Consider the following 261373-nt stretch of genomic DNA (forward strand, 5'->3'; position numbering starts at 1 on the left):
TCCTAAAGTTTATTAATTGTTAATTGATTTATAATATTTTGTCATTCATTGGACATGTAACACAAAGGGCAAATCTGGTACAAAATTCCAATTTCACTCCCTAAAACAATATTTTAATCATTTGAACTAAATTTGCAAAGGATTAATAACCTCAGGGGAGGTTAGTATAATTTTCCAAAGTACAGGTGAGGTCAGTGTAAATGTCAGAAACCTCCTGAGGTTTCTGCAATTATCCCATAAAAAAAATACTAGCGTGGTACTGGTAGGTGGTGGTAGTGTCATACTACTGGGTAGGAGCCAGACCCCTAGACAACTCTTGCCGATTCTACCAACTGTACACTAGAGAGTAGAGGCAAGGGAAGAAATGCAGAATTTCGCCAGATTCACGACATCTAGACGGAATTTTCTCGACAAACCCAAGAACCGTCGTGCCTGGCTCTTTGCTGGTCTTCTCTTACCCATCCTCCTCCTCCTCTTCTTCACCAGTGCTCCAAAGCACTACCATTCTTTCCGCCGTCTACGACAGCGTCTCCAAGCTCCCCAAGATGGGCAGTGCAAATATGGCACCATTTACGTTTACGACCTTCCTCCGATCTTCAACGAAAAGCTGTTGGATAATTGCCACGATCTAGATCCGTGGACTTCCCTCTGCAAAACTCTCTCCAACGATGGATTTGGCCCAAAAGCCACCGGCCTCGACGGGATTGTGCCCAGAGATCTTACTCAAGCTTGGTACTGGACTCACATGTTTTCCGGGGAGGTTATGTTTCATGCGAGGATTTCCAACTACAGGTGCAGAACCTACGACCCAGATTCGGCCACGGCGTTCTACATCCCCTTTTATGCTGGATTAGCAACTGCCAAGTACCTGTACGGTAACTCTAGTGCGAGCGAGCGAGACTCTCAATGCGAGAGCCTGCTCAAGTGGGTCACCGGCCAACCCTCTTGGAAGAGGTCTAAAGGGGCTGACCATTTTATCATGCTGGGAAGGATGTCTTGGGATTTCAGAAGGAACACCGATGAGAAGTGGGGGTCCAGCTTCCTTCTCATGCCTCCCATGAGGCAGACGTTAAAGCTGTCAATCGAGCGTAATCCTTGGGATCGGTCGGAGATCAGCGTTCCTTACCCTACGGGATTTCATCCCAAGTCCAAAGCTGAGCTGGAGAGCTGGCTGAAATTTGTCCGGACCCGCAACCGGTCAAAGCTCTTCACTTACGTTGGTGGAAGACGCAAGAAGATAAAGAACGATTTCAGGGTTTTGTTGTTAGATCAGTGTCGGAAGGAGGCTGATTCGTGCAAAGCGGTGGACTGTTCTAAGACTCCCTGTGCGGAGGGAACGCCGGCGGTTCTGGAGTCGTTTTTGGACTCGAATTTCTGTTTGCAGCCTAGAGGTGATGCTTACACGAGAAGATCCACGTTTGACTGTATGTTAGCGGGTTCGATACCCGTTTTCTTTTGGAAAAGGAGCATCCACGGTCAGTTTGAATGGTTCATGAGGGATGACCCGGAGAGGTTCTCGGTGTTTATAGACGAGAACAAAGTCAGAAATGGTACTTCCATTAAGAAGATTTTGCAGGGCTATGGTATAGAAGAGATTCAGATGATGAGAGAACGGGTGACTAACTTAATACCTACAATTTTGTATGCTATGCCCGGTGATGATGGGGAGAATAGTAGAGATGCCTTCGAAACAGCTTTTGAAGGGGTGTTACGGCGACTCAAGGAGCAGAAGCAGCGCAGCCAACAATGAGCAATAAAAAATATTGGAGCATGGAAGAAGAAGGAAAAAAAAAATTCACCCCGTTTTGCAGAGGTCTAGTTGGTTCGAATTCGATGGAGAAGAAGCTGCCTGGTGGTCCTCCTCCTCGTCCATCATCACTTGTGCGTCGTCGAGACTTGAAGACGTCAAGAAAAAGGTTTGATCAATGAAATTCAGATTCCGGTGTCACAAAGCAATGAAATATGGATGGCGTCAATTCAATTCAATTCAATTCAAGGTTAACATCTCTTTTAGTGTTCTACAAGTGACACTGCAGCAAAATTTATACAAATTGTTAAACGCGATTCGTTTGTTTTCGAGATTTATTCATGAATATTTGTTTAGACAAATTGAAAGGGAATTGACGCGGGGGATTCACGGAGGTAGGAATAGGAGTCAAAATACTCTCTGTTCACTGGTCTCAAAAGGGCATTGAATGTTGTGGTGGGTTGGGTAGCAGTAGCCTTAAATGTTAGCAGTAATTAGAAGGACCACCCGCTTCCAAGTTCCATCCATGCGCGCCAGACAAAATGAAATTCCCGGGGGGTATAGAAAGGAAATTAATTAGTTAACAGTCGTTTTAAGTTGTAATCATCATCGTTGTTGACTTCTCTCTGGCTTTTACTTCTCTCTGGTTAATTAATTCTTTTGCTTCTTATTAGTGTTAAGTACTAATATGTCCTTACCAATGAAAAGGCGAAAATTCCGAGTTTGGGGAATGTTAAGTAGGCGTGTATATCGAATTAGTGAATAATGCAATTATGCAATTATGTCTCCAGGCTCCAAGTGCGTTGTTAATTGGGATTTTGGAGTAAGCCCAAAAAAAAAAAGTGAAATCCAACACAGACAGCAAATGCAGCAGGGTTGTAGAGATCCTCATTTTAGTCCAACTTCACAGACCCAAGCTATATCAGAACTAATCAGACTAATCTTGGTTTTTAATCTCACCCTTCACCATTACTTTTTTTTTGTCTTTACCTTTCTTTCCTTCCTGATAAACATCATTCACCATTACCTAAGCAAAAGACATAAGCGAGAGAAAATTTGTTGCAATGCAAGTTTGAAGAAATGGATGAAGGCGAATGGCGCATTTTTAGATATCAAATTGAGTGTTGCTAATTTTCCTCATTAAGAAACCGTGCGAAAAATGTTGATTAAACTACATGGAAACAAAACTAGATTTGTTATACAAAAGCAATCTCATCCAGGAGGCCGTTCTACTGGTAGACGCCTGGTTTAGGCCGTCCGATGCACCAAAAGGGCCGAAACAAATTACTCTGGTTTTTGGCGGGGGCCCGACGGGGTGGTGCAGCTGAAAAAGAAAAAGAGAAGGAAAAAAATAACTTGGGATTTTCAGTGACATGTTTTCTATGCCAATCCAATGCCACCAATAGTGTTGCGCCAAGTGTTTTGTTATTATTTACACTTTAATTTTCTAATAATTCAACTTGGCTTGATTTAACACAAGTTTAAATAATAACATGACACTTGGCACAACACTATTGATGGCGTTGGGTTGGCATAGAAAACATGTCACATCCCAAGTGGAAAAAAATCACATGCTAGGCGGAAAAGGAGCCGTAAGTTTTGAAGCCTCCCAAAGTTTATTAAAATAAAGGAAAAATCGTTCAAAACGTCCATCATATTTGGTAAAATGACTTTTTTCGTCCCTCACTTTTAAAAGTGTAATTTTACATTCCTTATAAATTCATATTGATCAAATTTGATCCCTACCTAGATTTTCGACTAATTTTTTGTCGGAATTCATTACGTGTCTTGCATGTGATTATTTTTTGAAGGGTAAAATTATCAAATCAAAATTTGCAGAATCCATCTATAACCCCTTACATTTCACAAAATAAATTTTTCATCCCTCACATTTCACAAAATAAATTTTTTCATCTCTCATTGACCATGTACACAAATAATTTTTTTTTAAATTCATGTATATATCTATTTGATTTCACCTGAACAATATGAATAGTATGTAATATATCTCTATTTTATTTCACTTAAACAGATTAATTGTAGTTGTGCATATGCTATTCAATAGATATATACATGAGTTTAAATCTAATATTTTTTTAAACCCATATATTTATATTTGATTTCACCATGTAAATTTATTTAATATTTGTAACCTTTTCTATTTTGGTAATAATTCATTTATTAAGTTGCATAATAAGACTATCTAATTAATCAATGTTAATTCGAATTTTATAGTCATGCTAACAAATTACAATTTAAATCTGAAATTTTTACTCGCTACTTTTAATACTAATAGTTGAATTTCTTACCTTATGATTATCTTAAAATTTAAAAGTGTCAATCACTTACTTCATTTGGTCATACTTTTCCTTTGTTTATTTTTCTGTCCAAATTTAATTCGATATAAATGCTTAGTAATGTTTAGAATTAAATATCTTCTTTGTTTTCAATTTTTGAGTAAAAGGAACGAGCATGAGTAAAAAACTAACAATTTTTTTTAGACCCCTGTATATATCTATTTTAATTTCACTTGAACAGTACGTTCAGATGAAATGTTCAAGTGAAATTAAATAGAGAATAATATTCATATTGTTCAGGTGAAATCAAATAGATATATTAATTTTTAAAAAAAGTTATTCGTACACATGATCAATAAGGGATGAAATTTTTTTTTTTAAAATATGAGGGACGAAGTAATTCATTTTGTAAAATGTGAGGGACTATGGATCGGATTATGTAAATTTTGATTTGATAATTTTGCCCTTAAAAAATGATTACAAGCAAGGCACGTGGTGGATTTCGATTAAAAACTAGTCGAAAACTTAGATAGGAACCAAATTTAACCAATGTAAATTTGTAAGAGATGTAAAAATATACTTTTAAAAGTGAGGGATGCAAAAAGTCGTTTTGTAAAATGTGAGGGATGTTTTGAAGATTTTCCCTAAAATAAAACAAAAATTCAAAAAGTTCATATGATGCACAGTGGCCACCAAAAAAGAAAAGAAAAGAAAAAGAGTTTGAAAGCGGACGACGTCGTCGAGCTGTTACAGCTCCCAAACCCTACTGGGCATTCCTAAACCTTGTTGACGGGCTCAAAATCAGAATAGCACGAGCAACGAAAACATGGCTTGGCGCGGGTCTCTCTCAAGGTCTCTCCTCTCAAATGTAAGAGCTTCCACCGCACGCTCTTCCTCGCCGTCCCTCCCCCGTCTCCGTCCTACTTCGTCAGCTCCTCTTCACGGCCAATACGCTCTCTCTCGCCGCCTCTTCTCTTCCGACCTTCTCAGGTTCCTGCTTCATTCCCTGTTACCTTTTTTTTTTTTTTTTTTAAATAAAAAAAATCCCTGGCCTGTTAAATCTTAATCATGTACACGGTAATTTAAACTTATCTGACTCTCAGGAACGGCGGTTTTCTCGCTTGCACTCAGTCGCTACTGCCTCTGCACAGCGTGGTAGCCGCCACTCGTCTCACGTCGCACATCGCTGTCGAGGCGCGCACTTGCTGCGAGTTGTCTCAGGGTATCATTTTCTCTCGCACTTGCCCTTGTCGCTAACGTAATATGGCCAATTGCCTAGTATGTGATTTTTCATGTTCATTTCATTTCCGATTCACTTGGATTGAGAAATCTTCAGATTTATCCAAAACACAAATTGTCCACTATCAAACGCATGCAGAAAAAATTTCCATATTCTTAAAATGCTCTTCTTTCGATCTTTCTTCTGTTTGTAAGTTTTAAAGACTTCATCTTAGAAGTCTGAAAAGTCTCTATGAAGGTCAATTAGTAGTAAATTTTGACAAAGTTGCTATTCTGCATGTACCGTGTATACTTGTATTATGTGCTTTGTGAAGCGACCAGTAATAATATGACTGACGGAGCATGAGGGAATTTTCAGTGATCTGTACTAAATTATTCAACTAGTTGCTGCTGTTGCTAATTCGTATGTTTCCCTTTATCACGGCAATGGGCTTAATGTAGTTAAAATATGATTTACATTCAACCTTGAAATTGTTGAGCATTTGCTGGTTTGAACTTTTGCTTCCCTCCATCTTTAGTGCTTGGAAAACCATTACAATTGCGTTCTGCTCTATAAGACATCTATTTGTCATTTAGTATCCGAGTTTAGGATTTTCACATTATTTGCCAACATCAGATTGTATAGCTTTGTTTGACTTCTTGTGTACATGTCTAGCCAGTTTTTGTCATTTTCTTGTCATTTATTTTTAAGAAAATGAAGAACATATGGAACAAATAGGAAAAGTTCTTGATTGATTTTCGCCGTCCTGCTTAGTTGAATTCATAAACTCTGCTAAGAATGTCTGAGATCTTTATTTGTGGGTTAGTCCTGTGCCTTTGGAAGAATAAACCTACTTGTGTGAGATGTAGCTTGCTGTTGAGATGCTGAAATTTGTTTGCATTATCCATGGTATTCACCAATATCTGATGTTCTTCATATCTAGGTACTTAAGGTATTGACTTATGGACCAGCATTCTAAGTGCTGGATGTGTCATACCATGGAGCTTGCTGTAGGGTCTTTAGTTGGGGAGCAGAGCTGTATGCTTTGGGGTCTTCCTTTTTTGTTGCTTCTGGAAAGTAATTGAGATTGATTCCTTTGTCTGTCATAGAATCCCTCTTCAACCCCACTTCAAAATTTCCTGCCTATCTGACATATTTATTTTCTTAGGGAAAGTGACAAATGTACAGTTCTGCAATGTTTATTATTTACTGGAGTTTGGTATCACTGTGCCTTGATGCTTTGCCTGCAGTACAATGTTAGAAGAACTAGATTTGGATGCTTGGTAACTGGATATCTGTGTTTTAAGTGGCACTTAAACCTTTTTATGGACCAATAACTCTTTGAGATTGCAATTGTAAGCATGAACATATGTTTTCAGATAAATAATTGAAAACTAAATGGTCTGCTGATCCAGTTCTGACTCATCATTCCAATATATGTGCGGAAGCTTCTTCCTGAAAGCTCCTTCACAGTCACTTTTAGGAGAGAGAGATTGAACTCAGGACATACTTTCTTTATTGTATTCGGACTTCCTTTGAATTTCTGGAACTCGATTCTGAGAATAAATGCGAGCTTGCTCGGGGTTGTTAGGGGGTCTAACAGGTTGTTTCCATAGGCCGCAATTGCAGTTGTACCTTTAATTTACTTTTGATGGCTATTTCTGCAGATGAAGTGGTCTTTTTTTTTTTTTCTTTTTGGGGTGGGGGTTGGTGGGCGGTTGGTTGGTACAGGCCTCCAGTATTTAGATCATTTGGATCACAATTTGCTGAGAGCTTTGCAAAATATTTTCCGACTCATTTATTGGTTGGCAGGGATGCCTGTATGTTAATATTTTGTTCTGATTAGTCTTAGTATTATGTTTAATTTCACATATGTCACACGGCTGCGCATATGTGAATATAACCGCAAATACACGCCTCGAGGATGGGACCTGATATCTACGCTGTTCTCAGTGAGTATGAATTAAGAGCGTTAGAATTTTGTGATTATGATTTCCCTCTAGTTCCAGTCTTAATATTACGGAAACAGCATCATTACAATGGGAACAGCAAACAAGGGACTAACATTGTGGCAAGTTGTGAATAGAGTTGGCCTTTTGCTCGACAGATGTGTAAGTAGAACCATGGCGTTCAGGCAAATAGCATAAACTGACATGAGCTGCGCTTCATAACAAATCATGATTCGGTGGAAACACGTATCCAAAGATGAGACGAAATTAAATTATGCCTCTTGCCCCTTCTGATGCCTTCAGTATTCCTCCCTTTCTTCTGTCCGCTAAAGCGGTGATGGCGTCTGTATAACTCTCTATGAGCTTCCGTCGCTTGAGCACCCTGTAATCGAAATGCCTGCCAAATTCTTGCAATTCTGGGATGGGAAATCTGCCAGGCAACCAAGACTATGAACTGAAAACCAATGATGACAACGATGGAGGGAATGTTAAAGATGACAGCTTTTGTCGCGAGTGGTTGAGTTTAAGCCTCAATGTGGACGGGCCCATCTGTGGTACGGCCATCAATATTCCTCGTGAAAGACGACCACTGGCAGCAAGGTTCTCTCATGCATCCTTTGAGGAAGTTTTGTCGTTCACAAGCATTGGGTGGTCGCCAAAATGCTCACAAGAGACAAAAGGAAGGCATTCAAAAGGTACCAATCCCAGACGATGATGGTGCACAAGGCAAGCAGAGATGGGACGAAGATGGTGGCCAGATTTAGTGACTCCTGGCGTTGGTGCGGCATGGAAACCCATTGTGCTTGAGGATGCAATTAATTTGTTCTGGCCCTGCAGCTTCCATACGATTAAAGCTCCTACAGAGCTCGACCCAAGTCTTGCATTGTAAATTTGACACCATCTATAACATGACGCTTTTGTCTTCCGAAGCCAAGCCCCCAGAATTTGACTAAACACCCATTAACAAGATATTCAATCGCTTCTTTGATTCCGCGGAAAGGAACTTATTAGCGTTCTAGTTTTGGGCGGAACGTTTTAATTTACATTTTCGTTAGGATGAAAACTTGATCAGTCGAAACAATAAACAGGGATCCTCTTTGTCGGTCTACATTCTGGATTTTGGTGAAGGAACAGGGGAAACGAAGAGGAAAGAAGCAAAATGAAGATGTTCTTTACGTTTTTCTCTTCGCAGATAGGCTTAATAGTAAAAGTTGCGTCAGCGGCAGTTCAAGACTTGGAAGAAAAGTTACTTCATTTTCAATTGTACTTGCTACGCGTTTTTTGATATGCATTTTAAATTCCTTCTTAAATTGAGAGAATTTTTTGACGTGATCCCAATAATTTTAGTTTTTTTTTTTCAATTGCAAATGTGTTCACAAGTGAAGCATCTTTAATACGACTCCTTTCATATATATATACATATATTGTTTCTTTTGAGCTAGAAAAAAGGAAATTTAAGGGAGAGAAATTTGAACCCTGCCTGTAATAGTTTGGCAGAGTTTTAAAGGTTTATCAGTGACCAATAGACTTCCCCAATGATTGGTTAAGAATATTTCTTTTTCTTTTTTTTTTAATTTTTTTTTAAGGAAATGGAGATTTCTTAGAAGCGGCCCTCATTTTCATTGAGGAGGATATTCTAGAACCTACCTAGACCCGGGCACAGGAAGAGAAAAAAATTTGGCTCCAAGTTGGTGCGGAACATGGGCATAGGGCTACAGGCTTTGGGTCTTGGGCCAATATCTACAGCATCTTTTCGGTTTGTCGTGTACGGACTCGACCTCACCAAAGCCTACGAGTACGTGTCATGACCCAAAAAGTCAAAATTTAGTTTTAAACCTTCAACAATGTTGGCCGGCTAACAAACAGAACAGAACGGAACAGTCCAGCCAGTAGCCTGGGGGATTACTAGGCAAGAGGCTTGGAATTTTAAACAATGATCAATAGCACGACAGCAAAAGTCAAACCGGAAAACAGGGACTAAGCAAGCCTGTCGTGCTGCGATTTGTCAACTCAATAGCCTTGACGGAATTCCTAACAAGAGTTCCAGCAAAGCTATTACTGTATAGTTGGAATTTATTGTAAAGATTTTGTATTTCTTGACAACTGCGGTGCAAGGCAAAGGATTCGCCAATTCAAGAATAATTGCCTTCATAGTCAATCCAAACGCAGGCCCAGGAATTGACCACAGAGAGAACCCATGGCATGGCGTCTGTGGACTTGCTACATTTATTTATAGGCAAATTTGACTTAGATTTTGATGGGTAGAGAGTGGGATGTATGAGGATTTTTTAAAATCTAATGGCTGCCGTCCGAACCCTTCTTTCCCCGTTCAAACTTCAATTCCATTGACTCTCGGTACATCTTTTTTTTTTCCCCAATCAACCCAAATTGTTCTGCAAAATTCATGCACAGTTCTAGCCGATTAACTTACAGTTTTTTTTCCCAATTGCAATCTGGAGGGAGGAAAATTGCAATCCCATCAGACTGCAAAACAGCCACCGACAAAATGAGGAGCAACGATGTTGTGCAGGACGGACATCTAGCAACCATCCCGGAAGACACTGGTGAATTAACACCAGGTTTTGAGCAATATACAGTTTCTTTTTTTATATCTAAAATAGCTATTGTAGCAAGTCATATGCTTGCACATTTTGTAACCAAACCAGTTGATGATATAGAATGGGTCAATGATTTTCCAATTTGACTAATAAAAAAAAAAAAAACTTACCGAGTTTTTTTTTTTATTCTAGTTTTTACTTCTGATACGCGTTTCATTTGCTTTCTCCATTCCCGTCATGCTAACTAAATAGAAAAAAAAAATAATTGAGAGCATAGCTGCCTAATTCCTTGTCCTAGTACAGAGACTTAATCCCAGGAATAGGATGGCTGGTCGAGCTGTTGTGTTCCTAGGGAACAACTTCTATGACTAATAATAAATAACAACCCAAAATTATCAAGTTCCTTCCTGGCGGGGATCTTTTGCGCGTCTGGGTGGTATGCACTCCCGTTGTTCTTTCTTTCCTCCAAAGCATGCAGGAGAAGATTGATTTTTGTGAGCAAAGTGCATGCATGGATTCGTTACATAACAATAATAGTATCAACGGAAAGTAGCTAGCATTCATCAGCATCTTAAGATCCATTCCCCGAGCTGTCTTTATACAAGAATACTCGCACTTAATGTTCATAAAAAAAAAGGGCTTCTGTGAATATATTAATATTCACTCTAGCTAGGATCCGATCCATCTCTCAAATTTGCTGACTAACTCCTAAATTATGATGCAAAGGTAAGTTAAGATCACACAAGGCTACAGCCTCGAGTTAGTTTGTTAAAATTGAGCCCTGCAAAATCTGTAGGTTAGATAATTCTAAGGCCCGGCGGAGAGTGGTGACGGAATTGTATCCGAGGTGTCTCTAATACTACATAACAATATCACGGGATGGAATCAAATCCAGACCATGTTTCCTGCAACAGCCAGCCAGGTCAGGTGCCTGTGATTATAACGCCAGTTCCTCAGACAACAAGCATTAGTAACTCCAGATGTAATGCACATACATGGCAGTCTGCCCTATTGGTGCTTGTGATCTCTTAACAAGGGCATTATACACCCGCACTGCAACTCCCTCTTTCAGGGAATCCTCCTCCAAAGCCCAAGAGACAGAATTTCCGCTGCTTGCCTGAGTATTTTTTTTTAACTTCACTGCTCCAGAGAGAGCAGCCGTGCCAGCACAAAGTCTTTATTGACTTCTGTCTTACGAAGCATTAAACTGTTGAATATCAACATAGGGTTCCGTGTGAGCGGCCACATCAAGATGGCATGACTTGCTCTCTTTGTTTGGCAAAACAGAAGCACGCACCATGTTTGACAGTTCAAGTCATGTGGCTTGTGGATTTGAATTGTCGCATGAGTAGGCAGAATTTTCATTCTCTAGCTATTTATATATTTTAATTTTTTTTAATTGGGCGATGTTCGACTCTTGAACCAGGCTTAGTTCTGATCAAGTACTAGGATAAGGAAGGAGGAAGTCTGCTATGTTTTTCACATTTACCAATATTCAAGCATAGAACAAATAAAAATTAGGAGTTGGTCCTGATCAGCAAGAAAGTTATCAGCGGAAAATGAAATTCAATTGACGGGACGGGCCTTGGAAGTCAATTGCCACTACTTTTAGCCAAATCAATTGGTGCATAAAAGTAGCACTTTAGTCATAAAACCCTATAATACAGAATAGCTTGCCAGATGCAGTGTACTGTACTATCGACCTGTGGCCCGTCGGGACGACGTTCATCGTCTGCCACAAAATCATTCTCCGGAAAAGGAGTAGACATATAGATCTGTCATGGTTTGAAACGACTACGGGGACATGATGGTAACAACAGCTCTGGTTCCATACTAGATACGTGCAGAGCTATTGAAGAAATCGGGCCAGAAAAAACCTGAAAGCACCGTGATGTAGCCAAATTCAGTGCCCCAGCTGCTCAAAGATTTGGAAATGGCCAACAGAAGTCGTGCTTGCGATCGAGCATAAATTCATTGAATCCAAAACAAAATCAGATGACTCGTGCTGATCTGCACACATTTTGCTACGTTCCGCTAGTTTTCAACCTTCGCAATATTTTGGTAGGTGCTTTTGTTACCTTACAAAGATTGAAATCTTCCAAAAGAACACAAGTAGGATACTTGTATAATTTGTTCAATGAGGGGTTGCTTGTTAAATTCACTCAAGTGAACAGGTGAATCATGAAACAGTAAAACAAGGTTCCCCAAAAAAAAAAAAAAAAAAAAAAAATTTGCAGAATGGTGCTACTAAATAATAGAGGTATAGATGCACACATCTTAAAACTGGAGTTGGTTGGAAGGTAGATGGAAAAAAAATCAACGAGATAACTTCAGATAACGTGAAACGTCAATTTGGAAGTGGTTGGGAGATTCCTAGAGTCGAGAACTAGATGAATTGAATATGACCTGGAAAACTTTTTGAATGGATTCTAGCCCTACCTCACAACTAATCAAACCGGACTGGGGCACTTTTTTTCTTCTTCCTAGCACCTGGAGGAATCTAGGCTTTCACTTCAACATAGCCCGTAAACTTTTGCCCTTATATGCTAATCTCAAGCAGATTTTGCTAAAGAGAGATTATTTTTTCCAATTATTACATGGTTCACCAAGCGACTGAAACTTCAAAAGGAATGAATGGCTAATAATATTAGAAACTAAATGGAGATTTGGAACCATGGAGAGAATACTTCCTCCGTTCCTTATTAGATGGCCTGAATAACTAATTCTCTTAGATTAAGAAAGTTGGTTATTTTTTAAAAGTCAACAAAAGTTTAACTTTACTTCTCAAAATTACCCTTTATCTCTCTTCATCTCTTCAACTACTTTTATTGTTAATGCTACAAATACTGCATTTAATTATTTAGAGTTCCAATTCAAGAAAGTTGAAAGGGTAAGCAAGGGTAAATTTGGAAAAAAGTTCATAAATGCTTTCTTGATATCATAAAATGACAGATAAAAAGAAACAATGGATTAGGACATCTAATAAGGAACGGAGGGAGTAATTCAGAAGCAAAGTAGTAAGCATATCATTTAATTCTCAAAAGCCCAAAAAAAAAAAAAAAAAGAAGAAGAAAAACAGAGTAACTAATATGATTCTGTCGTGGGAGGAATCTTTCATTAACCAGTGAGGAGGTATCAACCAGCAACATAAGCTAGGCTCAACTTACGAGAACTTCATTATCCCTAGCAGTTGTTGTTGTTATTAAGATTGTAAAAATCCAAGTTGCACCATTTTGTAAGGTAGAGAAAGGTATCAAACAAATGGTTTACTACTGGTAAAGTTTTGCAAGATTGGCTTGGAATATGCGAGTCGACAATTGCACAGCGGCTTGCTTGCAGGCTTGAACCATCCGGGTGACGTATAATTACCTAGCTATTTTTTCATGAGGCAGTTCTAGAAGGTATAAAGACGGTGGCAGCAGTGCCAACAAAGGGCCATGGATTGCTTTTTGTCTCTACCTAGATGCCTTTTATGTTCCTCCATTTTTCCAGATACATAGCACTACTTGCAACAATTACGACACCATGTACGTCTGCAGTAGAAGAAGGGTCGTCCTTCTCTCTTGATTCTGATCTGACTAAAATTCCATATTCATCCGCATTTTTCCCAAGTGCACGTGCAATATGGAACGCAGAGCAGCACGTTATTGCTGGACGCAACCAAAGATGTCAAGTTCTGCAATTTTCATGCGGGGGAACAACAAAAAAACTGGTTTATTAATCAGCCAATGTGGGAGATGGGATTTTCAAACTTCTCGATTACAATCACAGGTTGGACGCAAGACTGTCTGGCTTTAAAGGGCGGTTTTTCAAGCCGTACTTAATCAGTTGCCCGTGCCAGTGCACAGTAATGCTGTCTTAACCATACATTTCCATCTAGATAGATAAATCCTTTTGCAATTATCCATGACAAGAACATATGATGCCAAACTTTGTCTATTACGTGGGAACATATCAACATTGAATAAGTCTTATGACGTTTCAATTGATTAGCTTCTCTGACGCTTATGCTATTTTGAAGTTCCGTGCCACTAATCACCATTAGTTAGAAAAAGTCTGTACTTGCACCGGTACCGTACCGTGTAGAGTTTTCCATGATTTTGCGTATGCAGATTGCAGATGTAAACAATTTCCTCAGTTGTACCAGTAGTTTCATAATTAATCTCGATCCTTTTGTCTTGTGGCCTAAAAGTCTTTTTTTTTTTTTTTTTTTTTAAAAAAATTCAACCGCCAAAACAACACAAACACGCAGGCCCGTAGAGCAAGCAAAATAATGCAAAATTTGACTTGGTTATGCGTAGTCGTATTCAACTTGATTACTCTTCAAGTCGGATGTCTAAACCCGTAATCGTGAGAAGCAAACAAGGACGCGCAAAAAAGCTTGGCTGTTCGAACCCTTATTATCAAATTGGTACCAGCACTAAAGGAATAACTAAACACAGACTCGCATATAAAGCTCTCAAATTGGTTATACATAGCAATGAAATTGGAAGAAAATGAGAGATTATTACGATGTGCTAACTTTTCCTGCATTATGACGGGATGGCAATGAAGAATCTTTGCCACTTCGACACATGAAATTTACATAACATAATGTGCTCCATCTCTCAATGGACAACAACCTCCTCTCTATTTCGGGTCTAGCACAACATGCGGCTTTTCTTTTAAGTTTTTGTTGGAAAAGAAGAAAAGCTACACACCATCTTACTAGAATTGAACCACGTTAATTGTGAAAGTCTCTACACTAAAAAAATTTGATCCCCTTGCTTTTCAACTTCGTCTCGACTCCTATCCAGTTCACATGTTTAAGTAGTACTACTTTAATTAGATACTCTCTTTTTTCTCTTAAAAAAGAGTGTGGTAAAAGAAAAGAACGAGCTACAATGTATCAGGCCCTCAGGATGATTTAAGAGATGCTCTCCTAGGTTTCTAAAAGTACCAAACCATAAATGGCAAATTAACCATTTATGATCCCAGCTCCATTTTCGTTTCGGCTGCCATCGACTATTGCTTAATCAAGGTTCGTTACATGCATGAATAATGTCAGCTTAATATACTGCATCTTGGACGTCTACATTAAGGATTGAGGTAAACATGGATGTTACGAAGTAATTAAAGATCGTAGTGTTAAACACTGCTTTTTGGGTGTCCAAGTTCTTCGGCATCTCTCTCGCCCTGCTGTGATAACCAGATATAAGACTTACAAGTGCTTTGCCTCCGATCAATGTTTATTTTTATTTTTATTGTCCGATTGGAAACTTCTTCTCTTTTTCTCCTGTCCCAATCGCCACTTTATAAATTCCAATCCATCTCAGTGGGCGAGATATCTGCCGTAATAGGTGAGGAAACTTCTGGATTGTAGCAAGTCTGGTTTTCCCATAGCAGAAATGCATTCGAGGCGTGAAAAAAACCTGCCATTTTTCAGTCATAGGATGAGGGTAGTATGGGTCAAAGGCTTCAGGCTACGCCGTTCGAGAAGTGCAGCTGCAGCCCTTGATTGCATAATAAATGGTAAATAAAACTTAGGTATCCAGATTCTTATCCAAAAGACCCAAAAAAAAAAAATTTTTTTTTTCCGGAATGTGTCGTAGAGTTTCAAACTGTTCCGTTTGTGAAATGCAGCCCCCAACTCAATCACACATGAAAGGAGTATATCAAGGGTCTCTCCCAAAAGTGGGGGAAAATGTATATCAAGAGTCTTTTACGGACTAGAAAGGGGCACTCGCGTACTAGAGCTTGAGACACCTCCTTAACTCGTATCTTCGAAAAGGTCAAGTCAATCTTTTGTGAATGGATGAAACAAAATCTCCTAAAAGACATGCAATATCTATGTCCTACATTAAGCATACTTGTGCAAGAACGGATCAGCCAAACCGGGTCGTTGGACTATCGGATCGGATCCGGCACTCGCAACAGAAAGAAACGGGGCAGGAGAGGCTAGGTCACCATTCTACATCCGATGCTTAAGTTAGTAGTCATGATAAGGCTCGAGATAAAAAGAGCGAGATAGATAAGGAGAATTAGTTATCTCTAACATTAGGAGAAAATAGAAAATTTATAGGGGGATGTTGTCGAAGTTTTTGAGAGTTGAATCGATTTAATGACAATAAATAGGCGAAACACTGCTGACTAGCAATAGATATCAACATTAAGCGGCGCACGTCACATCAATCATATTATTATCCGAATGCTTGCGAATCTCGGCCTCTCCTGCTAAGATGTGAGGTCCGTAACGGAGAAGAAGTGGGTCGGGTAAGTCTCTTGCCATTAGCACAAGATTGTTGCTGAAGAATTAAAATATTTAAAACAGAGAATCGATCGGGTTTTACCAGCCGTCTTTTGTTGTAGCAGTAATTATGATCATGGCTATCCTGAAGAAGGATGCTCCTCAATTTGTCACACCCTATCGTATTTGGGGGCACATCAGAAAAGAGCATACGGTATATAATTAGCTTATCATGGTTACGGACGGCCATCAACAAACCCTGCCCTCGTGATTGCTATCACTAATTGGCAACAGCAGCTACCCTCTCATCCATCCATCCAGAACGAATGATATGGTCATTGGCAGTCTGATTGATTGAATGAAAACCACTCGACAATTCGGACACTCGTAATTGCAAGAAGCTTTAGCACTAAATCAAAAGTCTCCGTGACTTGACATGACCATTTAAAAAATCTGGCGATGACAACAATTGCATTGTGATGAAGGGATAGTCATATATTATCCGCTCCTGCTAATCTTATACATAGAAAATACAAATAATTTCATCACTTACACCATACGAAAAGCTGAAAACCAATATATATATATATATATATATCTCGCTCTATAACAGCTATGGGGACATCGAAATTCCCACGTGATTACTTGTTTACGAAATTTCTTTTTTTTTTTCACTTTATTAATTGACTGCTAACACGATAAACCACTTAACATTCCCACTCTACCGGGTTACTTTAAAGGAAATAGAAATGTTATGACTTTGAATGTTATTCCTATATATATATATATATATATATATATATATATATATAGATAGATGTTGGGCTCTGAGAGAGCCAAACTCGGGGAGAATTTAACCATGAGCTACAATGGGAACCACAACCATGGGTTTGATACCACATCCAACCCAAAACCTTAAGGCATTGGATCTATGGATCATTCCCACTTATATGTTTCTCATTCTACTCATCTCTTTTCGATATGAGATATTGATTCACATTTGATATCCCAACAATCTCCCCCTCAATTGTGAATCTCTTCCATATCGGACCTCTCTCCCTAACCATTCACGCAGTTTTTTTTTTTGTATATCTGTAATTTTGAAAGTTAATATGTGTTATGCTACTAGAGTCGTTCGTTGTTAGTGATTTGGATTGGCCCTTTTTTTAAAAAAATTTTTGTTTGTTTGGTTTATTTGGATTGGCTATAGCGTAAGTAAATGCTATTATTAGATAGCGGTATTATTGATAAACAAATAGGAGGCTGCATTAGGCGGTGGCCAACGCCCGGCCTATCCCGTTGGAAAGGAAAATATTATATGCGAACCTAGGATTGGATTGTAGCCATCAAGAAATGTTATATTCCCAGTGGAATGGTATAGTATATTTAAACGGAGGCCTTGTTCGCCGGCGCGGTATCGTTGTCCGTGACCAACAACCTCACCAGAGAGGGTACCGTGGGGAGGGAGCTTCGGACAAATGTAGCCGAGCTGGAGAACGCTGACCTGGATGTCGCTGTGGGTCCACGTTGTCTATCTCGGGGGGACAAAGGTGACGTCCTACGGGCCCACGTGTCCCCTTCCTTTGCTACATTATGTACGACAAATTGTATTTCCACGTCCAAAAGTAAACCACAGTAACTATAAACTCCGCCAAGAGTAAAATACTAAAAATCCCGACCGGCTCATCCATCCATCCACCCCAACCCAAAGTGCACAACAACTTCTTTTACGTGGAAACTGACGTCAAAAAATAATAAAAACCTATCGATGGCCGCAATCGTAATCCTCCCTCCCGAAATGCTACCCGGTTTTCACTATAAAAAGCCAACCCTTCCTCCCCATTCCAAAACCCACACCCCACCCTCTTCATTTCCCCCCCCCCCATTAATCCCCTCACTTCCTCTACAGTTTCTTATTTCTTTCTCTCTTGATAATTAGTTACTCGCTCGGATATGGCTGTTGACTCCACCCCGCTTGCCCCTCCTGCATGTGAGAATGATGCCAAGGCTCTTCAGTTTATTGAAGACATGACCAGAAACTGTGATTCCGTGCAGGAGAAGGTTTTGGCTGAAATCCTTAGCCGGAATGCCCAAACCGAATACCTCAGGGATTTCAAACTTGGAGGGGCAACCGACAGGGACTCCTTCAAGTCCAAAATTCCTGTTGTGACTTACGAGGATCTTCATCCCTATATCCAACGTATTGCTAATGGTGATCGCTCTCCAATTCTCTCGTCTCACCCCATCTCTGAATTCCTCACTAGGTATGCTGAACTAAATTATCTTACTAGCTAGTACAATTTTGTACTCGGTAGTATGCAAATTATTCTTTTCTTTTCTTTTTTTTCTTAAAAAAAAAAAACATGATTTTTTAAACTTTCATGTGTCAAATGAATATCGAAAACGGTTTCGTTAATTCTGTAGCTTATGTGAAAATGGGTTCTGGCAGTTCTGGCACATCTGCTGGAGAAAGGAAGCTGATGCCAACAATTCATGAAGAATGGGACCGCAGACAAAAATTGTACAGTCTTCTCATGCCCGTCATGAACCTGTGAGTAGAGCACTAGTAGCTATTAGTATGATTGTACTTTGGATTATTACTGTTGTGAACCCGTCATGACCCTGCCAGTATAGAATTATTCAGTTGCTCATCTTTAACTTATTTGGCCGTATATTATGATTGCACTTTGGTTTTTGTCAGCATATATTTATTGGCAGTTACAACAATTAAACAAGATCTGATATTTTAATGACGAACAGCTATGTCCCGGATTTGGACAAGGGGAAGGGTTTGTACTTCCTTTTCGTCAAGGCAGAAGCCAAGACACCAAGTGGGCTTGTTGCTCGTCCGGTGCTCACTGGCTACTACAAGAGTGACAAATTCAAGAACAGACCCTATGACCCTTACTTGGTTTACACCAGCCCTGATGAGGCCATTCTTTGCGCTGATTCCTTCCAGAGCATGTACACTCAAATGCTCTGTGGCCTCCTCATGCGGGAAGAAGTCCTCCGAATGGGCGCCGTCTTTGCCTCCGGCCTTCTCCGTGCCATTCGCTTCCTTCAACTCAACTGGAAACAACTTTCTGAGGACATCAAAACCGGGGTGCTAAACCCTAAAGTCACCGACCCATCTGTAAGAAAACGCTTGGCTGAGATCCTCAAGCCAAACTCTGATCTTGCAGACTTCATCGTCAAGGAATGTGAAGGCCAAAACTGGGATCGGATCATTACCAGAATCTGGCCTAACACCAAGTACCTTGACGTGATTGTTACAGGTGCAATGGCTCAGTATATTCCCACTCTTGATTATTACAGCGGTGGGCTACCACTTGCATGCACCATGTACGCATCTTCCGAATGCTACTTCGGCCTAAATTTGAAGCCCATGTGTAAGCCTTCTGAAGTCTCTTACACCATCATGGCCAACATGGGCTACTTCGAGTTCCTCCCCCACGACCCGGCCAATCCGGTTCAACTCTCTCGCGACTCTCCACCCAAGCTCGTCGATCTAGCTGACTTGAAAGTCGGCAAGGAGTACGAACTGGTGATCACCACATATGCCGGGCTCTGCCGTTACCGGGTGGGTGACATCCTTCGAGTCACTGGCTTCCACAACTCAGCGCCACAGTTCAAGTTCATCAGGAGGAAGAATGTTCTGCTAAGCATCGACGCGGACAAGACCGACGAGGCCGAGTTGCAAAAGGGGATTGAAAATGCTTCTGCACTCTTGCGCGAGTTTGATACGCGTGTGGTTGAATACACTAGCTATGCGGATACTAAGATCATCCCGGGGCATTATGTTATCTACTGGGAGTTGCTGGTGAAGGATCCGGCCAACCCACCGACTCATGAGGTGTTGAACCAGTGCTGCCTGGCAATAGAAGAGGCTCTGAATTCAGTGTATCGACAGGGGCGAGTGGCTGACAACTCAATTGGACCACTAGAAATAAGGGTAGTGAAAAACGGTACGTTTGAAGAATTGATGGACTATGCAATTTCGAGGGGTGCTTCGATCAACCAATACAAGGTCCCAAGGTGCGTCAGTTTTGCACCCATCATGGAACTTCTTGATTCCAGGGTGGTCTCGGTTCACTATAGCCCAGCTGCACCACATTGGGCCCCTGAACGACGACGTTGACGACTTTGGAATGGAGGAGATACGTAAAGGAAAAAAAGGGTTAGTACTAGAAGTATCTGGTTAGTCACCAATAAACCGTGCATGCCCCTTGGCACATGGACAAAAAAGAAAACACTCTTTCCTGCTGTGCCCTCTCTTTTCAGTGTCGTTGCTGCTTGTGATCTTAGTCTTAGCTTTTGTTTGGGCCCAGAAGAAGAAGAAGAAGAAGAAGAAGGAGGAGGAGGAGGAGGAGGAGGAGGAGGAGGAGGAGGAGGAGGAGGAGGAGGCTTCTTTAATAATTATCTTTTGACATCTGCGTTGTCTTTGGACCTGGGTCTGTTTGATAGGTAGGTTCAAATAATCTGCCGTGTTGTCCCATGACGTTATGTAATTACTAATTAGTATTGATATGAATATATTGACTGAATGTATGGTGGTCTTCGTCCTCCACCTTTCTTAAAGCATGTCAGAAAGAAAGACAGCAAGTATAGAAAAAGTGTTGTTGTCGCTCGCTTTGTCAATATGTGTGTGTGTGTGTGTGTGTGTGTGTGTGTGTAGAAAAAGTGTAATAAAATTTAAGTAGCCATGAACTTTTCTTCGTCAGCACTTATTAAAGATGGCGGATATGAGGCTATTGTTGTCTCTGCCTAAAATATATCTGGTCTTTATCTGCATGGATTTGAATTGCGCAGCAAGCACGTGCTACACATTATTGTTAACTGGCGTTTTTTTTTTTTTCCCTGCCTGTGACATATTGGAGTATTCTCTCATTGTTTTCTTGGACTAATTCTGGCTGCTGATTGTAAATTTCTTACTCGTAATAAAATTTTGCAAATGAGCTAGCTCAGTCAACCGGTTTCTTTTGCATGGAAGCTGCAGTGTCTTTAGCCGGCTGTGGATTTCTTTTGTACACATCTAAAAATCAGTGATGATTCTCCTTGAACTTTATAGTTTAACAGGGTCCTATAAACTTCATCAAAATGATCACGCTGGGGAAGGAAGGGAATTTGCTTCGAGTAACAAATTATTTATATAAAGGATGAGTAGAATGTATAGAATGGCAGTGCAAAGTTGCACGCCTAAGGATCAAAAAAGGGGAAAAAGTAGTGCAATACAAATCAATATCAGTTTTTAAGAAAAAGACGAACAAACCTTTAGCATCAATTTTCAACTTTCTTGAGAACCAAAATTATTGAGACACAACTAGGGTGTTTGCGCCTCCCTATCTCCTCTAGTTAGCTTTGTAGCTCATGAAAATGGGTTTTTTTTTTTCTAACGGAGTGGGTGTCCGAGTCAATGTTTACGGGGCCCGACTAATCCCACTCTGGTCCGGAAGGAGAGGCCCCATCTCCCCGAACACGATAACCACAGGATTCAGATTCTTGCGGGCACTAGACACCACCTTCTAAGAAAACTTGCTGAGACCAACTGAGTTACTCATGAGAGGCAGACAATTTGATAGGAGGCAAAGGTTGAACCCCTGACCTCTCACCCCACCAGGAGAGGTGGTGGCCACTGAGTTAAAGGTCAGTGGTTATGAAAATGGATTTTGTAAAGAGTGCTCAATTGGCGCCAATTAGTCCAATTTTATTACTCCTTTGCATATAAATACTTCTTGATTTAATTTACTTTTTCGAAAAGCTAACACATAAGGCTTCTCTTTATACGTGTCCATTGGTCACCTATGAGACAAGCGCTACGATAATTAGAGGAGTATGCCTTTAGGAATTCGTTGCTGGGCTGCTTCTAATTTGAACCTTCATGTTCTTGCTTGCAGCTTAGTTTAGTCTTTTAAATTCCACAAAGGAAAATATATATGATTCGTGCCTTCTGACTTCTAAAATTTGCGTCAATCAATGTCAGACACTCAACTGAAATTGATAGATAACTAATTAGTTGGAAAGAAGAGCCTGTAAAAGTAGTTAACTTGAGGGAGCGAGTTGCTTAATCAAATGTCCAAATAATTGAGATTGGCAGATCAATTTTAGTTGATTATCCTCGGACTTCAGAATTTACAAGTTAACGACTTCAAGGATGATTATTGTCAAAATATTTCAAGACTTCACGTCTCCTTCACTTTGTAATAATTTTAAGGGATAATTCTAGAAACCACCCATGAGGTTTATGATAATTGCAGAGAACTCTCCTCAAGTTTATTAAATTACACCTTCCTCCCTTACTTTTACTGTTTATATAATAATATAGGCCCAAAAGACTATATTTTTCTTAAAAATCCTAAACTACCCTTTCTGTACAAAAATAAAACAAAAATTATGTTGTCAATTGCTTTCTTCCATATTTCAACCAAACGCACTATACTAACAAACTAACCTAACAAATAGTCTATTTCCAAATTCCAAACACAAGCAATTCCAACATTTTAGTCATAAAATTGCTTCTCCCAAAAAATGCATTCAATTCTGAAAGTCCATTCCATCCTTCAGAAATATTTTCACTATATGGTTCCATGGAATGGTCAAACTCACAATCAACTGCTCTTATATTTGCATAATTTTCAATGTAGGATGCCATGGTTTGGTTCCATATAAGTGGTTCAACTCCTCCTACATGAACCACATTATAATTTTGAAGGAAATCCTTAGGAGAGATTTAGGCATGGATGGAATTAATCAAGTTTAACAGAAGGAAAGACATCATTATGGCTATAAATATTTTCAAGAAATTCATTTTGTCAAAAATCAAATTTCTATTTACAACTAATGACACCCCAAATTTCAAATCCAATGCCTACACCTTCTCAAAATAAAATAATATAACCTACCATCAAATCTCCAAACATGTGAACGTCTTAAATATAGAGAAGAAACTCTATTTTTATAACGAAACCACAACCAACAATTGTCAAGCATAAAAAGAAATATAAATGTACTTATTAACATTTTTAAAAAAATTTTGGATGGATGATAGGCAAATTAGCAAATTTATCAATTTCAATCCCTCTTCCTCTTTTGGCCAATGATTGCGTTATTTGTTTCATTATTATTGTGTGTCTCTTCATCTCCTTTTAGTTTGATCATGAAATCGAATTTCATTTCAACCATCAAATCTAATCTATCAACTAAACTTGTGATTTGGCAATTTCAAAGGAAAGAAAGGAGGAATAGAAATATGTAGTAGAGTTTGAGGGATTACTTGTGGTGTGATTGGCTACAATTATAGGCAATGGTTGGTGTTAATTTGAAAGCAAGTTGATAGATGAGAACGAAGTGATAGAAAATAAGAGACAATTGTCGTTTGCTGTAACTTATAAACATGATAGTCGAAAAGGTCAGGTTTTTTTTTCTTTTTCTTTTTAATCGCATTTCATTATACTATGAATTATTTATTAAGTGAAGGTCATTATAGTCATTTATTGTGACAAGGGAGGTCTGTGTAATTTGAAATTTTTGAGGGGAGCTGAGTAAAATTGTCATAAACCTCAGGGGACGTTTGTGAAATTATCCCTAATTTTAATGCATTCTCTAAAAAATCAGGGAGGGAAGTCCAGGCAATTTCCGAGAAGTATTTCCTCATTTGCGTTGGGGGCTCCGTAAAATAAAAATAGAGTCTTTGTAATCAAACTAGAATTTGAATCAAATAACTGCATCGAGACCCTTCAATATAATACTCCGTTCAAACAATTTTCTCAACTTAGTACTAGTTGTTAATCCTACCTAAGTTTGGCTGATGTGTCAGCTTCTTGCACAGAAATTAGTTGTTAGGCTGGATATTTGGCAGCATATACATCACAGGACTCAATTTTGTGGCAGCACCAGTTTCCTTCCTTCAGCATTAGAAATGAGATGGGCGTTGTTGGTCTTCCGTCTAGCTCCAGCTGTGCTACGTTCATTCTGAGGAACTTCTCGACGTAACGCTGCATAAATCATAATCTCACGTCAAAGAAAAGTATTCCCAACCACCACTTTCGGATGCCTTCATTTTGTTTTCCTCCTATGGAGCTCCTCCGATGCATCAACACCCCATGCATGTCGGCTTGCTTATAAAATTTTGTCACCCGGTAGTCCCAAGACTGCCACAGGTTGCATTTGCAAAATCTATGTATCTGATTCTATCTTCTTCTCATATGGTAGTTGAAATCACGGGCACCAAATCTTATAGTTGACTTGTTGGAAGGTTTCATTCCCATCCATGCCACAGACAACCGAAGGGGTCCTTAATTAGTTGCACAAAAGTTAGCTAGCGGTGAGTTCCTAGCTTCCAGGAATCATTCCAAGATGCCAAACTTGCCTCCTAACAGGTGGCATTAATAATTACGAGATTACTTTGAGAAAGAATGATTATTGTATGAAACTTTGTCATCTGTAAGCTATAGTTGAACTTAATTAAATAAGGCAGCATAATACAAAATGCGTATAAGTTATGGTCTTGGAAGTTGGATCGGTGCACACTCAAATGTGATGGACGTCTCTTCGGACACAGCGAGATATGTGACTATTTCTTTTTTCTCAATAGACGGGGGGGGGGGGGGGGGGGGGGGAATTTCATCTGTTAATTTAGAATTTTGGCAAAGAACCCGCAATTCAATAAATGTTCTAAATATTCAAGATTTTCTAAAGAATCATTCTACTACCCCTTTAGCAATGCTATTTTACGTCCGTAGATTAGATCTAAATTAGATTTGTGGATCCAATTAGTTAATAATCAGTGCATTAACAGTCAATCATCCTAAAATTTGCTGGTACTTGCGGGACAATATGCCAATTCTTTGAATCATGAGATCATATTATTTTGCGAGCAGACTTTAGTCTAGAAATTAGATGTTTTGGATTTAAAATCTCCCATTTTTTAAATTCCACCTCTCCCTTGTTGCAAAGACAAAGAGAGCGTGTATAGATAGATAATTCGTGTGATATATCTGTGTGTGCATTGTTTCAAAATCTCTGCTCAGAGCGAAGGAGGTCCCTTTTATCGAGCTAGAGCCGATCAGGCTTTTAACATTTTGGGCTATCTTGGAAACAGGAAACGGATTTATCCCGGGCACTTCATGGGTCCTTATTCAGATACATTGGGCCACCTTGAAAAGAGGTGCCCGATGTCCATCCCTCATTAACTCAAGAAAGTGACAGGGAGAGGACCACGTCGTATCGAGAACATCATCCTACATTAGCATCTGGACAAACGTACCCCTGAGCTCGGGCCCTCTTCGGTCTTTCATCCTGCAATCACATATCTGCACCGGAAATTCGGGATCGGGACGAGAACGCCTCTACCCTCCTTCTCCCTGCAAATCTGGGACTGACGTCATTCATTTAAAGCATACTACTCCGTCAAGAGTAAAAAGCTAAATGCTGCTGAATTGATTTCACTTCCTTTTCAGCCTCTGATTGGATTGGATGATTTCACCATACTCTCATCAGAAGTCCCATCAAGTGCTAAATAAGCTCTCCAAGTACAGCTAGCTAGTTGCCACCTCCTGTTTAATGGGCTTTGAAGTTGTGGTGGTATTAAACTTAAGCACAAGAGATTAATCCCACCGGACATCCAAGATGATTAAGTAAGTACAGTAAATGGTACGACGTTGACTCAATTTTTTCGCAAGAAGCTGCGTAACTGCTTACTGTGACTTGTAACTAGCGCCCCGCCCCCTGTCTTTTCAACTTCTTGTCAACAAGTAATTTCGTTTGTTTACGCCATCAACAGAAATATGCGTTTCCTCCTCTGTTGTCATGATTCCATTTCAAACCGTTTGCCTTTTTTCTATTTGTTGTCGGCGTACTATTAATGCCATGAATTTGAAGCTCGTCTGAAAGTCATACGGATATGGGCCGGTGGGAGTGGGAATCTGTCAAAAAGGACCATCTACCATTCAGACTTCAGAGACACGCCTCCCAAAAGCTGGAGAGTGAACTAGTTAGTTCGTTGAGAGCTAGAAAGGAAAAAAAAAATATCATCTTGTCTAATACTAGTACTAATAGTCCTTCTATTAAAATTTCTCCCTCGTTTCATTTCTTCACATTATCGAGCAAGCAACTACCAGAACTCCCCTTCCACCCAAAGCTATACAAGGTCTCAGGTCCACCATGAACTTCATTCGTCTTCACGGCGCTGCGCTCGTTTCTTTTCTTTGCATTTCAGGACAGAGCTGCTCTGTTTTTGGCACTTCTTCATGACCCTTCTTTAAAGCTCTATCCTCCAATTCTCGAAAATTTAGCTGCTTGTTCCGGAGGGTATTAACTCGTGTCCAAGAGATTTTGAGGTAAATTTCCACAGTAATCTTCGTTGTTCATTCTGCTTTTGAATTTGTCTCCGTCTTTATAATTATCTCTGTCGAAGAGAGTAAGGGAGAAATGGTGGAATCTTGCTTTATGTTTTGCGGGGAGGGTTGAATGCGGTTTTTTGCCTCTTGCTGTTTCTTGAGTTTTGAACTCAATCAACTTGGTCTCTTCCCCACTCCCCTCTGTTCAATTTTTTTTTTTTTTTTTTGGGCTCTAGAATTAGGTTGAATTCTTGGAACCGTTGAACTTCCCCTGCTTCCGTGTTAAAATCCAGTCAGATTTGAGGTTATCTCCTCTTTTCCAAAAAGGAATATATAGAGAGAGAGAGAGAGAGAGGTGGGTCGGGTTAGATTTGAGGGATTTATCGGTGTCGAAAAAAGAATAAATTCTTTCACTTTCAATAAAAAGTAGTAAAAGCTGGTTTTCCACTTTCCTTTCCTTGGAGGAAAGGAGTGGAGTGCTACAAAAGCAACAGTTATAGATGCCACAGCGCACGCCTCACACATGCCAGATTCTCTAATCTATGGCTCCCTCTTCTTACTTTTTTCCCGTATCTTGCAGCAATATCAAACTCCACCACTTCCACTTTCAGAGGAGGAGAGAGCCCAACAGAAGATAACAGCAGTAATACCCACAAAAACCTGTCAAATGGCATACCGCTTTCCAACAACTCCGGCCAGTGAACTTCACATGATGACCAACAGCCGTGCCATCCTGATTACAACCCATGATGTAAAAATATTTCTCATTTTTTTCTTCTTCCTTTGGCAACCAATTTTACCTCAATTTCAAGATTTTAATCTGTTTGGTCCGTCTCATTGATTGCAGGATGAACAGAACGAGTGGAGCATCGCGCTTGCTTTTGCCAGCCGCATCGTCATTTATGTCGCAATCTTGGGTGGGTTTCTCCCACATTAATGCTTCATCATAGAGCATTAGTTTATATGAAAAAAAAAAACGAAGAGCTCTGTAGAGCATTAGTTTATTACGTTGCTTGTGGCTTCTGACATCGCAAAAGTCAATGGAACATTCCCCAATAATAATTTAGGATTTGTCTTGCAACTCAGTGATGCAGGGAAACTAATTTTATTTGTACATTCAATTTTTTTAATGGTTTTTCAGCCTTGCTGATGATGATTGTTGCACTGATCATTAAACTTTTGGGACATTGCGATGGAGATGCTAGCAGTAGTAGCAGCAGCATTCACCGCCAGGCCACGGCGGCTCGGGCTGCAACTGAAACTAATACATTGCTAGCAAAAGAGGTGGTTCCATTCACCTATGGGACCTGTGAAGAAGATTTAGAGTCTGCAAAATGCAGTAGCAGTCCCTCGGACGATTTATATGATGGAAAGATTTGTGTAATTTGCTATGACGAGCGAAGAAATTGCTTCTTCATCCCTTGTGGTCACTGTGCTACTTGTTCCATTTGTGCCCGAAGGTTTGACCTTAAAATTTTAACCCCCCCCCCCCAAAAAAAAAACAATTTTTTTTTTCCATATTCATTCATTCCCAGTATTTCTGAAACTTACAGAGGGATTAATGGTGCAGGATTACCGAAGGGGAAACCAAGACTTGCCCTGTATGCCGCAGATATATTCACAAAGTAAGAAAGCTGTCCATTTCCTGAAATGATGCCCCGTCAAATTTTGCTTCAGTTCTTTTATTTTTTCCTTTTCTTTTCTCTTTAGTTGTAAATAGACTGTTTGTGTAGTTTGTTTGTCGGAAAATCAGAAAACGATGTAAATGGGCCTTTATTATTGAGCCTTTTCTGCTGTACAAACTCGCCCTGAACGAACTATGGGGCAAGTTTTCTTTTTTCTACCTTTCCCCATCTGTACATAAATGGGCAGTGGAAGCTACATTTCTACTCTTCTTGCCAGAAGCCCAAGCCCAACGTATGAATGTAGAAAAGGGCTAAAATGTTGTTGGCAAGTTAAATTAAGACAAGATTAGTGGAGTGCGATTGTCTATTTATTTATTTTTGTAAAGAGTCGAGTCCAATCAATCGTTAACAACTCGAAAGAGACTACTAATTAAAACAGAAAGCAGGTTTGGTAACTTCTCCCAAATTTGGTGCGGCATATTGATGAGCACTATGAAAAATTAACAGACTAATTCTAGCTCTTCAATTTTTTTTTTTTTTGTTTTTGTTTTGTGTGTGTAAAAGTACTGCGTTTGGATTGAGTGTTTTTGCACCTGTTTTTGAAAAACTGTTTTTCACATTTCGAATGCTACAGTAATGTGTATTTCAAAAACACCATATCCAAACAATATATCAAAAACAACTCCAAATATATTTCAATTATGTATATTTAATTTGTATATTTCAATAAGTATATTTCAATTTGTATATTTTAATTATGTATTTCAATATGTATATTTCAATTATATTTTAATATATTTTAATATGTATATTTCAATTATGTATATTATACATAAATTATAATAATAATAATGTATATTATATATATCATACATTTCTAATATTATATATTTATACATACATATTATAAATATTTTATTTTATTTATAATATATTTTTATATATTTATAATATATTTACATAAATATTATATGTTATATAAATTATATATAATATAATATATAATATATTATACATTTATATAAATGTACATTTATACATAATATATAAATTTTTATGTATATTTATAATATACATTTATATTATGTATAATATATAATATAATACATTTATATTAATATACATAATATTAATTTTACATTTATACATAATATTAATACATGTATATATTTATATTAATTATATTAATACATTTCTACATAATATTAATATATATTTATAATTTATTAATTTATACATTTATATAATATTCATTTATACATTTAAATATACATTTATATTATGTATTATATATAATATAATACATTTATACATTTATATTAATATACATAATATTAATTTTACATTTATACATAATATCAATACATATATACATTTATATTAATTATATAAATACATTTCTACATAATATTAATATATATTTATAATATATTAATTTATACATTTATAATAATATACACTTATAATTTATAATATATTTATAATATTCATTTATAATTTATACATTTATAATAATATACACTTATACATTTATAAATATATTTATATTATGTATTATATATAATATAATACATTTATATATTTTTATATGAATATATAAATATATTTATTTATAAATATCTATAAATGTATTATAAATGCATAAATGCATTAATTTGTATAAAAATATAAAATTTATAATTTAATATTCATTTATAATTTATTCATTTATAATAAAATACATCTATACATTTGTAAATATAAATGTATTATAAATGCATAAAAGTATATTTATATAAAAGTATAAAAATTATAATATTCTAAAAATACTCAAAAATATGTTTCAAAAATACCTCTAAAAATAATCCAAAAAAATCTACAGTCAAAGTTTTTCATATAGTTTTTGAAAAACAACCCCAAAAACAACTAATCCAAACGGACTTGTTTTTCAGATTCAAAATGCTACAGTGGTGTTTTTGAAAAACAAACCCAAAAACAGCTAATCCAAACGGAGCCGTTTGAAGCATTTGTTCCCATTTGCTTCTGTCAGGATGTACTAAGGTGAGTAAAAAATTTACCCAAATAAGAGAAGAAAATAGAAAAAGAATTTTCCTGAACAAAAATATGTTTTAATTTTATTTTAGACCTCCAAGGTAGCAAAAAGTTTTCTTGGTTGGAGGTTAACTCGATAGTTTGCCACTTTTAATGGCGTAATCGAAATTTCTGACTACCTCTGAAGGGCCGGAAGAATAACATCGCCCCCAAGTAAAATTGAAGTGTAGAAGACCAATAAATATAAGAGGGTTTAAATAAATTTTTTTTTTTTTTTAAAAAAAAAAGGAGGAGGACTAAACAACACGCTACTAAGGATTAGATGGGACAGCCTGGTATCCGTATGAACGGAATCCATTGAAAGCGTTGTTTTTAGAATCAAAATTGTTTTGCGTTTCAACCTTGACTCAGAGAAAGAAAGAGCGAAAACTCGCTATCAAATACGAGTCCAAATGGTCATTTCAACAGACCATTGGGATTGCGATTTTCGGAAAGCTTTTGAGAGAAATATTACTACTACAACACTTTTTACAATATCACAGTATATGAGTTAAAAAGACAATTAAAAAATTGGATAAATGAATTATTTACAAAAAAAATGTAGATTTTTTTTTTTTTTGTAAATAATCACAATCCAAACAAGGCCTATTATGTCTTTTAACTCCCCATCTCCACATCATCGAAGAATCAACTCAAGCATAAAAAAAAAAAAAAACCACAGCTGACAAAAGTAGCAGGAAACCATCTGTTTAATAATGAAAATAGACCAAAACCTGACGCTTTTTATTATTGAAGTGCTAATTTAAAATTTTGAAATAAATGAGAAATCAAAAATTGACGAATAATTTACAAGTTCCCTAAAATATTCACTCGTTTAATACGCTTTTGCTTCACGCAAGATGCTATGAAAGGAATATGACGTCCATCAGCGGGGAGCTTAACGCCAGATAAAAAAAGCGTAAGCACCGAGAAAAAGAAAGCCGGATTAAAGAGTAAGCGAAGAGACGTTGATGCTTTGGTACTGTTCTATTTTCCTCCTGCCCCTATGTGTCGCCGTCGTTTGTCGCTAATTGAAAAAAGTCGTACTCTCACCATTTTCGGTACTCCACCGCCAACCATCTTCAGGTCCCACGTCATCTTGATGGATAGAACCTCATCACCGAATAATAATTAATATATCTACAAAACAAAATATGTCGTGCCAACTGGTGGGAATGGATAAACAACATACATACACTCTACTGTCACTTCATAGTATTTCATGTTTATCTTTTGGATTAATCAAGTGTTCAATAATCACCTATATCGATCAAACTCCCCTCCTAATATCACTCAATCAGGTATATATAATACCAACTCCACACCTAATATATCACGTGACGTGATGATTAATACATCATAACTAGTGTGAATACCCGTGCTACGCACGGTACTTGATATTATTGAAAAAAAATAAAATGGTTAACAAATAAAGGTGAAAAAATTGAACCAACAAAATTTAAATGTAATATCTGTTTAACAATAGTTTGAAATATAATGGAATGTGTATATCATTCAAAAACTGTCTTTTTTCGAAAGATGGATTCTGAAAATAAAATTAAAATTTATATTAAAAAAGGGAATGATATATTTCTACAAATGAATGTAATTGAATATTGTTAAAATGAAATAGTTACAAATACTAAGCATTCGATTTGATAATCTTTCTTGAAGGTGCGAACACTCGTCACACCAATCCACTTTTAGTACGAAAGCCAAAATTAATGATTTAATTAACTATGTTGAATTTTGTGAAGTGTGTACTACAAATGAAAATGCACGATCTTTGACGATATAAAAAACTGTATCTTTACCATGATCACGCAAAAGTATTAGTGATGCGGATGGCTGTTGAACTTAAAGAAAGGCAATATTTTCATTTCTTTGATCTAGAAAAAATAGATATATTAAATCAAAAATAAATATTTTTTGTATTTATTTTATGTGTAGTAAGTGATACATTGTATGAGAATTGTTAACAAAAAAATACAATAGTTAATATAGAAGTAGCATCAATAGAATTTAATACAATTGTGTTGTAATCAAATGAAAAATACGCACCAATAGAATTGTTATTAGCACGCATAGTTAATGAAGTAATCCCTATATAAATATATTTTGGTATATGTAGACCCCCCAAACCCCGCAAAACCAATCACCACTTATTGAAAACAAACCAATAAATGCACTAAAATGCCTCCCATCTATACCTCAAATTGCACTTTAACCCACGAATTTTGTGCGAAATTATCCCTCTAATTGCTTTTGTCAATTTCGATTTTTTCACATGTCGCTAACTGCTTCATTCCATCTGCTATCATTTGTATATTTAAAATCAATTTTTAATATTAAATAAAAAGGAATGTATTAGTTTATAATATGTTCATAATGTAGATAAATTATTAAATTTGGAAAAGGGCGTATGTTCTTATGGGTTTCCTTTCTTTTCTTTTTTTTTTTGGAAAAATGAGTTTGTTCTTGTAGATTTTTTTTTTTATTTTTGGGATACAGAATTATTTTTCAAATATTTTGGTTCGTAGACCCTACTATATTTAAACCATTTTTTAATATCCAATTCAATATTGTCTTTTAATTTTGCAGTCTCTATAATTTTTAATTTATTCTTTTGGTTTAATTTCAGTTAGAATTCAAAATTTTTCAAATACCAAGAGAAACCAGATTTTTTTTAAAAATCACTGTCTTGAGTCAGATAGAGCGCCGAAATATGAGTCAGGATTATTTCCTTTATGCAGTTAATTTCCTAATATCTGGTATGATATATAATTATGTCCGTTGGATTTTTTTTTTTCATATAGATATCGTTAGGTTTTTGGCATCACTACTGAACATTATCCAAACTTAGAAGGACGCGTTTTTTCTAATTCAGTGGATGCAAAAATACAAAAATACCAAAAATAAAGGTAATATTGTGACTCAAACTCTAAAAAATAGGATACCATCATTAAAGAAGTTTCATGCCTTCTTTAGCATCTTAAAAAGATGCAACACAGAACAGTTATTTGAATGCTAATAAACTCTCTTTCTACCAACTTTGAAAGCCCACCCATTAAAAGTGAAGTGAAAATTATTGCAGTCAATGCAGAGAGAAAATGATAAAGAAAAGAAAGGCTAGATGCAATTTTGCCAAAAGGATTTCTGACGAAATTAAAAATTAATCCAATTTTAATAATGGGCGTATAGTGCCTTAGTTATTAGTAGTATCTGAATTATTTTTCTCTAATTATAAACCATTTTTTATTATTTTTTATTTTATGCACGATCATTTTTGGAATAAAATTATGAAAATAACTATCGTAATACCTTTTTTATGTGATAAATGTGCAATAAAAATAATTAAAAAATTTCAGTAATACAAACAAATAAATTTTTATAATATACAATTTATGTTAGAAATAGTAAAACCCTCAATCATGAACCTATACCATCCGCAATTATATAAGCAAGCAATACCTTATGTTAGAAATGTGATTGCGATTTTGTGTTTATACTTTATCCCACTACTGATTATCTTTGCTTTACAATGTAACAATAAGCAAACAACTGTTAGGATTTTGTAAAAAATTTTCACAAATAATGGATGATCAGAAAATCAATGCCATATCATTCATGACAAAAAGCAAAGCAAAAGCAAAATATACTTAAAGGCCAGAGGGGACTGACCTGGAAAATTAAGTTGGTAAGAATATACTTCCAATTCTCCGCAAGAAGGTTGAGTTCTGCTAAAATCTCTGCATATAATATCTTCCACTACTACTCATAAAAGAAACAAAATCAATACATTTACAAAATGAATAGAGAACCAAAAACAAATAAGAAACTGAGAGAGAGTGGGAGTGAGATAGTGGGATAGTAGGAAAAGAGAATTTGTAGGAGTGGTTGTAGAATGAGTTAAGATAGTGGGATAGTGGGAGTGAGATAGTGGGAATATTGATGGGTGATAAGGTGGGTTATAACCCACTACATTTTATGTATTAAAATAAATACAAAAATCTAGAAAAAAGAATGAGAAGTTTAGAAGTCATTGAGAGGGTTTCTGCTAAAAACCCCCTTCCTGAATACATATAGATATAGATATGCTCAGTACCGTCACTTTTAAGCGTTACTCCTACACAGCTACAAACTACTAAAAACTTTCTTCCACCATTTTCTTCATTTCAATGAAAAAAAAAAAATCTCTTGTTATAAGATTCTCATGATTTTATTCTTGAATACAATACTCTCTGGTTGATTCTAGATTTCCATCACTAATATTAAGGTAGTCCTTCTTCTTCTTTTTTTTTTTTTATTTTTATTGTTCCCATTTTTCCTTCTTCAAATATATTATGTCAAATTGAGTGGTTGATTTGTGTTCTACATGCATGTATGGAGTAGAAAAACACGAATTTGGTTGAAATAGAACGTTATTTAGATTTTAGAAGATAGTAATAAAGTTGATTAATATGCTTGTCTGCTGCTTAATTTCTTGGTCAAGTATTATCTTTTACCTTCACTATCCCCCACGAATGCTTCTGGTTCTTAGTTGTCAGTTGTTACTTGCCCAAAATGTGTAAATCCCCGTTAACACGGTTCCTGACAAAAGGCTAACGAGGACGGAAGCCTCTATTCAGCGATGAGAACGTGGAGGAGAGCACGGGGGACTGTCGGCCAGATATTCACTTCCGAGGGGTGCTGAAGCCTAGGCAGCGTTTGTGGGCCCGTTGGCGGGCTAAATAATCCGACCACTAACCGGGACGCCTAAGTCGTACAAAATAATTTATTGACGATACTTTATGCGAGAAAATGGTTCGTACAAAAGTAACTTTTTTTTAAAAAAAAAAGTTAATGGTATTGGCTGATTTTTTTTTTCCAACAAACGTTAAATGAAAGAAATCTAAACATGATCCTCGATCCAATCTAAAAGGCAATTGCTGACTTTTGGGCTCGATCAAGGGACTTAAATCTCACTCACTCAATCCTTACTGGACCGATGTGGAAGGAAGAGGAAAGGAAAACACTCGCACTCTTGGTTTTACCCTCATCATTGGCTATTACCCCTCTCCATGACTCTTGTTTCTTTCCGACAAACATTAAATAAAAGAAATCTAAACATGATCCTCAATCCAATCCAAAGGCAATTGTTGATTTCTAGGTTCGACCAAGGGACTTAATGGTACTGGCTGATGAATTCCTTTTTTAAAATACAAAAATTTTTTTTTATAACCTCACGAGCGCAAATACTTGAAATTACTTATCTAACCAGTGGGCTATTTTTCATTGTCGTACTTGTTTGTTAGCCAATGCCAAATTTTGTTGTTTGGTAGTAGAAATGGCCAGTATTAATGTTTTAGTTAATGAAAATCTTTTAAAATAGCGTTAATGTTTTACGGGTGCAAACAATTAACTTACAAAGTCAACCAATGAAAAAAAAAAAATATTTTAGCTGCGATTTTTAATTTCGAACAATGTTCAGTTTTACTACTATTTGGAAGTACAAAATAGCTTCCTTTTAATTTTAATGCGACGGAAGTGGTTAAAAACCTATTGCAATAGCAAAAGATTGGCTAAATTACAATAATTTATAATAAACATTGATAATTTGACAATTGAAGAATCACTCTTTTACCGTTCATATTCCACAATGATACAATCGTACAAAGCTATAGTAACAAAATACGGCATGGTGTTCAGCCAAAGATTGACTTATAAACTTAACAATCTATTTTGAAAACTAAATAAATTTTTTGCCACAATTATTTTTACAAACTCATTGTAAATTTAATTATATTATGTTTTGTGGGAAACATATGATTTGTTATTTTTAATCTAAATGTATCATGGAATAGGACAAGATTTCTACAATCAAATATTAGTGTCTTTTTTGTATCTTATTGAAAAATTTGTATCCTCTTAAAAAAATTTGCTGGAGTCGAGAGAGAGAGAGAGAAATCTGGGTACAAAGCATAAACACTTCTCATCTTCTTTTTTTTTTTTTTAATAAAAAAAACGGCATATCTAACTTAATATAGTTTACTCATACTCCTACTAGGGGAGTCTACTCAAAGAGATGACCTTACTAAGTCGAGAGAATCTGATGGAGATTGAACCTCACCTTATTTTGATATGGTTTAATCTTCTAAATATTCGGCAATCAAGCATAAGTTCCAATTATGATAAAGACTATCAAATTCTGATTAGTTAGTTAAGACATAAATTGCCAAAATAGTCAATCTCATGTGTTGATTGCCATTTTATACATGTGTCTATCATCTAAAGATGTATGTATTGAGGGAAATTGGAAGAATGGAGCAATGGAGAGAAGCCAAATCCGGGTACATACTCATGAAGGTCCATGTGGGATAATTATTCATGCGCATCAAATTGTTGCAACACCGACATACGATGCTACAAACTTTTTTCCCATCCATTTTCCCCCCTCAAGACGAAAATTGTGTGAGCTTATGACCGATAAAGGGTAGCGGGGGTTTGTCGCTACGATCTTTGTTTAAGCTCTGCATTCTCACTCTTCAGCACACGCTAAACCAATGGCCTCCTCGCCACAATGCATGATACTTTTACAGTTAACTACTCTACGACATGTGCGTATTAATCCCAAGTTTCCAAATCCAGCGTTATTTCTCTTCATCTAGCTAGTCTCCTATTTTTGCATAGGCTTTATTACAGTATAATACTTTGTCCTTCTAAACTCTAAATATATATATATATATATATATATATATATATATTGCCCCCTTCATTAATTAGTCAAATGTCAACGATGAATTCTCCATCCAAAATGCACTAATTAATTTTATTTCATTTAATAAGTACTACTATCAGCATTGAAATAAATACATTGAGTTGTCTAGACTTTTATTTTTGTTAATTATCTAATTCATTTTTGTAATAAAAATTCGAAATGTATAGAGTAATTGTGTTTAGATGAATTTAACAACTATTAAAGAAATAAGTATTTGTTATGTTACAATTATTATGTGTGTGTTTACGAATTAGTCAAGAATATCTTGATCATGAAAAATATAACTTCACTTTAACCCTGACAAAAAGCTGATCACAAGGTTTAAAATGTACATATTTGGAGTTTAGAGTCGCGAAGTATTACAAAGGCTCAAGTTGAAGGGAACAAAGTGTAATCAACGGGTTTACATATTATGAATAACCCCAACAATGATGACTTCAGCTTTTGTTGAGTGCACATGACGGCCTCTAACAAATAACCTTCACACTCATTTATGCGTGGGCCACGATCACCAAAACTTAATTTAAGCACAAGTAAAATTCATACACCGATTTACGTTTCTTACTATTCGGTGAACCGACTGGCCTTCGTCACCACCCACTAGGGGTGTTTCGCGAATCGAGTAGTTCGCGATCGGCTCAAATACGAGCTCGACTCAAGCTCGTTAATATTGAGTTCGAGTCGAGCTCGAACTAATTAAATCGATCTCGAACTCGAGCTCGAGCTCAAAAACATTAAGTTCGTTGGCTCGCGAGCTCAATTATATATATATTTTTTTATTTTTTATTTTAATAGTAAAATTACATATATATCCATAATATTTTATTATTTATTAAAAATTATTATTTTATTCATTTTTAAAAATAAATAATTATATTTTATTTTTTAAAATAAAATAATAATTATTTTTTTATTTTTTAAACTCGAGCTCGACTCGAATTTGACTCGAGCTCGAGCTCGATATTTTGAGCACGTCGAGCTCGAGTTTCACAAAATTAACTCGAGCTCGACTCGATTAGCCAAAGCTCGACTCGAATTTGGCTCGTTTGCACCGCTGGCACCCACTTAGTTATTGCCCACTTCATTACCATTCCTCTGTCACCACGTGGCCTTTTCACCAACTTAACTTCCAGCTGGCAGTGATTTCGTTTTTTCTTTTCCCGCCTGGATTCCCATGCCTCACGGCTTACCGGGTTACATGGGTCCACCTTACTTTCATTCCGCACAGCCATAGAAAACGCCAACATCAAGGCTTCCAAAGCATGGCTGCTCGTACGTCATTTCGCAGCTTGGAATGATCCGAGGAAGAGGACATTGTTGTCTTGTTATTGGGTCACATCCCATACACCGATTGAAAGGAGAAGTCAAATTCCCCCATCAGCAATTATCATTTCAGAAGGACAGCAGATGATCTTTCATTTGTGTTACTACAAATTACACAAGTCTAAAGCCACACTTAATAGTATTAAAGTCCGTTTTCAATCTCCCCGTTCCAATACTATAATTGCAGTTTAGTGATTTCAAAGTTGATTTTTTCGGCAAATTTTGTGTATTTTGTTCATTAACTTTTCAAAACTTAAAAGCTTTTTGGCCGAAATCTCGCAATTCTAATCCTTTTCAAATATCAAAGGCCTGTTTGTTTGGATTCTGAATTTTCTCATGCCTACTTTTGAATCTTAAAATACTGTCGATGTAGATAAGTTTTGCTTAACTATACTCTTGAGAGTAAACATCTAGAGAATCATCCTCAACAAAAAAATTAAATTAAACCAATTTCTAGTTTTATACGATATTAGCACACTTTATATTAGTCTTGAAAAGATGATGAACAATGATATTTATTTTCACTTTAAACGCACTCTAAATTATCCAAGTAATGCCAATATAATTGATTCAATCCTTTTCCAAGGAAAATAAGGTTTATGTAGTGAAGAAAGTCATGAGAAAAAGATGAACTTTAACTCCTCTTTACGTGTCACGGTTGTGTATTAGCAAATGTCTTTGCTATTCATGTGATCGCTATATTTTTTAGGACAATTTTACAATCTACACGAACCAAAATTAGTAAAAGGATCAATCTGATTGCATTAAATTGACAGAAAATCACCAAATTCGGGAGCGTGTAATATTGGACCCAAGTTTTAGAAACGTGAATTTGTTTAAAAAATTTTTATTGTCCAATCAACTATTGCGGTTCGACTCGGACACCAGTCCGGTAACTAATAAGCTTTGAATTGGACTGTCAAATGTTTGTTTCCCATTGTTAAATTTAGAGTTTCTTTGAATTGCGAAGCAAAACTTGCTTTCTTAGACGTATGAAAACTTTTTATCTCCCTCTCTTTAAAATTCGACATTTGTATGCCTAATGATGAGAGAGTGATTGAGAAATCATCAAATTATGGAAAGCAAAATGGAGACACACATTATTTAAGTCTGATCATGGTAACAACAACAAGGTCTAATAAATGAACGCAAATATTACTTATTTCCTCCTGACATTTTCTTACGAAAATAAGAAGTTCGGTAAATAAATCTAGATTCCCGAGCAATCTTAAAAAACCGACAACTTTTGAAGACGCCCAAGGGACTTATTTATCCAAATTCATCCCCCCCAAGACCGATGTGGGATTGAAATCCCGACAAGGGTCAAGCCTCCACAGGCTGTTGCTGCTAAGAAGTAACTACCTCCCACAAACCCGAGCTAGACGACCCCAGTGGTATGTTTCTTCCTGGCATTTTCTTACGAAAGTAAGAAGTTCGGTAAATAAACTTGGATTCTCGGACAATCTTCAAAAGCCGGCAATTTTTGAAAACGCCAGGGGACTTATCTACTCAAATCCATCCTCCCCAAGACCGATGTGGGATTGAAACCCCGACAAGGGCCAAAAAATGTTTGGAATATGCTAGAGTGATGCCTCGAACCAGTGACCTCTTGTATTTAAGAAAACGCAACAACCACTACACCAACAGCAAAATTACTTATTTAAGTTTGAATTATCACAAAAAAAAAAAAGTTTGATCCACTTGTCCACTTGTAGATTATACTCCCTCCGTCCCACTTTGATAGTCCTGTATTCATTTTTCATCTGTCGCAAATTGTAGTCCACCTTCCAATTGAATAATGTAGTTATATTTTAATTTTTCTAAAATACCCTTATTCAATGTAAGTAGTTATTACTATAAACCTACCCCATTTAATGAGAGTTGATTTTTTTTTACCATTAATTCAAGTTCCCATAAAGTTGTACTATATTTAATGTGAGAGTATTTTAGAAAAATAGTAATCTAAATTTAATTTTTCAATAAAGTTAACTATTTTTTCTTAAACTGTGTGAAAAAAAAACGAGATTATCAAAGTGGAACGAACGGAGTATGATTTATGCAATAGTCAGTCACCGGCGTCATCACATGATCAACCAGAGTAAAAGTAAAATGTACTAATGACTTGGCGTTCGGACAAAAACGTCGTGCCCTATGCTCTCTGCTCTGCTTTTGTCGTCAAAGGGAATACGATGCGCTCGCGCTCCGCCAGGACCCGCACGGCAACCCCACACGCCCGCTTGCGCTGCACCTACACCACAGCTCACCCTCTCCAACCCGGCCCCACCAATTACACGATATGTGGCCACAGGAGCGAAGGAGACGTGGGGCCTGCAGGTAATTTCGTCCTTTGTCTCCTGGATCATTTCATTCCTCCTCCAGCCTATCCGTTCAGTTCCACGTAAAAATTTTCATGGATCGCAGTTCCCATCAGAATCTGACACGCAAGGGCGGTTTCTCGATAATTGCCGCAACCTCAATGGTGGTACATCTTTTCGAGAATTTTGGAGACTTCTGGGGTAGGACAGTTGGGAGTTCCCACAGGTACACTAATGTCAACTGTGTGTGTTATGACTTACGAGCTTTGGGTTTTAGCTTCATTCAAATTCTTACTCAGTAGCGTTAATCCCGACTAGAATTTCTATTCGAAATTTCGGTGTCGAATAGGAATATGACTCTGTTTGGAAGATAAGTTTTTTGAAAGTTTGTCTAAAATTTTACTGTAATTTATTATAGAAATTTTTTAAAATTTTTTTGAAACGTGTAGATTTTTAAATATTTTGAAGTGTATAGTTTAAGAATTTTTTGAAGTTACTGTAGTTAAAGTTTTTAAAAAACTTGTAGCAGATAAATTTGACAAAAAACTTGGCTTCCACGATGGTATATAATTGACATCAACCATTATAGCGTGCGTCATGCGTTAGGGGCTTGACGGTAATAAATGTGTAAATCCCGGTGCCAAACATTTTACAACATCATAACCTTCACCTTTATTTATGAAAAAAAGAGTAATCAATTTTATATACATTCGTATTATATATACTGTCACTCGCTGTTAATTGAAGAAATTGGTCTTCTAAGACTTTATGAGATTAGTTTAATATCAAAAGTTTCGTGGCATAGTAAATTATGATGAATTTCATGTTGGCCTTTTAAAATCAGTACCTAAGCATACAGATGTGAATACGATTTATTTTATTTCTTATAATTAGATGCCATATGAAACAAATTGATTGCAACGAGTCACATATTAGGGTTTACTAAGATGTCACATTCAAACCCTTTAAATATGTGCTATTTTCCTTCCATGAATTTAATCACTATTCTATGCCCAAAAAAAAAACAAAAAAAGGTGGGAAACACGACATTTTCAACCACTATAATTAACAATTTCCCCATTTTGTTTGAAAATGAAAAAAAAAAATCTCCTTTTTAGTTGCTGTGTACTTGATAAAAAAACAAAACATAGCATCAAAGACAGACATGAAATCAGGGAAAAATATACTGGACAGCCTTCTTCCCTGGTGTGAAAACGAATTCCAAAATGTCTTAGATACGAGTGACATAAAGGTTTTAGGAAGATTTAGCAGAAGGAATCAATGCTCAATCCTAAAACATGATGATGTTTTATTCTTTATTATCCGTTTCTCCATAAACACGGTGGACCCAAAAACCCATAAAAACGAGAAACTGAAAACCAAAAAACAGGAATCTGAAGACAGATGTCTTACAACCCACTAGTCAAGTCAGTATGAGCAGCTTCTGAAATTATCCGATTTTGCGCATTAGAAAAATAGAAGAGAATTGTTTGGATAGGAAAAATTTTCAAATAATATTTCACTTGAATCATAAATTCATTTTCTAATTTACTACATTTTTATTTCACGCGCTTATATTACATCATAAAAAATATTATAATAATTATTTAAAATAATACTTTATCCAAACAGATCCGAAAGAAAGCGGTAGGATCCATCCGTCAGTTCAATGCCCAACCTAGACTCCGTGGTGGGATGAGATTTGTAGCCAATTGCAGCCTGCAAGTAATCTCACCGCTCACCACTGGATAAGATTATATTTTTGTCTTCTGTTGCATTTCCAACTTACAGGCAATGATTGGCGATCTAAATTGTCCGGTAACGAGAAGATGCAATCGAAATATTATTTAAAATATTATTGGGAAGCTGAATCTAAATTTTAATTTTGCGATTTGGATGAAAAATTGTCACTTGGAATATACACATTGTGTAGTGCCCTGAACCGCGCAGTGCTTTCCTTTGAGAGAGTAAAACAAAGATATCATTTTGATTCAAATTATAGATCACCGGTAAAAGAGGAAAATCATTCCAACAGACAGTTCTACATTCCAAATCAAGAGAAATGTTTAGGTAAGATATGAATGGTGGCCAATTTCCAGTTCAACAAACATGTAATTGTAATTCTCTGATCAGCGCAATGCCGAGGATCTTTGAACCATACGAAGATGATTAAAAAAAAAAAAAACAGAAACAAATTTTTTTTTTTCTTTTGAGACTAACAAAAACAATTATCTTGAATGACCGTTACAGCCTTGTCAAGCGACAATCCTCAAAAGCTCACGGGCCCAAAGATTTATATATTTGTGTCCTAGCACACTACAAATAATAATAATGCAGAAAAGAAATAGCAAGAGAAATGATAAAAAAGGGAAATATATAGACCAGGTGAAAGAGATGACTATCTGTTAACCGTCTTATTCTTCGCTTCCTTTCTTCATCCCTGTTCCTCGAACATAAAAGGAAAAAGGGGTTGAGAAGAAGCAAACCCATGTATATATAGAGCTCCCCGCTGTCCCTGTATCCCACTCCATCGCCGTGTTTTTATGTGTGTTATTCTCCTGTAATTAGAGAAAAGCGACCCTTATTCAACAGCGAAGGGTTTTTCCTTTTTTGGAAAAACAAAAAAAGAAGAAGAACAAAAGGAGAGACCAAAAAATGCCTCCCCGGGACGAAGAGGAACAGAGATTACTGGTGAACCCACTTCTGGATTCTTCCGATGAAGAAAGAGCCTATGATTCTACAGAAAAAGTTCACATAATAGGAGCGGACGAACCTAATGAAGGAGGAGGAGATAACAGCGACGTTTGCTCCACCAAGGCGCCGCCATTCTCTTGGAAGAAGCTCTGGCTTTTCACTGGGCCGGGTTTTCTGATGAGCATAGCTTTTCTTGATCCGGGTAACTTGGAAGGGGACCTTCAGGCGGGTGCCATTGCTGGGTATTCTTTGCTATGGCTGCTGTTTTGGGCCACGGCTATGGGGCTTTTAGTCCAGCTCTTGTCGGCTAGGCTCGGCGTGGCTACTGGGAGACACTTGGCTGAGCTCTGTAGGGTGGAGTATCCCACGTGGGCTAGGATGCTTTTATGGGTCATGGCTGAAGTGGCTTTGATTGGGGCTGATATTCAGGAGGTTATTGGCAGCGCCATCGCTATTAAGATTTTGAGTAATGGGTTGTTGCCTCTTTGGGCTGGTGTCGTCATCACTGCTCTGGATTGGTAAAATGCTTTCTTTCCCCCTCTGCTCTGGGTGATTTATTTCGTTTTTTATGCTTGTGTTTAGTGGTTGTCTGTTCTAAAGTTTTAAGCTTTAGACTTTTGAATGTGAAAGACTGATGCCTTTTTTGTGACTCTTGTGATATGCTGATGATGAATGGTTTTTAAGAATATGATGGATCGTTTGTTTATTGAGAATTTTATGTAACCAAGTAATTAGCTTCTGGGGTGTTTGCTATGTGAAGTAACCATTTGATTTTACTAGATTTTGGAACACTCGTATTTGTTAGGGCTTTTCACTCTTTTGTTGTTACTCTCTGTGATTGTGAAGATGTTTCCCAAGATTTGACTTGCTGACTTTATATTCCACCATGATGTCGTGATGCAGTTTTATATTTCTATTTCTCGAAAATTATGGGGTCAGGAAGCTCGAAGCACTTTTTGCAATTCTCATAGCAACCATGGCGCTCTCGTTTGCATGGATGTTTGGTGAAACAAAACCAAATGGTGTTGAACTTCTTCTTGGTGAGACACTAAATTATTATTATTATTATTTTATCGATATGTGGTACCTTGTTCAATTGTGTATTTTCAAGCTTGCCTATATCTGACATTGTCCATTGGGATGTTAGGTGTTTTGGTTCCAAAACTGAGCTCCAAAACAATAAAGGAGGGAGTGGGAGTTGTGGGTTGCATTATCATGCCTCACAATGTATTTCTACATTCTGCTCTTGTACAGTCAAGAGAGATCGACGCCCGCAAGATAGGCAGGGTCCGAGAAGCAATCAACTACTACTCCATAGAATCCGCAGCTGCCCTTCTAATTTCTTTCATCATCAATCTGTTTGTTACAACGGTTTTTGCGAAGGCATTTTATGGTACTGAACTAGCCAATGACATTGGCCTCGTGAATGCAGGCCAGTATCTTGAGGAGAAGTACGGTGGAGGATTGCTTCCAATTATATACATCTGGGCTATTGGATTATTAGCTGCTGGTCAGAGTAGCACCATCACTGGCACTTATGCTGGTCAGTTTATTATGGGAGGTTTCTTGAACTTACGGTTAAAAAAGTGGCTGAGAGCACTGATCACTAGGAGTTGTGCCATAATTCCTACCCTGGCTGTTGCTCTTATTTTTGAAACCTCTGAAGGATCATTGGATACTATGAATGAGTGGCTGAACATACTTCAGTCAATTCAGATACCCTTTGCCCTTATTCCTCTACTTTGTCTGGTCTCCAAGGAGGACATAATGGGTGTATTCAGAATTGGCCCCATTCTGAAGGTATGTTCCCTTCTTAAAAAGATATGACAATTTTGCATTTAATTGTGCATTTTCATCATTCATTATAGCCTACATTGCCAGCTAACTTTATAAAATTAGATTCCTTGATGTTGGTAAAGAGAACTATCATTGCAATTTTATAGTTCTACAGGGATTAGTTTCTTGATCAGCTTGCTTAAATGTTATTTTGCATTGTGCTGCAATGTTGATGACATTCTGATTTTAGTTGTATTAAATTCTCATTAGATATGCAGTAATTGGAATTTTTCCTCCTCGTTCTTGTTTGAATTGGTTTGCTATGATATAAGTCATGTGTAACTTCTGTGGTCATTTGCTAGAGGCTTATGAACAAGTTCTGTGTGTATTTATCCAAATTCTTGGAGTTCTTAGGTTGACTCCTGCTGTTGTGTGACACTTTGGAGTACTTTAGTGTAGAGGAATGAAAATTGTAGCTCCTCGCATTAGTCTTGCATTCACCTCAACATTGTCTTTGGCATGACAAAGTAATTTGAGTGTTCTGTCCATCCCATAATCTGGCTTTATTAGGAGCACGTGGTATTATATCTAGTACTTTCTAAAAGCTTAAAACGTATATGCCCTCTACATCATGGGTAGAAACTTTAAATCTGAATCCAGGACATAATATAACTTTCTAGTTTTGATTTTGTCATTCTCCACTCCCTATTTAGTCCTTGTAACAACCGTCTGATTTGTAATTTGACTTATAGTTGAAGAAACTGTAATTTGACCAAAAAACAATTCAATTTTTTTTCTGTACTAATTTTTTTAGCTTTTGGCATGTTTGCCAGGAAATAGGTTTGATTGTACAGATACTATTTGTCTTTGACCAATTACCTGTCTTTGTGTGGATTCTTCTCATGAGGACCTAATGTTCTTGTTACTAGAATTAGTTTTTTTTACCAATCACGAAGTGCACAAATCTTGCACTTTTCTGTTCAAAAATTCCACATTGCTGCCACAAAGTTTCGAGAACTTTTATAATTAATGTTCTTGCCCATGATCAAGCAAAGGCTCAAGTATGTGATGATGGCTCCAGGTCTTGTGCTTGTTTTTACCTTCTTTATTCTGTCACCTCTACAATCTGCACGTTTTGATATTTTTCTCTTGTTTTTGGTTCGTTACTTCTGGTTTGTTAGTTATTCCAATGTTACGTGGTCATGCTAGGTGCCATAACATTTCCACAGTGTGGTATATTTCTGGAGCCTTTGTCATTTTATACATTTAATGGTCAAACACAACTAAGAGACCAATACCTGATAGTTGGATCTGGCATCATCAGAATCAACATATAGAGACACAACTTATACACAGATCTTTTGAATTTCTTGGGTTTCTTCTTGCAGATAATTTCATGGCTAGTTGCTGCTTTGATCATATTGATAAACGGATATCTCTTAGTGGATTTCTTCTCATCTGAAGTCAGTGGAGTGATACTTACATCAGTCGTATTTGTTTTTACGGCTGCATATGTGGCTTTTATAGCATACCTCGTATCACGAGGCATTACCTTTTCTAATTTTCCATTAAAATTCAAGAGGCTCACAAACTCAGGAAATTAATCGATGGTTCTGTCAATGACTTGCCAAGTGCGCAGCACTCAGGACTTTCCATCTCTGGTATTGCCAACTGTTTCTCTGCCAGAAAGATCCCTTGTGCATATAAATGTTTTCCATCTCTGGAACGCGCAATAGGTGTCTACAAAGATTGTGACAATCACTTACCTGAATCGCTTGTGCGAAATTTGTACTAGTTCCTGTGCAATTTTGCAATTCTCATCCCTCTATGCATTGGAGATGGGAAAAGCAAGGCCCAATATAGATCTGAGGTGAAGTATTGTATGTAGTAGTAGATTCCAATATACATTTTTTTTTTCCTAATCTGAAGGGTGGGGGTGGAGGTTGTCACTGTTGATATTGGCCAGTGTAGAGTATTTTGGAATTAATCCTATGGCAAGGAGTTCTTAATTTTATCTAATGTTTTTTGGTTGCTCTTTTTTTCATGTTAAAAGTGGTTTTGCCTCATTTTATTCTCCATTTTTATCTTGATGAGTCGATATAAGCAGTGGAAAAGATAAAATGTCACTCTGAAGTTCACTTTGCCTTCTTCCATCATAGTTAAAGGCAGGCCTGCCTTGCAACCTGGAAGTCTAGTTTTCTTCTTGACTCTGCATTGGGCTGAGGTGTCCTTGCTTTCTTTCATCAAAAAGTGTGAGAAGGTCCAATCCAAGATTGAAGGTAATGTTTTAATCCCTTCTAAATAATTGAAGGATGCAATCTAGTAAAAGGATGTTGGTATCTATCTGATTGGCATCTGTATACTTGCATGATCATCTTTGCTTGCCTTTGATGCAAGTATACGAAGGCAAGAGATGATCATGCATAGCTGCATTTGGCTAGTTTCCTATTATGTGAGCTATGAAATTTCTCAATAGCGGGATTCCCTTTCAATTTCGAACGTTTGCATTTTGACAAAGGCTGATTCAAGTGTCACTCACCCTTTGAACCCTGAAATTTAGCAGTATTTGAGGGTCGCTGCTGATGAATGGCGGCCTAAGTTGGCGCTGTGCATGCATGGGGGCTGCCAGTGGTAATCCACTGGAAGCTGAGTTTTTGTTACAGCCACTACAGGCTCTAAGCTAAGAGTCTGGCAAAAAACTTGTTGTTGCCATTTTCTTACCTGCATTACGGACCTCATGTCTGTTGTTGTTTCTAGTTACGAGGCAAAATCTAGTATTTGTGTTTTTTGACTGACCTGATGGGTCTGGATTGACTATCTTCCTGGCTTCCCTTTGCAGGATTCTTCCTGCGAGTGAAGTAGGTAGGTTGTTTGTTGGTTGGACAAGCGAATAAGTAATCCGAGCTTCTAGTATGTTGTACTCCGTTAATTCTTCTGTTCAGGTCTACTGCAAGCATGATCGACGGGACGAGGCAAACTGAGGCTGTCCATTTTATCCGTGACTTCCAGCTTGCTGATGGAGGCAGCATGACGTTAAAAAAAAAAAAAAAAAAAAAAAGCAATCTATCTAGGATATACATGGTAATTGAATGATTTCTGTTATTAGTTTAGCAAATGGAGAAGCCACGTCGTTAACCTCAATTAGAGTTGAAATTTCACTTTTAGAAACGCCTAGCAGAAATTAGTGGGCTTCAAATAAAAATTTTTTTTCTGCTAATCCAAGAATTACGGAGTCAAAGAGTTACGATAGAAAGAAAATGCGATGATATTGTTATTTATGGCTGGATATTTTCTGACCTTCCCAAAATATCCTCCTCTCCTACTCCCAAGCCCTACCCCAGTGAGTAAAATGCGAAAAGATAATTGTGTATTTTCACCTTGTTATTGGTGGGGTGGAACGACAGAAATTGGAAGAATATAAAAGTTAGCCGACCACGTCAAAACTTTGACATGTTCGACTACGCTGGTAGCAGAGAGTCTTGAGAGCGCAAGCGCGGTGCAAGAACAGGCGGCTAACGCTCTGCCCTGGGAGTCTCTCATAATTGATAATCCTCGTGGTTTTTAAGTGGTCAAAATGAGAAAGTCGGAAGTGGCGCGCGCGGCAAAACTAGTAGACTCGGATCACTCTTTCTTTTTCCTGTTTATTTCCAAAATTAACACCGTAATTATTTATACAAAAAAAAAAAAAAAGATGTACTACCATTTAGCATTTAGTAGTATTTGATTGGAGACGCATCTCATCTCACCACTACTGTGTTTTGTGTTATTTGATGCATCCGAAAAGGAAAGGTAGTTAAAAGAAAACTCCAATACAACGGAAAATTCCAGGTAATAATGTGGCACTTTTGTCACCCTCACGGGAGGCATTTGGAATATTTCCAGCAGACCTATCAATTCAATCCTGAACCGATGAAAAACATGATGAAACTGTTAAAAGTGAAACCAAATGCAAAACAATTATCAAAAAACAATCCGGCAGGCGTACAAGCAATTCTAAATCTATCTGGCTTGCATGCATGTCATTAATTACTCGTCTAGCAGTTTAACTATGTGAATTATCTGTTAAATACTTGTCCTTAAGACTGTGCTTATAAGGAAGGGAACGAACGATATTAGCATAGTGAACGGAGCACCACTTAGAAATTTTGGAATACTGTTTGGACAGTGATTTTCCTTAGAAAAATTCTCACGTTTTCCGTGAACACATCTCCATATATTAAATCGCTACAGTAATTTTTCTATAAAAAATCCAGAAGAATGCAATCCAAACAAAAGCAAAATTTATATAAAGTTTCTGAAGATGAGATGATGTGCTATTTAATATTGGGTTATAAGTAAGAAGATTGATTTTTATTACAAGTCTCACCAACAAAACACGCTCAAATTTGGACCCACTGATTTGTTTGAGGGTTAAAAGCGTTTAAAATGTATCATCCAACCGTTCGTTCGACTTGCACATATGGAATAAACCCACCAACTCCTACCTTTGCTGATTTGGACATAAAACCTGAACCTTTTAACAAAATATCTCTTCTTCAACCGCTTTCTCCCTAATTCCATGGTATCTTTTGCATTTCGGTTTTTTTTTAAAAAAAAAAAAAAATATATATATATATATATATATATATATATGTATGTATGTATATTATCCCCTTTTTCTATGTTATTCAAAGACACTGCAACATTTTTTCACACGGTAAGTGTTGCATAGTCAAGAGTCAAATTGTCTCGCAATATTATTGATTGAGAATATAATTGTTGAATTTTTAATACTACAAACATTTTATTCACATGGTAAATGTTGCATAGTCAAGAGTCAAATATCCTCGTAGTACTATTGATTGAGAACTTAATTGTTGAAGAAGCATGGTTCTTGAATGTTAAACTCAATCCCCATTTGATCGGATGAATCGAAACTCATGCAAAATGGAGAAGATTTTTTTTTTTTTTTTTGGGGGGTTGAAATTTACCTATTAAATAGTGCTTTGGTGAGTCCTAAGAACATACAAAACTTGAAACAAAATCTTAACATAGCATAAGAATTTATTTGAATGCTTTTCCAACCTTTTAAAAAAAAAAAAAAAAGAAGAAGAAGATAGATTACAAATTCGTTATTTGAGCCTAAGACAAATATGGTTAATTGTTTATTCATGTACACAACCAAAACTCCGGGACAATTAAAAAAAAAAAAAAAAGGACGTGGACAAAATAAAAGCATTAAGTAGTAAAAGAGAAATAAAATAACACGGGAAAGACGATGACAGAGAAAACCACCAGCAGGAGCTGAACGACGAGGAAATTTTACAGAAAGTCTTTAGACGGGGAAAGGTTACCAAGTTGAACCAAACCCCCTCCAGAAAACGACGACGTTGCTCTCTTCTTCTCCAACCAAGGTATTCACTTTCTCCTTTCTTCAGCAAATTAATTTGATCCGTCGCCTAGGGTTTTTCTTTTTCGTCTTCTTTTCCTGATCCTTGTTGTTGTGATCGCGGTTGTTCTTCCAAAATCATTTCAATTAAAATTAAGCTCAGAAAGAGAACAAATTCATCTCGGGAATCCTAATTCCATTGCCGTGGACGTGAATTGGAAGCTTGTGGATGTGAAATGCATGCTCATGTACTGATTTGTTACTTACGAATTGGTTTTTCTCACTTTCTATATGAATAGGAAATTGCTTATTTATGTTGCTTTTGCTGATTTATCTGGTTCTTTTGTTCGAGTTCTTGATATATGTCTAAATTTTTTGTATTCTTGAGAAGCACTTGGTGGTCTCGTTGAGGTTTATGGGATAGTTGTTGATTTTAGCCTGCTTTTTTTTGAAATTTCAAGTGGTTTGCGTGGAAATGTTTGCCAACCATAATCACTTACAAGAACCTCACCCAAGGCTTGTCACTGTTACTTTGAGGTCAAACCATAAAAAATTCAATTGCTTTTAGGCAAGGTAAGTATGTTTGTCAGGTTCAATTTTCATCTTGCATTTCTTAAAAGCAGATTATTATTATTTTTTTTAAATATGTATTATCTGGTGGTGTTGCTTGTGGCACACCTCAATGAAGTCGATGGTTCTGCAATTGAATTTTTATAAATCTGGTAGGGCTTCATAGAGCTTGAAAAGTACTAATATTGTATAATCCTTCATTTCTTCAAGAAATTCATTTTATTTTTATGGGGAAAATTTACTATGCATTTGCAGTTTTGGATAATTGTCTCAATTGTCATGCTTTGTAAGACATAGTCCTCCTTTTACAATTGATGTCAGTTCTGTGTCATTTAGAAAGTGTCTGCGAATTTTATTTTTAGGCTTCCCTATTGCCCATTGGAATGCCTTTATACCCTGTCTGCGGCATACTAAATCAAGTAATATCAAGTTATGTTACTCATTCTTTTCCCAGCTTTTGCACTTATATCATGAATACTTGTTTTACTGAACTGAACCATATGCTGCCATGAAACTCATTAGGCGCTTGAAGCTAAATTTTATCTTGGTTCCCTAATAGGGATTTATAAGCTTTTCCCGTGGTCATATTTTTTGGTCCTTCGGTTTCGGACTTTAGATTTAGAAGTTGGCTCTAGTTTGAGTATGCACTCGCAGTAACCGAGTTTCTTCGATTTGTTGAATAGTGTACCATGCAACAGGAAAGCATCCAGACCTGTTGTTTGGTTTCTGACTAATCTCTTGCCGTCTTTCATTCCTCACCTCTCTTCTCCACCCTTTTTGCAAAGCACATCCATAAAAACTTCTTTAAATGTTACTATGCACTCTTGTAAAACTTTCTCATCACATTCTATTACCTATTGGCTTTCTGAAGTGGCAAGAACAAGCTACAGATCTTCTACTTTTTTAGAATATTTATTAGGAAAGGAAATACATTGGGGCATAGGTCCCCTGTCCCCTATCCTTTATCTAGATGTGTTGTGGTGTAAAAAGATGCAAATCCAACAAGAAGAGAAGGCAGGGTTCGGTGTTTGAAAGGTGGGGCCTAGTGGTTCAAGTATCTCCATTCTCGTGCAAATGTCTATCCCTACGCACCAAAGCTTCTCCCATGCTCTCTTATTTTGACAACAAATGATGCTTCTCCCTAGAAATAATGCTTCAAGTGATTGCCAACAATTACTTATCTCTCACCACTTTGACAACTTAGTTGCAAGTTGCGCTTCCTTTTTTTTTTTTTTTTTGTGAAGTAGTGAAAGCAGATTACCGCATCTAAAGTTAATTTGCATTCTATGGGATTCACGGTTGACAGTTTTCTCTTGCAGGTTATCAGCATTTTGTTGTTCCTTCTATAGTACCCCAATTGACCTAAGTCATTTTAAGGATACTCTTCTTCCCTCTGTTTACTTTATCAGCGATCAGCACCATACAAAAGATTGCATGAGGGATTAAATTTACAGCTTTACGAAGTAAGGTATTTTTTCTGTTTTGTGTGAATGGTGGCTATAAATTTTTGTTGAGTTGCAGCTAATCTTAATTGTTCGTCTTGCATATTACTATACAAGTGAGCATATAAAAGAATCAAGTTATTTTTAAGGTGCCCTTTAGGTTTTGAATTACCGGATCTGTCTTTTCAAATATTTCATACATAAATAGAAGAGATCATTCAAATTTAGGTCCTTCAGGTTTTCTCAATGATAGGAGGTGGAAAATGCTCTGAATAACTGGATGTGATAATTTATTTCTGTATATTGTCAACTACTCAGGCAAACAGTCTCGCTCTCTCTCTCATGCACAACCTACTGACATACACACAAGTTGATTCCTTATCTGTATAACTGACTTGCTTGACTGAAAGCAGATTAGAAAACCTGTATGTGTGGATGCGATTTTTTACACACAACAATCAATAAAGGTGCCACTCTTTCTCTATTGACCAAATTTTAGGGAAAAGATGTTTTATTATCTGTCAGAAGTTCTCTTTCTTCCTGTTGCACTTGTTATAAAACAGTAATTGTTGCATCTTTGTTTAAGCTGTAATAATTCTCTTCCTTTTTATTTGTTACCTATTTGTTGTAGTGAAAATTCCATTTCTTTATAGTCTTGTTTTAAAGTTCACTAAATTTTGGTAAGGAATCTTTCAAGAGAGTTCATTCTTGATCTCTGAACCCTTTCTCAATTCGATTGACCAGGTGGAATGGAGATAAAGTTGCTAAAAGTGCTTGTAAACAGTATATCCTCTTTTTTTCATCTGTCAGCTCGTGAAAACTTAAACTTGCAACCAGTTCAGAAGTATTATCAAAAGATTGAAGAGATACTGAAGTTGGTAAAGCCAGTTCTTGATGCCATCATTGATGCTGAAGTAACTTCTGATGAAAAGCTTCAAAAGGCATTTACTGGGCTTGGTAATGCTGTTGAGGATTTGAGGGAGCTCTTTGAGAACTGGCAGCCACTGATGAGTAAAATTTATTTTGTATGTGTTGAGATCCTCTATTTACAAATATCTTGAAAATATTAATGCAAGGAAGAAGGCAGAACAGAATATTTCAGCTAATTTAATATGTTGAAATAGAATCTGTCTTTTCCTGTGCTGCATGTTAATTGGGAGAACTGATTTTGGAACCATTGACTAGTGGAACATAATATTTGCCTGATATGTAGGTTCTGCAAGTTGAATCACTGATTGCAAAAGTGAAAACTTCTGGACTGGAAATTTTTGAGCTGCTGAAGTCTTTTGATGGATTCCTCCCCTCAGAATTAAGTGTGGCATCTTTAGAGGTATTGATTCAATGAATTCTATTTTGCTGGTGTTGAAAAATTGGCTGTGGGTTGTGTATATGATGACTTGTTTGCCTAATGTAGTGTTCTTTGAGTTGCAGCTCTGCATACAGAAACTCAAGCATTTAGGTAGTGAACAAACATCAGCAATTATTACAGAAGCTATTAAGGATCAAGTGGAGGCATCTGGAGCAAGTTCGGACAGCCTGGCAAAAATTGCCGACTGCTTGCGCTTAAAATCAAATCAAGAGCTTCTCATTGAGGCTGTAGCCCTTGAAAAATTGAAAGAGAATGCTGAACAAGCTGAGAAGAATGGAGAAGCTGAATATTTAGATCAAATGATTGCTCTTGTCACCCACATGCATGACTGCCTAGTTTTGATGAAACAGTCCCAAAGCTGTAGCCCTGTATCAATACCTGCCGATTTCTGTTGCCCTTTGTCACTTGAACTCATGACAGACCCTGTAATTGTTGCATCTGGACAAACTTATGAGCGGGCATTTATCAGGAAATGGATTGATCTTGGGCTTACTGTTTGCCCCAAGACACGGCAAACTCTAGCACATACCAACCTCATTCCTAATTACACTGTGAAGGCACTAATTGCAAATTGGTGTGAAACAAACAATGTGAAGCTGCCTGATCCCTTAAAGTCTATGAGCCTGAACCAGCCTGCTTTGCTTCTTGCACATGCTGAGTCTGGTGTACCGAAGGATTCCCATGTTCAACCACATTCCAGGAGTAATCGTTCTGCATCACCAGATTCAACTAGGTCTTTAGGTTCTCCTATCGGGTCCTTAATCTCATCTAGTGTAATCCAACAAGAGGGATCACCTCCATCTCATCCACATTCATCTTCTGAGGATTCTCTGCCTGGAGTAGCTGGAAATGGACATGGGCTGGATATTGAGAATGTGCCACGGAGAAGTTCTGAGGATAGATTGGTCAACTCCGGAGATAGAAGTGGTCAGCTTTATTTGCCCCCATCTAGAGACAACAGTGCTGGGGCAGATGAACAGTCATCTCAGGGTCATAATAGAACTCAATCAGCTTCTAGCACCCATTCTAATTCAATGCCTGGTGATGGCAATGAGGCACCCTCCCAGGGCTTAACTTATGGTTCTGATGTTTCGGGGGAGGTTACATCGGCTCCCCAGCCAGCTTCTTTAATTACACCACAAAGAGAGCCTGAGTTTGCGTCAAGACTGGAGACAAGATCTCGAAGCCAAACTATTTGGCGTAGACCGTCTCAGAATTTTGTTCCAAGAATTGTTTCTTCTCCTGCTGTTGAAACAAGGGCTGATCTTTCTGGTGTTGAGGCTCAGGTTAGAACACTAGTTGAGGACTTGAGGTGTACTTCCTTGGATGTGCAAAGAAATGCCACTGCTGAACTTCGCCTACTTGCTAGGCATAATATGGATAATCGAATTGTGATTGCAAATTGTGGTGCTATTAGCTTATTAGTTAATCTACTTCATTCAACAGACACCAAATTACAAGAAAATGCAGTTACGGCTCTTCTCAACTTATCAATTAATGATAACAACAAGGCTGCAATTGCAAATGCAGATGCAATTGAACCTCTGATTCATGTTCTTCAGACTGGTAGTCCTGAAGCAAGGGAGAACTCTGCTGCCACTCTTTTCAGTCTTTCAGTCATTGAGGAAAACAAGGTCAGGATTGGGAGATCAGGAGCAATTCAACCTCTAGTAGATCTATTGGGAAATGGAACCCCAAGGGGAAAGAAAGATGCTGCCACAGCTTTGTTTAACTTGTCAATATTTCATGAAAACAAGGCACGTATTGTGCAGGCTGGTGCAGTGAAGTACCTTGTAGAATTGATGGACCCTGCTGCAGGTATGGTTGATAAGGCAGTTGCTGTTTTGTCGAATCTTGCAACTATTCCAGAAGGAAGGACGGCAATTGGCCAGGAAGGAGGAATCCCAGTTCTGGTTGAGGTTGTTGAGCTGGGTTCTGCAAGAGGTAAGGAGAATGCTGCTGCTGCTCTCTTGCAATTATGCACTAGCAGCAATAGATTCTGCAATATGGTTCTCCAGGAAGGTGCAGTTCCACCTTTAGTAGCATTATCACAATCTGGTACCCCGAGAGCCAGAGAAAAGGTATTTTATTAAATCGTTTGTGGTTTCTTTTTCTTTGTTACCTTTTTAGGCGTTGAGTTAAATGTAACGAGGCTTTGGCTCTTTTGCAGGCCCAAGCACTTCTTAGCTACTTCAGAACCCAACGAAATGCAGGCCGGGGTTGATTTTGAGAGTGGAGCTTTGCTTCCATGGAATTGAGGTAGAACATGAAGTGTGTAAATCATATGTTGAAAATAATTCTTATGGATTTCCTATTTATTAGATGATTGTTGACTTGTGAAAAGACTGATCCTTTGGGGTTTGATTGATCCCTCTTAAATAACTTTGTTGTGAATGGGAGAAATTCTCTGGCAAGTTTTGGTTTTGCTGCCTTTCCGTGGAGTCATGACTCTCGTGAATAGTTTTCTTTCAAAAAATAGATATTTTGTAAATTTACTTCTCCAAGGTTTGTCACACCGAATTGATACAGCGAGATTTCTGGGTGCTATTCCCCTGAGCGTACTTCGACTGCTTCAGAGTTTTTTCTGGGCGCATTTGGACTTGTGCCTGTGGCGATCTCCTTTTTCAGCCATCCATGTGTTTCTTTTTCACTTTACTTGGTTTTGCTTTTGTATCTGTATATGAAGTTGTAATGTGATGGAATGTAAATTTGTCGTTATTATGAGAGCATTCAAATTGTTACGCTGCTGGTCTTGCTGAGCAGTACTCTGATATAATCTTGCCGTCAAAAACTTATTTCAAAGGTTCTAATCTTCATTTTGTGATACCTGATAGGAAAATTCTTGCTCATCAGAGGCCCACAGAAAGGGAAAGGGGAATGGGGATGGGGGATTGTAGATCGATTCAACGAAATTGTTCCAACTCGGAAAGAGTAAAGTAACGCAAAACAATGAGGGGAAACGAAGGGGGGGGGGGGGGGGGAAGGAATGCAGCATTGTACATGTACATAAGCATCTACGCCTGTATATTCATTTTACCCGGGAATTTAAAGCCAATCATTTCCTTGGAAAGACTAGAGTTAAAAGTCTTATTTGAACTGTTATTGGACTTTTACCTGAAGTTCAACCATTTTGGACACTCCACCCTAGGAAAAATAATAAAAAGGTTCCTCAACCCAAAAAAAAGGAAAAAGAATTAATAATATTCTTTTCTTCAAAACAGCAACATGTGAATTAACCAAAAGTAGTAGTATAAAGGTTTGTACAAGGCCATTGTCTTATGCCAAGAATTAAGAGTTCTCGATTCAAATCCTTTTTCCCTTCTTCCCTCCACCCCCTTCCCCGATTCCTTAAATCCCACAATTTTTTTAAATAAAAAAGAAAAGAAAAAGAAAAACTTCCTCGCAACTAAAATGAAAGGGAAAAAAAATTAATAAATGATATGTCAGTTTCCTATTTTTTTATGTTTACCTTGTATATATGAAGAATGTGGGGTTTAATATTTTGCCTTCTTTTCGTCACGTGACTTTCTATTGATGCAACAAGTGATACATCTCTATATTCAAAACAATGATATCCTTTATTGTTAATGGGCCCAATGACTCAAAAGATTTCGGCCTAATGAATAAATTTTATACATCATATTACAACTGTTTGGCCCTTAAAAGGGGTGGCCTTTACCGAAAAAAAAAAAAGAAAAAAAGAGCGTGACCTTTATGTAGTTCTTTGAGCCCCAGTGGGTTAATCTTAACTTAATTAAATTATAATTAATTAACTTATTATCTGGTTGGATGGATGTGCTGCCTAAACCATGACTATTGGATTAGGCTTAATGGACTAATAATAGGTTTCAACCCTAAGATAAATTTCAATTAAATTCTAATTACAGTTTCTATATTGTTACCTATAATCACATTCAGTAACACGTGAATAACTTATCACTTATTTTTGGAATAATGTCAGAAACCTCCACTCACCTTCCCTGAACTTTGCAAAATATCAGCTACCTCCCCTAAAACTAAGTAGAGTGTATCAAATCTCACCCAATTCAAATGCACAAACAATTTTAAATATATATCAGGAGAGAGAAAAACACTTCATCCCACATCTGCCCTCAAGATTATCATTAGTGACTTAGGGCTTGTTTGGCACTTGAATTTTTTGCCAAGTTTGTTTGCTACAAGTTTTTTAAAAACTTTAATTACAGAAACCTCAAAAAATTTGTCAAAAATTTTAAACTATACACTACAAAATATTCAGAAATTTACATACTTCAAAAATTTTGTTGAAAACTTCTTCAGTAAGTTACAGTAAAATTTTAGACAAACACCCAAAAAACTCACTTGTCAAACAGGGCCTTAATTTTGTTGAACAGTATAAACCATCTAACAATAATGAAATTTCAGGGGATGTATCTGAAATTGATGGAAAAGGCAAGGTGCCTATTGCATTTTGGAAGGTAGAAGCCAATACCTCTTTGTGCACAGTTAAACCAACGATAAAGAGCAAATAATAGTTAAGTTGGTTGATCATTCGCTATTAGTTTTGCATCTAAATTATAGTTAAGTTGGTTAATCATTCGTATTACTCATTTAACTAATTCTGTCAAAATAGTTTCGAAATATATTATAAATTATGAGGGTATATCTGTCAATTCATCATCAATGATATCACAAATAGGACCCAATAATCTGACAGAGGAGGTATATGATATTTTACAAAGTTCAGGAGAGGTGAGTGAGACTGTCAGAAACTTTTTTGAAGCAACTTTTATTTAGAAAATTCAGTATCACTTAATTAATTCAAATGTTTATCTAACAGTGACGTGACATGAACACTTAACAATTTTAGTGCTCAAATTATGCAAAATAACAAGGGACATAAAAACCACCTTGATCATATTCTCTAAAGATTCATAGTCTCAACCCTATCAAGTTCCTTATTGCTACCAAAGCAAACCATGATTGGCTCTTTCAAAGTAGCAAAACACCTACCACATTTCTTGCACATTGCTATTCTTGCTATTGCACATCATTTTTTTTTTCTTTTTGCCTTTCGTTCATGCCAAATCAAATAAGTTTAGCCCTAATGTTTATGGGTGTTCATTGGCCAATAATCGGGAATTTGGTAAAAAAAAATTTGGTAATTCAAAAATTGATTTTTTAAGACCAATATTCAATCACTGTCCAAACCTTAGTTTGATAAATTGGATCATAGAACTGGTAATTCGGTAATATCTGAAATATCAATAGTGAGTTAATATATTTTAATTTTCTCTAAAAAATTATTGTAACAAAATAATATCTTGTATGTTTTTCCAATAAAATTCAATCAACTCAAACAAACATAATATGTAAAAAAAAAAAGAAGGTTCATAATCCTAAATCCTGACTCATAATCTCAATTCTTAAATAACATTGAAATATATAAGAATTTCAAATTTAAATGTTAAGCTAAACTTCAGCGTATCAACTTCCATTAAAATTTTACGTCCAATTACAGTTATAAATAGGTTAACTAATTAGTATTTAGTGATAGGATTAACATTTACTCTTATATTTAGTAATATAGATAAGTGGGCAAATATTCTACTTTGACTTCTGTTGATTTTAAGCGAAAGAATGATTTTACTTAATTATTCTTCAAATTTTAAGTGGGCATTGGCTGTGCTTAGCACAACCTGAATTCTGCTTGTACTTCGTATTGGTTGCTCCAGTAAATCTCATGCTGAGTCTTTTGGCAGCTGACACGTGTGACCACAGCCCCATATGAGTGGACCCGATGCGTGCGACCAAGACATGTAAATGCACGAGTGTTGCTTCCTTTTCCGGGCACTTAAAAATTTCTTTCTTTGCGGCTTCCGACCCGATTTCCCTTTCGGATAGATATACACTGCAAAAATCCCTCCCCTGCCAAGCTCCCAACATACAGATTCTTTTGTAATTAAAATTTCCCAAACCCTAGAGAAAAGCTTTCCACGAACTTGAGATCCAAAGCGAGCTCCTTTTCATTTCTTTCCAAGGTATCATCAAATCGTTCTGGGTTTTTTTCTCTTTTATTATTTGCGCCCCTAAATTAGGTTATTTAGTCTCTTTTGTTTATTGAACTTTTCTGTATGTTGGTTTGCGTTCTGTCTTTTTTCCCCTCTTCGAATTCAATTCATCATCACATCCCATGAAGAATTGGTTTAGATGCTAGATTGGTTATCTTTTTCTTCATCTACTAAAAGTTTGATATTAGATGACCATTCATTCGTTTCTTTTTCAATTGATCTTTAATTTTTTTTTTCGGCTGGCTGTTATCTGTTATCGTTTCCTTTTTTGTTGATTTTACGGGTCTGTGCCTCATTTACTTGTTAATTTTGGTTGTTTATTTTTTGGTCATTAAAGCACTGCGATGGGTAAGAAGAAAACAGATGATGTTGGGGCTAAGCCAAGTGGTAAAGACGGGAAAAAAGAGAAGCTTTCAGTTTCTGCTATGCTTGCTGGTATGGACCAGAAACCTGAAAAGACCAAGAGTTCATCTTCTTCGTTGAGCTCTGTAACTAGTAAGCCGAGGTCAAAATCAGCTCCCAAAGTGTCATCTTACACTGATGATATTGATCTCCCTCCTTCTGATGATGAAGAGGAGGAAGGCTATGGTTCTGATGAAGAGCAGGGACAGAATGCTTCTCGTACGCATCCAAGCAGACAGAACAGAATTGATGGTAGGCCGCTCGAAATTTTGGTTACTGACAAAGAGTTGAAGAAACGAGAAAAGAAGGATATGATTGCTGCCCAAGCTGCTGAGATTGCTAAACAAGAGGCCCTTAAAGATGATCATGATGCTTTTACGGTAGTTATTGGTAGCCGTGCTTCTGTTCTTGATGGTCAGGATGAAGCTGATGCCAATGTCAAGGATATAACAATTGATAATTTTTCGGTGTCTGCTCGGGGAAAGGAGCTCTTAAAGAATGCATCAGTTAAGATATCTCATGGAAAGAGGTATGGATTGGTTGGTCCCAACGGCAAGGGCAAGTCTACTTTATTGAAGCTTCTTGCTTGGAGGAAGATTCCCGTACCCAAAAACATAGATGTCCTTTTGGTCGAACAGGAGGTGGTTGGTGATGATAGAACTGCTCTTGAAGCAGTTGTTGCAGCTAATGAAGAACTCATCAACCTCCGGCAAGAGGTAGCTAGTTTGCAGAATGCATCTTCAGATTCTGTTGGTGATGAGAAGGACGATGATGATGATGATGCAGGGGAGAAGCTTGCCGAATTGTATGAAAAATTGGAGCTAATGGGTTCGGATGCTGCAGAGGCTCAGGCATCAAAAATTCTTGCTGGGTTGGGTTTCACCAAGGATATGCAGGCCCGTACTACCAGGTCATTTAGTGGTGGTTGGAGGATGAGAATTTCACTAGCTCGGGCACTTTTTGTTCAGCCAACTCTGTTGCTATTGGATGAACCCACCAATCATCTTGACCTGAGGGCCGTTCTCTGGTTAGAGGAGTACTTATGCAGATGGAAGAAAACTCTTATCGTTGTTTCGCATGACCGTGATTTCCTTAATACTGTTTGCAATGAAATTATTCACCTCCATGACATGAAGCTGCAATATTATCGTGGAAATTTTGATAGTTTTGAAAGTGGATATGAGCAGCGTCGCAAAGAGATGAATAAGAAGTATGAGATTTATGACAAGCAGTTGAAAGCTGCCAAGAGGTCTGGAAGTCGCACTCAACAGGAGAAGGTCAAAGATCGAGCCAAATTTAATGCTGCCAAGGAAACGTCCAGGAGCAAAGCTAAAGGCAAGGCTGATGAGGATGAGCCGCAGCATGAGGCCCCTCAAAAGTGGAGAGATTACACTGTGGAGTTCCATTTCCCTGAGCCTACAGAGCTAACACCTCCCCTCTTGCAGCTCATTGAAGTTAGTTTCAGCTATCCAAATCGAGAGGATTTTAGGCTATCTAATGTGGATGTTGGTATTGATATGGGAACTCGTGTTGCTATTGTGGGGCCTAATGGTGCTGGGAAATCTACCTTGCTGAATCTTCTTGCTGGTGATTTAGTTGCCACAGAGGGTGAAGTTCGGAGGAGTCAAAAGTTAAGGATTGGCAGATATTCACAGCACTTTGTGGACCTTCTGACAATGGATGAGACGCCAGTTCAATATCTTCTTCGTCTTCATCCTGATCAAGAGGGCCTGAGTAAACAAGAGGCTGTTCGTGCAAAGCTGGGGAAATTTGGACTCCCCAGCCATAATCACCTTACTCCAATTGCAAAATTATCTGGAGGACAAAAGGCCCGGGTTGTCTTCACTTCAATTTCCATGTCAAAGCCACATATTTTGCTATTGGACGAGCCAACTAATCACTTGGATATGCAGAGCATTGATGCACTAGCTGATGCGCTTGATGAGTTTACTGGCGGTGTTGTCCTAGTCAGCCATGACTCAAGGCTTATATCACGCGTATGCGAAGATGAAGAACGAAGTGAAATTTGGGTAGTGGAGAATGGGACTGTCGAGACTTTCCCCGGCACTTTTGAGGAGTACAAGGAAGAGCTCCTCAAGGAAATAAGAGCGGAGGTTGATGAGTGATGTGACATGTAAGATTTATATTGCACAATTTCTGATATACAGTCCTGGCCAACCTAGTTAAACTTTTTTCCAAGTTACCAGTCTATCTGTGAGAGCAATATTTTCTTTGATTTTCTTTTTTAAGTTTTTATTTTCTCTTGCTGTTAATCATTTTGATACATGATTTTCGAGTGTACTCACCTGTTGCGATCTTAGGGAACAGGTATATTATATTGTACTTGGTGCAATATTTTTGGCTGTCTTGGATGGTAGGCCAATAAATCTGCTGGAGAATTTTCCCTTTACGTCAAATGTGTTTGATTTGTTTCATTTGCATCTTGAACTGATTTATCTGTTGTGTGGCTTCTAATTTATTATCCTTATCCAACTCCTGTGTTTGCTTTTAAAGAAATTAGAAGTTGTTGAGAAGATTTGGAACCTTGATAATTATGGTTTGAGAAGATCAGAAATAGTGTTCCAAAGTCCACACAGAGATTTTCCAAATGGTTGTCTGTTTGGGACAGAAAATTAGCTTGAAATTTATTAGTCATTAGAAAATTGATTGAGTTCAATTAATTTTGCGATCTCTTGGTTCTTTCTCTGATTTACGAGTCTCATTGTAACCATTAACTCGTCCTGGTTTTCATTCTGTTCTGCTTGCGACGTGTGATCTCTCGAGAGGCAGAAAATCTCAATAAAAATAAAAAGAAAAAGAACGAAAGATACAGCCAATGCATTAATTTTCATGTGGCCGCTTGGAGTTGGAGGTAACAAATCTTGAAAATCTAGAATGACCCTCTGGAGATTACATATGTTGAAAATCCGTTAAAGGTTTTCTTTATCATAAATTAGATGATTTCTTAGGCCATTGGCATGGTGACCTTCAAATCAAATGCCGATGGATGAATCAAGGGCACTTGGGAATTCCTTTAGAATTGAGCATGTCTCTGTAACAAGGGCGCTCGTGACTTGTTTCCATAGGTCCCTGAGGGAACACAATTGCATCTCTGGCAATAAGGTTCACTCCTGCCTTCCCACATCTATCAGCACACTTTTGAGCCGCAGAAACACGATCTAAGAGACGGCAACCAACCCTTCAGTTCATTAGTTTGAAGTTGCCAACTCTAAACCTGCCGTTAAGCAGTCACATTACGAGTCCTGGCGCTGCTGCAGTCTTAAGTACTTACAGGAGGTTTGTTGCATTAGGAAACGACATGAATCAGTGTAAAGGGTTTCCCGGGATGCGAGAGACAGAATGGGACACAGGTAAGCAGTATTCAAAAGAGAAAAGTGCCTCAAAGAAGCCGGGCAAATAATTAGATGCTTTCGACATGGCGTGACCTAGTGGGCTTGCTGACACTCGAGGAGGCAGTCCTAATTAACAAAGCTCTTCGTGCAAAGAAGGTTCCACACAGCTTGTCCGTCAAACATCTTACATACATTTTCCGAAGGCGTAAAGCTCTCTGCATTCTCCTAACTACCGTCTACAACTTGCCATTGCCTAGGGAAACCGCACAGGATATCGACATTATCATTGTAAGAAGTTTGGCCGCAATTTAGGTGCCAGACCTGGTACCTCCCAATGCATGTTACCTTTCAAGGATCTTTTTCTTGGGTGTTTGTGCGGTGGCGGGGGAGGGCAAAAAAACATTTCCCCTCCAAAAATACTCTTCATAACCCAATGGATTTTGATACGTCCATTTTGAACATATCACTGAACAAAGCACAGATTGGTCTTTGAAGGAGGTCCTGGTAACAGGACTTGTGAGTTCTAAAGTAGAATCAACCTCCCCATCCAAAGCGAGGGCAGAAATCTTGGGATTCAGAATCCTGTTTAGCATGATGACTTGAAGCCAGCAAATTGACCTGTGTGAGGAAGTACATTTGACTGACCATCATAAGAGATGACGTGTCGTCATTGATATGAAGAATGAGGGGGTTTAACTTTTACCTTAACAATCCCCCATCGTGAGCTTGGACGAACATAGGCAGCTAAAACAGCCATATGAAAGTGCTGTTTCGAAAAAAATGAAAAATAAAATATAAACATTGGCAGTGAGTAGGAACTGTTCACTTGGACGGACAATAGAAGAGACTCGGTAATAAATACTTCAGGAAGACGCCATTTTGAAGCAGAGACAACTTACACGAAATGGATCACTTCTCAAAGACTGCACATACATTGCGCTCCCCAGAGTCCTATCCTGTAAAAGAAATCAAGGAAGCAAGCTTTCAGGACATGCTATCGTGATTTTTCAGTTGATTGTTCTCAAATTTGTCATTTGCAGGGAGTCACTGCTGATAACAAAACAAAGGCACGTATCTAAAATGCTCCAAGACTGCGCTATACCTGCAGATGGACATCCCTTAACCGCCTTCCCGTTTGGGCACAGCAAATTCTTAGAATGGATTCATCAGAACTTCCACTGATGATATAGTCTCTACCGTTCATGTAATATGATCTAGTGAAATTATGAGAACTTCCTGTTGAAGATATTTCAAATCTTGTGTGAAGCCTCCCATCAACGGCCAAAAGTTGTCTCACCTGCGACCATGACAATTAAGCCTCATGTTAAACTGGCACAAGATCATTAACTAATTACTGCTAGTGTTTTTTAAAAATTGATGGCTCAACGGTATTGACATCACGTGACATTGATAAAATAATTTGGTTGTTCTTGACTTCGTTACTTGTCACATTTAAATCTACTAAGTCACACTCTGGTAGCATTACAAATCCTAACTGAATTAAAGGGGTGACTTATCAGGCCTCTGGCAGGAATTTGCATTCTGCTCTAATCTAATGTATATTAGTAGTAGCTGTAGTTGATGCCAGTCTGACTGCTTTTAGGGCTTGAGTTACAATCTAAATACCTCATTGTCCACAGCTGATACAAGCAGATAAAGGTCATCAGGTGAAAAGCAGACCATTACATTTCCTCTTGAGCTTGAAGAAGTATAGCAAGGTAGTGTTGGTTTTTGTCTTAAATCCCACATCTTGACATCACAGTCATATGATGAAGTAACAAGAAGGTGTGGAGAGCAATTGGCAAATTTAGCAACATTAATTGTTTCTCGATGTATATCTGTCAACAACTGCAAGCGTCTGCCAGTGCAGAGATCGTATACTGCAAGTTTTCTCGAATAACCACTAGCCAAGAACTTATCATCACTTGAATTAACATGAACTGAAGTCAGCTGATCAAAGTCATCATAGAATTTAGTGCTGGAAGTCCAACGGCTATCCTCAACTTTTGTTGTCACTTGATTGATGTCATATAATCTCAAGGAACCTTTCTCAAAACCAGCAAGAAGCTAACATAGCAAAATCAAGAATAAATAATCAGCAGTAGCCCCATAATCCTGTAGTTTGAAACTCCATAATTTAGAGCCCTCAGTTTGTTTGTACTAGAATACTTCAATGCGGACAAGCACTGAAGCATCAGATTGTATGTCGAGCTATGATAAAGTAACAAAATCATGTCAAATAAAACAGCAGTCAAGGCAAGTGCCTACCTTTGCTGGATGCTGATTAAGCCAACATAGTGCCATTGCACTGTTAGAAGTTTCCAAGGCTGGAATATACTTGAAGAGGCTTCCTTTATCATGATTGATGACAACCACTTCCCCATCCAGTGTTCCAAAACCCATTAGAGAAGCATCAGATGGGTGATACTCAAACTGCCTAGGCCGGAGGCTTCTGCTACCTTCTCCCAAAGTACTGCAGATCTGAGACATAGGAAGGTGGACGGGCCACACTGAAGAGCCAAATTTTGCTGCACAAATGGACCTGGTATAGAAAAATTTACTCTTTTGGGAATTTGATTGCTTCTTTATGGTAGACCTTTCATGGTATCCACAACTTGTTCCTGTCTCACGCATATACAAAATGTTGCTAACACTCTCCCCATGCTGTCGTTTATATGGTAAGTACTCAAAATATTTTGAGAAGACCATTTTGGCCATGTCCCTGTCCACAAGTCTTATTGGGATGTTATCTAGAACCTGTAAATGGGGTAGTGATGCAATCATGTACTCCCTGTAGTGGTTCTCAAAGCAGATTGGAGAAGGATTTTCTAGAACTTTCATTTTAGAGGCAATTGAGGAATCTTTCACATCCAAGTCAAGCACACTTGTAGGGGACTCACCATCCTCTTCAGTCTCCAATTTTGCATGAGAAACCTGGCATATGCCAAACGATTGATCAAATAACAGAATAATTGTGTTCCATCTATCAATAAGACAAGTAAAGCTGTTTCAGACCTCAATCTGCAGCATGCTCAAGCCAACTGATACAGGATGAGCATTGGAAGACTGACCAGATGAGCTAATTCCATGAAGATTATATGACATCTTACCTATTAATCTATCATCTATTGAGTTGTGAGATATGCTGTGAGTATGAATATTTACTAATGAATCTCCAACAGAGACAAATTTGGGCGATTCATCTTGAATAGAAGATTCAACATTCCCAACAGAAATAGTTGTTTGTTGACTCTTTGAATGCTCACTCGTGCGCTCTGCCACATTTCTGTCACAAGCAAGATCTCTTCTCTCTCTGGACAAAGTAGGACATGATCCAGTGTTTTTGCAGCACGCACAGTTTTGAAACCGGATTTCAACCAAGGAATTTAATCTGGACAAGGCAGCACTAGTTGTCCACAGATTTGCAACTCTTGTTCCACATAGAGATATCCGCATCAGATTTGGCATGTTAACAAAACAATCATTCTCCAATGTAGAGAGAGAAGAACAGAAGTCAAGACTAAGGGTGTGTAATAGCATAAAGCCTCCAGCGAAGTTGAAAGCATGGAACTCATTGAACCTTAAATTCATTACATGACATTTTAAACCACCATGGAGAATATCACTGTAAAAATACATGTAGGCAAAGGATAAGTTTGGTTGGATAGGAGAAGCTAAGTCTTGCCAAAAATAAAAAATTTGATTTCTTTTAGACTTTTTTTTATTGTTTTTTAGTCCCAAGTTATGCATTCATGATTGCATTACGACCACAGAGGAACTAGCAAGTCAATAATGCAAAATCCTGTTTTCGAAGTTTCTACTTCTGTTTCTTGTAGCTGTTTCGTCATGGAGGAAAGTAAGCAACATAAGGTGGACCATATGAGTTTTAGAAGACAGTCTGGGTAAGAGAAAGCAACTCTCATGTGGTATGGAAACTAAATCGTATAGGAGAGCTGTAGAACATACCATAAGATATCCTTCCGGACAGATGCATCTTGGAGATCAATGACTTCAAGTTTTGAATTGGCTGCATTTATTAGAGACAATACAGATTCTTGGTTTAAGACACAGGGTGATCTACAAAGAATGTCAACTGCATCACACTGCACATCAAGGAAGACATCTATAACTGGAGATAAATCACAATCCTCAAGTTGGTCTAAGAATACTTCTATAGTGCATTTCTGGTGGTTGATTCTCTGTATAACAGCCTGAAAAAAAAAAAAAAAAAAAAAAAGCCATCAGGGTAAAGTCCAAGAGTTAGGAAGTGTACAATGATGCTATATCCACAAAATTCAGCACTGTAGCTATGTAAATCAAGGGATATACCTCATAGTGGCACAGAAGTTCGAAGCTTCTTATCAGAATGAAATAAGATAAACATTTGAAATCTACTTACAAGAAGAGAAATACTTCACCATATGATGGATCATAACCCCTTGGAAGGAAATAATTGAGGACTGTAGTTATCCACAAGAGTTGTGGTGTAGTTACAAAGCACGGAGCAATAAACACATTCATGAAACAAAGAGAGCTTGCCACCAATTAATTCACCCACATATATACAACCAAACGTCATCCAGAGCTGCTGAATGGGAAATAAAAAATTGCCATAACCATGGGTTTTACGTCATTCATTTCTAATCTTATTCCATCAACCCAGAAAACTTGAAAAATGAAGAATAAAAAATAAAACTTTATTCTATCAAGAAGCAAACAATACTATGTAAACTGTTCCTGCAGTAGAAGAATTTGGAGAAAAAGTGAGAAAAAAAGAGAAAAAAAAATAACAACAACAAAACAAGTTGAATGCTAGGAAACCTTATGAAGCCATGACAAGACTGCAGTATTTGGTAGAGCCTGATGCCTCTTGCAGGAATCCAGATACCTAGCAACAAGTTGTAACATAATGCAGGTTAACAAAGAATTCAATAAACCAAAACATTATCAAATGATTCTTCCTGTTTAACGCAGGCATGTAAATGTTAAAACCATGAAAGCGCATTATTTCACCTTTTAACACTAAAGGCCATGAGTATTGGCCAGACAGCAGTACTAGATTCAAAGAAATAGATAAATAAAATGAGAATGGGCCATCACCAATAGAAAATTCAAAGAAATTAACAAAGAACTAGTTTATCTAAAAGAAATGCCAATCATTGCTCAAATAATGGTGATGGATCAACTTAACGAGCTTTACAACCTCCTTCAGATACGACCTAACAGCAATAGAAGACTTTGAAGTAGCATTCGTGTAATATTTATCCAAAAATTATTAGTACAAGTGGGACGAAGCCTTTTCTCTACGAAACTGAAGAAAATGACAGAAACCTCCCCTAAGACCATTTTCTTTGTGATAAGTTTTACTACCATTGAAGAGGTAAAATTTTCAGCTTCTGGGCAGTGGCATTGTGGCATAATTCTTTAGCAGTTAAAGGAAATTTGCACCTCCCCATCAGCGAAGCTTAAAAGCACAAAACTTTTAAAGAGTTATCGCTTTCGCACTTAATCGTCCATCGGTATCATAAAATGAACCAGGTGGCTCAGCTTCTTCTTCTTCTTGTTGTTCTTGTTCTTGTTCTACTTTACCCCCCCCCCCCCAACACCCACACCCACAAAAAAATAGTAGTAGAAAATAAAAAGCACTTAACCAGCATGCAAAACTCATAATAGCATCGGAAAAAAAAAAACCTCCACTCATCATTGGGAGCTAAGACAATATCGAAAAGTATAAAGAGAAAACAGAGAAGAGGATGCTTTATTAAAAATTTTTTAACCAGATATGAATTCCAAAGGGTAATCCTTTCTGGAGCCAAAAGAAGGCAGCCATTACAGGGAAAATGGCCATGATTCAGCTAAAATAAAAATGGATACGCTACTGTGAGAAAGAAACGGGCAGCATAAATTGAAAAAAAAAAAAAAAAAAAGAGGAAGAAGGAGAAGGAGAAACCTGGAATCTAAGCTGGAGACATTATTATCAAGAGACATGGCTGTGCTGTCGACGAATTCTACTTCTTGGCTTTGTTGAGCGCTAAAGAAACAAAGAAAGAAAGAAAAAAGTAAAAGAACCAATGGATGATTGGTTATTGGTTGAAGCGTTGAAGAGGAAGTAATGGCAATAAAGTTAGGAAAATTCTACTACTACCATATAAGCAGAGGCAATGTTCCTCAATCATTATACTATAAGAGAAGAGAGAAGTGGATAAGCACAACCCACTCACTCAGGACTCAGGGATGGTAGGCTAAACTTGTACGTAGTCGGAATGCACGTACTTATCATGCCATTTAGCTCTGCCCACCAAATTTAGTTGGCTTTTTTAAGCTCCGTCAACATCGGCCCACCCGCCTTCATTAATTAATTAATGTGCGTGGATATTGAACGTGACAAATTAATAATAATAATACTCCCTCCGTCCCGTTTTATTAGTCTTGATTTTTTTTTCACACAGATTAAGAAAGTGTAATTAATTTGGTTGGAAACATAAATTTAGATTAATAATTTCCTAAAATACTCTTATGCTAATCACGAAGAGTGCCAATTAATATCAGTTACAGCTAATGGTACCAATAAATATCAGTTACCACCAATAGTGCACCCTGATTGTTTCAATTACCGCCAATAGTGCCAATAAATATCAGTTGCCGCTAACCGATTTGAACTTGGGCTGAAAATATTCTTGCACTTGAGAAAAAGTAGATTCACGCTCTTTAGTTGTAGGAGCAAAACTATCTTCTTGTGATGGAACATTTACGTCAATTGATGGCTTCACCGATTTCAACTTGGGCAAAAAAAATCCTCTGCATTTCAAAGACAACTTGTGCACATTCTTGACTCGTTGAGATGAGATCATATTCTTTTGTTGGTATTTCATCAGAAAAATTGTGAGAATATGGATGATTTTTCAAATTTTCACTCATGATTCTGTAAATAATGATGGCATTATTTGTTTCCCTCCTGATATAAATAAATTTCAAAGAATAACAAACATAGACTTTTCATTTATCTATGTATTTGAAAAATTCAATGTATTCAATGTAGTGGGTTAGTATTTAATAACAATGTATTAATAACAAGATATTTAATAAGGGTATTTTAGATAATTTGAAAGATTACTACATTCCTTAATGAGAAAGTGGACTATAATTTGGGACAGACGAAAAAGGAAAACAAGACTAAAAAAACGGGACGGAGGAGAGTAATATCTAGTTACTACTTACTACTACGGGGGTTCCAATTTCCAAGAAAGAAATCATGCTAGCAGTAATTCACCATCTTATTCATCACCATGGATTCATAATCATGGACACATTTCTAGTGTCGTGTAGACCAAAAAAACGTTTGTTATTGACAGTTTCAAAAGACTTCTGCTCGAGGAGCACTTGTCGTACAAGGTAAAATGTATAATTCTGTAGATTAAGTTTCTAATTTTCCACTAAGAGAGGCAGGTGTTTTCTTTAATTTACCACCTAACCCCCCCCCCCCAAAAAAAACAACTGATGTTTCCTTTTTTATTATTATTATTTCATTTTTTTTTTACCATTTCGAGAGCGATGCAAGGTAAAATGTTCCTCAACCATATACCGCTATTTATATAGCAGAAGATAATGTAGACAGTAGTAAGACAGGTGAATGTCATTGCTCATCCAAAAAGTGCAGATGCTAAACTTTTAAATGGCTATGGTTTCTTACCGCAATTTCACGGCACCAATGCGAATCCCGAGCGACCTCTATCACGACGGCTAATTGCTTAGATTATAGGTAAAAAAAAAAAAACATTCGTCAAATGCACCTCTGACACGGAGTTGTTCTTGTTCTATACGTGCCGTGCTGACTCAGCACGGCCCAAAATAAATTTCGCAGAAGTCAGAAAAATGTCAGTCTGTGCAGGCTTGTGTCAGTCCGGGCCGCGCTGACTGTGCACGGCCCGGAATGACTAAAGACTGACAGATACTGCTTTTGTCAGTATGGGCCGTGCACATTCAGCACGACTCCTTTGAAAAAAATTTAAACCATTGGTCTTGTAGCAGGTGAGAATGCCGTAGGAGTGATCCTTTATGGAATCTTGTAAGTTTCCTCGCTCCTCGTTCTTTCTTGGGAAGGGGGATGTTTTTGTTGGTTAAGCAAAATATTTATAGGGCTAATGCTTAATGACACCTCAAGTGCCAAAAGAAAAATCAAGTCTTGGGATTCTATTATCTTTATAAATTATGCATTTATAATAATATACACTTATACATTTAAATATTGTATTTATAATACATTTATAAATATTTATAAATAAATGTATTTATATATTTATATGAAAATATATAAATGTATTATATTATATATAATACATAATATAAATATATTTTTAAATGTATAAGTGTATATTATTATAAATGCATAATTTATAAATGAATATTATATAAATGTATAAATTAATATATATTAATATTATGTGTAAATGTATTAATATAATTAATATAAATGCAAAAATGTATTAATATTATGTATAAATGTAAAATTAATATTATGTATATTAATATAATTTATATAATATATAATATTTATATAAATATATTATAAATATATAAAAATATTTTTTAAATAAAATAAAATATTTATAATATGTATAAATAAATATTGTACATATTAAATAAATAAATAAATATACATTAATATTAATTATAAATATTGTAATATTATAAATATGGTGTTTATATAATATTTCAATTTGTAATATTTATTGTACATTTCATTATATAAATATTTGTATAATACATAATATATAATTTTCAATAATACATAAAATTGTGTTGAAATATCAACAATGCATATTCGGTCAACATTCAAATTCAAAAAATAATTTCAAAGTTGACAAAATATTGATAGACCGTACAATTGTCTGTAGCTAGCACCATGATCCCATTTGTGTCATGAGCAGTCGAAGACTAGGAATTCTAAACAGCTTCACAATTAACTCCAATCAGGGCCCCATTAGTTTATCATTTCTTTACTTTGCATTATTGGCATATGTAGTCCTCAGAAGCTGCTGCGAGCCAAATTGGAAATGGCAAGGAGAAATCCCGTGCTTAATTTTTTTCAAAGGAGCCGTGCTGAATGTGTACGGCCCGGACTGACAAAAGCAGTATCTGTCAGTCTTTAGTCATTCCGGGCCGTGCACAGTCGGCACGGCTTGGACTGACACAAACCTGCACAGGCTGACATTTTTCTGACTTCTGCGAAATTTATTTTGGGACCGTGCTGAGTCAGCACGGCACGTATAGAACAAGAACGATCCCGTGTCAGAGGTGCATTTGACGGATATTTTTTTTTTTTACCTATAATCTAAGCAATTAGCCTATCACGACCGTGTGGTGGTTTAAGCAGGTGCACCGACATTTCGTCTTAACCGGTCTACGTAAGGTAAAAGTAAGAATACGAGTGGAGGAAATGCTGCGTTGAAGATCGTTAACGCTGCAGCGATTGGAGTCAGACGACTCGGCTTGTGGGCACCACTGCACCAGTGGACGATGCTTTCATTTGTTTCGATCTGCGCAATTCTAATCCGTCTTTTGTTTTCCCTGCGCTGCTCGCGGATATGATCTACTCCCTCCCATTTTTTGTAACTGACGTTTAAAAAATTTGTTCAGTGTACTTTTATCTGTCGTTTTATTATCTCCATACAGTATTAATTATTTTTTCACAATTTTACCATTTTATCTCTCTTTTCCAATACAGGGTTCTTAATTACTACTCTAGTTTGGTGGGAGTTAGTTTACATTGCTTTTGGCCTAGTAAAACAGCACCATTTAGTACTCTAGTGAGAGAAAACATGGATGAATTGGACAATTAATGAGAATATAAAAGGAAAGTAGTGTACAGATTTAAGCAATGAAAAACTTTTCTTAATTAGTGTGCAAAACCTTAAACGTCAGTTATAAAAAAAGGGAGGGAGTATTATAGGATTGTAATGTCATTTGGACTTCAGTCTTTGTTATTTGCACTCCCTCTATCATTTTTATTATATAATTTTTATTTATTAAACTATATGATACAATAAATGATGAAAGTGTAAATAACTAAACATTTTATAGCGAGCATTGTTGAATATGTTTGATGCGGTAGCAGAAGTGTAAATTTTGGATTCATTTTACGAACAAAATTGATAGAAAAACAAAGGATCAAATTACGTTCAAACCCTAAACACGAATCTTTGAGTCACTGATAACGAGAGAAAATTTTCAAACAATTGGAATAACCAAGCAAAAATTCATTAATATTTGATGAAAAAGGAATCCCTTACAAAAATCCTAACTATGCCTTTATAAGTCACAATGAGTCATACTCTTAAAAAAGGAAACAAAACATACGTAAAACCCAAAACAAACAAAAGTGCGTTATTTGACTAGAATGTTATCTGACAATAATGTTTGACTCTACGTCCGATTTAATGATAATCATCCATCTATTTAGTAGTTCTACAAGCTAAACAAGAACTAGAATATGACGGGCCATATGTCGAGTGCCTAACTTGACTTGACTTAGCTTTCGCCTCTTTCACCATACAATTACAATCCTAATGTATAAAATTAATTAGAAAACTAATAAATATATTACTAAAAATAATATGATTAACCAATTATTCAACTTAATCAACTTTCTTGGTAGCTATATTGATACATAATGATGGATTGAAGAACTAAAGAATCCTCGAACCGTATCAATGTTAAAACTATTTTATTATCAAATTTTCTCCAAATCTCGATATGTACATCCTACCACTACCATGAATTCCCGTCAATCAGTATTAGGGTTAATTACATTTACTTCTCTTATGGTCTGGCAAAATTACAAAACAAAACCCCCGAGGTTAGGCAAAACTACAAATCTCCTCGCCCCAACAAAACAAAAAGAACGGGCAAAAGATGCCCTCTTAGGGTTTGTTTGATAACATAAAAAAATGCTGAATCTGAATTTTTTCAAACATTCAGATATTTTGAGTGTTTGATTAATGAAAATCCATTTGCTGAACTTGTTAAGTATTGCTGAATTTGTGTGTATTATTTTAAGCACAAGAATCCTAATTGAATGCTTAATTCTGATAGGAATCAATAGAATTATTTGAATTGCCTTATCTTATCTACCAAATCTACCATTGTTTGTTAATTATGTTCAAAATTCTTATCTAATCAAACAATCTAATATTTTCTATCTAATGGTTTTCTATTTTTTTTCTCCCTTTTGAATGATTTTCACATCTTCTCCATATTCCACACATAATATATTTCGTCTTTTATATTAATTTGATTTAAAAATAAATATTATCATTTTCATACCAAACATTTTTAACTAATTAAATCATAGGTTCTATTTCTTTTTTGGATGAAAAGATATAAGGGCAAATTTGTCAAATTTAACTTATTAAGCATTCAGTTATAAATATTTATCAAACAGTATAAATAGATTTAATATTAAAATTCAGACATTTATATATTTCTTTTCAGTACTTAAAATTCAGCAAATTAATTGTTTCAGTATTCAGAATTCAGAATTTAGACTTCAGAATTCAGATTCAGTTTTATCAAACGGAACCTTAGTGTTTGTTTGATAATATAAAAAAGTGTTGAAACTGAATTCATTCAGACATTCAGATGTTTTGGGTGTTTGATAAATAAAAATTTTTCTGTTGAATTTATTAAGTGGTGCTGAATCTGTATGTATTTTTTTCAGCACAAGAATCATAACTGAATGCTTAATTTGATAAGAATCAAGAAATTTACTTCAACTACTTTATCTTATCTACTAAATCTATCATTATTTGTTAATTACATTCAAAATCCTTATCTAATTAAACAACCTAATATTTTCTATTCAAAATCCTTATCTAATTAAACAATCAGACATTCTCTGTCTAATGGCTTTCTACTTCTATTTTTCCCCTATTTAATGATTTTTTTACAATTTGTCCATACTCCTCACATATGTCTACTCCTTATTTTTTTCCATCTTTTTACTCTTTCATAATTTTGTCATTTTTTCCTCCCAATTTTTTTATTGCTACCATACTCACCGATCTCAAATTCATTATTTCCAATTGATTATTTGTTGTTTTGCGTCAACATTTTTCCATTGAAGTGATTAAATTTCTATGTAATTTGGTATGAATTTAAAACTTATTTATTGCAGCTTCCTTTTGCTTATATTTGGACTTTTCTTATCAAACTCTGATTTAAAAATATATTTGCATCGATATTTGGATTTTTTCATAATATATTTCTTCTTTTATAATACTTTGATTTAAAAATAAATATTGTAATTTTCATACCTAACAATTTAAAACTAATTAAATCATAGGTTCTATTTTCTTTTTGAATTAAAAGATAGAAGGGCAAAATTGTACAATTTAACTTATTAAGCATTAAGTTATAAAATGTTTATCAAACAGTATAAATATATTCAGTATTAAGATTCAAATATTCATATATCTCTTTTCAGTGCTTAATATTCAGCAACTTAATTGTTTCAGTATTCAGAATTCAGATTCAGTTTTATCAAATGGAGCCTTAATGTCCATGGACGTTAGACATTGAGCTGATGTCAGCAAAAATGTAGCACTAAAGCCCAGAAATACCCTCATAGTGCCCGTGTCTCATGAACAGCAAATATTAGCTTCCATATTTGCCCTTTTCCGCTAAAGGGCCGCATTATTTGCACACAGAGTAAAACACGTGTACGAAGAGTCGGTTAATAAAATAAAGAAGGAATTCTCCTGTCCCAAATCGTGAAGCTGCAATTCGGGTGGCAAGCGCTAAAAACTATTACGGGTGAGTTTTTTATCCTTTCACTTTTGGTTTAGGAAATCCTTTGGGTTCTACAGATTGGGATTATCAAGCTAACTGTAAAAAGCTAAAAATGAATGAAATTCTTGTATCAAATTTACAGTTATGATGATTACTTATGATTTGGAGTTCTTATCAAATAACAGTTACAGTGACGAAAAGGGCAGAGTGGTTCTTACCTTTCATTTCCCACTGGTTGGGAAGCCTTTTAAAAAAAAAAAAAAAAATTTCAGTACTTTTTCCTGAAATTCTATGTTTTATTAGATCTGCAACTGGCCTGTCCATAACGATTATGGCGCGTCGGTTAGACTGGCTCTATGTGTTGTATCGAAACAACAATAATATCAATTGTTCATGAAAATGTTAATGTTTCAGATTTTTAATACATGGATGCATATATAGTATACGCACCATTGCAGCAATGAGAGCTTCAAGGTATGCGCTGTGGACCTGGTGGTAGAAGCTTCAACTTAACCTGAGATGCTCGACTTGGACTTCTGCAGAATAATTGGACTTGAGAGTTTCGCTGCTTAGGAGCTTGAATAACATCAATTTCCTGTAAAAATGTCTCCTTTCGTTTTGAATCATCAACAAAGGCCATTTTTTTTTTTTTTTTTTTTAAGGTTAGAGCCCTCGACACAACCATACAAATCAAGATCAGGTAAAGGGTTACCAATTTTGCTTTGCTCCTTTCTTGGCACAAACCAAAATACTTTGACAACGAGTGCTCTCTGATTTTGATGAAGCACTAATCATGGTCTTCAATCCAATTTTTCCTGTGCAATTTTTTCATTTTTCTTTTGGATGAAAATCATCTTCAACGTGGCTAGGCTGGTTTTTTTTTGTCAAAGTTTTTTCGCGAGACTTTTGTGACTTTACAAACCTAAATTTCGAGTAAGTATAAAAAATTGGTAACTCTTGAAGTTCATCAGGAGCCTTATAAACTCACCCAAATCCCCTCCCAACTCTTGAGGGTCTTGGCTAGGCTGGTTTGAGTGGCCTTAAAGAGGAGAGAGGGGGAGTGACAGGCTTCAAGAATCTTTTGATGGTGTGAGTGATAAAATGGCTTTTGGATTTGGCGCATAAGGGGTACGTTGGTAATCTAGTAAAGTTATATTTTTGGCCCTGCCTTTCCACATTTTCCGTCGGGCAAAATTAACAGACGTTAGTGGGAAGTTGTAATTTGATCAAATCTCAAGGTTCATTTGGTAATTTGGCCGAACCACGAGGGAGGTAAATGTAATTAAACTAACTGCTAACTGCTGTGGCAATTTGGTAATTCGGCCGAACGACGAGGGAGGTCAATGTAATTAAACTAACTGCTGTGGCAATTAATATGCCCCTCAAGCTGTGCCAACATGTCTGATTGACAATCTAGGTGAGAGAGATCAATAAATCAATTATAGATAAGCTCAAATTAGCACATAGTAATTAAATATGAGTTCTTATATTTTGCGCCGTATTAGAGGTAGGTCCTGTATTTAGTTGTTTGCACAAGTCGATAAAGTTTACGCAATTTAAGAGGTGGATGATAATGTGTGAAATTTATAATGAGCCCACTTTATACATTTTTTGTACTTATTATTATACGTCTTAAGAGCACGTAATAGAATAAATCATTTAATACACCACTTTTTTTTTTTTTTTTTTTTGATAGGTACTTGGCTTGGAAGAATTTTGAAACAGGTAGAAATCATACTGTCTTAAGTAAGGCCTGAGGATAGTCCTTGTTCTTTGAAAGAAAAAAAGAATTTACTAGCATCATGCTGTACTAGTTACAAGTAAATTATGGAATTGGTCCTCAGTTTATGTCTGGCATAAGCTTTTTGGTTTTGTACTGTTTTTTCAAGCAGACTAACCGTGATTTTCTCACTTACCTTGATACTTGAAGTCGTAGCCTAGTTTAATTTTGTACACTTTTTGTCCTCCCATGCAGTAATTGTCCTTGTTCTTACTACAGAACTAGTGCATTGTATAGGATAAAACTGAATAACATCAAGAACCATGCATCCAAATTTTCTAATTTAAAAATATATTTACTCTGACAACCAACGTAGGAAATATTCCTCCTATATATGCTGCCACAACACAGAGGAAAAATGGCAGTTACAAGAAATTTGTATCCAATGTGTAGGAGAAGGTGATTCTGCTAAAGGGGGAGACCGCACCTATTGTGAAGAAAATTTATGATAGAAGTTTTCCTTCATATCATGAGTGGCAATTCGGCGTAGATTTGAAGGCTATGAGCATTTTATTTTTATTTTTTTTAATTAGACATTTCGGAATTTAAGTTGAGAAATCAAACCCTATGCCTGTTTTAAGGTCTGAGAAGAAACAGAGGCATCTACACAAACTGAAGAGATCCAATGTTACTAACAACAACCGCGATGAAGAGAGTACGGTTGACTTTCTCGCTGGTTGAATAAAAATAGTAGCATCGACGAGTATCAAAAAAATGGGCGTTCCCACCATTGAGACCCACGAAAGAAATTGAAGATTAAAACACTAGTGGTAAAAATGGGGATTCAGTTTCCAGCAGGTGTTAGCCAACTGAAATAATCAGCAATTTTGTCACCTTAAAGATTAGGAAACGGAGAGTTTAGGAGAATAAAGCAGTTCTTCCCCTTTTTGTGGTATTCCCGTTCTCGTACATCAATGAGCAATTGATAATCTTTTTTTGTTTTCGTCCACATTATTATTTTTCTTTGTCGTTGCTGCAGTTAGCAACTTTCGGGAGGGTAATAAGAAAATAAGAGAACAAAAAGGAGACTGAAATTCTGGTACGAAAGGGGGGTGACGAGAGAATTTCACAGACGAAAAAGCGTAAAAGTATTCTTGGATTATATATATATAGAGTCCACGGGGAATCAAGCAGTCAAATACAAAAAAGCTACAAAAGCCTTCCCCTCGAATACTAACCAAAGAATTACAACAAAGCCAATGTGGCAAAATCCCCCAACGGATCCAAATCCAGCTGCTGCTCATCATGTGATAAATAAATAAACATAAACCAAGGAATATGTTAACACCAGAATGACAAAGATGGATGGGGACAAAAACAGTCATCATGATACACCCGCGTGATGTCTACATCCCTAGAAGAAGAGCCAGCCAGCCAAACACACCCCATCCCAGAACCAAGCTTCCTACCACCTTCAATTTCTCTGCTCCACTCTGCAATTCAGATCCAGAATTCAAAGATTATTAGTGAATCAGAACGTGTTAGAAATTTAAATAGGCTGTTGCAATTCTAGTCTACCAATAGAACCCAGCTGTGATCTGAACTGATGCGTTACTAGTAGAGTATATTTTTCCACTCGTATACAGCTTATCATTATTATTATCATGGAGGGAGCAGTACTCTGTATTTTTAATTTCTCTCTGGTGGAATTATTATGTTCAGCGTGGTGCGGGTGCATCGATTGGCCCAAGTACTTGCTGCATGTGTTGCCTTTTGGACCGACCCCAGATCTTTTCTTTTGCTGTTTCCATCAGAGTTGGCTCTGAAGCGCTACAGTCGAGGATTCCATGCCGTTGGTTGGGCTATGGGCGCAGATGCCCTCTCAGCTGGGCTCTGGAGGACCCACGCCGCTATTATTGGTTTTAGCAGCCAACACCTCGAGGCCTTCTTCCCGAGTACGTAGTACATAGCTCAGAAAAACTTGGGCATAATCTCAAACCATGAACTGAACTTAAGTAGCTACCCAATCTGTTTAGATCTTAGACATTAATAATCAGGTTGAAATCTGTTTAGATCTTAGAGATTAATAATCAAGTTGAAATGCTGCTAGTTTCACCTGTCAGTATGGCGCTTATCTCAAGTACAAACTTGGAACCAAAACCCCCACCGACAACTTGAAAGGCAATTACAGTACATATATTTGTCCTTGTTTGCTTCTATAGATTAGCAACCAGTGACCACACGCGCATCGCTGTCGGTAGACGCTACCATATACTACCATGCGCCGCCTACTGGCCAAATACCACCATCTAACACGCTGTGTGTGGACGTTTCACAACTCATGCCAATTCACCGCTCCCGGCATTAAAATCCTCGGTATAAACACTACTATATTCCAATATTTTTAACTAAAAGTTGGTACTATGATTTTCTATAGCGTTTTTTTTTTTTTTTTGGCTTTTTGGTTTTCTAACCAATGAACAGATCAATGAGATGCGAGTGGAAACGGAAAATGAACAAGTAATGGTGAAGTGAAATGCGTAAAAATAACAGATCTAGAATAATAACAGCAAAAATTTAAAAGTAATGAAAGGACACGTACGTTATCGGGAAGTGATGGACCGGGAGACACCGAGTCAAGACCAGGTCCGGGAGCCTCGGAAGGAGGTGCAGGTGGCCCGTGGAGCTCTGGTGCGGGAGCCGGTGATGGCGCATGGTGCTTCTTCCCCTTCTTCTTGCTTGGAGCTGGAGCCGGAGGCTCGGAAGCCGGAGCTGGAGTTGCCGCCGGAGGAGTAGAAGCTGCAGGTGGAGTAGCAGCCTCTGGAGCCGGGGAAGGAGGAGACTGCACTGGCGCAGCTGCAGGTGGCGAGCTCACCGGCACTGGAGCTGGAGGCGCGCTCCCGGGAGCTGCGGCCGTAGGTGAAGACGCCGGAACAGGAGTTGCGACGGTCGGCGGTGCACTCACTGGAGCTGCAGCTGGAGGAGTTGAAACTGCTGTTGGAGGGGCGGCAACAGGAGCGGTGACCGGAGCTGCAGGCGTAGTTGGCTTAGCAGTAGGAGCAGCAGCTGGAGGATTCGAAACTGCAGTTGGAGGGGCGGCAGCAGGAGCAGTGACCGGAGCTGCAGGAGTGATTGGCTTAGCAGTAGGAGCAGCTGCTGGAGGAGTGGGCACCGTAGCCGCGGAAGGAGATTTAGCAGGAGCAGCGGCAGGAGTTTGACCGCCGACGGTGGCGACGACAATGCAGATCAATGCAAGTCCGAAACAAGATTTCCGATCCATGGCTCTGTCTTTCTTTTTTGGGGGGGGGGGGGGAGAGAGAGCGACAGAGAGAAAGAGAGATGAGTAGTTAATGAGGAGGTGACCGGGGAAGCAGAGCGGAGAAGGCGTATATATTGTAGACGTGTTAAAGTGCAGATGAGGTGCATCAACGGCAACAAAGGTTCGACGTTTGGGGTGGGCCCGTGACAAAAAAAAAGAGAAGAAAGAAAGAAAACTAACAAACAAACCAACAAAAGTAGCCGCGCGATTGAAACAGACTGGAGTCACTGGGCTGGACTAATTTCTGCGGGAAGGCCCAATTTGCATGTGATTCCGTTGGGGATGGCCACGTCACGACTTCCACATAACGCGCTGTTTTTAACTTTTTTTTTTCTTTTAATTTTGATTAAAATAACGCGTTGTACAGTACGGCTGGATTTTGGTAAAATACTTATTCGGTTTGGGGATCGTAAGCATTTCCTACTACAGCTGGAAATGGGCTTTTGCGTGGGACCGCATCGGATGACAGACCAATTACAAGGACGCACGTGTGCTTGCTGGCGATAATTGTGGAGTAAGTTTACTGCAAGGAAGGCTAGCTTTAGCTGGAATCTCATGGCACCGTCAAGGGGGGCGGGGCCCTCTTTGATGGTGCGATCTTTTTAATTTCTTGTCTTGTAAACAAATTTTCTTCTCCAGTTCTCTGCTGCTTCTTCAGCTAACCATGAGGAAAAACAAAAAGAGAGCAAACCAAATCTTGTATGGAATTTTGGTAAAGATTAGAGCCCGTGGTGTCTTTTTTTTTTTACTATTGTTGAAACCCTTTTGCTTTAGTTGGGTGGAGGTGCCTTCTGTTTTAAGCATTGTGGTTTTTAGAGGGGAACTTGTTGCAGCATCGATGGTATAATGAGTGATCCCAGTTAGTACTTAGTACAAGTATCAATTGCAATGATAGAGAATTATTTATGAAAGAAAAGAGGCGTACAAGTTGGACAGCTGGTAGATGATGTGATCAAATTATTCTATGCATCTCCATATTCATGTCACCATTACTTTACTCTCCTGGAATCATTATTGCAATCTCATAATTAGCATTCTTGCCTTATGTGAACTCCAATTTGTTTCCCCTTTCTTTTTTTTTTTTTAAATGTTTTCCTTACATGACTTCACGCAAAAGGAAAAAAAAAAATTATTAGAAAAAAATGAGGACCAAAGGCAAGGAGAACAAAAATAAGTGATGATGAGCTTTCACCGTATCCATTGTTGGATTGTATATAGGACCAATTAGGAAGCTAGCTACAAACACAACTGCGTTTGCCCTTTCACCAGACCAGCAGGGCCGAAAGAAAGAGACGCACTTCTTCTTTTGGTCAAACAAACAAGAGATCGACAATTGACCTTCTGAGGATTGTTGTTGGGTACATTAACAGTAGCAGGTGGTCCAACTCCCTCTTCTAACGTTCCTTTGTACTCTTCGCTAATTAATTTTGTGTTTGTTACGCAGGGCATGATAACCTGATCAGCTGAACCCACCTCTAGCCTTTTTGTAGATTCATCAGGTTTGACTCTGAATTTGTTGTTCTTGCAATCTCAACGGGGTCGGAATGGGTTTGGGCCTTTCTAGATTGTGGGTCCTCCGGTCCAGGGCCAGTTCTGTTCATTTCTGCTCAGGCCTGAAACAAGCCAACGAAAAGGTCCAGCGGCGGCATTGATGAGGGCTTGATTTCGCTGCGGGATGGCCTTGGCCCGTGTGGAAGTAAATAAATAACTATCAGTCTCTGTTTGCACAGCTCTAAAGCACGTCTTAACTGGTTAATTATTTATCGTCTAATTTTTGAGATGACACATTTACTTCTACTTCGTGATTGTTTCTACTAACACTTCCTCACTTCTACGTGACAAAATACAATACACTTAAGGATCAAATACATGGAGGCGAGACAGATGCGATTGAGGTTCTGTGCGATTCGTATCTTTTACAATATTTGGTGTATCTTTAGACAAATTTCTCATAGTGTTTTGTATACATAAACAAAATCAAATTAAAAAAAAAAAAGTCCAAAAACATGTAAGAAATACGATGGTCCTACACAGTTATACCTAATGCAATCTCACTTGTACCCATTCCTCGATATATCATGCAACTTTCGATTGCTCTACAATTTTTTAAACCCCGAGACCAAGTATACTAGTAGTATTATACACCAAAAACCAATTCATCATTTTAACACTTGCTCAAGCTTTTCTTGATTTTTCTCTATTTATTAATGCTAAGATCTACTTCTCTTTCTCTATGTCATAATAATATTTCACCATCCTATTTAGCAGGGAAATATATTATTATTTTGTCACTAGTTACCGCCGCGTGATAGGGTCACGTGCCTAAGAACACGCAGTTTCATAACCCTTTTCGGTAAAAAGTTGTACAACAGAGGATGCAATACGCCTTTTTATTAAGCCTTTGACAGACAGTCGATGCTGACAACAGATGTTAAGATATGAACTAAACTACGGAAGATCTGGGCGTGATTTATGTTGTATACAACTATTTTTCTCTTGGTCGGAGTTTTGGGTATCGGTTTATATGTGTTTCTTGAAGCTATGAAAAGTATGCTTTTGGGTTAGGTAGCCCTCCAATAATCAAACCAGGTGCTTGAGACCGAAGAGATTCAACACTCTCGCGCTTTTTTCTTTAGGACGGAAGCCGCATTTTCTTGAGACCAACCCCATTTGTACTTTGGTCTTATATAATATTACAATCCTTTGCATTTGGGGTTCAAAGTTGGACAAAATTCTGATGGCTAAGCAGCTTTTTCAACTCACTCTGCTTAGAACATACGAACGCCAATTTCTTTTGAAGCCATTCGCTAACTTGTTGTGGACTCTAGACGGGGACCAGAGCTAGTCCTTAGGGTAGGGATGATATGATCCATGGCAACCATCATTACGCTCTCGAGTCTCGACCTGGATAGTGGATATGCCCCCATATCTGGCAGGTTATTTTTGACGCTTTCTTTCTTTGGCTGTAGTTTTTGGCTTCGAAATTACATGTACAATACGGCTGCCATTGCCATGTTGGAATGGAGCCGGGAACTCCAGATCTTCACGTATGTCTTGGTTTCTGATCTGACGTTAAACAGTCCTGCTTTAATATACCTAGCCAGGCACTTGATGCATTAACCCAGTGGAGTAGCCAAAAATCTTTAAAATGAGTCACCCTAATCTTACCAGGAGAATCCAGTTGTCGCTCTCTCTTTTCCCGTGTACCCTAAAGCCAACTTATGTTCGCTGTTAAACCTACCCTTACATCTCTTACAGTTCCAATGATGGATTTTGCTTATTCATCGATTGCCCACAAAGCTAGAAAAGTACTAAAATGTTAGTAATCTACCAAACACTAACAACAATTGCCAAGGTTGATTTTTCGATGTAACCCTCCAGAAAGTGTACGGTGATTATATTGAGTCCTGACTAACTCAAAATTGAGCATTTTCAAACCCTTTTTGGGTAGCTCTCTCGACATTAATTTTTTTTTTTTTAATTCACAAGACTAAGAATGGTGCCAAGGCTGATTAGTTGACAAATAGAGCATATCTATTAGATATAAGTTGGCATCAATCAGTTTAAAATGGAGTGGCCCATCAATTGTCATCAAATTCACTCTCGCCATTTAGCATCCGGTCTTGAATTCACCACTAGTCCTCAATCCTTAACAGTCAATCCATTTAGACTCTTGATGTCGTACCATATTCTAGAAAAAAGCCAAAGTTCTCCCATATGGTTAAGGAGACGCAAAAACCTGACCAGAAAACACCGAATGCAGCTCAAGTGCATCAAAACTTGTTGCCTCTTGTGCACCATGAATGAGCTTGATCCATTTGTAAGAAGATCAGGGTTAGCTAAATGCTTCGGTCAGTTGCATCTCATAGAAGATGAAGACCTAGTAATCACCTTGAATGGCCTCTGGAACGTGGCACTGTCGCAGCCAGACGATGCTGAATTCCCATCACTCGGCATCTTCAAATGCATGGCTAAACTCATTGATAGAAGCATCAGTGACGGAAACTGGCCATCAAGGGGGAAAAATGCGTGCGTCCCTTATTACGCAGCGCATATCATTGGTTCATACACCATGAACAAGGCACAACTCGCGGATATAGCTATTAAATCCGGGGTTATAGGGCCACTAATGGAGCTTCTTAGAGGTAAGGCCAGTTGGATTGAGCAAAGAGTCTCTGTTAGGGCCCTTGGACACCTTGCTAGCCATAGAAGAGCATTTAGAGCCATTACCATCCATGAAGAGGAAATAATAAGCTTATCCAAGAACATAGCCTCCACTTGCTTTGGTACTGTCTACAATGAATTTGTAAGATTGAAAAGTCGCAAAAGAGTGGAATATCATCGTGATCTCATGACGAGAGGGTGCGGGGGTTTGGAGGTGGAGAATAAGAAGGCTGAGGAATGGGCTAGCCAACTCCAATGCTGGTCCCTCTATCTTCTCAACTGCTTTGCTACCAAAAAGAGGTCTCTTAATCTCATCTGCGAAAAAGAGTTCTTGGAAGACTTGACTGGTATGTGGGGGGGCTTACAGAATCAGAGTTCTTTTTCTGGTGTTTGCTTAATAAGAAGCCTTTGTCTCACTAAAGATGGTAGAAGAAGCATTGCCAATTCGAAGCAAGTTATAGTGACTCTCTGCAATCTATCTAGGTCTTCAGATGAAAGGCAATACAAGGCAATTGAGAGCATTCTTTCACTTCTTCAGGATCAAGAAACAAGATTTGCAGTGATAGAGTTTGTCGTACCTTTTCTGGTCGATTTGGTTGAACTTAAAGCCATTAGAGGAGGAGGATCAACCACTGTTGGAGACAGAATCACACGAGTGCTTTTGCAAGATTATGGAAGAATCAAGTGCGGCCAATTAGCTCTGAAGAACAAGAAATCTCAAAATGCTCTAGATGAGGTGTGGAACTTAAAAGTGGAGAGAAGAAAGAAGGATAGCATGACGTCCGAACAGGATGTCAGTGAAAGAAAAGTCATGGTGGGCATGTTAAAACGTGAGGGAAACCAGAAATTTTTGTCAGGTGATACTGAGGAAGCTGTGGCAGTTTACACCAAGGCTCTGGAGTTGTGTCTTTTAAATATGATAAAAGAAAGAATTGTCCTCTATAGTAATCGGGCTCAATGTCATCTACTCCTCAGAGAAGCAAAATTAGCCATTAGTGACACAACTAGAGCTCTATGCTTATCTGGTGCCCTGGGTCCTCACAGCAACAGCCTATGGCGAAGATCACAGGCTTATGACATGCTAGGGATGGCCAGACAAAGTATGGTGGACTGCTTGATGCTCATCAATCAATGGACCAAATTTAAAGCTAAAGGGCACGTGAAGATCCCATACTATGCAGTCCGCATGTTGAACAAACAGATCAGTGCAACGTCTCCATTCCATTTGGGAGTTGGGACTTCGACACCCAACCTTAAGATTATCGACAACGGGGCACGAGAGTCTATGGCTTCAGGGGACCAAGTTGATCAGCATCGGAGAAGATGAGGAAGACGAAATAAGTCCGGCACTGCTAAGTGCTAAGCTCAACAATCTAAATTAAGAGTGTAGTCCATCGTGTTATCAACTTATCATACTTAGCTACAGCTTAATTTTGAGTGGCACGACGTTCTCTTCTTCTTGTCCGGTTCAAAGCTTGTTATCTCTTCTGTCTAAATTCTTTCAATTTTCAACCAAGTTGTGGCAATTTTACTCACCGATTCTATGTCTAAATCAGCTTACTTGAATATAACCACAGAAAATTATCTATAACCATCCTCGCGCCTGAGTGAGTAATTGTTAAAGTGAGCCAACCTCACCAAATACGCACCCACCATTAAAATCTAGAGATACTGTTTGTTGATTAGAAGGAGATGGATTTTCTTGCTGGATATCGTATCCTACCAAACCCATCAATTTAAAGATTTCGTGGGAGCCCATTAGCGATGGCTCTATGATTTTCATATGCTTGGCATCTTAGTAGGAAGTGTCCAAATAGTTAAAAGATAAGCTGGTTCAACGTTAGGAGTACTTTACAGAAGTTTTGTTTCAGCCCCTCCTGTTTTCACCTTCTACCTGCCCCGTCTCTTCAGCCAAAAGCCTAAAAGACTAAAAGTCCTTGATTGAATTGGAGATCGCGAGTGTGTTTGAAACCAATATTATTTCAAATAAAATATTTTACGTGCATTAAAAACACAATATTTAATAAACTTTTTATTTTTTCAAAAAATTTTTATTTCACATAAATCACATTTTAAAAAATATTATAGTAATTATTTTAAATAATATTTCAAAAAAAAAAAACTCCTATCGCGTTTCTGCACATGCTTGCTCAGATAGGCGAAGTTGTAAATTACATGACTCAATTCATCAGGTCCATCTTTCCCGGTTTGCCCTTTAACAAAATCATTTCTTGGAACTCAAATATTTAAATCACCATATCACCTTCTCAATCTGAATCTGATTTCACCTCCATCCTCATGTTATTAGTAATCATTAAAAACTCAAAGATTTAAATCACCCTATTAGTTCGTCAATTGGCACCAGTTTTGATCTGTAATAGAGAAAAGATGGGCGAGGTGGTTTATCCTGACAGATGTACAAGAGCATGATTCAAAGCATAGTTATTAAATCCGGTCCGGCTCAGCAGTCGGACCGATCAACCAATCATTGAACCTGATCGAATTTTCATTTAGATCGTTTAAGCATAAGAACCGTTGATTGATCAATAATCCGACGGTTTGACCGGTTTAAACCAAAAATCTGGCCTGTTTTTTCCAAATTTGTGGACAAAACTTTAGATTGTTGTTGATTGATCAATAATCCGACGGTTTGATCGGTTTAAACCAGAAACCTGGTCGGTTTTTTCCAAATTTGTGGACAAAATTTTAGATTGTTTTTTATAGGATTCGAACCTGGATCAAAGCCTATCAATAGAGCACCATTACTACCAAGCCACTTAGCAGTTGTTGGTGAGGTAACTTTCTTCTAATATATAAATGTTTTATCAATTCTATCCTTTTTTTTTTAATTTCTTTAAAACGAATTTATTTGAAATATTTTAATAAAAACTTATGACACCCCAAACTCTATAAGTTATGAAATAGATTTCAAACATAACATATTACATAATTCATTTTAAAGATAAATATTATTTTTAATAATTTTTTGCACTTAAAATTCATAAATAAGCTAGATAATTATACTAAATATAGATAAAATTTTACACTTTAAGTGTAGTGGATTACTAAATAAATTTATATTTTATTGATTCTTATATGAATTAATTATTCTATAGTGAATTAAATTAAATGAATATTTGCTATGGTATTATTTATTACAATTTATATCATATATCTTATATAAAAAATTATGTAAACATAATATTTAAATATATTTAGTGACCCACCGGTTCAACCACTCACCCCACTGGTTGAACCAATGACCCATTGATCCACCTCCTTCACCGGGCTCCTACTCGAACCGGGTTTAATAACTATGGTTCAAAGCCACGGTTGTGGTCTCGATTGTACTTCGAACCATTTCACATCAATTTCAACATATCGACGAAACACAAATTTTTGAAACATTCAATATTCTAAAATTTGTAAAAAAAAAATGATAAATAAAAAATAATAAAATAATAAAAATTTAAGTTGACTCGGAATGACTAGAGACAACTCAGCCATTTCTATCCGTCTCGGCTGAATTCTCGATGACTCGATCAAATTCTAGGCGATCCATTATCTCGAAATCATCTCGTCCCGATATTGAAATAGAAAGCTCCTTTCCAATAACGACTCGGCTGAGTTTTTGAACCATGTATGAGAGGCTTGCTTTGAACAGCTCAGGACAGAGTAGGAGGCTAATCTGCGTTACTTTTCTAAGGCTTTCAAAGACGAATCAATATTATCTTCAAATGATAAAAAATCACTTTTTTTTTTTTTATGAATACTTTTCCTTGAATTAAACGCTTCTATCGAATTTCTGTATGGCACGTTACTTTTAGACCACCCTCATTTGCTAACTTATGGTTGTGGGTAAAGAATTCGACCTGAACACAACGTTCTGCAAAAGCTCCTACAACTATTAAAGATGAAGTAAATACCACTGGAGCATTATGTGCACGTCTGGAGTGGAACGAATATCAATTGGCTCCAGAGATGGGGACAGTAAAAGAGGGATAAGGGGCAGGAAAAGTTGAGGTAAATAGGGGCTGGGAGAAACCACAAGATAACTGGATCAAAATTAACACGGATGCAGCTCTGAATAGGAAGACCTGCAAAGCTGGATGGGGCATTGTGGCAAGAGATAGGCATGGAAAGCTGATAGGCTCCTGGGCGTGTCCAACTACAAGCTGTGCATAAGCAAAAGTGGAGGAAGCTTTGGCGTTAAGGGAGGCAATGGTATTGGCCAGGCGAGAGGGGCGGAGGAAGGTGGAATTTGAATCTGACTGCAAACTGGCAGTAGACAAGGTCAATGCACATGAGGAGGAGATTAGCATAGCTACTATACTGGCAGATATATGGAGATTGAAAACTGAATTTGATAAATGTTCTTCCTTCACTAGAAGGACAAACAACTCTGTTAGTCATCAAATAGCAAAATATGCGATAGGCTTGATAGATATTGCTGAATGGAAGTGTGACTTCCCAGCATGGCTGCTGGAGCTAGCTCAAGCAGACTTTGAGGAGCGAAGGCTCTGACTTTGTAATGTTTTCGTGATTAATATGATGTTGCCGTTTGAAAAATATATATATATATATTATGTGCAAGTCCAGCCAAAAATCCATGTGCATGTCCAGGCATAAAAAGTTTAATTAGAACATGTATTATTTCATGGTATGTACAACAATTGAATAAATACATCATCATTCCTTTTCTATTGTATATCAAAACGTCGTATTTGTGATGCAATGGAAGGATAAAGTTACAAATTTAAAAAGCCTCACTAGACTTCTAGAAAACGTGCCTGTTGAGTAGATGACACCTCAGTCAGAATAGGTGCTCAAAGCAGCAACAACTGATCCTGTTGTCTCAAACGTGGATGCAACATCTGGATAGCCTTTCCAGGAGGTAGTGACCTTGAGAGATGGATATAACCAACTCCTTACAGAAGCCATAAAGGAGTTGGGATCAAAGTTCAGAATCGCTTCCCAGTCCAACTGCAAGCCATCCGGAATGCTGCCAGTGAACTCCATGTTAGCAGCAAGCAGTAATCCAAGTAATACTACAAAGCCAACCGCAGCAGATCCCCTGGAAAGTGGCATGAAATTGTACCTGAAAAGCATATTAAACTCATCAAGATAAGGAAAGTGATGTTCTAGAGGACAAGTAACTTTGCAGCGACGATGTTTACCAGTAATATGTCATCCTCAAGACTGCTTCTCTTACGTTCTCCAGCATATCAAAGTCAGTTGATCCAAAAGTTTCACCACAATATGCATCACATAGTGCCTGTACATTCTAAAGTTAGATTTGGAAGGCAAACAGATCAGCTGAAGATTAATTGAAGCACCTTTGTCACAGCCCCGCAACTCCAAGTGAAAATGAACAAGATTACTAGGCGCAAAACACTAGGATGAGGAATTTTAGCAACAACTCTGTGTTTTTGCAACACACATTTGGAACCACCTTATCAAGCATATGGTTCATGGTTTTAGTTCAATTAAGTACAAGAAAAAAGGATACAAAATATACTAGGCGGAGGAATCATAGCAAAAATTCATTTGTTATTAGTTACATGTTTGGAAGCGATGAGATAAGGATATACTTCAAGTTAAAAACAGTCATTCTTTCAACATGTCAGAGATTCAAAGATAATAACATATTTACAAAGTTGCATCTACAGTTTAATTACAAAAATTCATGTTTGTGATGAGTTACATGATCGGGAGCAATTACATAAGGATATGTTTCAAGCTATAATCAGTCATTTTTTCAAAATGCACAACATATTAGAGATTCAAAGATAATAAATAATTACAGTTTAATGCACTGGAATACTGTAAACATCATTTGATTTACTCTAAGCCATTGTGTGGTTCTACCTGCTTCATTTTACTATCTCTCAGCATTTTTTATGAACGAAACAAAGGATAAAAAAGTAATAACCTGTTTTCTTACTGTGGACAAATGAAGCATAAGTTGTTCTTTGAATGACTCAAAATGAATATCTAGCCTCCAAAACCCACTTTGAGCTCCATTTGCTAGTTTTGAGCCCATCCTTAATTGTCCTCTTGCAACCCCACCACCTTCACCCCACACCCCACCCAACAAAAAAAAAAAGAAAGAAAAAGAGTAGGTCCCATGGTTCTATTGTACGCTTTTAATACCAATAAGCAATCACCCACCATTATTATTCATATTATTATTATATAATCAGCTCTCATGATAAAGAACAACATAATCTGTAACTGGGAAATAAGTTCCTAATCGATATAAAAAACCCAAACAAAAATACCAAGAATAATGTTATCTAAGTACAAAATTTGATGGCAAACCATTTTGAGTCCATTATAATTATGGTTTGCTTGGTTTTAGGATGTAAGCTGAGAGCATTTCAACCTTGGCAGTTACCAAGTGATCTTCCTAACTTTGACTCATGTGACATTTAATTTTTCATTTGTCTGAAAACCTTAACATTGTGTATAATTTAAGAAGATAATTAATACAAGATACCTCGAATACATGAAATACAAATAAAGGGCAACATACCTCCCATGCAGCTGTCATTTCCAAGTCAAAGTCTTCCCATCTAGATGGGGTACAAGGTGTCCTGATAGCAAAGTCAAATCCATTTCCCCTAAAAGCCACAACATAATATGATTAACAACCGTAGGATGCCAGAAGGAAATTTAATATAGCTAATAGAATAAAAACTGCATTACAATTTCACAAGGGTGATTCTCGTTCCTTCAAGACACTTCCTGAAACAAAAGATTAACAATAACTATTCATGTTAAACAAGAACCTAAAGTGTCACAATGTTGATTAAACTTGCAGGTCGGCATACTGAAATCATAATAATGTGATGGGAGAACAAATACCCCTCAACTGCTGTACTATTACACCAAGTAGCCACCCAGAAGTCATCCCCAATGGCTTGGTAAAGATCAGAGCAGGACTCTGCATTCATTACCTAAAAGTTGCATTTGAGATGTAGTCACTAAGGTTAATACCTTGACCAGTAAAGGAAAATCAAAAGTGATTTATGGACATCTATCTTTTGTTGAGTATAGCATGACCACAACACAACTTACCTGCTGCAATTTCTTATCTTCAGACAGGAGAACAAGGTTATCCTTCTTGTCACATACATATTTCCTTTCCTTAATGACCATCTTGGCAGTATTTAGCATCCTAGAAGATAGCAAATAGTAAGCAACTTTCAAATTAAAGTTACTTTAAACATCCATTTCATTCAAAACTTTACCTTGGAAAGTTTGGAAAGTATCGAACAACCTTGGCTTGCCCAAGGACAAGTGGAGTATGAGAACCAAATCCAGAATTGAACTCTTCACTGCATTACAGAAAAGCCGGCACATAAACAAACTATATATTTCAGCCAAATAAAATAACATATAGCATTAAAGATGGTTGGTCTGAAGCACCACAAACAAATTCGCACGCTTAAAGAAGATTTATTTCCTAGCAGTCGAGATTATTTACATCCTTTTACATCTTAACTTTTATCCTGTAACTCATCCGCTCAGAATGGGCATGGAGATTCAGGGTCAAAAGGAAGTGCTTCTTGACACATAATGGAACAGTATTACTATCATAACAGACTCCAAATATGGTAGGACTTGTTTCCATCTGAATGTTATGAATACATACAAGACTTTCCATCTCCAATTTACTTCCTTGTACAAATTAGACACGTCATACCTTGAAATATACCATATCAGGAACAAACAAAAGTACCTTAACTTGTTAACCCACACAACAGGATCACAAGGTTCAGATATTTGTCTCCATTTGACGGCCAAATTGTACACATCATGCCATGACATTGTGGACCGCAGAGGTGATCTGTCTTCCAATAAGCTATATGATGTTGATATTTCAGACAAACTACTAGTACTACAGCCAGCACCACCTCTGTTCTGACTAGGTAGATTCAGTTTTTCCTTACGTCGGACTTTCCTGCCAGATTTTGCGGTACCTTTACTTGAATGTTTCCATTCTGCCTGTAAAGAACGCCAAGCCTTTGAGACCTTTTGTGCAATCTCAATAGCTGCCAATCCTGCCATCCGATGCTGGAATTCCAGAAAATAAGAAAGCATCAGAGGCATGCAATAGATAAACTCAAAAGAAATCATAATGGGGAATCATAATCATGAAAAATAGCCAATTACTAAATAAATCTTATAATGGAACTAATTATCTTCAAGAAGAGCAAATGAAGTCATGTACATAAATCCTCACACACAAAGGATGGTGCAAAGCTGAATTCTTTAGCACCAAAAATTGAAATGCAACAGTGTTACAAGAAACATAGTCCTTTTTGCAAAAAGCCAAGATCAGATATCCAAGTCATGTTTAATGGACCAATGGGAAATTTTACTTCAAAATCAATAGATATGTAGGAAGAGCAATTAAGATATTGGCAAAGGCAAAGTCACCTTGCTGGATTAGAAACAAGAGGAGGAAAAGAAACTGAAGCATGACACATAACGCGTAAACCTTTTCTTCTTGGAACAGAAGCATAAGCATTCATCAGCATATGAAATAATAAAGGGGGGAATTATTTTGGTCAATCACCTGACGCCTGTTGGCCAAGAAACCAGAGCAATGATATTGGATCTTCTTGCCAATGGAATCTGCGGCTTGAAGAAGATTTGTTCTTGGCTTAGTTATGGAAAATTCTTGCTTTCTCAGCTTTGCCTTTCTCAAAGAATCACGTAAAGGTGGTTGCCGGTAAACCTTTTCACAGACATTTTTTGGGTGCAACCTTTTGCACCAGTATTCCTGAAAATACAGAAGAAAGTCAATGATGCACAAGAACTTCAATAAGCAACATGCATACAAGAAGGAATAATGCATGACCAGAAATCAATAATTTTTATGAATTGCAATACTTTGACAAAAATGCTTTGGTACATCACAAACTCTTGGAAACATTTAAAGCAAGTAGATGCCGCAATTAAAGTAAGCTAATAACTGGTTCAATAAGAAGACTCAAAAGGAAATTAAACAATTGCTTGATAAATTTTGAACTTGATATTCATATTATCATGAAGAGAATAATTGTAACTCCATATGATATTCAAATTTGCATTTTAGCATCCAACCACCACTCTCAGAAACACTGGGGTTTGCAACTGACTTAAAGTGCAAAATCAGCAAGTCACATCTGAAGACGCATTGAAGTGAACAACTTTCACTGATTACCTTAAATAGAGGATCTATATCTCCATCAATATCAAACCAACGAAACTCGCTGTTCAGCTTCGATGCTGTGTATAAAGCAATCTCTTTCTGCAAGAAACAATAACAGAAAAGGTGAAAGGAAGGGCCGTAAAAGTTACAATAATTGAAAGTGAAATCTGATGAGGTCCCGTTTTGCTCAAGCTGGGAGAGCATGATCACTAAAGCTTTGGGTGAACCAGCAATTAGACGAAAATGATGAGCATATTAACTTCTATTAACTTAATGTTCAAAGGCAAATAGACCAATACCAATTGGCATTATAAAACATTGTATGACACTGCAATAGATAGTTTCTGACAAGACATGGATATTTGGTTCTCTCTCCAGCTGAGATGGATAAGTATTAAAGATACATACACAAACATACATGTCTATGTTTTTCATCATAAGTGCTTAAGAAGCACGCCAATGAACGTGTATAAATTAAAAGATGTATAGTGTGCATAAATAATCTGAAAAACATTTTACCATCACCAAGTTAATCTTTCATTTCAACATGAAGACATATATATTATTGATTCCATCAGTGTAACAGCAGCAAAAGCAACCATCAAAATTTAATGGACATTCAGCAACACGGAAAACCTAGTGTCCTCCCAAAATCACACAGGCATGATTAACACACCTCCAACAAATGTTAAAGGCCCAAAATAGTACTGGCCACCCTAGGTTTGTGAGAATTCATAACTTGCTCAACTAGAAAACAGCCAAATTGTAACATTTCCGACTAACATCAAAGACCCAAAATGTCGTTATGCATACTGCATTGTGACAGATCTCACAAGACTTTCCTTGCCAATATCAGTTCAAAAAATTTGATTCTCAACAAATATGTGACAGCCTACAATGCATTTCGGGATTCAAGGGACTATCTTTCCTTCAACATAATGTGACAAAGCAGAAGTAGGAAGTCTAAGATAGAAAACCCAAAACATCCTTATGCAAAAGAAAAAAGATGAAAACCAATAATGTATTCCAACACCTCATTTGGCTCATCGTCATCCAAGTATCTAACTACCTGATAGAAGGCCAAGCATTGAAGAACAAACTTTTCCATTGAGTCCAGTTCCAAATCCAAAGCAGCATCATAATCTTTCACCTATGACATAAAATGCCTACTCAGACTATAGGAAGCAGCATATAATTCTCTGGTAATAAACTTTGGCGGTATGAAAGAATATCAGAATATCCACGAATATCCACATACTGCTTCTCTATATTCTCCAATTGCATGATGGCACGAAGCTCGTAAATACAAACACTCAATGTTAGAGCTCTCAAGACTCAATCCAACTGATAATTCCTTTATGGCATTCCTGAAACAGTCAATTCAATAAATTAAAACAGAAAGTTCATTACTACCAACAAATAATCGACTTCAATTATATGACATCCAAAGTGTGTGCAGTAGTGCACCTCTTTGGTCTAGAGGTGGGATCCACTCCCTCTAGCCCCCCTTGGCCCAGTTGGGTGCTCCCCTAGTATAGGTTAGACTAGGTCCGCCCCTAGTATAGGTTAGACTAGGAACAGGAGTAGGAATTGACAATTGACAAAAAAAAAATAATAATAATAACATGAAAACCATACGTTCCCACTTATTTCAGGGGTTAAGAAGGAAAGAAGGAAAAAATGAAGACCATCAGACAGAAAATTTTGTTTAAAAGGTAATCACCAGTATTAGGTGAAACAAAAGACTTCTACAACACTTCTGGAGATGCACAACCGTATTATAAACTGAAGATGCTTAAAGCAGTGACATCTAATAACCACAATCATCAGCTGTATCCTCTATCAAATACCCCCATCAACTTTATCCTTAATAAGAATAGCCCCAAAATTCAGCCCTTATATCCATTCAAGCCAATCCAAAACATAAGCATTACATACTCAACTTGGGCATCCAAGACCATCCCAAACATAAAATAAAAGGATCATAGCACAAGGAAAAGTCTCAGGTTACAAAATTAGCAGTCAAAATGACTATACATGTCCTGAGAAGCAACTTTCAGCATCAGAATTGATTAGATAATTTCCGAAGTTCCAAGAAATTCTAGATTCAAATCTCTAAACGTGAATAGTAAAGCTTTAGCATTCTTACTTGTGGTCTCCCATCCCATGAAGAAGTAGTCCACGCAGGTGATAAGCTTTGGTAAACCTATCAAATAAGCATTGACAAAACCCAGTGTTTTCCAGTCAAGTGACAGAGATAGGAGTACATCCACAATTCAGCAATAGGTCACAGGAACCTCTACAGTCTACAACATGGACTTCATAGTATGTACCTGCCATCGATTTCCAGGAGTTGCTGAAGACATTCCAAAGCTTTTGATGAATTTGCCAGCTCTTGATAAAACTGTCAAATCAATGAACACATTCTTCAAAAATCAAATCAACAAACTGAACCCCCAAAACTGAGGAATTTGCTAGTGGCAAAAGGTGTCAACCAAGTATACATTTATGAAAGTTCATACTTTTGACTGTGAGATTTAGTTTTCTGGATCAAATCTCTGTTTCTCAAGTATCAATTCAACTTTCTACATGAAAAACATATTTGCCTGCTTCTGCAAGCCAAAATATTGAATCTTTCTTTTCAAACAACACACATTCCACAGCAGAAGTTTCTTACAACATTCAAATGCCTGCCCAAACCGTATCAATCAACCACCACTAAATCAACAGCTGTCATTGTTTTTAATAGAAAAAAAAGCATACAGAGATTACTCGAAAAATGAGTATCCATGAATACATGGCAAGTACAAGAAAGCTAAAGGGAATGTTAATAAACAGCATGCCCATGATATGGTTATGCTCCCCTACAAAGATATTGAACAAGTGTAAATGTAGGTTCTTTCTTGAGGGATGAAGAAAAAATAAAGGCTCAAAAGGATTACAATTGTAGATAATAAAGTTAATTATACATTTATATGGAATAACCAATTAGAGACAAGAAAGAGTAGAAGAAAGAGCCGGATCCATTTGTTTACTCCTAACTGCCAAACACAGTAGTTCTTTCAATGCAAAAAGTAGAATTCTTTAAGCGTTCAAGAGGAGTTAATCTCCATGATAATTTAAAATACAGATGAAAAAGAAATGAACATTAATGAGGTCTCCAACAGTAAGTATAATAACTAAAAAGAAGGTAATATTCTATAATGAGAACTAGACAAAGAATCAAAATGACGACATAAATAAGGAACCTAAGCTGAAAGAAAGAAGCATCTAAGTAAATAGACAAGTATGACAACCTCCTAAACCAGGCCTAGTTTGGGAGTTTAGACGAATGACTTGAAGCTATGAGAAAAAGAAGAGGAGAAAGGAAAAGAATAGGTTCTCATGTATTTGGGAGTCAAAAGAAATGGAATGATTTGGCACATATAAGTCTTCCCCAACCCTTTTCTTTCCAATTTGGAGAGAAAATCCTTGCTTACTGTAGCACGAAAACTCATCCCCTATTTCCCTGTTGCTCTCTCCACTTCTATCCAACTAATTCACCCAAACAAAAAATTTTTAAAAAAATGAACTTAAGCTTCTCTTTTCTTTTCGCAAATCCCTAACTACCAATCAAGCTGTAAAATAGCATTGCGGCAAAAAATTGAAATAAGCAAACAAAGCAGAAAAATGTAGCTTTTGGTGGCAGCTGAGACACCAATTTCTACTTTTATGTAGATACCTGTGCCAGATGAGCCCATGCCTCAACGAAACTCCGATCAAGTTGAATTGCTTTTTTATGTGCCTCCTCCGCCTTCGCATATTCACCAAGTGAAGACAATGACAAACCCTGCAAAAATTCTGAAATCTCTAAAGGAAAACCATACGACAGTGTTGGATATGCTGAAGATAAAGTGCCATCAATTTTATTTAATAATAAAAAAAGGACAAGCTAATGTCTTGTGGACTCACCAAATATGTGTAAGCAGATTTGTTGGACTTATCAAACTTTACACATGCAGATAAGTCTTTAACAGCAGCATTGAAATCCTTAAACTTGAAATTAACAATTCCTGCAGTAACACAGACCTTGTGACGACTAGCATACCATGTGACATCACTATGTCAAATAAGGAATTCCACTATTATCGCAATTTGTATCTAACATGAGATTGGCAATCTAGAGCTCGTGAACTATATCATATCAGACAGCCAGTTTTGTAGACAATGTTAAAATTCGGATGCATGACCATAGCCACATTCCAAACAATGATGCAATCACTAAGATTAACGAAATTACCTCTTTCATGTAATATATCTTCCGAATCTGGCTCATATTCTAATGCCTTGGTCAAGTCACCAATTGCCTGGTAGAACAGATACATAGACATGCCATAAACATGAAACAGGAAAGTAAACAACAGCAAAAGAAATGTAAAATCGTGTCATGAAGCAAAAAGCAAGCATAAATTTGATTTCAGAAATAACTATAAATAATGATGCCACATGCTTCAGATTCAACACTCATCCTTCCCATGGAGTAACTTTGAGTGCTAAAGCAAGCAACTAGTCAGACCTATCATTTCTCCCCATAGCACCACAAACACTGGAGTAAGCCCAAAAAGAGGAAGCATCTTATGGACTTCAAACTCTTCAATCGAAGAAATTTACACTACAATATTAAAGTTGTAACACAAAAGTTGCACAAGCTAGTAACAAATACTGTATCAAAGATCCCTCAAAATTTCTGCACTCAGAAGTAAGTTTTCAGAGTTCTCATCTTCTTGAAATCAAGCATAACAAATATCTCAAAGTATAACCAGAGACTCTTAGCTACACCTTCCCCAGATGAAATAAACAAATAATATCTAATAATTTATCATATATATGGAACATGAAGGAAAATCAAACCAAGCAAGCTCCAGAACAGAAAGATTCAAGAAGCAAGGCAAAAGGCTAATTACCTCACCAGAGTCACCCAAGGCAGCTCTGGCCTGTCCTCTGCGCTTCCATGCCTCACCAGCTGCTGGATTTGATTGTATGGCCTAGATAAACCGTCAAGTTATTATTAAAATTTAGCACCAACAAAAGGAATGATCACATGTAGGACAAATGTTCCACATACTTTTGTAAAGTCAGCAATAGCAGCATCAAGTTCACGTCGGAATGCATATGCAGTTCCCCTTCCTATAAGTGCTTCAGGATAAGTAGGATCCTCTTGAAGTATCTGCAGATGTAGCACAAGACAATATAAAATTCTCTAAACAGAAGGTAACCAGATTTTACAACCCCTTTCCACTGAGCCACTAGCTGCAAAAAGGGAGGGATAAAGACACCAATCTGGAAAACCAAGAGAACAACTCTTCAAGATAGGATAAACACTAACCTGGTCAAAGATGGATATAGCATGGGCATAATTTCCTTCATTTACCTGAGAAAGATATCAGGTTATGTTCCATATGAGAGTCTTTATAGGCACAAGATAAATAAAAACTAAAGTTCATGCAGTAAAGAAAGGCCTTTTAACCAGGGCATCAAATTATTTCTTGCATACAAATATAATAGGATCTAATATTACGATTAGAGGGGAAGTAAAACAATCATAAAGATGCATGCGGTTTTACAATCCTGCCACCATCTAGCACATAGATAGAAATACTCCCTCAAGAAAAGCTAAACAAAATTGTGTTATATACTATTGAAAAGTTCCCGTACAAGTCTTTGCCCCAACTATCTAGATGAGGAACATTAACTAGCATTATACAAAATACAATTGGTAATAGTTTTATCAGGCTACAAATTATGTTGGGTATTCTGTCACCGAAGGGCATGCATGCTACATTCTCTGTTAATATTGGGCCTTGTGGAAGAATGTGTACACGAAGTTTCTTTTATAGGAAGAAATTCCATTTTCTTTAGAAACCCGTTAACTATGACCTATATATGATGCAATCCATAGAGTGACTTTGACTAACAATCAATACAACTGTTACCGTGTTTGTTCACATATTTTCAAATATGACAAAAACAAAAGAGAAGACAAAAAATATAATTCGACCAAAGACCACCAACTCTTTATCTTATGTCCTTCAAATAATACTGAACGCGCCAAGAAAATATTTTAAGACTCTGGTTGTTTGTTAAGAGAACATGCACAGTATAAAAGTATACATTTTTAGCGAGAAAACTGGAAACATACCTGTGCTATTCCCCTTGACAATCGAAAATCGACATTTATTGAATTTGTCTTTGAAATCCTAGCTACACAGAACTTCTTGCCTTTTGTAGCTTCATTGGACCATTCTTCATGCATTTCCAATTTATTGCTCGGTCGAATTTGAATCTCGGGTATACCACTTGTTTTAACAGAAATGGTTGGACCTTTGACGCAAGACTGAGTTGGATCCTTTGACTCACCAAGTAATAGAGACTCATCACCCAGTTTATCATCAATTTCTTCAGTTCCAACATGTTTTTCTTCAGTTCCAACATGTTTCTCATGAATTCCATTTGTTTGGTTGTCAAACTTTTTATTCTCTGATGTACTATCATTTAAGTTACATATACCAGAGCTACCATTTGATGATTCACAGCTCTCTAACTGATCATTTGACTTGCTTAATGGTACAAACTGACCATTAGACTTCCTGTAGTCATCACAAGTTTCATCTGATTTGACAGAGACAACAGTTGCAGATTCATTCACACAATAACTGGACTCAGAGGATTCAACTGTAAGGTTCTCGTTTGCCGCAGAATAACCTTGTTTGGCACCAACGAGAAGCTCTTCCAGCTCCAGCAATTGTTTCAAATCTGCAGACTGACGAAGAGCATGCTCATAGCCTTGCTCCCATACCTGAACAGCTTCTTCTCTTCTTCCCAATGAAGAAAATGCACGACCTATGTGCAAAGATGAGCAAAACCAAGTTCAAAATGTGCCTTAACATTTAGAATAGGCCCAACAGAAACAATAAAATGGCTAATCCATTTCAAGCCTCAAAAAAAAAAAAAAAGAATTAGGTATCAATCCTGCCAATAAAGAGAGATATGTCAAAGTAAAGGATCTATAAAGGATTTCTATAAATTTTTTCTATGTTCTCCATATTTTATATAGTGATATAATTTCATAATATCCTCCAGCCAGTATGCGGCATGGTATGAAAAGAAGAAGGTAGGCTAGTTCAATTCATTGACACAAATCACAAGCCATGATATCAGAAAAACCAGTTCTTACTTTAGATACCCTTACAAAAACATATAAAATCATTCTTAGTTTACTATTTTATTTGACAAATTAAAATTCCTTGAAGAACAAATTATCCTTCCAAGTGTATTTTGTAAGGACCCTGTACAAAGCTATTGAAACAAAACTTCAAATCCTGCCTAAACAACCAACAACTTACAGAGACCTGTCCTTAACACTACTTAATTTATTAGCAGTACTTCGGCAAGCATAAAATAGCCGTTCAAGATCTAAATGAACATAGCATTCAGTACTATCAGTCGAAGCCTAAGTAGTCAGAACAAAGGGAACATTGATGCTGATTAGTTATGATTCTGCCTTATTCCAACAGCAATCAACTCATTTTTCAAACTCACAACTGCAGGATGAAGAAACAAGGCAGGAGATTTACAGTGCCACTATGACATCAACTAATCGAAAAGAACTTTTATAATTCAGAGCAAAATCAAATCTTTTTCATTTTCATATATAGTGAAGCATAGAAGGACTGAATTTCACAATAGATTTGAAATTGCAGTCTTTATCTATTTGCATCACAAAGATAAAGACCCCAACATTATGCAACGATCAACTATTGAACTTAATTAAATCATAAATTGTTGACACAAATTCAAGAAAAAAAGAAATAAATTATTAGAAAGTCAATTACCTTTGAGAATGTAGGCTTGAAGAAGAGTAGGATCAAGCTGAAGGGCCTTATCGCAATCTTTAACCACGTGTTTGTGAAGCTCCAATTGACTATAGCAGAAAGCCCGATTACTACAACCACCAGAAATTCACAAAACAGGTCAAACTTTTTCTTTCCCACCGAAAAAAAAAAATTACGGTTATAAACGATCAATTGGAACATGGTACAAAAAGATGAGGTTAGAAGCTGCATGTATGGAGTTTGGTAAACAGGGACGGACCAGATGTCTTGAATGGCGCAAGATTGAGCAAGGAGATTATCCAGTATGCGAATTGCCTTGGACCAATCTTTGGAGGTGCAAAGCTTGGCCAATTCAATTCTCTCGGACACCGTTGACGCCATCTCGGGCTCCCTCCTCCAGTCGTCGGAGTAGAAGAGGGAGAAAGTCCACTTAACGGATAGATCAGAAACGCCCGCACCGCACCGCACCGGAAAGAAGAACACGGGCCAAAGTTCAAAAGTTTTGCCACAAATCCTTTTCTTGTGATCCAAGGGCTCTGAAATGCCTCAGCTGGATTTTTATTTTCCTCGTTTTCTTATTTCTTTGACATTCGAGTTTTCGGCCTCCTTTGGACTTGTATTACTAATAATAAATATTGCATCAGTAGGGAAAGGAGAAAATGGGTTGAACTTTGATGTTGAAACTTGACACGGGGGAAAAATGGGAAAGGAAAGTAGAGTTGGGGGGGCGTGGATCATTTGTTTATTTCTGGGGGAGATGATAGAATATTAAATTCCAGGGGTGAAAGATGTAAAATCGTGGGGAGTAGAGTCTACGCACGTGTCCGGTTGTATAAAATAAAATCGGGGGATTGAAAACAGTTGGCATGGCCGAAAGTAAATTGCTTCCTACTGCAGCATTGCCCTTTTTATGTCCGCAGTTGTACACTTGTACTGAGGTAGCTCCGAGTTTTGTAGCAAGGCGAGTTTTGTGTTAGATTAGATCATAGTAACTTTTAGCCATTTCTACTCTGCGGACAAGTAATCCTCGATAGATCGTAATCCCTCTTTTTTTTTTTTTTTCTTCCTGTTCGAAAGATCAATAGATACTAGTCCAGCACCAAGCATTGCACACAAAAATAGAAAATGGTTAATAGTAGTAATTAGTATCTTCCTATGTTCAATGCACGAGTCCTAAATTTGATGTTAGAAAATTGTGTCATCAATTCAATCTCAATTTTACCTTTACATGATGGAGTACTATGCAATCGCATCTCATCTTCCATAATACCCCAACATTTAAGCAACTGCTGTCACACACTCGCAACAATTACCAAGAATGCTCCGTTTGGATTGATCATTTTTTTAAAAATATAAATTTTTTAAATACGATGTTACATAATACATAATAACTCAAAAAATATTTCATCCATACAAAAAAAAAAATTTCATACTGCTACAGTAAAATTTTTTAAAAACACTCCAAAAAATAGCTAATCTTTTTTCTTTGAGAATTTTTCTTAATGCGTACACCCATTACTTGTGCCTTTTCCACTAGTTATTACTAATGGAAAGCTAATTGAATACTAGACAGTGGAGATGGAGGGAAGGAAGACCGGGGGGGGGGGTGGAATCAGTAAATTTCAGGGAAGATACAAGCAACTTTTAGCCCACTTGGCAGCGCAAAAGCGCAACAGACTGCAGACAAGTAGACAGGCATTTTCCCTGCGCAAGGAAAGAATTGTGGAAGCTGCGTCACCGCCATACGCCAGATTGAAGAGCAGAAGATCCCTTGCTTGAGAAACAATTGCACAGGCCTGCAGAGCCCTGCACGTGAACGGATAAGGGCTTTGCATGAGGTTCGTCACTGCAGAGGGCCAGGGCTTGTAGATTCATGGGCTTGCTGTCGTGTGTGTCTTGAAGAATAAACGTAGTCCAAAACAATACAGGCCCGTCATTCGTCCCCATCCCTTCTAATCCAATGGCTTGAGCTTGAAGGACATGGTGGATCGTTCTCTCTGACTTCTTTGAGATCCTGCCTCCTTAGTGCAGCTTACGAGGTGGAGAGTTTTATCTTTTCTTCTCTTTGCTTCGGTCAAAAGGTGGGTTTAGGCACATACACGCGGGGTTGCGAATTAGGATGTGGTTATATTAACCACATGCTATAATATAACCACATCCTAATAAACTGCGCAGAGACATGGCGAATCTTCTGCCCAGATACAATGAATATTCCTACTGATTAGTTGTTAATATTTCTTGTATAGGCATCGGTTAGTTACGTGTCGGGGGCCTTATAAATAGTTGTAATGGGATAGAAGGGTCTCTTATGCTATAACAATAATATTTTTGGCTCATTTTTTTTTTCTTCACTGCCCTAGGCTCTTCTTTCAATTCCTCTGCTTTAATCTTCTTCTTCTTCTTCCATTCCTTCCTTATTTCATCTTCAATTGAATCTTTCCCTCGATTCTTCATCTCCGAGATCCTAGCATCTTCCAAGTGAGTCGCCCATGCAGTGCTTCCTCCCAAATTGAGTTTTGGCATGCTGCTTTTCCTCCGTACATGAACCAGTCTGCATTCCCAATCTTTGCGCTTATCCAACTCATGGCCATTTTGATGACCTTGTTCTCGGTTGCCTTAGATTTTACGAAATCTGAGTATAGAAATTGATTATAAAAAAGAAATAATCAAAATCGGTAAAAACCATTTTAAAGTTGATTATATATTTTAACTTTTTTGGTCACTAAAAAGTCTATACTCGAGATACAAAAGCAGCCGATAACATCATAAAAAACTGATTATTCAAAATTAGAATCTATACTCAGTTAAAATAATCAATCAAAAACAGTCCCAGCGTAGACTACTTACAGGCCCTTCGTTAATTAATCAGATCCTAGCTCGTGAGTCTGGCTCTATTAAGGGTCTTTCTGAATCTCTTCTCCAATGCAAGCTTCATTCCCTATATTACAGTCCAAATTTCTGGCACTACGTTACTCGCCTTCCCCAATTTCGTGTAAAATCCCCCCCTTTCCAGCAGCCCCATTCATCTCATACTAATCCACCAGCTCCCTGCAACTCCCGGATCATCCTAGATTTGGCTTCTCTCAGTTTATGCATTTAACTTCACTGCTGATTCCCTGGTTATCCTTTCTTGCTAATTCTTGCACTTGTTTTGCTTGGGCCATAATTTCCTTGTAGGGTAATATTTATACTTAGGCGTGATGTTTGTTTGTTTTTAACCCTCATGACATAATGAAGCTACAATTCGCTTGCGAATTTGACCAGAGGCAAGAGCTGCCGATGGAGTGATGTAAAATTTGTGTACTGGAGGTTGAATAGAGAAAAAAAAAAATCCATTTGTGCAGTTTTTTTTTACCCCAAAATTTTCGTAGGGTTTAAGAGTGTTTCTCAACAATTGAAATGCAAAAGATGACGATATTTTTTTTTTTCTCAGCCAGTTGATTTTTCGTATTTAATGCAATTTTTAAAAGCTACGAAAGAACTCACCAACTAAGAATAGTGTATTATTTGGATAGTGTATTATTTGAAATATTATTTAGAATAATTACTGTAGCACTTTTTTGTGATGTGATGTATGTGAAATAAAAAGATAATTGAAAATATAAAAAGGTGATGTGATGTATGTGAAATAAAAAGGTAATTGAAAATATAAAAAGGTGGGTTGTGAAATGTATTTATGATATAAGCGAAATATTATTTGGAATAAAAGCACTATCCAAACAAACAGGGATGGTTCATGAGTTTTAAGGGTTTCAGTAGAAAAAAAAATTATGAATATCCGAAAAGAAAGCGGAATTTGGAGAGTTTTCTAGAAAAAATTGCCTCCAGGTGCTGTCAGTGCTAAGCGTCGAGTCTTCAAGACCGTTGATAGTTGGGGATTGTGACTTTCTTTTTTATTTTTAATACTAGGAGGTTATCGGCTGTGCTTAGCACAGCCTAGGCCCCCTATAATCTATTGTCATATATTTTCGTATAAGGTAAGATCAACAGTAATGTTTGTGAAATAGGATTCTTAAAATTATAAATTACCAATCAAGCATGCAACTAACAATATAAGACTAAACAAAACCAAAAAATCATTAGCATTGCACAAGATAAGAGAAGATGACAAAAGATTAGCAAGTAGTGTTACAAACAACTTGATATCTTCAAGTGCAAGTTAGTCTTACAGAGATAGGAGATGACTTGCTGAATGCTTAATATAAAGTGCACTAATAGGCAGCAATTACAAAAGATCACATATTGAGATCCATTAAGGTGCACAAAAGAACAATTTCTTAATGGATGTCAATATTATGTCAAAAGATACAAGATTAGTAATTCAACTGTAAAGTGCTTCAACATTAGCAAAATTAGCAATTCAAAAGGCTTCAAGGAAGTTCAGAGTTCATAATCACACTGCTTCTTCAAGGGACTTCCAGGTGCATTGGTGAGCAGCAAGGTAGATGTATTAGCTTCAGCAAAATTCAAACCAATTTTGGAAGGTACAGTTCCAAAAACCAAGGCACAGCCAATGCCCAATCTACTATGTAACAAATATTGAAAAATTCCTTGCCACTCTTATTTTTAAACTTGGGCACAGTTGTATCTAAATCCTTATTCTATATTAGAAATAAATTACCCATTTGAAAAGGTTCAAAATTCTCATCAGACTGAATAATCATTCATCTAAGTCCAATAACACAACTAATACCCAACCAATTGTGTAGAAAATATAATTCAGAGCATCTAAATTGTAAGTAAGTAATGACAGTTCACCTCAATTAAGCTAAGCAAGTATGAGTTGAAAAGTTAAGAGGGAAAAAAATTGCAAAAACAAAGAACAAAATAGATGCAGAACCATAAGAGATTTTTAGTCAATAATCACAAAATGAAACAAAAGGAAGAAACCACAGCTTTGTAGCAATTTGATCCATTTTGAAGTTAACAAATACCTAATTTAAAGTTGCTAAGCAATATGACAATTTAATTACTAATTCTAGCATGTGGTTAAATTCTAATATTTGAGACTTGTTAAGCTTGGTCTAAACGTTTACTGCCTATAAACATAAAAACAATTTATTCTAGTACCTTGTAATTTAGTGAAAATTGCCATAGGATTGAAAGCAATTGGTTAGCTTGTACAGTTCAAATTCATAGAATATATAAATAAGACGTTTTACCATGAGATTTACTTTGTCCGGTACAACTAAACTGTACCATGAAAACCAGCCAAAAGGTGTGAAGAACGGAACAAAAAGGCTCCATTAACAATAAAAAGCCTCTTGAATGGCAAGAAAGAAGGGAAGAAAAGCCATTTTGGTTAAAGGTAAAGTCTAAATTGCAAGATTTTCCTGCAATAATAAGGTGACGCTCAACTAAAGTAATAATAAATATAGGGAGCACTAATTCTGCTATAATTTACAGTATAGTCTCAAAATATCATCCTATTAAATACACAGGCCAATCCCTTAGAACAAATTGGCAAAATTTGAATGAAAAACTCATACTCTAGCAAAAGAAAATGAAAGGCAAGATTTATGCAAAGACACGAGGATAGGCACTTAAAAAAAATCTAAAATAATGGAAATCTTTGATGACTTACAATGCTTTTCGTCATTTGTGGCTGAAAGCCTGGGACCTAAGTACGCACAAAACTATCAAAAATAGATCCATCATTTAATGGAATAGAGATGCAAAGCAAATAAAGAAAACAGACTTTCTCCTTAATGAATGGAAAACGAAGCTTGTGAAAGAGCATTCAAATAATGAATGACCAGGAAAATCACAACCGAAACTTGATTAAAAATTAAAAAAAAAAGAGAGTAAACCTTTTTAATAGTGAATGACATAAAATATACCATATCTTAGAGTGTTGCAGCACTATGGAAGAGGAAAAAGCCCAACTTTCTCCACCTGCAATCACCCAAAAAACATATAAAATTTAGATTAGTAAAAAGGGGAGAAAAAAGCGAAGAGAAAATTAAATACACAAAAATAAAATTCAGAATGCCTAAGCAGCGACTTTTGGATTACCAATCGAAGATAACAATCACGATGTCTGCAAAGCACCACATGGAAACTATTAACTGCCCAATTTCCAAATCGAAAGTATCTAGGTTCTTAACCTTCCCCATTGGAGAAATTTACAAATAACAAAAAATCATTCCACAGGGTAAAAATATTTAGGCAGATAAAAGATTTAGAAATTTATCTGAAAAATAAAAAACCATTGCACAGCATAGCAATAATTAGGCAAATAAAAGATTAAATAGTTTAAACCAAGTACTCCAACATCCTAACTCATTAGATTTGGTTCCACCGCCGGCTTAACATAAACTTTCGCATTATCAACTGAATTTTAGAAATATCTAATTCAACTTGCTCCAATCGATGAAGTGAAAATTCACACTTTAAAATTTCAATTGTCCTATTTCTCGTAACTACTGCATCAAACTATCCAACCGAAGCAAAACTTTCCAGTTTTCCACACCCAATTTGATGACATCAACAATTTGTAATAAAAAAGGAACCGTCTATAACTAAACAAAGACAACAATATACACAATCCCACGTAGTACACTACTAAATAACCCATCTTTATATCTAGAAGCTAATCTTCAAGATCTATCTCCCAGAAGAAAATGCTTAGTTGGAATGCTATAATTTTTACTCCATTGCAGGGCTCGCTGGGAAGTTTATGATAGCAAAGCAGAGGATACCAATTAGCAAAGATAAGTGGTATTAAGCTAAAGTGACATTAAATAAGTCATAAATGCCCAAGATAGCAAATTTACAGGTAATTTAGAGTAAAGGCCCCAATCTTTTTTGGGACTGAGGCTATTTAAATCGAAAGTACAAGAAAAATTCAAGATCTACAGCTTGGGTTTTGAGTAAGAAATTTGAGGCATCTCTAATTGGGCAAATCAGTTGGGCTGGAGCAGCAAATTTCTTTGACTTCATATAAGTCTAAGATTTGGCAGCATCTCCAGCACTATTCTCAGTTTCCTGATTTCAATAATTACCTCGCTTTCATTTTCGCTCGTGCTCAGGTCTTCTATTTTCTCTCCTCTTTCTGCCTCTCTTGCTTTCCTTATAGTATCTATTTATTTTGAGCACTCAAGCAACATTTCTTATTCTTCTTGTGGCAATCTCGGCCAAAGAAAAAATACCAAAAATACCAGAAAAAAATGAAGAAATACCTGAAGCCAACAGCATCAAACTATTCTTTCCTTTTCTCCTCCTGAACGTTTGCTCTTCAAGATGCATGAATCAGATCAAGCTAGGCAATAAGACAAGGAGACAAAACATTAATAAATTTTTTATTTCCCTTCTTAAAGTGCAACGAAGTTTTATTGTTGAAAAAAAGGAAAAAACAGAACAGTTATGGCAAGAAAGTAAGGAAACAATTATGCATAAGGGGAGAAAAAGAGGAAATAAAACTGAGAGAAAAAGTAAAACCCATTCCTGTCCTTAAAGGGCAACGAAGATTTCCTGCAAAAAAAAAAGGAACAAAACGGTTATGGCAAGAAGGGTTAAAATAAGAAAGAAATATGCACAAAGGAAAAAATGGATAGTAAGACCGAGGGGGAAAACAAACCCCGTGAGTACATGATTCCAACACATGAGGGAAAAAAATTAGGGAGAATAAGGGGAGTTCTATTCTCGGACAAAAACCTAAGCAAGAAAAATTGATTAAATTAGATCAGATCAAAGAATGTTTATAGCACAAGAACACTATGACTCAACTGATTTTTTCATCATCTATTCTCTTATAACAAAAGGGAGATGGAAGAAGAGAAGAGAACAGGAAAGTTGAATTTGATGGGGATCTCTTCAGATATATCATTGACAAAATCTTCGGGAATGCACAATGTATGAGAGAGAGGCTAAAGAATGAATGGGACTGAGTGGTCATCTCAAGTCCATCGCTTCAAGGAAGCAGTTTGGAGTGGTCTGCAGCCGGCAGAGTTGGAGGAGCAGTTCGCCGACTTCCACCGAAAATGTCGTCACCAAACGGAACCTTTCCAAGTAGTTTCCCGCCTTTGAAGTACAATTATCACGTGAGCAATTTTTGCAACATGAAATCAATATAGAAATGGGTTAATTTGATATCAGAGAAAGAGGAAAACACGGCAAGGGTAAGCAAGAGCAGTTCTTTTTTTTTTTTTTTTTTTTTTGTCGACACGATAGAATTCCTATAACCTAAACTAGCGGGGAGGGGGAGGGGATTCGATGTGAGTAAAGATTCCATCGAAATTGATCAATGAAAACCGTCACATATTGTGACAAATATTGTGGGAGGCAAGGTTCGAACCCTTGACCTCCCGCACCCCAAGCTTAAGGAAGCTTGGGATGACCACTGGACCAAAGGCCCAGTGGCAAAGCAAGAGCAGTTCACCTGCTCTTAATTTTCCTCCTTTGAAGTACAAACTCATGTGAGTGACCCGTAATCCCTGCACCATGAAATCAAGTGTCCGCAGAAGTAGCAGTTGAACTGCTGGCTTGAAGAAGGGACTGACAAAACTCATCTCCCAAATCATGTAAAAATCCCAATTTTTTTGGTTGGATTTGCCCAAAATAGACGCGCCGAATTTGTGCTCAGAACAGCCGTTGGTACAGAGAAATAAAGAAAGGCCTTCAGCGGCAAAAGAAAGAACAGGGGTTCAATGAGAAATATTTGACTGTCCAATGAGAAGGAAACGGTTTAAAAGAAAAGGGACTTGATAAATGGGATTTTTGTTCAGTGGAGTCGGTTTTTTTGCTTTTCCGCTTCATAAATGGGGTCAAGTGCTGTTTTGTTCCAGACATGGTCTAATGAGAAAAGCAACGGTCCAATGAGAAATATGTGATTTTGTCACATGGCAAAAGAAAAGGAAAGCACAAATAGAAAGAAAAGAAATGGTCCAATGCCAAAAGAAAGAGAATGCTCCGGACAAGTTGCAAAGAGAAGGCTTCAACAACTTGCAAGAAATATTTGGCTTGCCACTTGTCAAATAATAAAGAAGTCACTTGGCAAGAGGAAATGAAAGCAGCAAACCTTGCTCTTTTCTTATATACCAAGGTAGAAAAAAAAAATCTTATTAGACGCATCTAATACTGCACTGAAAGATTCTTCATTTTTTTTTCCTTGGATTGCCTTTTCTCAAAGGAAACTTGCGAGCATACACGTACCGGAAAATCACACTAAACTTCGTTGCACAAATTAACCACACCATTTTCCACAAAGACGCTGCAAATAAAAAAAGCTAATTAACAAGAGTACAAGCAAATAAAAATTCCCTAAACCATAATATTATCACGAATGTGCCTGAGCAGCACCGGAACGACGACGTCCGGCGAGCTCAACTGGGGAAGATGACCGTCGGTGGACATGACCTCCACCACGGACTCACACCCTAGATTTTGATGAAGGTACTCGGAGACCACCACCGGTACGGCCAAGTCCTTCATGCTCTGGATGATGCGACAAGGCACCCTCACATGGGCTAGCAAATGTCTCGTGTCACTACAGAAAATGGTTCGAGCAACGCTGAGTGCTATGTCAGGCCTCATGTTGAATAGTGTCCTGCTGAATTCTTGCACGGCAACCGAGTCCATGTCTCCTCCAACGGCCAAGGGTGCAAATCCATCGCACCATGCCCTGTAATTTGACTTCATGGCTTCGAACAACTGGTCCAGATCTTCCTGCTCGAACCCTCCATAGTAATCCACGTCGTTAAGGTACCTGTTTGATTGGAGGAAATTTGTTTTTAAACAAAAATAAAAGCAAAATAGAATGACGAAAGAAGTGTAGGAAGAAAAAAATTAATAATTTAATCAATTGACTACATGTAGAATTTCCTCGTTATGTTTGTCGGATTATGAAGGGGGGTGGGCATGGTTTTGCCATTCCAGGCCCCACTTCAAAAGTCATTCTTTTCTACTAAGTGGAAAAAACAAATGGAATGGAATACATCAATTCCAACTTGTAATTCTCAACCCGAAGGCTGCGTCAACTTGAGAGAAAATAGATTATTGCTATTGCATCACGTTCGCTTTCATGATACACAGTTGGGAACAAATGGAAAGCAGCAGACGGTATCTGACCTACCTACAGGTGGTAAAATATAGAGCTTGGTTGATTTCACATTATAAAATTTTTAGGATAAAATAATTCCAGAAAAATTTTTCCCCCTAAGAGGAAATGAAATTTCTTCCATCATTAGGAGTTAGAACAGTAAAAGCAACGAATACTCCGCAGACCTTAACATGACGACAGGGCCTACTGATGACCATTTGATTAGACGACGTGATTTTTTTCCCCTTGGCCTCCAATTAACCCCAAAAGATGGAAACCAAGGATTATGGCTGCAGTTCTTCTTCTTGTAAAACAAAAAAAAAACAACACCACCGACCCCTTGCCTGAATATTGTACTAAACTAGTCCATAAGAAGTAACGAAATTTTGGGAAAATTTGTGGGTTTGTTAGCTTAATTCCAGTACGTGTTCAGTATTACTTTGTAATTCAGGTGTACAAGCTGGGCGTGGTGGGAATTAATTTGCAGGAGCAGGCAGTACTAGTAATTACTATTTAGTTACCTAGGTGAGCCAGAAACCATGACGAGTTTGGTGAAGAGGTCAGGGCGAGCAATAGAAGCGACGGCGCCAATCATGGCCGAAACGGAGTGGCCAACATATATGCAGGAATCCACCCGGAGCTCCTCCAGTATTGCGATCACATCATAGGCATAGCCCTCCAGAGTAGCATATCTTTCGAAGTCAAAGTAGTCCGGATTGGTGGTTCCGGCGCCCATCTTATCGAACAAAATAACCCTGTAATCCTCCACTAGGTGTGGCACCAGGTGCTTCCACACCGATTGATCCGTCCCGAACCCATGCGCCAACACTATGGTCTGCTCCCCAGAACCTAAGACCTTGGCGTTGTGAGCTTCCTCCACTATCCCCATCTGATTTATGTTAGTAGTACGGTACCACTTATTCTCCTTCCCTTCTCCTCGCCGCGATGAACTAATTAGGTCTAACAGCAAGGCTGGCTAGTTTTTGTGATGGTCAGTCCACAAGACTCGAAAACTTGTTTATATTGGGATTAAGCAGGCACTTGGGCTTTGATTGTCTGCTACTTGACTTACCATCTGTGAGATTTTTTTAGCACTTTTCTGGGCGGTAACGGAGAGAGAGCTTTATAGTGGGACGAAGGATGATGACTAACGACTAAGAACCACATGTGCTTCAGCACTGTTCTTGATCAGAATACACGTACATACGAATGGTCATGCTGTGTACATGCCTATACAAAGTTAATTCTCAAATTATTTTTTAAAAAAGTAAAAAATCTAGGGAGTTCCTAAATTATTATTGTTGCCCATTTTTTGCCCCTGATATATTTTTTTGGTCTCCAATTAGCCCTTAAATAATTAAAATTGCATAGTTTTAAGGACTTCTGACCATTTTAGACATAAATCCAAACGGACTCGAAGGGCATTTTTGTCCAACACTAATAAAAAACAACGAATTTAGGATTTTCGTAGAGAAATTTGACTAAGAATTCAAGCAAAATAAAGGATTTTTTCTTTTCAAGGTTTCTATTCCTACTCTCGCTACTTTTTATTCAGTTCTGAATAATTTTCATTATGATCAGACGAACATGCCCTTGTATCCCGGCAGAATTTATGTTTAAAATGGCCAAAATTCTTCAAATTACACACTCTTAATTGTCCAGGAACCAGTCAAAGACAAAGAATAAATCAGGGGTTTGAAAGTGGACAATAATGACAGTATAGGGACTCCCCCAAATTTTTTCACTCTCTTAAAAAAAAAAAACTAGAAAATTAAAGAGAAAAGTTAATTCGCTTAAGCGTTGATGTTTGACGCGTATACAAATTGAAATTATTCGTCTGCATGTGGTCGTCATCCATTTGTGAGCTGATGGAGGGATCACGGACAGCTGGTTTTGCATTTTGATTAATTCAATCCTTCTGCATACGACAGAGGGTTAAGAATTTTATTATAATACTAATCAAGAAGGATTAACAAATTTGAGAGACAATCGAAGTTTGCATGATGGGGCGGTGGAATCTTCTGGGGCTGTGATGGGGATTGGTCGACGAAATTGTGTGAGATTCCCTCCTAATGGAGTCAGCAGTTTTATAAGTGTTGCCCTGCGCGGACTCCATGCTCTGAAGATTACGACTCATCTTGCTTGATTGGATCTTCGAAATTGGCTAGTTTCTTTAGTAACACAATTATTGGGTGGTTGTTGATGCTGATGTTTCTGTTAGTTTACAAAAGTTCTGCACCGTAATCGTCATGAGAAGGTTGTTAATGTACTTAGCGGCATACTCTAACTTCCATGATGAGGATATATATTTATCGTATTTGTCGTAGCATACAATTCGAAAGACGATACCAGACGATAAACATGTAGAGATAATTCTCTGTAGTAATTAATCTTTGCTGAAGTTTGGAGGGAAAAAAAAAAAAAAAGATTAATCTTAGCTGAAGTTGAGAATGCCCAACAGGTCACGTCGACTGTGATTTTCACAATGGACAGCCTTGCTTTCGTCTCACTATTGATGAGGGGTTATTTTCATGTTGGAGGCCAACTGAGATTGACAATACATGATGGGCTTCTCATTTCCTCTCCGGCGACCAAGAGTACTCGGCAAATGCTACTCCATGGTGAAAGTGCACTAATGCAGCATATTCCGATCGATTGCAGGCTTTTGTGCGGAAGTCTACATCCACCAAAATAATGTCATCGTAGTTTTACCAAGAATCAAATTAGAGAAAGTTACGGATGCTGTTTTTAATTAGAGGTGATTTATGATTTTGTGCAAGAATTTAAGGCCTTTATCTAGTTTTAGAAGCCGGACAAGTCTGAATTGAATTTGAGAAATCAAGACAGACTTCCGACCTGGAAAAAAAATATTAGCTACACCACGTCACACGCCACGTGACAATACACTAATACCAATCAAAACTACGTCAAATAATGTGGTGAATCACTCCTTATCTAGCACTTGCTATACAAGAAATGACCCATCACCATTATTTAATATAATGACGAGTGAGTGATATTAATGTACTATACGGCTTACGTGGCACGCCTAATGCCTTTTCCTTGAACCTCAGGTGCTTATGGAAGGTTTTGCAAATATTTATGTTAATAAAAAGAGAATTTCCAATCTCTCGTTTAGAAACTAATTAAACAAAACTGAAGATAGTTACAGGTAATAAACTACGCCACGACAGGAATATGACAACGTCCTTTTCTCTTATGGCGTCGTAATTAGTTCTTGCTCCTGTCCAAGTCTATAGTTCACGCTAAGGAAATTTCATTTGAATTGTTTCGAGGGATGCCCTGCTCATTTTGATGCATCAATTCGCTGTAAGATCAATCTCCCTTTCAGATCCCCTGGGAATCGAGAGGACTGTGGAGGGACCAGAGAGAGGAAGCAGGCGCAATTAAGGGCCCTTCCGGAAAATATATTTTATTATAGATTAATAGAGTTATAATCGAGCTGAACCGTTGTCTTTCAAGTTCAGTTGATCAAGTTATCAAGTCATGCTCAAGTTCTGCTCCTTTATGTAATGAGTCAAAAATTTTGTTTGAATTTAACTCGTTAAAATTATCTTGAATTCAAATTCAAACTATGATTGAGTCATTTGAACTTAAAAAGTTTAAATGTGTTTAAATATCTTATACAATTTTACAACTCAAAAAATATAACCAATTTAATTAGCCTATTGAATGAGAAAAATTACACCAAATATAAAAAGGATTTGTAATAGTTAAACAAAATAAAATCTTAAGCAACCAAGACAAGATAAATCTACACAATTACTAAGAAAAATTAGTAATATTTGTTTGAATAAATGTCTAGACGAGTTTAAACGAACTATTCTCGAGTCAAACCTAACTTGGTTCATCTAATTAAACAGGTCTAATTTAATGTTTGAGCTTGCTCATTTAATTAAATTAACGAGTTGAACTCAAGCTTGTACGAACCAAAGCCAAGCAGGCTGTACATTTAACAGCTCTACACATTAATCAACTATAGTAGAACATTTTTAGTTGCTTTCTTTACATGTTGTCCCGAATGATGCTAAGCAAACACGCATGTTGATTCCCTAGTAAAGAAAAACTACCCATATTGAACTGCCACGAGCTAGGAGCACGTCACATTATTTGTTCTGAAAATTTCGGATTAGTAAAGGTCCGGTTGACCTGCTGAATGCATTGTCAACTTAGTAGGTCATTGGGTCAGCACGACTCCTTTATTCGTATGGCCATTTTTTTTTTTTTTTCTGTTAACCATCGACTTCTACGGATGAGGAGAGTTAAAAGAGATAGGTTATGTCTTTAGACCAAAAGATTGTACTGCTGCACAAGATTTAAATTTTATTGTAATTGTAAAAATTTAAACCTGTGACCTGCACCATATATAGTATTTCACTCGGTGGCTAACCCGTCAAGGATGAGAGTTAGTTTGGGGCTGAGCATCCTGATATAGCAAGACTGTCGTCTTGTCACCTGCCGATTGACTATTTTAGACAAGTATTTAAAGACCCCAGAGTCCAAACGAAGACATCCTTTGAAGACTCGAGTGTGAATTTCTCATGGTATGGTATATTATTGGTGTTACCTATGATAAGAAGGGACATACCTGCATATATGAACATGTATGTTAATATGATAAAGACCTCACATGCATCTTTATACTTACGTCTGATGACGAGAGGTATAGTCTGTCATAAAAAATGGTGCAAGAATTTCGTGCATGTTCATTATTGATCAAATGGGCCATGAATCCAACAGCTAATTTAGGCCATTTCCCTGATTGATTGATTGATGTATATGCGTACCAAAGTTTTATGATTTTCACGTCTGAGATGTTTTATTTTTCAAGGAAGTGCATATATATAGGGATTCGGGGGCTGGAACGGTTGTCAGTTCAACCGTTTCGGAAGGTGTAACATTATTTGCACACGGTATAATATCATCTATACAAAGTGTAACAATAGAACAATAGTGAGTAACACTAAAACAACTTTTTTGTGGGTCCCACACGACGTGAAAATCGAGTTACAAGGAGTGATTTGAGCCGCACAAAATTTTTTGACCAAATCATGGCCGTCAATTGCCAGGAGCGGTTGTCTGGCCCCTCGTCCATATATATAGAGAGAGAGAGATGGTAGATGCTGAAATTCATAGAGTTGCAAATTACTCTTAGATCCTATTTGATAATTCAATTCACCATTTAAACTTAATAGATTCAGATTTTAATATATTCAGACCGTTTGATAATAAAAAATTGAACATTTGAATTAATTAAGTGATACTGAATTTTCTAGATAAAACTTGCTTTCAAAATTAAGCAATAAACTATTCACTTATCACTGAATGTGACATGCACTTAAATATATTGAATTTAATATTTAATAATTCAATAACTTTATAGATTCAGATTTTAAATTTCAGGATTCAGTTTTCAGACTTGAGTTTCATTACTTCTTTTTAAGTCTTACCATTTCCTATATCTTTATCCCTAAAATATATGTATTTCTACTATCTAATTTGTGGATGCTTTTGTGTATTTCTCTTCCCTAAAAGTTATCGCGTTGGTTAGCTAACTCCTATCCAGTTCTTAATTTGGGCTTATATTTGGAAAATCCCGTCCGTTTGTCTGACTATTAAACTGACCACAAAGAAAGGTTTCTCGTTCCATTTGTGGTCTGACGGAAAGCCCAATTACAGGAGTTTTATATTGATAGGTCTGAAAACAGTAGCATGTTTTGGGCTTATCCTGTTCCAGATATAATGAGCTGTATGCCAGAACGTCCGCTTAGCCCAACGCAAGTTGGCCCGCTTGCTTATATGTACCCTTCTGATTGAAACATGCGCGTGGCGGCATTGCCCACGAAGGTTATAATACATGTGAAGAAAAGCACAACGGCCATGCGATCCTTCTCTTCAAGTAGTGCCTTCGGACGTTGTTTGGCATTGCAATGTTAATTAGGGAAACTTATTCTGGAGTTTTATTTGTGAAACCCTCTTTTAGTTTTAATTACAAGCACTTGGTAATGTTTAGCTCTTTTTCGGCAAGTGGAGTTTTGTTAGTTTAAATCAATTCGTGTAATTCTTATTATCATTAGTATGAACTCATACAATGTTGGTGTAATCATAAATTGTACGCCAACTTAATTGTATGAATTGTAAATTCAAGTTTACATAAAATAATTACATTAAACGATTTGAGTTGAACTTTTAATTTGTTGGACATGGTTGGTATCATGCTGTTGGGAGGTAGGAGCTTGAAAACGTGTAGTCCCCTCACGGTCACACCAAGCGCGTCATCCTTACTCCTACTCTATTCTAATCTAACTAGGGGGAAAGCTCAACTAAGCCTATGGGGGATCGAGGGATCGATGGAAACAGAACCACCACCGCATCAGACAGTGCACAACGCATCCATCTGAATTTTTTAAAGGATCACATAATGTGACAATTTGGTAGGAGGCAAGTTTCGAACCCCTGACTCCCACGCCACCAAAGCCTTAAAAACTTGGTAGTGGCCACCAGTCTAAGGCTCATAATATACCCACCCTCCAGGGCAATTTCTGCAAGCTGCCAATTTTAGAATTAGTTTTGACTTTCCAGTTTGCACCACCGTTCAAATCTTATCCATTACAATGAGCTAATAATCTTGTCAAGAGTGAGCCTTTAGCAATGAGAATTCTTAGGATCAAGTTTTCACTAAATTGTAATTTGTCTGCACGAGCGTTACTGATCATTATGCAACAATTGTAATCTTAAATAAAACGATTGAAAAAACGATCACTAAAACATACAATTACCTCTAAGCTGTAAGAGGAATTGAAAATGGAAACAAACGTTACAAATATTTTTTTCACAAAAAAAAAAAAAAAAAAAACGCACGCACACGCACACTGGCACACAGTCAAAGCCCATCTACGAAGCTTAGTACAAATACAAGTACAAACGACGTCCGCTGATCAGAAATCACTACTCATTTCCAATATCATGTCGAATATGTCGGAGAATGACCGGAATTGTGATGTCCGGCGAGCTTAACTGCGGCAGGTGACCCTCCGTAGAAATGACCTCAACCAGAGACTGGCCCCCAAGATTCTGGTGGAGATACTCCGACACAGCTAAAGGTACGGCCAAGTCCTTGGTGCTTTGGACGATATGGCTAGGGACGGTGACGCGGCAGAGAAAATGCCTGAGGTCGAACGTAAATATGGTCCGAAACACGCTCAGTGCTATGTCCGGCCTCATGTTGAACAAGGTCCTGCTGAATTCTTGGACGGCAACCGAGTCCATGTCTCCCCCCACCACAAGGGGTGCAAATCCAGAGCACCACGACTTGTAATTCGCCTCTATTGCATTGCAGAGTTGATCCACATCTTCTTTCTCAAACCCTCCGAAGTAGTCGTCAGTGTTTATGAACCTTCAAGAAATCAAAAGGATAAGCAACTTTTTCTTTTTTTTTTTAAGTCATAGTACATAACGCACTGCAATCAATCCTAACTATTGGATTGGAAGCGAAACTTTCTTTACCGCGGGGAAGCCGCAATCATGATGAGTTTCTCGAAAAGATCAGGGCGAAAGATGGAGGCAATTGCACCCGTCATGGAGGACAGAGAATGGCCGACAAAGATGCACGATTGAATTTGGAGCTCCTCCAAAATGGCCAGTAAATCATAGGCATAGCCTTCAAGAGAGGCATATCTTTCGAAGTCGAAGTAGTCGGGGTTCGTCGTTCCAGCTCCCATGTTGTCGTAAAGGACGACGCGGTACTCATCAACAAGGTGAGGTACGAGATGTTTCCAAAGGGATTGGTCGGTGCCGAAGCCATGGCCAAGGACGACGGTCTTCTCGCCTGACCCCAGGACCTTCACGTTATGTGCATCTTCAACCACTCCCATCTTCTTCTTCTTCTTCTTCAGTCACTAACGGATGCCAAGCACTCTCTCTCTTTATTAACTTCTTGGGCTGCCCTTGCCTGTTTGTCTGGGGAACGATAATGCAATGGGACCGTAGCCGTGGACTATTGGGGGCGAGGGAGGCCGCTTGGACTTTACCGGTGATAGGGATCAAGGAAAGGCGTCGATCACGTTCATTGATTAATAATGAGATCGATGATATTCTTTCCAGCTATTAGGGCTTCAGTCTTCAGGACCATATATGTGTGATATTTGTTCATCGCTAGCTCATCCGTTAAATATCTAACCGTCCACGACATAAACTCGTGTAGGTAGTTTAATTCATGTGGTTGGTTGATGCCATTGCTTGCTTATGAGTTTCGAGTTTCCCAAAATCTATTCTACCGCAACGGATCCTCTGTACCACACCTGTCTCACACCCTATCCCACCCCTCCTAAACTTGCCAAGTGTCCTTTTATTAATCCAATCCTGAAACAACCCAACTCGAACCATATTTAATTAATTAATCGATTAATCGGACTGAGAAACTTAATCTCTATAACCAAAATCAATTAAAATAAAAACCCAAAAAACAAAATTAGAGATTAAACAAGGCACAAAAAAAACCCACAAAATTCGGGCAGGACAACAAAGCGCAATTCAACGCAGCAGGCCACGATTCTGGTTTCCCATCAGATTGGTATCCTTCTCAAAAGCTTCATCCGTGAGACTTCTTGTTACCCTCCCAAGGCAGTTCCCATCAGACTTCCTGTTTCTTATGGAGAAGTCTCCATGTAGGGCTTCGAAGCTTCGTTCGTGAATATTTCGTCAAAGCTGAATGGTGAAGATGATGAACTCGGACAGCCCTGCTGCGTTGCGATGAAGCTTTTGAGAAGGATACCAATCTGATGGGAAACCAAAATCGTGGCCTGCTGCGTTGAATTGCGCTTTGTTGTCCTGCCCGAATTTTGTGGGTTTTTTTGTGTGCCTTGTTTAATCTCTAATTTTGTTTTTTGGGTTTTTATTTTAATTGATTTTGGTTATAGAGATTAAGTTTCTCAACCCGATTAATCGGTTAATTAATTAAACATGGTTCGAGTTGGGTTGTTTCAGGATTGGATTAATAAAAGAACACTTGGCAAGTTTAGGAGGGGTGGGATAGGGTGTGAGACAAGATGTGATACATAGGATCCGTTGCGCTATTCTACCACCGTCCTCGCACCTAAAAATAAATAAATAATTATTGGAATTTGTCAAGAGAAGAGTTCCTAAAAACAGCAGGCATTATTGGAATTTTTTTTTTGTGTGGCTAAATCATTTATAACAAAATAAATGAAAGCATGCGTAGTATTAACTAATTACTGGAATGTATCTGAACTGGATATGTAAGATAGCCATGGAAAATTGAAAAATAATAAGTTGTCTTTAGCATCATAGACAAAAAAGAGACTTATAATAAAGTATGATTTGATTATTGTATTAATGTCAATAAAAAATAAAAAGAAAATTCTTCTAAGCCGGTTAGACCATAATAGACTAGTTAACACATATTGTGCATAAAACATACGCAAAACCAATTTGCAATCATTGAGTATGTAATGACTTGAAACACAACTGCTTAACATCGATTAAATTAATCAATTTTTTTTAAATAATCAACAAATTCCTTTGCATTTTACTCACTAACAAAATCATGCCATGTTAATTTTATATTTTAATTTGAAAGAGATTGATAACACTAGGGGAATTATGGATTTTTTTATTATCCTTGAAATGTACAGCAATAAAAATGATTTTAAAAAATGTTCGATTTTCGATGAGTCATATAAATAAGGAACAATAAACCCATCTTAACTAAGAAATGGAGATTTTAAATTATCACGACATGGGTAAGTCGATTTACTTTAGTATTTATTGAAGGTGATTAAAACTCAAATGCCTTACCTTTTCATTCTAAAAAGCAAATAGGGTCATACAATAATTTGCAAAAGTAAAGTCCATGCACGAATACTACAAACTAAAAGTCTTGAGGATTGCTATACTGCATTGGCTAGAATTTTTGGGGCCAATTTGAAAATTTTTAAAATTTTAGCATATTCCCCATCTTTTCTCAAGGGAACTCTGAAACCCTTCACAGCCTCCATTACTCTACTAAAACTTCTGGCGCTGATGGTGGAGGAAATTGCAGCTGGCAACAAGCCTTCCTAACCCTGGTCCTCGTACTAAGACAAAAACTCCTATCTCCCTCATTTTCTTGTCTTGACAGAGAAAGAATATAGGTCGATTCAAGGGAAAGAAAGAAGAAGCTTCTTTTTTTTTTTTTTTTCGTCGAATACGGTAGACCTACATTATTTTATACTAAAGGGAGGGAGGCGTGGAGAGACCCAAAGATAACTCAGAGAGGACTAAACTATCACTCGACCAGACAGGTACACTATACACTCGTATAGATTTTTTAAGCAGACCCATATATGGTGGCAATTAGCAGGAGGTTAGGTTTGAACCCATCAAGCCTTAATGTTTTGGCGGTGATCACCGGGCCAAAGGCTGAAAATTAGCTATGGATATCTACGGGTTCAAGACAAGAGGGGGAGAATTAAGAAGCATATTAGAAAAGATTCGAATAAGAGATTTTACCTGAAAGCAGATCACAGCTGGTTTCTTTAGCCATTTCCTTTGAATTCCTTTCCCTGTGCTTTCCACCTCAACCCAACGTGGGAATTCAATTATGATGGAATCACTTTCCTTTTTCTTAGTGGTTTCCTAGAACCAAACGGGGCCTTAAAATTCTATTATTATTTTTTTTATATTGTATGATGAGAAATAACACATACTGTTGGTGTTAGATTGATAGAAAATTTAACTTTATTTACTTAATATCCACTAAAACTTGATTTTAAATATATAAGTTATTTTTATATGGGTGAATCGGGACAACTCACTGTCCACCAATAAAATGGATTTAATTAGATATCAATTTAAACCCATTTTAAATTCAAGGCATACTCAAATCCAGTGGATGAATTTCAGCAGATCAACATAATTGAAATTATGTTTAACACCTCTAGAGCAGACCCTTCCAAAGAAAATGAAAACATACAGATATATGTTTTTGGGCACTCGGCACTATAAAAATTAGTTAAAAGAAAATGATTGAAATCGTAAGCGGGCACTGGACAAGCAGGAACTGGTTGCGCCACGGTTTTTTTGGGTTGTTCTGGGGGTGGAGCACGATGACTCACATTGGACCAGAATGTGCATTTTGGTAGATTCAGAGCACTGCTCCATAAGCTGTGCAATACACGAAAACCCGATAAGCGCATTATGATTCTGCGATTAATAGAATATAAGTAGTTGGAATTGTCTCATTCAATAGGTAACAGAATCACCATAGAAGAAGAGTTTTGAACGGCTCCGCCTATTTGGTTTTCACTTCCTACTCGAGCTTAATGAGCTCCATCGCCTCTCACTTGGCTTGATAAGCAATCCATTTTTGAGCCAATGACTGGCATGTTGTCTGGTCCTAGTTTAAGCGGCCCGGAACACCAGTTCACTTTAATCATCTAATTTGACAACGCCCACTTCATTTGGGAAGATAAGTTCAGCTTTTACGGTGTAGTTGATCCGCTAGAGAATAAATGCTGCTTGAGTTTTTCTCTCAAGTGACCTAAATCCATTTGCATTCCTCAATCAAGCATCACTCGTTGCCATGCCCGTGGTTCCTTCTAGTGCACTTCGGGGAAAAAAAAAAAAAAAGGAACGCAAACTTCTTGCCTTTTCTCTTGGGTTGAAGAGAATGCAGACAATTTACCAAATTACAGAATTGATCCGCACGACACTGGTTCATATATCACTTCATTGATGGAAAGGATGGAACATGTGAAGTTCGAAAAAATTCAATCTGAAAAGAAACAAATTCAAACTCGGGAAATTGCATGGCATTTTTGGTAAAGAATGAGGGCATCACATCACATAAATGTAAGACCAAGCATGGCTACTATACTCTTTGGCACCAGTGTGATTCCAAACGATGACTGATCAACTTTATGTTCCCTATCCGCAAGCTGAAACGCTGTTTTATTATTCTACATGGTTACACGGGTACGTCTGTATCTAACAAATACAACACTCCCTAGGACAGAGAAAGCAAGATGAGGTGAAAAAAACCCAGCGGGGAAGTCATTAATTTGGACACAACCCTTCCTCACAAGGGTAATATACATGACCCCTTCCTTCTATCAATGGCTCCGAAAGCTCCATCCGAACCCTGTTTCGAAAGGGAAACAATATTTACAGGATAGAGTGATTGTGTACCCGGGATTGTCAAGGAGAAACCTGGGGTGTATTGTCTGCATGATCCGAATTCAGAGAATAGATATCAACAGGGACACTAGTGCAGTCGAAGATTCCAGTATCCTTCAGTCTAAAAGTTGGAGAGCCTTGATGATCAAGATAAATCACAATCACAGTAATGTCATCGTGGAAATGGCGCCTAGCTCCTTTTTCTAGTCTTTTTATGTCATTATATTTCATTTCTCTTTTCTTAGCGGCCTCTTGCAAGGCAGCTCTCACCAATCGCTTTGCAATTCCCTGCACCGTGTAACAGACAAACCCCGTAATGAGAAGTGATTAAAGCTAACCAACAACAAGATTAATAACAAGTCAGTTATTCTCAATTCTGCAGATTATAATACTTAAGCTTTAAAGATCATGCAGATTCTCACAATTCTGGGATTCTTAACGACAATTTCCACAGCTTCCTCATCGGTCAGTTGCTCCCACAGGCCATCTGATGCAAATATTAAGAACAAGTCTTGTGGCCTTAACTTTCGAATTAATATCGACGGCTCAGCTGACATGACAGCCCTTTTCAGAGGCACAGGGTATCCAAATTGCTGGAACATAGGGTCTCTGTTAAATTCGGGTTTCTTAAGATATATATCCCCAATGGACCTAGATACCTGACAAGCAAGAGGCGATAAGCAGAGATGCCATTTTCAGTAGTCAGAAGGAACAGACAAACTTCAGCATGAACAATAATATAAATAACAGCTATAACAACCATTTTAGCTCCACAAAATCAGATTGCAATTAAACAAGTCAAGCTATCATCAGATGTAATCCAAAAAGGAGTTTTAGATACAGCTAAGAACTAACATATCCATTAATGGAACAATCCAGTGCAAGAGGGGAGAAGTGTGCAAGGGATTTGGTCAGTTAAAATCATGGTAGAGATAAAAGCAAGAATTCTGTCGCATCAAAGCATTTAGGGCCCAATCAAACTCAAGGTTGTTGGCTGCCATGAAGATATTAAAGGGACTTGGTAAACCATGCCCAATGTAAAAAGCAGCCATATTTTGATGTTTAAAGTAGGTTGATCAGTTTTGAAATGTTAACTGCCTCGAAAAGAGTACTTTGAAAAAATAACTCAACTCAATTACAACACAAAATTAATAAAGAAGCATGGGAGGAATGGATGATAAGGAAAATATTTCAAAACACATTCCCTGAACAAATATGGCAGAATTTATTCCTATCTCCATGTTTACTTCCCTCGTATAGTAGAAATTATTTATGAAGCACAGTGACTCCTAAGACATGGCCATTCCGGAAAAGTTAAACGCAATTAACCTCCAGTATTGAATCACCCGCATGGTTCAGATAAAAAACAGGAAGTTGTTCATATGAGGTAATGCAAGAGTTATTTAGAGCAATAACAGGAGCACCATGTTACTTCTGGTTTAAGCAATAAAGAAAACACAAAGGAGAGAAGCCTAATATCTGACGCAAATCCAAAATGAACCCAAAGCAATTCCGTAGCCTGGTTAAAGGAAATATTCGGGCAAGCCAGAAATGCAACTTTGCTGAACAGATATATCCACCTCCCCGACCAACTCTTTTGAAAGCATTTACATTCTCGAGGATGGAAGTATAGACATTCATCTAAGTTTACTTATTGCAGTGCAAATCCAAGCCTCACAAGCAAACATGACTGTAGCCATTGGAAAAAAAAAATGTTACACAAAGTGCAGATGGCCTGATAGTTTTTAAAGCTTACTAAGCACCAGGATACTACCAGCACTTACTTGAATTAGTGTTCTTTCTTATGTAAAAGGAAGAGAAAATCCCATAGCCTGATTCATATAAAATATAAAAGTAGTTGACCCTATTATATCTATCAATCAAGAGCAGAATTCTAGTACTAGAACAAGGCACATGTTCCTCCTCTGCATCATTTTTTTTTTCAGTTGAGCTCCTCCTCTGCATCTTTACCGTGCCTGTCCTACACATTATAGGTACTCTTTAAGCAGAGAGCCTATCTCAAAGCATGAATGACTTCACATTCTTAAGCAGTGCATGTTGTGGAAACATTTTGAAGAAATTAAAAACAAAACATAGAGGAAAAGGTTCTTTTGACATTGAAATAAACTCCTCAGAAGCTGATTAGAAATGAACAAAATTTCCACTTCATTGCTATCGAACTACAACAAAGTTGACTGCTATACCTCCTTATCGACCATCAATAGAAACTGAAAATGGAAAAACTGGAGGGTTTTATCTCATGTAATCAATCGAACTGCAGGCAAAGAACACCTGAATTCATTGTGAGATGATAATTATAAACCTCTAAAGTGGGGAACGGACAAGAAATGCACCAAATCCTTGGGTAGATGATTAATCATAATCCAGAGCCTACAAAGTGACTCCAATAAATAAACACAGAAAGTAAAGAAACGGCAGTGGGATACAAACTAAAAGATCTTGATAACAACCAATCCACCCAAACCGAGGATTCCAAAACAAGCAGCTGTACCTGAATAATGCCCTTAATTCGCCAAACTCCACGAGTATGAACAACAATGTGTGCATCATCCGGATGAAGTGCCTCAATCTCCTTCCTCACCTCCTCGATGCCAACATTATGATCAGTGGACAAACGTTCTGCCACCACGGTAGACGAATTACTTTCAGGGCAACCTATTACTCTCTTACCTAGCACAGCCCTCGAGTCACCAACGTTTGCCACATATAAAACACCATTTGCTATTGCTCCAACAAGACAACATGAGCCTACTGACGCGATCTGTGGCTGAGACAACCATGAACTCTTCACGAAATGCAAAAATTCCTCCTCAATAGCATTAAATGCCTTCTTTATCACCTCCTCAGACAAACCTCCTTGTTCCAGTGCAAACTCTATTATTGCAAAATCAATTAATTAACAACGACATTCACCCGTTCCGACAACTTGCCAAAAACGTGATAAAAATTAAGAAATAATCAAAGCTTTCATCTTTCCAATTTCGTATCATAGATGACAAACAATAAATGCATTTTCGAGGTAAGTTGTCTTTCCTCCATCCTTTCCTTTATCAATCAAATCATACAAATGAGTAGCCATATGCACTCATAACTCCGAAACTTCAAACAAACTTCTATGACATCCCACAACATTTCTGAACCACAAAGAATCAAAATTATTATTATTTTTTTTTAGAAATCACGTTAATGATGAGAATCATTCTGCCAGCAATATCCCATAGTGAATGAAATACCAAATCGAAGGGAAATTTTTTTATAAAAAAAAAAAAATGAAAGAAAGAAAAAAAAAAAAAGACGTAAAGGGTTATAAGGAAATTACTCTGGAGGAAAGGAAAAAGGCGGTTAGTGATGAAGCGGGAAGCTTGAGGGCCGCCATGGCCATCATAAACGCCAATATAAGTAGCAGAAGGAGATGTGAAAACTTGACCCTGGTCTTCCAATGAAGAATTAGCTTGTACAACTGCTATGGAATAGTCACCAGAGGCATGTGGCTTCAAGTCCATGTGCCACAACAGCCCATCACCGCCGCGTCCGCCACCTAAACAGCTCTCCCACGGTCTGTAACAAGCCCCCAACATCTCCCTCCGCCTTACCGCCGCCTACTTGCCGAATTCCGATGATCAAGCATAGAAATGAAGAACTAATCTGTGTTTGAAACAAACAACTAATTTTTTCCAGTTTTACTTTAAAATGTATGCTCCAAAGGCAAGGCCAGAGTCCAGAGTCCAGAGTCCAGAGTCAAGTCTTTGCCGTAAGCAGAAGTAGTTGGATGGTGTTGAGGCGGGGCGTTTTGGTCAGTGAGGAGGAAGTCATGGAATATGCATTTAGTTAGCACTTAGTAGTATTAAAAGTTGTACACTGACTGCTATAGTAATCTTATTCTGCTATCACCGAGAACCTTGTTTGGCATAATGAAAATTATTTTCGTCAACGGATTTGAAAACATTGGCAAAATAGAATTATGATCAGCGAAGGAAGCAAGTTGAGGAATTATATAATGAAAACTCATATATTTATTTAACTAGAAAAGGTCGCGTCTCACTGATTTGTGTACTGTCCGGCCCTCCCAAGTCCCAACCACTCTTTTTCTCGTCCCATTTCTTTTCTATCCAAAAATAGCCTTTTTTAAGTTTGAAGAAGAAAACAGACATAATGCCAAACCAATCTTTCAAGTTTGGCTGTTGAAGGAAGGGGCAAAAGTGAATATGGAAACCGTGTGGGAATTCCGCGTTTAAGTGAGTGGAAAATGGAATATCCCCAGCCCCCACTCCCAGCCCCAGGGTGGTGGAAAATATGCACAGTCAAGAATGAGTAAAAAAACTGATTAAAGATTGGATCGGAGGCCGGGGATGGGCATTTGGGAACGGGAAAGAGTCAAGGAAAATTGGTTCAAAGTAAAACGATCAGATGCTGCTGCGTTGACGTGGACGTGGACGTGGAGCGAGAAAAGTTATCCCATACGTTATTGCCGTCGTCGTCGACTTCATGAAGCTGAATTGCTCCCAATCGCAATTGCACCATCTAGCTTCTGATCCAGGAACATTCTACTGAATTTTACGTTGTAGCCACTAATTTTTTTTTTTTTTGATAATTTCAGGCTAACATAAATAAATCAGCTTTTAGCAAGTTGAAACAATTTCTGATATCCCATTCAATTCATGTCATGGATATGGAAGTTTTTTTTTTTTTTTTTTTCACGCGCTTTTTGCATCCAATTACTAAGTATAGGGCTCAAATCCTGAATCCGGCGGCAACAAGAGAGACTTCTTCTCCTGACTATCAGGCCAACCCAATATAGTTTGAGAGCCTTTAAGCAACAAGAACCAAATATAGAAGCTTTTATTGGCAGGCTTCAGAGAGTAGTGATTGCGAGCCTACTTCCCGATTGTTTGCAATTATGAAGGTTTTCCCAATTGTAGTGATTGCAGTTTTTCAGAAGTTTTCCAACCATGTGTTCCTGATTGTTCTATGTATCCTTCTCATTGAAGAAGTGTTGCATTAATATCTCCTTGAAACATTCCAAAACGCAATTTTGAGAATGAAATGCTTTTCTAACTTATAAATTGGGGAAAAGAAAAAAGTTGACAGACAAATGGTTATGAAAATTACACGATAATAATCTTCAAAATCAGATGCCAAAAGTACGTTGAAAAACCAGGAGAGACACAAGATGATGGTACTCGGAGGGATATGCACGCACGGTCAGACAATTTTTTTTTTTTCTTCCCCCCAATGGTAAGTTCTGACTTCTACTTTACCACCCATTGAATTTGGGCATGAACAGTTGAACATATCACGGACTCGATTGGTCAAGAAAAAAATTGTACGGCCCAAATTACAAGTCATACATCAATTCTAACACGTGCGTGACTCACAAAAAAAAAAAACAACTAAATATATATTGTGTTCAAATTTATGTACATTTTGATCAAATGCATGAAACCGTTCAGGATGGTTTCACTATAAATAGTTTCAGTTCAAATCTCTACCTGTTTGGCCGGGACTTTTTTTTTTTTTTTTTCTTTCTGACATTTTCTTACGAAAGTAAAAATTTTCGACAAATAAATCTAACTCCCCATAGTAATTCCAAAAACCTGTTTGGCCGGGACTTACTTAACTTCTTTTTAGTAAAATTCTCTCTCCATTTTTACTATAAAATATTAGTTTGCTACAAGGAATGTCGATAGCAATAAAATATCAACTACCGAGGTTTTTTTTTTAATGCTTGATTATGATTTTTTTTTTTTTAAGCAATGAGGTTATCAACACTTAGCTGTATGGATATCCTGCCAACAAAACTTTTAAAGTTCTATGTTGGTCATACACGGTTGCTAAATATCTCGTGGCCCGTAGAAAACACGTTACCTTGCGGTACAAATGTTGGCCCAATGCTTAAGTTGATGGATGAAGAAATGTGGAGCAAAAATGCTTCTTCACCCTCGCAGCGAAGTTTAACCTTTACTTTTTTTTTGGCCCAATAGTTTTTTTTTTTTTTTTTCTTTTGTCACGATTCTGTAGCCTCACCGGTTATTTGCGCCGTCCGGGTATTTTTCACTGTAACATTTATGATTGCTCTTCCAGAAACGAGCCAGCGAGTTTGGGTGGGTCACTAAGTCACTAACTACTACAATAGAAAAACGCCATCTATGACCTAACTGCCAGACGCTGGACGTTACAGCGACTGCATTAACCCCCCGTACCAGAGGGACTAAGATTGTGTAGCCTGCCGTACTCCTTACTTAACAACCTAGAAATCTTTGGACCAAATCTCCGCCCGTCGCTTTTCACACACACTAATGAATCAATCAATCAATCAACTATGGGGATGGAATCATACGCTTTTGAAAACAATTGGATAATAGTCGGGTTTCTTATTTGAAATTTAAAAAATTTGTTTGAAGATGGAAATGACTTTGACCTGAATCTTGCTGACTTTTGAAACTGTGGGTGCGAAGTGCAGATGCTGCGATTAGTCAAATCAATCACCACGCAACTCCCGTATTCTCTTAGTTTCAACTTCTCACGATCTGAATCTATCATGTGGCATGCATAGAGTTGAAGGCTGGTAAACATGATGATGGATTATTATCTTACATAAATTACGTCAATAATAGTTATAAAGCTACATATTGATGAAAGGAGCAAATCTAATAATTCAACAAATCTCTCAGAAATGTCTCAAAACCTTTGGAAGTTGAATTCTCGAGAGTGAGTTCCAACTCCAAGTGTTTTCCTTCGTCAATAAATATCAAGCTTTTGCGCGACAATTTTGAGTTCTTCACGTTTCAAGGCAATTGAGGAGCTTATTATACTTTTGATAGTTTCTTTCATTTATTTCAAGTTTAATTGTCCGCAGCTATTTCGCAAATCCTGTGCATTTTTTTTTTATTTGGCGTATTTTATAGTAAGTATTTCTATTTTGCAATGAAATGCACCTGCTTTACAGACATAATACCGTTGGACGTACCAAAAATGGTTGTCATAAATCGCACTCCAACTAACTACTGCTTCCCAACACCAAAATCTTTATGTAAGAATTCGATGGAGGATAAAAAAGTGATACAGATACTAAATGCAAGAAGCCATCCAAACTAGTGATCGAAAACAGAAAGAAGCGAACGCAATACTAACATGGTAGTACTAGTATTTTCATGGCTTTTTTTTTAAAACTAGGAGGCATAAACCGTGCTACGCACGGTGGGAAAAATAGATGGAGATGCCCAGTCCCGTAAAATGATTTGTACTTAATTAAAAATGGATCCATTAATGATAGAGATAAACCAAAATTAGAGCAAAATTTAGTATAACAAGGGCTCCCCTAAGCCGATGGAGGTTAACTATTAAGGATGGCTGCATCCTTGATCAATAAAAGACAAAGCCTCCTAAGTATGTAATCATGTTAAAAATAGCAAGTGTTATTCGCAACAAAAAATCAGAATAATAGAGAATTTTGTCCAAATTGCCATCTCAAGGCTAGGTTGCATTATGATTTAGTTATAAGATCCATCAATTTTCCAATGATGCAGCTACCTAAACTTATAAACATCATCCAGAGTTAGATTTTGCAATCTTTTCATGCTCTCAAAATAGTGAAAACATTTATATTAATATAAATTTTGGACTATTAGTGCAGAAAGTAGACCCTATCCCAAACCTTCGTGATTCGTATGAGAACTAAAATATACCGAGAGCAGGAAAAATATGAGAACTCAAATATACTGAGAGCAGGGAAATCACGAAGGAACGGATACAAATTTCATCTAACAATAAAAAATCAGTAATCACCATGATGTGGTGCACTTCTTAGTTTACATAATCCGACTAAAGATAAATTTTGAAGCTAGAATAGCAGGAGCAAAATTTTCTATGCCTTTCCTCTTGAAGATAATAATTGCAAAAGAAATTCTAAGATGGGGAATAAATCAACGAGTCCTTGTTTCATGGAGTCTTCTACATTGCATACCTGGGAACTTCCTGTGAGCAAAGAATGCACAAATACAAATTAGCCTTGGAATGAGTACCAATTTTGTCAACTATTTACACACGAGGAGTACGCCCTCACACCCTCCAAAATCACAAAGATAAAGTGCCATTCGTATAGATACAAGGCAAAAAATGGAATTACAATATACAATAGCATGACAACCAATAACGGCTTTTGCCGGGGCTAGCTACTGTCTTTGTGTTCATTTGTGAAGGAATGGCATTTTAAGACACACTGCAGCCAATTCTTTGAACCGAATCAACTCCACAATTAACATCCATTTACATCTATTTTTATATCTGCTTGACTTCCACTCGCAAATCAATACGTTGCAGTTGAATAAATAGATCAGTACAAAGATTGTGATGAAGCATTTCAGCTTGTGTTTCAAGTAATCCATCACATGCGTCTCAATGGAGAGCTCAGACTGGAGTGCTGGACCTTTCAGAGTTTGCCTTGTAGCCACCTCTGTATCATGTCCAATGCTGCTTTTGGCTGATCCATAGGAACCAAGTAGTTAGCATTGTGTACTTTGAGAAAGATCAATGGTCCATACTTTTTTTGTAATTTTGCCTCCAAACCGTCTACTGTAAATGGAACAGTAGGAGCTGCTTAGTAATTCTCCTGTCCTGACCATTTCACAGCCTCAACCCATCTATGAGGTAGAGTAAACAACCTCGAATTAAAAAGAGACAAAAGCAAGAGTATACAGCTAGTCAACAAGTAGAAGTTTGTCATTTAGAAAAAAAACTTCTTTAGCATTTGCGCACCACTTCTTTAGCCTTCATAAAGCAATGACTAAATCCAACAAGTTCGTTTTCATGAAACCTACTCCCAAGTCTGAATCCCAACAAACCAAAAGACCGAACATTAATATTCAATGAATCATCCAAATAGACGTCATGTAGACTTGTGCATAAACCTTAAAATTGAGCTAGGCATTTTAAGAATTTAGGAGGATATACCTCAGATCTGTACTCTGCATCTTCTTGTAATTATTCCAGTAGGGCAATGTTAGAGCAGCATCCCTCACAGCTTTTCTCATCTGAATATATGGAAAGGGGAAAAATATCAATTATATATTTTTTAATAACTAATGGAGACTTACAATTGAGGATAAAGAGGCACATTAGCCAGATGGATAGTTTAAAAGAAGGAAACGAATATAAAAATGCAGACAAAAAGAACCAGTCAAGAATATATGGAGCAAGTACTCTAATGAATCCAAATTCATATCAACATAGCCTAACGGAGAACAAAATAAATTAGCCTATTTACAACTCTAATATGCCGTAAACCTCTAGCCAGGAAGCTGCACCCTTTTTCCAAAAAAATCACTATACATCCCTGTAATAAACCCAACCAGAAACAAAAGGAAACCTGAAGAAATATTCAAATCAAGGGAAAAATTAAGAGAAGATTGCTCATGAATGGACACATTTATTCAGAAACATGTATAGAGTGCACTTAAGTGCAGTTTACAAGTTTTACAATCATCAATCTAACTAAAACGGAGCCCAAGGAATTAAAAAGATAAGAACACATACATAAAAAGTTAGCAAACTTACACAGTGAAGGAGAATGTAGCACAACGAAAGCACCAAAAAGTTCCCTAAGAAAAAGCATACGAAAAAAAAACAAGCAAATTCAACAATAAGCATAAAACCAATCTAAATATTCCATAAGAAGAGAAAAAGCAAGCCATTAAAAAATTGCAAAAAATGCTCACTGAAAAAAGCAGCAACAGTACGGAGAATAGCAAAGATAAAGCAGAAATAGATGAGTTTAGTTATATTCAGGCCTAATAAAAAGAAAGGGATAAAAACAAGCAAACTTAACAATAAGCATAATACCAATGTAAATATGCCACAAGAAGAGAAAAAGCACGCCATTAAAAAATTCTAAAAAATGCTCACTGTAAGGAACAACAACAGCATGGAGAACAACATAGATAAAGCAGAAATAGATGATTTTAGTTATACCAGGGCTAATAAAAAAGAAAGGGAAAAAAAGCTGACGATAGAAAGTGCTGGAAAACAATAAAATTTTGAACAGATCTGCAATGTATCAGGGGGAAAAAGACGATTGCTTGAAACCACCACCATTAGTCCAGCGAGGCCGAAAGCATACTGGAAAACAAAGTTCTTGGAATAGATCGGCAAGTGCTTGGAAAAACAAGGAGTTTGTTTTTTTCGGGGTAAGAATGTTTTTTTTTGTTTCTTATTGGAATAAAAAAGCTTGTTTGAGACCACATTTAAGAGAAAATGAGAAAGTTGGTGGCCTTCACAAGCCAACGAGAAAAGCAAAATCAAAGGAAAAGAGGAAAATCACCAAGCTTTAAAAAGAAAACGGGTTCAACTGAATGGAGTTGGCAGAAGAAAGCTGAAATTAACCTATTGCTAATGAAAATGATGGAGACTAAGCAAAAATTAGGTCCAGGAATTAAAAAAAAAAAGAAAAAGAAAAGGCAGAGGAGAGGAGGGGCGACGCTGTCTCTGCAAGCAACAGTCCAGAGACTAAAAAAACCACATCACAAAACACACAACTACACATGATCTACATAGCCTCGAATCTGCAAGAGAGAACCAGAAAAAGGGGGAAAAAATAGCGCAACGCAGGGGGGAAAAAGCGCAAACACCAACGGCAAACTCGTGTAGATCAGATAACGGAAAAGCCAAACAAAAAATACAACGCAACGCTGAGCAAAAAAAGGAAAAAAAAGGGAAAAAAAACAACGCAACAAAAAAGGCAAGATCGATGCTCACCGGGGAGGAAAAACACCAGAGGAGGAAATAGAGAAAAGTGACATCGAAGAAAACATACCGGTGTAGAAGGCGAAGTGGCGACGGTGGTTATTGCTGGCAGTACCAGTTTTGAGAGATCTGAGGAGCGGCGGCCGAGGAGAAGAAAACCGTCATCTGTTCAAGAAAGAGAGGAAAAAAGAATAAAAAGGAGAGAAAACTCACCGGAAAGGAATTTTATGTTGAAAATAGAAAATGTACAATGGCAGAGGAGGAGCGTACCTAACCGGAAAGGAAGAGGCAGAAAAGGTACAATGGAGGAGAAGGAGGCGCCGTGAACAGACGGCAGCTTATCTGGACCACTGCAACACAAAGAAAGCGAGAGACAGAGGATGCATGGCCGCTTCGCAGTTCGAAATGGGAATCAAAGAACAAAAATAAAAAAATATCAGTTTAAACTCACAGAGTAAGCTCACAGTGAATCATACACTTCACCGGAAGTAAAAAAAAAAAGAGAAGAGATAAAAAGAATACAACGGAGAAAAAGGAGGAGGACAGAGACCGAAATAGAGCAAATAGAACAATAGCGTCAAGAAGAAGGAGAGAGAGAAGTTAGGCGAAAGGAGAGGCATTGGATTTTGCCAGATAGAGAAACACAGCAGAAAACGCAGCAGGAGACACATGGGTTACTGACAGAAAAAAAAAGAAAGAAGAGAAGGGGCCAACAGAGCTGAACCCGCGGCGCCATGCGCGAACAACACAATGCTGCTAACCCACATGCGCGGCACGTGAGAGGACGACGAAAACTCCAGGTCACCACAGCCCTTCGCTCTTTATCTACTGATGTAAAAAAAAAAAGAGAAGAGATAAAAAGAATACAACGGAGAAAAAGGAGGAGGACAGAGACCGAAACAGAGCAAATAGAACAATAGAGCCAAGAAGAAGGAGAGAGAGAAGTTAGGCAAAAGGAGAGGCATTGGATTCTGCCAGATAGAGAAACACAGCAGAAAACGCAGCAGGAGACACATGGGTTACTGACAGAAAAAAAAAGAAAGAAGAGAAGGGGCCAACAGAGCTGAACCCGCGGCGCCATGCGCGAACAACACAATGCTGCTAACTCACATGCGCGGCACGTGAGAGGACGACGAAAACTCCAGGTCACCACAGCCCTTCGCTCTTTATCTACTTATGTTGAAAATAATAATAATAATTTGGTGGGCTCAATTGGATAGGGTCAGTTGGCGAAGCCCGACATGCAAGTCCCTTCTCTCTGATCACTGTTCAATTAAAGTTGCAATCATGGGCCCCCATTTCTCCTCCCAGAACAAAAATATCTGTTGCCAATTCCATTTTCGTCTTCATGAATCTTTTTTCAACGGTCCCTCTCGTGGTCTTTTTAAAGTTCTTGAAATGCCATTTTCACACGCCAGGGATGAAAAAAAAGCATCACGCTTTTAATCATGACCGCCACCACCATTAACCATTCTCCCACCCTCCCTCTCTCCCTCTGCCACCGCCCCACCCATCACGGCTTCAATCATTTATTCACCCAATTTTTTTTTTTTTAAAAAAAAACAAAATTCTGCATAAAGCTAACCATAACTTAATCACCTTAACTCCCCCAAAGTTTTACCTTTGAGTGGTTCCAGATTTCAAATTAGTAAAACAATAATAATATGTAATCAACTTAGTCAAAGTTAATCAAATCAGACTAAAGCAACCTAATACCAGCCCAACAAAAAGTTACTGCACTGGAATGTAATAGAAAACAAATCCTGTGGCCTTAAACAAATGACCCCAAAAAAAAAAAAAAAGGAAAAGGCTAATTAGACAAAGCATGCGCGCTGGCAGACCAGCATTCTTGATTCTATGCTTCATCAACTACAGCAGCAGCTTCTAGCGAAAGCTGCTTTAACCATTCAAACGTACGATGACGTGACAAGGCCTGCTTTCCTGTTTGTTGCTGATCATGCTGCCTTGTCGTCCTCGTCAGACTCTCCGTCTCTTCTTCTTTTGCATGGGCCTCGCTTACACTAGCACTTCTCCTCATGCCATTCTCCGCAACCCTCGAAGGAATTGGTCCAGCCACTGCATTTGACGAACATTTGCAGCCGCTGAAGAACACAACCCCCTTTTTATCGAGGAATTTGTGCCTCTTTTTGATCCTGTCCTTTTCCTCAGCTTTGATTCTGCCGGCGCTACCGCTGCTAATGGTACTGCTTGTGCTATTGCGACTGCCGAAACCGGCGTTCTTACTGTTGTTTCGAAATTTGAGGTCTTGAATTGCAATCTCTGGAGTTGTCACCAACCCGACCCGGAAAATGCTCCACAGTGTCGAATTTCGGCTGGAATTCATCCCATTCTTGATGCTATTTGAGGAACGAATTTGGGGTTTGGGACTGGGGTGGGAAAATTGGAAGTGGTTACGAGTTTTGGGTCTAGGCTTGCGATTAATGCACGAGGAGCCCGTCCCCGTTGTGGTGGAGGTGGAACTAGTAGTGCCGCTGCTCGAGGAATGGTGACTATTTAAACTGCTACTTCTGCTGCTCAGACTCGTGAAGCCAACTGAATAACAACGATCCATGGACTCGGACCTGCTCGTTGTCCGGCTGTCGTTTTGCAATTTGGTGATCAAGCCGCTTTCGGAACTGACCGAGTGGCGCAGAGGAAGAATTTGGCCCTGGAAAAAGACTTCATCAGCTACACACATTTCTGATTCTTTCGACAGAGAATCCGTGGCCAAGGAGGAGCAGAAATTGAATTCCTCTTGAGAGTCGTGAATGATGATGGGTACTGGAGATTCTTTTCTTGATACTAAGAACTGATTCTCTTCATTGGTGGGAAGGTCAGAAAAAGACAATGCTTCTTCATCTTCCTCTTCTCTTTCCACGACATGACTACTGCCAACGGGATTGGAATGTCTCCTCGTTTCATCAGCATCGGCGTCGTTTCCAGCCATCTCCAAATTTGAACAAAGTCAGCGGCTAATTGTCTGTTAATTCCTCTCCAGTCCTCCGTTGAGATGCAAATTAAAGATGAAGGGGAAGAGGACCGAGTGGAGGTAAGAAGGAAGAGAGAACTGAAATACTCCACTACTGGTCTAAAACAACATGAGTGGAGCAGGGGAACAAATTTATGTAATGTTTTCTTGTTTGGAGGAGAGGAGAAGGGAGAGAAAAGTGTTGTTAGCGAAGGATACAAATAGAGGCGGCCTTTTTTCGGGAGCGTGGCTTGGTTCCTTTGCTGTCTCTTCGCTTTCAAATGATTAGGTGAGAGAACAACAGCATCTGCGTTTTCATTCGGTCTTGTCTTTGTAAGAATTAGCACGCTAGATGGATGGTTGCAGTGACATATTAAAAACGTACAAAATTTTGAGAGATTTCCAAGTGAGGGTGGAATTTAAATCATTGAAGCAAAAGTAAAGAGAGATAATCAAATTTAGATAGGCTGTCAATTCCAGATTTTGTTGGGTATTTGTCCCATTTGAGCGGGAGAGGGGCAGAAACATCTACTCCATGAATGCTAATAACATACCATAGTACTAATATCTTTTCTTCATTTGTTTTTTCCTCGGCCTACCCAAACCAAATGTTGCTTGATCCGCATCGTGCTTAGAAAATCTCATCCATTTATTGGTGCGTAGGTAAGAGAATGAGAATAATTAGTGTGTTTGGACAGCCAATTATTTGGCCAAATATATTTGCTGACATCACCATTACAATTTTCAATACACCTTTTTATCTTCCCAATTACCTTTTTATCTCACATACATCACATCACAAAAAGTGCTACAGTAAAAATATTTCAAATAACTTACAATCCAAACACACTCAATATTTCATTCTACAAACCGCCTGCAATTGTATGAAAGGTCTCGAGTCGGCTGCTTTTAATTAAAGAGACGGGAGTTTTGTGGTACTCGAATATTTTTTTTTTTTGGCTGGGACTTTTTGAATTTTATTTCATGGGAAGCCTGTGAGTGACAACGTGACCTAGGCCATTACTTTATAACTTTCCTTGTTTATCATTGCCCATATCTCAGGCAAGAATTATTCTAGAGGTAAAACAATAATCAGGCCGCTTGGGGGGTTGGGGAACCTTCCTTCCGTTGATTTTTTTTTATCAATATCTGGTAAAGAATCAAGGGGAATATATGATGAGCTATTCTGCATAACATTCATGCCGGATTTCCTGTCTATCTATAGTAGAGGTGGCAAATCAACCCACTTAACTAAATTTACCCATACCCGCCCATGAATAGATGGGTATGGGTATCTTAAATTTTTGTATATGGGTATAAATGGATTACCCAATAATAAATGGGTATTATTGGATAACCCATCAAACCCAATTAACCCATTTAGAATTCTCTTCTCCCCAAGTCTCTTTTTTTCCCCCACCTTTTTTTTCAAATTTTTTATTTTGTTATGATGTTAACTACTTTTGTTTTATTATTATTATTATTATTATTATTATTATTATTATTATTTGTTGGTTTTATCTTATTATTTTATTTTATCTTAGTTTGTTAACTTGCTCATTTTTTAGCATTACCAATTTATGATAAATTTTAGCCTATTTTCTTATCTTTATAAAATGAAATTTTAAATTTATATATGAAAAAAATGTTAGGGGTTCAAAATTTTTGGATTAAGTTTTTATATTAATTTTTATAGTACTTAGTTCAAATTTTTATATTCTTATTATTCAATTATTAAATAATAGGTAATTTTGTGACATAGAGTATAAATGAACAAAAATTGATAATTAAGTTTATTGAACATTATAAGTAAATATTTAAAACTAATAATGGGTACAAAGAGTGGTATAAATTGATAATTTAGTTTGCAAAAATGAATTTAAATGAGTTTACAAAAAGTTAAAATAAATGGGTTATAAATGGGTAATTGGATTACCCAATTCATTTTTTGACTTACCCATTTATACCCATCTAATTAAATGGGTATAAATGAGTTGAGTCACTTATACCCATTACCTATTTTACCCAACCCAAATCCGTCCAAATCACCCATTTTGACACTTCTAATCTATAGTACGCAGAACTGTATGGGGAGGGAAGCTTAAAGTCTAGCATCAAGAACCCTCGAGAAGTCGCAAATTTTCTTAAAGGAAGGTAAGAGCCCGATTGATTGAATCGTGAGCTTTTGTATAAAAACTTTGAAATGTACTATTTTGAGACATTTCAAGTCTATTTTTTTTCCTAATAAAAACTCCGACCACTTACTTACAATAATATTCAATATATGCTCCAAGTTTGGATCATGTAGTACCAATTGAACTTTGAGAAGAGGCAACAAAGAATTGATCGTTCGCTGTTTTGCATCAATTAAAAGTGTCTCCTCATAAATTCCTTCTCTTCACATGTAAATTAACCACAACTTCATGATTAACCGGACACTGGTAGGTATTCGCTTCATCTTCGCATGGGATCCTCAGTGTCACTTTTTTATTGATAATTTAGTGCCACTTTTATATTTGTCACTTTTCATGATTAACTTGTCATATGTTGTTTATTTAAATTTTTTCTATCATTACGTGGTAAATGAGATTCACACTGAATTTGATGTAAATGCAATGTGAGGCTGGCTATAAATTATCCCTAACTTGGTTGGGGTAATGCTCTCATTTTACAACGACGTGACCCCTGACGCAGACCAAAAAGAGAAAAGCCAGAGAGGGCACTCACTACCATTTTTAAAGAGACACACCAGAAAATGTACTGCGGATGCGTGATCCATAGAATGCCACCAAGTCTAAGTATTGAACTCACATGATTCCTGGGGCATGGCGGTGGGCCTGGGCCAATAGATTTCTTGCTGATTCAAGTCGTGATCCACCCAGTTGTCTTGTCATCCACGGTCCTTGAAGAAAATCAATACCATTTCCTCTTTTTTGATTGTCTTTCCCTTCTCAGGAGAAAGTATCGCAAATCTGCTACTGAAATAGGAGCGGTAGAACGAACGAACGAAACTCTGATATACACAAAAAGGATTGAGATCGAGAGCTTGCGTTGCGTTCCACTCGGAGGCGCGCTCAATGCTCACCTCTCATTGTGCCCTTCTATTCTATGGAGCCACCCCACCCCCTCTAATAATAATCCGTCTTTGAGATAAGAAAGATTGCCATCTTTATTTCCGTTTTTGTGTCTCATGCTGTCAACATTTTAAGCAGTAAAAAGTAATGCATGGATTTTAAAAAGTTAAAGTGGAGTAATTGTCACCCTTCTTTTTTACTATTAACTTTTAATTAGTCCTTTCAATTGTATGTTGCAGCCTTCTAAATTGACAATAATACTCCTAATGCCCTACACGTCATCTTCATTTATCCTCTCAATCGTGAATTGAAGCGAGAGCATCTTGAATTAATTAATTAACGTTATTTTTTACTTAATAACGCGGCAGCAAAGAGAATTCAGGACTTAAGAAACCAGTGTTGAGAAAAATTCTGCTAATAAAGGAGAAAGGTCCAACTCCAACTAGACTAAGGGACGGCGTGGCGGTTGACGACATTAATGGTGGAAAAAAGCTGAGCAGCAGGGGGTATAGCATCCCCGGTGGCGGTAGGAGCATCAACGGAAGCAGAAGCACCGCGACCAGGTTGGGGTGGGAGGTGTCCCTGGGTCCCATATCCTTGCTGCTTGTAATCCTCCAAGTCCTTGTACTGCGTGTAGGGACTAGTATTCACTGGCCCTCCCTTCTCTTCCTTGCCTTTTCTCTCCATTTTGCCCTCCACCTTTATTATTACCACTTCTATTTGCCCCCAAAAAAAAAAATTTACTTTTTTTCTGTCGAATTTTTCAGGGCTTCAAATTGATATAGCTGATCACTAGGTGGATTGCTCTTTGATTGATTTTTGTGAATTCGAGAAATTCGTATTATATGGCTTCTCTATTTCGGCCTGCCGTTGCCACGAGTCATTGACGTGTTAGGTGTTGAGGAAAGGGAGGCTAGAGTCACGTTGAGCCGCCAATTCCACCGGGGGGAATGCTTCTTGGTCTCTGCATCTGCACTAATCCCGAGCTTTTGGTTTGGACATTAACCAAATTTTGGGGGCTCACAGCCCTTTGTGCAGGTACTGAATCGCACTTGTACGGATTTCTGTCTTTGGCCCAAATATTCAGAGAGAGGTATCTGCGGCTGTTTCAGGGTTTCGTCCTTATCATTTTGGGCCCTGTTAATTCCTGTTTGGAATAATATACCAAAATCCAACCCAAAAAAAAAAACGTAGAATACACAGAACAAGTGGGAAATGACAGCCAAGCCATTTTAAATGCTCGAAAATTTCTCCTGCAATGCTACAATTATTATTGCATTATTCTAGTACGTCTTTTTGCTCCGTAAAAGATAAAATGCAATAAAGAGGAACAGCATAGATCCCATGAATTAAATTTGTTGAATTCGTTTCAAAGGAGGGAAAAGCACTGAGGAGCGGGCTCAATTCTTTATTGACATTATTATTATGCCAGCTTCAGCCCTCATCGTTTTGTTTCTTTCTCCTTCGTGCCCGGTAAAAGCCAAGATTCAAGTTTCGATCAAGTCACCATGATCGTGATCCTTTTGTTTTTATGATCATCCTTCGTGCTAGTGCATACTCTTATCTGCTTCCATATAAAAATAGACCAGTGCCTAATTACTAGTTCTACTTCTGCAACTAAGTAATTACTAGTAATTAGTGTGCCGTGACCCCATGAACCCCATCCAATAATCGTGTGGTGGTAATCGCATCCACAATTTCGGATGATGAAGTCCCTTTCGGCTTTCGATTTTGAAAATTATATCGCACCAGAATCCAAAATGAATCTTCCAAACCAATATCTACCATCCAATCAAATTGTTACAATATCTTTTTCAAGTTCATGCAGTTCCAGACCTCCAATGTCAACATACACACTGCTGTCATGTTATTTTCCTTGACGTCGTTTTAAGATTTGTGAAAATATTGGAATCAAAGGCATGTACAGTTTAGCAGACAAACGGAATGATAGATGCAGACTTTCAAGAAATTCTCTGTTTGGATTGAGTGTGTTATTTGAAATAATTACTGTATTACTTTTTATAATGTGATGTATGTGAGATAAAAAGATGAATTAAAAAATATGTCTATAATGCAAGTAAAATATTATTTAAAAAAAGGGGTATCCAAACAATTCATTGATCGATAAACGTTGAAGTGAAAAAAAAAAAAAAAAAAAAAAAACAACTGTACACCTTCCTGGTTTATACTTTTTTTTTCCTGTTTTATACTTATGATGCAAAGTTTTCTACCTCCAGCAGAACAACACCAAATCAAACTGTAATAAATGCGCAAAACATAGAAGGGAATTTATAATCATAACTTAAAAGAAACTAGTAAAACCAACTAGGCTCACAGCCCCTTTGAGCAAAGCCCAGCAATTCACCATTCATGTAACCTGTCCTGTCCTCTTTTCAGTCTCTAGCTAGCCTATATCCAGCTAATGACCACAGGGCTCCCCACAACATGCTTCCCATCTGACCACTCTATTCTACCAAACTCGTTAGTATTAGATGGCATTGAAGTTGCACTGAACGTCACCGTATACGACTTCTTCTCGTATGCTTTTGTGAAAGTTAATGTATCGGGTTCCACCGTAATCTTAACTGCTGGACTTGTCGTCGAGATTGAAACCTTGTACGTACTTCCTCCGGAGCCTTCCCCAACGTTGGTAAGCGTCCTCGTGTACTTAACTACGCTCTTGCTTCCGCCGCCGCTGCGGGAACCACCGCCCCCCCCAATCACTTGAGTCTGCAGCGACACCGAAAATGAAGGGTAGTTGAAATCCCCGATGCTGTAGGTTTTATCGGCATCACAGCTGTAATTTCGCCTGGCGACCCCTTGAATTTGCAGGGACGTGTAATTTAATGCGCATAGGAAATTGAGATAATCGTCGGTGGTCAGGTCATAGACGAGTCCCGGGTTGAGGGCTGCGACGGGGTCCACATGCCCTGCTCCATGATCGTACGGTGTCGATGCCTTTCCGGTGGAGACATCTATGAGCTTCTCACCGCCGTTTTTGTAAGCGGTGTAGGCCGTGGTCATGAGAGCCGAGCGGATGGCGGCTGGGCTCCAGTCTGGGTGCGCCCCCTTGACAAACGCCGCCAAGCCGCTCACGTGTGGGCACGACATTGAGGTGCCGGAGATTATGTTGAACTCCACGCGCCTCGGGTCCTCTGCCAATCCGGTGGGGCCCACCGCCCCGGTCCACCCTGCTATTATATTCACGCCTGGAGCTATCAGGTCCGGCTTCAAGATCTCGGGTGTGATTGCATTTGGTCCCCTCGAGCTAAAAGCAGCTACCACCGGCGACGGTTCGATCCCCACCTTTGTGCCCTCGAAAAGAATCGTCGCTGTTGGATTAGCATCCGACAATACATAATCTCTAATCGCGTCTCCTGATTTCTGACCCACTGTGCTGGCCGGGAGCAAATGGGCATCCGCCACAAGCTCCTCACCGTTGGCGGCGGTATTGGCCAAAACCATCCCGGCCCCACCGGCTCCTTTCACCACAGCACCCTTTTGGACCCTAGGATTGATCCCACGGTCGCACAGGACAATTTTTCCCTTAACTTTCTCAGGGATTAACGTGCCGGTCATGCAGAGATTCCCATTGGTGGAATTGCTAGCGTTCCCTGCATAGACAAAAGGCAGCAGCTTAGCGGGCAACGAGTCACCTTTGTAAAGCGAAACTCCAGAGAAATTCTTGCCGTTGCCCAGGCTGACATACGCCGGGAAGTCTCGGTCCAAAGTTCCGGCACCTACGGTGGTAATCCAGGGTGCCAAGTTGGACAGAGTATAAGCACTGGGTCCCGCATTTCCAGCTGAACAGGACACGAAAATTCCCTTCTCCATTGCTGAAAATGCTCCAATAGCAACACTGTCTCTGTAGTAGTCGGCGGTGCCGCCGCCCAGAGACAAAGACAAGACATTTACAGAGTCTTCGATGGCCCTGTCTATGGCGGCTAATATATCCGAGCTAAAGCAGCCCCCAATCCAGCAAACTTTGTATACAGCAACTCTGGCACGATAGGCCATCCCACGAGCCGAACCGGATGCATAGCCGAAAAGGCTAGCTCCGCCTACGATTGCTCCAGCAGCCGTGGTGGACGTGTGGGTGCCGTGGCCGTCGTCGTCTCTAGGAGATTTTGATTCTTTCGTAACATCAATTGGGCCGAGAGTAGCCTCATAGCCCGTTGAAAAATACCTCGCTCCAATCAACTTCTTATTGCAATGATTGGAAGTGAAGTTGGTCCCCGTCTCACAGGCTCCTTTCCAAGAAGCAGGTACGGGCCCCATCCCGGTGTCATCGAAGCTCTTGCTTTCGGGCCAGACGCCGGTGTCTAAGACGGCGACGATGACATCGCCCTCCGAGTCCGACTCCGGGAACAAGTTAGCACTCTGTTGGAGTCCTAAAAACGAAGGAGTGCGAGTTGTGTGGAGCTCGTACTTAACCTCTGGCAAAACATAGAGGATTCCAGGTTGGTCCTGGAGGGATTTGGCTTCTTGGGCTGTAAGTCTAGTGGCGAACCCGTGAATCGCGTTGTTGTAAGTGTACAACATCTCCGCTGATTCGGAAACCGATTTCAGCGACGAGTCGTACCAGCGAGTATGGTCATCGAAACTCGCTGGCATTTGGGATTTCGCCACATGAACTATGTAGGTATTCTTTTTCTGCTGTACAGCGGATGCTGCCACGGAGACACGGCAGACACCCAGAAACACAAGAAAAGTCACCACTAGAAACAATCTCGAGAACTTGAGATCTCCCATATTTTCGTTTGTGGGTTGGCAAGAGAAGAATGGAGGAGGAGGGATCGAGAGAGTTATATAGAGTGGGAAGACCAAAGGGTCGTCTGCTTTTGAACTCAGTGGAGGTGTGAAACTGAATTCATGCACAAACAGAGGCTTGAGAAAGATCAGTGAAGGACAATTGGTTGATGAGTGGGGACGGGGGACCTTTGTCTAGTTATGGATATGATTGCAAAGGACACGCACAAACAAAAACAAAAGGAGATCAAGCCAGCTACTAGCTAAGGAGCGAGAATGAATGAGCGAGCGAGCGAAGAGAAAGGGGAAGGACTGATATAATAGAGTGATATCAAAATGAATATATGAATTGTTTCATCATTTGGGTAATATAGTACTTACCAGTTGAGAGAACTATTGCTTGCTGGAGAGCAGCAGTAGGAGTACATATTATTAGGTGTTGGTCTTTGTCACGTGCGTGCAGGGGTTGTGTTGATCGATAATTGATGCTCTTTCACTCATTTAGCCAGTCAGTGGTACTGATCCTAAATGGAGCATTGCTTTCTCCTTTTTTTTTTTTTTATCTTTAATAGTGCGCTTTTTCCAAGTCTGTTGCAGAATGCAGAAGAAAGAGAAGACAGTGGGAGATAGGTGGAAAAAATAAAGCAGGTCTTTGAATTCGCTACTGCGAGCCGTGGGAAATAATGCCCACACTCTTCTGTATTCTGTTTTCCACGCTTTATTTACTTTCATTTGACCATTGCTGCAAACATTGGGGCCATAGCCAGTTGCCAGTGGCAGTAGCCCAATTCAAGATGATAAATTTCTTCACCTACGTCGTCTTCCATTGGTCTTTTTCTTTTTTCTTTTTTTTTTTGTCGCTAGCCGACCGAAAATACAGTAAAAGAAAGCCACTAAAAATGATAAATCATAAATAATAATCGGTGAAAATTAAGGTTTGAATCATTAATATTCTATCAATAATTAATACTTTTTAAGTCTGGATAGTGATCAATAGACTAAATGGCTGTGAACGTCTTTCATTACTCAATGGAGGTTGTTATACTACTCTTTTTGTCTTTTCTTGATTGGTGAATCAGGGGATAGAAACAGTAACACTTAATAATCCCCGGGGACAGGGGAGGGGAAGATTCCTAGATCTCGTTTGATAAGTGAATTTTTTAAATGTTTATTTAAAATTTTAATGTAGTTTATTGTAAAAATTGTAGGAAAATTTTTTTAAGTGTGTAAATTTTTAAAGTGTATGATTTAAAAATTTTGAAAAGTTTTTTGAGATTATTATAAATAAAATTATTCAAAAATTTATAACAGATAAATTTGATCAAAAACTTACTTGCCAAACATACCCCCGTGTGAAAGAGGCAGCAGTATACTACAAGGAGAAGGCCAAATAATAAGAAGCAAAGCGGGTAAAACTAGTAGAACTACAATAAAAAAAAATCTTGAATATTACGCCTAGTGGTTCACGGGTTTATAGAAACTGTTTGTGGTTATTGTCCACAAGGATAGACAGATAGACGGTGGGTGAGAGACGCGTATGCTTCAACCAACTCAACTCAACTGATAGAAACTGTGTGATAAATCAACTTCCCTGAGTTCCCTCGCCGCTTTGTGTTCGATTTTAGGGGTCGTGGATAAATCAACTTGGGGTTTGTTTGGATAGAGATTTATTAGCTAAAATTTATTTACTTACATCATCATTACAATTTCCAACGCACCTTTTTATCTTCCCAATTACCTTTTTATCTCACAGACATCACATCACAAAAAGTGCTACAGTAAAAATATCTCAAATAATTTACAATCCAAACAGAGCCTTGGGCTCCATTTGGTGCAAAATTCAATTTTAATTAAACCCATCTCATGCGAACCTCTCAAACAACCAATCAAGACCAGCTTAATTAGGTACTCGTGAGTTAATTGAACTTTTGAATATACTTCATTTTTCAATAACCGACACGCACGTATTTTGCTAAAACTAGGTAAAGCAAAATCGCAAATTCTACCATAATCAAACTCGAGCTTGATAAGGCACGATTGCGCATTCTTGATTGAGCTATGCCTGCCAAGCATAATCGAATTGAAATAATCAAATGCATAATTTTGATGCAGAATTAATGCGGGTTACAAGAGCTACCCAATAAATGAATAATTTTCGGCTAAAATCTATCTCGAGTCGATTACTCTCTAATCATCTGTATCTTCTTTCTTCTTATTATAGTAGTACTTTATGATTTTGTACACGGAAGTGGGGGGGCAACGAATCATGTGAACGTTTCTTGGCCAAAAAAGAAATTTGTTAAAAATGGTTGATCTGAAGTAAGGATGTGTATCGAAATCAAATTCGATAATTTGAAATTTTGAAAAATTTGGACATCAGAAAATTTGATCAATTTCAATTTCGATTTTACATAATCGTATTCGAATTCGTATCGAATTCAATTCAAAATTCAGTATTAACCAATTTCAACTAATTCAATTTTTGTATTATAATTATACATATTTTTTGCTAAACTAAATGCTAACTTTTGTATAATATATGTTTATAATTATAACATAATATACAACTAACTTAATAAGACTGATTATTGTATTGTTATATAGATGTATTATTATATAATATAAATTTTATATTACATATAATATATATATAACATACAAATTTGAAATCGAAATAGTTATTCAAGTTTTGATTTCGAAATTAAAAATCCAGATTTGAGAAAATCATAACAGAATTCGAACCAAATTCATATAATTCGAAAATAAAAACCCGATTTCCACTCCATTTTTCGATTTACCGATTTTGAAATTTTCGATTTCCTTTACTATCCCGAATTTTTTTTTTTTTAAATGGAGGCTAGAGAGCGCTCCGCCATCCTCCCCTGAAATCGCGACGGATCAGTTTTTTTTTTTTTTTTTTTTTTGTGGTTTACGTCCAATTTAGACCTATATATAATATTCCAACAAACTAAATGAAAGTATTAAAAGTTCAGCCAAACGATAATTGCAGCATGTACTCTTTTTCCACTCATCCGTTTATGGATTTTGGAGCTCAGGCCAGTGCGACCTTCTGGACGCTCAGATGGAGATTAGGGATGGCGGCTGGGGTGAATTAAGTGCCTGTGATAGAGTGGGGTTTTAGCTCGAGTTGAAGTGTGGAGGGCAACTGTGAATTTGTCCGCCTCGGCACCGTCTCAGGCAAGGGCCGTGGTAGTACTTGAGGGGGCCTCTTCAGAATTCGATCTTTAGTCCTTTTGAATAAAAGGTCTTGGGGATGCTTTCTGGTACCACGGCCCTAGTCTAAGACGGTGTCGAGGCGGACAAATCCACAATTGACCTCCACATGAAGAATACTCTCGAAAAAGAAGAGATGACTCATTACCGCCTATGTGCTCCTGCATCATTAAACCCTATACTTTATTATTTAGGCCCAAACTTGGGTAGACACAATATTTAAAAATCCAATGATCTAGATTATATTGCAGAGTTTAGTAAGATAATGTGATCCAATTTGAGCTATTGAGTTTTGAAAATTGGATGCATCCAAATATGAACATTTTCTTTAAGGTTAACATTAAGAGCGTTGACAATTGAGTTTTCTTTTTGTTAAGGATGAGCATGACAGTCGTACGAAAGCTTATATTTGGATTGAGAGATTTCAAAAATGATTCGAAATTCATCCAAACCCTTCTAGTTGTTTACATTAATCAAGAGGTATTTTGATTTGTAAATCACCAAGTAGGCCTCGTTTGGGGCCGCGGTAGTTTATAAAAAAGCATTTCAGATACAACTAATCTTTGAGAAAAAGTACTTTTTAAGGTGCCAGAATTTGGCTACTTAAATTACAAGAAATTAATTACCAAACATCCTTAAAAATATTTTTATTACTTAAATTTTTTTTTTCTGTAAATGCACCGTAACTTCAAATAGGGCCAAAAGTAGTGTTTAAGATGCATTTAGATAATCAATGAATTGTAAACTCAAATGTTTCTTAAATAATTCAAACAATTAGAGCGATTTGGATAGAATTAAAATCCTTCATCAATTTTTTAACCCGAACGAAGCCTAATAAAAAAATTAGAAAAAAGATTGATTAGAGAAGGGTGGGATACATGGGACCTAGAGGTGATGATTACATAATTTGATGCGTGATGGACAACAGGTAATCATATGTATAGACTTGAGTTGGATGATGAGGACGAGGAGGAGGGAGTGTGAGTGAGGGATTCGGTGTTGTAGTTCTTCCACCACGACTGACACTTTACACAATATGACACTCTACAAACTATGAATAGAGTCGTATAAGCGCGTATTAAATCTACACCAGCGTTATTGCGTGAAGCAGAAGCACTTTTTCCTCGCCCAATAAATTAAGCATGCCACCACGAGGCTCATGAAATTAACTCGATCTTAGTACGCACTTTTACAGTGTAAACCAATGACACTGTCGTTGTATGCACCAGACAACAAGTTCGTCTAACGTTTGAAGCGGGAGACACAGCCCACAAGTTGCACAAATGAGCAAGCCATCTTTCAAAGTGGATCTTTGGAAAGCAGGCAATCATGCCCATGCATCATTGGAGCCTTTATAAAGGTTTGTTGGCCCTTTTTTTGCCTTATAAACGAAGCCTCTTCCTGCTAGTATTTAATTTGCTCATACCATAGCGCTGACAATTGGAATAAAGGTCATAAAGTCTTATTATACGCAGCGGGACTGGCTGTAAAGGATGCACTCTTATGGTCATAAGGCAGTTATGCCCGGAATTTTGTTTTTCGCAGTTGGTTAGAACTTAGAACAGAAAGAAAGAGAAATTCTGAGGTCTACAAACCGCCAACATGTGATGGGTGGTCTAAAGCAAGATTGTTTTGTCTTGCCGGTGACTGATATCCTATACTTTCCTGCCTACTTCCAACCTCCTTGCCCCCCCCCCCCATATAATATATTTCATTAGCTCTCTCTAGTCTACTTGTAATGAGCAGACAAAGCAGTCAATTTCTTTTTAGCTTTATGGAGCTCTCCCCAACTTATTGTTGGCCCTGGGATTTGTCTAATTTGTTACGGCTATTTATTTCTATTAAAACAAACCTACAAAAGTGAGACCCCCCAAACAAAAAGAAAAAATTCGTGGAAAAAAAAATTTACGGAGCACTACTGTAATTGGTGGGGCAAAACTGTGAGATATGATGAATCCGAGAGTTCTTCTAATACAGTAGCCTAGTTTCCATCACTGACACTAACTTTTCATTGGCATTTATGGAGTATACAGTAGAGGCACAATCATCCGTAGTTGGCAATCATGTATGTATATTGGTTTCGTCTTGCAAAGAGCTTCTTAGGATGCATATGAGAGATTTAACAAACAAATTAGAAGTCGGATTTACGAAACTGTTACTTGTACTCCTCCTTTAAGAAATCTTTTTGCATCATTCACAAAGTCGGGTTTAATCTATATGAATTGATATTACTATAATAATCCAGTAGCAATACAACCTTAATGATTTTACATTTTGCAGATCCTAGCGCGGTTCAGAATTCTGAGCTTGAATTACGCCGTCGTATCATTTGAGACCAGTGACGAAGAAGAAAAACAAGCCGGGAGCTGTAACTTTTTTGTTTCTTCAACGAACCAGCATGTGACGGTGGCCTACTAATAATTCAGTTGTGAAAAGGAAATTCTGCTGCATTAGCTAGCTGGTGTGCCATATGCTCGCCCGCCAATAAGTCAATCCTGACAGACCATCTTTCAACTCAATGAGGTTGATTACTGATTACATTTGTGTGCGTACCTGCTGCCAAGGATAGAGAAGTTATTAATTGCCTGGCTCCATGCTCTTTCCATCACTGCAGCAGCGATAATAATCTGTGAAGCCTAGATCACCTCAAATCCAGGGGGGCAAAAAATATATATACATGATAGTTATAATCATGTCTAAGACCACCACTGATTGATTGATCAGATCATGACACTGAGAAAGAAAGCTTTGTACGACCTGCAACGCGACAGTGAAGTTTTGGTCATTCTCCTTTTGTTTAGGGATTTTAAATCACCCAAGTCATTTGGTTAATTGTCTTGTGAAAGTTACTTCGTGTTGGGCTAAATTTGAAACCGACTTTTCTAGGAATGGAGATGGAAACATGAATGCGTAGATGATTAAAAATGCTTCGATCCTTTAAACTTGTCGTTTAACGCATATGCTTTAATATATATATGTCTTATAATTGGTTGCTCGTGAATAATGAATAGGAATATAATGGAAGGACGGATTAGTAGCACATATAATAAGGATACAAACGGGGCCATCAAATCCCCCAAGCTGTTTTCTTTTGTTTGTTTTGTTATTGGGAATAATTTGAAAAACCTCCCTTAGGCTAAGTTTGGGAGTTTAGGATAGAAAAGAGAAGAAGGGAAAACTTAAGTCACGAGAGAAGAGAAGAGAAAAGAAGGGATTGTTGTGTTGTTTGGGGGTTTTAAGAATTGGTGGAATGATTTTTGGCTATAAAAGTCATAAAATATTTGTTCAATACATTTTTAAGGATAAAATAGGTATTTTAAAAAACTTTCATAAGGTTCCTCCAACTTTCTCTCCAATTTAGGAGGAAAACTTTTACTTACTACAGTATTTATCCTCTTAAATCCTTCTATTTCTCTTCTTTTCTTTCATAATAAAAACTAACAAACGAAGGAAATGTTCACTTTCTCTTTTTTCTCCAAATCATCAACTCCCAAACGAGCCCTTAGAGTTTGTGGCAAAAATAAAAAAAAATATATATATATATATATAATAATATAATAATACAATAGTAAATAGGAGCACGGGTGACAAGACAGAAGATCCACTGATCTAATATTTCATTTCGAGTGAAGGGCGCCACCCCCTCGCTGTATATTCATCATGGACGTTCGCTATCTGCCCATCCGCACCAGAGCACCAGCTTGGCTGGCAATTAGCTAGGCTCTTGTGCTACATGATCCGTAAGGTGGAAATTGGGAGGTGGGTGGGTCTACTGCGTCTATTCAATTTGTATTTTGCGAAAGACATTAAGCAAGCATCCTATAATAATATATGATAAGAAAAGCTTGTTTAATTGTGTATGTATGACTATGGGAGGACGCCACTTGAAGAAGCACGGAACTTCCCCTAGGAGAGCTGACCTAATCAGCTCGGGGTGTTGATGGGAGAGCTGACTTCAAGCCTGCAAGACAGAAAGGATGAGCTAACTGAGGGGGCCCGAGGGTGGTCCCCGAGGGCACTCCGACGGTCAAGTTAGTTTTCCGGTGAGTGAGTTTCACAGGAAGTAGTAACTGTCCGGAGTAAATTGTCAATAGTGAGCGTACCTTGTACAGTGGATCTGTGTTATTATTTATACCTGCAAGGGAGTCCGGCCTCCGCACGACGCGGGACTTGCCCGGTATAGATAACATCCCGCACATAGGGGGATTTCTCCCGACCTCCTCGGGACGGACCTTCGCCTCCCCTGGGAGCCCTAGCCGGTGCGGCCCAGGGCTGCTGCCAGGAGTCTGGGGGCCAAGGCCCAGCTCGGTTCCTCCTGGGCTGCCGCGTGTCCGGGCCCAGAACGGGGCCTCTGCACTAGCCCCCTAGATTAGGTAGGACTGTCAGGCAGACCTAATCTATCTCCGCCACGTGGGAGGCCAGAACCGCGCACTACCCTGCCGAGGTCACCTCTGGTACAGTGCTGTCACAGGGACGCTGCTCCCACGTCCTTTCAGCTGTCCCGTCTCTTCGGTTTTCGTGCCCGCATTAAATGCGTTCACATGGGGGTCGGTTCAAATTCATGCAACCGTTTTCCCTCCACTCTTCCCCCTATAAATAGGGGATGCCAAATACTCATCTGTCCCATTTGCCATTTCCGCCTCTTCTTGTGCATTTCAAGTTATCACTCTCCCTGCGCACCCACATTTCCATTTTCCAGCAACCTCCGGCGTCCTGTGCCCAGATTCCGGCGAGCCTTCAGTCCTTCTTCTGCCGTCATCAGTAAGTCCTTTTTGCGACTCATCTTCCCTCTTTGCGGTGTCTCTTTTGCCCTCTGCTACCTCCCACTTTTTATGTCGGAGCATTCCTCCTCCTCTGTTGCTGTAGTATCAATCCGCCGCCGAGCTCCCCGAATCATCGTTCTTTCCTCGCCTTCACCCTCATCTTCGTCACCATCTTCTCCTCCTCCCCCTTCCCCTTCTTCTGTTTCTAGTCCCAGCTTCCACACCTCAGACCTACTTGAGCCTACCGATACCATGAGTTCTCCGTCTGCCCACTCCCCTTCGGCCCAAGCCCTTGAGGAGGCAGCCTAGCTTCACGCGCTCATCGCGCGGCAGGCTACCTCCACTCCCTCCCCCAGATCCCCCCATGATTCCCCTGGCGGAGCCCAGGAGGGTGCCGGGGAGGATAGGGACTCATCGGGTGGGTCCCCTGCTCCCGAGCAGGGGAATGATCCTGAATTCTCCTATGGCTATCCCGACCTGCAGGAGGCCACCCTCTCTCCCCAGGATTTGGCCGAGCTGGTTAGGTCGTACTCCATCCCTCCAACCTACGAGCCGAGGTTGGCCGGGCCCGACGACCGGGCCTGCCGGCCTCCCCCTGGCTTCGTAGCCATCTATAGGGAGCAGCTCATCGCAGGGCTCCGTCTCCCCATCCATCCAGCTCTAACCGAGATTCTGAACCACTGGGGGCTCAGAATCACACAGCTCCATCCTACCTCTATCAGGATCATCACCGGATTCCTGATCTACTGCCTTCTCTGCGACATCCCTTACTCTCTCTCCCTCTTCCGAGCTGCATTCATTCTTAAGGCCGCCCTCCCGGGGTGGTACTACTTCTCCCGCCGTGGCCCCCAGACCAAGGGAGGGAAAGGGGCCCAGGAGTTGTTCTTCGGCCTCCGCTCCTCCGTGAAGGATTGGAAGGAGGATTTCTTCTTTGTCAGATCCACACATTTTCCCCCCAATGTGTGGAAGGTTGGGGGAGTCAAGGCCGACCCCTACCCGAAGGACCTGGACTACGAGACCCTCGGCCAGCTGTTGGGCTCCAAGGTGAAGCTCGATGTCACCAGGATCTCTACTGAGCAGATCTCCGCAGCCGGGCTGATGGGGACGTTGTCCGGATCCTCCGGGGAAGTGGCGACCCCCCAGCCCGAACTCGACACCTGTAACACTGGCTCTGTCCCTGTCTTTATTCATAGCGTATAGATTTTCCCTTTTCTGCCTTTTACTGTCTTTCGTTTGGCTGACCTGGTGTTCATTTCAGTGAGAAAGCTCTCCCAGCTGATGGGCGTACCCCTCGAGGAGGTCACTCCCGACCCCCAGCCTGGAGCTGCTCGGGGGGCCCCAGGTGGGGCTTCCACCCCGGGGGGCGGCTCTGCCCCCCACAAGGAGACATCACAACCATCTCCCTCCAAGCAGGCCGCCAGCAAAAAGAAGGCGGCCGGTCAGAAGAGGGGCAGAGGGGACGAGCCCTCTCAGGCTGGGCAGAAGAGGCTCGCCCTGGTCTCCGCACAGCCTCCTCCTCTTGCGCGGGTCTCCGGGGGACCAGTCCACCTGGGCGTGGGCTCTGCCGAGGAGCAGGTCCAGGAGTCGACTCCCCCGAGCTTGTGGCACTTCCGCCACATAACTCCCCTGAAGCCAGGCCAAGTCCCCACGATGCATGACCCCCGCCACTTCTGTCCGTCCTGGAAACTCTCCATCAACGACCGAGCCCAGTTCCCCGAGGTGGCTCGCGAGCTGATGGTGGGCTCGGTCCTTCCTAGGGACAGGAAGTGGATGGAGCTGGCCAGTCCCTCCGAGCTCTTGGATGCGTACTACACCGCCCAGGCCCAAGTAAGTATCGCCCATGGGTTAATTTCCCCCCCGTGTCTGGGTTAAGTGATGTGGCATGCTGATCTGCTTTCTCTCTTTTCCAGTCCAACGCTGCCGGTGCCGCCCTGGCTACCCGCTTCTCCGAGCTGTCTCCCGACTTGGAGAAGTTGCAGACGAAGAACCTGGAGGCGGAGAGGAAGCTTTCCCAGGCCCTCCAGGAGGCCAGCTCCCTTAAGGCCAAATTAGACAAGGCCGAAAAGGAGTTGGACGCCGCCCAGGTCCAGCTCGCCTCCACCAGGTCGGAGCTCGACCAGGAGAGGGCTGGTGTGGCCAAGCTGAAGGGGGAGCATGCCGTAGAGCTCTCCGGCACCGTCAGCCGAGAGCGGAAGAAGGCTGTTCGGGAGTTTATCTCCTCCGATCAGTTCGAGGTGGACATCGCCCTCCTCAACCAGCCCTTCCTCCAGGTTGGCTCTACGCGGGCCCTGACCCAAGTGCAGGGCCTCAACCTACCCGGCTTCAACGTGGCGGACTTCAAGGACTACGATCCTGCGGCCGAGGATAGGCTGGACTGGCTCTTTGATGGGTACCGGAAGGGGCATGCCCTGAAGAGCCTGGTCCGCCGAACCGACGTAGGAGCAGACCTAGAGGAGATTCCCCTGGAGGAGGACGGGTCTCCAGGCAGAGCTGCCGGGAAAGAGCCGGTGGCCTAGGGCGGTAGCCACTCCAGAAACCCTTTCTGTCTTTTTGTAAGGATGTGACCATGCTCCAGTTGAAAATGCTCTTGGAGGTCCATCCAGGACGGAAGGGGTTTCCTGCTTCCGGGCTCCTGAATAGCCTTCACCATACGCCTCTCACCATGCTTAAGGTGTACTTTCAACTTCCACCCCGGTCGGGCCACCAGCAGGTAGAACAGACATCGAAGGAGATTATCAGCTCGGAAATTTTACGGTAGATAGGCAGGGCGCTTTGTAATAGATAGGCAGCTCGGAAGCTTTGTAATAGATAGGCTTGCAATGTATACACAAGACTTCGAAGAGTTATTTTCTTCTTTCCTTGCCCACTCGCAATGCTATGTGCCGACCTCTTGGGTCGAACACCTCACACCTCACCCCTTGGGGCTGAGTGCTTTAAATATTAAGCGCGTCCTTGCCGACCTCCTAGGTCGAACAATTCGCACTTCCGACCGAGTACTTTAAGCATTAAGTGCGTTCTTGCCGACTTCCCGGGTCGAACACTTCGCACTTTATTAAGCGCGTTCGTGCCGACCTCCTGGGTCGAACACTTCACACTTCAGAATATTTTAATCATTAAGTGCGTTCTTACCGACCTCTTGGGTCGAACACTTCACACTTCATTGAGAACACTTCACACTTCATTAAGCGCGTTCGTGCCGACCTCCTGGGTCAAACACTTCACACTTCATTGAGCGCGTTCGTGCCGACCTCCTGGGTCGAACACTTCACACTTCATTGAGCGCGTTCATGCCGACCTCCTGGGTCGAACACTTCACACTTCAGAATATTTTAAGCATTAAGTGCGTTCTTGCCGACCTCCTGGGTCGAACACTTCACACTTCATTGAGCGCGTTCATGCCGACCTCCTGGGTCGAACACTTCACACTTCAGAATATTTTAAGCATTAAGTGCGTTCTTGCCGACCTCCTGGGTCGAACACTTCACACTTCATTGAGCGCGTTCATGCCGACCTCTTGGGTCGAACACTTCACACTTCAGAGTATTTTAAGCATTAAGTGCGTTCTTGCCGACCTCCTGGATCGAACACTTCACACTTCATTAAGCGCGTTCGTGCCGACCTCCTGGGTCGAACACTTCACGCTTCACCCACTACCCCTAACCCCCCACTAGGACGTTGAGCGAGGGAATGCTGAATGTGCTAGTGTAAGGTGCAGGTTTGAAAATTGTAAAATGAAACAAGTACAAGTGAAAATTAAAACGAGCTGTGATTGAATGAGAAAACAAAAACTCGGATTCCAGAGAACAGGCCACGGATCACCCTGGTTTAACCTATTCTACAAACAACCGCAAATTGGAGAAGTGCCAAGTCCGAGATACTTCAGATCCATCCGTCTTAGCGAGCTTGCAATAGCCAGGTCGGCTCGCCTCAAGGACCTTGTAGGGGCCCTCCCAATTTGGGTCGAGCTTGTTGGAGCCGTGTACTCGGCTTATCGAGTTCTTCCTCAGGACGAGGTCTCCTGGCTGGTACTGTATAGTCTTTACTTTGGCGTTGTGATAGCGAGCGAGCTGGCTTTTATACTTAGCCATTCGAATAGCCGCTTCCTCCCGCCTGACTTCGAGCATGTCCAAGTTGCACCTAAACTCTTCCTCGTTGGATGTTGCCGCGAAGTTCTGTGTTCTGGGTGAAGGAAGACCAACCTCTGCGGGCACCACAGCTTCTGCTCCGTATGTTAGGGAGAACGGGGTCTCGTGGGTAGCCGTCCTGGGCGTAGTGCGGTAAGCCCAGGGGACACTGGGGAGCTCATCCAGCCAGCTTGATTGGGCGGACTCCAGTCTAGTCTTCAACCCTTGCAGGACAGTTCGGTTAGCGTTCTCCACTGGCCATTGGCCTGGGGGTGACCAACCGACGTGAAGTGTTGGTTGATTCCGAGCTCGGCGCACCAGCTGCGGAAAGGGTCCTCGGCGAACTGGCGGCCGTTGTCAGATATCAGGGCATGCGGAATCCCAAACCGGCAAACTATACTCTTCCAAAAGAATTTCTGAATTGCCTTCTCCGAGATAGAGACCAGGGGCTCCGCTTCCACCCATTTTGTGAAGTAGTCTATGGCTACCACGAGATGCTCATATCTTCCCGGTGCTCGGGGAAAGGGACCCAGGAGGTCTATCCCCCATTGAGCGAAGGGCCAAGGACTGTGGATGGGGACCATCTCCCGAGCTGGCTGATGGCGCAGCGAAGTGTGCACCTGGCAGGCTCGGCATTTCTGGACCAGATCTGCTGCGTCTCGGAAGACGGAGGGCCAATAGTAGCCCAAAGGGAGGCACTTCTTAGCCAGCACTCGGGACCCCACATGGGCCGCACATATTCCTTCATGGACTTCGCGCAGGACGTAATCACCTTTCTCGGGCGTCACGCACTTTAGCCAGGGGGACAAGTACGACCTCCTGTAGAGGGTTCCCCCGGCGTAGGCGTACTTGGCAGCTCGGAGCTGGATGCGTCGGGTCTCAGCTTTGTTTTCGGGGAGGTCACCCGAGCTGAGGAAGTTAACGAGGGGCGTCATCCAGGTGGCCGAGCTGTCTATAGCCAGGAGCTGGACCTGATTGATACTTTTCTGCTTTAGCACCTCCACCAATACCTCCTTGCTCAGGTGGGCAAATGAGGAGGATGCCAACTTTGAAAGGGCGTCTGCCCGCTTGTTCTGGAACCTTGGCACCCGCTCGATTTCGAACGTTTCGAACAAGGCCACCGCCTCTCGTACTCTGGCCAGGTACTTCTTCATAACCTCGTCCTTGGCTTCGTACTCCCCAAGGACTTGAAGGACGACGAGCTGTGAGTCGCTTCTGACCTGGATCGCGGTTATTCCCATCTGGTGGGTTATCCGCAATCCTGTGAGCAGGGCCTCATACTCGGCCTAGTTGTTGGACGCGAGGAAGTCCAATCGGAGGGCGTAGGTCAGTTCTTCCCCGGTAGGTGAGATGAGTAGCAGACCCGCCCTGCTTCCTTCCTTGCTGGAGGCCCCGTCTACGAACAACACCCAGGGCTCCTTCGGCAGCCGCTCCTCGTGTTGGGGGCTTAGCTCGGTTAGACTCAAACTAGCCCCCTCAGCAAGGAAATCCGCTAAGGCCTGGGCCTTGATGGCTTTGCGGGGTTGATAGCCGATGTCGTGCTCGGCTAGCTCGACAGCCCATTTGGTCATTCTGCCCGAGACCTCTGGCTTGGTAAGTATCTGACGCAAGGGCTGGTCAGTCAGGACTACAATGCCGTGAGCCTGAAAGTAAGGGCGGAGCTTGCGTGTCGCATGTACCAAGGCAAGGACCAACTTCTCGGCTGGCGAGTATCGTGTCTCTGGCCCCTGTAGAGCTCGGCTTACGTAATACACCGGCCTCTGAGCCCCCCATCCTCCCGCACCAGGACCGCGCTGACGGCCTCGTTGCAGGCGGATAGGTATAGGAATAAGGTCTCCCCCGGCTCTGGGGCTGTCAAAGATGGTAGCTCGGCCAAGTAGATTTTTAGGTCGATGAAGGCCTTCTGGCACTCCTCAGTCCAGTGGAAGTCCTTCGGCGCTTTCAGTACTCGGAAGAAGGGCAGGCCCCGGACCGCGGAGCGCGAGAGGAACCTATTCAGGGCGGCCATCCTTCCTGTTAGCCGTTGGACTTCCTTCACGCTCCTCGGAGGGGCCATGTCCATGAGGGCCTGGAGTTTATCCGGGTTGGCCCGGATTCCGTCTCGGGACACCAGGAAACGGAGAAACCTTCCCGATCTGACCCCAAAAGTGCACTTCTTCGGATTTAGGCGCATCCGGCTCTTCAGTAGGATGTCTAGGACCTCCCGCAGGTCGGGTATGAGGCGCTGGTCAGTTCGACTTTTGACGATCATGTCGTCCACATAAACCTCCATGCTCCTGCCGACCTGGTTTTGGAATAACTTGTTCACCAGGCGCTGGTAAGTTGTTCCCGCGTTCTTCAATCCGAAGGGCATGGTCCTGTAGCAGTAGGTTCCCTCCTCGGTGATGAAGGAGGTCTTGTCCCGGTCCTCCTCGGCCATCTCTATCTGGTGATATCCCTTAAAGGCATCCAGAAAGCATAAAACGTCAAAGCCCACAGTAGAATCTACTAACCTGTCAATTCGAGGCAGGGGAAAGCAGTCCTTTGAGCAGGCTTTGTTAAGGTCTGTGAAGTCTACACACATCCTCCAGGTCAGGTCCTCCTTCTTGACCAGGACGGGGTTGGCCAGCCAGGTCGGGTAGTAGACCTCCAGGATGATCTTGGATTCCAACAACTTGCCGACCTCTGCCCTGATCACCTCATTTCTCTCGGGGGCGAAACTCCTTTTCTTTTGCTTTACTGGCTTGAAGTGAGGGTCCACGTCGAGGTGATGAACGGCTAGGTCCGTAGGGATCCCGGGCATGTCATCCACCGTCCATGCGAAGACCTGGGAGTACTCCCTCAATAAGGCCTTCAAGCCTTCCTTCTCGTCCGCTGGCAGCAATGCCCCGATGCGGATGACCTGGTCGGGACGTTCCTTCCTCAAGGGAAACTCCTCAATCTCATCCTGGGTGCCCAGCAGTTGGGCCTCATCCCCTGGGATGTAGGGCTCCAAACAGGTTGTTTGGGCGACCACCTTTTCCTGCCCCCGGAGTGTGGCTAGGTTACAAGCCCTGGCTACCTCCGGGTCGCCGTGCACCTCGGCTATCCCTCCCGGGGTAGGGAACTTGACGCTGAGGTGGTAAGTGGAGGAAACAGCCCGGAGGGCGTTCAAGGCAGGCCTCCCCAGGAACACATTGTACGGGGACGGCTGCCTGACCACCACGAAGTTGACGGGAACAGTCCGGCATTTGGGAGCCTGTCCTACTGTGACCATCAGGGTGATCATCCCTTCTGAGCTGATGGGTGGTCCGGTAAATCCCACCAGAGGTGTCCGGACCGGGGTGAGCTGGTCATCCCTTAATCCGAGCTCCTTGAACACCCTGTAGAACATGATGTCGACCGCACTACCCTGGTCGACATATACCTTCTTCACCCGATAGTTGTTGGTGACAATGTCTATCACGATGGCCTCATGGTTCCCAGAAACCAGGGGGACCGCATCCCTTGGCCCGAAGGTGATCTCCTCGTCCATGCGCAAGCGCTTCGAGGAATCGTCCCCTTCGGGGGGTGGTCGCTTGTTCTTCCGAGCTGCATGGCTGTCCCCCCCTGTGGGACCTCCGGCAATGGTGTTTATCACCCCCGCCAGGTTCTGGGTGTCCTGGTCGGGAGAGTGGCCCCGAGGAGCGTCGCGCCGCTCTGGGCGGTCCCGACGCCGAACCTCTTGCATGTCTCCGTAGTGGCTGCGCCCGGGCTCCTGACCTGGTCGGCGCACGAACCGCCCTAAAAGGCCGCGCTGGATCAGGTCTTCTATCTCCTTACGCAGGGCCCAGCATCCCTCCGTGTCGTGTCCCACGTCGCGGTGAAAGGCGCAGTACCTGTCCTGGTTCCTTTTGTTTCGGGGCGTCCCCATTTTTGGCGGCCGATCTCCTAGTCCTTCCGCCTCCATAACGGCCAAGATCTGAGCTCTGGGCCGTGTTAGAGGGGTGTAGGTCTTCTCTGGGAGTGGCGGCAGAGCAGGGGCCTTCTCCTTCGAGAGCCGGTCGAAGACGTTTTTCTTGGACGGGGTGTCCTTGTTCTCCGGGGGGTTTGTCCGACCTCTCCGATTCCCGAGCTCCCGATCTGACTCCTTCTTCAGACGACCTGCCTCCTCCGCATTAGCAGCCTCGTGCGCCCTGCGAAGGAGCTCTTCCAGGTGCACGGGGGGCTTCTTGGCCAGGTCGTAGAAAAACTCTTCTACCCTGAGCCCGTTCGTGAAGGCAGCCATCACCACTTTTTCATCCCTGTCCCTGACCTGCAAACTCTCCGCATTGAAGCGGGTCATGAAATTCTTCAGTGACTCGTCGGGCCTTTGCCTGATGGACATCAGGTGGGTTGCGTTCCTCGCGTAAACCTTCGAGGAGACGAACTGGGCCGCAAACTGCCGAGCCAGCTCGGGAAAGCTCCCTATAGACCCCGGTTTCAACCCCTGGAACCAGAGCCGCGCCTTCCCCTTTAGGAACATGGGGAAGGTCTTGCAGCGGACCTCATCCGCGACGGTTTGCAGGCGCATATGCGTCAAGAAGACCGAGAGGTGGTCCTCTGGGTCCGTAGAGGCATCGTACATCTCGATGCTCGGAATCTTAAACCTCCGGGGTAGGGGGTAGTCCTCTATCTCCCGGGTAAAAGGCGAGGTTGCATAGTTGTCCTCGTATGGCCGGGGCCTCAAGATCTGCTCGAGCTCATCTCGAGCAGGGTCCAGATAAAGGGGGTCACGGGGCCGGCTCTTGACAGACCGAGCCGGGGAACGCTCGAACCCATTCCGTGTGGGCTTCCTCGGAGAGGGGTCTCTGGGATGGCTCCTCGCGGACCTGTCGCGGGAATACCTCTCGCTATCCCCGACCACCGAGGCTCGGGGGCGGGGAGGAGTTCGGGGGCGCTTCCTCCTAGGGGGTTGGTCCCGCGACTCGTCCTCCGAAGGATCAGGGGGTAACTCCTTCTCCTTCCCCTTGGCCTTGGAGGTCTGCGCACCCCCAGCCCTCTCTCCCTCTTTCGTCTGACGGATTATATCCTCCAGCATGGGGAGGTTCTCCGTCACAAACTGGAAGATCTGCTGCCTCCACTCCCCTGAAAGGGCTGAGCCCCCGGCGCCTCGGGACGCCGCAATCTCTTTCTGCGGGAACCCCTCACCGCCCCCAGGGCCGGTGCTCTCTGCCGTGCGCTTGGATCGCGTCCTGGCCATCAACACAATCTTACTCACCTTACGGTTCCCACAGACGGCGCCAACTGAAGAAGCACGGAACTTCCCCTAGGAGAGCTGACCTGATCAGCTCGGGGTGTTGATGGGAGAGCTGACTTCAAGCCTGCAAGACAGAAAGGATGAGCTAACTGAGGGGGCCCGAGGGTGGTCCCCGAGGGCACTCCGACGGTCAAGTTAGTTTTCCGGTGAGTGAGTTTCACGGGAAGTAGTAACTGTCCGGAGTAAATTGTCAATAGTGAGCGTACCTTGTACAGTGGATGTGTGTTATTATTTATACCTGCAAGGGAGTCCGGCCTCCGCACGACGCGGGACTTGCCCGGTATAGATAACATCCCGCACATAGGGGGATTTCTCCCGACCTCCTCGGGACGGACCTTCGCCTCCCCTGGGAGCCCTAGCCGGTGCGGCCCAGGGCTGCTGCCTGGAGTCTGGGGGCCAAGGCCCAGCTCGGTTCCTCCTGGGCTGCCGCGTGTCCGGGCCCAGAACGGGGCCTCTGCACCACTCATTTTATGTTTTTAATATAAATTTCGCTCAGTTTCACCAGGAAGCAGAGGAAAATGATAAAATTAGGAAAGAATAGATTACATATTTTTTAATGTGATTTATATGAAATAAAAAGATGATTTATATATATATATATATATATATGTATTTATGGATCAAGCAGATAAATTTATATAAATAATTCACTATTCAAACACGGTAAAAATTGCCCGTATTGAGACCGAAGAAGCGAACAGAGCTGGGTTATAATTGACATCCAAGCTACCTTACTCTAATAAGTAAAACCCTTCTCTGTGCACCACACCACAGCAATTAATCGAAGCTGACTTGCCAACACACACCTATGCCACATCTTGCAACCAACTTCGACTAGCAACTATCAAACCAAATGGAAATACTGGTAAAACCATCAAATGATAACGATAGAATCAACCGCTGAACTTAGCTCAGTGGCCATCAGAAAAGGATTTATGTCCCTTCTTGGACTGTAGATGGAGAGTTCAAATCCACTGTAAGTGGAGGGTTCAAATCCCACATTGGATTCTAGTCAGATCTGCATACCCTTACACACAAGCCTCGTTAGACTCCCCATTCCTGTTGATTAGAATTGTTGACTCCTTTTTGTGTTGATATATTCTCCAACAAAAAAAAAAGAAAAAAAGCGTGACAATCAACCGTGCAGAAGACAGCGCCTTTATTGGAAAACACAAAAACAGAAAAGAGGCGCGCCAACTTTGACGTCAAATAACTGCGCCTTCATTAACTACTGTTTTTCGTGGCTGCAGCAGGACCTTTGCCCCTTACCCACAGCTCGCTCACCATTACCAAGCTAGCCCGCTTCCCCAAACCAACCGGGGGGCCTCCAGCACTGATGTAATCGCTAGAAATGACGATTTTTACTGGATTCACCGCGAATACTAATAAACTGTACCGTTCTTGCCGACCGGCTCATTCAATTTGTGCTCACTATTACGTTATTAATTCTTTTTATCCAGCTATGACCGGAAGCCGGTGGCTAGGTTCCAGAACTGAGTCTACTCCATCAGAGTTCCGGGGACCAAACGCCTACGATTTGCTCGGAGTTTCGCAGACAAGCTCATTAGCAGAAATCAAAGCTTCCTTTCATAAATTAGCCAAGGAGACCCACCCTGACCTTGCCGACTCACACACCTACTCTTCTGCCTCCAATCGGTTCATCCAAATTCTCGCTGCTTATGAGGTTATTTGTTTTTAATAGAAATAAACATCTTCTCTTTTAGTGCGATTATCACACTCAGTTTACATTTGTCGTTCTGCTTGTTTTATTGCTGTGAATTTTTTTTTTTTTTTTGTGCTACATTTCTTGTTATGTACTAGGGTAGCGAGGGTAACTTTGGTGTAGTTATCATTATGCTAGTGAAATGATCAATTTTGGTGATACAAATGATGTCACAAATCGAGATTCAAGTCATGAAGATTAGCATTTATTGCTAGTATTTTTCCGCAATGGATTGCAATCTGTTAAACTGCTGAATTCTTAGGCTTATGTTTACTGGACATAAAAATACAACTCGTATCAGTTCAAGGCAGAAGAATGAGAAAAAAAAAAATAAAGAAAGAAAGAGAGGGAAATTGATCCTACACTGGATAAATGCATTCTATTCTATCTTCAGTTTTAGAAGGCATTGAACTAAAGTGTAGTTTCATCTCTAATGCAACATCAGGAGCTTGGATTTGACTTAGTTACGCTTGCTGAATCCAGATACTCTCAGATTGTGAGAGGAGGGCGCACTACGATCAATATCTATTGTCTCAAAGGGTGCTATTTCAAAGACTTCCTGGGCAGGGATCAGATATTTTTACCTATGAATCACACAGAACACCAGCTGGGCAGATGGAAGTTGTTGAATGGTTGAAATGGTATAGATATGCTGTAATTGAGATTTTATCAGAGAAAAGGGTGGTCATAGGATCAGGATACCTTGATGTATTGGAGAGGGATTTCTATTCGGCAATGCATACAGCATATTATGGCCCAGAGATTGAGTGCTCAGATCTTCTTCCTGATTGTTTTGAAGCTGAGGAGAGGTCTCATTGTTGCACTCCTGAGGTGCTGCACTTGGTGTTCGGGCGAGATCTCTTTGGAATGGTTCGTATTACCAACCAGATTCCTGAAATATCGCATGCTAAAAGGGAAAACTTGACATCTTTTGCATCAGATTTGTCTGAATCCATTCAGTATGCTGATGATCTAAAGAACTCCAGTGTAACTGATGGGGGCACTTACCAGAAGCAAGCAACTGAATCTTGTTACAATACCTCGGATACATATAAAAATCTTGAATTATGTATAGGAGGAAGGCTGATTGCTGTGGCCAGAAGAGATCCACCACAGAGCTTAGAAGGGAAACAGAACAAAGAGGATAGTATTCATGTTTATCTCACTTCACATGATGACTCTGTGGCTAGGAGTCAGGTGTCTGGCGAGTTTAATGATGTGGATTTTTCAGTTGGATACAGGATTCCACTGGGAACAATAACTGGACTTGGGACCAGCCCGGATGAAGGATCATGCTATGTCTATGATAAGAGTGGTGCAAAAACCCATATTATCATGAAGCACAGAACTTTGCTCGTACGTGTGCTTTCTTCTTTTTGCATTTTCTCTTGCTATTAGTTTTCATCCTGGTAAAACATACTTTTTTAGGGGAATAAATTCCCCAGACATAAGCATTCTAATACATTTAAACATGTTAAATAATTCACATCCCTCTACTTCGATGGATTCATGTGCTGCATGGTAGTGAAGTTGCATTAGTACCTTACACAAAATGTTGTTTGGACCTCATTTCTGCTAGATAATTGCTGTTGAAGCTTTTAAGGGACAAAAGGCCCAGGTTTCAAGTCTTTGTATGCAACTGACAGCTTGATTGTGCATTGCTTGCATACTTCAGTTGCTTCTGCATATATGAAGTTCAATATACGAGGCTGCATACTATCTGCGGGAACTTCTGTGAAGGCATTTGAAAGTTCACATGCCTGAGCATTTTAATTCTGAGACTTCTTTCTTCTTTTTCTCTTTTTGTCTTTGATTATGTGTAAGAGGGGACTTCTTTCAGGTAAAACACATGCATTGGTATCGAGTAGGAGATAAAGCTTCAATGTGTGAATGTAGATGCACCAGGGCTCGGTTGCCGCCAAGCAAGTAAGCCACATTCTGTCCTTTCAATTTAAATTTACAGAAGAGCCCTGATTATACGTCTGCTAGCATTAGAAGATAAACAGCATCTGTTCAATAGTTTCGTCAATTTGCTTATTTTCGTTAGAATAAGACTACAAGGTCCCTTCTCCTCATCCTTCCTTATAAATCTTGAATAAATGATGGACATCTGGGAAGCACTCTGACTTCTTCCTGCTTTACATATTGGTTAAAACAATTGATAGTCCATTATCTCAATAGATTTGCCCTACCTATTATGTCCTGTTTTCGTGCGGCATAAGACATGGATCATAAGGATAGGTCTCTAACTTGGATTTTTTGAGCAGAGGGCTTCAACTTAGATTTTTGATAGTAAAGCTAACACGGCATGTACAATCTTCTTCTAATTTACATGTCTCCCTCCTACACTCAAATCGATGTATTTTATGTACCTTGAATGAAACTTTTGATAGCATTGCTTACAACTTTTGACTTGGAAGTTGGTGTGGTTAAAGCAGCATTGGTGCATGCTCTCTCTCCCTCCCCTCCCCCCCCCCCCCCTCTTTAATTTTTTTTTCCAGCAAGGGAGGGGCAGGACTTAAGAAGCTGGGAGGTGGCAGGGGGATTTGAACCCAGGACCTCTGTTTCCTGGGGCTTCAATCACATGCTGTCTAATTTTCTCCTTTTGGTAGGAGTTTTTTAAATTTTTACTTTTATTTTTTGTAAATAGCAAGGAAAGGTTGCAGTTATATGCAGGTTGACAACATTTGCAATCTTTTATCTAGTCCATGCTTGTCCCGCATCTTTTGAGCAGATTCTCATCTCTAAAAAGGATTATTCTTGGCCATTCTTTAGTATAATTACCCATTAAATAATGGCAGCTCAAATTTTTGTCTCTCTCTTCTCCTGTCCTTTACCACGCAAATCATTTTCCTGTGCTCAACAAATCTATGGTTCCTTCCATCAGATTTTGGCTATTCGAACCTCGCTGTGGCATGCATGACATTGGAGGCTGGTATGTCGAAACATATGGTAGGGATAAGAAGGCACGTACTGTACCATCCCAGAGACACTGGGATGGTTTGGGTTCAAATGAACTGTTTGACAAGTATGTCTGTGATTTATGAGCCTAAATTTGATCTTTTATTGACTGTAATAGCAGTTTTCATGTTATATACCATAAATAAGTTAACAGGATCCACAAAACTTGAACTATACTGTTAATGCAGTTTTTGATTATATTGTTATCTGCAGGAGACTCCATCCAGCAATGTATTTGCTTGCTCTTGCCTATAGAAGTCTAGATATTGAAGATGCAAGGAGAAGGAAGAAAACCGTGAAGGATATTATTGAAACTAAAATGTTTAGAATTCTCAGCTGGTGCAAGAAACTAGCCTAAAAAAGTTGCCTAAGGCTTTCTCAAGTTGGAACTCGGAAGTGCCCATATCCAGAATCGTCATTGCATCATGCCTGATGTTTAGGTATTTAGTAACAAAAATTCATTGGAGTTCATTGGAATTTGGGAATCAAGAACAAAATATCATGAAAAGATCTCAGTCCTTATCTTGCTAAATTGGTTTGGTAATGATGATTCCATAAAGAGAATGGGGTGTTTTTCTTTATAAAGATAATGATGAAGAGGCATAAACAGAAAGAAAATATCAAAGGAAAAGATCAACTTTATGCTGCCATTGCAATCTTAGTGAACAAATAAAGTTTTTTGTCTTCATTTTTTTTCTTTCTCTGCTACAGTAATCAGAATGAAAGAGATCATACGATGGAAGGAATAGAGCTTAGTGAAGAAACAGAATGAGTACTAGCTTTTGTTCAGCTACAATTCCTATCAAAGATAAATTTCATATAGAGAAAATTTCAAGTTTGGGCTGTAAGGTTATGTTGATCTTATAGATTTAACTTGTCTTGTCTTTACATAGTTGATCAGAATTATCTTTCCTCAAATAAGAGGGTGCCCCAAATAAAAGCTGGACCTTTTGTTTTTTCTTTGGGCTACTCATTGTCATCTCATAGCACTTGATATCATGATATAAACATATATCATTGTGTTGTTACCAACTAATCTGAGTTTTTTAGTATGTCTTCATTCCCCCACTTCTGAAGATGGACACTTTATAATGATCCCCAACCATCAGAGCAAAACAAATGCAATTGCATTTGTTTTTAATCTTTGCTATGTAAAGTTCAACCCAAAAAAAAAAAAAACACTGGCCAAAGTTAATTCCTGCCTATGCAAGGACAATAACAGAAATATTGAGCAGTCTGAGAGTTGAACTGGTCTTCTCTTTTATATATTGTTATTTGAGTAGGTCTTCCCATTTGCAGTATTGCCCACCTGCTAATGCACGATAATACCTATCTCTGCAGTAGACTGGTCTTCCATCAGCAGCTTCTGCAGCAGCTGCTGCTAGATCATCATCATCTATGACTTCTACCGGCAACCGAAATAATTCCTCTTTCCTATGATTTTCTCATGGAAATTTTATACAGAGGAAAGTAAGTGCATTTTTCTTCTATTCTACTGGATAATACTTATTAAGTTTTTTGTATATTTGATTGGGAATGAGGGCTTAACTTTTGTGCTTGTTTACCTTATATTGTACTTTGTGTCGATCTTTGAAACTGAAACTTCAGTTGAGTTCTCCTTTGCTGAAAGTGTGTTCTGGATAAAATCTTCTACCGGTGTTGCAAATATAAATAAAAATACTGCTGCAACAAGTAACACCCCTGTCCCAACTAGTGTCTGTTTCAGCAACTGGATCACTGGTTTGACCTATATGCATAAATTTTCATAAGCTACAGAAAATTAGTGTATACCTCATAGAAACTTGCTAGATGGCTTTTAAGTATGAGAAGGTAGTCTAGAGTTATAGTCCATTCACTAAATTTAAGAAAACTTTGAAATCCTTCATTTTGATCGGGGTTGGATATGTTGTTGTTACTGGAGTTATAGTCCATGCATTAAAATTAAGAAAACTTTGAAATCCTTCATTTTGATAGGGGTTGGATATGTTGTTACGAGAAGTGCTATTTGACATATATTCTACTCAAAGTGCAATCAACTTCAGAGCGATTAAAAACACGCTGCTTTACCATCGATGTGCTACCTTGTAAGAGCCGAGCAGTCTATCACGAGCCAGAATCTGCAAGAATTGATGATTATATAAGCTACTGTTGTTTCTGCTCTTTTAAAAACTTTTTGTGTGGTGATAAAGCTAGGGAATGTTAATTACCCCAAACCAAAAGAAAAAAGGGTGGGAATGTTTTGAGTTTGGCAGGTAACTGCATATAAGTCTTACAGGGTGCTATGTAGGAATACAATGATTCAACCTTGATAAGCTAAGTTTGAAATACATTTCATGTATACTTTTCGACCTAGTTTTCCAGAGTACATTCAATCATGAACAATCAGCCCATTGCAGTCTCCTATTTTTGCTCTTGGCATGCATATGAGGTTTCATTCATTGACAAAATTCTTGGGTTTGATTTTCTTCCACTAGCATTTAAACTAGATAAAATAAGAACTCACCTCTGGTGGTTTTACCCACATTTGTCCATCATACCATCCGGTTTCTTCATAAGGTATGACCGCTGATAGAAGTCTGTCGCCTACATAACTCCATCCCTGTTGCATGCATAAATGCAAAATGTGATAGCTGGCTGAATTTTGTTGAGTCAAGAAGATCAATGAGATCATTAGAGTTTAGTGATATCCCAGAAGGTCTAGTTTCAGTCAATAAGGTGAACTGAGTTGACATACTACAAAATCCAGATACTGTCAGTTTTCATCCCAGGTTAAGTAGCTTTATTGCTCAATCCTAGCAGGGAAAGCGGATTACTTGAAGTGAGATACTTGGGGAAGACATCTTTTATCGTTAAGAGATGGGAGAGAAAAAAGCATGCCACTGGCTGGCTAATATTAGCATGTAAAATGTTAATCAGTTTCGCATTGTATTTGCACAAAACTTCTTTGCTTGAATAGGGCCTTTCTTGTTGATTAAGGAAACTCTGTTTGGGCAAAAGTGTCAAGTCAGATGATATCATATTTTCAAATAGTTGTGAAAGGAAGGAACTCTTTGTCCTAGTTTTCTGGCCAAAAGTCTGTGTGTTATGCACTCAAATAATCCATACCAGATAAATTCTGAGGACAATTAGTGAAACAAGAAAGAGAGTTCCTGTACTAGCCGCCAAGACAAAGCGTAAAGGGTCCTGCAGAATAGCATAAGTGCAAGCAAGTTAGGTTAACAGAAGAGAGCAAATGAATCATGGCAGCTTTCTTGTCCTAACTGATTTCCTGGTGCATTTCAATTTCATACTCCTGTTGCGTATACTTGATAAAGATACTATATCATTAATAGTTGAAGCTTGCACAAATGTCTGAGCTATGAACACTCTTACAAAGATTGCTAAGTTACCATGTGTGACTTTTAATTCAGAAATTTTAACCTATTTATTTGGGAAAATTAATACCATTCCCTTTGCGAAGTGAGAAGTCAAAAGAAATCTACGTGCCTTGAAACTGGAACTGGACATGGGAATTGCATGTTTTCATAATTAAATTACAGTTAGAATCATAATCTTATGCTCAGGTAAGAATTTTTTCATAATTGCCTTACCTTTGCTGGATTGAAGCTTGCAGCTGCAATTGGCACTCCTAGAACTGTAAAAGTGACTAACCAGAGACCTCCAAGACGTAGGAAGAAGGACCCTGGACCCAATTCGGCCCATGAATATAAAGTAGAATCTTTCAGTGATGAGTATTCATTCACCTGTAAGCATAAATTGCATGATATTTTCAAGATTTAACCTCAAATCTTACTGATATTACTGGACAATGAAGATGGAATTTCCAGTCCACTGAAGTCAATGTGGCAATACATGTCTAAATGACACAAACATCATCTTGAACTCAACTTTTCAGTTTGACTGTAGTTCTTATGCAGGGGTTAACTGAAAGCTAGAAGATTACGACAATCGGAACTCAGACAGGCATTTTCTCACTGCTCAACAAGTTATGGAAAAAACTTACCGGCCTTTGTTCATAGGGCACCTCAATTTCCAGCCCGGGGTCCCAACTTTGACCAGGTAATCCATTTTTGCCACCATTTGTCTCATCTTTAAGGGCTCTGATGATTGTCCTTCCCGACAGAATTTGGTGTCTGTTATAGTGGATTATCCATGACCTGCAGCTGCTGCCAACCTTGTGTTGTCGCAGACTCGGAACGGGAGAAAAACAAATGCTTAATCTGAGCATTTATTTGCTCGACTCGAGTTCCTGTCGAGTCAGAAAGAGCCTTGCTTCTGATTAGTATCCTGTGAATTTGGAGTGGAAGTAGAGAGATGTTCCGAGGTGTATAGTTAAGAGTTATGTGCAAATCTTTGGCGACCATTCATTATTTACGTGGAGGAAGACGGTGCTAATTTGTGAATATGTTTATATAGTATGTCGCTTGATGGAGACAGGCATATCAATCCGGATGTGCCAACTTGTGCGCGACCCACTGGTTTGTTGTATAATTTGTATGCACAATTTTTCTATATTTATCTGTTACCGTGTGCAACGACTTAGGCTTGTCATATGGCGGCAGCGGTCGTGCACGCTGTTTCATGTTCCTTTCTCGCGTCTTCACGACCTAGGCGGGTGGGACTCGCGGAGAAGCCGACATTAAAATCGCTATCTTTGAACCAAACAGAGCCTACCTCATTGCTTAAGGGCTGCTTTTCAAGGCAAAGAGTAGAAGAGTAAGAGTGGAAGAGGAGCATGAAAGCTTTGGCTTCAGATTTTGTTCAAATTGATGAATTTCAGACCAAAGAAGAAGAAAAACTATACGCTATTGTCACTTCTCATTTCTCGCACGTGCAATTTGTTAAGAAAAGTTATGATTGGCGAGGGGAAACGTAGTTGAGTGGAGCACTCTCTGTAGATTCGAAGCTCGAAATCCATGGATTTGAGTAAAATGTTCATAATGGTTCTATAGCGTCTGGAAAGTTCTTTTTTTTCCCTCAACAAATAGTCTAGTAGGTTCCTTCCATCCTCACTTCATATGTCCGTCGGGTTAAGGGTCAAGGTGTTTAGATTAGGTAATATGTTAACGCTGAATGCTACGTATTTCGGGAATAAATAGAAAAAAAAATAGTCATTGGGTGTAAAACTTTTTGTTTCTTCTAGAGCAGTATTGGATTTTCCATCGTTTACGTAATTGCTTTTGGATTGGCAGAGAGGGGAGAATAGATCACATTGGACATATCAGCACGTTTAGATTGTTAGTTTTCACAAAAAGATTTTAAAAAATATTTCAAATCACATATTAATGTCACATACACGAAATTGCTATAGTATATTTGTATGAAAGAACTCAAAAAAATTGCAATTTAAATGGGCACATTGGAGAATATTTATTATAGTGGTAAATAAAAAGAGAGATTAAGAAAAGGGATGATTTCAGAAACCTCCCTTGGGCTCCTCTCAGGTTTAAGAAATTACACTTAACTTCTTTGACATAGTAAAATATCTATTATGCCCTCCACTATGTAGACAATTTTAAATTTAAGACAATAAATTTACAAAACTTAAAAAAAAATTCTATTTTTCTGTCCCTTGTCTATTTTCTAGCTAATATAACCTTTTTTTATTATCTTCAGTTTTGTGGATATTAGTAAATTGAAATTACAAAATTTACAAAGGAGGTAGACTATGTGTCAAACCAGAAGGAAATGAAAAGACTCACGGCGATAGAGAAATAGATAATGAAATTGATGATTGAAATAGGAAGAATAACCAAACATGTGGAATTCGACATATTTTGTTTATTATTAAGAAAAACTTTTATAAAATATCAATAATTACATAATAATTTCGTTCATTGGATTATAATATTTTATTATAATTTTATTGTGGAGGTAGAATTTATTCTCAACTTTTGAGATATTAATATTTTTAAAACCATAGGAGAATTGTAATGGTGGTTCTAGGTCAAATTAGGTTATATTGAAAAGATATTTGAGCATTGTTATTTAATTTGGGGGTATAAAATTGGTTGTCAATGTGGTTTTGTGTTTTTCTTTATCGTAAAAAGTATTGATATTGTATATACAATTTAAAATCTTTTGGATGGTTACTTGATTTAGAACTTATATTTCGATGGTTGTTAAAAATTTAGCTTGTTGATTTATACAAAATGTAGAAGAAAATGATTGAATATACTATTTTTCTTTCTTAGTTTTGTACAAAAGGGCAATTTAAGATTTTTGAAAGAAAATCTAAATTCTTGGACCTGCATTGTTACTAAACAGTTAAAGTAGGGGAGATATATGTAATTTTTAAAAACTGAGAGGAGCTCTTTGTAATTGTGAGAAACATCAGGGGGGGTTTGTGAAATTATCCCTTAAGAAAAAGCCTCCGCCGGGTGTGATTATGAGTGGTGATTGGTTGGTTGATAGAAAGCAATGCGTGGGATCATCCATCACATTCGCCATTCATTCGTTCATTCAGATTCGGTCAGTCATTCACGCTGAGTAATGGGACTCCACGTGAGGTTGCACCTGACCTGTACGGTGCCCAAAAAAAGCCACCATTCCCGCCTCAAGTTAGCTTTAGCCCCCGGTTGTGGACTTGTGGACTTTTGGTCTTTTCATTTTCCGCCATTGCCAGTTGTGATTTATTTGTGTGTGGTGCTGGGAAGGGGAGTTTAAATTCAACTACGAAAAAGCCCGTTTCGTTTGGATTAATTATTTTTGAAAATATTTTAAAAAAATTTTACTATAACAATATATATGAAAAATTTTTACTGTAAAAATTTGTTAAAATATTATATGAATGAAATGTTTTTTGAATTATTATGTATTACTGTAGCATTGCACCTGAAAAACATATTTTTGAAAAAATGATCAATCCAAATAGTTTCATACCGAAGATTGTCTTTCATTAAAAAAAATAAGGGTCTATTTAATGAGTGTATATATTTTTTTGGGAAAGGATAGAAGATCTAATAAGTGTGCTCGACTACTCATTTAGGTGTCAGATTTTTGAAGATTTCAAATTAATTAAGTGTATATAAATAATGAAAGTTAATAATTATTAATGTGCATATAATTGGAGTGAAGTTTAAATGCATAACTTACTAAATGGACTATTTGTCGGACCAGTTAAAAAAGAATTCGAAAAATAAATGCTAGAAATCGATGAACGTGAAGACAGGACTGCCGTGAATCGATTGATTTATTATAAATAACCCATATATAGACTAGTACTACTAATTTATTAGGAATATAATAGTAGTGTTGCAGTGCTACTTTCACTCACTCCGGGGCTTTATTTGGGGGTGTTTTTGGTGTCTGGCGGGCGGGCGGGCGGGCGGGAGTAGGAGGAGTCGAATGGAATGCTAATGTCGTACACGTACGACTGTGCTAAGTTTGGTAACAAAAAATAAATTCGCGTAATTACTAAAAATAAAAGAAGAGGAGAATTCCCGCCGTGTAAACAAAGAAGTCACATCCTCCACTCCAGTGCTGCACCCGCTCGCTCACTCACACCTTGAATTTTCAAGTTCCTTGTCGTTCTTTCCCTTCAAAGTCTCATCTGGTCCGTCCTCATCTCTGTTTCAACTCAAATTTCTTTTCTTATTTATCATTAGCTTTTTTATCCTTTTCTTTTGCCCTCCTATTTGATCAAAATTTTTGAAGGAAGCCTCTGAATTCAGTCGAATCCAGCTATAAGAGAAGATCGATACTTGATCGGTCAATTCGAGTTTTGGTGATGAAGAACAGTAGGGGAGGTAAAACTGTAGGGAGCAGCGGCGGAGGAACTTGGCGGAGCCTAGGGCTACCTTTAGTCTTCCTCTTGTGCCTTTTTTTCTTCCTTGCCGGCTTCTTCGGTTCTACTCTTTTCTCTCAACCGGTTCTCTCTCTTTATTTGCTTAAAATTATAGTTATAGTTTTTTTTTTTTTTTTTGCTGTTAGTGATGATATATGGTATACGTGATGCGTCTCTCTCTTTCTATGGTCGATTTGGTAGTGGCGATTGATTGACGAATTTATTGCAGGATGAGTGGAGTGCACAGTCTCGGCTTAGGCCAAGGGTGCTGGAGGCGATGGGTGACCAATTGGAGGAGGAAAACAGAGGCTTCGATCCATTGCCCCATGGCCACTCTGGCGAGGGCTCTGTAACTTCCATTCCCTTTCAGGTACCCAAAAATCCGCTGCATCTTCTTATATCCTCCGTATCTTGTGTTTTTGCAAGTTCTGTTTGCCAAAAATGATCTTACGGAGAGACGGAGAGGGAGGTAGTAAAAATTTGTATTTCATTTCTTCCATTGATTGAAACAGAGAATTTTTAATTGGTCTGATATAGGTTTCTTATGCAAATAATTCACACCATGAACTTCTCCTTGATGGATTGTTGAAGCCCAGCAATTGACAAGTCTAGGATTGCATCTGTTTAATTTTGACCTTTTTACTTCTATACCTGTAAATGAGGAGTTGATCCTTTACTTCGACAGATCAATCTTGTCTTCAATTTTGTACCTGGCTCAGCGATTGGAGCCCTTTTTGTTTTTATTATATTTATTATTAAAATTTTCATGCTAGGTGTTAAGCTGGAATCCACGAGCATTGTACTTCCCCAACTTTGCAACTGCAGAACAATGTCAAACTATAGTTACTAGGGCAAAGGCTGGTCTCCAGCCATCTACCTTAGCTCTTCGTGATGGAGAAACTGAAGAAAGTACCAAGGGAATCAGGACAAGGTAAATAGTAAGTTTGTTAAAATGCAAATTCACTGATAAATTTGATCTCCATGCTAGCTTTTCCTTTCTCCTTTTCAGTATCATTTATGAGTTTGAAAAGTAGTGAACTTTGTTGTCTTCTCTTAGGCAACAGCGGGCAAATATACGGAAACTGATAACATCTTGTGGTTTTTTTGTGAATTAGTTCTGGAATGTTTTTAAGTGCATCTGAAGACAAAACAGGGACTTTGGCCCTCATTGAGGAAAAAATCGCTAAGGTGACAATGATCCCAAGGAGTCATGGAGAGGTAATGTTTAACTTGAGATGTTTCCTTCTTTCTCTACCCCCTCCCCTAAGCCATGTGCAAGCAGTTTTGACATTTGAGCCCAGTAAATGATTTTTTAAAAAATCAAATCTGTAGTTTTTATCAGCCTTACAGAGGTCTTATTCCGTTTTATGCCAGACAATTGCCAAAGTGTTTAGATCTTTGAAATGCAATTCAAAGACGTGCATTTAGATCTTTGAAAGCCAAAAGTGTTTTTGGCTATATTCAAATCTTTAAATGACTAAGCATATGATTTGACCCATTTTCAGTCTCAATATTTTCTTGCTTAATGTTGTTTGATTATCTTCTCTGTTGAATTAGTTGGCCTTTGATTTCAGGTCAATTTTAAAACTGTGTGAGTAATGCAAGGATGTAAAAATGTTTCAGGCATTTAATGTCTTGCGGTACGGGATAGGTCAAAGATACCATTCTCATTATGATGCATTCAATCCTGCTGAATATGGTCCACAGAAGAGCCAAAGGGTACGAAAACAATATATTTTCAATCAATCTTCTTTCCAGTTTGAACTGTCTGTTTCTCATGCAAGCAGAATTTTAATTATTATTGAGGCCTCGGGCAAGTGGGCATTTTGGACTTGGGAGTGGCTCGAGAGAATAATATGTTTGCCTCCTAAATCCTGCTGCATCAGCACTCCCATGCCCACCCACACCCCAGAGAAAAGACCAACCCTTTGACTTCTGAATCAAAGCAAAATAGATACAAACTGCAATTAAATTAGTTCAGTTTGGTGCAACTCTAATAATCTTGCGCATAACTATGCAGTACGAAGTTGCAGAACCATCGAGAGAATATTTTACAATGCATAGTCCGTCTCCGTCTCCTCAAACTCTATTTTATAATTTATGGAACACATGCCTGCAGCTATTTTCCAGTTTCCACCTGATGTCCTATAGAATTGCTTCCTTTGTCAGGACTGTTGCTTTCTTCACCTTTCTGTGTCTCCACATTTAAATAAAAATTGCTTAGAGAGTTCTTCATCTCTATGTTCTACTTGCTCTTTCAATCCTTTTGTGAATTCTTGATCAGGCTCTTAATGGTATATCCCTTATTTAATTTTCTCAGGTTGCTTCTTTTTTGCTGTATTTATCTGATGTTGAGGAAGGTGGGGAAACCATGTTCCCTTTTGAGGTAAGTTCAAGCCCACGGTGATTTCGCTTCTCTTGCCTGCTTCTTTCCTTGTATCTCAGTCTGCAGTATATGAATGCTTTAATTTGCAGAATGGGGTGAACATGGATGCTAGTTATGATTATCGTAACTGCATAGGTTTGAAAGTGAAACCACACCGAGGGGATGGACTGCTGTTTTACTCACTTTTCCCAAATGGTACAATTGATCCTGTAAGTTCTTCTGGATGTCACTAGCTTACCTAAATTGCTAATTTTTTCACGGGTGGGGATAGTTGAGTTTGAGTCTTCCCTTCAAATCCATTGTGCAATGATGTGAAAATTGGTTTGTTTACTGGAAACGATCAAACTAGTATAATTAAACATTCAATGGAGTCTATTTACTTTATTTCCTTTATCATGACAAAACAGATTTTGTGTGTACGTTTTTACAATGAACATTATTGTTAAGCGATGGCAACTACCTGGAAACAAGGGAAAACGCATATGGATATATGCATTTGCTGCAATGCGTCCAAACTAGTACTATCTACCTGGTGCCTAAGACCCAATGGGTTCTTGTATTTAGAGAAATGCTGTTTAAAGCATACAAAATCTGTGTTTTTAAATCTTTTAGCAGAAGAAAATAGTAATTGTTTTAGATTACTATATATGCTTATGGAGCGCGTTAGCGCATTAGCGACATAGTAGATGAAATAAATAAATAGGTGTATCTGGAAAACAGGAGACTACTCTTTGATCCATAAATCCCTAGTTTAAAGCTGCGTTAAAAAGGCAGCTAGTAGCTTGCGGCACCATGAGTCCCTTGTATTATCAAAAATGTGATGTTGCACCACAATATAAAAGTTGACGTCTTCAATAAAATGGCCGCTTGTTTCCCTCATTCCGGCTTCCATTCAGTTGCATATATCATGCTCATAAGAGACAGGATAGTTCTTGTTCTCATATTTATTTGTTTCATGAGTTGTAATTTGTATTTTGTCTCCCCATTTTCCCAGGCCTCACTTCATGGGAGCTGTCCCGTAATTCGAGGGGAAAAGTGGGTGGCCACAAAATGGATCAGGGATCAAGAACAGGATGATTAGGCGTTTGTAACTGTGTTTCAAAAAGTTATTACTGTCGAGGAATGTCAAGCAAGTTTTGCAGTAAATATACCCATATTCTTTGTTTTCTAATTTAAGAAGAGATACAAAATCCTTTTTCTGCTCTCCTTATATTGCGGTGAGATGGGCATGGATCTAATGATTGTCAGAGCGCACCCTGTTTACAGCATCTTGTACATCACAGGCTGGAGACCTTTTCACACTACCTGATATTGAACTTGGACAAAAACAAGACGCTGGGATGAGCGAATTTATATCATCATCCATGGACCCTTGCGAATCACACTATTATGCCAACTGCATGCTCTCCTACACATTCATCAAATGATAGCGCTTGTTAGCAATAACTGTTGTGTATTTCTTGCAATCTCAATGGATCAAGGTTGGAGTTGCTTCTCAGGGGAAAAAGATGAAGCTCGGAAATTACTCAGATTCTTGGTACAGTCACTCGGATATCCCCTTGAGCAAATAAATAGTAGGTCGCTCGGCATTCTTCCCAAACATTATATATATTGCATGAATTAGCTTACATCTAAAATATGGCTTCACTCATTTCCTCCAGTACAAAACGTAAACAGCAAACTTCCAACAAAATGAAACCTCTCTCCCCTCTTGGAACTTTACAGCTTTCTATAAGACGAATAACCAAAAGCACGATTACAACCGGAACATCATCTCTCTCGTGAAAGTGGTTGGGCACCAGATGATTCATGGCACCTTCTTGCGGATTTCGCTTGATTTTCTAGATCATGCATATCTTGAGAACCATCACCGAATAATAAAACACGGAGCTAATCAAAGCATGCTTCATTTTGATTCTAATGCACCAGCCCTTTACTCGACCCAGTGGAAGGAATTCAAATTGGAATTCACAAAGCTCAACATCAAGCCCACAGATCATCTCCTATTGTGTTCTTTGGACTTTCACTCATTCCTTCATTTTTCAGTCATTCAGCAGGCTAATAATCGAGAAGGATCTAATTTCCATCTGTTTAAGAATGACTGATGATGCAGGACTGCTCAAATAAGTGATCTGAAAAGAATGTGCATATACATCACAACTTGTGCCAATTTTGGTAGGGTTGCTTCGCTGGCCGCTTTAACATATACATGCAGCCAGCAGATGAGAATAGACCAAGAGCAGCAAATGCAATAATCGTTGAATTTGCAACAGTGCGATAATAACCTCTCTGCAGGATTACCAAGCAAAAATGGACCTTTCAATCATGAGAACTAAGAATAAAAATAAATAATATTTGGCCTGGGAAAAATAATATTACAGGACCTACTTGCACCAAAAATGACAAGAACACCATGTTAACAGGAGCTTGAGATAGAGTTATCATTCCTCCACGAAGTTCATTTGGTACATACCTGTGAAAGCCATAAAAATAAAAGTTAATGTAAAGTCATTGCTCTGATGCAAGACAGATAGACACTTATAAAGGAAACTCACAAAAGTTGTCATATATTAATCATAATAGAACACAAACTTACATGCTTCTCAATCTGGCAAGTGAAGGCAAAACAACACCAACGCAAGCATGAAATAAGAAGAACAGTACTAGGAGAACACCAACGTCCTGAAAAAGAATAAACAAAAAGCAATGTGCATTTAGCAGCAAGCTTTGTATGTGTATAACATTTACTTCTTCAGACAGTCAAGTTTTAAAAGGAACATACCTGATAATCATAAGCTACAACAGATAAAAGGAGGCCCATCACAGGAAGCACGTATATTAAACATTCCTCTATCCTAAGTGATATCGTTCCATTATACAACCAGGGAACTGCAGTGCTTCCTAGCATTCTTGCCCCCATCAAACAAGGATATATTAATCCTAATTGTACCTCTCTGCCATCAGCCTTCAATGTGAAAAATTAAAAATTCAACACTAATGAAAAGCTAATTGTAAGAGGGACGAAAAAGAAAGTGAAAGAAAAGATACAAACAGGTTAGATCATAATAACAATCAACTTTATAAGCCATAAGGAAATCATGTTTTAGGTTAAAAAGGCAAAACTCCCACTAAACTATTTTTTTTCCCCAGAAAAAGATCTAAACTGGTCCAAATGCTATAGTTGTCAAACTTAAGTTTTTCAACCATGAAACAAATCACGCAAGTTTTGAAAACACAAACTGCGGCCATTCATGGAAAAATTGTGATTCATATATAACATCTTTGAACAACAAATCCGATCACTTGATTACTTTAATATGTTAATTAAAGACTTAAATATAAAATGCCGCATCAACCTTAGAATGAAAAGCTTTCTCCAAAATTGATCTCGCCCAATTTTGAGAGGTCAGGAAGAATTGGAGCTTTTTGCTGTAGTGGTAAATGGCAATCTATCAACAACTAGAACTTACCGCATCTAATGATTAAGCTATCATTCTCAAGAAACTTGGAAGAGAAAGTAAAGAACTCATCCAAAGCTTCCATATTAGAAGATCGCCACAGTTTCAACAATATGACATATTACTAGGCTGCATATAATTCATCTCAAACAGAAGGAAAATTAAATTAACTAAAGTATAATTACCAGATATACTTGGTACTATGTATGTCAGAAAGTTGGGGAAAGACAAGAAGAAATTAGGTTTCTTTGTACAAAATTGCATCAGTAGCTTACCACAATTGTTGGAGCCCAGAGAACCCAGAAAACTGCAATAGAGAGGTGTACGCAAACTTGTGACCATGATAGCAACCATACCCTTTTATCTAGCAAGAAAGGAAATTCGTCATTGACAAGAAGATATTTGATGAATAACAGACCACCATATGTGCATGGGCGTCACTTCATTGTTCTCAAGTATTCAATCTCAACAAATAATTTGAACTATCTTAAGCAAAACAATTTCAATATATCCATGGCCCTATGTAACTATCAGCACAATTTACCTGAAAAGATATGTGTCTGGAACGAAATCCAATAGTCACTACAACTGGCTGTTCGTGGATTTTCCTTGAATCCCCGAGCAACATGAAGGATACATATAATTGCTAGAACCACAGCTGCATTGTAAGGAGAAAGTATGGATTTATCCCTGTTGCCTCCAATCAACCAATTCCCAAGGAACTGGCTGCAGATGAATGATGCAGATTCAATAAAAGTCATTAACCAAAACAAGTCGTTTAACGTATCTTGCCTCTGGCCCAGCTGCAGAGTGTGAGCAAGTGTAATCATTAGTTGAGTAGCAGCAGACACAGAATCCATCAGAAAAAATGCAGTCCTCACTCCTCATGCAATAGGATGGGTAAACTCGACAATGTTCAATAAGACAACCTTTAGACTACAGGACACCAAATTAACGAGCAGAGGTGGCATTCATGCGATTAGAAAAGTTGTAAACAAGACTTGGAAGACGAACCTTATCATGCTCGAAGACCATCCATGCCTCAAAACTGAAGGAAAATATAGAAGAGGCAAGAGAAAGACAGAAGCTTGTGAAACATAAGCTTGCATGTGTGAGGAAGCTTTTGAATATAGAAACAAGGAGATGCAGGGTGTAAAATAGCAAGCAAACGTTCCTTGGACCCCTGCATAAACACAGTCATTGAGAGTAATCACATATCAATGTGGAGCAAAATGCCGCAACAGAAATTATAACCGTAATTGGGCCAATAAGCAGTTTGATGACTGATTAATAAACATGATGATTTTACTCAAAAACCAAAAATAAGCAAACTTGCAGAAGTTTTAAGCATCCCCCACCACCCCATATAACAATCTAAGAAAAGAAGAGCACCAAACAAATTCAGGCAGTGCAAGAGAGCAGGCTTACATCAAATCAGAAAGCACGCCTAAGAAAGTACCGATAAAGAGTGAGGCAGCGCATCCCGCGCACACATACAGCAGCATTTGCTCCTTACTAACTCCTCCGTAATAGTGTTCCCATTCGAACTCCCCGAACACCGTCCCCAAGCCCTCCATCACTAGTTTATCATTCAAAAAATAAACCAATAATAACAGTCAGTCGGATTAAGCAATGAAACGAGAATTGGAGACTCGGAAGAAAAAAGGTAAAGGTGAGCGATGGATCACCGGAGGAGAGTGAAAATAGGAGAAGGAAACTTCTTTGGAAACGGAAGAAAGCTGATGAGGATTGGGCGTGATCGAAGACTGTAGTGGGTGCCGCTCTGCCAGAGTAATGAGGGCAGAAATAGATGGAAGCGAAGCATGATATTAGCGTGAATAGGTAGAGCGCTTTATTGGGTTCCCAAACATCGCTCTCCTCCACCACTCCCATTTTTGTTATTTTACGGCTGCCGTCTCAAAGACGAGTCTTAGGCCGACGAGACGAGAATACTTCTGCTAGTAGAAGGAATTTGTCGACGGAGTAATTGCTTTAGCAGAGGTCACCGGCGCCGGTGGGATATTAATTAATTAATTTAGTATAAAATTGCAAGCATTCCTCTCAGACAATCCCAGATCTGAATGAAATTCGGATCGGATGCTTTCAAGTGAGTTTGGGACGTTGGGCCAAGGCCCAATTTAATTACTGACTAACTTGGATGAAAACATTTTTGAGGGTCTTTTGGATTTTGTGGTCGTAGTTCCTTAGAAGCACAAACTAACACAGAATCTCACGAGTTCCACAGCTGCAAAACGACATGGTACATTACTTTTCCTACTTCTTTTTTTTGACATGCCAGATTCATTCATTCGCAAGTACTAGAAACTGCAGCCCTCAGCGTGATCAGCTACAGGCATCAGAAAGGCCTCTCACTTTTTATGATTTTGTCCTGGGATTCAAAGCAAAAAACCTTCATCAGGCTCACAAAAATGCACAAAATACAAGGGGCCCAAAAAGAAAAACGGAGTAAAATTAGCTAGCTCTAGTCCAACTACTTCCTCGAGCAAGCCAGGAAGTCATTATTGTCAGGCAAACAAGAAGTTGCTATTCTCAGTTTCTCAGCATTATGTAGCCTATAAGAAATGTATTGTCACATCAGCTTCAGTTACGCAGCCTGTGTAGAATTATGTCACAGATATTGAACAGAGAAATCAGGCCCCTGATAGATTTGCTTCTATTGAGTGACGGTTACTCTCGATTAAAATTTTGTCCTTTCGCGGCGTCATAGCTTGCAAGCAAGTGGAACAGTTAATCAAGTTCTTTTGACCAGCATTTGCTCAATCAAATCGATGCAGTTTCCGGACTAACTTCCATTTTTAGCACCGAATTAATTCAACAATTTGGAAGCTGTCCCCTTTTGAAAAGCTAGTTTATTTCCATCAAAGGCAACAAGATTGCTAAATTTAACAAACCCGTGATCTATCCTGTCACTGAGATTAAAGCACGTGTAAATGGACATCAGAAAGGCAATCATTTGGAGGGATCTCAGTTACCTCCCATTCAGGTATGCTTGCTGACAGAAGGGCCATATACCGTTCCATTGCCCTTTCTGAGCTCATGTCACCCAGCTTTTGCCAAGCATTCCTACCATACCAAAATGAATCCACCGTAGTTCAGTTCAAAAACGGCTACCGGTCCTATTCCAAAATAAAAACTTTACAAGTTGTCGAACATGAATAACATCAGAAAGGCGTACAAGAAGTCTAAGCCGATTTTAGTAAAGTTAAAGAAGACGGAGTTGGACAAACGAACGTGCTACTAATTTTCACGTGATTCTTCATGCTGCCCTATCAATAGTCAATACGAACACTGATACGTGTAATTCAATTTAAAAACAGCGCAACCAAAACTGTGAAAAAGAAGAGAAAGAAGCTGAACAGGAAGTCGTAAAAGCAATATAAGACTCTCGGATTCCATGATCAGTTGAAGGGAACTAGTTAACATTCAAGCAAAACAGTGCTGGAAAAACAGGGAATCAGAATAGAATGCAAGGCGGGTATGTCTCGTGTCAAATAATGGCAACTCATACTACTTGTTTAAGAGGTTTGGAAGATGGGGTATGTCTCATGTCAAATGGTGGCAACTCATACTGCTGGGCTTCCACTTCAGTGTTAAATTACTGCAACTGTTTGTCAATGCTTCCTACACAATAATGCGTCCAGACAAAGCCACGTTCTAGTTCTGTTAATTTTGAAAACATTAGCATTCTACTAGACATGCAGCATTCCGTCCTAGGTGCCTTCTCCCTAGCCCCTTCAGTCATGTTTATCTTTCATCGTCCAAATTCTTCTGAGCGAGTCAACAAAAGATAACCCGACAATATACGAGACAAGAAATTTGTTAATAATTCCTTGAAACAAATAGCTGATGTAAAAGATCATAAGGTAAGGTTAATACCACTTAGCACGAGCTGAAACCTTCAATGCCGTTGGCTGTGGCCCGTGGCAAGGTCCTTCCATGGCAACCCTGTGAAGCCCGTAAAGCTGCATCCTTGTGTTGCCATCAATACGATCAGCATTGCCCTTGGAACCAACAAAAGCCACTGCTGCATCAAAATGCTTCTCCAGCTCACTTCTCTCTATCCCTTCCCAATCATCAAACAGCCCCTCTTCTGATTCTTCCATCCCCACCCGATTATTAGATTCATTGCCCTCACTCCTCTCAGTGCTCTGTGCTGCATCCCTCTCTGTTTCTTGACTATGTTTATCCTCCAAAACCTCACAAATTTCCTCATCCTTGCCCTCCCTCACTTCAAATTCTTCCCTTAAACTCAATGCCACATAAGCGTCTTCAACTAGGCTTTGTAGTTCTTCTTCAGTTCCCTGGGGCATTGGCCTCGATTCAGAACATTCATCAACTTCTTCCTTTTCTTTAATATCCTCACCGCCACCGACCCCGACACTATCTTTTTCTTCCCTCGCCTCTTGTACTAGTACGTTTTCGACAACTCCACCAAGAGCTTCATCGTTGGTGTTATTATCTTTCTCTTCTTGTTTCAGCTCGTTCCCTTCACCATCAACACTGTGAACTTCTCCCGACATCACTGCTTGAAACCCAGAATTCCCAAGATTTCTTTCTTGTCCAATATCAAAAACCCCAGGATATTTTTTGCCAACATGCTCCAAAAACCCAGCTTTATCAATTAAAACATCGTTTCTTGAATTGCACGTAGCATTGGTGACATCTTCAGCAGAACTCGAACGAAGCTTAGACAGAATAAAATAAACAACCACTGTGAGGGATGCAGAAAAAGCCAAGTCCTGAAAAAACCCAGCCACCATCCTGTGTAAGTGTGACAGAGGAAAAAAAACCAGAGGAGAATTGTGGCGATCACAAGTCGGAAATTTGATGCAACAAAAATACTGGGAGGGGGGGTTAGGATTTGGCAGAGCCAGAAGAAGAGCACTAAAGTATATTCTACTAAAAATTGAAATTGTTGCCGTGGGTGGGTCCACAGTGTTGGCAAGGCTTCACAAAAGCTGCTTGCCTGAAAACGACCCTCTTTCCCTGTTATTATACTATTTAAAGCGGTTTAGAGTACGGAAAACACGAAAGTGCGGTACCAAGAAACACCACTTTCCTATTTTATCCATGTATTGAGTAAATCCATCCATTTACTATGATTTGCCATTAGCAGTCTTGTCTTTTCTTCTTTTGACACCTGTATCTTATCGTGGATTTTGTTTTCCCCTTTTCTTCTCTTCTTCTTGATGTTTCTTGGCGAAGTTGGTCGTGTCTTTCCGCCGCTTTCCTTGCTTGGAATTTTGCTTCTTTACCTTTTCATTCATGATTTTTAGATTTTTTTTCTTATCAAGACACAATTCAATCCAAGGGACTTCTCCTCTTACACTCCAAATAGAAACTCAAACCAGTGTAGACAATTGCATGGATCTATATTGTTGTATTTTGCAATAGTATATAGTGCATTTAAGGCTTTTTTTTCCAAGGCAAGTGCATTTAAGAATTGAAACTCAAAATTTTTGTTGTTTCAATCATTAAACCGTCTCGTTAACAATTATCAAAGAAACATGTGATGAAAGCTTTTGTATGCCAATTTTGATCATACCTATAGAATTATATACATGTTTAATCCACCCCCTGTGCCCCACACTCCTCAATAGACGACTAGAGTTGTGATTATGAAGAATATATCTTTAGGAAAAATATAATTTTGGTCCCAAAGTTTGGCTCGAAAGTAGGGATGGCAACGGGGGCGGGCACCGGCCCCGCGGGGGGTCATTGGAGCGGGGGGCTGGGGGCGGGGGAGTATATTCTCGCCTCACCCCCGCCCCTTCACCCGTTTGAAAATATATATATAATGATATTATCAATTATACTACTAATTATACATGTCTATTAATAAAAATTATTAATTTTTTATACTAAATTTATTAATACATTTATGTTAAATTTCTAACTACACTTAATACAATAATACTTTTTTTCTAAAAAATATACAATAATAATTTAGTGATTGTATTTGTATCAAAAGTGAAAACTTGATTATTTTAGTTATATTTGTTTTATCATATTAGATTGTATTCAAATAACCTTTGTTTAATTATTTTTATGAGTTTCAATTGTGAAGTTACAATGAATAATAATTTGATGATGTATTAATATTTTAGTACTTGATTATTTGCTCAAATTTAATTATAATAAAATTATATAATAAAATTTTTTTAACCCTACAGGTGCCCTTGCGGGAGAAGCGGGGCGGGGGAAGCCGAGGGCGGGGGACGGGGTGGGGGTTGGAGGAGGTGTCCCCCGCCCCATTGCCACCCCTACTCGAGAGCTATTTCAATTTCGAAGTTTGCGTGAGGCAAATCTAGTCCTTAATATTTATAATTTGAAGCAAATTTAGGATCATTGAATGATTTTATTCAATTATCATAGAGATGGAGTCACATAAGACCACGTGACCCTTGCTAGAAATTATGACCTTATATTTTCTTTTAAAGGATAAGGGGAAAAGAAATGAGATCTAGATTGAGACTAATTTTGGTATGTCATAATGTACATCTTTGTGTTTTTAGTAACTTCACTTTTTTTAAGTTAAACACGTGTGGTTATGTAAGTAATTAATTTTTAGTATCATCAATTTTTTATTTGTTGTTTTAGACAAGGGTCACGTGATTATGATGACCAGTTTAATATGGGGGAAGGAAATAACCTTGTGAATTGCCCTAAATATGCTTCAAATCTGAAATATTAGAGACCAAAATTACCTTGGCCTAAACTTTAGCAACTAAGATTGCTGATATGTCAAACTTTGGAGATTAAAATTGTATTTTTTTCTATATATCTTTTTGGATGTATTCTCTTACATCTCTGTCTGTTTTTATATATTGGCAGTGTAGCAGTAGTTATGCATGCATGTCATACATATGTATCATTTACATTTCAAATTTAAATTTATATTATGTGATAATAATAAAAATTTTTATTGTTAAAAAAATACACCGACAATGTATAAAAAAATTTACTCTTAAATGAAAGTGATTGTTAGGCCCTCAAGAATTATTTTAGCACTCATAAGCATATGGATGCAATAATTGTTGGGATAATTTTAAAAACCTCCCTTGAAGTTTTTGATAATTTTGCTTGACTCCTCGTCAAGTTTAAAAAATTACACTTACCTTCCTTAGCACGATAAAATGCCTATAATGCCTTCCATTTGGTAGACATTTTTAAATTTAAGGCAATAATTGATAAAATCCAAAAAATATATATTTTTCTATCTCTTTTCTATTTTCACTCCTCTCTTTTCTAGTTAATATAACCTATTTTTATTACCTTCAATTTTGTGGATATCAGCAAATTGAAATTACAAAATCAACAGAGAAAGCAAATTATGTGTCAAACTAGAAGGACATGAAGAGACATGCAGTAAAAGAAAAATAAATTATGAAATTGATGATTGAAATATGAAAAAAAACTAAAGATATGGAATTTGTCATATTTTATTTGTTGTTAAGAATTTTTTTTTATAAAATGTCAATAATTACATAAGAATTTCTTTCATTGGATTTGAAATTTGTTATTATGATTTTATTGTAGAGGTAGAATTTGTTCTTTACTTTTGAGATATTAATATTTTTAAGACCATAAAAGGATTGTAATAGTGGTTATAGGTCAGATTATATTGTATTGAAATGTATTTGAGCATTAATATTTAATTTTTGAGTATAAAATTGGTTGTCAATGGGGTTTTTATATGTGTGTGTGTGTGTTTTTTTTACATGGCAAGTATTAATAATATATATGTAATTTAGGATCTTTTGGACGATTATTTGGTTTAGAACTTATGGTTAGATGGTTGTTAAGGATTATACTCGTTGATTTGTGCAAAGAATGAAAGAAAATGATTAAGTATACTCTATTTTTTTTTTAATTTTGTACAAAAGGGTAATTTAGGATTTTTGTGAGAAAATCTATATTGTTACTAAATAATAAAAATAGGAGAGGTGTATGTAATTTTTAAAACTTAAGGGTAGCTCTCTGTAATTGTTAGAAGTTTGTGAAATTATCCCAAAATTGTTTGTCATACGTCCACGTGGAATTCATTATTAGTTAGTAACTAGTAGCGCGTGAACTTAGAAAAATTATTTAAAGAATTAATCTTTTATATTTTGAATCATGAGCGTGAAATAACAAGAGATATATATATAAATATATATATATATATATATAATTGTACACACATGACATGTATCTATTGTATATACATTCTTATCCTTCTCTAAATAGTAACAAATCTAGCGTGGCTAATTGTATGCAAAAAAAAAAAATTCCTATCTCTCCAAAGGAAAGAGCAAATGGAAAAGAAAAGCCAAATTTCATTACTGCCCTCTTCAAAAGGTGAATATTACCTGTCTATATATATGTGTATATTACAGCACTTAGGATCATCGGTGACATATTTTGAGTGCCAATCTAATGTCACATCTAATATTGCGCCAAGTGTCCTGTTATTATTTGTATTTTAATTTTTTAATAATTCAAATTGATTTGATTTAACACAAATTTTATTTTCTTTTTTCCCATATCATGAGTAGTTAACTCAAAAGTGATGGTATTTGAATTAGATCAGGGGTTCAAAGTTTTAGAGGATAGAAAAAATTTGTGTTAAATCAAATTAATTTGAATTATTGAAAAATTAAAATGCAAATAATAATAGAACACTTGACGCAATATTAGAGATGACATTGGATTGACACTTAAAATATGTAGGATCCCAAGTGATATTATAGGTACAAGTGATCCGAGTTTTGCCGAGTTGAAGTTGACGGTGTATGGTGGCGCTTTTGTCCGGCTGTCGCATAATAATTGATAGGAGTCCGCCGCTGCGCCTGTCTTCTGCGACTGTAATTTCAGATCAAACTCAATTAATTTTCGGAGGAAGGACATTTTAGTTTCCTCTACTTATCCTTTTCCACGGTTCAGACGATTACTACAATCGAAGAATGGGTGGCGGCAACGGTCAAAAGTCCAAGATGGCTCGCGAGAAGAACTTGGAAAAAATGAAAGGCCCCAAAGGTGGTATCTTTTTCTTTTCTTTTTTTAATGCTCATTTTGGTTTATCAACTTATTTCTGTCGGCGAAAATAATGGAATATGGGATAATCAGTTCAGGTTTTTCCATTTAATTTCGTCCAAGCTCAATTCTGCACAGATCACCTAGATAGTTCCGGAGGGTTTTACGGCTTCTTTTTAATGTTTCCAATTTTGGATTATTAGCTGTTTGTTAATCCACGCAATTCTACGGCATTGGCAGGAAGTCAGCTGGAGACCAACAAAAAAGCGATGAATATCCAGGTATTTTTTCTTTCCAACAGTTGCTACTGAACAGAAATGCGCTGAGAATTTACTGACTAGTTACTAGTTACTACTACTTTTTACTTGAAAAGAGAAATATTTGATCTAATTGAAGGTGTCTGGAGCCTTTTCACAGCTGGTGGGGATTAACTTTTTTTTTTTTTTTTTTTGGAGTGGGGGTTGGGGAGGCCTCAGTAGGTAATAGGCATAATATTCAGTAAGTGCATTGTTTTGTTAGTTGATTCTCTGTAGTTGTCCATCATGGAATAGTGTTGCATTACGTGAATGAAGTTTAGGTTGGGCCTCGACGCTATATGGTAATTCAAAGAAAGTCTCCTAGTCTTCAAGGACTTGCATTTTATTCAGCTAGGTTGGTTTCTAATGCTGTGTGTATATTTATGGAAAGAAAGTGCCTAAGGCTTCATGGAAGGACTTATCTTTGGATCAAACAGATATGTTTGAAGGCACAAAAGCATACTATGTGCTGTTATTCAAACATGCCCCCGCCTGATAATTCTCAGTTGAATTATTTGCAAATCAGTTCATTGAGATATACGGGATTTATCTTCGTTAGAAGAAACGGGAAAAAAAAAAAGTAGAAAAGGAAGAAGAAGGTTTAGTCTTGACTCGGTTCGTATCCCCACTGTAAAACTGTAACATACTACGATATGCAGGAGAATAATTTGTAGTGACTGGTTGGAGCTGAAACACAAACATGCTGGTTTATTGCACAATTTATTGTTCAATATTGAAAAGATTGTTGGTACAACTTAGCCTTAATGAGGTGGAAATGATCTTTTTTTTTTTTGGGTAGTTTTCCATCCTATTCTTCCACCTTCCATCCTTCCATTGCTCTCTATTTTTTTGTTTTTTTTTCAGTTTCTCATGTCATTGTAGTGGAGGGATTTAAGCCACCCACAAATGTGGAAATTTACTTATGATAAGCAGCAAGTCTTTAGTTGCACATTTCACTTCAGCCTGGTGTTACGTTTGAAGTTGGAGGTACTTTGCAATCGGGCTTTGTCTTCATATGCGAAGCCTTTGACATGTTTCTACTTATGCCAGAGCATTTGCATTGTCCCATTACAATTTACAAAAGAGGACCTCATCATGTTTGCAAAGCTGGTTTTTGAGTATTGATATGTACATATATACATACCTACATACTCACACAATATATATGTGCGTGTATATATTTGTAGGACGTCTTTCACAAAGGAACATATCTTTTTTGCTAAAGCAAATGTTTTCATTTCTTATAGCATATATTATCTGTTATAGTTTGTGTCAACATATTTTGCGGTGATATAAATATATTTTATCACAACTAATTCTTTCTAAATTTTGAATCCAGTGCAAGGTGTGTATGCAAACTTTCATGTGTACCACATCGGAGGTGAAGTGTCGGGAGCATGCTGAAGCCAAGCACCCAAAAGCTGATGTTTATGCTTGCTTTCCACATCTCAAAAAATGAAGTAGTGTCTGGTTCAAATTCTTTCGTTGAGGGAAAGGATATAGGCTGTTGCCTGCAACTTTAAACTGCCTTCAACATCTATAGTTTATATGTAAAAGTGTGTAATGCTTCATCTTTTGTATGATTGATTGTAAGACCTCATATAACTTGATTGGATGGTTATGGGCTGTTTTACATAAATGTTTAAAAGGTGTCATGTTTCTTTCGTAAAAACTCTCTCTATCGGTAATTAAGCTGGAGGTGGTGGAAATTATGGATTTGCCTCTCCTTTAGATCCCTAAACATTTGATGAAAAAGATTCAGTGAGATAATTATTTCCAGTGACCAATAACAGAGAAACCACCTAAGTTAATTTACGTGATTACATGGTAAAGTGGTGGCTTAGATGTCAACTTATTGCATGATGGCTTAGTTCTTGATGTGGATTTATTAACCTACCTGTTGACCGTGCACTGGATCTTTACATTTAGTCCCAAATGAACCATATATATATATAATATTGACGAAATAGTTAGGGCTTCGACTAAGTTCAAAACAACAGGGTCTACTTCGGGCTTCTGCTGTTTCCCATTGTGGTTCCAAGGACATGAAGTTGACGGGAACGCTCTAGGAGAATTAATGCTCGCACGTAATGTGATGGCAATGGGACAAGTGTGGTGAGCGCTGATCCGGGCTGCGGACAAATAGTTGAGTTTGCTGCGCAAGATGAGAATGCAAAGCAACCATTCCTGCAGGTGGATTGGCCGAATTTTACAATTTGTAGTCCAAATTTAACTTTAATAATTGTTTTAAATGCCATGCGTGCCTCGCAAAACAGCATGAGCCATTGGAACGGTTAAAATGGCTATGACCTATCGAAGGATCCAACAGCAATCATTATGAACTTTCACTTTCGTTTTATCAAACTGCGGGGATGAGTTTACAAGGATCTGTTAAAAGTTGGCGTTGGATTTTGACGGATCAAGGGGCTACCATCATCAAGTGACGATAATACCAACACTGCTGATACAGCTGCGTCCGGCATCTGAATAAAGATCATCAACTCTGGGGAAATCAGATTCCTGCAGCTGCAACTGAGCTTTTACCACCAGCGACTCTTCTATTAGCAATAAAACCTTCAAAGCAACTCCCAAGCCATTTGAATCTTTTTACGACTCGTTACAAAGCTTGGAGCAGGCAGCTATAAAACAATCCACTGTCATGTCAAAGCAAATCTTAAGATTATTTAACCGCATGGGTGAAATATATCTTCATTCCACCAGATATAGGCCTTTTGAGTCTCTGATGAAGAAAGGGATGTTCACATTTCAATCAATGTCTATCTGGTACAAATACAAATGTCGACTAATTGATACAAAACCCGTATGGTCACACAAATTATCCAGTCCAATCTAATCCAACTGCACCAATTCCAGATATTCGTTTCTTATAGACGATATGTGCCATCGTTCTTCATGCACCTGCTCCTATTTTTGATAACACACCAGTGGCGACCAGTCAGTCTACTGTGGTCGCAGCCTGCTACTTTCTGCAGCCCTTACTTGCAAGAAATATGGATGGGCCTGTAAATAGTAAGAAAAAGGTGTCTACATTTTAGTTTGGCAGAGGAATGCCTTGCCAAAGGAATAGCTTAACTAACATTCTACCCTTGGATAAGGTTTAAAAAAAAAAATGGATAAGAATGTGAGAGCAACCGAATTTCAATTTACCTCAATGCTGAATGATTGTTCTAAAATGAAACAATTCTACATGATGTTAAAAGCTAAGACAACTAAAAAGGTACGTGAAAATTTTAAAACTTAATGAATGTTCACAATAACTTTTGCTTATAATTCTCAGTTTCCTTGGAAAACCAAACAACACTGAACTTTTTCACAATAACGCAAATAAATATATCCAGGAGGAAATACGAATCTGTTACAGAGAGACGTGGACATCGACAAGGAATGAACCGTCCAATCATGAGGCCATTAAGAATTACCATTGCTTCTCTTGCTGTAAGCCTGTCTTGATGATCGTAGCGAAGAAGCTTGTCAAGAAAATCAATAGCCTGCAAACATAGTAATTCGATTTAGTTAACATAGAAAATGTTAATAATTCTGAGTATAATATCAAGCCGCTTTATCATTTCAAAGGGGTGTTCAGCAAAGACCTCAGGTGAAACTAGATGCTGATTATCTGCATTGATAAATTTTGACCAGGGCTTCCTGCTGTGTCTGTCAACAGTGAATGCAGATGACCAATCATCACACAATAGTAAAATCATATCATAACCAGTAAGGAAAGCTACATATCTGGAAGAGCTGGGAACCAGTGGACCAAAAGATGTACTTATATAGCATGATTAATTGCTTAGAAGTTTGTCAGTTCTAGACATTTTCATAACTTATATAGCATTATCAATAGGCTACAAAAAAAGATCAGACTGCGAGTAGGAGAACAACGAAAAGTAGCAGAGAAACTGTTCATTGCCAGCGAAGGGAAGGTTGCTTCCAATCTGCAGCTCCACAAGAGGCAAGCACACATTGGGCAAAAACCAGTAGCAATATAGCAAAAGGGAAAGGAGGACACACACAGACACCAAAAGGAAAAAAAGGGAGGGCAAAAAAAAAAGAGGAGGAAGTGTTTGATATACCTCCCAACAAGAGTTTCAAGTTGGGGATCAAGTTCTAGATGATATTTATGCAAATATGCATTTAATTCATCTGTTCCAAGAACCTGAAACAACAATTTACAACCAGCAACAGATTAATTACAGCAAACAATTACTTTGGTATGTCAAATTTCTCAGTGAACTACGAAAATGCCACCCCCACCCCAAAAAACCAAAAGAAAAAAAACATAGGGCCTGTTTGCAAAGGAGTAATTGGCCAAGTTTGTTTCCCACAAGGTTTTTAACAACTTTAACTACAGTAATCTCTAAAAACTTCTCAAAAATTTTAAAGTACAACTTAAAAAGAAAGAGAAGAAAAAGAAAAGTTTTCCATCTTAAAAGAGAAGAAAAACTTCTCAAAGTTTTTTTTAAAAAAAAAAAGAAATAGAGGAAAAAAAAAGTTCTCCATCTTAAAAATTTTTCCTACAACTTCTACAGTAAGCTACAGTAAAATTTTAGACAAACACTCAAAAAACTCATTTGCTAAACAGGGCCATAATTTAAGAGCTTTAAATTATTTGTGCATGCAACACAAAGAGCTGATTACCTTTGCAATTTTCACAAGTTGATCCTGGTTGTCATGACCATAAAAGAAAGGTTCCTTGCGAAAAATCTAGAAAGAAAACAAACAAGTGTGATTATACATAAAGGGGGAGCGCCAAAAAGTTCTAACTACACATTATAATGCCCATTCTTCACACAAAACTCTGCACCCCAAAAAAGAATACCTTCACGCGAATAACATTTTATCCTAGACAAAGAAAGCAAAGTGGAATAGAAAGAATTCCTTCAAAATCATAAAAATGTGGAATTAGTTAGGCTATAAAGTTCTCACCATCCCAGCAAACATGCAACCAAGGCTCCACATATCCAGAGAATAGTCATAATCTTGCAAATCAACAAGAAGTTCAGGCCCCTTGAAGTATCTGACTAACAAGAAAAAAGACTCTTAACCTTTCCGCTCAATGACTTTCACATTTTAATTATTTCAAAAAGATTTCCCAACACAAAAGGTTAAGGCTTTGTTGAAGTCATGTGAAAGACTGACACAACTAAAAAAGGAACTGATCCAAAAAAATAATAAAAAAAATAAAACTATTTTACTTCTTCAATCAAGGGTTAATAGGATTACTTGCATTTCTTACTCATCCTTGAGCCAGATTAGCACTCAAGGGTTACCTATATTAAGAAAACTTAACCCTTTTAACATATTTATGTGCGCTCTTACTCTTGAAAGGAACTAATTAGCTCGTACCTTGAAGCCACACGAACGTTATACTCCTTGCCAGGGTGATAAAACTCCGCGAGGCCCCAGTCTATCAAACGAAGTTTGCGCAACTCATGGTCTATCATAACATTATGAGGCTTCACATCCCTATGCATTATTCCTTGTGAATGACAGTAATCCAATGCCTGAATATCGATTGCAAGAGAATAAGCCACTTTATGCAAATCTTAAATTCAAAAAAAAAAAAAAGGAGTTACAACTTCATCTTCCTCTTAATGCAAATAAAATTTTAGCCCAAAAAGGTTGAAAAAGGGGGGGGGGGTGTTGGCTGAACCTAGAAAAGCATACAGGAAAACCAAAATACCCTTATCTCAGACATGAAAAGAGTCCCATAATGTTTATCAACATAGGTTAAAGCAACTAACAGACATGAGACAAGGTAAGTAATTATGCCTGTCTTAAAAACATTCTATCTATCCACAATTGCTTAACACTGAAAGACACAGCTTAGTTGAAAACATCTTAAGATAGGTGTTTTCCATAGAGCAGAATATTTGAAGGAAGTGAGGTTAAGAAGTGTGACATCCAGACAACCAAGTCACTTTTTGACCCAAAACTATACCTCCACACCCCTATTCTCACTCTTGTCAATTTTCAAATTTGTACCTTATCCAGCAAGTGGCCACGAAACCTAGTGCCTAATAGTGCACCAATCACCAATACCCCCAATTCATTCAATCATAGCCACAAGCTTGGCCTCTGTTGTGCATATTCTTGTGGAAAGAGAAACAATTTCCCAGTAAAAGTGTGCAAAAAGGTATGAGCTTGAGAGAGAGAGAGAGAGATCAAAGTTAATTAAGAGGGCACTCCATCCTAAGCATGTTTTAGTATACTGGAAAAAGTTTGATGCTGGAAGCTTTTAATGTCCCTTTTACAATTTCAAGAATATTTTAAACAATCTCCAACAGATGATGTTTGCTTTGTCCCATGCCTCTTAAACGAAATAATTTCATGTCAAAACATCAGAAGAAACTGGTAGCTGAGAATGAAACTATTACCTTTAGCAGCTCATATATGTAGTATCGTATATCATAATCTGTCAATGTCGGATACAAAACCTTAAAATCTGTACTGTTGACATACTCAAAAATCAAGCTAGGAGTTTTTGAGTGCTGATCTCTAACGATATCCAGTAGCTTGACAATATTTGGTCCCCCACAAAGATTCTGCAGAATCTTGATCTCTCTCTTTATCTGCACCACATGACCATAGACAACAAATTAAAAAACAAAGTGTGTGTTTTAGCATTGGTAAATAAAGAAACCATCAATAATTAAGCAAAGACAGATTCCTTCACACTGTATGATAAGTCCCATCTCTTTCAGAGATTGAGGGAAAAAGGAATACTTCTTTTTCATATATGCTAAGAATCATAGCGTGCCAAGAGAACCACTTATGGAAGAACTAAGTCATTAAAAGAATTTTCCTTCGTCCACAAATTGGGCCTTGGGGGGGAAAGATAGCAATTTCAGACTGACCTTAAGCCTATGCTACTCCTATAGCTGAGCAATCACTCTGGAAAAAGGCTTCAGCAGTATACAACTAAGAGAAAGCAAGTGACATCTTTACTTTATATTATTATAATAGATGGATAGACTCTAATCAGGGCGGAAGAAGACCTGGATTCTCCCAAAATTGCATAATTGAAAACTATCGTCTCAGTCACTTGCTTTAGAACAGGTACCCGTAAGGGTTGAAGCTCACCCCATGATGATGAATAAGCAACAGGAGAAGGATGTGTGTACAAATAACATTTTGCAACACTGCCATACAGGGATTTACACAGTGGACAATGCAACACTACTCAACTCATGCAAAACTAACATTACTGGTACTAAATTCGTTTTGACCTTCAGATTGCATTCACAACAAGAAGACAACCAATCATTCATGAAACCAATGTTGCTCGTGTAGCGCCTGATGGTTTTAGAGGTGAACCAAGACTGACTATCGTATCCAATCATTTCTATTAACCAGCCTCAAAAGCAAGTTAAAATTAAAAATCTCACCTTTTTCTTCTTCACAGGCTTCAGGATCTTAATTACGCACCGCTCATTGCTGTTGACGTTTATCCCCTCAAAAACTTCACTGTATTTTCCCCTCCCAACTTTCCGAACAACTTCATAGTCATCTTGATCACTGGCAGAATAGTACAAAGACAGTTAAAACTGCATAACAAAAGCTCATCTTTTTCAGAAAACCATAATGCTGTAACTAATTCAACTTCACATGCAGGGTATTCGTGCGGCATCTGTCATAGTTTCATAACATTCCCCAATTTTACGCAGAAAATTATAAATAGCAACACAATGCATTCACCAATTCAAAATTATTAACATAATACATTCACCAATTCAAAATTGCAGATAACTCATCTTTGAGCCCTAATCAAAATCCTTAAACACGCAATATAATCATGACAAATAACCATCACAATTAATAATCCTAATCAATCATATGACTAAATTGGATTAACACCAAGATTTGGGGGAAAATAAATTTACCATAATTGTACTAATTAGCGAAAAAAAAGGAGTATTAGGTCGAATTGATTGAGAACGGAATGAACGTAAAAATTACCCCCACTGAACAGTGAGAGACTCGTAATCCCAGTATTCTCTAGGGCGAAGAACATTAATGTCGGCGTAGACTCGGGATTTGGACATAATAGCTGAGCTGCAGACCCTTGACGATTCAAAGAAGTCGATATCAATCTTATTAAGGGCGTCGGCGGCTGATAAGATGGCTTGAGCTGTGGAGTTGGCGGGAAAGGGGCAGCGCAGACAAGGAGGGTGTGCAAGGGGTGCACGGGAGACCACGAGCACGGCGGACACTAGCAAGACGCGAAGAAGGTTTAGGGATTTGGAGTGGTTGAGCACATGGTTCATGTGATTTCTTGCCCCTAGACAACCATTAGAAACCAAAATCGAGATGGGTCAGAGGTAGCCGGAGGAGTTGGGGAGGTGATGGCCTGATGGGTGGTGGGGCATTTGGAAGCTGCTTTTGTTCTGTTTGCTGTGGAATGAAAAAAAAATATCTTCACATGGGTCATGGTCGGTGATAAAATGGACCATCTACCATTTAAAGGTTCTAGTACGGGCTCTGTACGTATTTGATTAATTTACCCCCTATTTTGAATTATTATCTTCCTGTTTGCTTTAAGATTTAAGATTCTAATTTTGTATTTGTAATAACAAAAAATATCGTTTGTTTTTCAAGTGTTTTTTTTAAAATATAAGATTAATTAATAAAAGTAAAAAAATTTAAGAGAGGATAAATAAAATTAAATAAAAAAGTATATAAATACAAGAAAAGATAATAATCATTAATATGCGTGGATATATATGATGGTTTAAATGAATACTACGTGTGTTACTGGATGTTTTAAGAATACTCGTTAGAAAAACTCAAAAAAAAAAAAAAAGATTCAAAAAAGGGCACTAAGAGCCCTCATGTAGCCACTGGGTCGATCTCATTGATTACTATTAAGTAGTTTTGAATGTTCAAGTGTGTTTGGATAGTGATTTATTTGCATTTTTTATGATATCATACGTACATTTTCAACACCTTTTTTATCTTCTCATCGATCTTTTTAACATACATACAGCACATTAAAAAAAATAGTTTGCTACGTTAATTTTTTTTTAAAAAAAATACTATTCCAAATAATCTCCTATTCAAATACATAAACAATACAAATTTGATCTCAAATGAATATTAAATTACAGAAATTTGACTTTAGCTTGATCAAACTTGAGCATTAAAAAAAAAAAAAAAGAAACTTGAGCATTACACAAATTTGGGTCATGGCCCCATCAAGCTCAAGTTCAACTAAATTCATGAGCTTAAGCAAGCATTGAATTCAAAACAAGTGATAGCGTGAAGAATGATATTAACTTGAATTTTAGTATCTTATTTGCCTCAAGAATGCCAAAATCTCTCTGTCAATAATATAATAGACAATGAAACCACCATGTGAATTTGTCTAATACTTTTTACGTTGCAAAGCCTTTGATATGATGCTGTTCCTAGTGATAATGAATGGTTGCTTCACATAAATTGCCCTCCACATCAAGCGCCAATCACAATTTGTTTTCTTTTTCCTCTTTCAATTTTTTCTTCTATTGGGACTAATGGCAATATCCGCTGTTTATGGAATTGTGAAGCATGATGTCTTTTGATAGGCATTCCATTGGCTAGTTGATGAACCAAGCACCATAGCATAACCATATACCACAAATTCAGTCAAGTTGGTGTTAATGGAAAGAAATGGATATTACACGTTAGGGGGTTGACTATGTATGTATATGGTAGCAGAGAAACATCATTCCATACACTTCAGAAAACTACCACCATATTTGCATTACATATACAACCTCGCATAGGTCCAAAAAATCCGTTGCTGCTTCAAAGGACTGCCCACTGGGACCGAAACCCTTCATGCAAAGAAGTTAGCAGCAGGCTTCTTACCATTTCCCTGTTCAAATGCTCTACCGTGGCATTCTGTGGTGGATTTGCACCTTTTAACAGCGGAATTTCCGTCTGCCAGCCCTCCATGATTACATTGTCTGATAAGCAGAACCTCCAATTTTCACGCATCTGACAACCAGGCGAATGTTTTTCTCAAGCAAATGCATCCAAAAGCTCGTGGCACTAGCTAATCTGAGTTGATGCTGAAACTGAATATGTGTATACAATGTGTTTATTCTCGTGATTTCACCGGCCAATTTTTGGATGGAAAATTAAACATTGTAACTGACATGTTGCAGTCTTTTCGGTCAATTTCACAAGTTTCCTACGGGTTTTGGTTGGATCTGCTCAAAGTCAAAGACCTCAAACATCAGGCGTCGAACATCGGGCTTCCCATAGACAGCATAGGAAAGCCCGTGGATGGCTTGTTGAACAGATGTAGTTGCTGGATTTCTCAGCCTTCTATTGTGTTCATAAGCATCTTGAACCTGTTCACTATAAATGATGAAACGGTGGAGATGCTTCTCTCTCAAGTACCTACCACAGAACTTGTTCATCAGGAGTCGTCGGTGCTTCTCTTGTATCCATCCCCCAGGAGCATCCAGATGTTTCATCAGCAGCTTCTCAGCCATTACAAGATCCTGCAGGACATATTTGGAGTGCATAGTGAATTTGTAAACATTGAGCTCTCATTCCACTCTTTCCCATCCTAAAGCATGAACTCCAAGCAATAAAACTAATTAACAAATTGAGAGGGGGGGGAAAATCCAACCGAACTCCAAGAGAGATGGGCTGCACACTGTCACATGATGGAAGATATAATCTACCTGTATCTTTTGGCCAACATATTCTAGCCTCTCAAAGCAGAACCGTGGATGCTCGAACTTGTGTTTTGAGGGGTGCAAGAAAGCAAGCTGCATGAATGTATTAAAAGAAATATCCTTTAAAGACTAAAAAAGAGGCAAATGCTTTGTTTAGAATCTGCTTCAAGTGCAGTTTCAAAAAACACACAAGAAAACTGGAAATGCATGGTCTTAAGCTGTCTGATGCACACATAGCATAGACAATTCTAAGATTACTGCTGATATTGGGTTTGCACAATAGCAGAAAGGTTTTGATTTGAAGGTTATTCAAATATTCAGAAAATATTCCTTCTTTCAGAAAAGGTGGAGGCATTGTCTTCAATGAGGTTATATTTGGCCTACAGATCTGTTCACAACAGCAGGAAAATGAGCTTGTATTTACTGATCTTTCAGAAATGAATCATTCTTTCAGAAGGGGTGGAGGCATTATCTTCAAGGAGGCTACATTTGGAATACAGTTGTGTTCATGAAAGGAGGTAAATGAGCTTGTATGTAGTGATCTTTTGCAGAAAATGATACTCATGTATCCAATATCAGCCAAATCTTTTCATTTTTTTTGTGGTGGGTTTTTTTGGGGGGGGGGGGGGGGAATCCAAAAGGTTACAGATGTACCACTTAAGCCAACCCAAGTTACCTAGAAACCCTTATACAGAGCATGCTATGATTGAGGGGGGAAAAAAGCCCTTCAGAGCCAGTACCTGTAAACCAAGTCCAAGTTCTATATTCCTGGCTTCAGTGATTTCAGGAATCCTGTCAGGCATTGTCAAAGGATACCCCAGTGTTTGCATGACTTGTGGCCTACTATCATAATCCCATATATTGCCACGGAACCGATGCATACCAGGTGGAACACATGCCCTGAAAAGCCTTGGATGTGCAAATAGAGCGTCTTCTGGTGGCTGTATCATACAGATTGAACATCATTTTACAGCCCAACAGAATTTATACAAATATCTTTAAAACAGTAATGGTATGATAATAATAGAATCAGAAACGATTAGCTCCACCTTAACCAAAAATTTGGAAATGAAAATCAATTCACTTATCCTAACTAGTAAAAAGGTAAAGCCTTTTCAAGCTTCAAAGATGGTTCACAACCTTTATCTGAGCTGTGGTAAAAATTTTTAAAATGCCGGACATTTTGACATGGAGAAGACACATGAAGTAGCATCCTCCCTAAATTACTACAGTTTATGCAGTAAACATTCATATGGGCAGTAGGCCCCTCTCTTTCAGAAGAATTTTAGTATCATATGTTTGTGAGATCAAATGAACGGTGAACAACAAATCAAGGGAATATAATATAACAGAAGGGAAATACATATTTCCTTCCATATTTGTTGAATGCAATGAGTGAATTGCTATAAGAATCCAAGCCAGGCTAAGAGGCAGCGATGAAACCGATCATCAGTGGGGAATTGTGGTCAAATGAATATATTTATCCACAGCACATAAAAAATTCAGCCAAAAATGTTCTTGCATAAAAGCCTGTATTTTAGTTATTCTCTTCAAATGGGATCAATACTTTCAAGGTCAGAAGGACACTCAAAAATTAGTCTAGAGATAACTTGAATATTGCACAAGTGTCTCATATCATAACATCAGGAAAAAAGCTCAGGCTATTTGCTGCTTTCTATGTTGTGACAAGAGCATAGAACACATAGATGAAGCTTACCTTATACGCAGCAACATCTTGCCAGCTTAGTTTTCTGCCTTCAAATTCTACAGAGACATAGTCAACGTCTTCAAGTGTTCTCCTAAGTTTAGGCTGGCAATCTTCAGCCTCGGGATCCATTCCAAATACTTCAAAAAGAACACGATAAACCTCTGGCATGCCAAAGCACAAGTAGATTGCACCAAACGTAGCCCAAAATACAGATCTGCCATGAGAAATTTATAAGTGCATGTCAATTACTGAAATAATTTATTCACCATTGGATACTATAGAAACAACAGACGAGTTCATTAAAGGGTGCAAACTCATAGAAATATTTGCCAGCAATGTCCTAATAGAACAAAGTGAACTATTATCCATGCTAAATCAGTCAAACTGAGAGAGGATAACCAAGTATTCTAGCCACAACTCAAGGACCTTCATAAGGCGCATATTCTCACATCATAAAACAGAGATATATAGGGTCCTCAAATTAGAGTCAGCTACCTCTGAACCAAAGTAATCCAATCATACATCAACACAGGGCAATTGTCAACTTCCTGTTGCCATTAAATCTTTGCATTTACCCATGACAGTAGGACTGACACAATAAGCAATAATATGACAATCCAAAAGCAAAAATCCTCCTTTATAGTCTCTTTCTCCCCCATAATTTTCTTTCCTTTGTCCAACAATTAATAGGATTCACCTTCCAGATATCCAACTTCACCATCTTTTCCTTTTAACCAATTCCTTCTTTCCTTGGTTTAAGAGTTGATAGGATTTTCCTATAGAGGAGCAATTTGCTATGGAGCATATGGAAACAACTTTTGGCAACTGATGAAAAGTGGGTTTTGAACTAATAATCAATATGAACTCGTCTTTCACAAAATTTAGGAGGCTTACTTTGCATGCCGAGGATAATACCATAATTCATGAGAAATGACAACAAAATGATCCATCATTCCTATGAGAAGCCCTCAGGCCAGTAAAATTTCAGCCCTATATACCAATAACTTAACTGTTGAAGTACACGTGTATTGATTCCTGAATTTGTAATAGCTAAATAAGCACTCGAAGTAACATAAAAGGTCAAAACAATACGAAAAGCAAGATCACATGCTTACTTGACGGGAGGCTCTCTTTCCTTTCTTTTCAACTTATCCATGTTATCATAGGGAAAAATCAGATTCTGCAGGCTAGCAGCTCTGATCCATTTAGGCAGAAATCTCTTCCCAATCAAAGAATACACTCTCTCCCGCATTGGACCGGGTGATTCCCTCGGATACCTCTGCAAGAAAAACTCGCACATAGCCAATTCGAGAACATACTGCCCCAAGAACCCCAGCCTCGAATGCCCTGACCTCACATGCCTAGCTTTACTCCTCTCACATTGTGGGTACTGAAAAGCTAGATACAACAAAGTATCAAAATGCCTTGCAGGGTTATCATCCCCAAAGCTATCTGATGGCTCAAGGGGATACCCAAGAGCCTGTTTGGCCTCAAGCAAGTACTCATCCATCCAAGTTTTATCAGCATTATTAAGCCGGGAAGAGGGCAGGCAAGAACTCAATAAAGGGAAGGACTTTAGTGATAATTGTGGGCTATTGAGAAATCTTTCAGCTAACCTTTTATCATCTAACGGAGGTTTGAGTATAAATCTTTTAGGGGGCAATTTTTTCTTTGGGGACACTACTTTTTTCCTCTCTGCTAGTTCTTTGAGAAGCCTTTGAGGGCTGTTTTGTGGGAGCTCTTTAGAGTCTGCTACGACGGCTAAGACTTTGAAATTTGGGGAGTTGAAGATTGTAATTCTGGGAATCTTGAGGTGAATTTGGATGGGAAAGGGTGAAGAAAATGAAGATGAAAAGGAGAGGTCAGCCGTATGGTGGGGTGAGTGTGGATTTGAGAGAGGCTTGAAGGGCGTGTAGAGCTCCATTGCCATGGAAAAACAGAACAAAGATCGGATTATTATAAAAAAAAAAGTTACTGGTTTTTGTTTTTTAATTTGATGGTCATTATCGAGGGGGTTTTTTCAGGGCTTGAGGGAGGTTGCTGAAGGGGATAAGGTGACAAAAATGCAAATATCGAGCGCTTGATAACTGGAGTAAAAGATATTTCTGCAGGAAGAAAACTTAATATCCAGTCTTAAAAAAATGGGTTCAAATGCAAAAATCAAGTGCTTGAGAACCGGGTCTGAGGTCCATTAAGTGATGGGCTTAAAAGGAATCCAATCCATTCACTAGCCCATCATTCACCGGTTTTAAAAGCGCAGATTGATCAGGGATTTATTTTCAAGAATGCTGTTAAGCCATGCCATACAAAAGTAGAGGCTTAAATTTGTATGCCAACTACTTGTTCTGTGATCTTATGAGGACGATTTCATTCTTCATTCATTAGACCCCGTTGAAAGTCGCATAAGCAATTGAAACAGATCATAATAGACTCATTGAAGACATGGGATGGGCCGTGAATGGTCCAGCGGTAGCACTTTTCACCAGTGACCCTTAAGATTCTAAGTTCGAGTCTCCGCTCCGTTGGGTTCCTCCGCGCACTTATCGCATTTGGGTCGAGTTAGGACCCCGGGCCCGGGCCGCAAGGAATTAGTCGGGCCTCGTAAGGATTGATCCGGACATCCCTGTGTCGACAAAAAAAAAAGAAGAAGAAGAAGAAGAAGAAGACATGAGATGGCATGAAGTCTTATTCTGGGAGGGGGCCAAAAAAAAAAAAAAAGAGCTGCCTTCATCCTTGGTTTCTTTTTTTTTTTCAACAAACGTTCATCCTTGGTTTCTACCTTAGCAAAAAATGCTCCTACTTGTTAACCGAAGATTGCTAAGAAATTGAAGGTGGGCTTTCGAGTGTTTTGCAAAGTCTTTAAATCAATGAAACCATGACTTTAATATCTTGAAGCTCATAGTGTGGTGGAAGTCCAATGGGACTGCCGGGGTGGAACAAGCTTCAAATTACCCCATGGAAGAATTGAAGATTAAAAAAATAAGTGGCTTTGTGAAAAGGTTTAGGCTTTATTAAGTACTTGTGATTTCTTTTACTTCACCGACGATCAACAGATTGAAACCTGGATGACGTTATAACCAGCAATTTTTCAGTCAGTTTTCACTTTACAACTCTCAGCTATCATTGTTGCCTTTTTCCATGACATTATTGGTTTTGTCGGCCCCTAACGAGCAGATGATTCCCTATTTTTTTTTTGACTGGGCAATCTTACCTCAAGTCCGGTCAGCTGATGTTTTATCCACTGCTAGTAGTAGTACTAAACAAGATTTTAAAGAAGCCAGCATAGATTCTCCTCGTTAAAGATTAAGCGTTCTTTTAATATTGCTCAAACTGTGTGTTTCTTACACAGGGCAATACTTTTCTTGCGTGTACCCCAATGCGGCTGAAACTTGTGTAGGATGTTCTTGGAACTATGTGAACGGAAGTTTCTTGCTCTATATCTCATGGCTGTCAGTTGGGCCTAACGGCCTTTTTAGTGCAAGATTGTGGTGGATGATGGTGATAACCCTTTCATTTATAAAGGTATAATTAAGGAAAATGGACTCCAAAATAGGCAATAATTTGAAGCATGACCACTTGTAAGATTATTGTCCGCTCGTGGGCCTGATAATCTTATCATGTCTCTTCCAGTTACAGGTAGGTGCTGCATAATGTTCAAGATGTACAAAATTTTTCTGCCTTTTCCCTTGTCTAACCGACGGAAATGATTGGTAGATAGGAAATTATTGTCTGTTAGAAAAAAATAGAGAATTGTAACATTTGGTTGAAGATCCTGATGGAGAATTGGAAGTTGCCTGTGCAGAACATTAGGTGATTGAGGAGCACTAGTTAATCAATTTACTGGAATAAGGTAAAATTGGATTCGTGGGGGGCTTCCAGAATGCGGTTCTATACTAAAATTACAGGGTCAACTTGGTAAGGCCGGCGCATCTGAACCATAAAGAAAGTCTTTCTTTCCAGTAGTAATCTTGTGGAGCCATGAGGATACATGAATATGATATATACTAAACTACTGATCGCATTCAACAGGATTTTTTTCTTTTCCTTTTTTTGGGATTGATATCATTGGAAAGCAGCTGTTACCATTTGTATTTTGACAACAGCCATTAATACTGCTTAGGATAGGTATAGCGTCAGGAACTTGATAACAACAACTCCTAGCTCTAACTGCATAAATTTGCTAGCTTTTAAAGTCAGTAGGTCCTGGGAGCATAGTGAAATCTATTTCAAGAAAGAAGAATGACTTCTTTCTTTTGCGGATAGCTAGCCTAGTACGGTAACTCCAGGGTCCAGACCTGAAGCGAAGACCAGTTGATGAATTTTACCCCCTGAATCACAGAGGTGGACTGGTTGTTTGATGGACTCTTTGGGGCTCTTAATGCCTGTATCTAAGGCTACTTTTCAACTTGGAGCAAGTCAGGCTGTGTTACCAGGGTAAAGATGAGATTAGGACAACAGATGGACCTACCAGATGCTTCTTGTCATGAAAGTTGAAAAAAGGGGTTTTGCTTCTAAACTAAAAAAAAAAAAAAGGCGGATAATATTAGCATATCAATAACTGGATAACAAGTAATAACTCATCGGACGTATGATTTTTCATGAACGCCAGCATAGGCCATGTGTGAAGTGGCTCAGCTTGTTGGTCCCTTTTTAAAGTGTAAGGTGCCTTGTTTTGTTGGTATCCCCCAGCCCTGATTTGCTTTCCACAGCCAATAGAGAATTGGTAATCTGGGGATTATGAAAAAGGAGATTGGCACTTTTGTGGATGAAAACATTTTGCATATGGAACTTGTAACCATTTTGGCTCCTCTCATCCTTTCGACCCGGCTCCCTAAACTCACAACCACACACACTTTTTAACTAGAAAATCTTTTTCCTTCTATTTGACCCCATTATTCTCCTAAATGTGCCTATAATGCGAACCCATGTATGGCGGACACCTCCAGCCAGAACAGGGGGTCTGTTGTGGAATTTCACTCAGTTGATGATTGCTTGTAAATGCAGATGATAAGTGCGTCGTTATGGACCGAAATTGGAGTTGATACTCTCATGATTTGATTGTTCACTTGTGATTTTGTTTAGTTAATCAAGAGGAATGTGGAAAAAAAAATTAACAAAAGAGACATGCTGCTTAGTTCTAAGATTACCACGAAGTACTGCATGAGAGTTGCTCGTCTAACTTTACCAAATATCACTCGTTTGTGACGTGCATAAACATAAAAGTACTTGGTCGAGGTCTTTTGATTATTCACTATGGGGGATGCTGAGTTCCAAGCTGCTGGACAATCCACAAGTCCCAACATGTCTAGTAAGAAGAAAGAGCTTCTTTCCACTGCTATGAAGAGAACTAGTGAATGGTTTGATCTTCTTTCGACTTTGATTCTTATTCAATTGTTTATTGTGCGCTATTTTCGTGACAATTTGGACAAAAAAGAATACTAAGGTTGGTGCAATGAATTATCAACAGGATCTTTTCGCAGGAGATTCCAAGTGATGTTATTGTTCACGCTGGAGGAACGCCCTTCTCTCTGCACAAGGTAACGTGTATTTTTTCCTGTTGGTTGTGCTCATGATATATTTCTATGACGGCCTGCTTGTTCTTTTTTCTGTGAAGTCTCTGGATGTATTCGGTTGCCATGGTTGGAGACTTGTTAGCTTTTGTGTATTTGATTAAACATGTAATTTAGACATCAGGTGCTGAGAGTAGGAACAACTTAGCATTGATCTTTTTCTACTTTTAAGATTAAAGAACTTGTCTTTACATCCCGTACAGTTCCCACTGGTCTCAAAGTGTGGATACATAAGGAAATTGGTCTCTGAATCCAATGATGCTGATCTTTCTGAAATTGAAGTTCCTGACATTCCTGGTGGAGCAGAGGCGTTTGAACTTGCAGCAAAGTTTTGCTATGGAATAAATTTTGAGATAAGTACAGAAAACATAGCCATGCTTAGATGTGGCGCTGAGTATCTTGGGATGACAGAGGAATGTGCTATTGGAAATCTAGTTGGAAGAACCGAAGCTTACCTAAATGAAGTGGCACTCAAAAGCCTTGCAAGTGCGGTTTCCATTTTGCATTCCACAGAAAGTTTTCTTCCGGTGGCAGAGGAAGTAAAATTGGTTAGCCGGTGCATAGACACAATTGCTTATATAGCCTGCAAAGATAACCAATTTGCTACATTAGGTAGGGCAGACAGTGGCAACCATGGCATAAATTCCTCAATGGTGTTTCAACCTAAAGCAATTGTTGATTGGTGGGCTGAGGATTTAACTGTCCTTAGAATTGATATGTTCCAACGGGTGCTTATTGCGATGATGGCTAGGGGATTTAAACAATATTCCCTTGGTCCGATACTGATGCTATATGTGCAGAAATCACTTCGAGGTTTGGTGAGATCTCAAACCCCCACAAATTTTGATTATTTGGCTTAATTAGAAATGTACGTAATTGACTTCACTTTTCTCCACAGGAAATATTTGGAAAGGGAAGGAAAAAAATTGAGCTGCGACAAGAACACGAGAAGAGGGTTGTTTTAGAAACAATCGTTAGTCTTCTACCGAGAGAGAAGCATTCCTTGTCCGTCAGCTTTCTCTCGATGCTGCTTAGGGCTGCAATTTATCTGGAAACGACGTTTGCTTGCAGGCTTGACTTGGAGAAGAGGATAGCTTTGCAACTAGGACAGGCTGTGCTAGATGATCTCTTAATTCCCTCGTACTCTTTCACTGGAGATACACTATTCGACGTGGAGACAGTCCAGCGGATAATGATGAATTATCTAGATCATGAAATGGAGGGGCACAGATCAGGACTTAATGCAGATGAAGATCTTCTTTCTCCATCTACTGACATGGAAAGAGTAGGGAGGCTAATGGAGAATTACCTTGCTGAAATCGCTTCTGATCGAAACTTGTCTGTTTCGAAGTTTGTTGGTCTTGCTGAACTCTTACCTGAACGTTCAAGAATCACAGAAGATGGCATGTATAGGGCAATTGACATCTATTTAAAGGTATGCGCTCTCGCATTTATATATCCGCTGGTCCCGTGATGGGTTACAAGCTCAAATTGTACGTTGATGTGCTTAAATTTATTTCTCATTCCTTTCATGTCAGTTCTAGCCCTACACTTGCATTCGTGATTCGTCTTATCTTCTGATTCACAAGTGAGTGAATTGGAAATATCGTGTTGCTATTTATGCCAACTCCTGATTCGTTATCTTAATGTTAAATCCTTTCATGATGAATTTCATTCGGCTAGGTGTGTTAGTCAGATTGGCATTCATCTGCCTGAACCTCTGTCTGATAGTAATTTGGTTATACCTCTCCTTAATCTTCAATATCACCGCGTCAGACAAACAATGTAGAGTGGAAGAGATACAAGGAAATAGAGCAGGGAAAGATAATTGAGAGAAAAATGCAGAAAAGGAAAATCCATCATCAATCTGATTATTTTTAATATACTCCTCCATTCCAGCATCGTTCATAAATCCATGAAATTCCCTGACTGCGTTAGTAAACTTGTTAAGACTAATTTACATGACTATTCTCATGTGAACGGAGGGTTGTGGTCGAAATTTCTGTTTTCAATTTTTTCCACCAAAAAGCAAAGGGCCAACAAAGAGCTGTAGAGTAAGTGCACATCTAGGCATGCCTTGCGATATACAAGGCAGCATAAATTACCATGAAAATGTCATGTCGGGCTTATTATTAAATCTTCAGCCATGCAACGGGGCAAATAATGAGGAAAGAGATCTAGTAACACCCAATATCATAGTTTAATCTACTCCCCAAATGCTTACTCGTCCCCACTGCCACATCTCATCGACTGTTTTTTGACCCATTGCAGACGCTAACAAAATCTTGCTGTCTTGAATTTCAAAAACTAAAGAAAACGTTTATCATAATTTAAGCTTTTCTGTCCATTCCACCCAAGAACATGTGTATCATAATATAAGTAAATAACTTGTATCATTAGTCTCTGCTAATCATCATACCAGATGAACATTTTTGGGAGTAATCTCTTTAGATTGTTGAGTTCTGGGGATTTTTCAGGCTCATCCTGCATTAAGTGACATGGAGAGAAAGAAAGTCTGCAGCGTAATGGACTGTCAAAAGCTGTCCAGGGAAGCCTGCGCTCATGCAGCTCAGAATGATCGACTTCCGGTTCAAACTGTCGTTCAAGTGCTTTACTATGAGCAACAACGCCTTCGGGAGGCAGTCGATGGCACGGAAGGTGAAACCCCTAATCTTGCCCTCAAGGTAAATCAGCACCCTGCTGGCAGCCACACAGCTCCACAAGAACTCTCAAGCTTGCGAAAAGAAAATCAGGATCTGAAATTGGAACTAGTGAAAATGAGAACAAGATTGCGAGAACTTGAAAAATCTTCAGATAAATCCTATGCAGCCAGTCCCTTGGTTATCACTCTTCCCTCTGCTGAGAAGCCTCCATTGCCTAGAAAATCACTCATCAGTTCTGTCTCGCGAAAACTGGGCAAGATTAATCCATTTCTTCGTGCTGATGCACTTTTCCCTTCAAATGCAAAAGTTCGGAGCAAACCTAGCAAGGATCGGAGGCATTCCATATCATAACAACGCTGGTTTGTCTCTTCTCCCTTGGGCTCTTTTCGTGTTTGATGTATAATGTGATACTATTACAATTGCATATTTGAAGAGAATTAACGCTTGTGAAGAGCACCACAAAGATTTTGTATATTTTCTGGTTACTTTCATCTCTTCCCCCCTCTTTTTTGGGTGATGTTGATGTAAATCACGTTTGCACTCTATTGTGCTTGAGGTGTGTATTGTAAATGGAGATCAATGTAAATTCCCAAGTCATCCCTGTGCAGTATGCTTCAGTTTTCCAGGATTTTCGACGCTCCAAGAAAACAGATTCAGATTATGCAAATTTATTTGTTCTGCCGAACTTGAATCCAGCCGGCAGATGGTTGCTCTCTAGTCTGGAATGATAGGCACCGGCGACCCAGTGGTGTATCGTGTCAGCGGACATATTAGTTCAATGACTTCAATCTAGGAAAGCGATTCTGGGGACCTAAAAGTTCAGCATCTGGTTATTGGAACCGGTGGGGTATCTGGTTAAATTGAAACCAAAAAATAGAGCACGATACACAGGCTACAAGTGTTCTCATCATGTCCATTGGTCCACGTCCGAGGCAAATTATTGTAGAACTTCAAATAGGAGGATAATTACATCATTGAACTTTCTGGTTCAAAGATTGGATGAGTTCAACTTTAAGAGAGAGAGAGAGAGAGAAGTCGATCATATACATTATTGCTGGGAGCCTTATTTAATTGGAATTAGGAATCTTGATGTTCATTTGGTGGCAGACAAATTGTTGGATATAATTTCCATGTGGTAGTTGGAGAACCAAAGAACATCAAATAGAATACAAGCTAGAAACGAAAGTATTGAATCACCAACGGTGTCTCAAAATTTCTTTTGTCAAAACTCAAAAAGCAAGTTCGTTTAGATCAGATTCCTCATATCTTCTTTGAGTAGTATATTGCGGAAAATCTGTCTCTACTTTTCATTGAAAGTCCCCCAGCAGCCAAATATGTGATCCAATTCAACTCATGCAGATGTCCTCCTCCCGTTCTTTGTCCCAAAATAATACTACCCCAGATTCCTTGTGCCCGTGAAATTGGTGTTATGGGAGGCCTTGGATAGCTGAAGTCGGAATCTAAAGCCAATTGATGTGGACGCCCGAGCGTCCTTTCAGGAAAAAATAGGCCGATCGAGCACAACCTAATCAAGTACAGCAAGCTGTGTGGCCTGTGGGGTGGGAAAGTCAAATGTCGTATGATCAAAATTTACACTATTCCAACTTTTTGATGTTCTAAAGAATACTTACGCGGGGAGAGGATGGGAAATGCAGGGAAAACCCTCCGAATGAGAAGAGAAAAAGAGGGGGTTCAATCGGGCGAAAAGCTGATTCCTTGAAAAATAGACACTGCAGAATACAAATGATGTGGCAGTGTCATATTTGCCAGTGACGCGACCCCCTCAAACACCAAATGTCTTTTCAGGTACCAGCAGAAATTTAGGCACGCCCAGCAACTATTGGACTATTCATGTCATGGATTGGTTTCGCATGTGGGACGGGACGATGGTGTGTTGTGGACTCCTACGATTCCCATACAGATATTTTTGGGGACTTCTTTAGGACGTCCTGTCCGTTAAACCAAACAAGGCTTAATTATACCTCAGTGAGTTACGGCTGGGCTGCCGATGTTAATGAGGCGTGGACTTGACTGGAAAAGGAACAGGATGCCGTGCATTAGCATGCTACATACAGACCTGAAGTACTATTCCAGATGAGGAAGGACAATTAAATCTACAAGCAGGATTTAAAACTGAGTTGAAATTTTATCAAACTATCACCATAATCAGCCGATAAGAATCAGTCTAAAATCTTTTCATACCGACTCTAGATGATTTTTCAACTCGTGTTAAGACTCAAAGCTTGCAAAAGCCAAGGAGGATTACTATGTCTGTCTTGTCTCAATTGCTCCTCAATGTCAGAACTTTTCTTCCTTGAACCTAATAAACTAGGATTGGAACCGGGCAGCTCTAATCCCCATTTCCTTCCAATAAATTCTTCTCGAATTGCATTTGTCCTCTGATGATTAGTTAGACCTGAATTCGTCCTCTTTATATTGCTGGATCCTGTGGAGGAAGAAGAAAAACTCGCTGCAGAATCTGAAGGGATTGACATCTCCAAAGATTTTCTCGTTCTACAGTTACTCGACGGGCCAATGCCTAATGTGAGCTCCAGCTCACTTTCATCATCAATTCCTGCCGTCCCATTCCGTTCGATTCCCTGAACGCAATCTCCAACGGGAAGTTCCAAATCAAGGCCCAGTCGCGGCCTTTCCTCTACATCTGCATGATGATCATTTGTCTGATTTGATATACTAACAATCTTGAGATTCCGTGTATCTGAATCTTGGCCGTGTTTCTGGCTGCTTGCAATCTTCTTCATCAGCAGCTTTTGAATTTGATATAGACGGTGTAGTTCATAAACCTGCACAACCAAAACCATGAATCTCGGGAACTGAAACCTTTTAAAGCCAAGGAAACTCAAAATCAACGGAAACTAGTCAGTATATATGGTCAACCGACCTGTTCTCTAAATGTTTCCTCATGCTTCAACATGGCCGTCTTCATATATTCCTTATCGTACGGATTAAGAAGCTTCTCCATTCAAGATGATCAGATGACCTTGTATACTCCTTTTTAGGCTATCTTTGACTGGTGGAGAAACCCTACAAGGTCACTTGTGCTGAAACTGGAACTGGATCTCGTGTCTAGCTAAAACGCATTCCTCTCACAATTTGACCTGTGAAAAAAAGTGCAGAAAACGGCATAAGATTCATAAAAAGTTTCCGTATAGAATCAGTAGAGAGAGAGAGCATATTTCATACGAATTTGAAACACAATCTTGGTGACTGAATAAATCTAGATCTTCTCAGTGTAAACTGATTGCTTTTTCCTTCTTTGCAACAGTCAGTTAGCACTGCCAGACTGCCACAGGGACTGGGACTGGGACATCTTAATGATGGTATATACATATATCAAGACTCGTAACATTGTACAGTCATCACTCGCATTGAGAAAGTGCCTTGACGCATTTTGTACCGAGAAATTTATCTGAAAAAGAAGCTGCATTTTTTTTGGTTAGATTAAAATTCCAATTTTATTGGTGTGATTTAATTTCACTGATCATGTACCATAGCTGATGCAATGTGTACTTAAAAAGTGTACTGAAACAAAAGATTTCCACTTCTACCTCACATTTTTCATGCCAATAAGATTTCTTGTTCTCTTGCACAATTTCCTAGTTACATGCTAGAATTGCCAGAACTTTTGTAGCTTCAGGTTTATTTACCTTTTTGTCACGTCCTAGTGAATACGGACGCTAACATTCGAGAAAGATGAAGAATTCTTTTCCTTCTTGCTAATCATCAAGTCAACCAGAAACCACATACAGTAACCAGTACCATTTGCACTCGGGAAAGCTTGGAAGTGACCTTCTTACCTTAGAAATTAATATGTCTCGTAGAGTCATGAGCCGAAGAGACGAAGATCAAAATTTGGTGATTGTAAAGCAAGGAAGATCTTGCAAGGAACTTGAAGAAAAGACGGGAGTTGCGTTGCTGTTGCTGTTGCTGTTGCTGACAACACGGCTTCAGGCTTCAAACTTCGTTTGATGTAGCAACACCTTCCATCGAGCATTCTATAAGTATATACATACTGTAGAAGATAGAATAAAAAAATGATTGAGGAAGAATTTAAGATTCTCTCTTACACACAGAAATCAAAGCGTTGTTTGTTGCACTTGGGGCTTGAGGCATGCCAAACAAATCCCAGTGCCTCAGCCAATGTGATTCGAGTTTTGTGAAAGAGATGCCCCCAGACAAGTCCAGCAGTGCGCCCATATTTAATACCCATTTAAATACTAATAATACGATCCCATGTGTGCAGTTGTTGCTGATCGCAAGGGCTTAGTTTAGACCGGTACCTTGGGACAACCTTCAAAATCACAGCTTAGCCTGCAAAGGTAAATCACATGCTGAGCTCACAATTCTATATGCTGTGGTTGTAACAGTTGTTTCATTACCTGGCCCGCCGACACGTACGTCTTGACCGTACGTTCGTTAACCGGGTACTTCTTGGAAAAGCCCAAAATTTCCAACTTACGAGAGTGAAGGAATCTGTAAAACTAATTAAAACTGCATGAGCTTAAAACTTGATCAGTTATTGTGCTGTAATGAAGGAGATAAGTAGAAATGAGGTCTTTAATTAAGTTGTTTAATGTAAGTTTTATTGTTTTCCGGATATAAAATCTATTCTTACTCTCTATATTAGGAGGAAAAGGAGAATCTGAAGAGATCCAATAAGAATCCGAAGGAAACTAGACAACCGTCGGCTCAAACGGACACGCAAACAAACGGTTGAAGAAAGAAATCTTCGGAAAAACTTGAATTTTACTAGTGGCCAACTACTGCTCTAGCAACAGTTGGTTGGTTGGTTGGTTGTTTAACGTAAGTGCGATGTGGAATATTATTGGAGGTGCCGGAGACAGAGCCAGCCAACTCGTTTGGAAGATTCATTTCTGGTGTGATGGGCCATTAAAGACGCCATGTGGATGCACTCTTTAAAATCGGCTTTCTTATGGCTTAATTAATCGACCTTAACGGCTCATACATATTTAACTTATGACGGCAATGTGCGTGCTTTGGAAGTCCATGGGATCATAGACCTTTGCTCGTTGGTTTGTCTCGGTCATGTTCCTGTTCTTTTGCTGTTGTACACTACAGCTGAGATAGGATTGGAAATAGATAATTCAAGATATATAGTAAAAGACGGATAAACTTGATCTACATGCATGCATGCATGCACACAGCTATACAAACCGTCGAAAATAATTAATCTGTTATATTAATGTGTAGAACGCATATTCAGTGCTTTTCTTCAGCGTGGCAAAAAAAAAAAGAAGGCTCAAGGGGACGCATTAATTAATTGTCTCCGATGAAATGAAACTTTTGTGACAGTAACAGACTCAGCACTATTGCTGATTGAACATTATGAAAATTGCGCTGATGAGGGCGCTACCTAATCCATGATATTTCAATGTGGTATGTGAATTAAAATTGCGGGTCTGAAAATCTGGGGCCGCACAATTGCAAACTGAAGTGATGGGATTGAAAGAATATTTGAAAACCTAGGCTAGGCTGGGCTAGGAAAGAGAGGAGGAAGGGGACATTTTAGCACGCGTTGCCGGTGCCAGGAGGTGCAGCAATATGGCTTTGTGGGTCCTTTTGGGTTTGCTAAAAGGCTGAGCCACGCCCTCGCACTGTTGCTTTGGTCCCATCTTTTATCTGTATCTCAGAAGAAAAAATAATTCTCTTTTTTTTTTTTTTTTGAAAAAACAAAAAAGAAGAAGATCGAGGGTATGGAGTGATACGACGAAACCTAGCTAGGTGAACCAGTTTTCTACTTTATTATTATTCTTATCAGAGCTATTGGCCAGAAAAATGAAAGAAAGGTCGTACTAATCAGAAAATTCAATATTCGTGGTGCTCACTCATGAGACCCGAGGACCAACCCCTTTTAGCGGAGTTGGCCATCACTTTTAATGTGGGGTGATCTCATAAAAAAGTGTCACTTAATGTGATTTTGCTTAAGATTCATACGAGTGATTCGATGGTGATTTAATTTCCGTGGATTTTCCGTGACCCTGTTGGATCACCCTCCTAAATTAGGATTAGGAGCAGGTGTAGATGTAGATGATGACACGTGACAAAAAAAAAAAAAAAAAAAAAACTTATGAAGCCCAAGCCAAGATGGTATCATTTGTAGGATATATACAAATCAGAAAATTCAATGTTCATGGTGCTCACTTATGTATCGGGACCAAGAATAGTAGTATTATTTGTAGGATATATATATTCTATAAAAATAGATGATGTGATTTGAGAAACGTACTCGATCGATCTGTCTCAGCAGCCCAAAACAATAATATTGAAGAACAAAGGCTGAAAACTGATGATATCTATGTTTTGTTTTATTTTGCTAATGACAGCCACTAGTTGTACTCTTAATTACGTAAAATATAGTAGTAGTAATTCTTATCTTTTTTGTGACAGGATGACAGTACGTACTGTAATTAACATCATCATCTGTGAACCTATCAAAGTAGTAGTAGCATCTTTTTGTTTGTTTTAAATATAATATATAATACATAAGGTCTAGTTGCGTTATGATGGTAAGTACTATTTTGTTCGTATCGGGACCAAGAATATATTTATTATTATTATTGTTGTTGTTCAAGCTGATCCAATTGTGAGCTGAATACCCAATTGTTTAATTTTCTTTTCCTTTTTCTTTCTTTTTCTGAAGGAAGTACTGCCAAATATAGCATGATATCTACCTCTCCATCTCTCACGAACGAGCGAGCATGATGAGTATTGAGCGGCACCAATAATTGACAATTTCCCTTGGCTGGATGTGCGGTGCGGTGCGGTGCGGTGCGTCCTTCTTATCTACTTTGTTATCCATCCAGTGGTAATAGTAAAACAAACAAAAATATTATTGAAAGTGGCAGCAGAGAGAAGGGTGGGGATAGCAAAATTTCAAATTGATTAATTAGATGAGTCACTACCCAACCCGCATTAATCAGTAGTAGTATATATGATTAAATAAATATGTCGTTTGGATCAGCAGATAACTTAAGCACACACACCACTAATTGTACTACTCCTATTCATTATTGTTATTGCAAATTATGGTAGCATAAATTTGTGCGTGAAAAGTCAAAAGTCACAGCTTAGTTGCCTTCGTGTTCCATTGCAACAAAACAAGCCGTATGTGTTTCCGTGAGCAATTATTCTTTCTTCTTACACGCACCATCATGATCACGAGTGGCATTACTAGGAAACAAATGACAGGGACTAACCACTTACTGAACTTAATTATGGTTAATTAAATCCTTGGATAATGACGTTAATGATTTCATAAGGTGGAATGGAATCTCGAATCTGCTTCTGTACCAGTTTTTTTTTTAACGCTATTAATGGATATGGTACAAGTAATTGTTTTGTCTTAACAAGAAAAGGGCAAACAAATGCATGCTTCTGTAGGTGTAGGTGTAGGTGTAGGTGGTACTTGGCATGACTCAGGGGTTGTGTTTCCGATAACAAGCTGCGTCTGATTTTGATGCTACGATCGAGTCAATTGTCAATTATGCAGGTGCACGCAGCATGTCGTTGTTATTCTCTCCAGGCTTCCTTTTTTTTTTTTCCTTCCCCTTCCTTCCTTCCTTCCTTCCTTCCTTCTTCTCTCGACTCGTCCGAGTTCACTGCCGGGACATCTTTAGTTGCAAGACGGTCGCTTCAGACAGGTACAAACGCCAGTGGCACATCTATAAAAGCATCATGTCTTTTGCAGTGAAAAAAATTATTCCTACACTACAAAAGCAACAAAAAAAAAATTTTTTAAGAAAAAGGAAACCAGCAGAAAAATTGGCCTGGAAAAATCGACAAGCGACAAAATCAAGATTTGAGTCTTTGACAGGCGAGGGAAGATAACTTCTAGAGAAGGAAATGGAATGGACACCATATATTCTTCCGAAACTGTTGAGAGGATCTTCGCGTAAAGCATAGCTGTGAACCTAGAATAAAAAACCTTCATACACATTCGGTTTTCATCTGCCAAAATTGGAACATGGCTTGCTTGTTTTTGAAGTCTAATTGCAAATATATAGGTTATTTCCTTGCAACACGGATTTGATTTTTTCTCATTGACGGCCATGTTAGATGTCGAAGTTGCCGGCTAATGACTCTCAATTATTAACGGGATAAGCTGTCATATTTGGTTTAGGTAGCGGCTTGCTAGTAATTTATCCAACTCAAGAAAAGAAAGAAGAAAAACCAGCTGCTTAATTAACAAATAAGCAAGCAGCAGTCCTTAAATTCTTAATTGCCGTATCAGACAATTAACACGCCACAGCTGGTCAAGTGTTGGAGAATAGAAGAGCTTTTGGAATTGCTGGACGTCAAACGAGTTGCCTGGACAATGGATTCCTGTGAAACCATGGAGATTGGGGTCGGTGGTAATTATAGGTGGGGTTTGGGACTGCTTCAGGGCAAAGCAAGTCGGGCTTTTTATGCGCAGTCTTAGCATCATTTGAGGGGCGTCGTTGAATAATTCGCGTGATGCTGCTGCCACTGCCACTGCACCTGCCACTTTTCACTACAGTACGTACAATTTAGTAATAGTGTGTCTCGAAGGAATTGGTTCCCAATCTGAAACTGAATGAGAAAAATCTAGCGGAGCTGGGTTCCACGTACCAACAAACATCCTTATCGATAATGGACCTGAATCCAGATTCCCATTTGGGTATTGCATCGTGAATGAAAGTTGAAACCACCGCAATTACACGCAAGCTCCTCTGCCCCTCGTCCGCCTCAGCATTATTCCATCCCTACAGAAATAAAAACAAAGCCTATATTCGAAATCAATTATTGTGCGACAGGAGGGAGGCACTGTACACCTCCATCCCCCCCGAAACCTCCCAAAAACCTATTCAAGTAAAGTTCTATAGGGTCATTGAACAACTTATAAGATTATTCATGAATCGATCTGTATAAAACATACCCGATTAGCTATTCTCCAATCGAAGTTGTCATTTTTTTTTTATAGTGATTTAGCCCCCATCGATTCTCTCAATTCACTTGGTTCAATCCCCAAAAGACTAGAATAGGAGTATGTTAGATTATATTAAACGTGCCGTTATAAAAAAAAAAAAATTGCTATTAAAATGGGGGTGGAAAAAAATCGATAATTAAAAGTTTGAAATCTCATTGTCAATTAATAGCTTTGATTTCGTTTTCGTTGTAGGACAAGGCTGTTAGCATATGATGATACGTAGTGGTCATTACAGTCCATCGCCGGGCGCCTAATGACATCACGTCTATCTGGCAGAAATGTGACTCCTAATTGAAGATTAAGATTTTAATTGCTAGAGCATGTGCATATAATGAATTTCCCTCCTTCGAAATAAATATGCTGCATTTTCAATCTCACTCGGCCCATGGGATCCCGAGGAATTGATGTTCCAAATTTTTAATGTGTATTTCCAATTTCAACCTTATCCCATCAACGATACATTTTAAACTTGCCGCCCAGGCATGCTGCTGTTTCAGGAAGCGACTTTGTTGTGCCTAATAAAGGCCTTTTTTTTCAATTACAGGATTGGATTTTAGCTTCCACCTTATGTTTATTTATTGTGCATGCTTGTTTTACCTCAGATGGCTAAAAATAAAACCCAGCGGGCATCTCGTTGGGAAAACCCAGGCATGTAGAGGGTTCGGTTAGACACGTATTAGAACTTCCACTCCCGATCCCGACCAGAAACAGCAACAGCTTGGATCCCTACAGTATTGGGCAACAACAAATTCATCCCATGCGCCCGCCCGAGTGTCGAATGATTGGATCCACAAAGGAAGCCCAGAGATAGAAACCCAATCTATAAAGCTGGGTCAGAAGCGCTCGTGTACGCCAATTCACATGCATTTTATTCGTCTGGGTATGAGTGCAGGATGCAATCAAGCCACGGAAATGGAATCGACAGCTAGTAGCAATATATATATATATATATATATTTTTTAACTCCATTTATAAACCTCAATTCAATAAAGCACTCGATAAAAAAAAGACGGAAATAAGGTCGGGAGTGCTGTGAAGGTAGACAGAGGAGATCTAATGCAGAACGCAAGTATGTGTCAAAAAATTTGTTGTGTTTTATATTTCAATGTATTAATACCTGTATTTATTATATTAGTGTTTATGTGTTTCTTTTCCATATTGGCATCTATACTTTCTTTCGACTTCATCTAGTAATGTACGTGCTTGCCACTTTATTCCTTTTTTTCTTCTTCTTGGGTTAGTAGCATTCCAAGTTTTTAAACTTACGTAGGCTGTGGTCATGTAAGAAAACTACTCTATTCAATCCAATATTATAAATTAAGCGTACATACTGCAGGAAAACTACTCTTAACCAAAAAAAACCAATCCAATATTGTAAGTGTGAAGATCATATCCGAGATTGGATTTTCCAAACATTTATTGGTTCCATTGCCTGCAAGTAAGCAGATCTGTCCTCCTTAACAAACATCAAAAAGCATACAGATCTAGCGATTTTTTTTTTCTTGATTTCGCGGTTGTAAAATTGACAATGAACACGGAACTAACAAACAGAGAGTAATTTGTAATTTATCCAGGTTGCGTACAAGTATTGACAATATGATTCTCTAGTCAATCCGATTTACTCAGATCTACAATTATGGCTTAATTGTAGTACCTCGATCAAGGAATGTCTATTCGAATAAACACCGTCAAGATCGGTGTTAGGTGAAGTTGCCTTCCTTTAATTGATTCACTAAACAAGCTTAGAAAGCATGTTTTAATTGTTTCAGAGAGATTCACGTTCATGTGGGCTTTAATTACTAAAATATTTTCTCCGTCCGTTATGACCAACATCATATTACTACTATATTATTTTGCATCTGAGTGCCAGCTAATTCAATTCAGGGGAAAGAAAGATAAACCAAACCAACACAAGTTGGCTGTACGAGTCAAACCCGAGGTTCGCTTTTGCGTAGCTTTGCTTTTATTTATGACCAATTTTTCTATGAATCGAATCTTAAGAGAGGGGTTTTTTTTTGCGTATAAAACAAATTGTTTGCCAATCACAGCCCAGATCGTGCTTTGGTTCAAAATCCAGGTATTTGCTCCAGGCTGTACCAAGGCAAATGGTCAAATGGAAATGTGTTCCGCAACACGATTTTGACATACCCTCCTTGGGTGATCATCCATTTGCCAGGTTTTTCTTCTCCCCCTCTCTCTTTCCTGGCGGTCTTGTTGTTCATTTTCTCAAAAGGGGCGCAAAAGTAAGCCTGTAGATACCTCCGCGAGGCTCCGTTTGACTAGCCCTGTATCTAATGCTCACTTTGCAGTGTAACTATTACGTATATCTCTAGCTTTTACTGGTGTTCAGGGGTCACTGAATAAATCTAAAACATGCATGAGTTGTTGAACAATTACTCGATGTCAAGTAACCAAATTGAAGGAACATAACTTCTTGTTTGAATTTGTTTTAACATTGAATTTGGCATCTCTGTGCCAACAGCAAGAAATGGCGACAGGATGTTGAATCTCACAAGCTTTATACCCCATCTTCATTTATTTCAGAAAAAATGCTTTGATTGCTTCTGTTTCTTGGACCAGGCTGCGGGCATTGGAAGTGGAAATAAATGCCTAACTTGAAAAGTCCGATGAGACTAGGCGACTGGGGCTGGGAGAGTAGTTATTGAGGGGCAAAATGCAAAAGAAGAAAAAGGCAAAGGCGGCCATAGACGTAACCTTTGGCCAACATCAAAATGTCATTTTCAAAATCACCAATTTCTCTCTGATAGTTTAATGAACTTTCTTCCTCATAATAAGAAAGACTCTAAACCAACCAACTTTTTACTTATATATATTCCTCTCATTTGAACATTCTACAAACCAACCATACCCGGACCGACCCTAGCTAATTATAAACCCCTCTCGCTCTCTCTCTCTCTCTCTCGTTCTGCAGGCGGTCATCATCTTCCTTTTTTTTTTTTTAAGCCTGCTTTGGATTTGGAAGAGATGATGGATCGTCATCGGCTCAGTAATGTTGTTATAACTGTCTTTTCACTTTCTCTCGTTGCTTGTTTGTCCCCTGACTTAGTGTCAGCGCAGCTCAAGCGCAACTATTACGCCAATATCTGCCCCAATGTTGAAAGCATTGTCAGGAATGCCGTCACCCAAAAATTCCAGCAGACCTTCGTTACAGTCCCCGGCACCCTCCGTCTCTTCTTCCACGATTGTTTTGTCAATGTAAGTATTAATTAACTCATTCCATTTTGCAAAAGACACGGAGCTCTTCTCTCTTAATTTTGCGTGTGTGTGTGTGTTTATATATATATATATTTTTTTTTTTCTTGAATACACATTGGAATGACTGGTTCTGTCTTGGGTTAATTGGAAACAAAAAGGGTTGCGATGCTTCTGTCATAATAGCATCGACCCCAAACAACAAGGCAGAAAAAGATCACCCTGATAACCTGTCACTGGCCGGAGATGGATTCGATACAGTTATCAAAGCCAAAGCAGCCGTTGATGCAGTGGCGAGTTGCAGGAACAAGGTGTCGTGCGCTGACATTCTTGCCATGGCCGCCCGAGACGTTATTGCGCTGGTAAGTTCATCTTCCCTCGTCCTCATGCATGCCTAGCTACTTGACCTTAAAATCCAATAATATTTTTCTTTCTAATCTCATCCGTGTAGGCCGGCGGACCTTCATATGCCGTTGAATTGGGAAGACTGGATGGCCTGAGCTCAACTGCCTCAAGCGTCAATGGAAAACTGCCCCAGCCAAGCTTCAATTTGAACCAGCTCAATGCAATATTCGCAGCCCATGGGCTAAGCCAGACGGACATGATTGCTCTCTCAGGTAACTAACAACACCCGCCACGTGGCATTACAATATTGCACTTTCACAAATTGTTCGTTAAACATGCATGCATTCATGAACCAGAGCAGGGGTTACTGATTAGTAGCAGTAGTAAATAGTAATTATATTAATCTGATGAAGCATTCGTTATTCGTCACATGATAAATTCTGCGCAGGTGCCCACACGGTGGGTTTCTCACACTGTAACCGGTTTGCAAACCGGATATACAATTTCAGCCCTCAGAATCCAATCGACCCGACTCTCAACAGAGCATACGCAAGCCAACTGCAGGCGATGTGCCCCAGGGTCGTGGACCCCACGATAGCCATCAACATGGACCCCACCACCCCAAGGACTTTTGACAACGTCTACTTCCAGAACCTGGTGACGGGAAAGGGGCTCTTCACCTCCGACCAGGTCCTCTTCACCGATTCCAGGTCTAAACCCACCGTCAATGCCTGGGCATCCAATCCCCAAGCTTTCCAAAACGCTTTTGTTGCTGCCATGACCAAACTCGGCCGGGTCGGAGTTAAGACCGGAAGGAATGGGAACATTCGCCGAGACTGCGGTGCATTCAATTGATTGAAAAACAAATATATAATTAATGGGATGGCACATGCTTTGCTTAATTGTGAGATAGTGGTTCAATTCAATCCAGTAATTAATTAGTACTCCAGTCGACTGGTTCACAATAATATTGTCCAGGCTCTGGTTGTGATCTTTGTGTGATCCAATAAGAGATGCTGATCACATTCTCTGGCCTATCAGGAAACAGAGAAAAATTGCGTGGCAAGAAAGGAAATTGCTGTAAAGTTGTTTCTTTATTTGTACCAATCATAAATGTTTGTTTGTTTGTAATAGACTTTGATCATTCCAAAGCAAAGACGCTTTGGCAATTATTGGCTATCCAATACAAGTAAAAGAAAATCAAGTCCCCACCTCCATGAGTTACACTCTGATGCCTGCATCTAGAAAGACTTTTGATGGGTTGTTGTTGATCCATGCCATGCGGCAATATATAAAACGTAGTCCATTAATAAGTAGTTCTCTATGAGCCTCAACAAATCCAGAAGCAATTTGTCCTTGAAATAGCTCTCGAGCCACAGCATTTGTTTTGAGAGTGAAGCATGCGTTACAATTTCTTCTTCTTCTTCTTCCTCTTTTTTTTTTGTTTCGAGTTATTCCCGCATGGAATGTCTGGTGAAATTGGCATCAACTAGTTCTTTGCTGCTTTTCCATATATATATAATTGTCTCAACTAGTTCTTTGTTGCTTTTCCATATATATATATATATATATATATATATATATATATATATACATACACACACACATTGAGAAATTTGGATGAAATCTAACCAGAAGAGTTTCAAAGTTCCCTATTAGTGGTAAAAAAAGAAAAAAAAAAGTCGGATTCCTCATTAATTTCTTGATTTAATTAATGGTGCAGCGCAATGTTTCAGGTCAATGGATGATTAGGTCGGTAGAACTTGCATGTTAGCTTTTTAAGATCTCTTTAAATGCAAATTGTTTAGGTTGCATGTCACGTCTTACTAAAAAGCTGGCAAACCCGTCCAGTGTCAGCTTCAAATTTTAATTGCATACGTTCTTCTACTGTATTTGTTTTACGATTAAGAATCGTGTGGATGCCATGGGCGTGCTTCCTCTTAGCTGTCTTGACTTTTCCGAGAGCTAAGATGCGTGCAGAGTCTGGTTGTTTACTTTTTTTTGTTTGTAATGTAAAGAATCTGCATATATATATGTATATATATATATATTGCATGATGGTCAAGTAAATAGAGTAGTACTACTAGAGCTTGTGATAATTCAGCAAATGTCAATTAATTGAATAGAAGGGCAATCACACTGGATTGAAGGAGAAAACTCTTGGCTAGCTTCTACACTTCTTTGCCGAAGATATGCTCATGAATGTTTATGGGAAAAAAAAAAATCATTGAAGATAAGACTAGAAAGGATACTGTGGCTCACAACTTGAGAAAAAGCTGACAAAAAAGGTCAATCTAAGATTTATACTATGATTAAAAGTGGGGCTAATGCAATTATGCCAGCCTTTGGGACAAAATGCCACCATCATCCATGCATATCCATTGCATTTATAACAAACGACTCAACTCTGTTAGAACGTCTTCTTCACGTGTTTTGATCATTTGTGAATAATTTCCAGCATGGACCAGCAGTTCAGTTGTAATCTTATGCGCACAAAGCTTCTGGAGGGTCCAGCCTCCAGCTAAGGATTGATATATGATACCCGGATTGGTCAATGAGGCTGAAATCGTACGTTTGGCTGACGACAATTCCAAACCCATCAGAATCTTATCGTCTCTGGGCTCTAGTTCAAGGAATTTGCTAACAAGAGTGCAGTGCCGATTGGGGGTAGGTAGACTGCTGCTGTCAAGAAATCATAGCAATCTTTGGTTCACCTTGTTAAGCTTTGGGCAACTCCCGTGTAGAATTCAACCACTGACCCCCATCTCTTTTTATGAGTTTCTAAACAAGGGAATTGTATTCACCCTCCTTGTTTCCCCGCAGCCGTGAAAGGGGAGAACAACTGCTCCAGCAGACCAGCCTAACCCAAAGGAAAAGTACACGCCGTAGGAACATAAAATGTTCGTGAATTTTTAACTCAAGTATGCATACATCAGATGACAAGAAAATATCTTTTTACAGTTAATGTTTACAAGGCAGAACAGATGTATGGAATGGCCGCTGCATCATATTCAGAATGATTACCCTGTAGCCATTGCAGACAGTAAAAATGGAAAAGTTAAAATCTTTGGCACGACACCGTATATCTGCGTTCGGATAAAAAGATTCTGCAAACCAAATAGGACATTAATAGAAAGATTGCTTCCCACAGCTATCACTATTTCATCCTACGCTAGGATTGGCAGAACCTGTATTCTCATGTTAGGTTAGAGGAGGAGGAAAACAAAGAACTAGGCACACAGGGAGTATACACTTGTAAAACGAAAGATGTAAAAGATATTATTATCCTTCAAAATTGATTGCAACCAGTTACAGAAACATCAATGAGATTTTGATTATCTTACCGTCTTAAGAAATCACAACAAGTAATATGACAAAGTAACAGAGGTAATGGAGCTAATTGAAAAGCCAAATTTGCTCATATACATAATACGTATTAATTATCTTGTTTCTATCCTTCAGTTGGACATTATACATTTAACAAGTGAACCTTAACTTTTGCTGGAAAACTTAGTCTATAACAAGTCCGACCCACATATCAAGCGGAGGAGATGGTAATTAACAGTTAGGTAGAATTTCAGAAAAACTCCAAGAAATGCCAATCATATCGCATAAAGGAAACCATTTATTATGCCTTACTAATACCTGGTCAAATCATTTTTTAGAGATAATATAACCAAACAATACGGAAAGAGATTGATCACACCCTTGAAGATATGTCCATTCACATGCATAGTTATTGCATTATCCTTGAAGCTATGGTCATGAAAATGTCAAAGCTGTTATGGCATGCCCATTCCACCGTCTTAAAGATATCCCTAAAAAACATGTTGAAACCTTAATTATTGGATAACTTCTGTTCTTAACAACACAAATTATCCACTAAATGCAAAGATTCTGTGCTTAAAAAAACTATCCCAACTGAATGCAAAGATTCTTCATATTCCAAACCCTGCGTACATGTCTGCTTCAACAATTTTGTAAGGCATGCAAAACTGATGCATGCATTTAATATGACATGCAAAAAAATGATCACTCCAACTATCTGTGCTATACATGCATAATAACCATAGGCAGCATTATAGTACCCATGCAAAGTTTTGCACATGTATCTATTTAATATTTTGGGATTCAGTAGTTCAGAGAGGGAGTTCACCTGGATAACTCAATCCACATAATACTAATCAAGGAAACGAAAATGTATATCTACATGTTTATGAACCTTCTACGTTCTTTCCAGATTAGCATGGAAAGCATCTCCTTGACTGTGAGTAGAAGATGCCTATTAGATTAGTACGCCAGCGGTAAAAGTTCATTTTATGTACCTTTACGTCACATTCTGATAACTTGCAAGGTATTCTTTATCTGGAAAGAGCACCTAAAGAAACATAGGAAACTGAGAGAAACATTTTTATCATTTCCATTACTGTTTATTTCTTAAACTACTACAATCTGTTCAGAGTAGATCAACCCCAGCCTTACTGCATCTACAGTTTCTACCCAACAGACACTGCTTATACATCGCGCTTCTGTTTTCATAGCACCTAAAGGAACATCTTTAACAGTCTTATCTGACACCAAACCTACTTCTTACCTCCAATAAAGAAATTTGAACTGTTCAGACGACGAAACCTAAGATCAGAAAGACAAGCACTAAAACTTTTTGGTCACCTTCTCATAGCAGTTCCCTAGAACTTTGAATTTATAAAACTAAATACATGAAAATATAAAATTTTAGAAGCTAGTTTATGGAAAATACATTTTGCTACTGAACATCATCTAGCTACTACATGCTCTGTAGAGAAGATCATGTTAAAAAAAGGTGCCAAAACTGCCATAACCTGAGTCCAACATAAAAGATTGATTGGTAAAGACTCAGTAAAGCAACGAGCCAACCTAATTGAAGCTTATAACAGAAAATTCTTATTAGATGAGCAAAACATTTATTATTACGTTCAAAAAGATTCACAGCACTGGTAAATAAGTGAGAAAAACATGGAATAACAGCAAAAGCACATTGACCAGAACCTCTTCTCTGCTTCATTATACATATTATGACAGAGTAATTAATTGATATGCAAACAACTAACTGTAACCAGGGAAGATGCTAACCTTTAAATGCAGCAGCTATAGAGCTTCCCAAAGCATTTGCTGCATCTAACATTCAACATCCATAAATTTGTAAGGACACAAACTTTAAAAACTTGAAAGGTTTCACTTCGGACCTGGATACTAAACTGTGGGCCAGCCAGTGGCAGATGTCTTTATTCCGATTAGCAGACACAAAAGCACACCCTGAAAACCAGTCAAAAGCTTTCTCATCAAGTCAGTCAGTTCAAATTATATCGTGAACAAATCATACCCTTTGATCTGCTTTCCTTGTAATATGGCTTTGCAAGAATTGGATGATTCTCTATAACACAATTGCAGAAGAAAGACTGTCAAGTTGTACGGCAGGGCTTGACTTGATGTTCTTCTTCTCATTTGAGCTATCAATCAACAAAGCTCCAGTGCTCAAGCAGTTTTATGGTATCAAAATATGCCTGAACAAGGCAACACATGTACAAAAACAAAACAAAACAAAAGCACACAGGCACGAAACAACAACAAAAACATGGAAACCAGATAAGCACAAAAAGGCAACATAAACTAGAGCTTTGAAGCAAAGATCACATGGAGAATCAAATTAAAGAAAACTTTTCAGGACATCAAAACATGTGACTCGCATGCAAACAATTAAAGCCTAATGGCAAAAGATATATTTGTGTTTAAGGAGCTACAAGATAAAGAAAAGAAACAGGAAAATAAAATCGGAACATTCCACAATAATAAACTTTATTGACAGCTAAAAGGTTAACATCATGAACAAGCTATTGATATTAGTTCAGTAGCCAATGAAACATTTTTAATGGCTGAAATTATACAAGTATCAATGTCCTTATACTTTATGAGGTAAGGGATCCCACTTCGGAAATAATCAGCTCTGAGATGTATATACAACCTAAACACCTGATTCAAAAATTTCAGCAACTCTAAACCATGAAGATATCAGCATTGCTTATGTATACAGAGTCATCACTGTTAGAATGGATTCTAGCATCACAAAACAAACTTTTACTTCGAGATGGACCGAGAAGTCGACAATTAGAAAATCCTTTTCCATTGATCCATGGAGTCTTCAGGGGCACGCAAGGGAAACCTCTCAAGTTGTATGGGCCAATCTTCTCCAAGCAATGTGGGATACAACTCCACTGCAGCCCTAAAATCCAACATTGACACAGAAAAGGAATTGTTTGCCCTTTGTGCATATGTCATGGGCATCATCCCATTTGGAACAGATATTCCCTGATGATGAACTTGGCTATGGTGCTTCTGCTCTGACCTTGAAGCAGCCAAACTCAGACATGGTCTTATTAGCCTCTTCAAATATGCATCTAGTCCATTATTCATCAAGTTAACACAATCTGAGGAGACGTTCAAACCATCGAACTCTAACTTCTGTTCCAACCTCTTCTTCAAACAATTCATATCAGGTAGCTCGCCAGTAAAATAACAGGTTTCAGTGCGAAGGAAAGAGGTTGAACCGTGACCGAACAGTTTCCTTGTTCTTTTATTATTCAATGAGATTCCAAGAGGAGCTGTAACTGGACTTCTACTGTATATGCCTGGGCTTCCAGCAGCCTGCTCAACCTCTTCTCCATCTTCCACAGAGTTTACTTCGAGAGGAGGCCTGCTACCTAAGGACAGTAGTTCAGTAGCACTTTGCTGTTCCTGAACCTTGGGTACTGAATCTTCACATGCAAGATTATGGGACTTCCCATGAGGACCAAGAGGGCTTGGACGGTCCTTGAACTTGCGATCACGAAAACTTGGCGTTCTGCCCTTCCTAGGAGACTGAGTAAACGCATCCCGACAAATTGACTGAAGGCTACTAATTTGGTATCCATTTGGCACTTTGCCATTCAGCAAACCTTCCATTTTGCTGTACTTCTCTGGGGGAGTCTTAGAGACGCATGCATTTCTAATGATTGCTTGAATGAACTTGTTATGAAGGGAGATATTTTCTCGCCCAACCAAACCAACACAGAGGCTATCAAACTCTGATTTGCTGAGCTTACTACTTAAATATCTAGTCAACAGATCAAAATACATCTCAGCTCTCTGTCGACCAATCTTCCTCTCAATCTGAAGCTTTAGCTCAAATGTACTGATCCGGGGGCAGTGCCGAGGTCCCGGCATTCTGACACCCGAATTCATTGTCACCACAAAAACGATAACAATCAAGCAATCACATGAAACCGCATAACCACCAAACAATTCCTAATTTAAATTCTCAACCAAAACCCTAGCCATTGTCATTCCATAGGAAAGTCAATCTCCGTGAGCACTCCCAATTTCACTTTCCTGATACGGCTGAATTATTGCATGTCTGTCAAAATGAGCAAATCCCAGTAAATATCGTGCAGAAAAGTAAACTTCCACCACTAATTAGCAAAAGAATTATTGCAATCACTTACTAATAATCAAGCAAAAGCACCGTCCGATTTTTTTTTTTTTTTTTTTTGAGAAAAACAAAAGTATCAAATCCAATGTCTTAAATAAAGTCAAGAGCTCGATATCAATGCCAAGAAGTGAACTTTATCTAAACGAAATTGAAAATCAAGATATCTAAGCTTCTAAATTGACCGAGAATGAAAACCCAGAAAGCTGATTGAGCAGCAAACCCCAAACACAACTGGAAAAGGAGAAAAAAAAAAGAATGTAAGCAATGCAAATTAAACAGGAAAAGGAAAAGAAGAACAAACCTGATTAAGTGAAGTACTAAATTGAATTGTTCCGAGTCTGAATTCTTGACAATGGAGTATGGGGAAAGTTCAGTGATTGTTGATCGAGGTGGGCTCGTTGGTTGTCCGAAGAGAGAGAAGTAAAAGGGATGACAATTAGGGCTTTGGAGTTGGCTTTTGTTTTCGAAGCTTCTTTTGTTGGAGTAGTCATAAGAGAGTCAAAAGGCACGTGGGATTATTTAAGTAGTGTGGTAGTAGTAGCAGTGACTAGTGAGAGGAGAGCAGCGAGTGATAGACTCGCGAGAGTAGTGTCTGAATTTTGCTGTCACCGGAATAATGTGGAGGTCCTGTTTGGATGTTTGGCTTTCCAATCATAAGATTAGGACTCCGCACGCCAAATTTTGTGCTCCCTCCTACGATTCGGAGCGTACTCTCTGAAAGTCCGAAGTCAGCGGGCCAGTTCCAGTTCCAGTTCCAAACAGGTCTGTAGCGAGAGACTGATATGCTACTACCGTCTATAACTAGCAAGCGATACAAGCAAAAGATCTGAATCCTTCGCCCACAGCATCATCATCATCATCATCATCATCAGTTCAGAGTCGGGTGATTATCTCATCAACCCCATGGCTCCTTAAGAAAGTCCTAGGATAAGTGGCAAGGATAACGCATGGCGGTGGGACAAGATGACGCCAAAAAAAAAAAATTTTTTTTTTTTTTTTGAGGAAAAGATGACCTCAATTTCTAAACCGCTACGCTTTCTCTACCAAGCCTGAAAAAATGTAGTCCTAATTATAATGTTCTTCGAAAGGTGAAATTTTGTCCGCCAAATTTATATATATATATATATATATATATATATATATATTAGATTAGATTAGATGTAGTTGAGTTCTCCTCTGAAATGCATACATACCTCTGTAACCAACATAGGAGGAGTTCATTTTGTAAATAATCATCTAAGTTTGAAGTTATTATCAATCAAATTACTTATTATCCTAAATAAATGATTACATAACCATCAAGCTCAAGAGCTTAGATCCAGTTAAATATTATTTATTCGCTTTCTCTTTTAAGTAACACAATAATAATAATAATTCATAGTATCCCCTTTGTTCCTTCAGGCAATCGTGATTGATACAGCCATGCCATGCGTTTTGGAAATTTTCAACATTAATTTTATATGCTTAATCTAAATCCCAGCACATTGTGAGCAATCTATGAGAGATGACAGTTCATATATGAAAATAAAACCACACAATATGTCATTCTCTTTGCTTTTATGCTTATCCATTATTTTTGTCCTTTTTTTTTTTTTTATATATGTCATCGCGACCCCGCTGCAAAACCTCAAACCATGCGTCTTTCGCTGGTCCGACAGAACATCACATAAACACCTCTCAAGTCAACGCGCACAATTTTAGATCAGTGTCACATGTTTTTCTTTTACATTTATTTACTGAAAACTTTAAATCTTACAAAGGGTAAGCCGTAAGGACAAATGAAATAAAGAGTCAATCTTTTTTTTTGTTTCGGGAGACGATAAATCTAATCTATCCTACACTAAGGAGAAGGGGCGAATCTAAGGAGGTCCTGAGATAAGCCGGAGAGAACTGAATCATCACCGGACCAGACGGATGCACAGCACATCCACTTGAATTTTTTGGAGACAAGCCACAGAAATATGACATTTTTGATGGTACACCCACCAAGTAGGTGGTTGCCGTTGAGCCAAAGTCCCAAAGTCCCAGTGGTTAAATAAAGAGTCAATCAGTTGAATTAAATATTTGATATGGGACACGTGCCACATGTCTGTACTAGTTGTGATGGGTTTGAATTAAGACTGGAGTAGACTCAAAAATGCCATCATCACTTCCCAAGGGTTTGCACGAGCTGTACCAAACACTCAAGCCCAAGGGTTGGTTCATAAATTTAGAACGGTAGATAAGTAGGCCCCTTATTCGGACTTGGCCCAACCTCAGCTCATGTTTCAGTGACGTTCGACCCTTGAGCGGAGCCTAACTTCACTACTTCAGTCAGTGTTAAAAGTATAAAACTCTCAAATTTCCATTTTATTCCCCTCTCATTTTTTTTTTTTTTGAAAACGAACTCTTCCAAATTATTCAACCGGAAAAAATCAATTTTGGGTTTATTGTTACATGGAGTAATAAATAGCACAATATAGATACAATTTTCATGTTCTACCAAAAACGGAATCTTTTCTGCTTTGAGAAATCCGACTATAACAAAATAGCTGCAGGAGGTGTTTGTCAGAATCAGATGACAAGTTTCATTACCGCCGCAATGTATTAGAGTAAATATTAGAGGACGAAGATGACAAACAAGAAAGGATTCTTAGCATGGATGAGGAATTTACGCGAAGCATGACAGCAATATATTTTAGGGACCTGAAACTAGCTGTTTGTGATCTGTCCTCAATAGTATTGTATTCAGCTGAAAACCCCGTGGATTAAGTTCAAGATATTATATCAACCTATGCACATAATCAATTCACTGAGAAGAAATTAGAAGAGTCATTTCTTCGAGCCAGTACACTCATTACATGTTGAGCGTCATGTCTGCATATTTTGGTGCCTGTTCAAAAGAAAGCAAAACGATTATGCTGTAGGTAAAGATAAAGGGGTGGCATTCTCAAGGTGTGTTAAGAGTGAATGGAGCAGCAGAAATGGGAATTGAAACTGAAGAAGATGAGAGGATATGGTGGTTTTATTTCCAAGATAACATAGCTTTGATATTTACTGTGACGTTTGATTCCATTTGTTCTTCAAGGATCCTTATTCCCCCACTTTGTTTTGCGTAAAACGGTCGATTGCAGCAGATGTTAGACCATGATATCTTAGCTATGGTAGTAGCAATTGTACTATTCTTTCTTCCTGACATTCGAGATGGACGCTTGAAGCTAATTTTGTTTACTTGATCCAAAGACAAAACAATAAATAAATAAACTGTGCTTATGTATGAAAAACTTATGGTAATTGAACTTGTATTTTTGGCTAAAAAAATCTTTAATTTTAGAGGAATGAAAGTTATTACATACTTAGGTATCTCCAAACAAATAAATAGTAAATATTGCCTCTAAACCGTTACGCTTTCTCTACCTAGCCTGAAAAAATGTAGTGCTAATTATAATGTTCTTCGAAAGGTGAAATTTTGTCCTCCAAATGTGTGTGTGTGTATATATATTAATTAGATTAGATATAGTTGAGTTCTCCTCTGAAATGCATACATACCTCTGTGTTGTCCTCAGACAATTAGATGTAGTTTAGTTCACCTCTGAAATGCATACGTACCTCTGCGTTGTCTTCAAACCAACGTAGGAGTTTATTTTGTAAATAATCATCTAAGTTTGAAGTTATTCTCTTACTTATTATCCTAAACAAATGATTACATAAAATCAAGCTCAAGAGCTTAGATCCAGTTAAATATTTATTCGTTTTCTCTTTTAAGTAACACAATAATTCGTAGTATCTCCTTTGTTCCTTCAGGCAATCGTGATTCATATAGCCTTGCGTTTTGGAAATTTTCAACATTAACTTTATATGCTTAATCTAAATCCCAGCAGATTGTGAGCAATCTATGAGAGATGACAGTTTATATGGAAATAAAACCACACAATATGTCATTCTCTTTGCTTATGCTTATCCATTAACCAACGTTTTGAAAACTGGACCGGATCTATCGTTTCAATTGGTCGGACTGTGAACTGACCAAGTCTCTAGTCCGGTTCATTACTAGTGTTAATTTTTGTAAAAATTAGTCAAAACCAAAAAAAATCAATTGGATTGTTCAACCCGAATTGAACTGTGAATCACGATTTTTTCATTTTTTACATCTTTTTTTTAATTGAACCTAAAGTTTTAAACATAATAAAACTTATTAGTATAATCTTTTGTTCCCAACCCTAATTTCTAAAAAATTAACCAAACTCTCTATATTTTTCACCCTCAAACTCAAAGATCGTCATTTTCTTTTGTAGTTCTATTAGATTTTGTTTAATTTCAAAAAGTTCAAATGTATTTTGTTTATTTTTAGAATATGGCTGTACTTTTTATAGGATTTAAGATTTTTACAAAGTAGGTACAATTGAGATGAATTTATTAATTTGAATTTACAATTTAAAATTTTTATTTGTGTTTAAAAATATTTAATTTTTTAACAGGTGATGTCTTAAATTAGTCTATGGGATAATAGCCTGGAACAATTGAAACAATTATTCTGTGCACAAGTGTGTGTATTTATGTGTGTGTGTGTGTGTATATATGTACGTGTATATATATATATCATTGAACTGAAGTTAAACCGGTTCGATCGGTTGAACCTCGACTCGGTCATTTCACCGATTTAACTAACGGTCTGAGTTTCAAAACATTTTCATTAGCTTGTGAAGTCTATTATTTTGTCCTTTTTTTATCATTGCAACCACGCTGCAAAACCATGGGTTTTTTGCTAGTCCAATAGAACATCACCATAATTTTTTTTTTCGACAGTCGATAATAATCTACTCTACACCTACTCCTACTCTAACCTAAGGAGGGGCCCCAATTGGGGGAGCGACAGGGATTGAACCACCATCAGATCAAACAGATGCACTACACACTCGTCTAGATTTTTTAAGAACCACATAGTGTGGTAGTTTTTAAGAACATCACCATAAATACCTATAAACTTTTATGACCACATTGTCAAACTAGGAAGCAGTTCCTCAACACACCCATAATTTTTGGATCAGTGTCATATTTTTGAATTAAATCATTGGTATGGGACAAGTGACACATGTTTGTTCTAGTTATGAAGGTTTTTTTTTTTTTTTTTTTTTTGAAGAAAGTTATGAAGGGTTTGAATTAGGATTGAATAGGCTCACAAATACTAAGCCCCATTTAGGGTTGCAATAATTTATTGAAAAATACTTCACTAATAGAAGTTTAAGTAAAAGCACTTATTAGGTGTATAAGTGTTTTTAAATATATTACTTGGATATATAGTTCAATGAGCACTTATTATATTGGATAATGTGTAATTTAAAAATTTTTAAATATATTTATCTCTTTATTTAGTTCATAATGATTAAATTTAATGTTTTATTTTTCAGAATACAAAAGTTATTATAAAGCATCAAAATTGAGCCTTTACTTAAAAGTACTTTTAATACCAAAAGTTTTATTCCCGATTTTATAAGATAATGCTCATCTAACATCACAAAAGTACTTCCATCATTCTTATTTTTTTTTTTCCTGAAACGATATAAATATATTGATCAAAATCATAACTATACACTTGTAGAGCAACGGCTCCAAAAAACTGTATAAAGGTGTTAGACACCTTGAAGATTGTTCCATTCCTCATCAACACAAATGCCTACAGCATAATTACTCACAGATTTACTTCCATCATTCAAACTACAGCATAAGTGCTTCCATCATTCAAAAGGTGGTTTTTTTAAAACTTTTATCAGAAGCACCGCCAACCCCAAACAGGATCTAAGCCTAAAAAGCTAAAACCACTTCCTTTGTTTACATGACTGTACCAAACGCTCGAATACGAGGTGGGTTCCTGATTTTAGTGGGGTTGATGAGTTGGGCCTCATTGAGATTTGGCCCAACTTGAACTCATGTTTTTAGTAAGGTTCAACCCTTAAGCCCAACTTCAGACAATGTAAAAGTATAAAATTCCTCCATTCTCTTTCTTTTGCTTTTTTAAAAATGAATTCTTCCAAATTATTGAACAAGGGCAAATCAATTTTTGAATAATTGTTACATAATAATTAGCACAATATAGAGACAATTTGCATTTTCTGCCATTAAGATATATTTTCTGTTTTGTTGCTATAGTAAGAGGGCTTCAAGAGGTGTTTGTTGGAATCAGAGGCCCAATTTCATTGCTATTGTAATATATATGTTTTTTTTTTTTCAGTATAAGTGAAAGGTTTTGAATCCGAAATCTCTCACTTACAATTCTTTTCTCATATCACTCAGCTCATCTCACCTCGATAATATGTATATTATTATTTTTTTATTATCCTATAAGTGGAAATATTCAAATCTTGAAATTCTCATTTACGCTCTTTCCCTCCGAAGTATAAAACCCATCCTTCTCTCTTGTATTAGAGTAATAAAATAGAGGATGAAGGTGACATACGAAACGGACTCTTTACAACTACAAAGATTTCAGGGGCTTGACAATTGACACTAGCTGTTTGTAATTTGTCCTTAACAGTAGCAGTATTCAGCTAGAAACCCCATGGATCAAGTTCAAGATATTCTGTGAACCTATGCACATCATTAATCCACCGAGGGAATAGTAAAAGTCGTTGCATTCATTGCTGAGTGCCATGTCTTAAGTGCATATTTTGCGCACATGTCCAAAAGAAAGCGGACCGATAATGCTACCCAAAAAAAAATTTTTGATACAAGTGTGGCATTCTGAAAGTACTAGGAGAGTGGCTGATGCAACAGAACCTAGTGTTGAAACTAGGGAAGGTGAGGGCTTTGTTGTCAAGATTATATAGCCTGGATGTTTAGTGTGATGTTTGTAGTGTTCCCTGTTTTTGCAGACATTTGTTTCTAATTTCATTTGTTCCTACCGGATTCTCATCTCCACTTTGTTTTGCACAAAATTGTCGATTATAGCAGATGTTAGACCATGATCGCTATGCTAGTGGCAACTATTCTAATGTTTCTACTTGACTTTCGAGATGCTTGCAGCTAATTTTGTTTACTTTGATCCACAAAAGACAAATAAAATAAATAAATTGTCCTAAAAAAAAACTTATTGTAAGTGAACTTGCATTTTTTGCTAAAAGAAAAGGAAAAAGAAAAGGGAAAGAGGAACGTTTCCTTTTTTTTTTTTTGTTAAAAAGGAAAGTTTTTTAACATACATTAAAAAGTTTTTCTACGAATTCTAAAGAAATTTACAATAAAATTTTAGATAAGTACCTAAAAATTCATTCGACAAATAAGGCCTAAGTTTTGATTCATGAAAACTATTTTTTTGGCCGTATAAAGTAGCGACTAGGCGTGAGTCCTCGAGCAACGCTCGGGATGCCCCTGTAGTCATTAAATTGGCGGTATAATGGAAGAAAGACATTCATTATCTACCCAAAAAGAAGAAAACATTTACCATCATACTTTTATACTATCATTTATTGAAGATATCATTGATAGGTTTTTTCTAGATTATTGCCTTCAAATATTAAAACATTATACATTTGTTTTATTTTGGTACGAAGATAAGAAGATCATTTGTATGTATGCTCGCTCATGTGATCTTGCGTTTGATTGTCTTGCAGCCTGTAATAGTAAGATATATTGATTGGATTGTATTCTCATCAAGAACAGGTTGAACAAATAAGGTATTTCCTGCAATTGCAGATGAAAAAATTAGTTAGATATTATATTTGATAGTGTGCATCTAAAATAAAATAAATGTTATTTACCAATTTGGTTTCCCGAGCGGTACTTGAGGTGCCCCTTTTGGATTTTATTTATCGGTTGCTAATGGATATTCTTTGTTTCAATAAACAGGTTTGGAAATTTTTGTTAAGAGATATGATACTTGTACTTATATTACATCGATAGGAAAATGGGTGCCATAATTTTTATACAATTTGAAGAGTAAATTGATAGAATGGAGGCTACTATTGATAATGTCTTGGCCTATTGATAATGTCCTAAATAAAAGTACTCATAAAAAAAGATCATCCAGATGTTCACAGTGCCTTTCATACGCATAGGGTTGGAGTCTATTAATTCATGTGTCAAACAGCTGTTACTTTTTCGGCTCCATTTTCCCTGAAGAGAAGTACGATCGGTGTCATCTGCTATTGCTTATCTAGCTCCATTTCCTCCGAAGACAAGCACGCTAGGTGCCCACTTGGCGACGATTGTTTTGATGTTTCCTCTATATAGAGCTACAACAATACGCCATACAATAAAAGACAACTGTGAACATAAATTTATGCATAGAATGACAAGAGGTTTCAATTTTGAATATTAGTTACGAAAAGGAAAATCTTTCAAAACGTCCCTCGTATTTTATAAAATGACTTTTTTCGTCAATTACTTTTAAAAGTATAATTTTATATTCTTTATAAATTCACATTGATCAAATTTAGTCCCTACCTATGTTTTCGACTAGTTTTTTATCAGAATCTACCACATACCTAGCATGTGATCATTTTTGAGAAGCAAATTTGTCACATCAAATTTTATATAATTTGATCCATAGTCCGTCACATTTTACAAAATGAATTATTTCGTCTCTCATATTTAGTAAAATGAATTTTTTATTCCTCACATTTCACAAAAAAAAAAATTTTCATCATTCATCGACCATGTGTACGATTAGGTTTTTTTTTAACACAAATATATATCAATTTGATATTACTTGAACAGTACGAATAGCATGTAATATATTTGTATTTGATTTCACATAAACAAGTTAATTATAGTTGTACACATACTATTCAATAGATATATACATGGGTTTAAAACTAATAATATTTGTGACCTTTTATCTAAATGATTTAAACTAACAATTTTGTTTTAAACCCATATATATATATATATTTAATTCACCATGTGAATCTATTTAATATTTGTGACCTTTTATCTTTTGGTAATAATTCATTTATTGAGTTGTATAATAAAACCATCTAATTAATAGCTCATAAATCGAATTTTACAATCATGCTAACAAATTGCAATTTAAATCTAAATCTTTTACTCACCACCTTTAAGACTAACAATTGAATTACTTGTTATGTGATTGTTTTAAAATTTAAAAGTGCCAAGCACTTACTTCTTTTTATCATACTTTTTCTTTGTTTATTTTTTCTGTCCGAATTTAATTTGATATAAACATTCGATAACGATCAGGAATAAATGTCTTTTGTTTTCAATTTTTGAGTAAAAGAAAATAAAGCATGAGTGAAAAACAAACAATTTTTTTAAACTCATATATATATATCTATCAAATATAAATATATTATATGTTATTCATACTGTTCAGGTGAAATCAAATAAAAATTTACATGGGTTTAAAAAAAAGTTGTTTGTACACATGATTAATTAAAGATAAAAAATTCGTTTTGTAAAATATAAAAAGGCAAAAAAATTCAATATGTGAAATATAAGGGACAAAAAAATTTATTTTATAAAATATGAGAGACTATGAATTAAATTATGTAAATTTTGATTTGATAATTTTGCCTTTCAAGACACATGATAAATTCCAACAAAAAACTAGTCAAATACCTGAATAGGAATCAAATTTGATCAATATGAATTTGTAACAGACGTAAAATTATACTTTTAATAGTGAGAGGCGAAAAAAATCATTTTACAAAATGTGAAAGACGTTTTGAACGATTTTCCATTCTAAAAAAAGGGACCAAAGTTAATATTTAGATACTGCATTTTTCATCCTTTGAATAGAATATATAGTGATTCAATATCTTCAAGTTCAATACACTGGAGTCTCAACAATAACCAGAGAATATAGGGTTCTAGCCATTGTGATTTCCTGTTGGACAGCAAAAATATAAATGCAATATGTTACTAGCTAATATTCATTTCTGGACCTTCTTTTTCTTCTCTATTCTTGTTAAACGATCTAATTACAAGTTCCAAATTAATCCAAATTAATCCAAATTAATTCTTCTCTATTCTTGTTAAACGATCTAAACAGCAGGGATACAAGTTTTTTTTGGGTGACTCCCTCCCTCTCTTTGCCCTTGTTTGGCAGCCAAGTTTTTAAAAAACTTTAACTACAATAATCTCAAAAAACTTCTCAAAATTTTTAAACTATACATTTCAAAATATTCAAAAAGAAAAAACACACTTCAAAATTTTTTTAAAAAACTTCTACAATAAGTTACAGTAAAATTTTAGACAAACACCCAAAAAACTCACTTGTCAAACGGGGCCTTTGTTTCGCTGGTCGCTGAAGCAGCATAAACCTTAAAAGCTAAGCAAGCCTTTGTTTTTCGAGATAAAACTAAGTATAAATTTCAGAAACCTCACATTTCACTAAACTCTCTTGAGATTTGAAAAATTACACATCCGATGATAGGCAATTTTTAGAGGCTGCCAAACATACCCAAATCAATAAAAAAAAAAAGATGAAAAAAATTAAAATCCATGGAAAGCTTTGTACTTTGAGCATCTTTAATGACTTCCACAAGCTTCAAGCTTGAATTTGAAACTGCGGTGCATAGTAACCCAAATTCTTGGTAAATCGTACAGAACTTGCTATTTTTTTTTTTGTCACAGTTAGACTTTTACCAAGAAAAAAACACTAAAACTTCATACATAAACTAAATAAATTTAGGGAAAAGTATTTAGAGTTACTTGATAGCTGGTGGCTGAAGAACAGAGAAAACCAGCTGTAAAGAGGAACACATGCATTAGAAAAAAAATGAGTAGCAAATGGAAGATTAAAACGATAAATATAGAGCATAAATATTCATTTCAAAACCAATTGTATGGATAAGTTAGGCAAAAAAAATTCATATTTAGCCAAAACTTGACCAAATTTTTTTTTTTTAAAAAAGAAAAAAGCAAAGGAAAATTATCTTCTATAATCAAACAACGAGAGGTTTACAGCATCAAAATTAGAAGCAAAACCTCATACATGCACCACACAGTCACACACCCGAGGGAAAAGAGATATTGATCGCCATGAATCTAAAGGGAAAAAGGCCTCGTAAAAATTAGAGATTTGGACATCAATGACAGTAGTGGTCTATCAATATCTAAATATGAAACAGAGAGTGACCATGAAGTCGAATCCAAAAACAAGACAAGAAGGAAAAAAAACGGAAAGAACCCAACTTTATTTGGAAAGGAGAAAATTAACCAGACTTGTCAAGAATAAACTTCAGAGTTAGGGATCATTATAGCTGCATTTACAGTAGATGATACTATGACTTCAGCTCTAAACAAATATTTCAGGAACATACAAAACTCGCACTTCATCGAGCCCTGAGGATATTCGTGTGCAGAAGCTAGAATCACGTAATGCTGGAAACATTAAATGAAACAACACAACGAATCAAACATGTCGTTTTGAACCATAACTCTTACTCTCATATTACCCTGTCATCTCTTCATCCAATTAAAAATAAGTGAATTGAAAAGTAGACAGATAGAACTTAACTGTAGAAACTCAATACTTAACACCCACCCTATTCAAGTATTGTACAGCTTAAAATAAAAAGAAAGAATTTTTTTTAAACCCAATATACGCAATGAAATCCATTTGTATACATTCAAACGTGCTTAGACTCTCGTTGCAGCATAAGCCCACGGTAATGGTCATAGGCCCGCTGACGGGGCCCGCTGTCATACTTGAGTTCACAAGATACAATACACGCATTTTAATGTTATGCAGCCTTCTCATTCATTACAACAAAATAAAAATTGAATTAAATGGTGAAACCAGCAATAATCAATTATTAAATGGTGGCACATGAGATTCATCCCTTCCTTTAAAGTTAATTACAAAAGCTTCGGGAAACATCCAAGACAAAAATATTTTAAAAAAAAATTTTTTTTTTTTTTTTGACTATTTGGCCTTCCAAGTTATTTAGATTTTTATCCTCAAGTCATGTCACTGAACTGTAAATAATGGTAAAAACTCCATCAGAATATTTGGAATCATATTCGGATGTAAACCGCTCATCATACTCCTCCCTCAGAGCCACTGCTCTCTTAATCAACCTTCTCTGACGAAGACTATGACTATGTTGACTGCGAAGAATTTTTGTCATCCTCCCCCTCCATCACCAATTATGTTATTTTTGCACAGTTACTCATCAGCCGACCATGGTGACTAACACGATAGCTGCACCTTGCCCTAATTTTGCCAAAATTGAGAACTCACCGGTTCAATTTTAATTCATAAAGATAGAAAATATCAAAGCACAATTCGGTATCGACAGGAAAAGGAAAAACATATCCAAATTGATTCAAAACGGCAAAGATTAACATCTGTTCACAGTAACCCAGCTCTGACTGCCTGCCTGAACTCCAATAATCCGTAAAGTAAAATAGACAAAAAAAAAATGACAAATTCTTGTAAAAAATGAAAAGCAAACAGATTGGCTCTCATTTTTCACCTCTAGGGATCTTTTTCCCGCTCCTATCCTCTCTGAGGATCTTAAATACTTGAATTGGCAAGTCAATGGGTTGTTGATACATGAGCTCGAACGGCAAGCGGCTAGGATACTTTTTGGGTTCGTTCTTTGCTTTTTTAGGCAGATCTTCGATAAGCTCTGTTGTCAAAGAGGTTGCTAATTGGTCTGCAGCCCGATTAGCTTCCCTCTGGACATGTTTGAATGAAAGGCGGCCCACAAAAGAACGCTGCAACCGTCTCACGCTGGCCAGCAATCGTTTAACTTCTGGTGGAGGGTTAGCTTGGCCCAGAATACTATCAATAGCCCATCTTGAATCTGACCTTACTACTACATCATCGTTGAGCCCTATTCTTCCCCCATGGTATAGCCCACTCTTAATTGCATCCATCTCGTGATATACAACGCTCACTCGCCATCTCGCAACCACGCCGGCTAGAACGAAATATCCTAAATTATCTCGAATAACGAACGCAGATCCACCAATTTTTTCTTTCACTGACGCATCGCAGTCTATAGCAAAAATACCGCTAGGAGCATCCCATGCAACCAATTCTTTGTTTTCTCCTTTTTCAACATTCTTTTTGCTTCCTTTTTCTTCTTGTTTCTCCCTTTTCCGAGAGATAATAGGGCCACTCTTTTCAATATCTGTTGATCTGCCCTTCTTCATAGACTAAAATCAAAATTTTTACAAAAATAAAATAAATATGTAATAAAAATTTAAATTAAAAAAAAAAGTTCTAAAGAAATTATCATAAATACACGTACCGGAAAAGAACACATGAAGACATGATTAAAGAACTGGTGCAATGTCAGATCTCGAAAGTAACTTTTGCACCAGTTACAAAACCACACACTATCAATGCCTTTCTTCCGTCTTAGTTTCTTCACAAGACAACATTAGTAGTATTAGCAAGAAAGTAAATGATATGAAAACAAACCAGCTGTTGTTGTGGTACAGTTAGTTAAGAACACAAATCAAAACAGTGTAAATCTCTAGGAAAATAACAAGAAACAGAAAAGGCATTATAATTAATAACCTTTGAACTAAAAAATGAATAAATTGTGAGGTAATAGATCACAAAACAACAATCAGAAAGGTATCTTTTTCTTTTAATGAATGAAAATCATCCACTGCTTTCTATCAGAAGGTAAGAGCTTAAAATTAACACAAATACCGACAAGAAACGGTGGAGTGAAAGTACTAGATATATAATCAGAAGGTGACGGTAGATCTTCGGATGAAACTTATCCAAAACATGCTCATGTGACAAAAATCCATTATCAAACTTGTAACAATCAGAGAGTTACAAGACACTATAGAAAGCCTCAAGAGGAACTACGGTTAGTATTCCGATTCTCTTCTTTTAAGTTTTTTCAGGCGTCTTTTGTATGAATGTGTTACAGTGTAACCCAGTTCCACCCATATATGATACCAAAAAAAAAAAGTCTCCTTTAAAACGACATGGGAGGCACACTCGACTCGGCTCGTTTGCAGCCCTACCCGCCCTATTGCCTATTAATTACCCCCATCCCCCGCCCCCGACTTCTCCCGCCCTGCCCCGCTTTCCTTGCGGGGCACTCACGGGATTAAAAAAATTTTATTATATAATTTATTATAATTAAATTTGAGCAAATAATCAAGTAGTAAAATATCAACACATCACCAAATTATTATTCATTGTAACTTCACAATTGAAACTCATAAAAATAATTAAACAAAAGTTATTTGAATACAATCTAATATGATAAAAAAATATAACTAAAATAATCAAATTTTCACTTTTGATACAAATACAATCACTAAATTATTATTGTATTTTTTTTAAGAAAAAAATGTTATTGTATTAAGTATAGTTAGGAATTTAATATAAATATATTAATAAATTTAATATAAATAATTAATAATTTTTATTAATAAACATGTATAATTAGTAGTATAATTGATAGTATCATTATATATATAATTATGTACACATATATATATATATATTTTTTGTTTCAAACGGATGGCTGGACGAGGGAAAAATTTTGTTTCCCCCGCCCCGTTTCTAAACGAGGTAAAAAATTTCCCTCTGTCCCCGCCCCATTGCCACCCCTACACATGCCTGTCCTTGTCAGTATGTGGGTGCTCGTTATCTGTTGCTGTGATAATCTTTAGGGATAATTGCAAAAACCTCCCCTGAGGTTTCTGATATTTGCACTGACCTCCCATATGGTTTAAAAAATTACACTAACCTCTCCTAAGGTTACTAATCATTTGCAAATTCAGTCCAAACGATTAAAATATTGTTTTAGGGAGTGAAATTAAAAGTTTGTATCAAATTTGTCCTTTGTACTACATGTTCAATGAATGACAAAGTACTACAAATCAATTAATAATTAATAAACTTTAAGAAGTATAGTTTATAGGCAAATACGCATTACCTATTTAAAATACCAGCTCTTTATGGGTATTTTATTTTCAAACATTTAATTTAATACAAATATTTACGCTCAAATACAGATTTGTATTTACTTTCAAATATTTAATTTTTGTTAAATACAAAAACTATCGATCTCTTATTCGTAAAAATATTAATATAACACTTTTTCAATTTTAGTTACAAACATTTATGTATTTAATATAAATTAAATTATTCAGAATAAAATGTCCATAAAGAGCCAATACTTTTCTTATGTAATGGATGAAAGTCATAAAGAATTAATACTTTATGGGTCATTTCTTTTTTAAAAAAAATATTTAATTTATATTAAATAAATAACCTACCGATTTTCTTTTTGCAAGAATATTACTGTAACATTTTTTGAATTTTACTTACAAACATTGATATATTTATCATAAATTAAATGTTTGAAAATAAAATACCCGTAAAAAGCCAGTACCTTAAATGAGTAATGCGTGTTTGTCCATAAAAAGCTGGTAGCTATTTAAAATACCAGTTCTTTACGGGTATTTTATTTTCAAACATTTAATTTAATACAAATATTTATGCTCAAATATAGATTTGTATTTACTTTCAAATATTTAATTTTTGTTAAATACAAAACCTACCAATCTCTCTTCCATAAAAATATTAATATAACACTTTTTCAATTTTAATTACAAATATTTATGTATTTAACATAAATTAAATGATTCAGAATAAAATGCACATAAAGAGCGAATACTTTACTCATGTAATGGATGAAAGCTATAAAAAATTAATACTTTATGGGTCATTTCTATTTTTAAAAAAATATTTAATTTATATTAAATAAATAACCTACCGATTTTCTTTTTGCAAGAATATTATTGTAATACTTTTTGAATTTTACTTACAAATATTGATATATTTATCATAAATTAAATGTTTAAAAACAAAATACCCGTAAAGAACCGGTACTTTAAATGAGTAATGCGTGCTTGCCCATAAATTTTACTCATTAAAGTTTATTAATTGTTAATTGATTTACAGTACTTTGTCATTCATTGGACATGTGGTACAAAAGGTAAATCTGATACAAAATTCTAATTTTACTTTCTAAAATAATATTTTAATCGTTTGGACTAAATTTGAAAATGATTAATAACCTCAGGGGAGGTCAGTGTAATTTTTCAAACTACAGGGGAGGTCAGTGCAAATATTAGAAACCTCAGAGGAGGTTTATGCAATTATCCCTAATCTTTATCGGCTGTCAAGATCGTTGCAATTGCAAAAGGAACCGATACTGTGGTTCAAACCGTGCTGTAATCGAATCAGACCGTGTCCGCTCTTTTTTTTTTTTTTGGGACTTCGCTCTCTCTTCAAAATTTTCTGAAGTGCGAAATTTGGCCATAAGTGCTGTCAGATGGAGTGACTTCATACTATCGTAGCAAGATTAATCTCTTCTATGCTATACATTGTCAACATTGAATAAATAATAATTATATAAAATTTAAATTTGAAATTGAACTTTTACATACATATCATTAATTCAATGATGATAGTATATACACTGTCAGTGTACATAAGATTTTTTCTCGTAATAATACACAAAGCCTATATTTATATGCAATGAGATACAATAGTTTACAATAATTTACTAGTATCTAATCCAATCATTAATTAATTAATTGTGTCAATCAATACAAGTATTACCATAATTATTAATTGGTTCCTAATTGGTATATACAAGATACATGTCTAATTTGAACATCAGAGTTTTGAAGTTGAAAGGGCGTTCACATAATTTTACTCACCTCGGAGAATGGTGACTTTTATTACCCCAAAAGAAAAAAAAAGGAAAAATAAAGATTGGGTTACTTCCAATTAATCAGAATTTTCAAACATTAGGGATTTGCTTAGTTAAACAACCACCACAACAGTTATTTAAGTGTTTTGACTAACTGTTTTGACTTCAACTTGATTATCCACGTTGTTATAGTATTAAGTCAGATGAGCTGACAATTTTTTGATAAATAACTTTCTACTGCATGTTTTGTGTCACATATACATTTTCTTCCAACACCAAGCCGCCTGCATAGCTGCGTAAAGTTTGGTAATCCGGGCATGAGAGGCCCTTTTTATGCCGATAATTAATACAAAATACAAAAGCAAACCTAGGTGCTTGCCATCACTGTTGAGTTACTTTCGACACATATAATAATAATAATAATGTAAATTTACGTTCTCACCACAAACAAAAACTGCTATTCTTGAAGATATTTCCATAATTTTAAGATGAGAAATTTTCATAAGCCATCACTGGTTGCAATGAGTGTAAGATGTAAAACACGTTAGAGTTAATTGGAAACACATTAGTTGCATCGATGTGTCTGCTTAAGATGGGCGCATCAAAATCATGGACGAGAGGAAGAACAAAAAGAAGGGAGCGGCCGGCCACTAATGATGTCAAATTGCGCATGTTCTCCACGCGCCCTCTCAAGGCTCCAGCCGGGAGAGAGGATCGATCATCAGGGGATTCGTATCTATTCCGTCTGCGGCTGCATGGCTGTGGAACATACCGAGAAAGAGAGGAACAATTACAGGAATTTGGAAAGCCTGAAGGTTTGAGCTTTGTCTTCTAGTGATTCTAGCACTTCGCCGTTAGCAGCTACATTCTGAAACTCAGACCAGGCACTCACTCCATCAGGGACAGGACCCATTTAAAAAACGAATAACATCATGTGATGTTATAAATATATTTAATTTTAAAAGTTAATACAATATGTAAATTTTCTAAACATATATTAATATCAAGAAAGGCCTGTTCATGTGTTTTTAATGTTTCTAAAATATTTTACAAAAAAAATATAAATAAAGTAATAGAATCAAGTCAATTTATCAAAGAACTCGTATAAAATAGGAGGCTGTAAATGTAACTTAGAAATGTTTATGGGTGAATTTATAATTTCTTGAAACGATGAAGAGCTAAAATATGAATACAAAAATGTGTTAGGACATTAATAGCAAAATTAAACAAGTGAAACCTAATCCTTTTGTCATCCATCCTTGTTAACCGCCGTCATATTGTTTCTTTCTCATTAATTTTCTTTATTAAACTACATTAGAGATTAAACACGCACCACATCTTACCAAACTTCCATCATAGATGACTCTCAAAAAGAAAAAAAAAAAAAAAAAACTTCAATCAGAGATGAAACACATATACAGTCACGCCCCCGTTGATATCCAATTGTGTTTTCAAACTTGGATCGGATCGGATCGGTCAGTTCAATCGGTTGAATCGTGAATTGGTCAAATATCTGGTCCGAGTTATCTCATAAAATCGTCTAATAAAAAATCGGTCAAATTTGATCAAAACTCGAGTTCAACCGAAAACTGGTTAAACCATTAAGAACTCAATTTTTCTATTTTTTTCCTTTTACTTTTTTTTCTCCTCCTTCTTTACCTTCTTTTTGCCTTTGCCAATATTCATTTTTTCACCTCTTTGCAAACTCAACCTCTTTCCATCGACCACTCTTCAACCCATCAAAAAATCACCTTTGTACATATTTCTCAAACAATATCTAATTAAAAATTTCACATTAAACAAAATGACGAAAAGACAAAAAGATGGGGACATGGAGAATAGAGAAGTGTGAAAAAAATTTGAGGATTAAATTTCAGATTTGTGACTTTGAGAAGAAAAAACCAAAAAAAGCAAAACTTTTTTTTTTGTTTGGAGGAAGCATTTGTTCAAACTATACCATTACCGATCATTGCACATTTCTTCATCGTTATCACAAAAGCCAAAACTTCTTTGAAACATATCATAAATATTTCTTAAACAAAACAACTGCAGCTAAATTGTTGTTCCATTTCAACTCTTCGAAGCTAGCTTTTCTTTTGCATGTTGAATTTTCAGAGCCTTTTTCACAATCTTTTGCTGTTCAATCAGGAAAGCACGGATAATCCTCTCCCTGGCAGCATTTGCAGACAATACACCAACGTAAGCACGATTAACTGTCCTATGTAGAGGTGGCAAATCAACCCACTTAACTAGATTTATCCATATCCGTCCATGAATAGATGGGTATGGGTATCTTAAATTTTTGTATATGGGTATAAATGAGTTACCCAATAATACCCATTTACCCAATAATACCCATTTAATATTGGGTAACCCATCAAACCCAATTATTGGGTAGCCCATCAAACCCAATTAACCCATTTAAAATTCTCTTTCCCCCAAGTCTCTTCTTTTCCCCTACCTTTTTTTTTTTTCAAATTTTTCATTTTGTCATGATGTTAACATTATTATTATTATTATTATTATTTGTTGGTTTTATCTTATTATTTTATTTTTTCTTAGTTTGTTAACTTGCTCATTTTTTAGCATTACCAATTTATGATAAATTTTAGTCTATTTTCTTATCTTTATAAAATGAAAATTTAAATTTATATATGGAAAAAATGTTAGGGATTCAAAATTTTTGGATTAAGTTTTTATATTAATTTTTATAGTACTTAATTCAAATTTTTATATTCGTATTATTCAATTATTAAATAATAGGTAATTTTGTGACATAGAGTATAAATGAAAAAAATTGGTAATTATGTTTATTGAACATTATAAGTAAATATTTAAAACTAATGATGGGTACAAAGAGTGGTATAAATTGATAATTTAGTTTGCAAAAATTAATTTAAATGAGTTTGCAAAAAGTTAAAATAAATGAGTTATAAATGGGTAATTGGGTTACCCAATTCATTTTTTGACTTACCCATTTATACCCATCTAATTAAATGGGTATAAATGAGTTGACTCACTTATACCCATTACCCATTTTACCCAACCCAAACCCGCCCAAGTCATCCATTTTGACACCTCTAGTCCTATGGTTCTTGGACAATCTAGACCTCTTGTATTCATCAGATCTTAACTGAGGAATCCCAAAACTGAAAAAGGGAAAAAATGAAAAGAAAAAGGAAAATAAGAAATGCTATTGTAGAGAAGTTGGAATAAAGAAGAAACAATGAAATGAGGGAAGCGGCCGTATAAGAGAAAATGAGGGAGAAAAACTAGAAAACATATAGGGAAAATCGTCCAAAATGTTTTTCACATTTTGTAAAATGACTTTTTTCGTCCTTCACTTTTAAAAGTGTAATTTTATGTCCCTTACATATTCACATCGGTCAAATTTAGTCTCTAATTAGGTTTCCGATCATTTTTTGGCCGGAATCCATCATGTGCAAGGCACGTGATCATTTTGAAGGGTAAATTTGTCAAATTATATTTTATATAATCTGATCTATAGTCCTCCACATTTTATAAATTAAATTTTTTCGTCCCTCACATTTTATAAAATGATTTTTTTCATCCCTCACATTTCACAAAATCAATTTCTCCATCCCTCACATTTCAAAAAATGAATTTTTCATTTCTCACTAATTATGTGTGTGAATACATTTTTTTTAAACACATGTATATGTCTATTTGATTTTGCTCAATAATAATAGCATAAACACATGTATGTAATTAGGCCCAACTTGTGGACTATCTTCTTTTTTTTGTATGATTATGACTAATATTTATCACTAGAACCTTAATTTGCATATTCTTATCGTATTTTGACCGAAAATAGCTTTATTGGGCAACTTGACAATGAATACAATATTTTTTACTGGCTAATAGCAGATGAAATCAAATGATCATGTATAATATATGGTATTCGTATTGTTAAGTAAAATCAAATAGACACATACATATATTTATGCTATTCGTATTATTAAGTAAAATCAAATAGACATATACATATATTTAAACAAAATGTATTCACACACACATATATATATTTTTTAGGATTTCCCTCTCACACATAATTAGTGAGGGATAAAAATATTCATTTTTTGAAATGTGAGGGATGGAGAAATTCATTTTGTGAAATGTGAAGGACGAAAAAATGTGTTTTATAAAATGTGGAGGACTATAAATTAGATTATGTAAAATATAATTTGATAAATTTACCCTTTAAAAATGATCACGTGCCTTGCACGTGATAGATTCCGGCCAAAAAATGATCGGAAACCTAGTTAGGGACTAAATTTGACCGATGTGAATATGTAAGGAACATAAAATTACACTTTTAAAAGTGAGGGACGAAAAAAGTCATTTTACAAAATGTGAGGGACGTTTTGGACGATTTTCCCAAACATATATAGTTAAAAGTTTTACGAATTTTATGGTTTGACCTCTAGAGTACTAAAAAACTGTTATTACATCTAGAAATATTTTAGAACTTGTAACTACAGCCCTAAATTCTTGTATTATTTTTCAAATAAGCTCTCCAATTTAATTCTAAACTTGTTGAATATGCATTCAATTGTAAATTGCATAAATTGCTACTTAATTACACAACCTTATTTGTATTTTCTTATAAAGTATTTTAGAAATATCAAACATGCATTGAACTTACTTTTCTTAGTATTAATATGTTTTTCAAAATTTTACATAATATATTAATTTTTAAAATTAAATATATTTATGACGTCATCCGATTCTTAGATAGGTTCGACCCCCGATCGAATCCATTGACCCCTGACCCTTAACCTCGACCAAGTCGATAGCTGGTCCGAGTTTTAAAACATTAATATCCATACCTACACATACAATTTTTTTCAAAACACACACACAAATACACAATATTCCTCTGATATTATCTTCTTTATTGTCTTTCTTTTTTCTCAAATTAGAGATCAAAGCTTTTAAGAATCTAGCAATTATGAATATATAAGGGTAACTTGAGAGTTGAGATAGAGTCAGGCTTAAAATATCGAAGTTGACAAGGATGGCTTGAGAGTTGAGATGGAGTCAGGCTTAGAATATGGAAGTTGACAATTCGTAGGGGCGAGCAAGGAAGCAAGCGATGGAATCAGGCGAAAAAAACAAACAGTCTGTTTGGATTGTAAATTATTTGAGATATTTTTACTGTAGCACTTTTTGTGATATGATGTCTGTGAGATAAAAAGGTGCGTTGGAAATTGTAATGATGATGTAAGCAAATAAATTTTGGCTAATAAATCTCTATCCAAACAAACTAGATTAGAAAAATCGGTTTTGTTTGTTCATAGCAGCTCCTAGTTGAACCGGGGTTTTGACCGGTCTTGATTGAGTCAAACAACATCCAACTTTCAGTACTAACTTGGATCAGTAGCCTTGTTGGTTCTCGATTGAATCAATCGATCTGATCTGGATTTAGTAACATAAGTTAACAGTAATTAGGAATAGCAATAGGTTGAGTACTTCCTTCCCTTGATGGCGAGTCTTGATTGACTCGTAATCCCTCTCATCAAGCTTTAGTCACTTATTTAAATATTTTATCAAACTCTGTCAGATAACGCTACGATTTTAATTTGTTGGTTGGGTCGACTGTATTTTCATTAATCTATCATATTAATAGTAAGTCCCATAATTTGATTAGTGCACACCATGTGATATAAGGCGAAGCAATTAACTTGGAATTGCTTGTAAGTACGACTAAAATGAGATCCAATGTTAGGTTACACAATTTACTCGTGCAACCCTAAAAGGAAAAAAAAAAAATCAATTGTTTCACTATTGTGATTTTTTTAGGGTTAATTTTAAGTTTTGTTGCACTTTATCCCCTTAACTCAATAAATGGGCATTTTGCTTGTCTACTTTATGTTCCAGGACAAAAATGCCTCTTCTATATTAATTAATATCTTATTTCTTTTTCTCCTTTTTTTGGCCTTTTTCTACTTGTTTCTTTTCTTGATATTTTTCAATTTTTTATCATTCTCTCATGAAATCAAATACTTTCTTCTCTTGGCTATTCTTATCTAGATATTAATTTTAATCATTTTAAAATATTCTTTATTTATTTCTGTCTTGTCTACCTTTTGCTATTAGAAGAATAATGTATGTTATAACAAAGTATATGTTATCCATGAACATAGATTATTTAATACTTGTGAGAATGGCATACCTTATGTGTGTGCAAATTTAAAAAGGATTTTTTAAAAAGATATTAAAATTTTTAGTAGTTGTTGGTTTTTGTTTTAGAAATGTGGATGGAAGAATTGTTTTTCTTTTCTTTTCTTTTTTTGGATAGGCAGTTGTTGCTAGTTATTGCCTCATTAGAAGTTTTGTTAGGCTAGAGGGGAGTTATGGGTATGTGTTTGTGTGTGTCTATTTTAGTGGTAGTTGTATAGGGACGGGAAGTTTAATAGATAAGATGTGAGTTGATAACAGATAATATTGGAAGAGTGTATTTGACAAAACAAATAATGACACTTTTTTTATACCAAATCTTGTTCAAAATTTATACATAGAAAGATATTACTTAAACCAATATATCTAGGGTTTAAAATAAAATAATTTTTAATAACAACGGTAACAAATTGGGATTGTAATAACATAATGGTCAATCATCTATAAATAAAAATAAATAACAAAATTAATTACTTTATTTTCTGGAATATACTTTTAAATATTAAGCAATTTAAAGTTCTAGTTTGCTATCTTTTTAAATAGTCAAATTGCTAGTAACATACACTTTTTTTATTATAATGGGCATATGTTAACATTTTACCTATAAAATGTGTTTTTTGAATTTTCTAATAATATACATAAATAAAATAAAAATAAATTATAAGTAAAAAATAATTATAATATTATAATCAACATACAAATTAGTAATACTAATAGAAAATTAAAACAAAATAGCAAGATGACATAAGTAAAAAAAAGAAGAAGAAAGAATATGGTGGAAAAGAAAATTTCAAGAGATTGAATATACGAAAAAAGAAATAAACTGAAAAAGAAAAGGCAATTTTATCTTAAGACATGTATGCCTATCTAATGAGTTGAGAGGGCAAAGTCCATTTAGTGTATGTAATAAATCCATTTAGTCCATGTAATAATTTTTTTTAACCAATATCTATATCTATAAAAATTTGAGAAGGGGTTTGTAGCATGGTTAAGTACAAATGATTCCAACTCCTCATTCTTTTTTTTTTATAAAGAATTTTGAATATTTTTTACTATTATATATCCTTTCACACTATTTGAATTTAAAATGTAAGAAGATATTCCACTTATATAGGAATTTGGTTTGAAAACTATTAATATGAGGGTAAATAAAGAGGAAACATTACCACACCTATTAAAAGTAAAAAAGTAAATAACAATATTTTACCCTTCAACTTAGTAATTTTAACTAAAATGGCAAATTATACAGAAAACAAAAAGGAAATAATATTCATTAGTCATATATTTAAAAATTCAATAATGGTACTATTCATGAAGTTTAAATTATGAAATCACTAAATAAAAAACGAATTCCTATTGGCCTTTCAACATGGAAAAATATAGAACATTTGACCCTAAACTACATCTACTTAATTTGAATATATCTGATCCAAATTTGACTCTTATTCATTATTTTATGTATTCTTTTTGTTTTCTTCATATGTAAATATATATATATAGCTACTATGTGTGTGTGTAGTAGTTAGGGGTATTGTAAGATATTATCAGTGTTTTGTTTGCACTTTCAGATGCCAATACTTGCGACTATTGTGTTCAATTTTCAATTTTGTATGATTTTCATATTATGAGAGGTAAAATTCAATATATTGCAAAAATGTTAAACGAAATTGGAAGTTATGATTTTCTTTTGTTTCAAATTTTATCTTTCAATTTAATTTTGAAAGTACAAATATAAATACATTTTAAAATGTAAAACCAAATTACAAGTTATGGAAATTTTTTCTTTTACTTCAAAGTTTAACCTCTCAATTTGGAGGTTGAATATGGATTCAATCACAAAATTTCTCCTTTGAAATTTGAAATCGTTTAATTCAATATTTTTGTGTGTGGCAATTCAAAATTAATATGAAAAATAACTAAATTTGGTTTTTTTTTTTATACTTTTGTAGTGAATTTTTATTTTTATGTTTTACTCGCCAAATTTACTTTATAGTAGCATAACATTGACAATATGTTAAATCATGTTTTCAATAAAAAATATAGAGAAATTAAGACTCTTGGGCTAATAGAAATGGGAAATGCCAATCGTATTTACTATTATTTTTAAAAAAATTCCAGCATAAACACAACATAGTATACAGTATACACATATGTGTACATATGATTCTCATAAGCATATAAGAGAAAACTATAGATTTTGTATAGCATAATATGTCTTAAATGAAAAATTGTAATATTATTTTATTCTGGTTTGGTCAAGTGGAAGAAGAAAAGAGGAATAAGGGAAAAGGAATTAGAGGAGGTTGGGTGTGAGGAATGGAAGTTGGAAGGGATGTCCAAGAGAGGTGACGTGGATAAGAAGTAAGAGGAGAAGGGAATGGAAAACTAAGGAGTTAAAGAGTGGCAGAAAAAATCGAAAAATGAAGCTGAACTACAAAGTTGGGTAGAGAAAAAGGGAAAGAAAGAAGAAATTGTGGAGTATGACACCGGTGGTAAAAAATGATAGGAAGAATTGCATTGTGATTGAAGGTGTGAAGGTCATATGAGACAATGGATAGCTGACAAGTAAGAGATGATGAAAATGATTATAGTTTTTAATAATTCTAAGAACTTTAAAAATACAGCTCACAAAATTTTTTTAATCTATATTAAAATCTATGAAAAACATTATTTTATAAACACTCAACAATTTTAGGGCTATAAGACAAGAGAAATTTTTTTTCAAAAATTTTGGAAAATAAATGTGTCACAATTTATGTTTTTTATATTATAAATTTTGATAAATGGGTATAAATTTTGATATATGGTTATAAATTTTAATCTATATTATAAATTTAGTATAATTTTTTTGCCTTGTCATATATTTTATCCTATATTACAATATATAAATATGTATTATTATTTTGAACTAAAATATAAAGGGATAATTTTAGAAACCTCAAGAGAGGTTTCTGACAATTTCACTGAGTTTTCCTGAGATTTAAAAAATTGCGCATACCTCCATTGTCATTTAAAATAACAATATTACCATTAAATGTTTTAATGAAATTCCCTTGTTTGATATGTTTATACTTAGAATGACTTTTAAAATTATTTTTTCATTCTTTTTCATTCTTATTCTTTTTTATTTTAATTTTGTGCCAATAAAATTATAAAATTACCACTATTATTTTTAGTTTTTATTATAATCAAATGTCGAACTAGTGATTTTTTTTTGATAACCAATGTTTGTTGCTAATTTTTGTTTTCTATTTTTTTGGTATTAAAATTAACAATAAATAAAAAAATTTGCCCAAAACTACTACTAAATTATGATAATTTCACTACTCGAAAAATTCATAAATTCTGAATCAATTATTTCAATGTTTTATTTTCTATCTTATAAATCTAAATTCATAATAAAATAATATCCAAAGTATTATATTATAGTGATAAAATTATTATTATAGTTTTTTTTATCAAATAGTAGGTATGAACATAAAAAATTCGACACCTTTTTCTCATAATTACATTAGATAATCTTATAATTTTATGAGGAAATAAATTAAAATTCATTACACAATGGTATTTTTGGGTATTTATTTAATATTTTGATCAAATCAATATTATTTTAAAAAATTGTTACTAAAGCTATCAAATCAAGAAAGATATATATAATTTTTTAAATCTTAGGGAAACCCAATGAAACTGTTAAAAATCTCAGGAAATATTTCTGAAATTATCCTAAATATAAACCCATGCATAGCACGGGTCAAAATGCTAATTATAACAAATTTGTCAATCCAATTCCAAGACACAATATTCCCAAAACCAAGAGCATCACGGAATTCCTTTGTGCAAACAACCCTTCCCATGCCATTCCCTACCCTACCCTGCCCTTAATAAATACACTTCCCACGCCCTCCTTCCGCCTCCCATGTCCATCGTCCGCTACCATCCCCTCCGCTCTTGATTCGATAAGCTTCTCTGATAGTACTTCTTTTTCTTCTTTGAATTCTTCTAACCAGGTTAATTGCAGAGAAGCATGGGCCATCGGAAAAACAAACCTGTGTCGGGAAGAAAAAAGGGGAAAGAAGTAGCCGTGACTTTTATTTTAGAGAATGATGATTCCACTTCTGGGGATGGAGAGGCAAAGATGTTTGAAAAATTGCTAGGAAATACTGACATTCTTTCAGAGATTTTTTCCCGATTGCCTCCGCAAACCCTTTTTAGATTCAGTTGTATCTCAAAGAGCTTATGCAATTTTATCGGACGAGCAGAATTTGCAGCCCTTCATTCTCGTAATTGTAAACTTGTCGCCGGAAGAACCATCACCGGGATTTTCATTCAGGAAATTTTCTACTACTATACATCCGGTTCCTGGTATGCTGATGGAGGTAAAATCCAGTTTAATGATACAATCGAGTGGGAAGCTGGTGGGCTTCCTGATCCTTTGCTCGGATTCTTAAAACAGAAGTCGAGATGTGATGAGGTGAACATCATTGATTCCTGTAATGGCCTTCTACTTTGCAGAAGTACCACTTACGGAAGGAACGGGAATAAACTTTTTGTCTGCAATCCTTTGACAAGGCAAAAGGTGGCTCTTCCCCATCCCAGGACAGCACCATCCAAATCCAAGTCCCGCAAGGAGGAGGTTCTTTACGCCACTACATATGGCCTTATGGCAGATTTGGATCATCACCACCTTAAGTACAAAGTCCTGTGTTTATTTTTGCCCCAGACTACTTCTCCTGATGATAATTATCCTCAATTGGTAATATGGTTTTCAGAGATAGGTCAATGGGTGGAGCTCGGCGAGAAGCTTCCACCCTTTAAGAGACATTCGTCTCAACGGCGTTCTATCTCTAAGGTGTTCTTTAACGGAAGCCTTTACTGGGATTGCCTGGAAGGTCACATTCTTGTGTGCCCTCTAAACTTGAAACCAGGGGAACCCTGCTATAAGTTGATTGACGCTCCACCAGCTCCGGGACGAAGGTCTTTGTGGAAATCAGAGGACAAGCTTCACTGCTACTGCCAAGGATTTGAAGATGAATTTCCGGAGTGGACCCTTAACATGAATGGTGATTACGAATCTAAGTGGGAGCTGCGGCAGGGCTCTGAAACATTCAGGAATTTGACGGCTGATGTTTCTGATCAAGTTGCTGCATTATACGGGAATCGGTGGGAGGCACCATCACGTATTCAATTCAAGATAATTGCATATGCTCCTCAATCGAAGACATTCTTCCTATTTATCGGAAGGACTGTTTATATATACTATTTAGACGAGAGGAGGCTGGAATACCTTGGTGGCTTGAACCCCCTTGAAGACGAGACCTCCTCTAATGATGGTTATAGGGTCTTCCCTTACGTGCACAGCTTGGTGCGCATTCAATCTGCAAAGACAGCAGGAAATCGACTAGGAACAAGTATTGCAATGTCCATTCAAAATCGCAGAGTTGATCATGACGCAGATATAGGATTTGAAACGAAGAAGGTGAGAGGAAGACACAATAAGAGGACGCCAAAATGCCCGGATTATAGCCTAGAGGTTTAGTCCTTCTGATTGTTTCGGTGTTCCCCTAGTTTTGCACTAGTGATTACAGTTTTTTCTTCGTTCTTTAAACATATTATCCACCGCTGATTAAAAACTTTGCAGTAGTAACATGCTTTACATGTTTTTTGGAGCAAAATTTTTGCTTTCAGTGAATGTTTGACCGTGATTTTTAAGAATGGCGAGTAATTACTACTATCCTGCTATATGGAGTGTCAGCAATAGATACTTTCACACGATAAAGTGCCTACTGAACCAGATGAATGGTCTGAGATGAATTTCCTCACTAATATTAGTGAAATTAAAAGTGATGGTACCAGCATTATTTTCCAGTCAATACTTCCATCTGCAAATGCAGTCTAGGTGCTTTTGGCCATCTGATTGGATTCAAATTCAGTAGTAGCCTTCTGAGAAACGTGACATTCTAGATATACAGTACTATTTTAAGGGAGAAGAGGTATAGCATAGACTCTTCCCCAGGATGCGTAAGCAGGTCTGTATGGCTTATAATTCTTCATTTGCGGCGAATTGACAAAAAAGTTGTAACAGAGAAATATGAAACTGACAGACAAAATCAGCAACTAACTAACGAGTAATTACTCCCTATAGCCTATGTTCGAGTCATGGACGTTCTGTCGAAACAAAGCATACAAAGTTGCAAGCACTACTCTTCATCAGGGACATTTAATGCCATTGCTACCATATTATATGCCTTAAGCTTAATATTAAGTCCAGATTGCAGAAAGGACATTTCATGCCCGCCTAGTCAGGTCATAATTGCTCTGATGGCCGACTTGGATCATAATTGCCTCAAGAACAGTCTTGTGCTTAGTCAGGTCAAAATTTTGTGACGAGCAATATTCCAAATTGTCAATTTTCTGTTCAGAAACAGGTGAATGGATGGAGATTGAGGAAAAGCTTCCGCCAGTCAGTTTGGAGTATCTGAGCGGTTCCAAGGTATTCTTCAATGGAAGCCTTTACTAGGATTGCCTCGAAGGTTATATCCTTGCGTGCGATTTTA

The 261373-nt window shown here is 37.9% G+C and overlaps 28 protein-coding genes and 5 long non-coding RNA genes across 71 annotated transcripts; 16 read left to right on the top strand and 17 right to left on the bottom strand.

Moving 5' to 3' along the window:
* The first annotated feature begins 364 nt into the window (after nucleotides 1-364).
* Nucleotides 365-1750, top strand: LOC113698936 (xyloglucan galactosyltransferase XLT2-like). Its single transcript, XM_027218915.1, has one exon. The coding sequence runs from the start codon at nucleotides 365-367 to the stop codon at nucleotides 1748-1750; it is 1386 nt and encodes a 461-aa protein (XP_027074716.1).
* A 3105-nt stretch (nucleotides 1751-4855) lies between these two features.
* Nucleotides 4856-6485, top strand: LOC113698230 (uncharacterized). The gene is made up of 3 exons (XR_003450154.2): nucleotides 4856-5034; nucleotides 5148-5266; nucleotides 6207-6485. It is a non-coding gene; the product is annotated as an uncharacterized lncRNA (long non-coding RNA).
* An 11370-nt stretch (nucleotides 6486-17855) lies between these two features.
* On the top strand, nucleotides 17856-20661 carry LOC113698609 (probable indole-3-acetic acid-amido synthetase GH3.1). Its single transcript, XM_027218486.2, has 3 exons — nucleotides 17856-18260; nucleotides 18446-18547; nucleotides 18757-20661. The coding sequence occupies exons 1-3, from the start codon at nucleotides 17950-17952 to the stop codon at nucleotides 20132-20134; spliced, it is 1791 nt and encodes a 596-aa protein (XP_027074287.2). The 5' UTR covers nucleotides 17856-17949; the 3' UTR covers nucleotides 20135-20661.
* Nucleotides 20662-25221: 4560 nt separating this feature from the next.
* Nucleotides 25222-28322, top strand: LOC113698491 (uncharacterized). 3 transcript variants are annotated; one of them, XM_027218325.2, is made up of 5 exons: nucleotides 25222-25644; nucleotides 26911-27081; nucleotides 27178-27247; nucleotides 27472-27790; nucleotides 27901-28322. In XM_027218325.2, the coding sequence occupies exons 1-5, from the start codon at nucleotides 25642-25644 to the stop codon at nucleotides 27977-27979; spliced, it is 642 nt and encodes a 213-aa protein (XP_027074126.2). In that variant the 5' UTR covers nucleotides 25222-25641; the 3' UTR covers nucleotides 27980-28322. The 3 variants fall into 3 exon arrangements, with proteins under 3 accessions (XP_027074126.2, XP_027074128.1, XP_027074127.1); XM_027218327.2 differs by having other exon boundaries at nucleotides 25222-25628; XM_027218326.2 differs by having other exon boundaries at nucleotides 25223-26330.
* Nucleotides 28323-42753: 14431 nt separating this feature from the next.
* Nucleotides 42754-46904, top strand: LOC113699034 (metal transporter Nramp3-like). The gene is made up of 4 exons (XM_072057259.1): nucleotides 42754-43632; nucleotides 44018-44154; nucleotides 44262-44914; nucleotides 46279-46904. The coding sequence occupies exons 1-4, from the start codon at nucleotides 43076-43078 to the stop codon at nucleotides 46492-46494; spliced, it is 1563 nt and encodes a 520-aa protein (XP_071913360.1). The 5' UTR covers nucleotides 42754-43075; the 3' UTR covers nucleotides 46495-46904.
* A 145-nt stretch (nucleotides 46905-47049) lies between these two features.
* Nucleotides 47050-48107, top strand: LOC140010399 (uncharacterized). The gene is made up of 2 exons (XR_011817679.1): nucleotides 47050-47169; nucleotides 47454-48107. It is a non-coding gene; the product is annotated as an uncharacterized lncRNA (long non-coding RNA).
* Nucleotides 48108-50119: 2012 nt separating this feature from the next.
* LOC113699079 (U-box domain-containing protein 4-like) lies at nucleotides 50120-56380 on the top strand. Of its 5 annotated transcripts, XM_072057260.1 has the most exons (7): nucleotides 50120-50283; nucleotides 52148-52296; nucleotides 52684-52737; nucleotides 53015-53295; nucleotides 53484-53600; nucleotides 53702-55720; nucleotides 55810-56380. In XM_072057260.1, the coding sequence occupies exons 3-7, from the start codon at nucleotides 52698-52700 to the stop codon at nucleotides 55861-55863; spliced, it is 2511 nt and encodes an 836-aa protein (XP_071913361.1). In that variant the 5' UTR covers nucleotides 50120-50283; nucleotides 52148-52296; nucleotides 52684-52697; the 3' UTR covers nucleotides 55864-56380. The 5 variants fall into 5 exon arrangements, with proteins under 5 accessions (XP_071913361.1, XP_071913364.1, XP_071913365.1 ...); XM_072057263.1 differs by lacking the exon at nucleotides 52684-52737; XM_072057264.1 differs by lacking the exon at nucleotides 52684-52737 and having other exon boundaries at nucleotides 52148-52291.
* A 3077-nt stretch (nucleotides 56381-59457) lies between these two features.
* LOC113699392 (ABC transporter F family member 4-like) lies at nucleotides 59458-62501 on the top strand. The gene is made up of 2 exons (XM_027219740.2): nucleotides 59458-59659; nucleotides 60027-62501. The coding sequence occupies exon 2, from the start codon at nucleotides 60034-60036 to the stop codon at nucleotides 62215-62217; it is 2184 nt and encodes a 727-aa protein (XP_027075541.2). The 5' UTR covers nucleotides 59458-59659; nucleotides 60027-60033; the 3' UTR covers nucleotides 62218-62501.
* A 971-nt stretch (nucleotides 62502-63472) lies between these two features.
* Nucleotides 63473-69708, bottom strand: LOC113698406 (protein DWD HYPERSENSITIVE TO UV-B 1-like). Of its 7 annotated transcripts, none has more exons than XM_072057266.1 (11): nucleotides 69590-69708; nucleotides 69395-69475; nucleotides 68266-68332; nucleotides 67411-67655; nucleotides 66460-67069; nucleotides 65713-66378; nucleotides 65071-65511; nucleotides 64547-64741; nucleotides 64344-64400; nucleotides 64148-64210; nucleotides 63473-64062 (listed from the first exon to the last, which is right to left on the bottom strand). In XM_072057266.1, exons 2-11 carry the CDS (start codon nucleotides 69430-69432, stop codon nucleotides 63979-63981), a joined length of 2466 nt encoding a protein of 821 aa, XP_071913367.1. In that variant the 5' UTR covers nucleotides 69433-69475; nucleotides 69590-69708; the 3' UTR covers nucleotides 63473-63978. The 7 variants fall into 7 exon arrangements, with proteins under 7 accessions (XP_071913367.1, XP_071913368.1, XP_071913371.1 ...); XM_072057267.1 differs by having other exon boundaries at nucleotides 69587-69604; XM_072057270.1 differs by lacking the exon at nucleotides 69590-69708 and adding an exon at nucleotides 67863-68029 and having other exon boundaries at nucleotides 69395-69583.
* A 6443-nt stretch (nucleotides 69709-76151) lies between these two features.
* Nucleotides 76152-77039, top strand: LOC140010144 (uncharacterized). The gene is made up of 2 exons (XR_011817402.1): nucleotides 76152-76254; nucleotides 76645-77039. It is a non-coding gene; the product is annotated as an uncharacterized lncRNA (long non-coding RNA).
* Nucleotides 77040-79074: 2035 nt separating this feature from the next.
* Nucleotides 79075-81474, bottom strand: LOC113701795 (uncharacterized). The gene is made up of 2 exons (XM_027222595.2): nucleotides 80553-81474; nucleotides 79075-79443 (listed from the first exon to the last, which is right to left on the bottom strand). The coding sequence occupies exons 1-2, from the start codon at nucleotides 81228-81230 to the stop codon at nucleotides 79357-79359; spliced, it is 765 nt and encodes a 254-aa protein (XP_027078396.2). The 5' UTR covers nucleotides 81231-81474; the 3' UTR covers nucleotides 79075-79356.
* A 3552-nt stretch (nucleotides 81475-85026) lies between these two features.
* LOC113697767 (uncharacterized) lies at nucleotides 85027-86968 on the top strand. Its single transcript, XM_027217349.2, has one exon. It carries the CDS (start codon nucleotides 85027-85029, stop codon nucleotides 86758-86760), a length of 1734 nt encoding a protein of 577 aa, XP_027073150.2. The 3' UTR covers nucleotides 86761-86968.
* Nucleotides 86969-90049: 3081 nt separating this feature from the next.
* Nucleotides 90050-103148, bottom strand: LOC113698692 (suppressor of RPS4-RLD 1-like). 2 transcript variants are annotated; one of them, XM_027218595.2, is made up of 23 exons: nucleotides 102766-103148; nucleotides 102507-102616; nucleotides 100814-101514; nucleotides 100001-100045; nucleotides 99740-99841; nucleotides 99579-99659; nucleotides 98915-98981; nucleotides 98587-98687; nucleotides 98357-98464; nucleotides 96969-97039; nucleotides 96785-96841; nucleotides 95894-96002; nucleotides 95705-95785; nucleotides 94648-94734; nucleotides 94018-94224; nucleotides 93178-93512; nucleotides 92687-92773; nucleotides 92514-92613; nucleotides 92301-92392; nucleotides 92142-92180; nucleotides 91969-92056; nucleotides 90611-90708; nucleotides 90050-90531 (listed from the first exon to the last, which is right to left on the bottom strand). In XM_027218595.2, the coding sequence occupies exons 1-23, from the start codon at nucleotides 102885-102887 to the stop codon at nucleotides 90243-90245; spliced, it is 3177 nt and encodes a 1058-aa protein (XP_027074396.1). In that variant the 5' UTR covers nucleotides 102888-103148; the 3' UTR covers nucleotides 90050-90242. The 2 variants fall into 2 exon arrangements, with proteins under 2 accessions (XP_027074396.1, XP_027074395.1); XM_027218594.2 differs by having other exon boundaries at nucleotides 93142-93512; nucleotides 102766-103106.
* An 8434-nt stretch (nucleotides 103149-111582) lies between these two features.
* LOC113698060 (karrikin insensitive 2 receptor CA) lies at nucleotides 111583-113745 on the bottom strand. Its single transcript, XM_027217730.2, has 2 exons — nucleotides 113067-113745; nucleotides 111583-112212 (listed from the first exon to the last, which is right to left on the bottom strand). Exons 1-2 carry the CDS (start codon nucleotides 113432-113434, stop codon nucleotides 111768-111770), a joined length of 813 nt encoding a protein of 270 aa, XP_027073531.1. The 5' UTR covers nucleotides 113435-113745; the 3' UTR covers nucleotides 111583-111767.
* Nucleotides 113746-119281: 5536 nt separating this feature from the next.
* LOC113698085 (karrikin insensitive 2 receptor IA-like) lies at nucleotides 119282-120707 on the bottom strand. Its single transcript, XM_027217767.2, has 2 exons — nucleotides 120073-120707; nucleotides 119282-119962 (listed from the first exon to the last, which is right to left on the bottom strand). The coding sequence occupies exons 1-2, from the start codon at nucleotides 120438-120440 to the stop codon at nucleotides 119515-119517; spliced, it is 816 nt and encodes a 271-aa protein (XP_027073568.1). The 5' UTR covers nucleotides 120441-120707; the 3' UTR covers nucleotides 119282-119514.
* A 3633-nt stretch (nucleotides 120708-124340) lies between these two features.
* Nucleotides 124341-128777, bottom strand: LOC113698249 (probable protein phosphatase 2C 63). The gene is made up of 4 exons (XM_027217998.2): nucleotides 128081-128777; nucleotides 127253-127635; nucleotides 125163-125399; nucleotides 124341-125028 (listed from the first exon to the last, which is right to left on the bottom strand). The coding sequence occupies exons 1-4, from the start codon at nucleotides 128337-128339 to the stop codon at nucleotides 124762-124764; spliced, it is 1146 nt and encodes a 381-aa protein (XP_027073799.1). The 5' UTR covers nucleotides 128340-128777; the 3' UTR covers nucleotides 124341-124761.
* A 4057-nt stretch (nucleotides 128778-132834) lies between these two features.
* On the bottom strand, nucleotides 132835-136520 carry LOC113698573 (uncharacterized). Of its 3 annotated transcripts, none has more exons than XR_011817421.1 (6): nucleotides 136021-136520; nucleotides 135769-135889; nucleotides 135569-135663; nucleotides 134314-134357; nucleotides 133711-133790; nucleotides 132835-133400 (listed from the first exon to the last, which is right to left on the bottom strand). It is a non-coding gene; the product is annotated as an uncharacterized lncRNA (long non-coding RNA). The 3 variants fall into 3 exon arrangements; XR_003450236.2 differs by having other exon boundaries at nucleotides 136049-136519; XR_003450235.2 differs by having other exon boundaries at nucleotides 135769-136516.
* A 546-nt stretch (nucleotides 136521-137066) lies between these two features.
* LOC113698603 (uncharacterized) lies at nucleotides 137067-138875 on the bottom strand. Its single transcript, XM_027218479.2, has one exon. The coding sequence runs from the start codon at nucleotides 138443-138445 to the stop codon at nucleotides 137354-137356; it is 1092 nt and encodes a 363-aa protein (XP_027074280.1). The 5' UTR covers nucleotides 138446-138875; the 3' UTR covers nucleotides 137067-137353.
* A 4932-nt stretch (nucleotides 138876-143807) lies between these two features.
* Nucleotides 143808-146745, bottom strand: LOC113699209 (subtilisin-like protease SBT1.7). Its single transcript, XM_027219406.2, has one exon. It carries the CDS (start codon nucleotides 146290-146292, stop codon nucleotides 143950-143952), a length of 2343 nt encoding a protein of 780 aa, XP_027075207.2. The 5' UTR covers nucleotides 146293-146745; the 3' UTR covers nucleotides 143808-143949.
* Nucleotides 146746-150474: 3729 nt separating this feature from the next.
* Nucleotides 150475-152412, top strand: LOC140010743 (uncharacterized). The gene is made up of 2 exons (XR_011817856.1): nucleotides 150475-150883; nucleotides 151804-152412. It is a non-coding gene; the product is annotated as an uncharacterized lncRNA (long non-coding RNA).
* Nucleotides 152413-160151: 7739 nt separating this feature from the next.
* On the bottom strand, nucleotides 160152-163589 carry LOC140010297 (uncharacterized). Its single transcript, XM_072056858.1, has one exon. The coding sequence runs from the start codon at nucleotides 163587-163589 to the stop codon at nucleotides 160152-160154; it is 3438 nt and encodes a 1145-aa protein (XP_071912959.1).
* Nucleotides 163590-164683: 1094 nt separating this feature from the next.
* LOC113698125 (uncharacterized) lies at nucleotides 164684-173456 on the top strand. Of its 7 annotated transcripts, none has more exons than XM_072057276.1 (8): nucleotides 164710-165330; nucleotides 165853-166725; nucleotides 167210-167295; nucleotides 168257-168397; nucleotides 168544-168770; nucleotides 169672-169800; nucleotides 172248-172808; nucleotides 172893-173456. In XM_072057276.1, the coding sequence occupies exons 1-5, from the start codon at nucleotides 164998-165000 to the stop codon at nucleotides 168686-168688; spliced, it is 1578 nt and encodes a 525-aa protein (XP_071913377.1). In that variant the 5' UTR covers nucleotides 164710-164997; the 3' UTR covers nucleotides 168689-168770; nucleotides 169672-169800; nucleotides 172248-172808; nucleotides 172893-173456. The 7 variants fall into 7 exon arrangements, with proteins under 7 accessions (XP_071913381.1, XP_071913380.1, XP_071913379.1 ...); XM_072057277.1 differs by lacking the exon at nucleotides 172893-173456 and having other exon boundaries at nucleotides 172248-172389; nucleotides 172454-172844; XM_072057275.1 differs by lacking the exon at nucleotides 172893-173456 and having other exon boundaries at nucleotides 169672-172075; nucleotides 172248-172844.
* Nucleotides 169167-172558, bottom strand: LOC113698938 (protein CONSERVED IN THE GREEN LINEAGE AND DIATOMS 27, chloroplastic-like). Of its 4 annotated transcripts, XM_027218917.2 has the most exons (7): nucleotides 172334-172558; nucleotides 171921-172073; nucleotides 171436-171513; nucleotides 170834-170929; nucleotides 170412-170447; nucleotides 169896-170077; nucleotides 169167-169764 (listed from the first exon to the last, which is right to left on the bottom strand). In XM_027218917.2, the coding sequence occupies exons 1-7, from the start codon at nucleotides 172556-172558 to the stop codon at nucleotides 169602-169604; spliced, it is 933 nt and encodes a 310-aa protein (XP_027074718.2). In that variant the 3' UTR covers nucleotides 169167-169601. The 4 variants fall into 4 exon arrangements, with proteins under 4 accessions (XP_027074718.2, XP_071913385.1, XP_071913382.1 ...); XM_072057284.1 differs by lacking the exon at nucleotides 171436-171513; XM_072057281.1 differs by lacking the exon at nucleotides 170412-170447.
* A 2198-nt stretch (nucleotides 173457-175654) lies between the features above and the next one.
* Nucleotides 175655-179706, top strand: LOC113699164 (probable prolyl 4-hydroxylase 9). Of its 3 annotated transcripts, none has more exons than XM_072057292.1 (9): nucleotides 175655-175885; nucleotides 175987-176200; nucleotides 176346-176486; nucleotides 176890-177047; nucleotides 177232-177334; nucleotides 177740-177835; nucleotides 178437-178502; nucleotides 178592-178711; nucleotides 179497-179706. In XM_072057292.1, the coding sequence occupies exons 2-9, from the start codon at nucleotides 176060-176062 to the stop codon at nucleotides 179581-179583; spliced, it is 912 nt and encodes a 303-aa protein (XP_071913393.1). In that variant the 5' UTR covers nucleotides 175655-175885; nucleotides 175987-176059; the 3' UTR covers nucleotides 179584-179706. The 3 variants fall into 3 exon arrangements, with proteins under 3 accessions (XP_071913393.1, XP_071913391.1, XP_071913394.1); XM_072057290.1 differs by having other exon boundaries at nucleotides 175991-176200; XM_072057293.1 differs by having other exon boundaries at nucleotides 176004-176200.
* A 350-nt stretch (nucleotides 179707-180056) lies between these two features.
* Nucleotides 180057-183920, bottom strand: LOC113699163 (uncharacterized). Its single transcript, XM_027219307.2, has 9 exons — nucleotides 183649-183920; nucleotides 183389-183539; nucleotides 182975-183143; nucleotides 182505-182763; nucleotides 182236-182324; nucleotides 181285-181467; nucleotides 181099-181184; nucleotides 180891-180975; nucleotides 180057-180791 (listed from the first exon to the last, which is right to left on the bottom strand). The coding sequence occupies exons 1-9, from the start codon at nucleotides 183851-183853 to the stop codon at nucleotides 180657-180659; spliced, it is 1362 nt and encodes a 453-aa protein (XP_027075108.2). The 5' UTR covers nucleotides 183854-183920; the 3' UTR covers nucleotides 180057-180656.
* Nucleotides 183921-184114: 194 nt separating this feature from the next.
* LOC113698939 (uncharacterized) lies at nucleotides 184115-187034 on the bottom strand. 5 transcript variants are annotated; one of them, XR_011817680.1, is made up of 3 exons: nucleotides 185858-187033; nucleotides 184954-185097; nucleotides 184115-184349 (listed from the first exon to the last, which is right to left on the bottom strand). XR_011817680.1 is itself a non-coding variant. In XM_072057286.1 (3 exons), exons 1-3 carry the CDS (start codon nucleotides 186739-186741, stop codon nucleotides 184317-184319), a joined length of 1008 nt encoding a protein of 335 aa, XP_071913387.1. In that variant the 5' UTR covers nucleotides 186742-187033; the 3' UTR covers nucleotides 184115-184316. The 5 variants fall into 5 exon arrangements, 4 of the variants coding, with proteins under 4 accessions (XP_071913387.1, XP_071913388.1, XP_071913390.1 ...); XM_072057286.1 differs by having other exon boundaries at nucleotides 184954-185044; XM_072057287.1 differs by lacking the exon at nucleotides 184954-185097 and having other exon boundaries at nucleotides 185858-187034.
* Nucleotides 187035-190690: 3656 nt separating this feature from the next.
* LOC113700490 (uncharacterized protein At2g23090) lies at nucleotides 190691-192964 on the top strand. Its single transcript, XM_027220971.2, has 3 exons — nucleotides 190691-190999; nucleotides 191237-191277; nucleotides 192632-192964. The coding sequence occupies exons 1-3, from the start codon at nucleotides 190927-190929 to the stop codon at nucleotides 192749-192751; spliced, it is 234 nt and encodes a 77-aa protein (XP_027076772.1). The 5' UTR covers nucleotides 190691-190926; the 3' UTR covers nucleotides 192752-192964.
* A 1072-nt stretch (nucleotides 192965-194036) lies between these two features.
* On the bottom strand, nucleotides 194037-199744 carry LOC113700431 (casein kinase II subunit alpha-2). Its single transcript, XM_027220868.2, has 10 exons — nucleotides 199273-199744; nucleotides 198702-198831; nucleotides 197691-197885; nucleotides 196660-196817; nucleotides 196240-196330; nucleotides 195952-196017; nucleotides 195387-195469; nucleotides 194904-194967; nucleotides 194733-194801; nucleotides 194037-194313 (listed from the first exon to the last, which is right to left on the bottom strand). Exons 1-10 carry the CDS (start codon nucleotides 199578-199580, stop codon nucleotides 194254-194256), a joined length of 1224 nt encoding a protein of 407 aa, XP_027076669.2. The 5' UTR covers nucleotides 199581-199744; the 3' UTR covers nucleotides 194037-194253.
* A 1148-nt stretch (nucleotides 199745-200892) lies between these two features.
* LOC113700430 (ribonuclease III domain-containing protein RNC1, chloroplastic) lies at nucleotides 200893-205770 on the bottom strand. The gene is made up of 5 exons (XM_027220867.2): nucleotides 204807-205770; nucleotides 203701-203905; nucleotides 202724-202924; nucleotides 201990-202076; nucleotides 200893-201803 (listed from the first exon to the last, which is right to left on the bottom strand). Exons 1-5 carry the CDS (start codon nucleotides 205619-205621, stop codon nucleotides 201477-201479), a joined length of 1635 nt encoding a protein of 544 aa, XP_027076668.2. The 5' UTR covers nucleotides 205622-205770; the 3' UTR covers nucleotides 200893-201476.
* A 2550-nt stretch (nucleotides 205771-208320) lies between these two features.
* On the top strand, nucleotides 208321-212521 carry LOC113699225 (BTB/POZ domain-containing protein SR1IP1-like). The gene is made up of 5 exons (XM_027219425.2): nucleotides 208321-209048; nucleotides 209159-209228; nucleotides 209465-210079; nucleotides 210160-210696; nucleotides 211739-212521. Exons 1-5 carry the CDS (start codon nucleotides 208945-208947, stop codon nucleotides 212273-212275), a joined length of 1863 nt encoding a protein of 620 aa, XP_027075226.1. The 5' UTR covers nucleotides 208321-208944; the 3' UTR covers nucleotides 212276-212521.
* A 445-nt stretch (nucleotides 212522-212966) lies between these two features.
* On the bottom strand, nucleotides 212967-216408 carry LOC113699226 (uncharacterized). 9 transcript variants are annotated; one of them, XR_011817681.1, is made up of 5 exons: nucleotides 216325-216408; nucleotides 215743-216256; nucleotides 214827-215043; nucleotides 213556-214728; nucleotides 212967-213476 (listed from the first exon to the last, which is right to left on the bottom strand). XR_011817681.1 is itself a non-coding variant. In XM_027219431.2 (5 exons), the coding sequence occupies exons 4-5, from the start codon at nucleotides 214905-214907 to the stop codon at nucleotides 214144-214146; spliced, it is 666 nt and encodes a 221-aa protein (XP_027075232.1). In that variant the 5' UTR covers nucleotides 214908-215043; nucleotides 215743-215925; nucleotides 216017-216256; nucleotides 216325-216408; the 3' UTR covers nucleotides 212967-214143. The 9 variants fall into 9 exon arrangements, 8 of the variants coding, with proteins under 8 accessions (XP_027075232.1, XP_027075230.1, XP_027075231.1 ...); XM_027219431.2 differs by having other exon boundaries at nucleotides 212967-214728; nucleotides 215743-215925; nucleotides 216017-216256; XM_027219429.2 differs by having other exon boundaries at nucleotides 212967-214728; nucleotides 215743-215925; nucleotides 216013-216256.
* A 7347-nt stretch (nucleotides 216409-223755) lies between these two features.
* On the top strand, nucleotides 223756-225682 carry LOC113697863 (peroxidase 51-like). Its single transcript, XM_027217457.2, has 4 exons — nucleotides 223756-224129; nucleotides 224288-224488; nucleotides 224578-224743; nucleotides 224920-225682. The coding sequence occupies exons 1-4, from the start codon at nucleotides 223899-223901 to the stop codon at nucleotides 225324-225326; spliced, it is 1005 nt and encodes a 334-aa protein (XP_027073258.1). The 5' UTR covers nucleotides 223756-223898; the 3' UTR covers nucleotides 225327-225682.
* Nucleotides 225683-230289: 4607 nt separating this feature from the next.
* Nucleotides 230290-232447, bottom strand: LOC113698370 (uncharacterized). Its single transcript, XM_027218165.2, has 2 exons — nucleotides 232277-232447; nucleotides 230290-231900 (listed from the first exon to the last, which is right to left on the bottom strand). The coding sequence occupies exon 2, from the start codon at nucleotides 231726-231728 to the stop codon at nucleotides 230616-230618; it is 1113 nt and encodes a 370-aa protein (XP_027073966.1). The 5' UTR covers nucleotides 231729-231900; nucleotides 232277-232447; the 3' UTR covers nucleotides 230290-230615.
* Between the last annotated feature and the right edge of the window lie 28926 nt (nucleotides 232448-261373).

The sequence above is a fragment of the Coffea arabica genome, chromosome 7c (assembly GCF_036785885.1).
Source record: "Coffea arabica cultivar ET-39 chromosome 7c, Coffea Arabica ET-39 HiFi, whole genome shotgun sequence".
Lineage (NCBI taxonomy): Eukaryota > Viridiplantae > Streptophyta > Magnoliopsida > Gentianales > Rubiaceae > Coffea > Coffea arabica.

What these genes read in the sequence shown, in the direction of transcription:
- LOC113698406 (XM_072057266.1), bottom strand. Translation starts at nt 69,432, where the DNA reads ATGTCTCTTGATAATAATGTCTCCAGCTTAGATTCCAG. An exon ending in TCTTGTCATGGCTTCATAAG is followed by an intron (nt 67,656 to 68,265) that starts GTTTCCTAGCAT and finishes TTTTTTTTTCAG; the next exon opens with GCTGTTATACAGAGAATCAA. An exon ending in CACGATGGGGGATTGTTAAG is followed by an intron (nt 64,063 to 64,147) that starts GTAAAAGTTAAA and finishes TTCCTCACACAG; the next exon opens with GTCAATTTGCTGGCTTCAAG.
- LOC113698938 (XM_027218917.2), bottom strand. Translation starts at nt 172,558, where the DNA reads ATGCTCAGATTAAGCATTTGTTTTTCTCCCGTTCCGAGTCTGCGACAA. An exon ending in TGTGGGTAAAACCACCAGAG is followed by an intron (nt 170,448 to 170,833) that starts GTGAGTTCTTAT and finishes CAATTCTTGCAG; the next exon opens with ATTCTGGCTCGTGATAGACT. An exon ending in GACTGCTCGGCTCTTACAAG is followed by an intron (nt 170,078 to 170,411) that starts GTAGCACATCGA and finishes TTATGCATATAG; the next exon opens with GTCAAACCAGTGATCCAGTT.
- LOC113698939 (XM_072057286.1), bottom strand. Translation starts at nt 186,741, where the DNA reads ATGGTGGCTGGGTTTTTTCAGGACTTGGCTTTTTCTGCATCCCTCACA. An exon ending in GTTTCAGCTCGTGCTAAGTG is followed by an intron (nt 185,045 to 185,857) that starts GTATTAACCTTA and finishes TTGGTATGGTAG; the next exon opens with GAATGCTTGGCAAAAGCTGG. An exon ending in CAAGCATACCTGAATGGGAG is followed by an intron (nt 184,350 to 184,953) that starts GTAACTGAGATC and finishes TTTGAATCCCAG; the next exon opens with GACAAAATCATAAAAAGTGA.
- LOC113699225 (XM_027219425.2), top strand. Translation starts at nt 208,945, where the DNA reads ATGGGGGATGCTGAGTTCCAAGCTGCTGGACAATCCACAAGTCCCAAC. An exon ending in CGCCCTTCTCTCTGCACAAG is followed by an intron (nt 209,229 to 209,464) that starts GTAACGTGTATT and finishes CATCCCGTACAG; the next exon opens with TTCCCACTGGTCTCAAAGTG. An exon ending in AGAAATCACTTCGAGGTTTG is followed by an intron (nt 210,080 to 210,159) that starts GTGAGATCTCAA and finishes TTTTCTCCACAG; the next exon opens with GAAATATTTGGAAAGGGAAG.
- LOC113698249 (XM_027217998.2), bottom strand. Translation starts at nt 128,339, where the DNA reads ATGTTGGGGGCTTGTTACAGACCGTGGGAGAGCTGTTTAGGTGGCGGA. An exon ending in GAATTAAGGGCATTATTCAG is followed by an intron (nt 125,400 to 127,252) that starts GTACAGCTGCTT and finishes CTTGCTTGTCAG; the next exon opens with GTATCTAGGTCCATTGGGGA. An exon ending in TCGTTAAGAATCCCAGAATT is followed by an intron (nt 125,029 to 125,162) that starts GTGAGAATCTGC and finishes TACACGGTGCAG; the next exon opens with GGAATTGCAAAGCGATTGGT.
- LOC113697767 (XM_027217349.2), top strand. Translation starts at nt 85,027, where the DNA reads ATGCAGCTCAAGTGCATCAAAACTTGTTGCCTCTTGTGCACCATGAAT.
- LOC113698692 (XM_027218594.2), bottom strand. Translation starts at nt 102,887, where the DNA reads ATGGCGTCAACGGTGTCCGAGAGAATTGAATTGGCCAAGCTTTGCACC. An exon ending in CTATTGCTGACTTTACAAAA is followed by an intron (nt 99,660 to 99,739) that starts GTATGTGGAACA and finishes CGGTTTATCTAG; the next exon opens with GCCATACAATCAAATCCAGC. An exon ending in CTCCTGGAAATCGATGGCAG is followed by an intron (nt 96,842 to 96,968) that starts GTACATACTATG and finishes CTTATTTGATAG; the next exon opens with GTTTACCAAAGCTTATCACC.
- LOC113700490 (XM_027220971.2), top strand. Translation starts at nt 190,927, where the DNA reads ATGGGTGGCGGCAACGGTCAAAAGTCCAAGATGGCTCGCGAGAAGAAC. An exon ending in AAAAATGAAAGGCCCCAAAG is followed by an intron (nt 191,000 to 191,236) that starts GTGGTATCTTTT and finishes CGGCATTGGCAG; the next exon opens with GAAGTCAGCTGGAGACCAAC. An exon ending in AAAAAGCGATGAATATCCAG is followed by an intron (nt 191,278 to 192,631) that starts GTATTTTTTCTT and finishes TTTTGAATCCAG; the next exon opens with TGCAAGGTGTGTATGCAAAC.
- LOC113701795 (XM_027222595.2), bottom strand. Translation starts at nt 81,230, where the DNA reads ATGGATCGGAAATCTTGTTTCGGACTTGCATTGATCTGCATTGTCGTC. An exon ending in GTCCATCACTTCCCGATAAC is followed by an intron (nt 79,444 to 80,552) that starts GTACGTGTCCTT and finishes TCTGAATTGCAG; the next exon opens with AGTGGAGCAGAGAAATTGAA.
- LOC113698085 (XM_027217767.2), bottom strand. Translation starts at nt 120,440, where the DNA reads ATGGGAGTGGTTGAAGATGCACATAACGTGAAGGTCCTGGGGTCAGGC. An exon ending in ATGATTGCGGCTTCCCCGCG is followed by an intron (nt 119,963 to 120,072) that starts GTAAAGAAAGTT and finishes GATTTCTTGAAG; the next exon opens with GTTCATAAACACTGACGACT.
- LOC113698060 (XM_027217730.2), bottom strand. Translation starts at nt 113,434, where the DNA reads ATGGGGATAGTGGAGGAAGCTCACAACGCCAAGGTCTTAGGTTCTGGG. An exon ending in ATGGTTTCTGGCTCACCTAG is followed by an intron (nt 112,213 to 113,066) that starts GTAACTAAATAG and finishes CCAATCAAACAG; the next exon opens with GTACCTTAACGACGTGGATT.
- LOC113699079 (XM_072057260.1), top strand. Translation starts at nt 52,698, where the DNA reads ATGTGTGGATGCGATTTTTTACACACAACAATCAATAAAG. An exon ending in TAAGTGTGGCATCTTTAGAG is followed by an intron (nt 53,601 to 53,701) that starts GTATTGATTCAA and finishes TTTGAGTTGCAG; the next exon opens with CTCTGCATACAGAAACTCAA. An exon ending in CCCCGAGAGCCAGAGAAAAG is followed by an intron (nt 55,721 to 55,809) that starts GTATTTTATTAA and finishes GCTCTTTTGCAG; the next exon opens with GCCCAAGCACTTCTTAGCTA.
- LOC113699226 (XM_027219431.2), bottom strand. Translation starts at nt 214,907, where the DNA reads ATGGAGAAGCTTCTTAATCCGTACGATAAGGAATATATGAAGACGGCC. An exon ending in AGGAAACATTTAGAGAACAG is followed by an intron (nt 214,729 to 214,826) that starts GTCGGTTGACCA and finishes TTGGTTGTGCAG; the next exon opens with GTTTATGAACTACACCGTCT.
- LOC140010297 (XM_072056858.1), bottom strand. Translation starts at nt 163,589, where the DNA reads ATGGCCAGGACGCGATCCAAGCGCACGGCAGAGAGCACCGGCCCTGGG.
- LOC113700430 (XM_027220867.2), bottom strand. Translation starts at nt 205,621, where the DNA reads ATGGCAATGGAGCTCTACACGCCCTTCAAGCCTCTCTCAAATCCACAC. An exon ending in AACTTGGACTTGGTTTACAG is followed by an intron (nt 202,077 to 202,723) that starts GTACTGGCTCTG and finishes ACATTCATGCAG; the next exon opens with CTTGCTTTCTTGCACCCCTC. An exon ending in ATGTTGGCCAAAAGATACAG is followed by an intron (nt 201,804 to 201,989) that starts GTAGATTATATC and finishes TATGTCCTGCAG; the next exon opens with GATCTTGTAATGGCTGAGAA.
- LOC113699392 (XM_027219740.2), top strand. Translation starts at nt 60,034, where the DNA reads ATGGGTAAGAAGAAAACAGATGATGTTGGGGCTAAGCCAAGTGGTAAA.
- LOC113698936 (XM_027218915.1), top strand. Translation starts at nt 365, where the DNA reads ATGCAGAATTTCGCCAGATTCACGACATCTAGACGGAATTTTCTCGAC.
- LOC113699209 (XM_027219406.2), bottom strand. Translation starts at nt 146,292, where the DNA reads ATGGGAGATCTCAAGTTCTCGAGATTGTTTCTAGTGGTGACTTTTCTT.
- LOC113698603 (XM_027218479.2), bottom strand. Translation starts at nt 138,445, where the DNA reads ATGGCTGGAAACGACGCCGATGCTGATGAAACGAGGAGACATTCCAAT.
- LOC113699034 (XM_072057259.1), top strand. Translation starts at nt 43,076, where the DNA reads ATGCCTCCCCGGGACGAAGAGGAACAGAGATTACTGGTGAACCCACTT. An exon ending in GTCATCACTGCTCTGGATTG is followed by an intron (nt 43,633 to 44,017) that starts GTAAAATGCTTT and finishes GTCGTGATGCAG; the next exon opens with TTTTATATTTCTATTTCTCG. An exon ending in TGGTGTTGAACTTCTTCTTG is followed by an intron (nt 44,155 to 44,261) that starts GTGAGACACTAA and finishes TTGGGATGTTAG; the next exon opens with GTGTTTTGGTTCCAAAACTG.
- LOC113698609 (XM_027218486.2), top strand. Translation starts at nt 17,950, where the DNA reads ATGGCTGTTGACTCCACCCCGCTTGCCCCTCCTGCATGTGAGAATGAT. An exon ending in ATCTCTGAATTCCTCACTAG is followed by an intron (nt 18,261 to 18,445) that starts GTATGCTGAACT and finishes GGGTTCTGGCAG; the next exon opens with TTCTGGCACATCTGCTGGAG. An exon ending in CTCATGCCCGTCATGAACCT is followed by an intron (nt 18,548 to 18,756) that starts GTGAGTAGAGCA and finishes AATGACGAACAG; the next exon opens with CTATGTCCCGGATTTGGACA.
- LOC113698370 (XM_027218165.2), bottom strand. Translation starts at nt 231,728, where the DNA reads ATGAATTCGGGTGTCAGAATGCCGGGACCTCGGCACTGCCCCCGGATC.
- LOC113698491 (XM_027218325.2), top strand. An exon ending in TCCTGATTACAACCCATGAT is followed by an intron (nt 27,082 to 27,177) that starts GTAAAAATATTT and finishes CATTGATTGCAG; the next exon opens with GATGAACAGAACGAGTGGAG. An exon ending in CATTTATGTCGCAATCTTGG is followed by an intron (nt 27,248 to 27,471) that starts GTGGGTTTCTCC and finishes ATGGTTTTTCAG; the next exon opens with CCTTGCTGATGATGATTGTT.
- LOC113699164 (XM_072057292.1), top strand. Translation starts at nt 176,060, where the DNA reads ATGAAGAACAGTAGGGGAGGTAAAACTGTAGGGAGCAGCGGCGGAGGA. An exon ending in TCCCAAGGAGTCATGGAGAG is followed by an intron (nt 177,335 to 177,739) that starts GTAATGTTTAAC and finishes AAAATGTTTCAG; the next exon opens with GCATTTAATGTCTTGCGGTA. An exon ending in GTCCACAGAAGAGCCAAAGG is followed by an intron (nt 177,836 to 178,436) that starts GTACGAAAACAA and finishes TAATTTTCTCAG; the next exon opens with GTTGCTTCTTTTTTGCTGTA.
- LOC113700431 (XM_027220868.2), bottom strand. Translation starts at nt 199,580, where the DNA reads ATGAACCATGTGCTCAACCACTCCAAATCCCTAAACCTTCTTCGCGTC. An exon ending in CTTGAAACTCTTGTTGGGAG is followed by an intron (nt 194,968 to 195,386) that starts GTATATCAAACA and finishes CACTGTTGACAG; the next exon opens with ACACAGCAGGAAGCCCTGGT. An exon ending in TTACAGCAAGAGAAGCAATG is followed by an intron (nt 194,314 to 194,732) that starts GTAATTCTTAAT and finishes TACTATTTACAG; the next exon opens with GCCCATCCATATTTCTTGCA.
- LOC113698125 (XM_072057276.1), top strand. Translation starts at nt 164,998, where the DNA reads ATGACGATTTTTACTGGATTCACCGCGAATACTAATAAACTGTACCGT. An exon ending in GCTCGGTTGCCGCCAAGCAA is followed by an intron (nt 167,296 to 168,256) that starts GTAAGCCACATT and finishes TCCTTCCATCAG; the next exon opens with ATTTTGGCTATTCGAACCTC. An exon ending in TCAAATGAACTGTTTGACAA is followed by an intron (nt 168,398 to 168,543) that starts GTATGTCTGTGA and finishes TGTTATCTGCAG; the next exon opens with GAGACTCCATCCAGCAATGT.
- LOC113697863 (XM_027217457.2), top strand. Translation starts at nt 223,899, where the DNA reads ATGATGGATCGTCATCGGCTCAGTAATGTTGTTATAACTGTCTTTTCA. An exon ending in CCCGAGACGTTATTGCGCTG is followed by an intron (nt 224,489 to 224,577) that starts GTAAGTTCATCT and finishes TCATCCGTGTAG; the next exon opens with GCCGGCGGACCTTCATATGC. An exon ending in GGACATGATTGCTCTCTCAG is followed by an intron (nt 224,744 to 224,919) that starts GTAACTAACAAC and finishes AATTCTGCGCAG; the next exon opens with GTGCCCACACGGTGGGTTTC.
- LOC113699163 (XM_027219307.2), bottom strand. Translation starts at nt 183,853, where the DNA reads ATGGGAGTGGTGGAGGAGAGCGATGTTTGGGAACCCAATAAAGCGCTC. An exon ending in CCAGACACATATCTTTTCAG is followed by an intron (nt 182,325 to 182,504) that starts GTAAATTGTGCT and finishes CTTTCTTGCTAG; the next exon opens with ATAAAAGGGTATGGTTGCTA. An exon ending in TCTTGTCATTTTTGGTGCAA is followed by an intron (nt 180,792 to 180,890) that starts GTAGGTCCTGTA and finishes GTAATCCTGCAG; the next exon opens with AGAGGTTATTATCGCACTGT.